The sequence below is a fragment of the Emys orbicularis genome, chromosome 4 (assembly GCF_028017835.1).
Source record: "Emys orbicularis isolate rEmyOrb1 chromosome 4, rEmyOrb1.hap1, whole genome shotgun sequence".
NCBI classification, from domain to species: Eukaryota; Metazoa; Chordata; order Testudines; family Emydidae; genus Emys; species Emys orbicularis.
Genome location: NC_088686.1, coordinates 129,666,088 through 129,906,038, shown reverse-complemented (window position 1 = coordinate 129,906,038; position 239,951 = coordinate 129,666,088). Strand labels below are relative to the sequence as shown.

At 53.0% G+C, this 239,951-nt stretch overlaps 2 protein-coding genes across 3 annotated transcripts; one reads left to right on the top strand and one right to left on the bottom strand.

Moving 5' to 3' along the window:
• The first annotated feature begins 27,536 nt into the window (after window positions 1–27,536).
• On the top strand, window positions 27,537–206,337 carry LOC135877584 (copine-5). 2 transcript variants are annotated; one of them, XM_065403075.1, is made up of 21 exons: window positions 27,537–27,643; window positions 49,579–49,619; window positions 54,528–54,574; window positions 75,764–75,867; window positions 76,347–76,386; window positions 78,707–78,783; window positions 92,970–93,029; window positions 107,759–107,822; window positions 119,231–119,334; window positions 121,103–121,207; window positions 137,006–137,047; window positions 137,431–137,506; window positions 141,151–141,204; window positions 142,281–142,342; window positions 159,396–159,442; window positions 160,225–160,406; window positions 162,727–162,854; window positions 163,562–163,664; window positions 188,053–188,110; window positions 205,338–205,411; window positions 206,149–206,337. In XM_065403075.1, the coding sequence occupies exons 1-21, from the start codon at window positions 27,537–27,539 to the stop codon at window positions 206,335–206,337; spliced, it is 1,764 nt and encodes a 587-aa protein (XP_065259147.1). The 2 variants fall into 2 exon arrangements, with proteins under 2 accessions (XP_065259147.1, XP_065259148.1); XM_065403076.1 differs by lacking the exon at window positions 92,970–93,029 and having other exon boundaries at window positions 27,549–27,643.
• Window positions 206,338–221,264: 14,927 nt separating this feature from the next.
• Window positions 221,265–222,260, bottom strand: LOC135877858 (allatostatin-A receptor-like). The gene has a single exon (XM_065403390.1). It carries the CDS (start codon window positions 222,258–222,260, stop codon window positions 221,265–221,267), a length of 996 nt encoding a protein of 331 aa, XP_065259462.1.
• Between the last annotated feature and the right edge of the window lie 17,691 nt (window positions 222,261–239,951).

Sequence of the window (239,951 nt, the reverse complement as noted above, 5' to 3'; positions counted from 1 at the left end):
TACCACCAGTGCCACTCGTTATGGGGACAAATGGTTATGAAAACCAAGACCCCAGTAAAAGAAAAAGGTTCTCCTGATCCCAAAGGACCAAGCCCCAGACCCAGGTCAATATACAAATCAGATCTTACCCACAAATCACGCTGTTGCCAATCCTTTAGAATCTAAAATCTAAAGGTTTATTCATAAAAGGAAAAAGATAGAGATGGGAGTTAGAATTGGTTAAATGGAATCAATTACATACAGTAATGGCAAAGTTCTTGGTTCAGGCTTGCAGCAGCGATAGAATAAACTGCAGGTTCCAATCAAGTCTTTGGAGTACATCCCCTGCTGGGATGGGTCCTCAGTCCTTTGTTCAAAGCTTCAGCTTGTAGCAAAGTTCCTCCAGAGGTGTGAAGCAGGATTGAAGACCAAATGGAGATGAGGCATTAGCCTTATATAGTCTTTTCCAGGTGTAAGAACACCCCTTTGTTCTTACTGTGGAAAATTACAGCAGAATGGAGTCTGGAGTCACATGGGCCAGTCCCTGCATACTTTGCTGAGTCTCAAGGCATATTTGCCTTTTCTCAATGAGTCCATTGTATAGCTGATGGTTCTTAATGGGCCATCAAGCAGGCTAGGCACAGCTAACACCAGCTTGTCTGGGATGTCACCCAGAAGCATAGCATAAGTTTGCAACACAGACAGTATAGAGCCAATATTCATAACTTCAACTATAACACTGATACACACATATAGACAGCATAATTATAACCAGTAATCCATAACCTTGTTTTAGACACCGCATTTGACCCCCTTTATACAAGATTTGGGTGCCACTACAGGACCTTGGTTGCAACAATGATCTATATGGTCCCAGATTATATCAATAACGTCACAGCGGGGCCGGGACGGGGATTTGGGGAAGGAGTCGAATGGGGCAGGGAGGGGGCGGAGTTGGGGGGACTTTGGGGAAGGGGTTGGAATGGGGGCAGGAGGGGGGGCAGGGGTGGAGTCAGGGTGGGGCTGGGGGCAGATGGGGATCAACCACCCACAGGCCGCCATTAGAAGTCGGCGCCTATGACCAGAACCACTGGAGAGGCCCACGGACTCTCAGAGGGGCGGATTACACCCATGTGGAACACATCTTTGAGCTCCCTTTCTATTGCGGTTTTGGCTTGTGGAGCCATCTGGTAGGGTTGGGCTCTAATTGGGCGAACATCACCTGTGTCAATGGAGTGGTACGCCCGTTCTGTCCGTCCTGGGGTGGCTGAAAACATTGGCGCGAAGCTGGTGCACAGCTGCTGGATTTGCTGTCGCTGCTTACGCCCAAGGGTGATGGAAAGGCCTCTTCTATGCCACCATTGCTTTTTCCTTCATAGTAAACTCCTTCAGGCCACTCAGCGTTGTCTCCCTCCTGGGCTGTAAACTGGATAACTTTGATTTCTCGGGAATAAATGGGCTTTAGAGAATTAACATGGTATACTTTAGGTTTTAGTGTAGGGTCTGGGAATGCTATGAGGTAATTAACAGCTCCAAGGCACTCTCGGACCATATATGGCCCCTCCCACGACACTTCCATTTTATTGGCCTGGAGCGCTTTCAGGACCATGACTTGATCACCTACGCTGAAGGAACGCTCTCTGGCATGTTTATCATACCAGGCCTTTTGCTCTTGTTGAGCATCCTGTAGGTTTTCTCAAGCAAGGGCTAGAGAGTCTTTGAGGGTGTTTTGCAGGTTGGTTACAAAGTCCAAAATGTTAGTTCCTGGAGAAGATGTAATCTCCTCCCATTGCTGCTTCACCAACTGTAATAGCCCCTTAACTTCATGGCCATAAATGAGTTCAAAGGGTGAAAACCTCAAACTGGGATGTGCTACAACCCCGTAGGCAAAGACCAGGGCCGGCTCTAGGCACCAGCATAACAAGCAGGCACATTTCTAGGGGCGGCATTCTGGCGCTGGCCATCAGAGGCACCGACTCCGTAGCATGGAGAAAAAGTGCCCCCGCCACCCCAGCTCGCCTCCGCCTGCTCCCCTGAGCGCGCCGCTGCCGCTCCGCTTCTCCCCCCTCCCTCCCAGGCTTGCCGGGCACAAAACAGCTGTTTCGCGCAGCAAGGCTGGGAGGGAGGAGAAGCCAAGCGGCGGGGCGCTCGGGGGAGGTAGCGGAGGTGAGCTGGAGCGGTTCCTCTACCCCCCCCGTTACTTCCTGTGCCCCCCAGTTACTTCCTGCGCCCCCCCATCCTAGCTCACCTCCGCTCCGCCTGCTCCCCTGAACGCGCCGCTGCTCCGCTTCTCCCCCGTCCCTCACCTGAGAGGAAGGGGCAGAAGCGGAGCGACGGCACGCCCGGGGGAGCAGGCGGAGCGGAGGTGAGCTAGGGCGGGAGGTTGCGGGGGGGGGGGGCCGCAGGAAGCAATGTGAGGGGGGAAATGTGGCACCCCTGGGGGAGGAGGCGGGGCCGGGGATTTGGGGAAGGGGTTCGGAAGGGGCGGAGTTGGGGTGGGGCTTGGGGGGCACGAAAAAAAGGGGGGGTGGCCAAAAATTTTTTTGCTTGGAGCGGCAAAAATCCTAGAGCCGGCCCTGGCAAAGAGCAACTGCTGCAACAGTAGGTCCCAATCACTGGAGTGCTTATTCACGAATTTACGTATCATGGCCCCCAAAGTTCCATTAAACTTCTCCACTAGGCCATTCATTTGATGGTGGTAAGGGGTGGCAACCAAGTGGTTCTCCTCATGAGCTTCCCAAAGATGTTTTATGGTCCCTGCCAGGAAGTTAGTTCCCAAATCCATAAGGATGTCGGAGGGCCAACCTACCCTTGCAAAAATGTCTGCCAATGCCTGGCTCATGCTTTTAGCCCTGGTGTTGCTTAGAGCTACTGCTTCCAGCCATCAGGTAGCAAAATCCATGAAAGTCAGTATGTACTGCTTCCCTCTGGGTGTCTTCTTAGGGAAAGGACCCAGAGTATCCACAGCAACATGCTGAAATGAAACCTCAATTATGGGGAGTGGCTGGAGAGGGGCCTTGACCTGGTCTTGGGGCTTTCCCACCCTCTGGCACACCTCACAAGACCGGACATAGGTAGAAACGTCCTTGCCCATTCCCTCCCAGTGGAATGACTTCCCCAAAGGATCCTTGGTCCTGTTCACCCCAGCATGGCCACTAGGGTGATCGTGGGCTAAGCTCAAGAGCTTTTCCCCTATACTTAGTTGGAACAACCAACTGTCTCTGAGGATGCCAGTCCCTCTTGTGCCCACCAGAAAGGGTCTTCTTGTATAAGAGTCCTTCTTCTACAACAAACCTGGACCTATTGGAAGAGCTGAGAGGCGGTGGGTTGCTCCGTGCTGCCGTCCAAACTCCCTTGAGGCTTTCATCTGCTTCCTGCTCTGCCTGGAACTGCTCCCTGGGTGCTGGAGACATTAGTTCCTTGCTGGGTTGTGGACTTGGGCTTGGTCCCACTGGAAGTGATGCAGGTGATGGGGGTGTCTCCGTCGACTGTGAACCGCTTTCCGCTGGTGCACTAGGTTGTATTTCAGGCTCCGGTTGAGCTTCTTGCGCTGGTTTTGCTGCTGCTGCAGGTGCAGGCTCTGTGGTGCCCTTTGGTACTGGCTCCCCTGACTCTGGTGGGGTTGCACACACAGGCTCTGGTGCTGACTGCTCTGCCAGTTTTGATCCTTGGGCTGGTTCTGGCTGGGGCCCAGGAACTGGATCTACAACTGCTGCCATAGAGTCTGGTTTGGGGTCTGGTTTCACCACCTCTGGCTGGGTCCCTGTAGGAGGCTCAGGAATGGAGTTAGGTGTGGAGGCCTGTTTAGCCTGGCTGCGGGTGACCATCCCCACCCTTTTTGTAGCCTCACGTGGTTGGCTAAGTCTTCTCCCAGCAGCATGGGAATGGGATAATCATCATAGACTGCAAAAGTCCATATTCCTGACCAGCCCTTGTACTAGACAGGCGACTTGACTGTAGGCAAGTTAAAAGAGTTGGCCTTAAAGGATTGCACCGTCACCTGGGCCTCTGGGTCGATGAATTTGGTGGACTGGTGGATAGCTGACACCTGTGCTCCAGTGTCTCTCCATGAAGTAATCTTCCTCCTGCCCACATTCACAGTTTTCCTTTGCTCTGGGGGTATTTGCGAGGCATCGGGGCCTGAAGACTCTCGGTGGGATGAGTTGCAGTTGGCTTGTGCTCCTTCACATGCCCCAGTTCATTACATTTGAAGCATCGCCCAGCTGACTGTGGGCTGGGGCAAGATGGGTGGTTGGAGGGGGCCGGGGGTGGGACAAGAGGGCATCTGGGGTCTCCCTGGCTGTGCAGAGGGCTCCTACTTGCAAGGTGGGCTTTGGGCTGACCCCGGTGGTGGGGTGTCGTCTCGGGTTGCCCCTTCTGGTATCCGCACCAACTGCTACTAGCTTTCTTCTTCTCTGCCACCTCCACCCATTTGGCTCTGATCTCCCCCACCTCAATTACAGTTTTGGGCTTCCCATCTAGGATGTACCTTTCTATTTCCTCAGGAATACCTTCTAGAAACTGCTCCATTTGTATTAGGAGAGACAGATCTTCCAGAGATTTAACACTTGCTCCTGATATCCAGGCATCCCAATTTTTTACAATGTGGTAGGTGTGTTGGGGAAATGCCATGTCTGGTTTCCACCTTAGGGCTCTGAATCGCCGACGGGCATGCTCGGGCGTTAGCCCCATTCTAATTCTGGCCTTTTGTTTAAAAATTTCGTACTTGTTCATGTGTTCTTTAGGCATTTCAGCTGCCACCTCTGCTAAGGGTCCACTGAGTTGTGGCCTCAGCTCCACCATATACTGGTCTGTAGGGATGTTGTACCCAAGCCAAGCCCTTTCAAAATTTTCTAAGAAGGCCTCTGTATCATCGCCTACCTTGTATGTGGGGAATGTCTTGGATTGGGGAGCAGTACCTGGAGAAGGACTGTTAGAGCTACCTGGTTGATCCAGCTTAGCTCTTTCCAGCTCTAAGCGCTTCAGCTCTGTCTCCGCTTCTAAGCGCTTCGCCTCTTTCCGCTTCCGCCTCCCAGTGCTTTGCCTCCGCTTCCAAGAGCTTCATCTCTAGGATGAAATTCCTTTCTGCCTCAGTTAGAACTCGGCCTGAGTTAAAGGCATCCCTCCATCCTGGCACTGGAATCTCGGGTGGGGGAGGGCTGACCCTTCCCTCCTGGGAAGTCCCCATCCCCTCCCTGCATTTCTGTCATGGAGCTGGATGTCTGGGCTTGCTCTGGGTCTGTCTTCTCTGTGGCGTGCCACTTTGGGAAGACTGGTTTTTCTAAGGTTTCGGTGCCTGACCTCAACCTCATGCACAGGCTGCCCTTCTCTTAGCCTAACTATTTTGTTGCCATGAAGCTAGAGAAAAAAAAAGAAAACAAACAAACAAAAACACCTGCTTGTTGGACTCCCTGGCTTGGCAGGCTCAACCCTTTGTGTGCCGGTTTTCCCTCAGGCAGCAAAGAAAAGAAAAGAAAGAAAGGAGGAGGAAAAAACAACAAAACAAAACCCTCCCTGGCTTGCAGGCTGCCGAAAGGAAAAATGAACAGGAGTACTTGTGGCACCTTAGAGACTAACAAATTTATTAGAGCATAAGCTTTCGTGGGCTACAACCCACTTCTTCGGATGTGGCTTTTTAAAATCCTGAGGTTTGTGCTTCTGGTTCAAAATGATCCCACCTCTCTGCCACCATGTCAAGGCTGAAGCCCCACTCTGGCACTCCAAGTGCAGAAAGTGGGAGCCCACAAGGATTCTAAAAATTAATACTGGCCACTCCAGGCTTGTATTAAATTCCCAAGGTTACAGCTTCTCTCTGACCTTGGAGGGTAGATGCTGCCACCACCCAAATGCAAAAAAACCCTTTGAACCCAGGAAGGAGCACTTGGCAATTCCTACTTGTGGGGTACCCTCAAGCCCTTTCACCCCCCTTCCCAGGAAGAGCTGAGGAAAAAAACAAAGGAAATCAGCTGTTGCCACCAGCTAATTGAACAACATATGCACAAACCTCTTAGGGACACAAACATCCAATCCTTGTTCTTAAAAAAGGTAAATTTTATTAAACCAAAAAAGAAGGGAAATACATTTGGAACTTAGGCTTTTTGCTAGATCTTAAAAGAAACAATTACAAAAACTAAGCATCAAGATAGGTCTCTTGAGGTTCAGCTTAAAGGTTACAAGCAAAACAAAAGCATTTGGGGTTAGCACAGAGGAGTCCACAACCCAATAACAAATAAAAGAAATAACCCTTCCTAGACATTCCCTCATTTACTTACATTTCTGGGGTTTCAGATAAGCAATCTCTAGGTATGATCTGATGGTTTCTCATACCTGGCTTAAAGCTTCTCACAGCATAACTGCTCCCTGTTCCCCTCTTTCCTGGAGAACCACAACACACAGACAAAGGGAAGTTTTTACCCCAATTTTAAAAAGTTCTAACCCTCCCATTGGCTCTTTTGGTCAGGTGCCCACTCCCTTCCTTTTACCTGTGGGCTTGTTAACCCTTTACAGGTAAAGCAAGTAGAGACCAACCACCGAGAGGGATTCCACAGCCAACTGGCTGGCTGGGTGTCCACAAAAGGGAGCTACCCGCCCCCCTCCGCTCCTTTATCACAGCGTCAGCCGCTGGGTGTGCGAACGCCACGGAGCGGTGTTGAGAGTGCAAAGGGACAGGGATGCCCAGTGTCTGAGGACGCAGCTCGAGTCTAGGTGGCCCGCGGGCTCTGAGGGGACTCCCATAAAGTGGCGCCCAGAGGGTGTTTCCTCCATGGGTTGGCCAAAGGTTGGGTCTCCTGCATTCTCCCCCCCCCGCCCCCCCCGCCCCCAGATGAGAGACCAGGAGCGGGACGGGGCCAGTCGCCGAGGGCCCCTCCTGCTGGCAACAGCTCAGAACAGTCACAGAGAAGCGCTTACTGACACTCTCCCCAGTCCCTGAACTGCTCCTAGGAGGGACTGGTTTCAGAGTAGCAGCCGTGTTAGTCTGTATCCGCAAAAATAACAGGAGTACTTGTGGCACCTTAAAGACTAACAAATTTATTAGAGCATAAGCTTTCGTGGGCTACAACCCACTTCTTCGGATGCATATATGCATATATGCATATATATATATGCATCCGAAGAAGTGGGTTGTAGCCCACGAAAGCTTATGCTCTAATAAATTTGTTAGTCTCTAAGGTGCCACAAGTACTCCTGTTATTTCTAGGAGGGACTGTGGCCTGGTGGTCAAAGCAATCGACACGGGCTTGGAAGATCTGAGTCTGGTCCTGCCTTTGACCTGCTGTCTGACCTTGGGCGGCTCACTGGCTCTCTCCCATTCCCCACCTGCAAGAGGGGGATGGGCAATCGTATTTCCCTTGTGATTTGTCATATCCAGGCAGGAGCCCCAGTCCTGGCCCAGGGCCACATTGCACTGGGCATTGTACAAACACAGAACACGAGGCCCTTACCCTCTACGACAAGAGACAACCACTGGGCACAGACAGATGGCTGGGGGAGGGGAGCAGAAGGGAACAATGAGACCATATTGCTCAGCATGATTGACAGGGGCCTCAGCAGATCAGCTGCCTAACCGTTGTCTGTTCTGATTGTAAACTCCTCTGGCCAGAGACTGTCACTTACTCGGTGTCTGTGCAGCACCCTAGGAGCGGCGCCAGGGTTTTTGCCGCCCTAGGCGGCAGCGCTCCTCCTCAGAGCATTCGGCGGCGGGGGTCCTTCCACTCCACGTCTTCGGGGCGCTTCGGCGGCGGGTCCCGGAGTGAGTGAAGGACCCGCCACCGAAGCGCCCCGAAGACGCGGAGCGGAAGGACCCCCGCCACCGAATTGCCACCGAGGACGGCAAAATGCCGCCCCCCAAATCCTGCCGCCCTAGGTGACCGCCTAGGGTCGCCTAGTGGAAGCGCTGGCCCTGCAGCACCCGCATAACGGGGCCCCGAGCTCTGCGGGAGCCTCTAGCTGCTACTGGAATGTGAATGACAGCAACAATGTGACAGCATGAACTGAACAGAGGTTTCTGCTTCTCTCAGGAGACCAGACGTAAACTGAGCCTCAGATTTGCTCTCCACACCAATTCCACTTGCTCAGTAACAGAAGCCCTTGTAGCCACACGCTTTCCTTTACCCAAGCGACAGCTCGGAGGGTCTAGGTTAAATACATTTCAGAGAGTATATTTCCAAGTTGTAAACGATTTAAAATGTCAGGCCAGACCCTGAGCGGGCGAACACTGGCACCGCTCTAACGAGATCAATGGAGTGACATTGATTTACATCCACTGAGGGCCCACAAGTTTAACCCCTAATGCCTCCAATAATTGTGAGCCGGTGAGTGGTGAGGAGGGCAGAGGCTGGAATGATCATTATGCTAATTCAGCACAGCGCTGCTTCTAACAGGAAACTACTTACACAGGCTGGAGAGAGCTAACAGAGCAGGCATGCTGGAGCTGAGAGCTTTTTCAGATACTTTATGATTTGTGAAATCACACAGGACACAGAAGCCTGACCCACTGAGTTATGAGTTATAAGCTAAAGAGTTTGCTGTAGCTGGCTAGAGTAATTTAAGATCTTATAGTAAACAAAATTTGGGCTTAGACATTGGTGAATGTCAAGAGAACTGGGAAGCAGGTTTGAATAATTAGCTCCTGCATATCTGGGGTTAATTTGTGGTATTTGTGTATGTGTGGGAAAGGATTAAGTCTTAATATGAATGATCATTATCTGGGAAGGCAACTTGCAATTGAATTGACATTTTGCTAATTAACTAATTACGTTTCTAAATGTCTAATTTTAGAATTACATTTAGTTGAACAGTCACTGACAGACCCATCATTTCTGACTGGTATAATGTGAGATCAGCAGATTGATTAGCATGTGTACTAAGGATCAATAGTTGTACATTGCTCCCAAAATTATCTCCTCAAGAACAGCAGAGAATTAGCATATGTGATGGGATCCCCGGGGTTCAGCCTGGGACTGTGGGATTGCTGTACCCCCTTAACTCTCTCCAGCCTGGGCTGTCTCTCACATTGCTTTACTAGTGACAAGCAGCAAACCCCTCTAGGCACTGTTATCACTCAGCACAACTGCATGTGGAGCCCCACAGCCAGCCAGATTGCATGAATGCTCCCAGAGCCACTCATGAATCACACAGAGAAAGGCACCAGCCAAATCCCCCCAGTTCCCAGCACTGTACCTCAGGAATATACCGTCTTGCCCTGCTCAAGACAAGCAGTGTAAGTTTATTAATTGCTTCACCACTTCAACAATGGAAAGTGGATATACATCCAGCCTTTGCAAACCTGAGCAGATTTACAAAACACTTCAGGCAAACTCACTGGTAAAGATAAACAGTAAAACAAGTTTATTGACTACAAAAGATAGAATTTAAGTGATATTAAGTGATCGGCAAAAAGTCAGAGTTAGTTACCAAAAGAAAAGAAAATATAAGCACGCAGTCTAAACTCTCAACCCTATTAGACTGGGCAACATCTAGATTAAGCAGTTTTTCTCACCCTTGAAATCTGGGCCAGTCCTCTCAGTTGGAGTCTTAAGTCTTCTCAGTGTCCTTGTTTCTTGCAGCATCGGTGGGGGCAAGAGAAAGGCCAAGCATGGGGCCATGGTGTTGTTTTATACCCTTAGTCCCATGTGCTTGGAGAATACAAGTTCTCCAAGCACCATGTCTGGTGGGCATTGCCGAGTCCCAAGGTGAAGCAATACCTTGGTGTGTCTCCTGTGAGTGAGTCATTGAATTGTAACTCCTCTGCTGGACAATGGCTGCTGATGTCAGTTTAGCACCCACCCGGGCATTGGTTACCCCCCTTGTCGTTTAGTATCTGGGCGCTTCCAAAGCCAACAGCATATTTTAGTGAAAACCATACAACACAATTCTTATAATTTTATATGCATTGATGATACACATATTTAGATGGAACAATCACTTTCAGCAGATCATAACCTTTCCCATGATACCTCACATGGCCTGCTTTATATGCAATATCACAATTATATGTAAATGAGGAATATGGGGGTTATAGGGTGCTCCCCCAGGGTACAGAATATCACAGCATAAATTTGCTACTTTGTGATAAAACCATAATTTCTTCTGATGTGATTCGTTACTTCTCAATAAGGTTTAACAACCAATGTTAAATTCCTTCCTCTCTTTTGGTTGTCTATAGTTTCTCCAACGAGAGACTGCTGAGCTGGAATTGATATGCAAACTAGACACAATCAACTCAGGGCTAAATAGGGATTGGGAATGGCTGAGCCATTACAAACATTGAATCTATCTCCCCTTGTAAGTATTCTCACACTTGCTTCTTATCAAACTGTCTGTACTGGGCTATCTTGATTATCACTTCAAAAGTTTTTTTTTTTTTTCTCTCTTACTTAATTGGCCTCTCAGACTTGGTAAGACAACTCCCACCTGTTCATGCTCTCTGTATGTGTGTATATATATCTCCTCAATATATGTTTCACTCTATATGCATCCGAAGAAGTGGGTTGTAGCCCACGAAAGCTTATGCTCTAATAAATTTGTTAGTCTCTAAGGTGCCACAAGTACTCCTGTTATTTTTGCGGATACAGACTAATACGGCTGCTACTCTGAAACCTATAGTTTCTTACTTATCTTTCCAGTCTATTGCTCATGAATAAATGGCTACATTTATAGGAACTCGGGAGCCTGGGCTTTAGCTAAGTAAACTTGCAATCCAGCGAATTCATGGGAAACCAGTGCAGGCTATTGGTTGCGTAGCAGTCCTGATTCCGTGTGTGTCAGGCATTTTCCTGGATAGCAAGAATATCCTGAATCAGAATAGGAAATACTAAAAAATAATAACAAATGTTTGGGAAGGGATATAAATTCTCATGCTTCAGGTCTTAAGCCATTGTCTAACTGCTGGTAGTCAGGTAGTAACTTCCGGGCAGGTTGTTCCATGATTGTCCATGAGTAGGGGCGTGTGTGTTGGGAGGGGGGGTTCCTGGCACTGCTTCTGAAGCAGCTGGTGCTGGCCATGAGAGAAACAGCAGGCTGGGGTATGGCCCCTGGGCTCATCCAGATGGCAATTCCTATTTTCCTATGAGTTTTGCGCTATCCACTCAGTGTTTGGTGGGGATGGTGGCCTCTGGAGGACAGCCTGGCCCCCTCTATATCCGCCAGGACTGGGTAACCCGTGCCCATCAGCGTGGTGCTCTGTCCCCCTCTAGTGGTGTCTGGGCCACGTTGCAAGGTGGAGGAGCCTGGTACGTCCTTGGCTAGCAGAGCTGGAGGCTTAGCTCAGGCAGCAGAGTCCCATGCATCAAGACCCAGAGGGCTCAGTTCCCATTTAGGTCCCACAAGGGCCAGCAGTACATTGGGTGCACGTCGGAAATTTGGCCCTTAGTGTGCTGCATAAACGGGAGCGGAGCTCCCTGGAGCATGAGATCCTGTGTGGGAGTGCTGAGCCCTGCGAGAGCCACTTCCCTGCACAAACAGCCTCAGTGTCTCGATCCACGGCAGCCGCAGGAGGCAGCTCGGAGCGGAGGCTGAGGAGACTGGTAGCAGTCGCTGGGGCCCCAGTGCGGATGTGACCAGAGCACAGGTGGCTCTCAGCTGCAAAGCTCCGGACAGCCCCACCCCGGGGCGCTGTTTAGCTCTGGGCAGGGCCAGCTCCAGGCACCAGCCCAGCAAGCAGGTGCTTGGGGCGGCCAAGGGAAAGGGGCGGCACATCGGGCTATTTGGCGGCAATTCGGCAGCGGGTCCCTCTTGGAGGGAAGCACCTGCCGCCGAATTCCCGCCGAAGAAGAAAGCGGCGCGGTGGAGCTGCCGCCGGAGTGCTGCTGATCGCCTGGGGCGCGAAGCCATATTTTGTGCCTAGGGCCTTGGAGACCTTGGTGTAAAAAATAAACCCAGAGAAACTGATTTTCATTTCCATGAGCATGAAAAGGCACCTGGAGCCACCAACCTATTGGGGCAGCAATCGCTCACAGGCCTGGTCCTGCCCAGAGTGACACTTTGGCTGGCTGCTAACCCCCGACCCTGCTAACACCCCACGTGCTGGGAGCCCTCCGGCGCCTGCTGGATACTGATTTTTACACACAAAAGCAGCTCCATTGGAAGGCGCCTGGCTTGGAGTTACAGAGGAGCCCATTGGCTGGCCCAGGGGTTAGGATCCTGCCTGAGGCTCTGCCACAGACGCCCGGTGTGCCCCTGGGAATGGCTCGTAGGCCATGTCTAGGCAGGCCCTGTTTGGTCAGCGTACTGCTGCTGACTTCACATTCTGGCTTCCCTCACAGCTCCTGGCTCACCACGTGGTTTGTGTCTCCCTCCGGTTACCCCCCTTCTCCTCCGGTGCAGTGCAGGGGGCTCCCCCAATGTGTCACCAGTCACCTGTGGGCGTGGGGAGCCCCTGCCAAGTGCGGCATGCAGCTCATTGGAGAAGTGGCGAGTCTTCGGGGTGGCACCCGGTTTGCTGCTGCCCTGCCTCACCTTCCTGGGCAAAATTCCTTCACTTTCACGCAGTGCAGCTGCTCACCCCTGGCGTGTCCCGGTTTCGGCATCCCCTGCACATGGATGTCTATATTTCCTCGGCTCTTCCTTAGCTGGGCTTGCACAGCCTCCTTTCCCCACGGGCCGAGGAGATTCAGGACTCCCTGCTCCAGGCAGGAGCATGTCTAGTGGCTCTGTGTGAGGAGACAGCGTGGGCAGCTGCTCGCAATGGGGAGCTGCTAGGCTGTTCTCCAAGGTGGGCAATCAGGAAAAGGCATTTCAAAAACACGCAGGGGATTTTAGAGGTGGGGTGGGCTGGGACACCTGGGCAGTGGGGTTCCAACTGTGACCGGAGTGGCCACTGTTGTGGTGACAGGGGCATCGTGGGGCAGCTGCTGGAGGACTGTTAGGGTTGACACAGGTAATGCAGGGTCTATACTCGCCCCGCATCAATGGAAGTAGGTCGACCGTGCGCTGGGTTACCACGACTCAGTTTCCTACACAAGCAGCATTCCTTCATTAGTCCAAAGGCTGCTTGGTGTGAGTTACATCCAAACATCTAGCACATACACACTGATACCTCACACCCTGGAAACACAATTATAAGTATTGGCCAAAATACTCCGAATGGGATCTGGGCTGGGAGATGCCTGCCTGCCATGGTGCGGCTCCAGCGAGGTATGGGAAAGCCCAGACAAAGAGCCCCTAGAAAACCTTGCTTTTTATTGACCGAAACAAGTGATGTCATGGCTGGTTATTGGACCCTAGCTAGCACCAGATGAGGGAGGCTTGGGGCTGAACCCCGCCCCCGGCCCGGTTAAGACAAAAGGCAGGGCCCCTTTCTTTTCAAGATGTCCCATTGCCCATTGCTCCTATTTCTTTATAATAAATGGAACAAGCCAATTTTCTGCTGCACCCGGTGCCCAGTTAGCCACGTTGTCTGTCTATTAACTCAAGCCAAGACTTACGTACGATGGTGCTAGTGGTCCACCAGTCTCATGAGTTCATTCTTTCTGACCGGATGCCTTGGGCCCATCACTTATGCGAATATCCAGACTCAACTTAACCCCCCTGTTCAGCCAGGTCTAATGTGGGCCTATCTTCCTACGCTGGGGTCATGTGGCATTCGGGCAGGTGTGTTACTGTGTCACTGTAATGGGCGTTCACACTGGCCGGAGATAAATTCCGGTGTAGACAGTGCACAGTGAGGCTGAAACAGGCTGATGCAGGTCGACCTAACTTTGTAGTGTGGACAGGCCTTAATCCCTCTGGGCCTTTGCTCCCCATCTGTGTGCTGGGGGCTAGCACTGCCCTGCCTCCGTGGGCTGGGGGGTAAATGTGGTGATGATTGTAAGGCACTCAGATGCGATGGTAACGGGTGCCAGATACATCCCATGGTAGAAAAGTATTCAGCCCAATATATTGTAGGGCAATCAGCCTAAAACATTCCATTATGAGAAATAAATCAAATATAAACCAACCAACCCAGTCTTCGAACTGGTCAAGCTGCTGTAGGACACTGCGTCTCAGCAAGGATTTGCATTTCCTTTTAAACTCCATGGATGGTAGGAAATAATTGCTCTCATCTTTAACAGATTATTTTAATAAACCTTCTTCTGTTTTATTTTAACCTCCCCCCCATGCTAATTAAACCACGCATGGCTTTTCTGTTTAACAGCTCCAACATTTGCCAGGGAGAAATTCAAAGGAACTAGACATTAGGCACCAGTTGGGAAGTAGAGAAAAGAACTTGGAGGCAAACAGGTTCGACACCTTGGACACTAACTGCTATTTTCATAGACATTTTCAGAGTTAAATCTCATTGAACTCAGCATTTCTGGGGGCGGAGGGGGTTTGGTATCAGTGTGTTCCTACCCTCATTAGGTATTAATAGCTTCTAACTGTGCTTTTTCATGCAAATTATGCCAGGGCTTCAGATGTTATTAGCTGTGCGGTTCCGCATGTGAACTGGGGAAGTCGGACGGCAAAAAAATAGTAAGTTCATCTGTAGTTTATTTTTAGCACATGAGATTAAAGCGATATTATCATCTTCCTTTAGCCCCCAAAGTTAAGTCTCTGTTATATTTTTCAAAGGCTTTGCAAAAACCTAATGTGGATAGAAAACTTCATTTAATAACAATCACAAATAATACTTTTTATAACGGAATAATAACGTTAAGAGCAGGTTAGACAAACACCTTTCAAGGATGGTCTAGATAATACTTAGTCCGGCCAGGAGTGCTGGGGACTGGACTAGAGACCTCGCCAGGTCCCTTCCAGTCCTACACTTCTATGGTTACTACCCTCCTGGAGCCCGAGCAGTTTAGCCAATATTGGGGGCCTTGAAAACTGGTTCCATTAGGAGGAGAAATTCATAATGGAGTCAGGTATGTCTCAGATGCAATCCACGCATTTACAAGGATGCCCACAAAATCCTGTTTTCCTGAACACAGCTGGAGCAACCAACAGCGGGCAACTTCCCTGCTCATAATTTCCAAGTCTGCATCTCCAGTCAGTCCTGTGCTCCCAGAAGCCCTGTCTTTGCTTCTGCTCAGAACCATGCTCACCAGTTTTTCTCTCCCTGGGTGCTGGCTTTTTCCTTCTAACACACATGCACACCCACTTGACAAACCATCCTCTAGGCCCTGCATTTGCAATCAGGGAATCCCTCTGCCCACACAGCTTGGCTTCTGATTGGGCCTTATCATGTAGCTCATTACCTTGGGTGGTGACTTATCATAGAAGAATCATAGAATCATAGAATATCAGGGTTGGAAGGGACCTCAGGAGGTCATCTAGTCCAACCCCCTGCTCAAAGCAGGGCCAACCCCAACTAAATCATCCCAGTCAGGGCTTTGTCAAGCCTGACCTTAAAAACCTCTAAGGATGGAGATTCCACCACCTCCCTAGGTAACCCATTCCAGTGCTTCACCACTCTCCTAGTGAAAAAGTTTTTCCTAATATCCAACCTAAACCTCCCCCACTTCAACTTGAGACCATTGTTCCTTGTTCTGTCATCTGCCACCACTGAGAACAGCCAAGCTCCATCCTCTTTGGAACCCCCCTTCAAGTAGTTGAAGGCTGCTGTCAAATCCCCCCTCACTCTTCTCTTCTGCAGACTAAATAAGATCAGTTCTCTCAGTCTCTCCTTGTAAGCCATGTGCCCCAGCCCCCTAATCATTTTTGTTGCCCTCCGTTGGATCTCTCCAATTTGTCCACATCCTTTCTATAGTGGGGGCCCCAAAACTGGATGCAATACTCCAGATGTGGCCTCACCAGTGCCGAATAGAGGGGAATAATCACTTCCCTCGATCTGCTGGCAATGCTCCTACTAATGTAGCCCAGTATGCCATTAGCCTTCTTGGCAACAAGGGCACTCTGTTGACTCATATCCAGCTTCTCGTCCACTGTAATCCCCAGGTCCTTTTCTGCAGAACTGCCACTTAGCCAGTCGGTCCCCAGTCTGTAGCAGTGCATGGGATTCTTCCGTCCTAAGTGCAGGACTCTGCATTTTTCCTTGTTGAACCTCATCAGATTTCTTTTGGCCCAATCCTCCAATTTGTCTAGGTCACTCTGGACCCTATCCCTACCCTCCAGCGTATCTACCTCTCCCTGCAGCTTAGTTTCATCTGTGAACTTGCTTAATAAAGATGTTGAACAAAACCGGCGCCAGGATCAACCCCTGGGGCACTCCGCTTGATACCAGCTGCCAACTAGACATCGAGCCATTGATCACGACCCACTGAGCCCAACGATCTAGCCAGCTTTCTATCCACCTTATAGTCCATTCATCCAGCCCATACTTCTTTAACTTGCTGGCAAGAATACTGTGGGAGTGTGACATTGCACTCCATATGATTTATGAAAATATGCTTGGAATGTGAATATGATGAAACTGGAATATGCTTTATGCAAAAGGTCTCTTGTAAGGTATCATTACAAAGTTTATAATCTACTGAGTGTGTTCATTCTATTTGTATGTATGTATCATTCTTGTATCTATGCAAAGTGTGGGCCATTAATGGTGGTTTAGAATCTTGATGGCTCCCATTAACCAGGACATTTGGTTGTAAATAGCTCTGTTTACTTGTAAGCCTTCCTGTGTTCCTGTGAGTCAGGCCAGAAAGTAGGAATCCCGGATGGAAAAGCCGATCCCGTCTTCTTTGATCTCCATGAGGGACACCAAGGACTTGGTGATGTTCTTGGTGGAGATGTCCAGCGTGGGTCCCAGGCACTCGGCCGACACAGCCTTCATCTGGCCTGACACCTTGGGTTCTCCCTATGGCGGGGCACGGGGGGGGAGGAGTTCACTGCCCTGAGGGTAGCACGTGGAGCGAGTCCGAGACCCTGGCACCCCTTGGCCATTCAGTTCTAAGAAGCTCCTGGGCCGAACACCCAGCAGTGGCAGATCTAGGGCACCCTTTTAGTTGGGCCCCTGTTGCCGGCGTTAACGTTTCATGAGTTCGTTAGCAAGGGCAACAGGAAGTACCCCCTGTGCCAGGCTGTAACGTGCCCTGTATGGCCCAGGGCGCTGGAGCAGCTCTCCCAGTAGGATTCAGCACATGGAGGGACTGGTCCAGTCAATTAACCACTGGGAAGGGCACACAGCACCAGGGTATCACGTGGGTTTTACTTTCCCCCTGAGGAATGCTTTATGCAAAAGGTCTCTTGTAAGGTATCATTACAAAGCTTATAATCTACTCAGGCTTTGTCTTCACTACCCGCCGATCCGGCGGGTAGCAATCGGTCTATCGGGGATCGACTTACCGCGTCTAGTGAAGACGCGGTAAAATCGATCCCTGATCGCTCTGCCGTCGACTCCGGAAATCCACCTTGGCAAGAGGCGGCAGCGGAGTCGGCGGCAGCGCGGCAGCGGTCGACTTTCCCGCGTCCTCACCGCCAGGTAAGCCGACCTAAAATACGCAACTTCAGCTACGGTATTCACGTAGCTGAAGTTGCGTATCTTAGGTCGGACCCCCGCTGCAGTGTAGACCTAGCCATAGTGTGTTCATCCTATTTGTATGAAAGTATCATTCTTGTATCTGAAACTAGGAATATGAAGTATAACTCTGAGGTCCTATTGTAATTATGCAAAGTGTGGGCCATTAATGGTGGTTTAGAATCTTAAGGGCTCCCATTGACTAGGACAATTGGTTTTAAATGGTCTGTTTACTTGCAAACCTTCCTGGGTACAGTGTGGGCCAGCCCTGGAAGAATGGAGGCTGGGGGCTCACAGGACATGTGACCATGTCACTGGTACTGGAATCCATCTAAAACCTGGTGCTTTTCCATTTAGAAGGAGGGATGGAGACCCAGAGAGACAAAAGATTCCTGCCTTGTGCCAAAGCCATAAAAGGGGGTGAAACAGAACAAAGGGAGCTGCCAGTCATGAGAAAACCCCTAGTTACCACCTGAGCTGGAACTAACAAGAACTGTACGAGGGGAAAGGATTGGACCCAGACTAAGAAGGAGTCTAGTCTGTGAGAAAAGCTTATTGGAACATCTCTGAGGGTGAGATTTACCTGTATTCAGTTTCTTAAGAACATAAGAACAGCCATACTGGGTCAGACCAAAGGTCCATCCAGCCCAGTATCCTGTCTGCCAACAGTGGCCAATGCCAGGTGCCCCAGAGGCAGGACCAGCTCTAGGCACCAGCGCTCCAAGCATGTGCTTGGTGCGGCACTTTCCAAGGGGCGGCACTCTGCCCCCCCCTTTTTTTTTGCTTGGGGCGGCAAAAAGCCGGGAGCCGGTGCTGACCAGAGCCCTGCCGCTGGAGAGCCAGAGCATCGTGCCCTGGAGCCAAGCCTGGGCTGCGGCGGTGAGAGGGACTCCCGGACTGTGTGAGGAGCCGGGGAGGGAGGGAAGCGGGCCCTGGGATGCAGGGAGGGAGGAGGGGTCCTGCTGCCGCCACCGCTGCTGCTCTGAGTCTCCCCAGGGCGGCGCGGCGTTTCCCCGCCTGAGTGGGCTGTGCAGGGCGCCGCCAGGCTGGACAGGGGGCGTGGATTCCGGCTCGCGTGCTGATGGCGCGAGTGGCTGGGCAGCCCGAGCTGCCAGGGAGCTGCCCCCTCCTGCCCCCGGGCTCAGCCAGCTGCGCACCTCCCCCGCCTCAGCCCCGTGCTGCTTGCCCCGGGCCCCCACAGCGCCAGGGGTGGGGAGAGGCAGAGCCCGGCTCTGAGTGGGGCAGTGGGGGATACTGCCCCGCCTGGGGACCCCCGCGGCTCGGCCACCTAGGGGTCAGTGTCCGTCCTCTCGGCTCTGCCTGCACGGGGCTGGGGAAGCAGATGTCAGCGCCTGCCCCTCTCAGCCCTTGCACCCCCCATCCCGCTCGCAGCCTCTTCACTTGTACCTCCCCCCATCGCTCCTTCGCCGTACTCCTTCCCCTTGTACTCTCCCTTCACCCGCACCTCTCTCCTTGTACCCTCCCCCAGCCCTCTCCTCCTGCACCTCCCCCTTCCCCTGCACCTCTTCTCCCGCAACCCACCTGATACCTCCTCTCCTCCTCCACCCTCCTCTGTGAGTACATCACACCCTGCTTCTCTGCCAGCGTAGAGCCCCCAAGCACCCCCACACCCGCTCCTCTGCCTGAACCCTCTTTACTAGATCCCCATCCCTTTCCAGGTACAAGGTTTGAGGGTTAGTCTCTATCCCTTCCATGTGCATTTGGAGCACTAAAGATGGGGTTGCGGGGGATGGGGGGGGGGAGATTTATACTAAAGTGAAATAAAAATAAGAGAAACGGTTTGATCCCCACTGCAAGTGTAAATGGGGATTGCTGTGGTGAACGAGGAGGTCACGTTTGGGGGGGGGGAGCCAGGGCTGGGGCAGCAGGGGGTGCGGGTGGGGGGGAAGAGAGAGCCCAGGGCTGGGGCGGCAGGGGGTGCGAGTGGGGGAGGACACTGGTGGTGGGGGGGAGGAGAGCCCAGGGCTGGGGTGGGGGGCAGCCAAACATTTTTTTGCTTGGGGCGGCAAAAAACCTAGAGACGGCCCTGCCCAGAGGGAGTGAACCTAACAGGTAATGATCAAGTGATCTCTCTCCTGCCATCCATCTCCACCCTCTGACAAACAGAGGCTACGGACACCATTCCTTACTCATCCTGGCTAATAGCCATTCATGGACTTAACTTCCATGAATTTATCTAGTTCTCTTTTAAACCCTGTTATAGTTCTAGCCTTCACAACCTCCTCAGGCAAGGAGTTCCACAGGTTGACTGTGCGCTGTGTGAAGAAGAACTTCCTTTTATTTGTTTTAAACCTGCTGCCCATTAATTTCATTTGGTGGCTCCTAGTTCTTATATTATGGGAACAAGTAAATAACTTTTCCTTATTCACTTTCTCCACACCACTCATAATTTTATATACCTCTATCATATCCCCCCTTAGTCTCCTCTTTTCCAAGCTGAAAAGTCCTAGCCTTTTTAATCTCTCCTCATATGGGACCCGTTCCAAACCCCTAATCATTTTAGTTGCCCTTTTCTGAACTTTTTCTAATGCCAGTATATCTTTTTTGAGATGAGGAGACCACATCTGTACGCAGTATTCAAGATGTGGGCATACCATGGATTTATATAAGGGCAATAAGATATTCTCCGTCTTATTCTCTATCCCTTTTTTAATGATTCCTAACATCCTGTTTGCTTTTTTGACTGCCGCTGCACACTGCGTGGATGTCTTCAGAGAACTATCCACGATGACTCCAAGATCTCTTTCCTGATTAGTTGTAGCTAAATTAGCCCCCATTATATTGTATGTATAGTTGGGGTTATTTTTTCCAATGTGCATTACTTTAAATTTATCCACATTAAATTTCATTTGCCATTTTGTTGCCCAGTCACTTAGTTTTGTGAGATCTTTTTGAAGTTCTTCACAGTCTGCTTTGGTCTTAACTATCTTGAGCAGTTTAGTATCGTCTGCAAACTTTGCCACCACACTGTTTACCCCTTTCTCCAGATCATTCATGAATAAGTTGAATAGGATTGGTCCGAGGACTGACCCTTGGGGAACACCACTAGTTACCCCTCTCCATTCTGAAAATTTACTATATATTCCTACCCTTTGTTCCCTGTCTTTTAACCAGTTCTCAATCCATGAAAGGCTCTTCCCTTATCCCATGACAACTTAATTTACGTAAGAGCCTTTGGTGAGGGACCTTGTCAAAGGCTTTCTGGAAATCTAAGTACACTATGTCCACTGGATCCCCCTTGTCCACAGGTTTGTTGACCCCTTCAGAGAACTCTAATAGATTAGTAAGACGTGATTTCCCTTTACAGAAACCATGTTGACTTTTGCCCAACAATTTATGTTCTTCTATGTGTCTGACAATTTTATTCTTTACTATTGTTTCAACTAATTTGCCTGGTACTGACGTTAGACTTACTGGTCTGTAATTGCCGGGATCACCTCTAGAGCCCTTTTAAAATATTGGCGTTACATTAGCTATCTTCCAGTCATTGTGTACAGAAGCTGATTTAAAGGACAGGTTACAAACCATAGTTAATAGTTCTGCAATTTCACATTTGAGTTCTTTCAGAACTCTTGGGTGAATGCCATCTGGTCCGGTTGACTTGTTACTGTTGAGTTTATCAATTAATTCCAAAACCTCCTCTAATGACACTTCAATCTGTGACAATTCCTCAGATTTGTCTGCTACAAAGGAGGGCTCAGGTTTGGGAATCTCCCTTACATCCTCTGCCCTGAAGACTGAAGCAAAGAATTCATTTAGTTTCTCCGCAATGACTTTATCGTCTTTAAGTGCTCCTTTTGTATCTCCATTGTCCAGGGGCCCCACTGGTTGTTTAGCAGGCTTCCTGCTTCTGATGTACTTAAAAAACATTTTGTTATTACCTTTTGAGTTTTTGGCTAGCTGTTCTTCAAACTCCTTTTTGGCTTTTCTTATTACATTTTTACACTTAATTTGGCAGTCTTTATGCTCCTTTCTATTTACCTCACTAGGATTTGACTTCCACTTTTTAAAAGATGCCTTTTTATCTATCATTGCTTCTTTTACATGGTTGTTAAGCCATGGTGGCTCTTTTTTAGTTCTTTTACTGTGTTTTTTAATTTGGGGAATACATTTAAGTTGGGCCGCTATTATGGTGTCTTTGAAAAGCGTCCATGCAGCTTGCAGAGATTTCACTCTAGTCACTATACCTTTTAATTTCTGTTTAACTAACCTTCTCATTTTTGCATAGTTCCCCTTTCTGAAATTAAATGCCACAGCATTGGGCTGTTGAGGTGTTCTTCCCACCACAGGAATGTTAAATGTTGTGTGGCAAACCCAGGACAAACAGCTACAAAGGGGGTAGTAATCAGTCCCAGGGGGTTAAAAAGGCCTCTCCCAAGCCACTGAGGAGAGAGAACCATGGGGAAATAAGGTTCAGCTGGGCAAAGGGTTACTAGGGAACTAATTAGGTTCAGCTGGCTCCAACTGCTTGGGACCTTTTTAAACCCTCCCCGGCGGGGAAGGAGGGGGGGAGAGAGAGTGAGAGAACCAGAGAAGCTGCCAGTAAGTTAGGAGCAGCAAGGCTCTGAACCCTTCCTGCAAGGAAGGCTGCACTCTGTCCCCAGAAGGGAAGATAAACAAGCACAAGGGGCTGACTGAGAACAGGAATAGCCAGCCCCTGTGCTACCTGCAAGGATTTGCCTCGCCCAAGCCGGTGTCTCCAAGGCTAAAAAGGACTGAGCCTGCTGCGGAGAAGAAGGTACTTTGCCACAGTTGTTATATTATGGTCACTGTTTCCAAGCGGTCCTGTTATAGTTACCTCTTGGACCAGATCCTGCGCTCCACTCAGGACTAAATCGATTCTTGCCTCTCCCCTTGTGGGTTCCTGTACCAGCTGCTCCAAGAAGCAGTCATTTAAAGTATTGAGAAATTTTGTCTCTGCATTTCGTCCTGAAGTGACGTACCCAGTCAATATGGGGATAATTGAAATCCCACACTATTATCGTGTTATTTATTTTGATAGCCTCTCTAATTTCCCTTAGCATTTCATCGTCACGATCACTGTCCTGGTCAGGTGGTTGATAATAGATCCCTACTGTTATATTCTTTTTAGAGCATGGAATTACTATCCATTGAGATTCTATGGAACATGTGGATTCATTTAAGATTTTTACTTCATTTGATTCTACATTTTCTTTCACATATAGTGCCACTCCCACCCTGCACGACCTGTTCTGTCCTTCTGATATATTTTGTACCCCGGAATGATTGTGTCCCATTGATTGTCCTCACTCCACCAGGTTTCTGTGATGCCTATTATATCAATATCCTCCTTTAACACGAGGCATTCTCGCTCACCCATCTTATTATTTAGACTTCTAGCAGTTATGTACAAGCACTTTAAAAACTTGTCACTGTTTATTTGTCTGCCCTTTTCTGATGTGTCAGATTCTTTTTTGTGTGAATGTTTCTCATCTGATCTGGCCCTTACATTATCCTCCTCCATCCTCGGCTCCTGACTATAACCTGGAGATTCTCTATCAATAGACTCTCCTCTGAGAGAAGTCTCTGTCCGATCCAAGTGCTCCGCTGCAGCAATCGGCTTTCCCCCGTCAATTAGTTTAAAAACTGCTCTGCAACCTTTTTAATGTTTAGTGCCAGCAGTCTGGATCCACTTTGGTTTAGGTGGAGCCTATCTCTCCTGTATAGGTTCCTCCCATCCCAGAAGTTTCCCCAGTTCCTAATGAACGTGAACCCCTCCTCTCTACACCATCGTCTCATCCATGCATTGAGACTCTGAAGCTCTGCCTGCCTACCTGGCCCTGCGCGTGGAACTGGGAGCATTTCTGAGAATGCCACCATAGAGGTCCTGGATTTCAGTCTCTTCCCTAGCAGCCTAAATTTGCCTCCTTTAAGGCCCCCAGATGTCACTGGGACAGCCTACAGGGGCCTTAGCACAAGAGAGGCGCTAACGTGAGGGCATAGCGGCCCGTGGCCTCAGTCACATGGTAGCAGGCCGATTGCTGCCCACGCAGCTGCTGGACTGTGCCATAGGGAGCCTTTCTCCTGTGGCGCGTACTGGCAGGAGGGAGCTGTGCTCTCACATGGTGTATTTTGTCCCAACACTGTTTGGAAGCACAGGAGTCAGCAGCTTGCCCCATTGTGCAGCACAGGGTCACGTCCCCCATCTCAGAGATGGAGCGTAGCCAGCCGCCCCTTCCAGGACGGGATAGTCCAAGACAAGACTTAGAGAGACCCCTAGCGGTGACCCTTGCCAGCTCAGTCTGGGAGCTAGTGAGCCGAGAGAACCACAGAGCCTGTATGTGTCCAGCAGCCTCCCTAATAAACCCCCTTGCTAGTCATGGCAAATGAGCCCTGTTTCTCCTCTTCCACTAAGGATGCTACAGTGCTAGAAAGCTGTGGAGCTTATAAACCCCTCAGGAGAGTACTGAAAGCAACCGACCCTTCTCTGGCAGAGACAGTAGGAGCTGCATGTGTCCTGACGTGGAGTTGATACATTCTGCAGGCTCCCAGTTGCTCCTTCTCTGATCAGACAGAGTCTGACTCCGGTGGAATAAAGCTGGTTTTGGAGAAGAGTCTGGGATGCTCTTGCCTGAGATGTACTTTGGAAGCTGCATCAGGAAGAAACTGAAATAACATTTGAGGAGTTTTAGTTTTAGGAAGTTCCCAGACAGACCCATGGCTAAATAGCCGTTTGCTCCCTTCCAACAATGTTATTAGAGCCGGGTGGTTATGGAAGCAAAACCAGAGGAAGGTGAGGCAATTTGTTCAAGAGTAAAATATCATTTGAAAGTCAGGAAGTTATGCCACGGGGCAGAGCATTAATTGGTGAAAATTGTCACGGCTCCAGTTTATGCCAGCTGAGGATCTGCCCCCATGATTTTCAGAAGTGACTAGAATTTTGGGTTGCCCAACTTTAGAGGGGTCAGATCCTCAGAGGCCAGGTGATCACTTTCATTAAGACCCTCCCTTAAGACGTTTCTCAAGATGGACACCCCAAGCTGAGGCACCCAAACTCACTGCTCACTTTGGAAAATCCTGGTCCTTTCAACATTCCCATTCAGAAAATGTTAAAACAACCTTAACTCTGCCCCTCCTGCCCACCTCGCCTACCCACTCCTGTCATAGACCCTTAACCTCTGGCTGAGTTACTGAACTCCTCAAATCATGATTTAAAGACTTTAAGTTACAGAGAATCCACCATTGACACTAGTTTAAACCTACAAGTGACCCGTGCCCCATGCTGCAGAGGAAGGCGAAACCCCCCAGGGTCTCCGCCACTCTGACCTGGGGGAAAATTCCTTCCTGACCCTAAATATAGTGATCAGTTAGACCCTGAGCATATGGGCAAGAGCCACCAGCCAGACACCTGGGAAAGAATCCTCTGTAGTAACTCAGAGCCCTCCCCATCTAGTGTCCCGTGTCCGGCCACTGGAGATATCTGCTGCTAGTAGCCACAAATTGGTTACATGCCTTTGTAGGCAGTCTCATCACACCATCCCCTCCAGACACTTCTCAGGCAGAAGATCATTATTAGTACTGTTATTAATCAGACTTTCTGCTGTTTGCCTCGTCTGAGCTCCAACCTTTCCATCTTCTACCTTTCAGTGTCTGGAACCTTGGTCTGTAATTTCCTCACCCTCCATTTCTATGTGTAAACGACAACGCTCCAGTCACAGGCCTGCACCTGCTCCCACAGGGACTCCCACTGACTGACCCCAGAGTGGAGTTTAGAAACCAGCAGGTTTGGGGCTAGATTTTCTGTTAGTGTAAACAGGGGAAACTCTCACGTCATTGTGTTCACTCCAGCAGGGGATTTAGCCCACCTGCCTACAGACGCACCCGTGTCTGCCTGGCAGAGCGTTGTGTTCAGCTGTGAAGGGGAGCGCTCTGGACTCAGTAACCTTTAAAGAGACTACAGTATTTACAATTTTCCCCACTCCCACAGCCTGCTCAGCTAACCTGGCTCCCCACGATGGGTTGGTTGCAGTGACACCTGGTGGCGTACGGTGGAACTGAGCTCTGCAAACTGAAACCAGTCCCCAGAATCTGTTCCTGGATGCTACCCCAAGGGGGGGTTTCCCATCCTTGCCAAAAAGCAAATGCAGGTGAAATGATAGCAAGGGCTAAGCACTGGTGTAAAGGCCTTTATCCTGGACTGGGAGCTGCTGGGATAAGCGCAAGATCTAGAGCCCAGGGCTGCTACTGCTGATCTCAGCAATGCTTCTTCCCAGGCAAAAGGAATAAAACATACCCTAGAGGTTCATGTCCAATACAGGACTAAGGTCCATCAGTCCCCACGGAATCGGACCCTGCAGCGCCTTGCTCCTGTGAATAATCCCAGTGGGCCCAATTCTCTCACCCTCAGTGTAAATCAGGAGTAACAGCACTGAAATCAATGGGGTTATGCCAGGGTAAGTGAGAGGAGAATTGGGCCCAATGGGACTACTGGCATAAGGCTATGCAGGATTGGGCCCACAAAAAGTTAGTGCTTTTAGACAACACACCTGCAAATTCCTTCCTTATGTGGAATCTCCATCTCTGGAGATATTTAAGAGTAGGTTAGATAAATGTCTATCAGGGATGGTCTAGACAGTATTTGGTCCTGCCATGCGGGCAGGGGACTGGACTCGATGACCTCTCGAGGTCCCTTCCAGTCCTAGAATCTATGAATCTATGAATCTATGTGAGCAGCTCCACTGACTCTGGCAGCTCCTCAGGGGAGCGAGTGCTTCCCGGGTTTGGCCCAGACACCCCAGGGTGGGGAAGTCTCTGAGAAAGCAGGCGCCAGCCCCACAGCTGGCATACATTGGAGTGGTCCCATGAAAGTCAGTGGACCAGATCCTCATCTGGTGCAAGTCAGTGTCGCTCCATTGAATCTCTGGGGCGACAGCTACTTACACCAGCTGAGAGTCTGGGCCCGTCTACACTGCCACATTCCCTCTTGCCCCGCACTCCTTACTTGGTTAAAGTTACCGGGATTTCAGCCGGGGCGGCTTCTTGCTGCTCTGGCGCTACTCGCAGCAGAGTGGGCGACAGACACTCTGATTAGGGTGGGGATTAGGGACCAACCCCCACCCCCAGTAATTCACGTGCTGGGCTTTGAGTCAGTGGGGAGATTTGCTAGTCTCCCTTTGCTCTTCCTAGCAGTCTGTGGGGTTACTTGTCCACCAGAGTGAAGATCTGGGGAGCAAGAGTTCAGTGGGACACTGTCCAAGAGCCCCTGAGCCAAAGGCCCCGTGCCAAGGCTGGACGCAGTTTGCAGGACATGCGTGTGCCCTGTGCTCTGAGTGTGTTTGGTGCTGGGGGCGGGGGAATGGAAGGCAGGGCCTGTTCTCTGATGGGTTGGTTTAACGCACCTCGCTTCCTGTCTCTCAGTAGCAACACACACACACAACAGATGTGAAATATACACAACCAACTCCTCCCTCATATATAACATTCCTCTCGCAAACACACACAATGCACACACACACAGAGGGACAGTCACCCTCCCCACATACATAACACACCCTCACAAACACCACAACGCACACACACACCACCAAACGCACCCCAGTGACATGCCAAATACACCCCCCCAAACTGACATGTCCCCCCCCCACACACACATACAATAGCCACACACAGCACACCACCCGTCCAACACACCCAAACATACAGGCCGATGCACACAGCAACCCCCCACTGACAGAAGGCTCCCACCTGCATGCACAGGGACACTGGGCCAACAGGCAGCAACCCGCAGCAGGCACCACACAGCACAACGCCTGGCCCAGGGAACCCCCCAGCAAAGGCAGACCCACAAGTACACTCACACATGCGCCCCCCTCCCAGGGACTCACACAACACCCCCACCCCAGGCACCCCCGGAAAGGCTCCTCCCCGCCCCTGCCCAGGGCTCCGGGCTCCCCCCTCCGCCCGGCCCGGCCGGGGGGCAGCGCCTCGGGGCGGGGGCTGAGGGGCGGAGCCTGGCAGGCAGCCGGGGAGCGCTCCGGAGCCGGCCCGCCAGTGGTGCAGGCGGAGCGAGGAGCCGGCTGCGCGCCCGGCGCTGGCTATGTCCCGCTCGGTGCCCGGCTCTGAGCCCCCCGCAGCGCCCGGGCTGTGAGCGGGAGGCCCCGGGGGGCGCGGCTGGACGCCCATGGAGGAGGCGATGGACAAGGGGGGCGACATGGCCTCGGTGAGCGACTTCGACCCCATCGCGGGCAGCATCCCGGCCACCAAGGTGGAGCTCACCGTCTCCTGCAGGTACGGGCAGCCGCGCCGCCACGGGGATGGGCGCTGCCGCGGGCCCGGGGGCAGGGCAGGGCAGGGGGGCGGAAAGTTTGTGCCTGTGCAGGGAGCCGAGGGGGGGGAGCTCGCCGAGGGGTGCCGCTGAGCTGGGGGTGAGCGGGGGGGGGGACGACAATGAGCCATTCCCATAGGCGCTGGCACTAGCGGGGGGGGGGGGGGGTTGCGGCACCCCCGTCGGGAAGTGGTTTCCATCCCAGCCAGGCTTTGCAGTTTGGGTCAATGGCTCTCAGCGCCCCGCTATATACACTGGGGAGTGGGGGTCCTGGCAGGTGCGGAATTGGCTGGTGGCAGGGCCAGCCGGGGGGCTCCCAGGGCCATGCCCCACGCAGGGAGCCGCTCTGGAGGCAAAACTGTGTGTGAGTGTGTAGCGCTGTGTGTGTGTCTCTGGGTGTGTGTGTGTAGCGGGGTGTGTGAGTGTGTAGCGCTGTGAGTGTGTCTCTGGGTGTGTGTGTAGCGGGGTGTGTGAGCATGTAGCGCTGTGAGTGTGTCTGTGTGTGAGTGTGTAGCGGGGTGTGTGAGTGTGACTCACTGGGTGTGCATCTCAGTGTGTGTTATTCCTTAGCAGTGCATAGCTCTGGGCTGTCTCCAGCACACAGGCAGTCCTGGGGTGATTCCCCCAAGATGCCCAGCCAGCCCTGGTTGTTCTCAGAGTTGAAATCAGCAGCAGCCCCCATTGCTTTAGCACAGCTGCCCCCCCACCCCGAGGCTGTGCACCATGCTCCCCCGCAGTGTTTACTTCTCCCCCCCAGCCTTGGCGAGCAAACCCAGCGGGCTGGCCAGGCACCCAGGGTGTTCTGATTCGCGCCCTCCATGGCATGGGATCGGAGAGGAAGTTTCTTTGAGGCAGGAGCAGTCACCTGGATAGCAGCCCAGATCCCTGGCCTGGCCTGGATCCGGTAGGGGTGGGGGTTTTAGTGCAAGCTCCATTGTGTAGTACTTACTCGGTCGAACTGATTCCTCCCTGTGTGTCCCCGAGCTCTCTGTGCAGAGGGCCCTGCACACTGGGATGGGCGCAGCCCCCCAAAGGAGGGGTTGGGAGCCTGCAGAGAAGGGCAGGGGAGGAGAGAGGCACATGGGACAGGTTTTTAAGGGGATTTGGGCACCAAAGACCCAGGGGCTCCCATCTGGTCCAAGGTCTCTTCCCACTGACTCCGTGGAGATCTCCCAGCAAAAACAGTGCAGCCCAGGAGTCCTCCTGAGGATCCTGTGGGTGTGGGACTGCCAGCCCCCCGGCTCATTCAGCCCAAAGGGGACATCACAAGGGAACCCTCCTGGAGATTTCCACCCCAGACCCCTCCCCCAGGGGCGAGTGAGGGGGGGCACCAAATGACTATTCGGGCAAAGTGCGCGGGGCAAAGTGCGCCAGGCACCAGCGGGAGCTGTGTCCCTGTGAGGTGCTGGGTTTGGCTGACAGGCTCAGCAATCAGCTGATGTACGGGCTGGATTCCAATCTGTCACACACTGGTGTAAATCCAGAGCAACGGAGTTACTTCAGATTTATGCCAGCATATCCCAACCATGATCTCAGTTATCCCGGTGTAAATCTGGAGTAATTCCATTGTAACTCCTGATTGACATTGGGGCAAACGAGAGAATTGGGCCCAGTCATTCCGGATTTACACCAATAACTCCCAGAGAGCAGTCTGGCCCCAGTGCGTTTATCCTCAGACTTAACATGCAGGGAGTAAATGGGGAGCCTTAAACTGCTGTGCTCTGTTCTGAGCCTTGTTATATGGGTGCCAGGCTCAATAAGCAGCTTTATTCCTAATGCTACTTAAAAAAGAGACAGGCCTTTTCTTCCTTCACTGGTTTAGATTAAAGAAGGAAAAATGTGTGTAGAAGAGAGAGAGTGAGCCAGATCCTCTGCTGGTGTAAACAGGAGCAGCTCCATTGGCTTTGATGGAGACCGTATGGCTTACCCCAGCCAAGGATCGGGCCCGGAACCTGGGCCAGCCACACCCAGCTCCCCTCATTCCCCAGTGGCACAGGAAGTTCTTTTCCTCATGCGGCTATTTTAGAAAGTTCTGATATTTCATTGCAAGAAGCCCCAGCAGGTGCTTCCCCCTGGTTGTTTTTCTCCCTGCACTTAGAGCTGGAGATTGCCTGGGTGTGTGTTTGTGTCAGGCATTGCCAGGCGGAGATAAGCCAGACTGCAGCGAGAGGGGCACCCACTAACCTAGCGGGGTTGGCTTTACTGCCAGCACCTGCCTCGAGCCAGCCCTTCCGAGCAGCATCAGGACTTATCCAATTCCCGCAAGACGGAGCGTGGAGCGAGGCTTAGGAGACACATATCTGGAAGGACACAGTATAGGTAGAAGGATGCTCTTGTGATCTATCTATCCGCATACACACCATCTATCTAGCTCTCTATCTCAGAACTCCTGGATTCTGTTATCAGCTCTGACACTGATATCTTGTGTGGCCTTGGACAAGTCCCAGACCGTCTCTGTGCCTCAGTTTCCCCACCATGCCTGGGGGTTGGTACGTCTGAGTTCCTGCCTTGCATGGGTGCTGCGAGGATTAATTAGTCAATGTCCATAAAGTGTTTTGAAGACGAAAAGCCCTGGGGAGGTGCTAAGGATTATGTTCATTCTTTGCGTCCCGGCACTGAGGTTTTGCTCTGTGCTGCAGCAGGGACTTGCTGGGAGCTCGGTTTACGTGGCCTAGCAATTGAGAGAGCTACGGAAGGGATATGAGACCCAGGTTCCTGTTTTATACTGTCCAGAGCTAGTCAGAAATTTTCTGTCAAAATTATTTTTTGGTGGAATGTGTCTGTTACAAGGAAAGGGACATTTCTGCAAAGAGAGTCTGGGTTTGTTTAAATTTTGGGGGTTTTCAGCAAAACCCCAAAATTGTTGGGGAGGGGAGGGGTTGGGCAAAGGAAGTTTAAATTTTCAGTTGCCAAGAACAGAAAAATCAGTGTTCAATTTTTTGACAAAATACCCCACAAATGTTCAAAGAAGAAATTTGGTAAAATAGAAAAAAACCTTTTCATCAAAACTGTTCACGGGCAAAAGAAACCTTTTCCTGACCAGCTTTCCCACTGTCTGCCCCTCTTGCACCAGTGGCGTTCACTGGCCCTGCTGTCCACCATTCGTGCAATCTGCCCTCCAGGTGAGGCCTAGATCAAACTGCTGCCTTGGGTCCCGTCTGCACTAGCAAAATGACTCTGTTCCCAGACTCAGTTGAGAAAGGTGGCTGGAACATGTCATGGTCCCATCTACACAAGCAAGGCTCAATGGTAATAGTCCTTAGCTCTTCCTAGCACATTCCATCCTGAGATCTCCAAGCAGTCTACAGAGGAGGTCAGTTTTATCCTCCCCATTTTACAGATGGGGAAACCGAGGCACAGGAAGATGAAGTGACTTGCTCAAAGTCACCCAGCTGTGATGAGAACCAGGTTTCCTGAGTCTCAGCCCAGTGTTCTAGCCAGTAGATAACGCTGTCTCCCATGTGTTAACTGTGTCAAGGCGCTGGGATGTTGTAACTGATCCTGGAGGTTTTGCTGCTTCTCACTACTGAGGTGATTGAACCCCGCAGTGGAGGAGCCGGGTTTTGCAGCTGGGGGGCGAAGGGTCATTGGTGGGGGGCTGGAGAGCGAGTGAGGTCTGCGCTCACCGGGCTGCGCTTGTTCCTGTCCCATGAGGCTGGGCCCAGCTCTCCACGCCGGGTGTTGTGGCCTGGTGCACAGGGTCACCGTGCCGTTCAGGGTTGGCCTGGCCACCCCCTGTCATGACGCTCTTCAGCCCCAAGTGTGGGGGAGGGGCAGTCACCCCCCACCCTATTAGCTTGGCCTCTGGAACCCAGGTTAGATACAAGCTGAGCGTGGACATGAGCCTGCAGGGGGAATAGCCACCCAGGCTGTCCTGGGCGCGCTGAGGCCCAGGGCTGGAAAAGCAGGGGGAGTCAGAGTCAGCACTGAGGTGCTGGGAGTGCGCGGGGGGGGGGGGGGGGTCGGTCCAGGACTGGTACCGCAGGGGGCTGTGAGTCGAGAGGAAGGACACTGACAGAGCTATTGGTACGGAGACAGAGGACTGGAAAGGCAAGAGGTGCTCCTGGTTGGGTGTTGGTCAGGATGGAGGGGCACTGGCAGAGCTGGGCGGGGGAGCTCAAGGCTGGGGCAGCAGGGGGCTGCCGGTTGGGATGGAGGGGCACCGGCAGAGCTGTGCAGGAACCCAGGCTTGGCAGTACGCTGTTGTCATGGGGGTTGAGGAGCATTGGCAGAGGGGTGTGGATTAGCTGGCACAGGCTCTGCCAGTGCCATGGCTCTAGTGATCAGCTTCTCACTGTGATGAGCTCCAGGAAGCAGGAGCCAGCGCCGCTCAGTTCAGCAGCAGCCTGCTCCTCGCCATCCCTTCACACCTCTCTCCATGAGTCACCCTTTAGAGCCCAGCTGTAACCGGAACCGTCACTAGACCGCGTGAGGGCAATGTTCATAGCGGGGAATTGCCGAACGCACCACTCTGTGACATCCCAGGCACGTGGCTGACAGTGTCAAGGGGTCAGTGGACTGGGAAGTGATGTGGGGTCCAATCCAGGCCCCGCTGAGGTTGATGGCTTCCCATGATTGGAGGAGGGGAGGCAGACTTTTTCAAAGATTATTTCAGTGCATTTTTGTGCTGAGTCCATCCTCGAGTCTGATTAGCGGGGCTGGTTGGAGCAGGATTCTGTGCTGACCTTCCGTGGGGAGCAATAGTTTGTTCACCTTTATGATCTGTAAAGAATGACTGAACTTTTTAAAAGCTTTTTTCCCCTACTTGTTTTTACTATCAAGTTTTTCATGTTTTTTGCTGGAGGTCTCTGGAGGACCAGAGTGTGACCTTTCTCGTTAATGGAAAGGGCGGAGGAGTTTGGCTCTTTAACATAGAAATCTTTCCTCCCAACGGTGCGCTAGGCCTTTGCGTTAACGAGGTATGAACAAAAAACAAACCCAAAGAGCTTGGAGTAGCCTGAGTTAAAATCCCTTCCCCCTCTCAGTGCTCAGTGGTACCTGTGATGACTTAATCCTGCCAGTTCTCTGATTGTCCATAGAGACATCCAGGAAAATCAGGGTAGACAAGACTTGAATTTCAAATGTAAAAAACAAGCAGGGGAAAGATAATTTTTTTTAAAAAAGAACACACAGCTAGACAGACACCCACACCTTGACACACACACACAGGCAGAAAGATACAGACCTTTCAGGCTTCCTTTATCTGTCCTCAAGAAGCCAAGGAAGGTGCAGCCATCAATCCCTCCTCCCCCCGGCATGTCAGTTGTCCCTCACTTTTCAGTGTTGCTTTGCAGTTTGCCTATGACAGTGGCTCATTTGCTGCTGACCTTTCCATTTCTTAGCAACAATCAACAATAGACATTCTGTGCCAGAGACAAATGGCTTTAAAGAGGGATTAACTGGGGGCCTGAATACATTCAGAGGGACTCTTTCTTGTCCCACTCTCGGTCACACATGATGGATTAGCTGTTCCTGGGCTGCTGGAGCTACCATGCAGCAATTGGAGCAGCGTAAGGAACGGACGTGTTGTCTGCCTTGCCCAATCAGAGAGCAGCTCGCCCACATAACTAGTTTTTCTTTTAAAGCACATTGTGTTGGAAGCGTGTTTCCCCTTTAAAGCCTAGCGCGTCTCCATGGGAAATACTGGCTCCTCACTGAGGATGTGCTGTCTTCCAACTCGGATTGCTGAATTCTGCTCAGCTGTCGCCTTTGCTTACATAACACCCCGGGATGTAACAGCCTTCCCTGTTCACCTTTACTGGTGTTCCAGGAATTCCTTCCACTTCTCCCAGCGCTGTGATCGCAGGCCGGGATTCCTACCCCTAGCGACAAATGGGGAAACTGAGGCACAGAGCGGGGAAATGACTTGTCTGAGGTCACATAGTAAGGGCCAGATCTTCACTGATGTAAATGGTGTAACACCATTGATTTCAATTGACAGCAGTTGAGGGTCTGGTCCTTTCAGTGGCAGAAAGTCCAGGTCTGAATGCTAGTCCCTTGCGCTAACCTCTCAGTACTACTACTGCACGACACCTAGTGACGTGCAGGTACCATCTGTTCCTGCAGGGCTTCTCCCATTGTGCCCTGAATTAGCAGAGGCATTTCATTAGTGCACTAGGTTACCAATGGCTGCCTTGGCACACACCCTTCCAGCTTTGGCATCTAAGTAGAACAGACTATGGCCAAGATTTCCAAGGATGGGGGCCTGGCAGGGACCAGGAAGGAATTTCCTCATCTGTCGCTCTACCGTTGCACAGGACAGCTGCGGTTTGGGTGGGCAGTGTCTCTTTGCCCTCCTCCGAGCACTGATCCTTTAGCAGGATGCAAGACAAGATGGGAGGTTGGACAAGGGAGCACATGGCATGTAGGGCTCCTGCTCTCCTGTAGGAGGTGGGCTGTCAGATCACGTGGTCCGATGCAGGGCCGGGAACTAGACAGAGCAATGACCTGAAAGCCTTTGGCAGGAGGCGGGAGCCCGTCAGTCCTGAGCCAGCCCATGTGGCCAAGTATGGCTTTGTCTCCTGCTGGTGGCTGGAACATGTGGAACGGTTTGTGAGACTGTTGCTGCCCCTGCGCTCACAGGGCTGGTCCGTCGCTCAGGCAGTAGGGGCCCCGCCCAGGTGCACTCCCAAGGGATGGGCCGGGTGTGTCACAGTGGGGAAAGTGGAAGAGGTCAGGGAGGCAGGCAGTGGCAGTGACTTTGGTGGGCAAAGAAGCCTGAGGCCAGGAATGCAGCAGGAGCTGTGGAGAGACGAAAGGTCAGGGTGGCGAGGAGGGGAAGGGGCTGTCTGGGGAACGTCAGGGCAGGTGAGAGCAGCGAGGGCTGTTTGTCATTGCTGCTCCGAGTTGCAGAGGTGGGTTTTGTTTCCCAAAGGCCTTGACTTAGGAGCACAAGACCCGCTGACAGTCGCTAGAACTTGTGCTCCTAGATTGCCGGGCGCCTCTGAGAGATCCTGCTTGCAGGGAGAAGGGAAGGGCTATTTCACTGATGCAATGAAAAAGCAGGCTGCCAGAGCCTTGTGGTGAATATAAATTCCAATCCATAATATATGATGCCCCAAGCTAATAGATTTTAATGACAAATCACAGCTGAGGAGGAATAAAAAGCAAGCCGGCTGTTCTGGGAGCCACCTAGCTCCTGGGCAGAGGGGAGCCAGCACCCCACCCAGAGAGAGGATTATGACAGGCTGAGTCATTTAACTGGGGCAAAGCCTCGGGCAGCATGAATTGGTGTCGCTCCAGGGATGTACACCAGCTGAGGATCTGGCCTGATGTTTTCTGTGGGTTTGGATGACTTGTGGGGACTGGGAGTGAGATCTGCACCCTGGTTACAGGCTCCAATCCAGTGCACGCTGATGTGGATGGAAGCTGATGCCATCCAGCGCCTGGTTGGCAGAGCTCAGTCCAGTCGCTAATGGACACACGTCCACGTCACCACAGCCACCAGCGCTGGCGGGAGGGAGTCCCAGCAGAATGGCCGTGGAGCCCAGACCCCCTCTCACACCGAGACAGGGGCACCACAGGTGAGGGCTAAGCACAGGGCAGGGTAGCTAGCTCTGCTGGTTCTGCACCTGTGCTGTAAACAGAGAGGGCGTCAGTTCCCAGGGCTGCCAATCAGAACCTGCCATGACAGCCTGGGTAAAAGCAGCGGAGAAAGGGGGCTGTAGCCTCCCTTTCCAGGTGTAGCCTGGTGGGGGCTGGCAATGGTGAGATAGCAGGAGGTGTGGACAAATAGGTAGCAGCCCTGCCAAGGGGAGCAGGCGGGGTGACAACGTCTAGGGGTCTGATTCTCCTCTAACTTACACCGGTAGCTCCAGTGCAGTCAGTGGAATCACACGCATGTAGGACCAGTGTCAGTGAGAGAGGAATCAGGCTGCTCGAATCCAGCGAAGAGCGAGCTTCACAATGGGCCAGACCCACACAGCTGGTGTAAAGCACTGCGGCTCCATTGACATCAATATCGCTACACTGATTTACACCAGCTGAGCGTCTGGTCCGATGCCTGGTGCGTTGGGGAAGCCCCTACAAGACTGAACGCTCGCCTGAACCTTACGCTCTGATTGGAGGCTGCAGCCTGGGCTGGGACTCAGGTGGGCTTCTGCTGATAAGTGCAGCCTGGGCCCAAGAGGTGCCGAGGTCTGGGAGGAATGACAGTGGGCCCTAGCTGAGCTTTTTGGGATCTCCTACCCATGTCGGGTCCAGCCTGAGTACTGAGGGAAGGTCCGTCCCCAGCAGAACTATGAAATTCCTCCTAACCCCACGCCCCTCGGCTCTCCCCTGCGCTCAGAGAGCCATCTCCACCGAGGAGCAGATCAGTGCAGTGTGGAGACCGGCAGAGCTGGGATCTGGCCTGGAACCGTCCCAAAGTTCTAGAGGGTCGGGATCAGGTGTTTGGCCCTGCCTCAGCTTTAGAACATGTGTGTGTGAGAATTTCAGGCTAGTCTGGGAACAGCCGTGAAAACAGTCGGGGTGTCAGTCGGTCCTAGTCCCGTTTCTGCAATCTCTCAGCAGCCTGGGCTGGCCTCACGCATGGCCTTCAGCTCAGATTTTGATCCCTCAGCTGTAATATCTACTTGGAGCAAATGGAGACGGAGTTGGGGGATTTCTCCAGGGACGCTGTTCTGGGCTCAGGGGTCCTTGGCGTGGGGGGAGCTGCAGGGGAGGAGGCTGAGGTCTAAGGCAGCTAAGGGACACACGAAGGCTGGGAGTAGCAACGCTGTCTATGGAGCCTGTAAATCAGACACGGGATGCCCATAGATTCTGTTCTACTGTAAGTAAAAACTACAGGGGCACTGCCTAACCCTGGAGCTGGCAGGGCCTCAGAGCTGAGCAGCCCCCCATGGGGCCTCTAGACAGGATTAGAGCATTTCTCCGATGGCTCGCCTCAGCGCCCATCAAACAGGCCCGCATCCTCTCGCCAGGGCAGCAATGCATGCAGCACACACCCGCTTTCGCAGTGCCTCCGGCCGCAGAACTCACCCAACCATTCATTGTGTAGCAAGTCAGATAATTAGCTCCTTATATATAATCCATGGGGTACGTTCCTCTTGTAACAGTGGCTGGGTAGGATGCTGTTTTTGTTTGGGGGTTTTTTTTGCCCCAGGAAGGAGAAAAGATACAAAATTCAAATTCAAATAAATTCTTTCCGCTCCGCAGAAGTTGGACTGTTTTTCTAACCCTGCCTGTATTCACTATGATTATATCACATTGCTGTAATTGACTTAGAGCCCTGCTTCTTAAGAAGTGTTCGGGATAAGTGATTCCATTTCATGGCGGGGGGGGGGGGGGGAGAACTTGAGCAGAATTTCAGATTCTGAGCACATTTATGACCTGAAAGCTCCCCCCTGCTTCACTCCCTATAGCTATGGAATTACTCTGGTGTTAAACCTGCTCCATGAGATCAGAGTCAGGCCACGGGCCTGGTTCTGATCTCAGTGATTCTGGTGTAAATCAAGAGTCACTCTGTAGAAATCGCTGGAGTAGTTATTGGTGTAACTGGTGTGAGAGCAGAATCTGGCAGTCTGTGTAAATTTGTGACAGGTGGCTACACTGATTTACACCATCTGAGGATCTGGCCGATAATTTTTCCTCCTGTCTCTTGTGTGTGTCCGAGTTCCTCACATGGTGATTGCTGTCTGATTTGCCACTGTAACCAGCGAAGGAATTAATTCTGAATCCCTCTCCTATGGAAATTGTTGGATCAGAAAGAGAAGGGGCTTTGTCTGGAGCTGTACAACTTGACCTTGGTTTTCAAAACGAAAAACGGGTGGGGGAGCCAAGAAACCGTGATGTCAAGTGTTTTTTCCCCCTGTTTATTTGAGATTTGATTTGATTTTTTTCTGTTAAGGACCTGGGCTGATGGATTCCCTCCCCCCTTCCTCTGTGTTCCCCTCCTCAGCTGCTTGCACTACCCCTAATCAACCTGACCCTTAGGAGAAAAACAAAAAACCAGCCCCCTAGCCCCAAATCATAGGTGTGTTTGTTTCCTTAAAATTCCACTTTGTCCAGACTCTTCCACAGGGGACTCAATAACAGAGCACCCCCTGCTGGCAGAGGCCGGCACTGGAGTAGCTGGGAACTTCCCGCACAGCCAGCGTGCCTACACCATTCCCCTCTTGTGCCCCCTCCTGGCAGAGGCTGGTATTTGAGTCCCTGGGAATCCCTTACAACCAGTGTCTCCGGATTGTGTCCCACAGCGCCCCCTGCTGGTGGATTTTGGGACTGAAGGTCAGGTCACTGCTAAGAGCTCTCCATGGCCTGACTCCTAGAATTATAATATAGAGACAGAAAAGACCTACCGGGATTAGGTCCCATGTGGACCATCTCCCTGGTGGCTCATGGGGTCTAGTTCTACACTCTGGTTGGGCTGTCTCCCACAGATCCTGTGCTCCCATAGCCACTGTGTTCTGTAGCAACTCCTTTTGGCTCAAGTTGGTCCTGGGGTGGGTGGATCTTCCGAACGGGGGTTTCTTCCCAGCCAGAGCTCGTTCCCCATTCCCTGCAGCGAGGCTGGGACGGGAGTACTGAGAGCCCCCCAGAACCAAGCTCTCTCACCACTCTCCAGGGCAACGCAAGCAGGCAGAGGCTGACCCACGCCAGAGCTCCAGAGTGGCTGAGAGCTCTTCCGGAGCTGACACTCCTGTGCTAGCCCCTTAATTGCCTCCTGCCAGCTGGTGCTGGGCTAGGCCAGAGCCTCCCCGTGGTCTTTGCTGCTGTGTTCTTCTCTTCATCCCTTCTGGCTGACAGGCTTGCTCCTGGAGCAGCTCAGCATTCCTACCCGGGGCCCTGCGGAGCTCCTCGGCGAGTATGCCGAGGTACATACACGGCGTCCCGTGTTTTCTTTACTCCGATTACCCTCTAGGTGGCTGGAATGCCATCAGCTGTGAGCAGTCAGCCGAGCTGGCCAGTAGCACATGGTTCCTAAAGGATAAATTCCTACATGCATTAAGGACATGGTCCTGCAGGGAGCTGAGCACCCCTTTGGATGTGCTCAGCACATCTCTGGAGTGGGCCCCTAAGAAGCACCTGAGGAAGAGGCCAGTGAGGCTATTGACATACAGCAGGTGCTAAGAGGGAGGTGGGAGCGGGGGCTTATCTTTGCTCGGCTGCATTTGCAGAATGACTGGAGCTGGGCACACACAGCATCTCTGGCTGCCACTTTGCACTTGGTAGGCATCTGGGCGCTAGGAGTATTTTTGGAGAGCCCCGGAGATAAGGGGAGGCCGCGCTGAGGAATCTCGTCATCCTCTTTTGGCCCAGGGCTGATCAGCCAGTTGGTTAAGGAGACTGCGGCCAGGCTTCTAAAGGTTCTTTCCTATTTGGCCACAGGATATTGGCTCAGTAGCTCGAGGGGTGAGCTGTGGAGACTGGAGTCCCCTGCTCGGCTACGGGGCGGGACGGGGGAGGTGCAGGCACACTCAGCTGACACGACGGTCGTTCTATAGATGTGCATGGCAGGTGCTTGGCGCTCTGCTGTGCTCAGCAGTGTGAGGGCAGGAAACTGACCCGGCTCTTCCAGGTCTAGCGGAGTGCTGGGCTTGTGGCTGAGGCAGAGCACGGGGCCTCGGGCACTGGGAGCTCAACTCCTGACTCTGCCCAGGAGTCGCTGGCTGACCTCGGGCGCTTGCTTGCGCTGCCTCCAGCTCCCAGCTCCCTTGTGCTGAGCGTGTCTATTTCCACTGTAAGCTCCCTGAGGCAGGGGCTCTTCCCTACGCTGGGACATGCAGCACCGAGCCCAGTGGCTGTAATGGTGCAAACAGAGACAAAGCTCCCCAGCTCCCTGGGCCTTTCCCAGCTGTGTCCTGGGGAAGGCTCCGGGAAAGAAGGGGCAGCAGTTCTGGGACCGCAGCGCAGTTCGTGCACAGCCCAGTTAGGGGATCTCTGCAGCACCTGCTCTGGAGCTCAGCAGGCAGCTGTGGCATGGGACTTTGGGGGCCTTCAGCTGCCCCTGTTGGTGAGCTTAGGAGCAGCTAAGGAAGGCAAGAGTCATGGGAGCGCTCCGCCCACAACTGAGCTGCTCTGGGTACGAAGAGCCTGGCGCTCGTCCGAGGGCAACTCTCCAGCGCAGGGGGCTGTGGCGTCTGATTGGCCTGGTGACCTGTGCTGAGGTGGGCACTCCCGTCAGATCAGGCCTCCCAAGGGGAAGCGGGGGAAATGCAGCCAACCCTCCCCTCCTGCCATCGCCAGCCTAGCTCCAGGCCCTGGTTCCCTGGCCTGCCCGCGTGTGATTAATGGGCCAATCTATCTCGGCTAACAAATCAGCTGATGCCCATTAGAGGTCTGGGGGCTGCTTGCCAATTGCTGGGACGTGCTCCAATGGGCTGATCTAATGCACCACACGGAGTGGGGGAGGAGGGGCAGGACTGAGCCATCAGCAAACAGCTCCCCCTGGCTGGGGATCCCTGGATGAGCTTCCCCAGGGACCAGAGCCTTCGTGGTGCTTTGGCCCGATGCAGCCCTGTCTCTCCTGCTCTCCCCACTTGCCCTGGGCGGAATCACCTGTCTGCTCACAGGGTCCCCTGAGTCTCCATGAGCCCCCTCCAGGCTCTCTGACGTGGGCACAGCTGCCTTCTGGCCTATCCACCCCAAATCACTGCCCTGGTCTCCCAGGGCCTTCATGGCCCCATCTACGTCCAGGATCTCCTCTCCTCTAACCTCCCCGCACTGCTGCCCCCCAGCCTCTCTCAAGGTCTGCACTATTGCTGCTGACCCAGGTCTCTGGAAGGGTTTCCCTGCCCACCCCCCGCACTCTTCCCAAACAGAATCAAACCCACCCCATCCACAATGCCTACGAGCAGCTTTCTAGCCTCCCCTAGCCCAGCGTCCACGCCACGCTGTGTCTTCCTGCGCCTTCCCCCCCCCCCCCCCGCCCCCCGGCTCTTGCTGCCATGGGCTGGGAGGCAGCTGCGTGGCTCCATGTTACAGGGTCACATCACATTGCTCGGGTTTAGACCCCCGTTGTCACTGCTGCTCTGAGCACCCCTCCCAGCCAGGGGTTTAGCTACATTGCAGCCACTTGGAGTAGCAGCCCCCTTCCTTACACGGTGCATGCTGGGCCGGCAGGCTAGTTCTGATCTGCACTGCAAGAGCTATAGGTAACAGCACTCCTGGACGGGCCATCTGCAGGGATTGCACCTGGGACCTGTGGATCTAAGAGTATCCAATGCTACTGCTGGAACCAAAGAGCTGGAAGGCACTAGCAGACTCATGGACCACTTGCTGGAAGCCTACTCGTCTCTTCTTTCTCCTTGTGAATGATTGCAGTTTCCACCGGGCTCTCATGAAATGCAGCTACCTCTAGGGCGGAGCCCAGCAGTTGTTGGACAGCTGACAGTAACAACAGTGCAAGATGGAAGTGAATGAGACTGCTGCGTACCGGTACAAGAGAAATCACAGGGGAGGAGAGCAATTCGCTGAGTAGGAGACTGGCCAGGGTTCTGTGATTAACATCCCTTCTCAGGGAATAGAACTGGGAGCCCTGGTGCCTACTGCCCTGCTCTAGTGACTAGACAGCATTTCCAGGTGTGTGGATCAGGGTGAAAGCCACAAAACATACAATCAAAATCCCCCCTCTCCCCCGCCCCAGTCCTTCTGGCTCAGCTGATCTTAGCTGGAGGCCTTTGCAGTTCTCCAGGGGCAGAAAGAAAACTCTTAGGGCTACAGGAGCAGCTGGCTGTGAATCGATGCTCTGAGCTGGAATGGGTCCCAGCCCTGGTCGATTGGAGGATCAGATGCTGACAGAATGAGCTCTTTCTCTAATGAGAGAACCTCCTGAAACCTGTCTGGGCTAATTAAGAGACATGGTGGGAAACTCCAGCCCAGGGAAGCCAGACCAAAGAACCTCTCAGCATCTCTTTAACTAGGCCTCAGGGCCTGACAGTGCTGAGCAGTCGCTGTGCAGGCACCATCTCCCTTCAGCACTGGGTCCGGAGAGAGACGACTCCAGGAAGAGGGAAAACTCCTGGCCTGGGACAACCTGCAGAGTGGCTTAAAAATAGCCAGAAAGCAACAACTGAAGGCGCCACCTGGGAGCAGGGCCTAGCAGTCAGGACTCCTGGGTCCCAGTCCTGGCTCTGAGGTGGAGTGTGGCCCGGGGGTTAGGGCAGGGCAGGGGGATTGTGGCTCCTGGCGTCTCTTGTTAGTTCTGCCACCAACTCATTTTGTGACCCTGGACTTGCCCCCTGTAAGTCAGTTTCACTGTCTGTAAAAGCGGATGATTGATACCTGCCTGCCCATGGGAAGTGCTCAGTAGTCCCTGGGAGAAAGGTGCTACGTGAGTCCAGCACTACTGCCTGCCCGGCCCGGGCCCAGCATCCTGAATCTTCCCAGCCAAAGCCAACAACAGCCCTGAGATCATTTCCCTTTCACTGCATTAGGTGCTTCGGCAGGCGACAACTCTTGGGGAAACTCCACATCCTGGGCTCACGCCTGGCCGGGCCACAGTCGGGTTATTCAGGAGGCCAGACTAGATTATCACAATGGTCCCTGCTGGCCTTGGATCTGACTAAAATTACAGCATCCCCATGTGCTTTACAAATGTCTGGGCGGCAGGGCCATGCTGTCCCCCTTTTATAGATGGAGAAACTAAGGCACAGAGAAGTGAAGTGAGTTGCCCAAGAACATACAGCAAGTCAGTGGCCGAGCAGAGCTAGGAACAGAACCCAGGAGTCCTGGCTCCCTTCCCCTCTAACCCACTAGACCCCACTCCCCTCCCAGAGCCAGGAAGAGAGCCCAGGAGTCCTGACTCCCAGCCCCTTTCCACCTTCATGGCTTCAGGCTCTGCCCTGATAATAAATAATCTGCAAAGGTATATATATGTGGCATAAGAACATAAAAACGGCCATACTGGGTCAGATCAAAGGTCCATCTAGCCCAGTATCCTGTCTTCTGACAGTGGCCAATCCAGGTGCCCCAGAGGGAATGAACCGAACAGGGAATCATCAAGTGATCCATCCCCTGTTGCCCATTCCCAGCTTCTGGCAAATAGAGGCTAGGGACACCATCCCTGCCCATCCTGGCTAATAGCTATTGATGGACCTATCTTCCATGAATTTATCTAGTTCTTTTTTGAACCCCGTTATAGTGTTGGCCTTCACAACTTCCTCTGGCAAGGAGTTCCACAGGTTGACTGTGCGTTGTGTGAAAAAATACTTCCTTTTGTTTGTTTTAAACACTTCCTTATTTACTTTCTCTACACCAGTCATGATTTTATAGACATCTATCATATCCCCCCTTAGTCGTCTCTTTTTCAAGCTGAAAAGTCCCAGTCTTATTAATCTCTCCTCATATGTTGCCCTTTTCTGAACTTTTTCCAATTCCAGTAATATCTTTTTTGAGATGGGGTGATCAGATCTGCCCACAGTATTCAAGATGTGGGCGTATCATGGATTTCTATAGAGGCAATATTATATTTTCTGTCTTATTATCTATCCCCTTCCTAATGATTCTCAGAATTCTGTTTGCTTTTTTGACTGCTGCTGCACATTGAGTAGATGTTTTCAGAGAACTATCCACAATGACTCCAAGATCTCTCTCGAGTGGTAACAGCTAATTAAACCCCATCATTTTATACGTATAGTTGGGATTATGTTTTCCAATGTGCATTACTTTACATTTATTAACATTGAATTTCATTTGCCATTTAGTTGCCCAGTCACCCAGTTTTGAGTGATCCTTTTGTAGCTCTTCGCAGTGTGCCTGCGACTTAACTATCTTAAGTAGTTTTGTATCATCTGCAAATTTTGCCACCTCACTCACTGTTTACCCCTTTTTCCAGATCATTTATGAATATGTTGAATAGGACTGGGCCCAGTACAGACCCCTGGGGGACACAACTATTTACCTCTCCATTCTGAAAACTGACCATTTATTCCTACCCTTTGTTTCCTATCTTTTAACCAGCTACCCATCCATGAGAGAACCTTCCCTATTATTCCATGACAGCTTACTTTGCTTAAGAGCCTTTGTTGAGGGATCTTGTCAAAGGCTTTCTGAAAATCTAAATACACTATATCCACTGGATCCCCCTTGTCCACATGCTTGTTGACCCCTTCAAAGAATTCTAGTCGATTGGTGAGGCATTCTTTCCCTTTACTAAAACCATGTTGACTCTTCCTCAACAAATTATGTTCATCTATGTGTCTGACAATTTTGTTCTGTACTATAGTTTCAACCAGTCTGATGTCAGACTGTAATTGCCAGGGTCATCCCTAGAGCCCTTTTTAAAAATTGGCATCACATTAGCTATCCTCCAGTCATCTGGGACAGAAGCTGATTTAAATGACAGGTTACAAACCACAGTTAGTAGTTCTGCAATTTCACATTTGAGTTCCTTCAGAACTCGGGGGAATACCAGCTGATCCTGGTGACGTATTACTGTTTAGTTTATCAATTTGTCCAAAACTTCCTCTATTGACACCTCAATTTGGGACAGATTTTTCACCGAAAAAGAATTGCTTAAGTTTGGAAATCTCCCTCACATCCACAACCATGAAGACCCATACAAAGAATTCATTTAGGTTCTCCGCAATGACCTTATTGTCTTTGAGTGCTCCTTTAGCACCTCGACCATCCAGTGGCTGTTTAGCAGGCTCCCGGCTTCTGATGTACTTAACATTTTTTTTTCTATTACTTTTGGAGTCTTTGGCTAGCTGTTCTTCAAATTCTTTTTTGGCCTTCCTAATTGTATTTTTACACTTCATTTGCCAGTGTTTATGCTCCTTTCTATTTTCCTCACTTGGATTTAACTTCCACTTTTTAAAGGATGCTTTTTGCCTCTCACTGCTTCTTTTACTTTGTTGTTTAGCCACGGTAGCACTTTTTTGGTTCTCTTACTGTGTTTTTTAATTTGGGCTATACATTTAAGTTGAGCCTCTATTATGGTGTCTTTAAAAAGTTTCCATGCAGCTTGCAGGGATTTCACTTTTGGTGCTGTACCTTTTAATTTCTGTTTAACTAACCTCCTCATTTTTGTGTAGTCCTCTTTTTTTGAAATTAAATGCCACAGTGTTGGGCTGTTGTGGTGTTTTCCCCATCACAGGGATGTTAAATTTAATTCTGTTATGGTCACTATTACCAAGCGGTCCAGCTATATTCACCTCTTGGACCAGATCCTGTGCTCCACTTAGGACTAAATCAAGAATTGCTAGGGGAGGCTAGAAGGCTGCTCGTAGGCATTGTGGATGGGGAGGGTTTGATTCTGTTTGGGGCGAGTGCGGGGGGTGGGCAGGGAAACCCTTCCAGAGACCTGGGTCAGCAGCAATAGTGCAGACCTTGAGAGAGGCTGGGGGGAGCAATAAACATGCTGTAAACATCCAATAAACATGCTGCATTGGGTGCAATAAACTGGTAGTCCCCACTCTGTTCCTGGACTCTGCCTGCCTTCTCCTTTTACTCCTGCAGCTCGTTCCTTTGTTGATGTTTTGTTTTTATCAGGGGGTGTTTTGGGCTTTAAGTTTAAAGAATGTTAAATGTATCTAGCCCTCCCCCATACACTCCCCCTCTAAACCCCGTCACAAAATTCCCCTGTTAGCTGCTCCTGTCTGCTATCCAGCAGGAACTTCTCTAGTTCTTTTTTTGATCCCTGTGAGGCTAGGGTCTACACTACAGGGGGGAGGGGTGTCGACCTAAGATACGCAACTTCAGCTACGTGAATAGCGTAGCTGAAGTTGCGTATTTTAGGTCGACTTACCTGGCTGTGAGGACGGCGGTGAGTCGACCGCTACCGCTGCCGCGCCGCTGTCGACTCCGCTTCCGCCTCTTGCCGCGGTGGATTTCCGGAGTCGACGGCAGAGCCATCGGGGATCGATTTTATCTCGTCTTCACTAGACGCGATAAGTCGATCCCCAATAGATCGATTGCTACCCGCCGATCCGGCGGGTAGTGAAGACGTGCCTTTAGAGTTTTGTCCTTCACAACATCCCCTGGCAAGGAGTTCCACAGGTTGACTGTGCGTTGTGGGAAGAAATACTTCCTTTTGTTTGTTTTAAACCTGCTGCCTATTAATATCATCAGGTGACCCCTAGTTCTCGTGTTATGTGCAGGGTTAAATAACACTTCCCTATTCACTTTCTCCACACCAGTCATGATTTATAGACCTCTATCACATCCCCCCTTAGTCATCTCTGTTTTAAGCAGAATAGTCCCAGTGTGTTTAATCTCTGCTCATATAGAAACTGTTCCATACCCCTAATCATTTTTATTGCTCCACTCTCTACCTTTTCCAATTCTAATATATCTTTTCTGAGATGGAGCAACCAGATCTGCACACACTGTTCAAGGTGTGGGCGTACCATGGATTTATATAGTGGCATTATATTTACTGTTTTATTATCTTTCCCTCTCCTAATGGTTCCTAACGCTTCTGTTTGCTTTTTTGACTGCCGCTGCACATTGAGTGGATGTTTTCAGAGAACTATCCACAATGACGCCAAGATCTCTTTCTTGAGTGGTAACAGTTCATTTAGACCCCATCATTTTATATGTATAGTTGGGATTATTTTTTCCAACGTGCTTTACTTTATGCTTATCAGTGTTGAATTTCATTTGCCATTTTGTTGCCCAATTTTGTGAGATCCCTTTGCAATTTCTTCACATTCAACTTGGGACTTAACTAGCTTGAATAATTTTGTATCAACCGCAAATTTTGCTACCTCACGTTCACCCCCTTTTCTAGATCATTTATGAATATGTTGCACAGTACTGGTCCCACTACAGATCCTTGGGGAACCCCGCTATCTACCTCTCTCCATTCTGAAAACTGACCATTTATTCCAACCGTTGTTTCCTGTCTTTTAACCAGTTACTGGTCCAGAAGATGATCTTCCCTCTTATCCCATGACTATTTAGTGTGCTCAAGAGCCTTTGGTGAGGGACCCTGTCAAAGGCTTTCTGAAAGTCCAGGTACACTATATCCACTGGATCATCATTGTCCACACATTCATTGACCCTCTCACAGAATTCTAGTAGATTGGTGAGGCATGATTTCCCTTTACAAAAGCCGTGTTGACTCTTCCCCAACAAATTGTATTCGTCTATATGTCTGATGATTCTGTTCTTTACTGTTGTTTCAACCAGTTTGCCTGCTCTTTCTCTGTGTGGGGAAGCCATGGCTGATCTCCCCACTGCCTTGTGGGCGTGGGGATGCCCCGAGTGAGTGCTCCACTCTTGATCACCATGCCGAAGGGGAGGTGCAGCTCGCGGGCAGATCTCCCAGCTGGGCAATGGCAGAGCTGATCCACTAGCCTGGTGCCAGGGACTCTCCCATCAGACGGGGGTGGGTGGGCGGGGGCTGGTGCATCGCGCTACGAGGAGCGGAAACGCTCAGCTACTGGAAGGGGGGGGTGTACTCCTTTCTTTAACCCTTGCCATGCCAGGGAGCTTTGCTAGAGCTGCCCCGCTGAGCCTTCTCCAGGGCATGTGGCACATCCCTTGCCATTGCCTCCCCATCCTGGCTGTTCCTGTGCTGGCGCTTGCTCTTGGGTTGGTTTCCGGCAGCCCCCGGGAGCGCTGGGCAGCCGGGCAATGGGGACAGAGGCTGAGCGTCCCCTGTGCCTGGTCTCACCCATCAGGCCGTGTGGGGTGCTGCAGGGTGCGTGCTGCTGCGAAGGGGCTGCATCCTCTGGGAGGGAGCACGAGCACTGGCTGAGAGCAGGGCCTGGGTTCTCTCCCTTACCCCAGTGTCCCTTCATTGACTTCACTAGCATCACTCCTGATTTACACCAGGGGAATGAGAGGAGAACGGGGCCCAGTGGAGTCACTCCTGATTTACACTGGTGAGACAATAAAACTGTCAAAGTGGTGTGAATCCAGAGTAAGTCCATTGAAATCTCTCCAGTGGGTTCACTCCTGATTTATACTGGTGTAAATGACTGCAACATCTGAACCAGAGAGCTACACCTGCAGATACCCATGGAGGGTCTGGATCATTGTTTTGATTGACAGTCTTCCTGCGGTCGAAGGGAAATGCACATCTTATCAATGGAGGAATCAATAATCTGTATGCTGTAATGGCGATCGTCACTGGGGATCTCAAAACACTAAACAGCAGACACTAAGGTAGCACCAGAGCAGGGACTAGAATCCAGGACTCCTGCCCTCAGCCTTCCCTGCAGCACCACACGCCCCCTTTGGTAGAGCCCTGTTGTCTCTGAATGCCCCGGGAGATCCCTGGGGGTGAGGCTCCGGGAAGGCCTTGGGCTACTTTGCTTTTTGTGCATTAGCAAAGCCTACTTGGGATATTCCCTCTGCTTGCTGGCAACAATTCAATCTTGTATCCTAGCCACGGCCCAGCCAATCCTGCTCCTTGTACCACGCGCGGCACTCGGCAGAGCTCAGCTCCCCCCGCTGTGTGGAGAAAGGGGCTGGATGCAGCTTCTCCAGCTCTATGTGCACCTGCCTGAGGGGTTGCCGTGCAAAGTGCAACATCCTCTCTCTGCTACGCCGGTGGCTGGACCCCCCTCCCTGGTGTCTCAGCCCACTGCAGATGCCTGGCGAGCAGGGGAAGACCTTCCCCGGAGCGGGAGGGCTGGTAAATCCCAAGTATCAGGAGACAGTAATGAGAAGCACATGTGATATTCTGATAACTTGCCTGCGCTGGGGCTAGGGAGGGGGAGAGGGGATGGAGACAGAGAGAAAATACTGACTTAGGGTGGGGCTGCCTTCCCTCACTTCTAGAACCAGCAACTGCTGAAAACCATGGGCCGACGCGCAGATGGTGCAAATCAGCTGCTCTGACCTTTACGCCAGCTGGGGTCTGGCACACCTGTGCTGGCAAGCACAGCTCCTGAGGGCTGGTTTATTTCCTTTGAGGTCCAGGGTGCGCTGGCCGACGGTGCCAGGTGTCTCCAGCGAACAGGCAGCTACGTAGATTGTACGCTCACCAGGGCGGGGCCTGGCTTCTCATTACATGTGTGTGGCACTGGTGTGATGGGCTCTGACCCTTGCTGGCACACCTAGGCTCCATCACAGCATCAGTAATCACACTGCCCATCACAGCCCAGGAGAGGCAGGCTTCCTACCACTGACCCCTGCCACGGCATCTCAGCCCTGCCCTGTCAGGTTTGTCCTCCAGACTCCACAGCCCACTCACCCTTGGGCTCTCTGCTGAGGCTGCAAACGAGGAAGTCAGTTGTCATGTTGATTTTCTGTCAATGCTTGTGTGTTTGAAAGGAGGCTGAGACCCACTGAATTCATTGCACACCGGCCACGGCTGGGGGATGACAGCAGTTGCTGAGCAGGGATGCCTGGGGCCATCGAATCGATGGCCATGCTGCCGTTACCGTAGATCCTGCTGCGATGTGTTTGGTCCGGCTGAGCCCTGCAGTTCGCTGGTGGAGAGACGGGGCTGCAAACGTTGGGTTTGGCATATTTGTGGTAGCAGCAGCTTTTCCTGGACTCTCTTGGCATTTGTGGAAGTACGGAAAAGCCCTGTCTTAGTCAGAAGGGCTGTGGGGCATTGGCACAACCATAATGGGGAGCCCAGATCTGGGGGTCAGGACTGAGGGGCACTGGCAGAGCTGGGTGTGAGAGAGCCCAGGACTGGAATAGCAGAGGGGCAGTGGGTGAGGAGTGAAATACATCAGCTGAGCAGTGCATGGGGGGGAGCCCAGGGCTGGGATTGAGGGGCTCAGGCCAGGGAGTGCTGCACCCCAGAACTGAGCTGCGTTGACAGCCGAGGAAGAGGAGCAGTTTGAACAGGAGGCAGGGGTTGAAGGGCCCGGAGCTTAGAGGCGGCTGGCAGCGGGAGGAAGCTACGACCCAGATGTGGATCACGCCCACTTCAGGCTGGGGCTTGACAGGGCTGTGAAGTGCCTCTGCCCAGAGACAGTCTATGGGGACCCCTTTGGCTGGGGAGCAGCCGGAGCCTCACCATAACCTGTTCTCTTCTGCTTCCTTCCAGGCACCTCTTGGACAAGGACACCTTCTCCAAGTCTGACCCAAGTAAGTACCAAGGGGGGTTGTGCTGGCCGGGGCTGCTTTAGAGCTTGTAAAATCCAATCTGCCACCTGGGGTGAGACGAGGAGCTGGCCTCAGCCAGAGGCCCCAGTCCTGGGAGCTGATTGGCAGAACGCTGGGGCCCAGGGCACAGGCACAGCAAGTCATCCATGGGACAGACCCACCTGGCTGTGGTCGGAGAGCTTCCCGCTGCCCTGGCCCAACGCTGGTTATCGATCCGTGGTTCTGCTCTAAGTTTGTCTCTCGTGTCTGATCTCACTCGATTCTCAGTTTTGCCCTCTGGCCTGTCTGGGACTCTGCCCTGGCTCCTGCTCTGACCACAAGGTCTGACTGCCCACATCCCCGTGGTGATATGCTAAGTGAGCCCAGGGCCGCTGAGGGTCTCCTGTACAACTGCTGCTAACCCTGGTGGGGGGAGACCGGAATACACATGGGGGGACTCCGAGGGGTTGGAGCTAGGGGTCCCAAAGGTGGGGGGCTTCTCCAAACCCCCTCCGCCTCCGGGGTCTGCAGACTTGGGCCTGAGGGGGCGGGTTCGCAGGGAAGGGTCTCAGTGCCTCCTGCTCCCTGTTGGTCAGGGGCCCCAGGGAGAGCTGGGGTGGGGTAAGTCAGCACTGGAGCAGCCGGGGCCCTGTGGCCAGAGGCCTGCGCACATTGGTCTGTGAGCCCCATGCACAGCAGCGGGGGCAGGGCAAGCGATGGATAAGCTGGGGGGCTGGGAGGAAACCCTCCAGGAAAGGGAGGTGCAGCGCCCTGGGAACATCCTCTCCAGCCCAGCCCCAGAGAACCCCTCACAGGGGACACTGAGCGCAGGACTTCGGGGGCAGCGGGGCTCAGCGCTGGGGATTGGGGTGCTCCTGGTCTGGAGCAGGGTCCAGCAGGTTAGTACTTGGTGCAGAGTGCGCCGTGCCGCTAGGAAATTCATCTTCCCGGGATGAACTGCGCCAAGCCCAGCCGAACTCCCTCGCCTCGTAAGCAGCTGCTCTGTTCAGTAAATAGCATTAGAATCGAGCCCACAGCTCCTTGACTTGTCTCCAAATGACAATTTGCTGAGAGTGCCTCTCAGCTCTCGCTCTCCTCTGCGAAATCCCCAGACCAGATCTGGGTGTGAAATGAGCCAGAAATCCCCTCGGGTTAGCTTTTAACTCGTTAGTGCAGCATGAGCCTGGCCCAGCCTCCAGGGAGCAGAGATGTGGGGGAAGGATGCTGTGGGGCAGCATGTCATCCAGCACATGGCACTGCATGGACAGTCACGTTAAGCACATGGGAGTGCGCATGAGGCTGCACTGGAGCAGTTATGGGGGGGGGGGGGGAAGGGGGCATTGGATGGCTCCAGGGATGGGGGTTGGGGCCGCAGAGTCTCTGTCACTGATTCAAGTCCCATCCAGGCCAGAAGTGACTGTTTGGTGGTCCCTGTGTGAGATGAGTTTGCTGGGTCTCAGGCTGGTTCCTACTGACTGAAACCACCAGTACAGCTGCCTGCAGTGAGGCGAGAGTCTGCGTCCCAACCTCAGGGCAGACTGGCGGGAGCAGGGCCCATATTGGCTGAGCTCTGCGCTTAGATTTCAGCAGCCAAGTATCAAGTGTGAACGTCTCTGGCACTGCAACAGCCTGAACACGGAGTCGCAGACAGTCCCCTTGGGCATGCCGATTTGTCTCGCCGCCCATCCACCTTTGTGGTAGCTGGTCCCTCACCACAGATTACAGCAAGGTTCAGGTCACTCCCAGTCCCAAAGGACCAGTCACTTCCCCCAGCTCAGTTGCACCTTAGATCTCACCCCAAGGACAAGGTTTGCAGCCAAGCCTCTAACAAACTATCTACAGATGTGTTACGTAGGGAAAGGAAATGAGAATTATTGACGGGGTTAAAGCAGGTGAACAGAGAGAGGTTTTCAAACTTAAGATTGTAACTTATTTGTATAATACAGTAGAACCTCAGACAGGAACTCCAGAGTTACGGACTGGCCGGTCAACCGGACACCGTGTGGAACTGGCAGTATGCAATCAGGCAGCAGCAGAGACAAAACAAAACCCCAGCAAATACTGTACTGCAGGGTTCTCAACCTTTTTCTTTCTGAGCCCCCCTCCAACATACTATAAAAACTCCAGGGCCCACTAGGGGCGGGAAGGGCTTGGGGCTTTAGCCCTGCAGGGCTCGGGGCTTCACACTTCAGCCACGGGGCGGGGGGTGGGTAGGTGGGAGCTGGGGCTGCAGCCACATGGTGGGACGGGGGGAGTCAGGGTTCCAGGGGGCGGGGGGGGGCTCTGGGGTCCTGACCCTCGGGAACACTGGGGCCCAGGGCTTTAGACTCGAGGGGGAGCTCCGGGGTTCAGTGCTTCAGCCCCACAGCTTCATTTCCGGCTTCAGCCCTGAGGGGGGCTCTGGGTCTTGGGGCTTTACCTATGAGGGGAGCTCTGGTTTCAGCCCCAGCGTTCCCCCCCATGTAGCTAAAGCCCTGAGCCCTAGTGCCCCCCTCGGCTGAAACCGGGAGCAGTGCTGTGTGGAGCCCTGAGCCCCAGTCCCCCGTGAGGCTGAAGCTGGGAATGAAGCTGTCGGGCTGAAGCCCCAGGCCCAAGCGCTCCCCCCAGGTCTAAAGTCCTGAGCCCTGGTGCGGGGCAGAAGCCCTGAGCTCCCCGCCAGGAGCCCTGGCGTCCCGAGGGTCAGAAACCTCGATCCCCTCACCCGCCTGGAGCCCTGACTCCGCCCCCCACGTCTGCAGCCCCAACCTCGCTCCCGTGGCTGATGTCCATAATGTCTTGTTCAGAGTTACGAACAACCTCCATTCCCGTATTTCTGAGGTTCAACTGTAGAAGCTTCTAAAATAAACAAGCTCTATACATCCTTTAAGGCTCCTGGGGATCTCTTACTTATGTCTAGTAAACCTCACTGTCCCTCCCTCCTTCCCCCGAGTCCAAGCAGCACAGAGATCCAGTTCCTCCTTGTTAGGAGTTTTTATCCCCCCTCTTACCGAGTGCTCTGAGCTGCAAACTCAGCCAGTGGGAGGAATCCACTCTCATGACCCATTTTCCGGGGCAAGGGCAGAACAGCCAACATCTTTCGTCCTCTTCAACGTCTCACAATAGTCCACCTGGTGTCGATGGACCTCTCCTGTGGGGCCGAGCATCACACCTTCGGTTGGAGCCCAGCCCTTCGCGCTAGCTAACGTCTCTCTCCTGGCTGGTGGTTCACACTGTCACAGGCTCACAATACGGCTGCTCACCGGTCACCGTCCGATAAGGGATACTGATGTTCTGGGTGAGATTGACGCCGGCAGCTGCTCCCAAGCACTCAGTAAAGTCCGAACACTGAACACGTCCCTACAGTTCGAATACAGGAAAAACGGTGTTATCTGGCCCTGTACCAACCGGAACACTCTATAAACCGGCATTTCTAATCTTCATAGAAAGTCCAGTTTATAGTCTGGTTGGCGCGGGGCCGGCAGGCTCCCTACCTGGCTCTGCGTGGCTCCCCAGAAGTGGCGACATGTCCCTGCTGCTCCTAGGCACAGGACCTTCCATGAGGGGTTCAGGGTGTGGGAGGGGGTGCGGGGCATAGGCTCTAGGTGGGAGTTTGGGCACGGGAGAGGTTTCAGGGTGCCAGATCTGGGCGGTGCTCACCTCAGGCGGCTCCCTGCAATCGGCAACCTGTCCCTGCTGCTCCTAGGCGGAGGCACAGCTAGGCGGCTCTGTGTGCTGCCTCCACCAGCAGGCGCTGCCCCCGCAGCTCCCATTGGCTGTGGTTCCCAGCCAATGGGAGCTGCGGAGCTAGTGCTCAGGCACGGGGAGGGAGCGGGGTAGCGTTGGGTGGGGATCCCCAGGCCAGCAGCAGCTTGTGCTGCTCACATGGAGCTGCCCAGGGAGCGGCTCCCTGGGCCAGGCTATGCCATGACACAGAATAATCTCTGGTTGGTCTTTCCGCTGCCACTCCATGTGGCAGCCACAAAGCCGCCTGTCAGATCCCCTGGGGTGATTCATTCCACCCCCTGAGTTGGGCAAGGAGACGCTGCCAGCCGGGCAAGCTCAGCATGGCTCCTGTCCCTGCTGGGGGAGGCCCCTGTTCCTCCCACACCCAGAGCAGAGGTCCCCAGTTTCTGGTCCCATGTGTGTTGGGTCTGGTCAGTGATTCTGGGCTTCTTTAAAGGCAGTCGGGTAGCACTAGCAGTCCCTGCTCTGGGCACATGCCAGGCGGGCATGGAGACTCCGCCCAGGCCTCTGAGCAATGCCCTGTCGGTGCTGGGGAAGGCCTGGCCTGTGCTGAAACCATTTCAGAAGAATCTGTGTTAGGCAGCTTGGCCTAGACTCAGCTTCCTTGGTGCTGATCCGTGGGGCAGGGGGGCAGCAGGCTTCTGAGGGGTGTAACTGCACTCAGAGCAGGGCACGGTGACCCACAGGTAGGAACGATGTCTGCAATAATGCATGCACTGATGGAGCACCAGCGTGGCCCCATGGTCAGGGCATTTGGCTGGGACTCAGGCTTCTATTCCTGCCTCTGCCACTAGCGGCTGGATGACCTTGGTCAAGTCACTTCCTTTCTCTGTGCCTCAATTTCCCCTCCCACCCTCTGTCTGTCTGGTCTGTTTGGGGTGGGGAATATCTCTTAGTAGAGCCTGTAGAGCAATGGGGTCCTGGTGGGAGCCGCTGGGTGCTAGTTGTGATGCAGCTAACGCTGACCTCTGTGTGTGGGGGGGGGGGGGGGGGAGGGGAGCCAGAGAGATCCCCTTGACGGACCAAAATCTTTGGCTTCCAAATCAAAAAGGCGACACTAGAGCCCCACCCTCTCCTTCCTCAGAGTGGGAGGAAGGCTCCGGTCTGCTGGACCAGACGCCCCAAAGGAGAGGCACGTACCAGTCCAACTGTCCACGTTAACCTGCGTCCTGTTCTCTTTCCTCCCAGTGTGTGTGCTGTATACCCAGGGGATAGAGACCAAGCAGTGGAGAGAGGTAAGAACTGTGCCATTTTTTCCTATTTCTGTGGGAGAAGCTGGGTCCTGGGTGGGGCGCAGAGGTGAGAGAGGCAGTTGAGATCAGTGGTGAGAGCTTGCGTCCCCCTGGCTCCATTCCCAGATCTGCCATTGATTTGCTCTGTAACCTCGGGTGAGTCTCTTCACTGTGACGTGCCTCGGTTTCCCATCTGCAAAAGGAGGTTAATGCTGCTGACATGGGTACTGTGGGAGGGACTCCAGGATTGTATGCAAACCGCGTTGAGAGCCTCCCTGAAAGGTCCCCAGAAAAGGGCAAAATATCCAGCAAACTGGGTAAGGAAAGTCTGGAGGAACAGCCTGGTGGGGTGGGGGGAAGGGGCAGGATTCAGCCTGTTCCCCACCCCACATTCTGCCCCAAGCTTGGCTGAGCTCAGAAAACCAGACCCGCTTCTCAGCCGGCCTCTTTCGCTCCCAGCCTCGGCAGTGTCGTGTGCATGTGTCTAGGGCGAAAACATCCTGCAGCATGGGGCTGTGTGCGTGTGTGTGCGTGTGTACGTGTATGTGTACGTGTGTGTGTGTGTAGGTGTGTGTGTGTGCACACTCTAAGTCTGGTGTCCTGGGGGGCTGTCTGGGGCTGGCCTGCCTGTCTGTGTGTGAGGAGGCGCTGCGCGTGCCACCCAGGACCCAGGCAGTCTACAGCGGGACTCCTGCTCTCCCTGGGAGGAGAGGCCCTGCAGACTGACGTAACCAGCCACCCAGAGTACGAATGCGAGGCTGACGTGCCCAGCGCCATGCACAGCAACGTGGGCTGCTCCTCGGGTCCACGCTTGTCAATTGTGAATGGTGCGGTAATCAGAGCGGCTCTGCCTTGCAGCCACCCAGGCTCTGGGAGGGAGGGGGGCAGAGTGCTGGGGGCAGCAGCCCCAGAGTGGGGGGTATTTGAACATGAGCGGTTAATAACGGAAAGCTCCAGTGATTAGTGGAGGACAGGTCAGCAGATACATGGGCACACGTGTGTGACTAGACACGAACACACGTGAACGCACAGATACATGTGAGCGCTCAGACACAAGCCCATATCCATCAGCAGACACACAAACACACATACCCATACATTTACACATGTACACACAAATACACTTGTACACACACACAGTAGAACCATCCCACCTGAAGTCCTTCTCCTTCAGAGGCCTTCAAGACCCCTGTTCCCACAATATGCTCCCCTGGCGTTGAAGAGACCCCTCTGGGCTGGGCTCCCATGTGCCTGGCTCCAGCCTGACAACACCGGGCTCTCCACTCGGGTGCACAAAGAGCTTGTGCGAACAGCTGGGCCCCGCTCTGGGGCTTTCTGCGGGAGGGGCTGTTTTACCGATGCCTGGCAGCCGGACAGGCCACGCAGTTTATGACAAAGGAAGTGCCTGTGGGAGGAAGTGGGGAGCTGTCAGCATTGAAAAGAGTAGGAAGGGCCCTTGTGACATAGGAGCTGAATGCATGTGTGTGCGCATGTGTGCTTGTGCGTGTGTGTGTGCACGTGTGTGCATGTCTGTGTGTGTGCATGTGTGTGTCCCTGTGTGTGTGCGCATGTGTGCGTATCCGTGTGCATGTGTGCATGCGTGTGTGCGTGCATGCGTGTCCCGGTGTGAGTGTGTGCACGTGTGTGTGTGCTCGTGTGTGTGCGGTTCACGTATCAGGAGTTTTATCACTTATAAAGCCAGGAGGGACGACTGTGATCATCTAGTCCAACCCGCTGGCTAGCACAGGCCCTGGAAGAGTCCCTAGAGCAGTGACACCCCCCCCCCCCGATTTACAAACTACCGTGATGCAGAACCCACCGCACGCGCTCTTTAGTCAGTTGTTCCACTGGCTAATTCCCCGCCCCGTTAGACTCTGCACCTTCCTTCCAGTCTGCAGTTATCTCGCTTCAGCGTCAGCCACTGGCTCTTGTTAGACCTCCGGCTGCTAGAGCGTCTATTATCCCATTGCTGTTCCCCACGAAGGTACCTCCAGACTGTGATCAAGCCACCCCGGGCCTCCTTATAGCCAAGCAGATTGAGCTCCTGGAGTCTCTCCCTATAAGGGATGTTCTCCAACCCTTCACTCGTTCTCATGGTTCCACCCCTCCAAACCCTCCCCAAATTGACCAGCATCCTCCTTGAGCTGGGGGCCCCAGGACTGGACACAGGCGCCAGCAGCAGTCGCAGCAGTGCCAAGCACAGATGCCATAATGTCTCCCTGCTCCAGCTCCAGCTTGGTGACACATCGCAGGCTGTTGTTAGCCCTTTGGCCTTGGCGCCACACCAGGAGCTCTTGCTCAGCAGGTTTCAGGGGGCGCAAGCCCCACACAATGAGCCAAACTTCCCTTGCCAAGATGCTGGCAGCCTCCTGGGTCCCTCACACTTTCATATGCTTCAAGGTCGGTCCTCGGGGTGATATTTGTGTGCGTGAGAAAGAGACCAGGACGCTGCTAGACAGTGAGAGAAACCAGAAGGGACAGAGCGTTAGATCCCTGCGTTCCTGCCACCTAGTTAGTAACAGCAGAACATCAGCCAGCCCTGATCTACTCTGCTGGCTTGTTGCATGCCTCTGCTCTGGTCACAAGGATACCTTTGCCGGGCTGAACTGGGGATCAGAGTGCTGCCACTGCCAGACCCTCCAGCCACCAGCGGTCGTTGTCTGTCCCGGCTTTGCTGGCAGATGAACCTGGGAGCCGCTTTTCCCGGTGATTAGCTCACCTGCCTCAGTGCACGGCTGTTTGGAGGCCAGCCGGCCTCTGGCTGGCTTCCCATCTGTGCAGAGCCAGCAATGGGTGCGGTTCGGTCCTTGGGGAAGAGTTGGGTTCAGCTCTGTTTGCTGCACAAGTGGGATGAGTTTGAAGGTCTCAGCCGACTCAGATGAGACTCTTGCTGCCCCGGAGCCCCAGGGCAGGAAATGCCTCCTGCCAGCTCTGCCTGGCTAGGAGAGACTCATCTCCCGAGGGTGGACTATGGCAACTCAGTCTGCGGGAGGCTCGCAGTGCAGAGCATGGCATGGCCCCTGGGCGGGCCACCGGTGCAAACCCAGCACACCAATGCTCCTTGCCTTGGGCTAGACCCCTCCCTGCTGTGACGCCAGCTGAGGCACGCTGGGGAGGACTTTGCTCTTGTCTGCTCCAGTGAAGCAGGAGCCTAGCTCGGGGGATCCAGACTGGGCATTGCAGGGCCTCCTGGACAGCCGGGGAACTGACTTGGTTTCAGTGGCCCTGCATGGCGTGGCGGAGGTGGAATCCGGGAGCGGTGTGATTTACACTAGCTGAGACTTTGCACACAGCCCCGGCCACAGGCTGGCTCAGCCCATTCTTGATTGCTTTGTTAGCTGGGAAGTCAATTAGAAGTGATGAATTCTTCCTCTTCTCCCCTGTCCGACTCCCTTCTCAGATGTCTGCCAGCCCACACTGGGCCAGACCCACTGCTGGGCAGGTGCCTCAGGAGTGAGGGCCACCAGCAGAGTTTGGGGGGGAGCCCAGGGCTGGGCTAGCAGGGGCTGTGGGTCGGGACTGAGGGGCACCGGCGGAGCAGCTGTGCACATCACACCTGTCTCTAGCACCTTTTCTCCTTCATTTTCATGAGCAGGAGAATCACATCCCATCCCCGCCCTCAGCTGACAGTAGCTTCTCCCCCCATCCCCTGCCAGCATGGACTCCCCCCCCCATCAGAGCTGCGGCCCTGTGGCGGGGGAGGATTGGACATGCTGTCGGCGGGGTGACATTAGCAGTGCACCCAGCACTACAGAGCCTTGGGGAGATCTGAGCTTCCCACAAACTAGAGAGAAAAGCAGGGCAGGGGCGAGCGCTGGCTGGGCCGCGTGGAAGGGGCAGCTGGGCGTGGGGAGCACTGGAGGGGAGAGGGGAGGTCTGCCAGGCGCATTCAGGGGCTTTGCTTCTCTGGCTCAACCCTGTGGCTTGTTTTCATTGTTATTTCCTGCTGCCTGGTTTAGCGTGGGGGTGAGCTGAGAGCCAGCATCCCTTGTGCACTGCCTGTCTCCTGCTTGTGCTTATACGGCCCTCCTCGGCATAGCCCCTCCCGAACAGAGCGGATGGACCCTGCCCCAGCCTTCCTGTGCACACCTCACACCTGTCCATCCCTTCACCATCCATCCATGCATCCATCACTTCCTGTACGCACTATTCCACCTGTCCATTCATCCATTTCTCCATCCATCCCTTCCTGTACACACCCTCCCACCTGTCCATCCCTTCACCATCCATCCATCCTCCCATCCAACCATCCATTTCTCCATTGATCCCTTCCTGTACACACCCTCCCACCTGTCTGTCCATCCATCCATCCATCACTTCTTCTATGCATGCTCCCACCTGTCCATCCATCCATCCATCCATCCGTCCATCCATCCATCCAATCATTTCTCCATCCATCCCTTCCTGTACACACCCTCCCACCTGTCCATCCCTTCACCATCCATCAATCCATCACTTCCTGTATGCACTCTCCCACCTGTCCATCTATTCACCATCCTTCCATCACTTCCTGTATGCACCCTCCCACTTGTCCATCTCTTCACCATCCATCCATCACTTCCTGTATGCACCCTCCCACCTGTCCATCCCTTCACCATCCATCCATCCTCCCATCCCTTCACCATCACTTCCTGTATGCACTATTCCACCTGTCCATCCATCCAATCATGTCTCCATGCATCTCTTCCTGTACACACCCTCCCACCTGTCCATCTCTTCACCATCCATCCCTGTATGCACCCTCCCACCTGTCTATCTCTTCACCATCCATCCATCCATCTTCCCATGCATCAATCATCTCTTCTTGTACACACCTTCCCATCCATCCATCTCTTCACCAGCCGCCAGGTATTGGAATCGGGCCCCGCGGGTCATAAAGCCAGCCCTGTGTTTAGAAATACAGTCCGGCTGGATTTACAAATTGTCCATGACACAGACTCCACCGTGGCCCTTGGAAAATTGTTCCAGGGCTTAATTACCTTCCCTGTGAAAAAATCACCCCTTATTTCCTGTCTGAATTGTCTAGCTTCAATGTCCAGCCATTGGCGCGTGTTAGACCTTTCTCTGCTAGACTGAAGAGCCCATTATCAAATATTTGTTCCCCTTGTAGGTACTTACAGGCTGTGATCAAGTCACCCCATAAGCTTCTCCTTGTTAAGCTAAATAGATTGAGCTACATGAATCGATCACTCTCAGGCAGGTTTTCTAATCTCTTAATCATTCTCATGACTCTTCTCTGACCCCTCCCCAATTTATCAACATCCTTCTGGAATTGTGGGCACCAGACCTGGACACAGGATCCCAGCAGTGGTCCAACCAGTGCCAAATACAGAGGGAGAATCAACTCTCTGCTCCTACTCGAGATTCCCCTGTTTATGCATCCCGGGATTGCATTAGCCTTTTTGGCTACAGGGTCACATTGGGGGCTCCTGTTCAGCTGATTGTTGATCCCCACCCACCCCCAAATCTGTTTGAGTATCTGCTTCCCAGGACAGAGTTCCCCATCCTGTAATTATGGCCGACATTCTTTGTTCCTAGATGGATGCATTTACATTTGACCATAGTAAAGTGCATATGGTTTGCTTGCACCCAGCTTACCAAGCAATCCAGCTCGTTCTGTATCAGTGATGCGTCCTCTTCATCTTGCTTAAGGTCCTGTAGCAGATCAGTGAGTGCCAGGAATAGAATCCAGGACTCCTGGGTCACTAGACCAGGCCCTGCCCACTGCGCCTCTCAGCACTGGTGACTCGAGTTGTGACACTTGTAACGTTCTCAGTGGTGCTCGCTGTGGTCAGTCAGGCCTAGAGCGCCCCATGCTGGTGGGTAATGGCGTTATCCCCCGTGTACAGCCTGAAGCATAGCGAGGAGCTATGGTTACACAGCAGGTCAGGAACATGCCCAGCATTTCCTGTCTGTTTGGGCTGTGCCCTAACCACTACACCTCACTGCTTCCCTTTACCAGGGCTCGAACTCATGACCTTGGCTGTGCAAAGCAGGCACTTGGTCAACACCACCCCCTCGTCTCAGGTAAGCTGCTGGCTCACGTCAGTGGTAACCACTAGTGGGCGCTCTGTGTCATTCCAAAAGCGGAACAGACTTCTCTGGAGAATGAGTCAGCTGATAAAGTTCAAATTGGCTGGCAAGCGCTTCCAATTCCCCGAAAATGAGCCTTAATTGGATATTGTGTTTGGCATCTTCAAGCAAGAGAGTATAAATATTTCTGATAAATACCAAGGCTCCTTGGCTGATAGCGAGAACAGCAATGAGAACGCAGTGAAAGAATAAAAGCCGCTATCATGAAATTAGTCATTACCTGGCTGTACTGAGTTCTAGAAGAAGACATCGTGTAGAAGCAACATGTATATTTATTTCTCTGATGCAATTCAATACACGTTATTGGTAGGACAAGGGACACAAGTGTTGGCAAAACTTAAATAGTGTAAAGAACTGGAGAGTATGTATATCACACTGCCCTCTAGGGGTGGAATCAGCTCTTCTCGGTTGGGTGTCATAACCCCTACACTGCAAAAAATGAATGGAGATTCTCCTTTAACCTAAGTAGGAGGGGCCTGTGCTCTTTGGGGAGAGGGAATCTGGGTGCTGTAGCAGTGCTAGGTGGCCGTGGGTTCCTGACAGGAAATCCCTGGTGCTCTCTCTTTGGGTGGCAGGTTGCCGCTGATCATTGGGAGAACTGTGCTGTGTCTTCCATTGCCCTGCCTGGCTGTCGATGGCCGAGGAAGGAAGCCCCTTGTCTGCATTTTCCTCACACTGAACAGGGGAGTAAACACTTCATTTTCCAGTTTCCGCTCTGTGCAGCTCCACTGGTCAGAGGTGGCTGTTCCCCTCTGGATTTCCAGCCTGTCTTCTTGTCCTCCAAGGCCACTGGGTGGTCACCAGTTCTCTCTTTGGCCTGGGTCTGTATGGGCCGTGCCCAGCCCACTGCCTGCGTGAGATGGGAGCAGAGATCTCGAGCAAACAGCTCCTTGCTTTTGCCTGCAGACGGGCTCAGATGCTCTGTCGGTGACCTGGCATTTTGACGATCCCACTGCGCACCTCTCTCTTTGTTAGGCACCTAAATCCCTTTTCAAACCTGCCCCTGGAGCCCAGGGCTGGGGAGTTGTGTAGAAGGTGCGAGGAATAATAAACAAAGCGCCTAGGAAGGGTTAACAAAGCTGTCTGGGAGAAAGGCTGTTTTTCTGGGGGAAGAGATCTAATTTTTCTTTCCAGTGTCATTCAGGCTGGTTTGAGAACTAACGCTGCCGTTAATGTTCTTCCAAACCAGCCGTGACTGTGGGTCGCCTCTCCCAGTCCATCGGCTCTCGCTGCGCTCCGCCCCGCCAGGCGCAGAGAGTAGTGATCTGTGCTCACAGCACATGGCTGGAGCTGGGGCGGGCGTCTCTTAGATCAGTCTCTGCCTTGCACTGGAGTCAAGGCCCTTTGCCACAGTTTACCCCTGTGAAGGACAAGCGTACCAGCACTGTGCTGGCATTATTACATTACCAGCTCGCCCGCCAAGGAGTAATGAGATCCGACGGCTGGAAGCAGAAGCTAGACATGTTTGACTAGAAATAAGGAGCACAATTTTGATGGTGAGGGTGATTAATGGTTGGATCAACTTATCAATGGGGGACGGGGGTGGTCACCATGTGAGATTTTTAAATTGAGGTCAGGTGTCTCTTTCTCAAAGCTCTGCTCTGGCTCAGCTGCAGGCTCTGAGCTGGATGCAGGAATCCCCTGTGTGATGCAGGAGGTCAGAGGGGCTGGTCACACGATCTGTGAATACCCCAGGTCCTAGGGGAATGATGAGGTGTAACGGATTCCTGCATGGTACCCGCTGCGAAGTGCTCCACTAACCGATGCAAAGGGCGGGATGTTGGACAGGGTTTCACCCTGCAGACTGGGCGCAGACCTCCATCCCAAATGGGGACCACGTCAGCTGAACTTCCAGAGTCACAGCAGCACAGCGCCCCTGTCAAGGCTATATCCCCACTTTGAACTTTAGGGTACAGATGTGGGGGCCTGCATGAAAACTTCTAAGCTTATCTACCAGCTTAGCTCTGGTCCGCTGCCACCATCTCAAGAATTCCCTCCCTGGGAAGCCTTGAGAAACCTTTCACCAATTCCCTGGTGAATACAGATCCAAACTTCTTGGATCTTAAACAAGGAGAAATTGACCCTTCCCCCCTCCTTCCTTTCACCAACTCCTGGTGAATACAGATCCAAACCCCCTTTGGATCTTAAAACAAGGAGAAATCAATCAGGTTCTTAAAAAGAAGGCTTTTAATTAAAGAAAAAGGTAAAAATTATCTCTGTAAAATCAGTATGGAAAATAACTTTACAGGGTAATCAAACTTAAAGAGCTCAGAGGAACCCCCTCTGTCTTAGGTTCAAAGTATAGCAAACAAGATAAGCACTCTAGTAAAAGGTACATTTACAAGTTGAGAAAACAAAGTAAATCTAAGACGCCTTGCCTGGCTTTTACTTACAATTTTGAAATAAGAGAGACTTGTTTAGAAAGATGGGGAGAACCTGGATTGATGTCTGGTCCCTCTCAGTCCCAAGAGCGAACAACCCCTTAAAACAAAGAGCACACACAAAAGCCTTCCCCCCCCCCCAAGATTTGAAAGTATCTTGTCCCCTTATTGGTCCTCTGGGTCAGGTGTCAGCCAGGTTACCTGAGCTTCTTAACCCTTTACAGGTAAAAGGATTTTGGAGTCTCTGACCAGGAGGGATTTTAGTACTGTACACAGGAGAGCTGTTACCCTTCCCTTTATAGTTATGACACGCCCCCCAAATCACAGATAGTGTTGGACGTTCGGTTCCACACTGGCTGTGATTTCTTCCTGGAGTTCTAGGAGAAAACAGAGTTAACAAGACACATGTACCTTTAGACATACTACTGATTATATAAAAACTAACAATATGTTTCATTACAAGAACAATTGTTAACCAGTTAACTCTGGGAAACTTTCCCGGGAGAGTGCATCAGCCACTTTGTTAGAAGCTCCCGAAATGTGTTGTATTTCAAAATCAAAATCTTGGAGAGCTAAACTCCACCGAAGAAGTTTTTTGTTATTTCCCTTGGCGGTATGAAGCCACTGTAGCGCAGCATGGTCTGTTTGTAGTTGGAAGCGCCGTCCCCAAACATATGGGCGTAGCTTTTCCAGCGCGTACACAATGGCGTAGCATTCCTTTTCGTTGATTGACCAGTGGCTTTCCCTCTCAGACAGTTTCTTGCTGAGAAACACGACAGGATGGAATTCTTGATCTGGTCCTTCCTGCATTAAAACTGCTCCCACGCCTCGCTCGGAAGCATCTGTGGTTACTAGGAACGGTTTGTCAAAGTCTGGGGCCCTTAGCACAGGGTCAGACATGAGTGTTGCCTTAAGCTGGTTAAAGGCCTTTTGACACTTATCAGTCCACTGAACTGCATTTGGCTGTTTCTTTCTGGTTAGGTCTGTCAGCGGGGCGGCGATTTGGCTGTAGTGTGGTACAAATTGCCTATAATATCCGGCCAAGCCTAAGAAGGATTGGACCTGTTTCTTTGACTTTGGAACCGGCCACTTTTGGATAGCATCCACTTTGGCCTGTAGGGGATTTATAGTTCCTTGACCCACCTGGTGCCCCAGGTACGTTACTCTGTTTTGGCCTATTTGACACTTTTTAGCCTTAACAGTTAGTCCTGCCTGCCGGATGCGCTCGAAGACTTTTTTCAGGTGCTCCAGGTGTTCTGTCCATGAATCAGAAAAAATGGCCACATCATCGAGGTAGGCAACTGCAGATTCTCCCAATCCCGCTAGGAGACCATCTACAAGTCTTTGGAAGGTGGCGGGTGCATTTCGCAACCCGAAAGGAAGTACATTGAATTCATACACCCCTGCCTGGGTGACGAAGGCTGACCTTTCCTTAGCGGGTTCATCTAGTGGTACTTGCCAGTACCCTTTGGTTAAGTCTAAAGTAGAGATGAATTGGGCATGTCCCAATTTTTCCAATAGCTCATCTGTGCGTGGCATTGGATAGTTGTCAGGACGAGTTACAGCATTTAGCTTACGGTAGTCCACGCAAAAGCGTATTTCCCCATCTGGTTTGGGAACTAGAACCACTGGAGATGCCCATGCACTGCTAGAGGGGCGGATTATACCCATCTGTAGCATGTCCTGGATCTCCCTTTGTATAGCCGCTTGGGCATGAGGTGACTCCCGGTAGGGTGGGGTTCTAATTGGGTGAGCATTACCTGTGTCAATGGAGTGGTATGCCCGTTCGGTCCGTCCTGGAGTGGCTGAGAAAATCGGTGCAAAGCTTGTGCACAGCTCCTTGATCTGCTGTCGCTGCAGACGTCCCAGGGTTGTGGAGAGGTTCACCTCTTCCACGCCACCATTCCTTTTTCCTTCATAGTAGACACCTGCAGGCCACTCCGCGTCATCAGTTTCCTGGGCTGTAAACTGGCAAACGTTTAATTCTCTAGAATAAAAGGGCTTAAGAGAATTAACATGGTATACCTTAGGCTTTATGTTGGAGGTGGGGGAGGCTATGAGATAGTTAACAGCTCCTAGGCGCTCCTGGACCGTGAATGGTCCTTCCCACGACGCTTCCATTTTATGGGCCTGGAGCGCCTTTAAGACCATGACTTGGTCTCCTACTTTGAAGGACCGTTCTCTGGAATGTTTATCATACCAGGCCTTTTGCTCTTCCTGAGCATCCTTTAGGTTTTCTTTAGCAAGGGCTAAAGAGTGTCGGAGGGTGTTTTGTAGGTTGCTTACAAAGTCTAGAATGTTAGTTCCTGGAGAAGGCGTAAACCCCTCCCATTGCTGCTTCACCAACTATAATGGCCCCTTAACCTCGCGGCCATACACAAGTTCAAATGGTGAAAACCCTACACTGGGATGTGGTACAGCCCTGTAGGCAAAAAGCAACTGCTGCAACACTAGGTCCCAATCATTGGAGTGTTCATTTACGAATTTACGTATCATGGCCCCCAAAGTTCCATTAAACCTCTCCACCAGACCATTGGTTTGATGGTGATGAGGGGTGGCAACCAAGTGATTCACCCCATGAGCTTCCCACAGGTTTTTCATGTTCCCTGCCAGGAAATTAGTTCCCGAATCTGTAAGGATGTCGGAGGGCCAACCTACCCTGGCAAAAATGTCTGCTAATGCCTGGCACACACTTTTAGCCTTGGTGTTGCTTAAGGGTACAGCTTCCGGCCATCGGGTAGCAAAATCCATGAAAGTCAGTACGTACTGCTTTCCTCTGGGTGTCTTCTTTGGGAAAGGACCCAGAATATCCACAGCTACTTGCTGAAATGGGACCTCAATTATGGGTAGTGGCTGGAGAGGGGCTTTAACCTGGTCTTGGGGCTTTCCCACTCGTTGGCACACCTCACAAGACCGGACATAATTAGCAACGTCCTTGCCCATTCCCTCCCAGTGGAAGGACTTCCCCAACCGGTCTTTGGTTCTGTTCACCCCAGAATGGCCACTGGGATGATCATGGGCTAAGCTCAAGAGCTTTACCCGATACTTAGTGGGAACTACCAACTGTCTTTGAGGATGCCAGTCTTCCTGGTGCCCACCAGAAAGAGTCTCCTTGTATAAAAGTCCTTTTTCTACAACAAACCGGGATCGGTTAGAAGAGCTGAGAGGCGGTGGGGTGCTCCGCGCCGCCGCCCAAGCTTTCTGAAGGCTGTCATCTGCTTCCTGCTCGGTCTGGAACTGTTCCCTTGATGCTGGAGACATCAGTTCCTCCTTGGACTGTGGACTGGGGCTTGGTCCCTCTGGAAGCGATGCAGGTGCTGGGGCTGTTTCCATTGACTGTGAACCGCTGTTCGCTGGTGCACTATGTGGTATCTCAGGCTCTGGCTGAGCCTCTTGGGTAAGGTTATCTGCTGCTTCCGCCAGTTCAGGCTCGCTGGTGTCCTCTGGCATTGGAGTTGTAGACGGGCTTGCAAGCGCTGGACTCAGTGCTGGCAATGGTTCTGGTGCTGGGTGCGTTGCCAGTTCCGGTTCTGGGACTGGCTTTGGCTGGGTCTCTGGGATTGGATCCACTACGGCTGTTGCAGTCGTTGGCAGGGGATCCGGTTCCACCACCGTTGTTTGGGTCTCTGGTAACACAGACGGGGCCCTGGTGGACGGCTCAGGAACAGGGATGGGGGTGAAAGCTTGCTTAGCCTGGCTGCGGGTGACTATTCCCACCCTCTTGGCTAGCTTCACATGGTTGGCCAAGCCTTCCCCCAGCAGCATGGGAATGGGATAATTGTCATAGACTGCAAAAGTCCACATTCCTGACCAGCCTTTGTACTGGACATGCAACTGGGCTGTAGGCAAGGTTACAGACTGTGACACGAAGGGTTGAATTGTCACTGTAGCCTCCGGGTTGATGAGTTTGGGGTCCACTAGGGATTGGTGGATAGTTGACACTTGTGCCCCAGTGTCCCTCCAAGCGATAACCTTCTTTCCGCCCACTCTCAAGGTTTCCCTTCGCTCCGAGGGTATGAGAGAGGCATCTGGGTCTGGGGATCTTTGGTGTGATTGGGGTGTAATGAACTGTAATCGGTTGGGGTTCTTGGGGCAGTGAGCCTTTATATGCCCCAGTTCATTACATTTAAAACATCGCCCTGCTAAGGTATCACCGGGGCGATGTTGGTTGATGGAGACTGGTGTGGTGGGGTGAGAAGGCGTCTGGGGTTTCCCTTGGGATGTGGGTGGGGCCTTGGGTTGTCCCCGGTGATAAGGTTTTGTTTCGGCTTGCCCCTTCTGATATTCGCTCCAACTGCTACTAGCTTTTTTCTTTTCTGTCACCTCCACCCATTTGGCTCCAATCTCCCCCGCCTCGGTTACAGTTTTGGGCTTCCCATCTAGGATGTACCTTTCTATTTCCTCAGGAACACCCTCTAAAAACTGCTCCATTTTTACTAGGGAAAGCAGATCTTCCAGAGATTTAACATTTGCTCCTGATACCCAGGCATCACAATTTTTGTCAATGTGGTAGGCATGCTGGGTAAATGACACATTTGGTTTCCACCTTAGGGCTCTGAACCGCCGACGGGCATGCTCGGGTGTTAGCCCCATTCTGAGTCTGGCCTTGTTTTTAAAAAGTTCATAACTGTTCATGTGTTCCTTAGGCATTTCAGCCGCCACTTCTGCTAAGGGTCCACTGAGCTGCGGCCTCAGCTCTACCATGTACTGGGTTGGAGTGATGTTGTATCCAAGGCAGGCCCTTTCAAAATTTTCTAAGAAGGCCTCAGTATCATCGCCTGCCTTGTAGGTGGGGAATTTCCTGGGATGGGAAGTGGTACCTGGAGAGGAGTTGTTAGGATGGTCTGATGCACCCTGCCTAGTTCTTGCTGCTTCCAGTTCCATCTCTTTTTTTTTCAGCTCCATCTCTCTTTTGTGGGCCTCCTGTTTGGCTTTTTCTTCTCTTTCATGGGCCTCCTGTTTGGCTTTTTCCAGCTCCATTTCTCTCTTGTGGGCCTCCTCTTTGGCTTTCTCTTCTCTGTCTCTTAGCTCCATCTCTCTCTTGTGGGCCCCCTCTTTGGCTTTCTCTTCTCTGTCTCAGCTCTATCTCTTTTTCTTTCAGCTCCATAGCTCTCTTGTGGGCCTCCTCTTTAGCTTTTTCTTCTTTGGTAGTCATTTTCCTGGTTTTCTTGTGCTGGGTCACACCCCTCTGCAGTTGACTGAAACTGGGATGTATTTAGCTTAGGCTCCTGCTGAGTGCTGCTGAGTTAACAGAGACTTTCTAACTAGCTACTTCCGAGGATGTAAAAAGAAAAAAAAAACAATTCAGCTTGTAAATTACCTTTACCAGATCAAAGTTTGCTCACTGATTGAACCCTTCTCTTAACAAAGCCCCTTGTTAAAAAAACTTAACACCTCTGCCTTCAGGCAAGGAGAGATAAGATATGCATCTACCTTCAGCTCTGCTCTCCAAGCAGCTAGAAGGAAAAAAAAATCTCTTACTGGCTTTTGGGTTTAAAACGATCCCACCGCTGTGCCACCATGTCAAGGCTATATCCCCACTTTGAACTTTAGGGTACAAATGTAGGGGCCTGCATGAAAACTTCTAAGCTTATCTACCAGCTTAGCTCTGGTCCGCTGCCACCATCTCAAGAATTCCCTCCCTGGGAAGCCTTGAGAAACCTTTCACCAATTCCCTGGTGAATACAGATCCAAACTTCTTGGATCTTAAACAAGGAGAAATTGACCCTTCCCCCCTCCTTCCTTTCAATTTCTCCTTGTTTTAAGATCCAAAGGGGGTTTGGATCTGTATTCACCAGGAGTTGGTGAAAGGAAGGAGGGGGGAAGGGTCAATTTCTCCTTGTTTAAGATCCAAGAAGTTTGGATCTGTATTCACCAGGGAATTGGTGAAAGGTTTCTCAAGGCTTCCCAGGGAGGGAATTCTTGAGATGGTGGCAGCGGACCAGAGCTAAGCTGGTAGATAAGCTTAGAAGTTTTCATGCAGGCCCCTACATTTGTACCCTAAAGTTCAAAGTGGGGATATAGCCTTGACAGCCCCCTAGTGTGGATGCAGGTAGACCGGTATAAATGGTTCAGCTCTTCCTGCACAGGAAAGGAAATAAGCGATACCTCGGCCCAGATCCTCCAAGGCACCTAACTTCCAATGGGATCCTTTGAGGACCTGGGCCCTTGACACCAGTCACGTTGGCATGAGAGGAATAACCAGGTGCTGAGGGCTCTCAGTGAATGCAGAGGAGGGTCAGCCTCCTGCAGGATCAGACACAGCCCATTTGGATCTGTCTGTATTGAAGCGATCGTGCTGAGGTTTCCCGTGCAATCCAGCTCCTTGGTGCTGCTGTATGGTGTGCAGCATCCCCAATGAGTCATTAACAGGCTAGCAATTACTTATGCAAATAAGGGGGGAGCAGCACCAGCGGGGGAGCTAGCCCTTGCGTTACAATTGTACAGGGGTACGGAATAATCCGTCACAGCAGCTGGATGCTCCCTCTGCAGCGGGTTCAGGCTCCTCGCCCAACCATCCCAATCCTGCTCCTGATGGCACCCCGTTGCTCCAGTGGGACTTGGATCAGGCCCAGGCAAAGCTGCCCATGGAGCCCACCCTGTGGCCCTAAGGGAAAAAGAGGCATCAAATAGTAAATAGGTATTACAGCCGCTACTGACCCTTGAGGGGCTGAGCATCCACTGAGCTCAGCACCTCGCAGAATCGGGCCTTGCTGGAATTCAGCTGTGATCAAACCCTCCTGCTTTTGCCTCTGTTGTAAGTTACACTCGAGAGAGCAAATAACATTCAGTACAGACTAGAAGCACTAGTAGCGCATTAAAATAGCCCATCGTCCTTAGGGGAAAATCCTATGGCAGTAGGGTTCTCTAAGTCATTTTATATGCCTATAGAGAAGTGATCCGGCTCTCGGGTTTTGGAAAGACCCTATCAAGTTCAGCATCAGGTATGGAATTGGCTACTCGCATCTGTAGGATGGCTCCTAAACCCTGGAGAAAGGGTTTCACTTCCTGTTCAGTTCTATAGGACATGCCTATAAAGGGACCCCCCCCCCCCAACTTGGCCAGGAGGTCGGTGTGAGCAGAGACTGGATCATGGCCTCTGAGCACCTACGTGGGGAGAAGATTCCTGAGGCCATGTCGACATGGGGAAATCGACCAGCATGGCTAGTGTGGAGTAACCAGTTCTGGAATAGCTCCCATAGGCTCTTTCTAATGGATTTGCCCTGGTTTACGCAGAAGTTCTGGACTCAATGCAGGAGTCGCTGGCGGCGGGGCGCTGGCCTGTGCTAAGCAGGAGCTCAGACTGGACGATCACAGTGGTGCCTTCTGGCCTTGGGAATCTAGGAGTGTCTGGGTTTCTGCTGGGGGCTTTGCTCTCCTGGGCTTGTCTCTGCCCCCAGCACAATGGCAGCGGGGCTCGCAGCTGGGTGTCTGCTACACGTGCTCGGAGCAGTGGGAACAGCCCGCTCCCACCTGCTTCAGCCTGAACTGTGCACTTGCCCTCAAGAGAGACGCCCCCTTTGCCTGGGAAGGAAGCTCTGGCCCCAGGTGCGGAAGGTGATGGAAAGGCTGCTGCTGTGATTAGAAACAGGTCACACCAGCGCTGGCAGCCATGCTCCAAAGATAATGCTGCTGCGCTCAGGGGGGAGTGGGGGGTTCTGCACCTCACATGGCCCCAGGGTCAATCCCTGGCAGCCCAGCACTGGGGTGGGCTCCATATGCCTTGAGCAGTGCTGGCCTGGCTACGTGTGCCCCTTGGCAATGACGCCAAGGTATTTTCCTCCCCCCCACCCCACCCCCGCCCCGTGCCCTGGATCTCTGCTCCTGGAGCAAGAGCCATTAGTATTTCTATTGCAGTTACACAGGGCTTTGCCTGTTCAGAGCAGTTTCTCCTGGAGGAGTGGGGGGCTGACCTCATGGATGGGCTAGTGCAGATGGGGAAACTGAGGCACCAACCGGGGCTGGGATTCACTCAAGGTCACACAGCCAGTCAGTGAGGAAGCTGGGAACGGAGCCAAGTCTCTTGACCTGCAGCCCTGTGCTATAACCACTGGACAACGCTGCCTCCGCGGGGCGAACGGACTGGGTGGGCACAGTGCAGGGCAGGGCTCAGAGACGTGCGTACAGCTCCAGGGGAAGCTGCAGCTGTATGGCCGGGGCAGGATTGGGCCCTTCGTGCCACAGTCCTTCTGCTTGGGCTGGAAGGAGTCTGCTCGTTCGGTCCCACTCCCCCTCGGCTCGCCAGGGTTGGTCTGGCAGGGTCCCAAGGCTCAGCAGCAACCGGAGGGATGTCTGGCAAAGCCGCACCGCATCAGTGCCAGAACCTTAAAAGCACTTCAGCTGGACCTGGGGCGAGCGCATTAGCAAGACGCGGGCAGGGCGAGAGGGCAGTAGCCGTGTGGCTCCCAGCCAGGGGAGGCTGGGAAGATGGGCTGACTGGAGACTGGGCTTTTAAGATCAGAACACTTGGTTTTCCTGCAAGAGGTTTGCCAAGTGGCTGTGTGCATGCACACGCATGTGCCCGAGCAGTGCTTGCGTGTGCAAGTGGCCTCACACGTGGGCCAGACAGAACGTGGCTTTTAATGAAAATGTCCTGATTTCTTTCAAGAATTTTTCACAGAAAATACCCCCCATTTTCCAGTCGGGGCATAGGAGGTCAGATGGGTGGAGCTGGCCCAGAGCCAAGGCTCTCCTCTGCCCACGCCCCTGTATGCCTAAACGGCCCCTCCCAGGGCTCCCGGGTGGCTCTAAAGGGGCTGGTTCGCCTAGACACCTAGCCAGTGCTCACAGCAGAGGCAGAGCTGTCCCTGGGCTGGGCCCCGCCATGCTGAGGCCATGGGCATGGGCGGAAGAGCCCCCTGACCGACTCCCAAGGCACCCAGCACCACCTTGAGGCTAGAATTCCTGCTGTGTTGAGCCCCCAGATTCCACTGGAAGTTGCAGGTTCTCAGCACCTCTGAAAATCAGACGCTGGCCAGCTGGTTCCCCCACCCCTGAGTAGTGCCACCCCTAGGGGCTCCTTGGCAGAAGCTAAAATTTCACCCTGCCCTAGATCCAGGTGTGCGCTTCCCTTTACCAGGCCGAGGTGGCCCCGCATTGCGTCCACAGATTCTGGGGCCGTTGGAGGTTCGATCAGGACATGAGGCCCTTAGCGTGGGAAAGGCCAGCCCAGCCTCAGCCACTGAGTCCTGCTCTAGGTTAGAGTATTCGGTCTGCTTGGCTGCATTGCTCTGTGTCTTCCTGGGAAGTCTCCCATCCACATTCCAGCCAGATCCAACCCTGCTTAGCTTAGGAAAGTGAACGCTGACCCCCTCCTCCAGGAACAGCTGGGCCTCCCTAGATGCGGCACCCGGCATCCGCCTCTCCGTTCCCACCGCACGCCTGGAGCCCGGATTCGGCTCCGGCAGTCCCAGGTGGCTCGGAGGCCCAGTTAGCGCAAACCCTGCAGACCTGGCCTCAATAGCTGAGTCAAGCGAGAGCTGCGTGCAGGTGACACACTTCGGTGGGAGGAAAGGTAATTTCGGAGCCTTGTCTGAGACAATTGGCTGGCTCGTTAAGGCCCCATCAGCAGCAGATTGTGCCAGCCGAGCGGAGGAGGTGCTGGGACAGTCAATGGGGAGTTGAAACTGTTCTTCATTTAACAGCGAGTCCGCTGGTCCCTCTCCTTGGAACGATCCCTGGCTTGGTCCCTAGCACCCAGTGGAGCTGGCAGGGCCAGCTCCTCAAAAGCACTTGGGCCCGTAACTCCCATTGACTTCAGTGGAACGTAGGAGCCTTTGAGGATCTGGGCTGGGGAGACTTTCCACTGACTTCCCTGGGGTTTGGCTCAGGTCCCTGGCCAGCCAGTGAGAGCAGTGGCAGGTGCACAGGCAGAGGCCATGGGTCTGAGGTGAGAGCTAACCGTGGCCCCAGCACTGACTGGATACGCGCTAGCTCAACTGTCAGCTATGGGCTGGCTTCAGGAATCCCTGGATGCGGTCAGACTAAGTGGGCAGAATGACCCCTTGTTGCCTGAGCAGACGTGACTCTTGAATGGGTCACTCATTTCTCTGCCTCATATTCCCCATCGGAGGCTACCAGCATCACTGGCTCACTGGGAGGGTAATTGTCAGGGGTCACCATCATACAACTATCAGTTATCCCCAGTGGTACCAGTTATTTCCTATCCTCTGACCTCACCTATCCCCAGGCAGCTGTCATGGAGCCGTGATGGTTCTTGGTCAATGCAGGGGCTGGCGGGGGGCTGACCCCCGCTCACCCCTGCCAGTGAGGCTGACCCGATCCTCAGCTGGGGTAAATTGACACTGCTGCATTTTCTGGGACAGGGGCAGGGGGATTTACACTTGGGGAGGGTCTGGCCCAGTGTTCCTGCACCAGGGAGGAGAACCCGCAAGTGAAACTGACTAAAGAAAAAGCATGAAACTGATCAGTCCCTTGGGGAGAAATGCAGAAAGCAGGGAAGCCTTGGAAACAGGGGAAGCTAGATTTACACAATTCATTTACATACTCACAGGTGTTTTTAATATCTATCCATCCATCCATCCATCTATGGTATTTCTATTCAACCCATCACTGCCAGATCTCAGCACCCCAGGTCCTTTCCCCGCTCTCCCCCAACTCACTGGGTGACCCTGGACAAATCACTTTCCCTTTCTGTGCCTCAGTTTCTCCATCAGTAAGGCTAGGTTAGTGATACTGCAGCTGCCTGTGCCCGCAGGGGAGGGGGCTGTGAGGGTTCTGATCTATAGCCCAGGTCCCTGACGGGTGTAAATGGACACAGCGCTATGGAATGTGATGGAGCTTTGCCAGTTTACACCAGCTCCGGATCTAGCCTAGCATGTGTATTGTGCTCAGGAATTGGGATATTCGCATTGTCATTTGACACCCCCCCCCCCGGCCCCCGCCCAAGGATTTGCAGATGGAATCGCCTTGTTTGCACATCAGGGATTTGCTGGAGCAGCCTTCACCCTGTTCAAATGCCTCAAAGGTCTCAGCGCCGCCGCCAGAGGCTGGGGACCAATGTGCCGGCTGGGAGTGGAGCAGGGCGGGTTACTGCATTGTTAGCCAAGAGCTTTCAGGATATTAAAGAGTGGGCTCAGCAAACAGTCTCTGTGTGAGCACCAGGCGGGGTGGGAATCCCATTAACCTTTACTGGTGCCTGCCGCAGCCCCAGGGGTGCCAGGAAACGCTCAAGCAGGCTTGGATGTCCCTGCCATAGGCAGCATCAAACAGGAAAGCCCAGGGGCCAGCTCTGGCCACTCAACTCATGTGGCTGCTGGGCCAGGGGGGAAGCCCCACTGCCCCAACAGGAGACAGCAGGGGCTGGGTGAGAGAGTGCTGGGTTCAGTGCCCAGAGCCTTGGGGTGAAATCCTGGCTCTGCTGGATCAAGGAGAGGTTTGCCATTGACTTCATCAGGGCCAGGAATTCACCGTGGGATCCATTCCTGACTCTGCTAATGACCTGCTACGGGACCTTGGTCAAGTCATTTCCCCTCTCTGGGTCTCTGCTTCCCTTCCCACCCTCCTGCTGTTTTGTCAGTTTGTGCTGCCAGCTCTGCAGGGCGGGGACGCTCTCTGGTGTGCGTATGTACAGCCCCGAGCACAGTGGGACCCTGGTCTCAGTCTCAGCCGCTAAGTGCAATGCTGCTGCTGCTGCTAAGGGCAGAGTCTGCATCCTTGACGTCTCCATGTGCCCCCAGAACACACAAGCACTGTGTCCCCAGCGTGCACTCGGGATGCTGCTACATGCACAGGTGGGCCCCGATGCCCAGGGTACCTGAGAAAACCCCGAGTTCCTCCCCCTCTTTTCCGAGTAGGGCCAATGTGCTGCTGGCATCTCCCCACTGGAGAGCGGAGCTGAACTCCGGTTTAGATCACATGTGACATGAATGTGAAGCTCTTGAATTCTTACCCCTGTCGGGGGGCGGGGGGAGCCCAGGTCTGGGATAGCAGGGGCTGCAGGTCAGGAGTGAGGGGCACCAGCAGAGCTGTGTGTGTGGGGAGCCTAGGGCTGGTATAGCAGGGGGCTGCGGGTCGGGAGTGAGGGGCATCAGCATCTCTCGCCAGTTCCAGGATCATGCCCCTGGTGTCATTTTCCCTTTCATTGACGCTGCTGCTGGCTCTGGATTCTCTCTGGAATGGCTCCCGGTGCAGACCCTGATCCCGCAGCCAGGACCCCCCTTAGTACTAGCTGCATGCGCACATGGCCCCCATGCCTATTCTGGGCTTTGTCTCGCCCCGAGAAGCCATGAATTTGCAGCTGTCGGGAGAGGTGTGCGAGTCCACCCAGCTATTCTATGCTCAGGGGGACACATGACGTATAATTAACAGCTGCTTAATTGATGTGCCTTGGGGCTTAATCACAGAGGCTCCTGAACTCTCCCCATGTGGGCTCTGTGCCAGGGCAGCTGCCTGCGCCAGCACCATTGTGGCGTGAGCCAGAAATTAGCAGCTGGAGACACCAAGAGGTGTCTGCCCCCTCGATGAGTCTCTCTTCCCCCAGTCTCTGTTCCTCCCTCCCTGTCTCCCGGCGCGCTGGGTTCTCCCCTCTCCTGGCCGGGAAAGGTCAGAGGGGTGGGCAGCTGCCAGCTCTCAATCTTATGCTTAGTCTAACTGTGCCCATTGAAGCCCAAAACTGGGGTCCCTGACTCTGCTCCCCGAGTGCTCCTGAGCCCCGAGGACGCCACCCCGGCTAACTAGCATCTCTCTCACCCTGCAGTTTGGCAGGACCGAGGTCATCGACAACACCCTGAACCCTGACTTTGTGCGCAAGTTCATCCTCGACTACTTCTTTGAAGAGAAACAAAGCCTGCGCTTCGATCTGTGAGTGCCGGGGCCGGCCCTGCAGAGCAGGGGGGATGGGAGGCTCTGAGGGGAAAATGGCAAACGCTGCAGCTCAGGGAAGACCCTACAATAACAACCCCACATGGGCACAGCGAGAGACCCTGGCTGGGGCTTTGCTCAGGTGCTCAAATCCCATCCACATTCAGTGAGAGCCTGTTGTGACGGCCTGTGTGACAGCTCAGTGGTGCGCTGGCCTGGTGCATGGGGGGGAACATCCCCCTGTGTATCACAGTCAGATCTCCCAGCCCTGGACGCTGGAAAGCGACTCCCCAGCCTAGCCCACTGCTAGGGGCCTGGGTGCTCCCGTGGGACGTGGGAGACCCCGGTTCAAGGCCCTGCCCACAAGCAGGAGGCCGTGCGCTGCCCCAGGAGCTGCCTGGTGGTGATGGGGAGTGCCAGGCCCGGCCGGAGGGGGGGCTATGGCCATGTGTCATGTGGTTTTTCCTCCCCCCCTGCAGGTACGACGTGGATTCCAAAAGCCCTGACCTCTCGAAGCATGTGAGTAAGAGCATGTTCCTTGCCCCCCCCCCCCCCCCCCCCGCCCAGAGAGCTGGTCTCATCCCTCCCGCTCTGCCCCCGTCCAGCCTAGTGCCCCACCGGGGACCCGGGCTGCCCAGGGCGAGAAGCTTAGGGTTACCATATTTCCACAATCAAAAAAGAGGACACTGGGGGGGGGGGAAGCCCCGCCCCGCCCCCATCCACTCCCTCCCACTTCCCACCCCCTGACTGCCCCCCTCAGAACCCCAACCCCCCCTGCTTCTTGTCCCCTGACTGCCCCCTGCTGAAAACCCCCCACCCTAACTGCCGCCCCTAGGACCCTACCTGTCCCCTGACTGCCCTGACCCTTATCCACTCGCATGGGTGGCAGGGTTGTAGAAATTTTGGTGGTGCCCAGAACCCCCCCCACACACACACACCTGCCTAAGGCTCTGGGAGGGGGGTTGGGTGCGGGGAGGAGGTCTGGGGTGCAGGTCCTGGGCTGGGGATTAGGGTGCAAGAGGGGTGCAGGGTGCAGGTTCTGGGATAGAGTTTGGGTGCTGGGTGCAGGCTCCGGGCTGGGGTAGGGGGTGGGTGTGCAGGAGGGGGTGAGGGGTGCAGGCTCTGGGATGGAGTTTGGGGGTGGGAGGCGGTGCAAAGGGAGGGGGTGCAGGCTTTGGGAGGGAGTTGAGGGCAGGAGGGGGTGTGTGGGAAGGGGGAGGGGGTTTGGGAGGGAGTTTGGGGATAGGAGGGGATGCAGGGGTGAGGGCTGTGGGTCTGAGGATGAGAGGTTCATGATGCAGGAGGGGGCTCAGGGCTGGGGCAGAGGATTAGGGTGCAGGGGGATGAGGGTTGGGGCTGAGGATGAGGGGTTCATGATGCAGGAGGGGGCTCAGGGCTGGGGCAGAGGATTAGGGTGCAGGGGGATGAGGGCTGGGGCTGAGGGGTTTGGGGCGTTGGAGAGGCTTGGGGCTAGGGTGGAAGGGCAAGGTAAGGGCAGCCTGTCTTCCCATTAGTGGATGGGGGACGCTAGGACCCGGGGGCAGCAGACAGCAGTTGCTGCTGGCTCTGGCAGTACAAGCAGGCAAGGGAGAGGCAGGGAAGGGGGGCTTACAGGGGGGGGACGGACACGCGGAGGGGGGGTAGCAGGTGGAGGCCGGGGACCCATCCAACACTCCCCCGCTCCCTGACTGCCCCCCCCAGACTCCCCTTACCATTCTGGCTCCACGTGTTTGCAAAACACGCTTCCCGGTGGGTCGGTTTGTGTGTTACACAGGGCTGCACACAGAGGGAGGGGGGAGCAGGGGAGGGCTCTGGCTGCTGGAGGCCAATGGGAGCAGCTCAATCGGCCAAGCCGCCCAATCAGCAGCCGCACTCTGCATGGAAGGGAGGGAGGGAGGCGAGGGAGAAAACCCCCCCGGACATTTTAACCTTGTTACCAATTCCTCCCAGACGGCTATTTAGAGACACAAAAGCCGGACATGTCCGGGGAAATACGGACGGATGGTAACCCTAGAGAAGCTGGGCCCAGAGAGACACACCCTTTGGCTCCCCAGCCCATGGTCCCTGGGGCGTGGGCACCAGGATTTGGCTGAGCAGGTGCCTAGAGCCTGAGGGTAGAGATGGCTCTCCGTGGGGGGCAGATGAGGTGTCCATGCCAGGCTGCATCGCCAGCTTCCCAGAGCTCTTCCCACCTGCAGCAAGGATTGTTCTGTGTGCCCGTGTCATTGCCCGGGCACAGGGCCCTCAGACATGCCCAGGGTGTGGCTGCAGCCCATCATGTTAGCAGAGGCCAGCGGGGGAGCCGGGAGTCCGTGGAGCTGCATTTGGGCCTATCTCATCTGTACGTTTACACTGAGACCCCAGGCTGCCAGTAGGATTCAAATGGCCCATTACTAGTAGCATTAATGGGAAATCCCAGTCGCAGAGCTTTGTGACACAGGCTCCCTAGTGGTGGGGCAGGAGGTGCTGTGACCATCCTGGGGGGTGGGACTTCCTGTTTTCCCCCCTGCACTTCCTGCTGTCTCCATGGAAACCCAAGGTGATTCCCCCCCTCCCTCTGCAGATAAATCACTATTTGCATTGCAAAATTTCGCCATACAAAGAGCCAGTTTCCCAGGCGCAGAATGCACAAACATTTCCCCATCTGTCCCAGGCTGGAATTCTCTCCGGAACACCCCCCTTTGGTGCAAAGGTGCCATTGCCCCGTGAGGACCCGTTCTCATGAAAACCGAATGGTTTGCCCTGCTCCAACGAAGGCCACCAGCAGGGCTGATGTGTTGAGGGGTCTGGGCGGAGAATCCGGATTCTTGATGCTCATCATGGTCCTTTGCCCTGCCAGGATTTCCTGGGCCAGGCGTTCTGCACATTGGGGGAGATCGTCGGCTCGGCAGGAAGCCGCCTGGAGAAGCCGCTGACGTGAGTGCTGGGAGTGCTCAGGGCAAAGGGCACGTGCGTGTGGGGCCAGCAGGGCAGGGGCAGGCGGCTTGGACCTTCACAGTGCCCCGTGCTGCTCAGTGAGGGGTTTGAGCTCCAGGGGTTAACAAGGAAGGCGGCCCAGTGGAGTCACTCCTGATTTACATGGGGGGAGAGCAATGTGGGGACCAGGCCCAGTGGGTTACTCCTGATTTCCACTGGGATGAGTGCAAGGGGAATCAGCCCAGTGGAGTTACTTCTGGTTTACACGGGGGTGAGTGCGAGGGGAATCAGGCCAGTTGGTCACTCCTGGTTTACGGGGGGTGAGTGCGACGGGAATCGGGTCAGTGGGGTTACTCCTGGTTTACACAGGGGTGAGTGCAAGGGGAATCAGGCCAGTGGGTTACTTCTGGGTACATGGGGTGAGTGCGAGGGACATCGGCCCAGTGGGCTATTCCTGGTTTACACAGGGGTGAGTGTGAGGGGAATCGGGCCAGTGGGTTACTTCTGGGTTACATGGGGGTGAGTGCGAGGGACATTGGCCCAGTGGGTTACTCCTGGTTTACACGGGGGTGAGTGCGAGGGGAATCGGGCCAGTGGGTTACTCCTGGGTTACACTCGGTGGCTGAGGGCGGGGACGAGGCGCTGTGTTTGTCTGTACCGTGTAGAGTCAGGAACAGATTCACAGCCACTGTGGGCTGCTGGAGACATCGGGATCATACAACATCATCCTGGTGATTCTCCCCTGGTTCCCCCCTTGCCTCTTATTCCCTGAGGTCTTGATATGATCAATCCAGAGCCAGCAGGTGTTTTCCTCCTGTGCTCGGCCTCTGGCGGGCAGGTGAGGCTTTGCTAGCTTGGGCAGCGCGAGGCTGAGGGTGTAAATAGGACCGAGAGACTGAGGGCTGGCCTGTGTCCCCTGCTGTAAATCCAGAGCAACTCGGACTCTACCGTGCTCGTCCACCTGCCCCTTCTCTCCCCGACTGCTGGCCTCCACCTGCCTTTGCCTCACACGCCAGCGGCCAGAACCACACTGGCCGCCTCGGCCCAGCGCCGCCAGGGCCAGTAAAGCACCTTGGGAATGAGTCAGTATCAGGTGCTCCGGGGGGGAAGGATGGGCCAGGGGTTCACGAGCCCTGAGTCCTAGTGCCGGCTCCTCCCAAAACTCCCTGGGTAAGTCACTAGCCCGGCTGCGCTGTGCTCCCAGCTGTGCACGGGGGACAGTGCCCTGCACGAGGGGTGTGCGAATTCTTACACTAGAGCAGGGGTCGGCAACCTTTCAGAAGTGGTGTGCCGAGTCTTCATTTATTCACTCTAATTTAAGGTTTCGCGTGCCAGTAATACATTTTAATGTTTTTAGAAGGTCTCTTTCTCTAAGTCTATAATATATAACTAAACTATTGTTGTATGTAAAGTAAATGAGGTTTTTAAAATGTTTAAGAAGCTTCATTTAAAATTACATTAAAATGCAGAGCCCCCCGGACCTGTGGCCAGGACCTGGGCAGTGTGAGTGCCACTGAAAATCAGCTCGCGTGCCGCCTTCGGTACGCGTGCCGTAGGTTGCCTACCCCTGGACTAGAGAACAGGGGTTGGGAGGCACGATGGCGCTAGGGGCCAGTGATCAGTCGCTAGGCATCTATGTGGGGATAATGCAATTCCCCAAGGGTCACCATGGCAACCTCTGCTGGATTTCTGGGCATCTTCAGCCACTGAAAAGGACTCCGGTGTTGAAAGCCGATCTGATGTATGCTGTTCACTGCTCCTTGCTGATGGAGAAAGGAGACCTTGAGGGGGGTGATTTGAGGCGTTTGTTTTTTTCCCTTTGAAATCTTGGGAATGTCAAGCCTGGCTTTCCCAGCTTTTGCTGGATATCTCCTCAGGGGACCCAGAGCTGTGGATTGGGTACCTGAAACTGACGGAGCGGTGGTGCCAAGACATTAACAAAGATCACTTTTCTCCCAAGTGTTTCTCAGGCATTTGAGTTAAATACCCATTAACCCCCATTGACCAGCCTGACCAACTGTCCCTTCTCCCCTCAGTGGCCGAAGTTTCATTTCCTTGGTACCTGCAAAGTCATAATCCTGCTAGCTTTCCAGCCATCCCGAGAGAGCGCCAGGCAAAGCTGGGTAGGGCGGATGAGACCTGGATTTCCAATGTAACAAACAAGCAGGCAAATCTTTTAAGAAAACACTTTTCAGACCTTCTTTGTCTGATAGGAAATGCCCAACTCCCCCGCCGCGGACCACCCCAGGGCTAATAAACCAAGTCAGGCATGCAGAGTCATTCTTCCTGGGGCCTTTCGCGCCCCTGCACAGCATCAGTGGAGTGGCAAATGCCCGGTGCCAGGCCGGCATGTGGAGCTGACAGTGCTGGGGTGTCAGTCCCAGGTGGAGCAGGGCTTTGCTGACCTGTGTCAGAGGCAGGAAGCGCATGTGGCTTGCTTTGAAATGGGAGGTGGGACTGGTCTCCCCAGCTGTGCCCGCCTGTCCATCACAGCAGAGGAGGGAGAGCCCTGGATGTCAGCCACCCGCATGAGGCCCGAGAAGCCTGCCATCCGCTGCTCCCTGGGCAGGGTGGGTGTGTCTGGCACTGGCTGTCACTCTGCTGCAGGATGTCCCTCCGGGTTTCCCTGCCCCTCCACAGGCCTGATTGACCAAGCATAGGGCTGTGTCGCACCATGAAGCACTCTCCTGGCCCTAGATGTGCAGGGAAAGAGGGGCCAATGGTCAGGACCTGGCTCCAATTCCCTCTCAGCCCTGGACTTGCGTGTGACCTGGGCAAGTCACGCAGGGTTCGTCTCCGTTTGACCTGCTCACGCCACCCCCTGAAAATAGCAGGGTGGCTCGGGCCAGCTGCCCGCGTACTGGCTCAGCTGGGATTGCAGCTCAAGCAGAGCTGGCATGAGTCCGTGTAGGCCAGCTGAGAATCCCACCTCCCCCTTAGTCTGTCTGTGCTAGACCCCCACGTCTCCACTGGGGATAACAGCTCTGTCCTGGGGCACGGGCCGGGGGAGGGGAAAGATTGTGACCTGCTCAGATACTGCAGTGACTGGGACAGTGGAAACACCATTGGTGAGTGGCCAGGTCCTGAGATGGACTAAATCCGTCTGGCTCCTAAGGATCGGTCACTGATTGCAATGGACCTGCCCCCATTTACAGCTGGGCCCCCCAGTGCGGCTGCCATTCAGTGAAGGGGGATCTGTTTCCCTGGAGAGGAGCGTTTCCCATTTGAAATGCCCTGGATGGCTCAGTGTCCCCGCTGCTCCCAGCGCCCCGCCAGGGACCCGCAGATCAGACCCAGAGGATTGTCACTGTGCTTAATAAGAACAGTTCTGGGGAGCGGGGTGAGGCAGAGAGGGGGCTGCATGGCAGGTAACCTCATTTAGCTGGAGTTACGGGGGAGGGGAAGGAATTTTTTTTCTCTTATTTTAAGGCTACCTGCAACCCTTCAGAATTGCTCCTGGTGGGTTCATTTCACTCCAACTAGCAGGAGCTTGCGTTAGATCAGCTGAGAATTCCCCATGGCAGGAGTGGCTTTGCTGCCCCAACTGATGGACTGGATGCCAAATTCTGTTTATTGCATGTGTGCGAGAGCGAGCAAGAGAGCACCTGTGTGTGTGCGTGTGTGTGCGTGCGTGTGTGCGTGCATATGTGTTCGTGTGTGTGTGTGTGTGCGTGCATGTGCGTGTGTGTATGCATGCATATGTGTTTGAGTGCGTGGGTGGGTGTGTGCGTGCATGGGTGTGTGACACAGACCATACCATTAGTGGCTGTTATTATTATACATATTTATTTGGAGCCCATTTGGACACCTCCCAAAGCTTCATTTGAGCCGGCTAAGATGTTGCTGAGCCAGAGCAAACCCCCTGCTGGGTGCAGCGTTCCCAGCCAGCAGGAATTAATCCATTGGCAAGGCCAAAAGAGCCGGGGCTTGCAGTTCTTTTGGAGAGGGGCAGGTTCCTGTCAATCCGTTGCTGGGCTCCCCAGCAGCTCACGAACACTGGTGAAATAACCATCAATGCCAGTGCTACAGATGGGGAAACTAAGGCTCAGAGACGTGGTCAGGGTCACACGGGAAGCCAGGAATTGAAGGAACCATCCTTCCTCCTTTTCCCACCCCTGCCTCCCAACAGATCTCTGCGGCAGGGGCCTGCTCCGGGGACTGCTCCACCATCAGCCCTGCCCTGGCATGCTTGCCCCAGTGAGAGCGCACACAAGTGTGCCTGCCTGGGGGAGCGGGCGGGACCGAGCTGCGCGTGCTGGGGCAGGGCTGTAACCATTCACTGGGGTGAGAGACCTACCTGCCGTGGGTCTCCTGGCCGGCTTCCAGACCTGCCAGGCCATTGCAGCACAAGCCCAGCAGGGCAGCCAGCATCCCCCTCCCCTGCCTGCCAGCACTGCCCCCCATGCCAGCCCCTGCTTCTCCTGACCCCAGCCACTGGATGGTGCACAGCCAGGACATCCCGATGGGCAGGGTCCTGCAGAGCACATAGCCTGGCCTGGCGTGGTGAGTGCGCAGGGAGGTGGGCAGGGAGCCAGCCCAGTCATGGTGTGTGGAGGGTTTGCGGACTCTGGCCGCTGTTGGGTTTTTCAGTAACACTCACCCAGCGCTCGCTCCCCAAAAGACGTTTTATGAAGCGACCAAAACTGATTCGACTGGAAGCCAAGGGCTGGGGTCCTGCAGGGCACAGAGATGGGAGCATCACTATGAGCCACCTGCCGGCCCTGCAGCTGGGAGTGTATTCAGAAAGGTGGGCGAGGTGAACTCACATTAAACTAGCTTCCTGGCTCTGCAGGCTGGGAAGAGTCTTGGTAACATGACCAGTTCCCTGGGGCCTGGTTGGGGCTGGAGACAGCCAGCTTGAGGGAAGGGGAACCTTCCCCAGTCACTTGCTGGGATGCCAGCTCTAAGACCAGTTATGGTCATTATCTATCTATCTATCTATCTATCTATCTATCTATCTATCTATCTATCTTAGGTGATAGGGCCACCTCCCCATGTGGCTAGCCTTGCCCTGCCTGCCACGTTTCACCCGGGACATGGGGACACACCCTGATGCACTGCAGTAGCCTGAGCAGTCCCATGGTAGCTGCAGAAACACTCATGATATTTTCCAGGCTAGGTCTGACATCCCATAAGGGTGGAATCTCTCCGTGCTCCTGCCCCTCACTATGTGCGGGGCCAGCACTCCCGGAGCCAGCCCCTCCATGAACGGCGCTGCTCTTCTGATGAGCTGCTAGGACATGCAGAGCCTGTTTCCATCCAGACTTGGCTAATCAAAGGGAGCAGACAAGGCCGTGGATGTGCCCTGTACAAGCTGGATCGCGAGCTCTGCCTGCATCTCCAGGAGGTGTTGGCAGGTCTTTGATGCCCAGCTCACTTGGGGAACATGCTCCAGGTGCTGGGTGAGTTCAGAGGCTCTGACTGCAGAGCAGCTGGCCCAACAGCTCAGTGGAGATTGCTTTCCCTTTGTCTCCTAGGCTGTGATTTTGTGCTGACAGTTTCAGGAGGCGGCTGTCTGGGGACGGCAGCTTCCTGAGAGGCTGCAGAACATAATTGGCCTCCTTGTTTTGAGCACCTGTTCTGTCCCTGAGCACGGTTATAGCGCCGCACAGCAAAGCTCTGAGACTCAGACCGAGAACTTGTTATGAATCAGTTCTGCGCTGCGTGGCCATCCACCCAGCCAAAGTCCCAAGCACGGTGTCAAGCCTGGGGAGGACTCTCCGGGGAGCAGGCTGCTGCTCCCTTTGCCTGGCATAGCTTCCTCTGCATCCTTCAGGACAGTGTCCCCACTGTGCGAGCCTTCTCCTCTGCATCCGCTGTTGTCTGGAACTGCCTCCCTGCACCACCTGGCTTCACTCCCTCACTCTGACCTACCTATCAGGGGCCTAGCACCTCAACACCTAACCTGTGTCCTCCCCTAGGAGCCAGGCAAGCTGATGCCTCTGACACCCCCCACCTCTGCGTGGAAGAGTCCCTGCCTCTGGCTCACAGCACTTGCATGTGGAGCCCCCAGTGTGGCTGCTGCAGGAGGTGGCGCCTGCAGGACACCCAGTGCAGGACGGCACCGCATGGCAGCTCATGGGGCCAAAGGCCTAGGGCGGGAATGGCTGGCTCAGCCGATTGGCAGATTCTCATTAACACCCAGCTCAGATCGGGAGTGACTGCAAGTCGTTGCCATCCCTTGGCTGTTTGGTGGCCCCTGCACGTAAAGAGTTTGCTGGGTCTCAGACCATTGACTCATGGCAGGTGTCCCCAGCAGAAAAATGACCAGACACTAATTAGCCTTCCCGGCTAAGCTGGGAGACCGTCTCCCAGCTCGTCCCTTCCAGGGCAGGGGGGACATACAGGCAGCAGGGGCAGGGCGGGAGGAAGCTGTGCCAACCTGTGTCCACGCCAGGGCTGTCAGTCTGGCACCCAGCACCAGCATTAAATTCACCCGTGTCACAAACCCAACCGGTTTCTGGGATTCTCCTGTTAATTTCTGGTCCCTAGAAGAGCAGCAGATGGCTTGTTAATACCCGCCCCAGCCCCAGCCCCAGCCCCAGCCTGGCTGATTCCAGAGGCTTTCCCAGCTCCTTGGATTTATTTGCCTTTCAGGCTTCTCTACTTAACGCCCCCTCCCCGTCTAACTCCACAGTAAATGTCCCACACGCCTCCTTGGATTGGTTGGATTCCCTCGCTCGGCAGCCGTTTGTCACCGGAGTCTCTTTGGGGGATTCATTTCTCCAACAGAAATAAAATTCTCCCGCGACCCTGGAGCCTAACTCTGCATTTCAGGCATCAGCAGCCAACAGCACCAACAGCCTAACTTGCCGGGGAGCTGAGCATCCTGAGCTCCTGGAGGCAGGATCGGGCCCCTGAGGCAGCAGGGTTGTATGGGGTGCGGGTACATTGGGCTCCTTAATGAGATCGGCTTCTCGTAAGCAGGGGAGGTTGAGAGCGTCTCGAGCAGCCTAGAGGTGACGCATGGAACGAGGGTGTCGGGAGCTGGGACGATCCTGCCAGGACCTTGGAACCTGCCAAAGCCTCCACCCTGTGTTTCCCAGCAGGGCCCAGGCTGATTCGATGTCAGAGCAGAGGGGCACGTGCAGGAAAGCTGCCAGCTCATTATATCAACAGCTGCTTCTGCTCTCCTCCAGCAGCGCACACTCCCCTCTCTGACCTGGAACTGGCTCCCCTGCCCCTTAGCTCACGGACCCCCTGCTCTGACCACTCGCTGGCGCTGCCCGTGTGAGTCCCGTTCCACTAAAAGGGGCACGCGTCTGAGAGGACCCCGACTGCCCGGTGCTGCTGGCGGGCATGTGCCACGTGCTGCCTTGCGATGCGACATGAGGCTGGAGAGCTCCTGGCCGTGCCCCTTACAAGTCCATTGCCAGGGCTCAGTGTTAAGCAATAACTCGGGGCGTCCAGGCCGTGGGGCACAAAGGTGTTTGTGTGTGGTGGGAGGGCGGGGCTGGGGGGGGTTTCGCTCATTTCACGTGCATCCAGGTCCCCAGGGGGGTGGAGGGGAGCTCGGTCGGGCTTGAGAATAAGACGCTGGATGTTCCTGTCCCTGCCCTGAGCTGTGTGAGCGCCGCATGTAGTGGGGGCTCTGGGAGCTAAATGTGCACAGCACAGAAAAGGGACCGGGAGGGGGGAAAGGGGTCCGAGCAGCAGCTATAAATACCTGCCAGGTAACAATGTGAGCGTGGGAAGGGAATTACTCACTGTCTCTGGAGCAATGGCCTGCTGCCAAGGACGAGAGGAGTGAGGAGAGGCTGGAGGCAGGGATGATATAAATTGGCCTGAAGAATCAAAGGTGTTACTGTGACCCTGTCAGTGTCCAACGGTGTTACACGAGGGTCAGGGTGGTGCACAGCGACTCCCCAGCTCAGTCCATGGCAAAGCCCCTCCAGCCCTTTAGTGAAGAGACAGGACAGAAGGGAAAGCAGGGAAAGCCTTGGCAATGGAAAGTCAGCCTTGCCTTGGAACACCCTCTGCTATGCTCTCTCCCGTCAGCTGGAGTCGTTAGAAGGGAACCCCCCTTGTCTGACAGCAAAGGCTGTGTCTGCACTGCACACCTTACAGCGGCACAGCTGTGCCTCTAAAGTGCTGCCACTGTAAGGCACGGAGGGTAGCTGCTCTTTGTCAGCAGGAGCGAGCTCTCCTGCCAACCAGATACAACCACCCCAACAAGGGGTGGCAGCTTTGTCAGCGGGAGAGCATCTCCACACCGGCGCTTTTCGTTGGTAAAACTTTTTGTCAGTCGGCAGGGCCGGCTCTAGGATTTTTGCCGCCCAAAGCAAAAACAATTTTGGCCGCCCCCCACCCCCGTTTTTTAATTACCCCCCCCGGCCCCGCCTCAACTCCGCCCCTTCCCCAAATCCCCAGCCCTGCCTCCCCCCCCCCCCCCCAAGGAGAGCCTGGAAGGGAAGGGGAGCAGCGGCGCGCGAAACAAGTGTTTCGCGCGCCGCGGCCGCTCGGGATCTCCCCCTCCCTCCCTTCCTCCCTCCCAGGTTTGAGAGCCTGGGAGGGAGGGCGAGTAGCGGCCTGCGAATCAGCTGTTTCACGTGCCGGTGGCGCGCGAGCGGCAGCAGCAGCGGAGGTGAGCTAGGGTGGCCGGGGCACATTTTTAGGGGCGGCATTCTGGCACCGGCCATGCCGCCCCTAAAAATGTGCCGCCCCAAGCACCAGCTTGTTTTGCTGGTGCCTAGAGCCGGCCCTGTCGGTCGGGGTGTGTTTTTTTCACACCCCTGACTGACAAAAGTTTTGCTGACAAAAGTGCAGTGTAGACATAGTGTAGACATAGCCATAGATGGTATCAGAGTTGGTATTAACTGTCCTTGGGGCAAAGAGCAGAAGTTAGCTGGGCTGGGCTGGAGCTGTCCTTGCTGTGGTTTTTAAAGTCTGATCCTGATTCCTAGCAGACAAACCCAGCCCCACACACACATGAGGGGAGAACAGAATAGCCAGGAGAGGAAACGCAGCTTCTGTCTCTGGAGTTGACTCTCACTTGCAATGACAGTGCTAGAAAACCCCAGGCCCAGCACGCTATCTGAGACCTGGAAACTCGTACCAGCATCAGGCTGTTTAGGAGAAGAAATAAGCGGGGGAGGAAAAGACCGCACGGGGGCAGGAGAGGACAAAGTCTCACATCTCAGGTCGGGGTTGGAATTTAGCCAGAGCCGGTGGAGAGGTGCTGGTGTCATCTGGGTCCCCTACTCTGGTCTGCTCAGGACATCTCTCAGGGGTCAGCTGAAGAGGTGCCTGCAGACGGTGGGGGTGGCCACGGTGACGGTGAAGCTCGCGCCTTCCCCGCCTCTCGTCTTGCAGTCCACCAGCATGGCCGGAGCCAGTTTCCCCCAAAGGTTCCTTTTGAGAGCCCCCAAAGGGGTGATGGGCAGAATAGCTCAGCCCCTCAGTATTTCCTTCACCAGTCAGGCCTAGTTTCCGACACACCAATTTTGGTCTATTGATTTCCAGTCCCACACTTCTCTCGTGTACCAGGCAGGTTCCTAACATGGCTCTTGGGTTGTAGCAGGAGCCTTTCTGCTGAACTAACTCAGTCTGTGTGACACGTCTGCCCCTTTTCCCCACCGCCGTTTGTTGTGATCGGTTGTTGTGACACCGCTTGAACTTCTGCTCCTGTCCCACAGTGGGGCTCACAGCTAAGGTCACTGGAGAGGCCCAGTGATCACAAGAGGGGGCACAGGCCTCGTTGGGGCAGGTGGGATTGGGCTGAGCTGGGCTGCACTGGAGTGGGGGTGGGGAGAGCTGCGAAGGGCGGTACCGACAGGGTGGAGCTGGTTCAGCCTGGGTGATCCAAATGGGGAAGGGGGTGGGGGAAAGCAGAGTCTCACCTCATGGCTAATGCTGAGGGCATCTGGGCTCAAGTCCCTGTTCTGCAACTGACTCCACATGTGACTGTGGGCAAGTCACTGCCCTGTTCCATGCCTCAGTTTCTCCAGTCTGTGAAATGGGGATGCTGCTGCTGGCCTGGTTCCCATGGGATTCGTTCATTAATGTTTGTAAAGGGCTTTGACCTCTTGGTGTAAATCAGCAAAGCTCCATTGATTTCCGTAGACTACCCCAGGTGCAGATCTGGCCCTGTTATTTTCTGAAGGAGGGGCAAGCGAGGGCTCTGCTTTGCACTTTAGAATCATAGAATCCTAGAGTATCAGGGTTGGAAGGGACCTCAGGAGGTCATCTAGTCCAACCCCCTGCTCAAAGTAGGACCAACCCCAACTAAATCATCCCAGCCAGGGCTTTGTCAAGCTGGGCCTTAAAAACCTCTAAGGATGGAGATTCCACCACCTCCCTAGGTAACCCATTCCAGTGCTTCACCACCCTCCTAGTGAAACAGTTTTTCCTAATATCCAACCTAAACCTCCTCCACTGCAACTTGAGACCATTACTCCTTGTTCTGTCATCTGCTACCACTGAGAACAGCCAAGCTCCATCCTCTTTGGAACCCCCCTTCAGGTAGTTGAAGGCTGCTATCAAATCCCCCCTCACTCTTTTCTTCTGCAAACTAAATAACTCCAGTTCCCTCAGCCTCTCCTCATAAGTCATGTGCCCCAGCCCCCTAATCATTTTTGTTGCCCTCTACTAGACTCTCTCCAATTTGTCCACATCCTTTCTATAGTGGGGGGCCCAAAACTGGACACAGTACTCCAGATGTGGCCTCACCAGTGCCGAATAGAGGGGAATAATCACTTCCCTTGATCTGCTGGCAATGCTCCTACTAATGCAGCCCAATATGCCGTTAGCCTTCTTGGCAACAAGGGCACACTGCTGACTTATATCCAGCTTCTCGTCCACTGTAATCCTCAGGTCCTTTTCTGCAGAACTGCCGCTTAGCCAGTCGGTCCCCAGCCTGTAGCAGTGCATGGGATTCTTCCGTCCTAAGTGCAGGACTCTGCACTTGTCCTTGTTGAGCTTCATCAGATTTCTTTTGGCCCAATCCTCCAATTTGGCTAGGTCACTCTGGACCCTATCCCTACCCTCCAGCTTATCTACCTCTCCCCCCAGCTTAGTGTCATCCGCGAACTTGCTGAGGGTGCAACGTATCCCATCATCCAGATCATTAATGAAGATGTTGAACAAAACTGACCCAAAGACAGACCCCTGGGGCACTCCGCTTGATACCGGCTGCCAGCTAGATATCGAGCTGTTGATCACTACCCATTGAGCCTGACGCTCTAGCCAGCTTTCTATCCATCTTAGAGTCCATTCATCCAATCCATACTTTTTTAACTTGCTGGCAAGAATACTGTGGGAGACCGTATCAAAAGCTTTGCTAAAGTCAAGATATATCACGTCCACTGCTTTCCCCATATCCACAGAGCCAGTTATCTCATCATAGAAGGCAATCAGGTTGGTCAGGCAGGGAGTCTGTAGTTCCCCGGGTTCTCCTTCTTCCTTTTTTTAAAGATGGGCATTATATTTGCCTTTTTCCAATAGTCCGGGACCTCCCCCGATCGCCACGAGTTTTCAAAGATAATGGCCAATGGCTCTGCAATCACGTCAGCCAACTCCCTCAGCACCCTTGGATGCATTGGATCAGGCCCCATGGACTTGTGCATGTCCAGCTTTTCTAAATAGTCCTTAACCTGTTCTTTCACCACTGAGGGCTGCTCACCTCCTTCCCATACTGTGTTGCCCAGTTCAGCAGTCTGGGAGCTGACCTTATCTGTGAAGACCGAGGCAAAAAAGCATCGAGTACTTCAGCTTTTTCCACATCATCTGTCACTAGGTTGCCTCCCCCATTCAGTAAGGGTCCCACACTTTCCCTGTCCTTCTTCTTGTTGCTAGCATACCTTCTTGTTACCTTTCACATCCCTTACTAGCTGCAACTCCAATTGTGCCTTGGCCTTCCTGATTACACCCCTGCATGCTCTAGCAATATTTTTATACTCCTCCCTAGTCATCTGACCAAATTTCCACTTCTTGTAGGCTTCCTTTTTGAGTTTAAGCTCACCGAAGATTTCACTGTTAAGCCAAGCTGGTCGCCTGCCATATTTGCTATTCTTTCTGCACATCGGGATGGTTTGTTCCTGCGCCCTCAATAAGCCTTCTTTAAAATACAGCCAGCTCCCCTGGACTCCTTTCCCCCTCATATTAGCCCCCCAGCAATGCCTCCAGCCCCAAGCTCCCTGCCCAGTGTAGGAACCCTGGCGCCTGCCAAAGCACTTGGATGGGTGCTGGAGACAGGCTGGTGAGCTTGCCAAGGTTCCAGGAGTTTAACCCCTGGCAAACACACAGGTTCTGCCACCTCCTTTCGTGATCTTATCTCCCCCGTCCAAAGCATTCCTGTTGGGCTCAGTCAGTGAGTGTCCATGGATAGAGAGCAGAGCTCCACAGAGACAGAGGGACGGGGGAAGGGGCGGGCAGGTCTGCAATGCACCATTCCCCATCCTTGCTGCCCGGCTGAGCTGGGGGCGCGGCTCAGTGCCAGACTTCTCGGCAGCTCTGCCCTGGCCCTGCAGTGCACTCCGCACCCCCCTCTGGATCCCACCCTCCAGTCGTCCCCACATGGGGGTGTTTAGTTCCCCACACGTGCCCCAGAATCCTTTGCAGCAGCATCTCTGAGGGGTGCCGGGTCAGCCAGCGGCAGGCAGGGCTCTGGAATCTGCTGCTTTTGGAGGCTCCTTGGCTGCCTCTGCAGTTGGTGGAACTGAACTGGGGGGGGGGTCCCTTTCGGGGTGGGAGCGAGATGGGCAGACAGGGAACTGAAGGAGGGTGCCGGGCTTGGGACTGGCTCACTGGAGATGCCGCGTTAGGTGTGAAGCTCTACGGTAGGGGGCCGCCCCCACAGCGCAGGCCTAAGGCAGCCCCAGTGCCAGGCCGCAGGGCTCTTCATGCCAGCCCGAGGGAGATTCCCATGCTAGCCTAAGGAGGGACCCAGTGGCAGTGGTCTGCCAGCGGGGTAGTGTGTCCCTGGGACCATCTGGCAGCCTATCTATGCACCTATCTGGGGTTCCCATTCTATGCCAGGGGGCTGAATGAGCCTTCCAGGTCCCTGCTGCGGCACGGTTGGGCGCGTGGCCATGGATCCCAGCCGCCCTCGGGGGAGCAGCTACTGGGCCCTTTCCTACTGTCAGCTGTGGCCTGCACTGCCGAGCTGCCTGCCCGCCCCGGAGTTATCATCCCACCACAGCTGCCCATGCTCCCCTTGCTGGCACCCGGCCGGCGCCGTGACCCTGGCTATTGAAACCAGCCACTGTCCATAAAAGCACATCAAAGGGTTTGGACACACTAGGTTCCAGGTACAAGGAAAACATGACGTACAGTCCAGAGCCCACACGTATTGACAGGTTCCTTCCGCACGGCGCTGGTTCAGTGACTGGAGCTGGGATCCTCCCCTGTGAGACACTTCCGCTGGCAGAGTCTCTCCTCTGTGATGAACAACATTTGGGGCCATTTTCCCTCCTCGTATAGCCCGAGGCTCTTGTCTCTGTTCATAATCAGGGTGTTTCATTAGCTGCAGCTCAGTCCTGATGGGCCCCTATTCAGCGTTTCTGTGGGGGATGCTTTGCGCTGCACAGTCTCCAGACTAGGCATAGGGCTGGGTCGGCTCCCCGCATGCCCGCGGTTCTCAGCATTGAGCCAGCTCTGAGACCCCCTGCTGCAAGTGACCCGGTTCACTTCCACGGGTTTGGAACCCAGGATCCTCCATGTGACATAGTCCGAACATCCAGCCACAGGCCAGCAATCAACTGGTGCTTAGCTTTCGGCAGAGACCCCCCCCCCTTTGGTGAAATATTGGGGGATGGTCAGACACGTGCCTGGGTGTGTCTGTGTCATTCTGGGCCCTCCCTTCCTTGTCCCCAGGAGACAGTTTGGGGAGATCCCCGGGGATTGGTTCAGGTGTGTTGGCCTGGCTCTCCAGGCTCTCCCTGGTGGTGATCGGCCCCAGGCAGCATATGTTCTCAGGGAGCCCAGGGAAAGGTCCAAGTGGGGGGAGGGATAGCTCAGTGGTTTGAGCATTGGCCTGCTAAACCCAGGGTTGTGAGTTCAATCCTTGAGGGGGCCACTTAGGGAGCTGGGGCAAAATCAGTATTTGGTCCTGCTAGTGAAGGCAGGGGGCTGGACTCAATGACCTTTCAAGGTCCCTTCCAGTCCTAGGAGATGGGATATCTCCATTAATTTAAAATTTAATTTAATTTAAATTTAAGCTAACTCTCCCTCTCTCTGTCTCCTGGCAGGATGGGAGCGTTCACGTTACATTCCAGAACAGGGAAGCCCACACCGTCCGTCTCCAACGGGTGAGTCACACAGCTTCACCGGCATCTCCTCCTGCACAGGCAGCCCCGCAGGGAGGCAGTGTTTAGAGGGGTCTTTGCCCTGACAATGCCCCGGTCCCATGGCTAGAGACACCACACATTCAACACCAGCACTAGGACAGCATGAGACTGTCCCCCCCCCAGTGGCTGGGCACAGAAGAGATTTATGGGTCCGTTGCTGCTCCTAGGTGCCAGGCCTGGTCATTTCACTGAACCAGGCCCCCCTCCTGCACCATCAGCCCCGCTGACAGCCCCGAGTTCAAACCTCCCTGTCGACCCAGCAGGGCCTGTTATTAACAGCACCATCGCGATGTCACACAAGGCCTGACATTATGGCCACTGTGAGGGCTGAGCCCTGCAACGCCTGGCCCTAAGTTCTGCTGTCTTCCGGACGGGGCTAGTCCTGCCAACGCCCTCTGACAGCCTAACTGTGACGGGGTCATTTTCAGAAGGGATGTGAAAGTCCGCTGGACTTGTGCTCCTAAAGCCCTTCAGAGTTTCTGGCCATCTCCCCTAACATCACCCTCATCCCAGGGCCTTTACTCCCCAAAAGCTGCTACAGGAAGACAGGATAGGTCTGTGCCGTGTGTCCCCCCAACCCTCCCCGCAGCGGCTGAAATAGGTTTGAATGTGGCAAGCCCAGCTGACCCCCACTCCGTGCTCCAGGGACAGCCTCCCCCAGGGGGCCTGGAGGGAACGTCCTCCTCGATCCCACACCTGGGGGTCAGCCTGACCCAGAGATGTGAGCTACGCTCACTAGTCCTGACCACGATCGGCAGCAATTTGGCGGCAGCTCTAGCGCTGCTTCATTCTATGGCGGCAATTCAGCGGGAGGTCCTTTGCTCCCAGAGGGAGTGATGGCCCCGCCGCCAAATTGCCGCCGAACTGCCGGACGTGCCGCCCCCCTCTTCATTGGCCGCCCCAGGCACCTGCTTGCTATGCTGGTGCCTGGAGCCGGCCCTGGTGATGGGAGGGGGAAGGTTTTCAGCGTATTGTCGAGCAAACTCTGAGGCTTGGTCTACACTGCGGAGTTAGGTTGACATCAGGTAACTTACATCGACCTAATTATGGCAGTGTACACACTACAGCCTTGCGCCCGCCGATGTAAGTGCCCTACTACACCGACATCATAACTCCACCTCTGTGAGAGGAGTAGCGCTTATGTCGGTGTAGTTAGGGCAACGCAGTGTCCATGTTGGCTGCCATTTTTGTCGATTTCATGTCTCCATGCTGGAGCCGTGAAATTGACAAGAAAACCAGGCTGTCACCAGGGCGGGAGGGGGGGCTCCCAGCTCCCAATCCAGCTGCTGCATGGAGGCTCCCCCACCACTTCCCACCAGGAGCCCAGCGGCTTCCCAGAGGCTTGCCTGGACTCCGGGCACAGAGCTCACAGCTGGGACCCCAGGGGCAGCTGGGCTCTCAGCCCCCCCCCCCCCCCACACTGCCTCTCTTCAGTCGGTGGAAGCGCATCTGGTGAGCACACACACCCCTGCCACAGGGAGGGTAGTGTGAACATGCACCACTGTAGTATTTACTGCGGTGGCTGTAAGTTGACCTAACATAGGTGGACTTAGGTTTCTAGTGTAGACATGCCCGGAGAGTGGGGGTTTTAGAAGCGCCCAGCACTGGCCTAACTCTGCTCCCATTAGATTGTCAGCTATTTGGGGCAGGGACCCTCGTTGTGTTCTCTTTGTACAGAACCGAGCACAGTCATGGCCCGGTCCATGACATAACAACACTGGAGTCAATGCTCAGACTGCCCATTGCATTCAGTGGGAGCAGAGCTAGGCCAGCGCTGAAGGGGTTGGATAAACCCAGCCGAATAGCCCAAGTCTTTAAAACAGGCCGTACCTCCAGTTGTTTATCTGGGTAAGGATAAAAGGATGATGCCATGGTAGGGGTCTGCTACAGACACCTAACCAGGAAGAAGAGGTGGATGAGGCTTTTTATAAACAACTAACAAAATCATCCAAAGCAGAGGCGCTCACTTTTATTTTTCCCCGTGGGAGTTCCACCCCCACTCCGCCCCTTCCCCCTAGGCCCCGCCTTCATTCCACCTCTTCCCGCCCCCACTCCTCCCCTTTTCCCGAGGCCCTGCCCTCGCTCCACTTCTTCCCCCCCCCACTCTGCCCCCTCCCCCAAACCCTCTAACCCATCGCTCGCTGCTCTCCATTCTCCCACAAGCACCTCCTGTGGCTGGTGGATGCTGAGCCCTGGAGCACCCACGGAGTCGGCGCCTATGATCCAAAGCACAGGACGTGGTGGTGATGGGGGGGACTTCAACTACCCAGAAAATAACACAGCAGGACACAGATTATCCAGCAAGTTCTTGGAATGCAATGGAGACATTTTTTATTTCAGAAGGTAGAGAAACAAATAGGGAGGAACTGGTTGAGAATTTGAAAGTGAAAGGCAGCTTGGGTGTAAGTGATCATGAAATGGTAGAGTTTGTGATTCTAAGGAATGCTAGGAGGGAAAACAGCACAGTAAAGACAATGGATTTCAAGAAGGCAGACTTTAGTAAACTCAGCGGGAGTTGGTAGGTAAGACCCCATGGGAAGCAAGTCTAAGGGGAAAAACAGTTCAAGACAGTTGGAGGTTTTTCAAGGAGACATTATTAAGGGCACAAAAGCAAACTATCCCATTTTGTCGGAAAGATAGGAAGTATGGCCAGAGACCACCTGGCTTAACCAGGAGATCTTCAATGATCTGAAACTCATAAAAAGAGTCCTACAATAAGTGGAAACTAGGTCAAAGGATGAATACAAACAAATAACACAAGTATGTAGAGAAGCCAAGGCACACAACGAGACTTAACTAACTAGAGCCTCTGTAGAATCAGGTTCCTCTGGTCTCCTGAGGCCCGGCAGGCCTTTGAACAATTAAAACTCACATTTACCACTGCTCCCATATTGGCCCACCCTGAGGCCATGCCAGCCTTCATCCTCAAGGCAGATGCTTCCAATGTGGCAATTGGAGAGGTGCTCAACAACTACTATCTCCAAGCACCTTCTACTCCAGGGAACTCACTCCGGCAGAGCAAAATGATGGGATTTTGGACAGAGAACTCCTGGCAATTAAGAACACCTTTTGAAGAGTGGTGCTACTATCTAGAAAGTTCCTGGTATCCCCTGCAGGTGTACACTGACCATAAGATCTTTGAATGTCAGTGTAGGGCCATGGCTGTTAACCAACGTTGTCTTCGGTGGACCTTATTGTTTACACACTTTAATTTCGTAATCTCCTATTGCCCAGGAACCAACCATAGCTTTGTCCTGGAAGGGCGAATATTACACTCACCAAAATGACTTGAACTGGAAACCTCGTACATCCTCACGCCTCATAACTTTCTGGGTGCAGCTCCCCGCCAAGATCTGCTCCCCCTCAAAAGATCAGCCTTGATCTATTGGATTCCACCAGTCAAATAGGAAGCCATAAGTAGGGAACCCCACGATGTCTGAGACAGGGTAACCTACGTAAAGGGGCATATATATGTTCCCCCCAGGCCTTCAAGGACTGCAGCACTACAGGTATGCCATGACTTCCCCTGGCAGGACATTTTGGTCACTTCAACACTCAGCGGCTCATCTCTCATGTCTTCTGGTGGCCTCACATATGAGCCACATCCTCAGGCCTATGTGGCCTCTTGCAATATATGCACCCACTCCAAAGGCACCGCACAATAACCCCTTGGGACTCCTGCAAACCCTTCAGATTCTACCTGTCCCCTAGACAGTCACCGCCTTAGACTTTGTAGTAGAACTACATACGTCCAATGAGTTCATGACCATCCTGACAGTTGTGGACCACCTCATGAAGACGGCACACTTCATCCCCTGAACTGGCCTACCGTCCTCCTCCTGGCTCTGGATGGACCAAGTCATCTGCCTCCATGGCCTCCCAGAGCACTTCATCTCCGACTGCAGTGCACAATTTATCTCCCACTTTTGGTGAGAAGCTCTCTGGATTTTGGGCATACGCTCCCGCCTCTCCTCCGCCTATCACCCTCAGACTAATGATCAAGTGGAGAGAGAAAACCAGATCCTGGAGCAGTATCTTCGATGTTACATCAACTTCCACCGGAACGACTGGGCAGAGTCGGCAGAGTTTGTGTAAAATAATGCAGAACATGTGACTGTGGGGCAAAGCCCCTTTGTTTCGAGTTATGGATTTGTGACAGGGTGGACTAGGTCTGGAGACTCCCCCCCCCCCCCCCCATGCTGGAGGCCTCGTGGCCCTGCCTCACCCCACCCTAGAAAAGAGCAGAGGAGAAGTCCTCCAGATGTTCTCCAGAGGAGAAGTCCTCCAGTCCAGCCTAGAGTGGCTGCAGAGAAACAACCAATCAGAGAGGCTGCTGGAGCGGCCAGTCAGAGGCCAGAAGGGCCCTGTAAAAGGAAGCAGCAGAGGCAGAGCAGTCAGTTGCTACCTGGTGCTCGAAGAGGGAGTACTGGGTGCCTGACTGGCTGGAAGAGCAGCAGGACTACAGACAGCTCACTGCAGGCGGGACTGAGCCCAGGGAAGGCTGCCAAAGACCGGGTGCCTGCTGGCTGTCAGGAAGAACAGAAGGACCATGGACAGGTCAGTGCGGACAGGCTGCACCCAGGGGACTGACCATAACCTAGCCAGGCTGGGCGAGGGTACCGTGATGGGCCCTGCTGGTCTGGTTGAAGACTGAGCTCAGGGAGCGCTGCCAAAAGGACACCATCCGAGGGTACAGAGATGGGCCCCGGTTGGGCTGTTAAAGAAGACAGGGCCTCAGGGCAGAAGCCTTGGTGCTACAGTCCCATACCAGGGCCGTGAGTGAGAGCTAGAGACTGGTATACCCCGGAAGGGGGGACAGTGTGTGTGACTCGGCCAGAGGGCTGAAAGAACCAGCTGACCACAAAGGGGGCACTCATGAGAGGCGGGTGCTCACGCCATTACAGGATTCCATCCCTAGTTCTGCCCAAAGCTGCCCGCAGCTTCCCACAACCCAGCAGCCCTGGACTGGGGACAAAAGATACACCAAACCCAAGATGACCTAAAAGTGCACCTGGATAAACTCTGGTATTTTGGGGATTGGGAAGGCTACAGTCCTGAAGAGCGCTCTTAGGAGCTGGCGACACATCCGCCCTCCTGACTTGGTAAACACCTTCCCCGAAACCCCAGTCCCTGGCCAGCCGGCAGGCTCCCTAGGGGAGAGGCAACGGATTACAGGCCTTGAACCCTGGCTCTTGGGGCACTAGGTTGTGATCAGGCCACAACTGCCACCCAGCAGCTCACCTGACCCACTGCAGAAGGGAACCAGTGAAGTGCTAGATTGCAAAGGGCCCTGCCCCCAAAGCTTCTGATTGGGGGAAAATCCAGCATCTTCGATTGGCTGAGGAGCTCTATTTAAATCAGGAAGAGGTGCATGAAGTTGTTTGGGCTACTGGAGGAATCCTGGTTGGCTGCTACTAGAGACCCCTCCTGCTTACCTGCCTCCTCCTGGCCTCCATATCCCAGACCCCTGCCTGCTCCCAATTCCTGCCGCACTCTAGGGCCCTGCTCCTACGCCTGACCCCCGATGCTATCTCCGGCTCTGAGCTTGGGCTTGGCACTGGCTTCTAACCATTAGGCATGACTGCCCATGTCCTGGTCATTAAACAGCCCTTCCCCAGCTGGGCTTCTCTCTCAGTTAACCCTGGCCCTCCTGCTGTCAGGTGAGGTGAGGTAACCTAACCTACCTCTCAGGCCCTGGTTAACCTTGCCAGTGCTGGTGTGAGTGCACACCCTATCATGGCTTCCCTTATCAATTATTTACAGCTCCTAGCTTCTGACTTCTGCTCGTTCCTATCAGCTTCCCCTTTCTCCTATGTGTTCCATATATGCATTTTGCTTTAGCTTCCTTTACTTCCCCTCCAAACCAGGCTGGTGTTTAATGAAGTGCAGCCTTCTTCCTCGCTTATGACTTTTGGGGCATCCAGGAAGATGTGCTGAAATGATTCCCAATTAGCGTTCACATTTTTCTGATTGAATTCTTCTTCCCAGGTGGTTTGGCTCATAATTGTTTTAGCTTTGTGAAATTGGCCCCATTAGCAGAACACCAAGTGTATTTATTACTGGTCTGGTCTCTGCTCTGCTGGCAAATTATAAATGTGAGCAAGTCATGATCACTTGTACCTAAGCTAGCACTGAGTTTTAGTTCCTCTCTATCTGTTAGGACAAGGTCTAATACAGAATCCCCTATGTTGGCTGCAACACTTTTTGAGTTAGGAAATTGTCATCTATAATATTTAGAAATTCCAAGAATGTTTTAGTGCTAGCTGCAGGAGACCTCCCGCATGTCACTCAAATTGAAGTCCCCCATGATCACACGTTTCCCTACACATGATAGATCAGTGCATAAGGAGCCGCTCATCCCATTCCCGAGTGTGATTTGGGGCTCTGTAGCAGACCCCAACTAATTCCCCACCTTGTGCTTTATCTGTTAGGACATTGACCATTAGTATTCAAGATCATTTTCTTCCGAGTTATCAGTGCCACTTTTCTCCCCCCACCCCTTTTGCCCACTCGATCCTTCCTAACTAGGTTATAACCCTTGACTTTAACATCCCAATCATGGGAATCGTCCCTTTGGATTTCAGTAACACCAACTAGACCAAATTTATGGTCAGAAATGAGCAATGCCAGTTGCTCTGATTTGTTACGCAGACTCCCAGCACTGATGTGCCAGGAAGTCAAGAAGTTCCTCTTTTCATGTCCTTTGGGTCCTTTACAGCCTGAGTGAGTTATCTAATTGCCTCCCACTAGCTTTGGTTCCGGGAGGAGCTGGGGTGGCCCTTCTCCCTGGAGCTGCATACAGTGCCTGGCCCACAGTGACAGAAACTTAACACAACAGGGTCCCCCAAATACTGGCTGGGATTGCAATACCTGTCACAGGAGCCAATGGGCCAGATCCCAGCTGGTGTAAATCATCCATAGCTCCATTGGAGCCAACAGGCCAGATCCCAGCTGATGTCAATCCACTGTAACTCCATTGGCATCAGGTCTTCACTGGTGTCAAGTGTCCCAGCTCTGCTGGAGCCAACGGAGCAGGGCTGATTTTGGTCAGTTGACAGGGGAGCTGGGTGTGGATGATCAGCCCCCCCATTAGGATGCTCATTAAAACCTCTCAGAAATTCCCTCCGAGCCCCTACTGCCAGCCCCTGCATTTAAACCATTCACCTGGCCCCTTCTAATGCTAGTTCCGCAAAGCACTCCTGGCTGGGGTGGCCTGGTGTCTACCTGAGAACCATCTCCTGTGTCTGACACTGCCTCCCCCTCGTCCATTGGTTTTGGGCTCCGGGCTTCCCCTGGCTGCCAGCAGGGTCCATCAAGAGCCATGCTCATTGCATCAACAGCCTGCTCGACTCCAGCCCCTCCAGCAGGACGGTCAAATCCAGTGCCAGTGGGATGGGGCAGCCAGCTTTCCACCTGGTGCACTGCCCAGTGCTTGGTGTTTTGCTAGCTCTCTACGCACTGGACAGCCCTTACCTAATTAACCCCAGGAGGGCCGGCCAATCAGCCCCATCTGAGAGGTGGGGCAACTGAGGCACCGAGCGGTGAAGTGACTTACCCAAGGTCAACCAGGAGGCCAGTGGCAGAGCTGGGCCTAGAACCCAGGCCTCTGAGCTCTTTCCTCCTGGCTTTTCAATCAATGAGCCCGATGGGGATGGAAACAGACTTCACTGAGCTTAAAAAACAGGTGCCCCCAGGATCCCGGCAGCCTGGTGTGGAGAGTCGCCGCTGCTGGGCTGGCTACTTGGGGGGCCCTGGGCAAGCTGGGAAGCCGGGTCAGAAACTGGAGCCCAGGGAGCTGTCCGGGCACCTGCAGGGGAGGCAGGGCCCTGCAGTGAGATGGGCCTTTGTCCCAGTGGGCGTGTAGCGAGGCGGTCGGTTCCCCACCGCCCCGGAGAGGGATGAGCCTCTCCGGACACCAAAGTGGGCGGAGCCAGTGAATCCTGTGCCCGCCCCCCAGAGGAAAGGCACGGGACAAGAAGTATAAAAGCCCAACCCCAGAGCTCACTAGAAGTACAGCCACCGGAGAGGCCAGACGCCTGTGGCCTAGCTCCCGGTTGGGAGACCCCGGCAATCGGCGGCCGACCCGAAGACTGGCCAGACTGGCCAATGCCTGGTGCCGACCAGAGCCCGGAGGAGCTGTCAAGCCTGTCCTTCGCAAGTTACGCAGAGGAGCTGCCAAGCCTACCGCTTGCCAGTTACCCTGAGGGGCCCATGGTGCTTGACCCCTTGGAGGACACCGTCCGGACCCAGGTACCTCTAGAGGGGGAGTTTAGGAAGTAGCCCGGGGGCAGCCGACCCTAGTCTGGCTGCAGCACTGCCAGAGCCAATGTCAGTGTGTTGCAGCCGGGATCCCACTGACACCGCAGCAGGTCTTCTACCGCTGCTAGGGCCCCGGGCTGGGACGCAGTGGAGTGGGTGGGCCTGCGTCCCCCCTGCCACCCAACTTGTGGGTGTCAGTCTCCCCCTCTCGCAGGCCCTTCGGAGCCAGGAGTCTGGGCCTGCTGTTTACCTGTTTGCTCAGCCCCTGCCTGAGGGCCTGAGCCATTGACTCTTTGTTGCTCCGCCCCAGGGCCGGGGCCTGCTCATTATATAAGAGTTGCTCAGCTCCTGGCTGAGGACCTGAGCCCGTGACTCACTACAGCCCGCCGACCGGGTGTGAATAACTGTTATGTTTTGCCTCTACTGCTGCCGCGGCGCGAGACCCCCGCGGCCACGCTAATTCCCCGTCACAACTGAAAGGAAGTAGCGAGGCTGTATGGTTCCCTGCTGCCCCGGAGAGGGACGAGCCCCAGCCAAACCGCTCTACACGTGGTGGAGAATGTGGGCACAAGCCCTCGACCCCTGTGAGAAGGGTCGTGGGGGGGAACGTACCCCAGAAAAAGCCATGGATGTGGACAAACTTATCAAGCTCCTGACAGAGAGCCAGGAGTGGCAGCATGTGGCCCAGCAGCAGCAGCATCTCATCCAGCAGCTGGGAGCACAGCAGCAGCAGCTGATTCGGGACCTGGGGGTTCAGCACCAGGAACACCAGCGGCAATGCCTGTAGCAGCTGGCGACGGCACTGCCTCGCACCCCAGATCCCCAGCCAGGAAACGCGGCCGGGTCACCCCGCACTACTGCGCCAGTGCTGCTGACCAAGATGGGACCCGATGATGACCCCGAAGCCTTTTTGGTAACTTTTGAAAGAATGGTGCTGGTTGCAGGGTGGGCCCGTGACCAATGGGCCATCCTCCTGGCCCCATATCTGACCGGGACTACCCAAACTGTGTACCAGAGGCACGGGACTATACCCAGGTAAAGGCAGCGATCCTAGATGCCTTGGACGTCAGCCCAGAAACCTTCCAGCAGCGGTTCTGGAGTCTGAACTACCCTACGGGCACCCGACCCCGGTTGGTGGCCCAGGAGCTGAGGGAGGCGTGCAAGCGGTGGCTACAGCCCGAGAGGTGAAGCCCAGACAAACTCACTGAGCAAGTTATCCTGGAACAGTTTGTCCACATCCTCTTGCCGCGAGGAAGGGCCTGGGTCCTCCGCCTTTGGCCTGTGACGCTAGCTACGCCGTCGCTCTGATGGAGGATTTCCTTGCGGCTGAAGCTGAAGCTATTTGAGCCCACCCACCAGGGCCTGAGCGCCCTAACCTAGAGAAGAAGGGGAGCGCCCGGACCGAACTGCAAAACCCTTCGCGGGGCCAGGAGCCCCGGTATAGACGTCCCGAGGTGCTGGTTCAACAAGTCCCCCTAAGGGCCCTGACCTGGGCGCCCAGAGCTCGGACCCTGTTTCTCCTGCGGGAAATACGGACACTTGCAATGTGACTGCACCGAGATGGATTGCAGCTTCGGTCACGTTTGTGCGGGGGAAACCTGCGCCCAGTGGCCGCATGCCACCAAGATTACGGTGCCAGTAGTTGTAGGGGATTGCCCGACCCTGGCCCTGATTGATTCAGGCTGCGGCCCGATGCTAATCTGTCAAAGCTTAGGCCTCCCGGCTGACCCGCACCTGGGGACGATCCGGCTGCAGTGCATCCATGGTGACGTACGGCCCTGCCCCAGTGCCCGAGTCCGGCTAACCGTGGATGGGGGTCACACGGCTGATGGTAGTCGGCCTGGCTTCTCAACTAGCCTACCCGGTGATCCTGGGATGTGATTGGCCAGAGTTCCCATGGGTCCTTTGTTTGAACGCCGAGGAAGGCCCTGAGGTCACCCCAGCACTGGAAGGGGGCTGTCCTGAGACCCGCTCAGAGGAAGGGGAGGAACTGGACCCCAACGGACAGGGAGGAGAGACCAAGGACCCCCCGCAGGGGCCCGCCATCGAACCCAGGCTTAGCACCGACTTTTGCCGGGACCAAAGGGAGGACCCTACCCTCTGTCGAGCGTATGAGCAGGTAGCGTCAATGGGACCCTGATCGATCCATACCAGGCAAAGTTGTGGCCCCATTTCGAGTTGCGCCACGACTGTCGCTATCGGGTGGAACGAGACCCCTGCACCGGAGAGCTCCAGACCCAACTGCTTGTGCCTCGATGTCACCGACGAGCTGTAATGAAACTCGCCCACGACATCCCGGCTGCAGGGCACTTGGGCCATGAAAAGACCTTCACCCGAATTCTGACATGGTTCTTCTGGCCCGGGGTGCATCAGGAGGTGAGAAACTATTGTAGTTCCTGTCTGGAATGTCAGCTAGCTGCTCCCCACGGACGCCCAAGGCCCCATTGATTCCCATGCCCATTGTAGAAACACCATTCGAGCGAGTGGCAATGGATTTGGTGGGACCCCTCCCAAAAAGCATTGCGGGATTTCAGTATGTGCTGGTCATCGTGGGCTATGCCACCCGTTTCCCCGAAGCAGTCCCACTACGGAGCATCACCGCCAGTACCATCGCTGACAAAGTCGTGAAGGTCTTCGCCCGTGTGGGCCTGCCCTGGGAAATCCTCACTGACCAGGGCACCAACTTCACCTCCAGGCTGCTGTGGCAGGTGCGCGACCTCCTGGGGATTAAGCAGCTGTGCACCTCCATCTACCACCCACAAACCGACGGCTTGGTTGAACGGTTTAATCGTATCCTGAAGGACATGCTGCACAAGTTTCCCCCAGAAGACCTACGTCGATGGGATCAACTGTTCCCGCCCTTGCTTCTCGCAGTCCGTGAGGTACCCCATTCCTCCATGAAATTTTCCCCCTTTGAGTTATTGTATGGACGTCGTCCACGGGGGCTGCTGGACCTCATGTGTGAGACCTGGGAGCAAGCCCCGTCACCAACCCAGGGCCTTCTGAAGTACGTCCTCCAGCTTCAAGAACACCTCACTCAGGCAGGAGCCCTAGCTCGGGAAAACTTGAAGGCCGCACAGGAAGCTCAGGCCCAAACCTACAACCAGGATGTGGATCCGTGACTTCAGACCAGGCGATCGGGTTCTGCTCCTCCTGCCCTCAAGCGAGTCAAAGCTACTGGCCCATTGGCAAGGGCCTTATGAGGTGGTCCGAAAGGTCGGGCCCGTCACCTATGAGATCAACCAGCCCGACCGGCGCAAGAAATCTCAACGATACCTTGTCAACCTTCTAAATCCCTAGTGGGAGTGAGAGAGCCTTTTAATTAACCCCACCCGCCGGAGCAAGAGCTGGGCCCCCGTGTACCCCTGACAGAGGACCCCGCCGGACCCCAGCTCGAGGACACACTTACTGAGGAGCAACGTAAGCAGACCCAGTGCCTCCTGCAGGCGTTCCCATGAACCTTCACAGTCCAACTGGGCTACACGACCCTAGTTCATCATACCATTCAGACGGAGCCTGGGGTGGTGATCCGGGAGTCGATCAGGCCCTTGCCGCACCGCATGCGGCAAGTCGTTGAGGAGGAAGTACAGGCTATGCTAGACCTGGGAGTCATTGAACCATTGCAGAACGAATGGCGCAGCCCAGTAGTGCTGGTACCCAAGCCCGATGGCACACGGCATTTCTGTATCGACTTCCAACGCGTCAATGCCATTTCAAAGTTCAATGCGTATCCAATGCCCTGGGTAGATGAACGGTTGGGAGAGGCCCGCTTCCTCACCACCCTCGATCTGAGCAAAGGATACTGGCAGATCCCCCTCGGCCCCGCCTCAGGGAAAAGACCGCATTTGCCACCCCCACGGGCCTGTATCAGTTTACTCAAATGCCCTTCGGCCTCCATGGGGCCCTGGCAACGTTTCAATGGCTGATGTACACCTCCTCCAACCCCACCGAGAGTACGCTGCAGCATACCTAGATGATGTGGTTGTTTACAGCTGCCATTGGGAGGACCACCTAGAGTGGGTAGCTGCGGTCCTGAGGTCCCTGCGGGCAGCTGGTTTGACGGCCAATCCAAAAAAATGCTGCATTGGATGGCAAGAGACCACATATCTTGAGTATACCAGCGGGAGAGGACAAGTGAAGCCCCGCGTGGGAAAGGTTCAGGCCCTGGCGGCCTGCCCACCTCCCACCACGAAGCGCCAAGTGCGCCAGTTTCTGGGACTTGCCGGCTACTATCAGTGGTTTATTCCCCGCTTTGCGTCTATTGCAGCCCCCTTGACTGGGCTTTTGACCAAGGACAGCCCCTGGCATGTAGTTTGGACCCCGGAGTGCGAAGATGCCTTTCAGACACTCAAAGAGAATCTCTGCCACGAACTGGTCCTATATAGCCCAGACTTCGACTGGGAGTTCATCCTCCAGACGGATGCCTCGGAGGTAGGACTTGGGGCCGTCCTGTCCCAGGAGATTGATGGAGAAGAACACCCAGTCTTGTACATTAGCCAGAAATTGTTTCCATGGGAGAATAACTATGCGGTGGTAGAGAAGGAGGCCCTTGCAGTGAAATGGGCTTGTGACGCCTTGCGTTATTACATCCTCGGGGCCCCGTTCACATTGGTCACCGACCACGCCTCGCTACAGTGGCTGGCCAAAATGAAAAATAATAATAAGAGAATAATGCGCTGGTACCTGGCACTACAGCCCTATGCTTTTACTGTTCGCCATAGGGTGGGTAAGGACCACGCGAATGCAGACTTTCTGTCCTGCCTGGGAGGTTTGGAAGGGTCTGGCCCCGATGAGCGGGAGCCAGACTTGAGGGGTGTGTGTGTGTAGTGAGTTGGTGTGGTTCCCCGCCGCCCCAGAGAGGGACGAGCCTCTCCAGACACCAAAGTGGGCGGAGCCAGTGAATCCTGTGCCCGCCCCCCAGAGGTCAAGGCGCAGGACAGGAAGTATAAAAGCCCAACCCCAGAGCTCACTAGAAGAACAGCCACCGGAGAGGCCAGACGCCTGTGGCCTAGCTCCTGGTTGGGAGACCCCGGCAATCGGTGGCCAACCCGAAGACTGGCTGGACCAGCTGATATCTGATGACGACCAGAGCCCAGAGGAGCTGTCAAGCCTGCCCCTCGCAAGTTACCCAGAGGAGCTGCCAAGCCTACCGCTTGCCAGTTACCCTGAGGGGCCCATGGTGCTTGACCCCTTGGAGGACACCGTCCGGACCCAGGTACCTCTAGAGGGGGAGTTAGGAAGTAGCCCGGGGGCAGCCGACCCTAGTCTGGCTGCAGCACTGCCAGAGCCAATGTCAGTGTGTTGTGGCCGGGATCCCACTGACACCGCAGCAGGTCTTCTACCGCTGCTAGGGCCCCGGGCTGGGACGCAGTGGAGTGGGTGGGCCTGCGTCCCCCCTGCCACCCAACTTGTGGGTGTCAGTCTCCCCCTCTCGCAGGCCCTTCGGAGCCAGGAGCCTGGGCCTGCTGTTTACCTGTTTGCTCAGCCCCTGCCTGAGGGCCTGAGCCATTGACTCTTTGTTGCTCCGCCCCAGGGCCGGGGCCTGCTCATTATATAAGAGTTGCTCAGCTCCTGGCTGAGGACCTGAGCCCGTGACTCACTACTGCCCGCCGACCGGGTGTGAATAACTGTTATGTTTTGCCTCTACTGCTGCCGCAGCGCAAGACCCCCGCGGCCAGGCTAATTCCCCGTCACAACTGAAAGGAAGTAGGGAGGCGGTGTGGTTCCCCGCCGCCCCGGAGAGGGACGAGCCCCGGCCAAACCCCTCTACAGGGTGACACTGCCCAGGGCCCAGCTGGAGCTAATGCCAGTGCAGGGCACCCAGCACGCAGGGCGAGAACAGCCTGAGCCCTGTCTGTTCCAGGGCTGCACCCCGGGGAGCGACACCTCGGGGGCGTCCTGGTGCAGACAAGGCCAGGTGGGGTGGGGAAGTGCGCTACCCAGTAACTGGGCAGGCAGGTATGGCGCAGACACAGTGCGCTGGATTACAGCCCCCCAAATGCCAGCCCAGGGCCGGGCAGTGGTGCTGGAACACTTTTTTTTAATATGGTGGGGGTGCTGAAAGCAGTTTTTACTTTTTACCTCATGCCCCCCCTTACCCCTGACCACACCCACCCAGCTCCCAGAGCTGGGTCCGGGAGCAGGGCCATGTCTCTGGGAGCGGGGGACCCAGACAGGGGTAAGGGGGCCAAGACTGGGGCCACAGGTGGGGGTGGGCACGGGGCCAGGGAGCAGAGCCTCAGGTGCAGGGCCGGGCAGCGGAGTCCCGGGCGCAGGGCCCCAGGCACAGAGCCAGCAGCCGGGGAGCAGTGTGCGGGGCCGGTGGCCAGGACCCAGGGGGTGACCTTGGGGCAGGGCCAGCCCAGGGTTGGGGGGTGCTCTCTGGGCAGGGCCAGCCCAGTGGCTCAGACCCCCTCTCTTTTCTTCTGCAGTGGGATTCCAGGGAAAAAGTGTGGCACCATCATCCTGTCGGCCGAGGAACTGGGCAACTGCCGGGTGAGTTGTGGCTGCTGTGCCGCCCAGCGGGTCTCACCGGCACTGGCAGGAGGGCACCTGGCAGCTGTGGGAGACTCCCAGAACCCGCCTGGGGTGGGATTCCACTGGGCAGGGTCCCAAGGGGAGGTGGGGAAGCAGATGGAGGAGTCTGTCCTCGGGACAGGCTGGGTCCTGGAGGGGAAGAAGGACCTGTGCTGAGTTCCCACCCATGGGCATGTACACGTCACACATCCCCCACCCCCAGGAGCACAGCGGATCCCATGTGCTGGCAGGGGGTCTGGTCGGGTCACTGCTGGGATGGGAGACCTTTCCCAAGGAAACCCAGTGTCTGCAGGGAGTGAGGTGGGTGGTTCAGTAGGGGGCGCTCTCCCCTAGCAGTCCATGCTGGCCCCCGGGCAGTGCTAGGGGCGCTGTGCTATAGGGCGTGGGGGGCCAGCAGGTGGCGCTTTCCCCTTGCAGTCCGTGCTGGCCCCAGAACGGTGCTAGGGGCACTGTGCTATAGGGCGCGGGGGCCAGCAGGGGGCGCTCTCCCCTCGCAGTCCGTGCTGACCCCAGGACGGTGCTAGGGGCGCTGTGCTATAGGGTGCGGGGGCCAGCAGGGGGCGCTCTCCCCTCGCAGTCCATGCTGACCCCAGTAGTGTCGTCGAGCGGGAACCGAGTTTATCCATGTCTCGTTTGGGGAACGTGGCGTTCAGCTGAGGTTGGTTTACCCACCCCATGGGCTGCCCCAGTGCCGCCGTGTAGTGCTAGGGGGCAGGGAGACTCCCTCATGGTATCTTCCCCCAGTGCTGTCCTGTGCTGTGCGGCCTTCCTGGCATGGCCCCGATCCCCTCTCTCCCCCTGCATGGATTGAGAAGCCCTAGCCCATCACCTGCTCCCGTCTCCTCAATCTTCAGCAGCTGCTTTCCACGCGCACAGTCGCCAGCTCCGCGCTCCAGCCTGACCCCAGCCGGTGACCCGCGGTGGGGCTCCATGCCGGCTGGGAAGCTGAGGGGCAGGGGTTGCGGGGAGCAGAGCCGGGTTGGGAACACACATTGCGGGAGGAGAGCGGTGCCTGAGGAGGGATAATTACTCCTGATTAATATTTGATCACTTAATCTCGCCAAGCAGAAAGGCCCAGGAGGGGGAGGGGACGGCATGAGGAATATTGCGCAGTCAGGGCTTTTACTTGTTTTGCTTTGTTCTCTTATTAAATATTTGTGGCTGAACATAATGCTCTGAGAGGCGGGCAGAACGCAAGCAAGGGCCAGGCAAGCTTCCCCCGGCACAGATCTGCTGGTGCCCCTCAGTCCTGACCCACAGCCTCCTGCTAGCCCAACCCTGGACTCCCCACACCCAGCTCTGCCAGTGCCCCTCTCTCCGTTGCAGAGATGTTGGCAGTCCCTGAGGATGGGTTTGTAAATCAGCTGGTGTAAATCGACCTCACACTGCTGCAGTCCATTGAGTAACACTGATTTATATCCCCCTACTGCAAAGCTCAGGGCTGTCCACGGCAGGACATGGAGCATACCCAGGTCCCACCCAGGCTCCAAAGCATGGTCAGCTCAGCACATCAGTGCTTCTCCAGCAGGGCTCACTGGTGGCCCTGTGCACCAGGGTCCTGCCCTCTGGCTTGCTGCTTCCCCCATCACTGGGGCATGCATGGCCTCTTCTCTCCATGCAACGCTGCCTCTTCCTTGGTTCTTCTTCCCAGTCTGGACTGTCCACCATTCTGTGCAGAACAGCCATTTTCCCATGCATGGCTACCGCTCTCCACCTGTCGCCAGCATCTTTGCTTGACCTACAGGTTCTTTGCATGACTCACTGCAGCTTTCCATGCATGGTGGTGAATGTAGGTAGGTGATAGATAGATGCGGTGTATGGGGATAGATCTATCAATAGATTAGATAGATAGATGGATGGGGTGTATAGGGATGGATGGATGGAAGGATGGATGGATGGGGTGTATGGCGATGGATGGATGAGAGAGGTGTATGTGGATAGACAGATGCGGTGTATGGAGATAAATGAATGGATGGGATGTATGGGGATGGATGGATGAATGGGGATGGATGTATGAGAGAGGTGTATGGGGATAGATATGAGCGGTGTATGGAGATAAATGGATGGATGGGGTGTATGGGGATGGATGGATGGGGTGTATGGGGATGGATGGAGTTTTTGGTTACACATATGGGGATGGACGGAGTGTTTGAGGATGGATGGATGGAGGGACTCCAGAACCCTGCCTTGTTGAGCCAGACACGCTAGCCTGCTGCAATACAGACCCAGGTCTGGTCCATGCCCCCAAAGCTGCAGACTTTAACCAAAAACTGCTTAGCAGGTCACCTATCTCCAGCATCCAGACACCCAGTTCCCAATGGGATCCAAACCCCAAATAAATCCGTTTTACTCTGTATGAAGCTTATACGGGATAAACTCATAAATTGTCCGCCCTCTATAACACTGATAGAGAGATATGCACAGCTGTTTGCTCCCCCAGGTATTAATCACTTACTCTGGGTTTACTAATAAACAAAAGTGATTTTATAAAGTATAAAAAGTAGGATTTAAGTGGTTTCAAGTAATAACAGACAGAACAAAGTAAGTTACCAAGTAAAATAAAACAAAACACGCAAGTCTACGCCTAATACATTAAGAAACTATTTACAGGTAAATCTCACCCTCAGAGATGTTCCAATAAGCTTCTTTCACAGATTAGACTCCTTCCTGGTCTGGGCCCAGTCCTTTCCCCTGGTACAGTCCTGGTTAGTTCCAGCAGGAATCTTAGGTGAAAAGCAGGGGCTTTCTCATGACTTGGACCATCCTGTGTTCTCTTCCACCCCCTTTTATAGCTTTGGCACAAGGCAGGAATCTTTTGTCTCTCTGGATCCCCACCCCTCCTTCTACATGGAAAAGCGCCAGGTTTAAGATGGATTCCACCATTCTTCCTGGGCTGGCTTACTGAACACAGGAAGGCTTACAAGTAAACAGAGTCATTTACAACCAATTGTCCTAGTCAATGGGAGCCATCAAGATTCTAAACCATCATCAATGGCGCACGCTTTGCATAATTACAATAGTACCTCAGAGTTATACTTTATATTTCTAGCTTCAGATACAAGAATGATACATGCATACAAATAGGATGAACACACTCAGTAGATTATAACCTTTGTAATGATACCTTACAAGCATATTCCAGTTACATTATATTCACGCTCATTAGCATATTTCCATAAAACATATGGAGTGCAACGTCACAGTTCCCTAGCGAGCTTTGATCCACCCACTTCGAAACAGGAGGGGATCAGAGGACCGGTTAGTGCGTAGTGGGCTGGTGCACTGTTGATTGACGCCCCTGCTTGGCACACAGTAACTGTTCATCTAGCCAAGCCCGAAATCGAATGCAACCACCAGCTTTCCTGGGGGTGCATTGTCATCCACACAAGTAGCCTCTCCAAATCAAATCCCCGATGCGTCGGGATACAGCTTTTCTGCAGCACGGCAGTTAGTCTGCACCAGAACCAGGTGGTTCCGGGGCTGGAGCCTCGGCTGGCATGATCGGCACAGCTGTGTCACAGTTGATAGCAGAGTCCCATGGGCACCAGCCAAGGGGCTCCGGCCCATTGGCTTCAGTGAGTCACAGTCTGGGTGTGCGGGGTGGCTCTGAAAGAGTTAATTGGAGCGTGGGCCACGCACAGTTCCAGATGAGCCCTGCTGGGGGAGGAGCTGGGTGGTTACCCAGAGCAGAAGAGGGCTGCAGGGGGTGGGCAGGGCTGCTGCTCTCCCTCCCTTGGCAGGGGAGAGGCTGGCAGGGTCGGAGAGGAAGCCTGGCTGGCCCTGGGATTGTCTCTCAAGTGAAGAACCTGGCGAGAGGCCAGGAGAGTTGGAGAAGCCACCAGGGTGGAGCAAGCTGCGGTGGTGCCAGCTCTGGCCCGGGGAGACATTCAGCTGAGGGGCGCAGCAGGGGAAACTCAAGAGGAACAGGTGTTTCAGCCTAGAGAGGCAGAAGTGGTTTCAGTTTGTGTTGGGGGGACTCGTCGGTGGACTCCAGGGGGACCCTGCGAGCCCCTGCCCTGAAAGGAGGGTGAACCTTGAGAACCGTGGAGCTTGGCAGATGGAAGCCCTGTGAAGCCCTGAGACAAGGGGCGGAAGGACCTCTGGCCCAGTGTCGGGGCTGAGAGCTCACACAAGGGCTTGGAATTATTTGTTAGATTGTTACCCTGGTGGGGGGGACTGGGAGAGACTTGGCCAAAGGCTGTCACGGGAAGAGGCAACCACCACGGGGCTGGAGCAGCTGTCAGCAGGGGCGCTAGATGAGGCACAGCCAGCCACAAGGGCTTCGCCAGCGGCATGTCCACCCTTCTGCAGCCCCTAAGTCCTGCTGTGGCTGTGGGTGCTGGCGCTTCTGAGCGGCAAGCTCTGCTCCGGGGCTCCGGAAATCCAGTCTATTCCTCTGAGCCGGGCCGTGGGGCACCCGCCTGAGGAGCCAGCTGTGCCGCCCAGGGAATGGCTCCCCTGAGATAACCCAGCAAGCGAGCAGGTCCGAGTGTGTGAGTGTGTGTGTGTAGCAGTGAGCGGGTACAAGTATGTGCATGTGTGTAGCAGTGAATCGATACGAGTGTGCGTGTGTAGCAGTGAGCGGGTACAAGTATGTGTGTGTGTGTAGCAATGTGCAGTTACGAGTGTGTGTGTAGTGGTGTGCAGGTATGAGTGTGTGTGTAGTGGTGTGTGTGTGTGTAGTGGTGTGCGGGTACAAGTGTGTGTGTGGGTAGGAGTGTGTGTATAGCGGTGAATGGGTACGAGTGTGTGTGTGTGTGTGGCAGTGAGTGGGAAAGAGTATGTGTGGGGGGAGCTGTGTGGGTACACGTGTGTGTAGTGGTGTGTGGGTACGTGTGTGTGTGTGTGTAGCAATGTGCAGTTACTTGTGGTGTGCAGGTACGAGTGTGTGTAGTGGTGTGCATGTGTGTATGTGTGTGTAGCGGTGTGTGGGTACGTGTGTGTGTGTGTGTGTAGCAATATGCAGTTATGTGTGTGTGTAGTGGTGTGCAGGTCTGAGTGTGTGTGTAGCGGTGTGTGGGTACGTGTGTGTGTGTGGCGATCTGCAGGTACGAGTGTGTGTGTAGTGGTGTGCGTGTGTGGATGTATGTGTAGTGGTGTGCGGGTACGTGTGTGTGTGTACTGGTGTGCAGGTGTGTGTGTGTAGTGGTGTGCATGTGTGGATGTGTGTAGCGGTGTGTGGGTACGTGTGTGTGTGTGTGAGGTGATCTGCAAGTACGTGTGTGTGTGTGTGTAGTGGTGTGCGTGTGTGGATGTGTGTGTAGTGGTGTGTGGGTACTTGTGTGTGTGTGGCGATCTGCAGGTACGAGTGTGTGTGTAGTGGTGTGCGTGTGTGGATGTGTGTGTAGCGGTGTGCGGGTATGTGTGTGTGTGTACTGGTGTGCAGGTGTGTGTGTGTGTGTAGTGGTGTGCATGTGTGGATGTGTGTGTAGCGGTGTGTGTGTGTGTGTGTAGTGGTGTGCGTGTGTGTCTGTGTGTAGCGGTGTGTGGGTACGTGTGTGTGTGTGTGTGTGTGTGTGTGTGTGAGGCGATCTGCAGGTACGAGTGTGCAGACAGCGCATTAGGTGCCCATTTGGTGTCTAGCCCGGCTCAGGCAGGCTCCCAGGGCTTGTCTCCTCCATCAGTGCAGCCCCTGTGCCATGAAGTGCCCCACTGTCTTCCATGGGGAGCTGGCGGCTCTTTTGTTCAGGGTCCTGTCCCCAGCTCAGAGCCCTGCCTGGCTGCCCGGGCCGTGGAGGAGCGCCCCCACGGGCTCTCCTGCTCAGGCAGACCCTGCCTCTCCGGGAGCAGACTGCTCCTGGCAGCTCGTGCCTGTGCCCAGGAGACACAGACGGGGCTACCCACGAATGCAGCAGGAGGCAGCTGGCACAAGCTAGCAGAGTGTGACCCTCGGTGACCGCTCCTTGGGAGCCAGCCCGTCTGTCATCACCAACTGCTGCATTGCTGCATGCTGGGGGCCGCAGCCAGGCCATGTGCACCCTCCGCTCCACAGGGAAACCCGGACAGCTCCGAACTCAGCCCAAGGCAACTCCCACATGGGCACATGGCCCCCAAACAGCCAATTGCTGGCCCCACAGACACACCCACTCTGAACACCACCTACACAGAGGCACACACCTACACCCATTTCACAGTCACACACAGTCACAAACATGCCCCACAAAGGATCCACACTGGCACGCTCTCCTGTGTGCACGTTCTACACGTGTTTGTACACGTGCTCACACGCCTCCCCCACCACACTGGACACATCCTCCATGCCCCGGCTCCCACGCACTAGCCCAGACACCTGCATCCCCTCCCTTACAGGAACCTGCTGGAGCGAATACAAAGCAGCCCTGCCAGCTGTTCTGCTGCACAGAGGAATTCGCTCCCCTGTGCGCAGATGGGGCTGACACTGCAGGCTGAGCCGCTCGACTGGGGCCATATTCTCCTCTCATTCCCGCACGTTTGACACCTCTGTGGCACCACTGACTTCAGTAACGTCACTCCTGATTTACACTGGAGGGGGGAATCGGGCCCAGTGGAGTCACTCCTCATTGACACCGGGGTGATGAGGGAGGAATCGGGCCCGGTGGAGTCACTCCTGATTGACATCGGGGTGATGAGGGGGGAATCGGGCCCGGTGGAGTCACTCCTGATGGACACCGGGGTGATGAGGGAGGAATCGGGCCCGGTGGAGTCACTCCTCATTTACATCAGGGTGATGAGGGGGGAATCGGGCCCGGTGGAGTCACTCCTGATTTACACTGGGGTGATGAGGGGGGAATCGGGCCCGGTGGAGTCACGCCTGATTTACACTGGGGTGATGAGGGGGGAATCGGGCCTGGTGGAGTCACTCCTGATTGACACCGGGATGATGAGGGAGGAATCGGGCCCGGTGGAGTCACTCCTGATTTACATCAGGGTGATGAGGGGGGGGAATCAGGCCCGGTGGAGTCACTCCTGATTTACATCAGGGTGATGAGGGGGGGAATCGGGCCCAGTGGCTGAGGCCAGCCTGCCAGCTGGTGTGAAGATCACAAATCGTGGCAGAGGGTGAAGCAGCTCCCATCAGGGCTGCACCTCACCCAGCCCTGGCCAGGGACGGCGACACCTCCTCGGGGTTTGGATCTGTTGGAGAGAGGCACCTTCTCTATCCCGCGCAGAGCCCAGCAGAGGAGCAGGGTTGAGACTGGCGGGCAGCTTTCACAGGCAGCCAATGGTGCTGGTGCCTTGCGGGCATTGGATGGGGTGTCCAGCCAGCATGGGGGTGTGGAAAGTGCTACCTCTGCTCCCTTCCCCGTCACGCTGAGGGGCTGGTGCCAGAGCCCACACAGTGTGTGGCAGCTGGCCCAGCAGCCGGGGCAGTGGGGTCGCTCTAGGGGCCTTTAAAGGATCCGTCCTATCCCAACGGGAGCTGGGGGCTTGCAGCTCCCATCGGCCTCCGCACTGAGCAGGTGTTCAGATGAGGGGCAGAGGGCACCACTGCTTCCCGCCCAACACTGGACCGGACTGCACCCCCCATGGCAACTTTTGCTGCAGTCACTAGGGAGAGTGGCACCATGGGGGTAACAGATGCTCCGCACAGCCCCTTCTCCAAGGCTGCCTTCCACTGTCCGGGGGTCTCTGCCAGGCTCCAGGGCAGGGGTGGACAAACTTTTTGGCCGAAGGGCCACATCTGGGTATGGAAATTGTATGGTGGGCCAGGAATGCTCACGAAATTGGGGGTTGGAGTGTGGGAGGGAGTGAGGGCTCTGGCTGGGGGAGCAGGCTCTGGGGTGGGGCCAAAAATGAGGAATTCAGGATGTGGGAGGGGGTTCCAGGCTGGGGCAGGGAGTTGGGGTGTGTGGGGGGGTGAGGGTTCTGGGATGGGGCTGGGGATGAGGGGTTGGGGGTGCAGGAGGGTGCTTCAGGCTGGGACTGAGGGGTTCAGAGGGCAGGAGGAGGATAAGGGATGGGGAGGAGGTTGGGGTGCTGGAGGGTGCAGGCTCCGGGAGGCGCTTACCTCAAGCAGCTCCCGGAAACAGCAGCATGTGTCACGGAGTGTGGGGGGGCTCAGGGCCCTGCACCCCCGGCTTCCTGCGATTCACCATGACTCTCAGCCAGCCAGTAAAGCAGAAGGTTTATTTAGATGACAGGAACACAGTCCAAGACAGGTCTTGCAGGCACAGACAACAGGATCCCCCCCAGTTAGGTCCATCTTGGGGTCCCAGGGCCCCACAGCCCCCTTGGGAGGTCAGAGCCCTGTCTGCCTCCCAGCCATTCCACCAGCCAGCTCCTGAAACTCTCCCTTCGGCGACCCCTCCCACAGCCTTTGTTCAGTTTCCCGGGCAAAGGTGTCACCTGGCCTCTAACCCCTTCCTGGGTTCTCATGTTACATGCTCAGGTATCTTCCCTCAAGGCCAGTCTCCCATCCCCCAATGCAGACCGTCCTAGCCAACCTCCCCTGCCTTCCCAGCCAACACTCCCCACTCAGCATTCAAAGACCACATTAAGAACAGTCCCAGTTCGTCACAGCATGCACCCCCCTCCGGCTCCTACATGGAGGTGCGGCCAGGCGGCTCTGCACAGGGCCCCGTCCGCAGGTGCCACCCTTGCATCTCCCATTGGCTGTGATTCCTGACCAATGGGAGCTGCGGGGGCGGCGCTTGGGGTGGGGGCAGTGTGCGAAGCCCCATGGCTGCCTCTACGTGTAGGAGCCAGAGGGGGGACATGCCGCTGCTTCTGGGAGCCGCACAGATCCATGGCATGTGCAGAGCGGGGCAAGCCCCCAACCCCGCTCCCCAGCTGGAGCTGGACAAGCCCCGGACCCCGCTCCCCGGTGGGAACTCGAGGCCGGATTAAAACGTCTGAAAGGCCAGATGCGGCCCCCAGGCTGTAGTTTACCCACCCCTGCTCCAGGGCGTCTGTAACGGGAGGCAGTGCTCAGGGAGCAGCCAGCCAGCCAGCCCTGCATTTGCAGTCTCTCCCCGCTGTCAGTTTCTGCTGCCTTGGCGCTTGGTTCAGCAGCCCCGGGGCCGATTCCCCAGGATTATTGTAATAACATGTCACAGGTCTATAGCACCTTTCCTGTGGAAGGCTCAAAGGGCTTTGGGTAAGCATTATAAACCCCATCACGCAGAGCGGGAGACAAGCACACAGGGGAAGTGACCTGCCCAAGGTCGGTCTCCCCACCAGTAAGGGCAGAGCCAGGAATCCAGGAGTCCTGACTGCTAAGCCCCTCCTCTAAGCACAGACAACACTCCTTACCAGAGCTAGCGATGGAACCCAGGAGCCCTCCCAGTCCCCTGCTCTAACCACTAGACCGGGCTCCTCCGGGCTCAGTCACAAATGTATTCTGAAAGGGATGGAGTGGCTGGATCACTTGCTCACTGTGGAAATGCAGCCATTGCTGGGGCGGAGCACGGCAGCTGCTCACCCACACATGACCACGCTGTGCAACAACTTAGGGGAAGAGAAGAAAAGGATCCTGGAGCTAGCTGAAGCTGCAGGGGGGATTTGGTGCAGCACAGTAGGACCCAGGCTGGAATTTGGCCAGGACACTGGGGTTCTCTGGGGAAACGACCAGGGGATCTTTAAAATCCCCAAAGGATCAGTTTTACTGCTTGTCGAAATGGCAGCCCCTCCAGCAGCACAGCACCCCTTAGTGCCACGCTGGGGCATTGGCGTCAGCACTGACTGCCTGGGGAGAGCGCCCCCTACTGACTGACTAATACCACTTCCTGCAGTTCCTGGGTGCTACTTGGAGACCTCTCATCTGGGGGCTGCGTCATGTGATCACAATAGGCCATGCGCTTATTAATAAAAGACCCACGTGGGCCAATCTAAGCTCGTGGAAACCAGAGGCTGCTAGTGGCAGTTCCAGGGACCGTTTAACCTCGCTACAGCCAGCAACAGCACCGAACCCCCCATCTCATAGTCAATGGCAAAACCTGCCGGCAGCTCGGTGGTACGTCATCCCCCCGCAGAACATGGAGTTGAGCAAAACTCAGCCGTGGGAGAACCAGGAAATGCACAGTTAAGGGTTTCTCCTGCCCCCACTTCCTGATAGGGAGCAGGTGTATGAGCCCAGCCCCTCTGCCCCTTCATCTCTGCTGCCCTCAGGAACTTCCCAGACTGCCACCAACCGAGGCCCAGAGATGCTGCTGGATTCCAGGCTCCATCTCCCTTTCAGCCCAGGCTGCTGGCATGCTGGCGCTGCCTAGGCTGCTGCCTCGGGGCGTTCTGGCTACATGGGGCTTGGTCCTTGTGGGCTGCCATGCGACATGGCGTGTCCCAAGCAGGGTGGGATGCACAGAGGGAGCTGACCCTGTACTAACGAGAGCTGCCCCAGCCACCAGAAAGGGGACCTCCCCCAAGGCTGACGTCTGCTCTGGTGTCTCCTCACAAACACATAACGCATGCTCAGGCCAGGCCTCCCGCAGGGCCCAGCTGTGATGCTTTACATGGCAGTTCCTGGGCTTCCTGCACTGGGATGTAAGTCACCAGCCTCGCCCCTGCCCAGCAGCCCCTTTCTGTTGTTCCTGGTGGAGCTGTGAGGAGCCCCAGCTTGCTGGCTGCAGGCGAGGGTGGGCTCGGCACGGAACTTCCTCCCAGCTCAGATGGGCAGGGACCTCGGGGGGTTTGCCTTCCTCTGCAGCACGGGGACTCTCTGGGCATATCCCAGCAAATCAATTTGCTGCCACTGACGGGGCCTCGAGCGTAGGGCCCCTCGGTTCCTGAGGACAGCAATGCTTTGATCTAATGACAGACTTTGGGCTCAGTGCAGGGGCGGCTGGGTGCCATTCGGGGCCTGTGCCACACAGGCGGCCAGGAGATGGTCTAGGGCCCTTCTGGACTTAAATGCTGTGAAACTTCCCCTTGCACGGTCCTGCTGCTTTATCAACAAGCAACCTCTGCCCCACCGTGCCAGTCCTCTGCAGCCTCCCAGCTCTGCTGCTGCCCCTCAGTCCGAACCCCCAGCCCCTGCTAGCCCAGCCCTGGGCTCCCCCCAGCTCTGCCGCTGCCCCTCACTCCCCACCCACAGCCCCTGCTAGCCCAGCCTGGGCTCCCCCCAGCTCTGCTGCTGCACCTCACTCCCCACCCGCAGCCCCTGCTAGCCCAGCCCTGGGCTTCCCCCAGCTCTGCTGCTGCCCCTCAGTCCCCACCCACAGCCCCTGCTAGCCCAGTCCTAAGTCCCCTCCCAATTCCTCCAGCGCATCCCAGTTCTGACCTGACCCCCCCTGCACTATGCCACCCTGGCTGCCCTAGGGCAGAGCGTACCCGTCGGGCTGTAGCTCTCTCCTCGACCACCCCCGTGAGTGCAGGGCTGTTTCGGAGCCCGCTGGGCTGGTGGCATCCCCCGACCCTGGTGCCACTCACAGCGCGTGTGCTTCTCCCTCCAGGACGTGGCCACAATGCAGTTCTGTGCCAACAAGCTGGACAAGAAAGATTTCTTCGGGAAGTCCGACCCCTTCATGGTGTTCTACCGAAGCAACGAGGATGGAACGTAAGTGCCAGCCCAGTGCTCGCCTCCCCAGGCTAGCAGGCCTGGGGCAGGGTCCTATGCCTACCTGCCATGGCGCCATGCTGGCCCCCTCAAGGTTCCTCCCTCTTGCTTCCAGCCCTCTGCCTGGTTCAGGCAAAGAGCAGAGACAGCAGCATCCTTCAGCTGGGGGTGGGTGGGAGGGGGAGAGGCCCTCGCTGGCTAGCTGGGCCTGCCACACTCCCGTGGGGAAGCACAGGTGGAAACAGGGCTGGGGAGGTGTTTGCTGCTATGGCTGACCCCTGGTGCACTGATCAGTGTGAAGGAATGGGTGCGTTCAGGCCTGAGCCAGCACCCAGGAGCCGTCACCCAGTGACGTGCGTGGCACCCTAAAGCTGTGAGGAGTCAGGGACAGACAGCCCCCTAGACAGCCTTGCTTTAGCTGGCAGTCTGGCAAAGGCCGACGTTCCAAGGGTTAATGGCAGAATTCCCCTAGATTTCTTGCTGCACCTCAAGACACCTGGGAAGGGACCCTCGGGGTCGGCCATAACCTGCTACCATGACTGGCTCCAGGGTGCTCAGCGGTGGGAGTGCCCGCCATGTAAAACACCACTCGGTTCCCAGCCCAGACAAACCTGTGGGATGCAGCATGCATTAACCCCCTCACACCTCCCGCCGCCATTCACACCCATGCAAAGTGCATGTGACAGCTCTGATCTGCTGGGCATGGGGCCTGGTTCATCCCTAGGCAGCAGGGCACAGGGAGCCAACCTCCCCTCGCAGCACATTGCAAGGTGCTGTATGAAATTCCTCCTGAGTTCTCCTGAATCCGGCAGATGAGAGAAGAAACGAGGCTGTAATTCCTCCGGGGGATGGAAACGCTTAATGAGCTGTGTGCCAAGTAGAACGGAGACATTCATCCCATTGATCTCTAAATCAAAGACAAACAGGGCAGGGGTGAGCTGGCGCTCCCATTCGGAGCACATGCCGCAGGCTTGCATCAAAGGCAGCCCCCCTGTCTCCCCCCCGCAAACTGCCTCCCTTCACTGTGCTGATCGGCATATTGCACGGGGCCTTGGAGACACATCCCATTTACCCTGGGCCTGCTGGACTCAGACATCTGGGAGGCTCACACCCAGGGTGGGTGCTGTAAGTCGGCCTGGTCCATAGCACGGTGAGACCCTGTGCTCCCTGAGTGCTCCCCAGAGGGGCAGGGCCTGAGCGTGAGAGGTTATGGAGTCTGAGCAGTGCCTAGATGCGACAGCGAGGGGCACCCAGCACCCTCAGCTCCCACTGACTTCAGTGGGAGTCATGAGCACTCAGCTCCTCTCAGGATCAGGCCCTGAGAGGCCAAAAGCTGACCGGCCCCTGCAGGCTGGTCTCCCCTCTCAGCCCTAAACCGTCTCTGTGTATCTGGGCTGAGGCCCATGGGTGCAGGAGCGAATTGAGTCTCACCCTGCCGCTGCCTGTATGGAGAGGATGTCGGGACATCCGTCTGCAGGGCTGGGAACTCACTCCAAAGCCCGCTAGAGTGATGTGAAGGCTCCCGGTCTTTGGGTAAGGCGCCAGACAAGGCCGCAGGCTCTGAGGGGATTCTCCAGCCGCTAAAGCTTCGGTGGCAGCGTTCGCAAGGCCGGGCGAGTGTCCGTGGCAGCTTGAAGGCTAAGGGGCCGGGTTTGAAGGCCCCACACAGCCAGAGAGGCCCCTATCACAGTCCCCAGGAAGGCGTCAGGGCTCTCAGGGTTAGCCCATGGCTTGGTTGGATAACCACATGCCCCTCCCTGTCCCGCAGCTTCACCATCTGCCACAAAACGGAAGTGGTTAAGAACACACTCAACCCTGTGTGGCAGGCATTCTCCATCCCTGTGCGAGCCCTCTGCAATGGAGACTACGACAGGTAGGGGCCCTCTTGTCCCCCCTACCCCCAACCTGCTGGCTTTGGGCTGGGGGGCGATGGGGTTGGGATGGAGTAAGACTGCATGTCCTGGATCCTCCCAAACATCGTTCCAAAGGGGCCTCTGGACAGCCTCTCGCCCCAGGGTGATTCTGCAGCTGCCCCCTCCACAGCCGCTGCTCCCCCTGGAGGCACCATGTGGGGTCCCTGCTACGGGTCGGCCTTTGACGTAAAGTAACACAAACACGCAGAGACTGCCAGGTCAGAGGTCCTCCCCGCCTTTGGCTGTACGTCAGTGGCCGCTCTGTACCCTCTTCCTTTAGTCTTGTTGGCAGCTGCAGTAGCTCCACGGCTTCAAACAAGCCCAGATCCCCTTAAGGGTGTTCACAGATAAGCAGGCTGTTTGCTGCCAGGTGCCACGATCTCCCTGGCTTAGAGGCTGCCAGGAATCATAGCCGTTAGAGATGAAAAAAAGGCACAGGGGGCTTTGAGTCCATCTACAGGCCCCCATCCAGCCAGTGCAGGATTGTTCCGATGAGGTGTACTGTCCAGTCCAGTCTTGTCTAAAGTCACTCCAGTGCTGGGGCTCTGATCCATAAGAACATAAGAATGGCCACACTGGGTCAGACCAAAGGTCCATCTAGCCCAGTATCCTGTCTGCCGACAGTGGCCAATGCCAGGCGCTCCAGGGGGAATGAACAGAACAGGAAATCATCAAGTGATTCATTCCCTGTTGCCCATTCCCAGCTTCTGGCAAACAGAGGCTAGGGACACCATTCCTGCCCATCCTGGCTAATAGCCATTGATGGACCTATCCTCCATGAATTTATCTAGTTCTTTTTTGAACCCAGTTATAGTCTTGGCCTTCACAACATCCTCTGGCAAGGAGTTCCACAGGTTGACTGTGCGTTGTGTGAAGAAATACTTCCTTTTGTTTGTTTTAAATCTGCTGCCTATTAATTTCATTTGGTGACCCCTAGTTCTCGTGTTGTGAGAAGGAGTAAATAACACTTCCTCATTTACTTTCTCCACACCAGTCATGATTTTATAGACCTCTATCATATCCCTCCTTCGTTGTCTCTTTTCCAAGCTGAACAGTCCCAGTCTTTTTAATCTCTCCTCACCTCCATACTCTAACAGAGCGGAGTGCTACACTATATGTATATGGGGCAATGGGAAGGGAAGACTTTCCTACCCACACCAACTCCAGTACAAAAGACTTCTGAGATCTAAAGGGACACTTCACCGTGTCACCGTAGCAAGGCACTTCAAAGGGGCTCTCCCTGTTTGAAATCCTCCAGCTCTGCAGGCTGGGCTCAGCTCTAGATTGGACAGCCCCTGGCTGATCTCAGCGGTAGCAGAGTGAGGGATGGGGCCGCCATCCCCGGAGACAGCTGCCTCCCTGCAGAGGCAGTGTGCTCAGAGAGTGATTGATGAGGCAGTGGGCGGCAGGGACGCAAATGGACAGGCCCTGGAGGTGGCTTCTTTGCTTTATTCAGAAAAGCCGGTAGCGCCTCTATATTTAAATCCCGGGGAAAAGTCAGTCGCCATTCCAGGGAGCAGGAGAGCCTGGCTGGGTGACAGGTGACTGACAAGAGTGCTAATCAGGCTAATGAGGGCACCTTCACGCTGACACACTGTACACAAAAATGCCAATTAGGGAGAGAATGAAGTCTAATAGGTACCATTAATCAACGCGACATACTCTGCACTCAGCCTGGGGTATTCATAAAACATAATGCCGCATGCACTGCACGGCTCTCTATGTGTGGGGGATAAAGCCAGTGTTAATTACAGCCTTCTCTGGTGCAAACACACTAATAGTTACCTCTGCTTATAAGCTCTGCCTCTCCACCCCTGTACATTTCCAGGGCTAGCCTAAGAGCAGCCGTTTCTGCGAAGCGTGAGCTGCCTGATCCTCTAGCTGTGCAATGGGAAGCTGGTCTCTCATCCTGAGGGTGGGTGGTCAATTGCTTTCTCTGCCACTGACTCACTGTGCGACCTTGGCCAATTCTCTTTGCACCTTAGTTCCCCAGTTGTGCATAATATTGTTTGCTTTGTCTAAGTAGATTGTAAACACCGCAGGGCATGTCCCTCGCCATCTGTGTGTGCAGTGCCCAACACAATGGGGCCCTGCTCTCAATAAATACGAATATAATAAATCGAGCAGATATCAAATGACAAAAATTCCCCTGCTCCCAAGTATGAACAGGGCTGGTTTTATTCACTGATCTAGTGGAATCGGAATCCTTCTTAATCAGCCCCAGCCCCAGTGTAATTCGCTGGAGGATTAGCTAACCTTTGGGAGAGAATCTTCTGTGTCTGCGGCTCTCCTCCCTCTCCCATGTCATTCTACAGCAGCAGCATCTGACAGCACCTTGCGCTGCTTCCCTGGACTGAGCTGATGGCCTGTGAGTATTTCTCTCTGTGGGATTTCAGAGGCTTTACTGCAGGACCATGTTTAACAACAAAATGTTAGCGAGAGCAGCAGGAAACACTCAGTCCTGGGACATGTTCTTCTGTGGCACAACGTCGCTCTGTGTTTCTGTTTATTTGCGCAGCTCAAAGCATTTTCTGAGCAGTCTCATGCCACCCCTCCACAGCACATTTTGTTACGCTCATTTTAAAAGATAGATAAACTGAGGCACAGTGAGCTTCAGACCTATTTTTTCAAAAGCATCCACTTCTTCTTAGCATGTGCGCAACGTGCCTCAGGTGGCACGGGACCCGGATTCATCACCGAATTTGGTCTGCTGGTTGGATCATTAGCTTCCCCAGCTTGGGCCGGGTACTGACGGGGAGAAAGCATCCACTGCTCTAGGGTGTCTGGGTGAGACACCTAGAACCTGATTTTCAGAGGCCTGAAACTATCTTTAGTGGGAGTTGGAGCTACTCATTGGAACAGCAGCCATGGGAGTCAATGGAGCCGGACCCCTGCCGTGTGGGTTCTTTCATAACCCTGACCCAGGCCAGGCAGCCGGGGCTAGGAAATCAGTACCAGCTCTCCCGTGTGTCACACCATCCTGACATGGTGTCAGAGGGGGGTAAGCCACTGGCAAACGGGGATCAAACGATGCCACCCAAATCCCTCAGTCTGGATGGGAGGCTGGTGAACAGAGGAGGTAGCTGCAGCATGGAGAGGTACTGCCGAGAAATCAGAGCTGTTGAAATCCTGCTGCTGCTCCATGCGGCAGAGCCCAGAGAGCCACAGCGGGCTGCAAAGTACGAGACAAAGTCCTTCAGAAACGTCACTGATCCAGGGAAGAATGTCGCTTGGGAAAGGCACGTTTTCTGATGCCAATCAACTGCCAGACAAGCCCTTGGCCGGTAAGTCACAGCCCTGCATGAAGCTGCGTTATGAGACTGAATGGCTACAAGATATATCAATTAGAGACCAAATTCTGGGGGTCTGATGAACAGACAGGCCCAAGCAAGGTCATTGTGAGGGGTGGACTTGACTTTGCAGAGCACAGAGGATACATTCTCCAAGAGCAAAATCTGAAACAGAATGCAGAAGAGCCACTGAAATCACAAGAGTTTCAACTGACCCATGTTCCCACTTTGGCACAGGTGTTTCTGAATCAAACAGGAAAGACACCTCTTACAGGTGGGCTCCTCCTCGTTTTTCACTCGGCTGTTGTAGGACACAGCAAATAGCAATAAAATACCTTTAAAATCTCACTTTTCTCACCAGTGGGATTCCAGGCAAGCTAGTAACCACAAATAGATCACCGTTGGGGAGCGGCTCCTTTGGGCAGTTCTTTTTGATACCCCAGTTCTAGCACACCGCATCCAGCCCTTACCAGGCACAGTCAACGGGGCTAGCGAAGGAGCCGGGTAAATGACAAAGGACTGGCTATAAACAACTGTGGTGGATTCCAGGGATCCATTGTTGGCATATCACAGCACAGCTCACAACAGCTCAGAGACTCAGAAACTGGCAGAAGGGCAAAACTCGTAGTGCCATCACCTAGCAAGCTTCTCGAGCTAAAGACGATTAACCTGGAAGCAGTTACAGGAGAACCCTGCCCCAGGGAACTAGAACAGAAGTGGCAAGCATGCCATGCAGACACCCCCATGGCAAGTGGGAGGGAATGCTAGATGCCAAACAGAAGCCAGCTGGCAGGCGGCTAAAGTCCCGTCCTCGCTGAGGCCATAGGTCCAAGCTGCCCATGAGGGCCAGTCGTGCAGCAGGACAGAAGAACCTGACTAAAGCAAGGAGACCCTTGGCTTTTGCCTGCAGGACACTCGGCATGCTGCTGACAGAGTTACCACAAGCCTGTCTGGTCACTGACAAGGAAACACGCCAGGAGCAGCAAACAAGCTGCAGGGGGTGGATGCAGGTTGGTAGCTGAACTGCCAACCGGAGTGGCTGTGTGATCAGAAAGGTGTGGAGGGTCCCGGGCAGTGGTTATTGACCAATCTCCACTAGGAGGGAGAATAACCATCTCACCTCTCAGAGGGGTCAGGCTGTCCCCTGGCCTCTGCCCCACAGATCTCTATTGGTTTGTTACTACCTGGCTCTGCTAGTTCCCGGTTGTCCTGTCAGGCTGACATTGCATGTTACTGGATATTGGATTTTCAAGGGGAAAAAGAAGAGAAGATGTAACAGTAGCCCCTGGAGTCATGTGACTTTTGTAAGCCTGACCAATGTCACATGACTGGGACCAGGAAATAAAGATCAGCCTTTTAGTGACACTCCCGTGGGCCACACTTACACTCAGCAGAGGGTTGCCACCTGGACGGTGTTCACCCAGACAGGCCAGGTTTCGGTTTGTGTGTCCGGGTGTCATTTGGCAAGCCCTGAGGTCTGTTTTTTTGGTCTGGGGGGGAAGAGGCGGAGCAGCGATGGGGCCTCGAGGGAAGAGGTGGCCAGAGGCAGGACCTCAGGTGTCCAGTTACCAGCCACTAAAAAGGTGACAACCCTAACACAGCACCTTGGGCTTGTGTGTCCCAAGATGGGCTCCCAACAGCCGAACCATGCCAAATTACTAGGTATTTAGCATTATAGGCCTTTGTTACTGAGAATCTGCCCAGCTTCACTGCCTGCTCTCAGCCCCCAAAGCAGCACTGCCAGCTCAACCCGCCGCTCCTCTGCTGCAAGACACGCTACAGGGGAAAGGGATTCGCTTCTCAGGCCGCCGGACACAAACAGACCCCGTAGTTCTCCCTGGCTGCTGAACTCCCAGACTGACTAACCCAGCCAGTCCCCCCCAGGGTTACCCTAAGTCCTGGTGTGGCGCATGCAGTCCTGGAAAGCTGCACCCTCCTGTCAGCTCACATACTGCTCTGGAGTGACAACTGACTCCTCCATGTGCACAGCCGATCCAGGGCACAAACAGAGCAGAACCCAGGCGTGGGGAGGCAGAGCCAATAATGCGGTTGGAGGCAGGAGCTCTGGAGGCCCGGAGCCAAGGAATGAGGGCTGCTTGTTGGTGGCCACATTAGGCAACCTGATTCTGTGCTCGTGTACACTCGTGTGTCTCCAAGAAGTCACACCAAGTGCACATCAGGCCCATAGATTGTGTCTGTTCCTCGATATCAGTGTGATATTACAACCAGTTGCCCTGCCAAATATCCAGCCCTCCCCATTGCACATGGTGACCCCCCCAAGGGGAAGTCAGGATGGCAGAGACACGAACCCTTTTTCTAAGAATAGCCCATTGTCTGGAGCAGAACTGCTCTCCCAGAGATCAGGAAGGTGCTTTTTTTAGGACATGCCTTTCTTCCTCTGATCGCCACGTGCAATCATCCCCCCTGTTACCTGCTGGGCAGGGCAGAGCTAAACTCGCGGTGCCACTGGCTACAGAGTTGGATCTTTTGTTGGTTTTTGTTGATGAAAAGAGAAGACAGGAAAATGGAACATGTGAAACTGACATGGTAGCAACGTCCCAAGGGATGAAAAGGTTTGGAAAACCTCAACAGATCTCCAAGCACTGTACAAACATTAATGATTTCAGCCAGTTGAAAATTTTCCATCAAAACTATGTTTCAAGAGATAATGAAATTTTTCATAAAAATTGCCTGCTTTCCAGAGAAACATTCAATTTTGCATTGAGAAAGGGAATGCCCGAAAACCAAAAGACTTCAGTTGTGAAATGCCAGCTGTCAGGTGACAGGGTGAGCTGCAGTTAGATCTCTTTTCAGGCCCTTTCGAGTGCATCCCTCTGGTTTCTCTGACATGTTTCTCTACCTTCACTCCTTTCTGGGTGGAACCACACAGTCCAACCACTCCTAGACTGCCTCTCTGGGCTGCAGCTTCTCTGGACACCAACCGTGATAACATGGAGGCGCAACTCCTCCGGAAACCTGTGTCCAGCAGCTGGTCAAAGTGACTCAAATACAGCTTCTTCAAAACAAAGAATTAGTTATTCACCCAAAGGTCGATAGCCAGCAGGACAAAGGGATAAAACAACAACACATCTATCCGCCTGGGACTTACCCAAACTATATTCTTCACTTGCAAGGTCTGGGTAAGTCTACTCAGCCCTGGGCTGGGAGAGACAGATGGTCCCTGGAGTGTTCTCCCAGCATGTCTCTGTCAGCAACTCATCTCCAGCTGCTACTGCCCACTCCCACTCCCTTCCTCTCTAGGCTGGGGTCTTTAATGATTTAGTGCCCCTTTGATCCTAGGATCAGACCTGTGTTGGAGCCTGACAAGTGGGCATTTCCCAGTTAACAGCTTCCCCATTGTTCCCTTAAGGACTCTTAGTATGCCCTCTGGCGGTACTTTATCTTTGGCATCCTTTAGTTTCCTGTTTGCTCCCCTGACAGCCTCCTGAGATTTAATTACATGCAGTCAGGCAGGATAATATCAAACAGGCAAACTGAGGTGCATGTAATATTAATAAAATATAGTACAGATAATGCCCTACTTCTCCACACCATCACATTGCCTCATGGAAGTTGTAGAGTGGGTGTATTGTATCCCCATTCTCTTCTGTGGTACAGGCTCTTACTGAATTTCATCTCCCATGATACACTGCAGCCATGCAAGTGCCTTGATAAACTGCCTTCTCTCACCAAGAAGGGAGACCATGGTGCATCATGGGAGATGTAGTCCAACCAGGAAACTGGTGACTAGGAGCATGAATGTAGAGGTGAATGGGAGCATGAGGCACCCAAACTACAACTCCCATGAGGCACTGCAGCAGCATTTCAGAATTGAAATATTTTGGGTTTTGATTATTCACCAGAAACTTTAAATTTTCAATGGAAACCCCTTTCCCCATTTTCTGACTAGCCTTATGTACCGCCCCACTGTGAGGTCAGCCAGTATTATTATCCCTACGCTACACACGGGGGCACCCCCAGAATTTTTCCATCTGGTACACACAACCCCCCTCTTGTGCTTACTGCCCCTCTCCTGCCAGCTTCTCCAGGCAGGCGCTCACCGCAGCTCCTTTCCCTGGCCTAGTAGCAGGCCTGCCGACAGGGCGGGGCAAAGGGGGCAATTGCCCAGGGGCCCAGGTGATGTAAAAGGGTCCAGGGGCTCCTGGCTGCTGCCGCTGTAGCATCGACCGGGAGCCCCAGGCCCTTTTAGCTCGCCCGGGTGGGCCAGGCTCCTAGGCCTGCGCAGGGTGGTACCGCGGGCAGCGAAGGCAGCCAGGTGGGCATGTGGAAGCCCTGGCCGTGCCAGAACAGCGTGCCCAGCAGCCCAACCAGCAGCGCAGCCGGCAGCAGCTCGCTGGGCTCCAGCCAGCACAGGCACAGCACTGCCCAAATGTCAGGCGGACCACGGGCCCATTGATTGTTCTGCCCTGGGGCCTGGAATTGCTGTCGGCCGGCCTGCCTAGTAGCAGGTCTTGTGGCTATCACTGAGCAAGTCCTCCGGGCAGAGCAGCCGGGACATGGGCTGCTGGAAGTGGAGCAGGGTCAGGCAGGGCCCCAGGGTGAGCCCTGGTGCAGGAGCCAGCCCCAAGGCAATGGCAAGGAAGTGTGGTGCTGGCTGCCCCACAGCTCTGTCATGATGGAGGGGGCCACGAGGCCAAACTTGAGTGTGCAGTGGAGCAGCCTCCTCCTCTGCCAATGGTACACACCGTCTGTAACATGCGTACAGCTGTGGGTGCCACTGGCTACAAGGTGGGGAAACTGAAGCACAGGGCAGCACGATGACTTGACTAAAATTGTGTAGTATATAAGGATTGGGTAGAATCCCTTTCAGTAGTTTATGAGCCCTCTCATGGTGCTCACTGTCTGTGTTTCAGAAGCCCCCAGAGCCCTGTTGGAGCAGCGGTGTGTATATGGAGTTAGGCGTGTTGCCTATAGTTAGTAAATGCAGTTATTTGTACCTCACTTCGCCATATGGTTCTTTCATATTATGATGTTGTGTAAAGGGCATACAACACAGCAGTCACAGAGCTGAGACTAGAACCCAGGAGTCCTGGCTCTCCACAGCCAACCACTCGATGACACACTGCACCATCTATCCATAAAATATAGCATCATTGCTGGGGAAGATCTCACTTCACTGCCCTTAACAGGGCCAATCCATGCCAGGTTTCATACAAGACCCCGCACCTCTTGGGACACATCTTTGGGGTCCAAGTTCTGCACCTCTTTACAGTGGTGTAAATCTGGAGTAACTTAGCAAAGTCACTGGAGTCACCATGGCTTTACACCAATGTAAGGGTGAGCAGAACTTCTGAGCCCTCTCCAATATAGGCATGGTTGAACGGGTGCTAGCGGGAGGCAGTGTAGTCTAGTGGATAACACCCTGGACTAGAGCTCAGGAGAGCTGGGGTCTATTCCTGGCCTTACCGTTGGCCAGCCGAGTGGTCTTGGACAAGTCACTTCATGGGGATGCTGATTCTGACCTCCTTGGTAAAGCGCTTCGAGATCACAGCTGACAGTCACTGTCAGAGAACGAGATATTGTTATCAGTGCATTGTCCCTTATCGGTGCAGCCAGAGACCATCCCAACCATACTGTGTATTGTACTTCTCCCTTATGGCAGCCTTGCAGGCCTGATTACAATACAGGTCTCTGAAAAAAGGATCCTCTCTGCTGAAAGTGAGGATCTGGCCCATTGACTCCAGTGGAGCGATGCTGATTTACACCAGCTGGGGGTCTGTGCTCAAGCCATTTCTGCTGCAGTGCCCCAGTGTTGCTCTCAGTATTTCAGTGGTGGGAGCTCTGGGGCAGACCAATCTCTAGGGCTCCATCACTATTTTAAACACTGTGTTGTGCACATCTGTGCTGAGCAAAAGTTTCCCAGTGTGAGCCCAGCCTGCGTTTAGGGGCTAGACCATTCAGCCCTGTGAGTGTGAATCCTGTTCATCACATAGCAATGCAGAGTTTGAGGAATGCTTTGAGCAGGGGGTTGGACTAGATGACCTCCTGAGGTCCCTTCCAACCCTTATATTCTATGATTCTATTCTGTGGTTTGCCGTGATGGATGAGAGAGACCCATGGATCACCCAGTCCAGTACCCGTCTCTGCTCAGACAAAGGTGCAAGGATCCCCTTTACAGACGATTATGGAGCCATGTGCTCATGGGGCAGTCTCGTGCTGACCTGTTACTTAGAGCAGGGTTCTCAACCTTTTACTGTCTGAGGCCCACCCAACATGGTATAAAAACTCCACTGCCCACCTGTGCCACAATAACTGATTTTCTGCATATAAAAGCCAGGGCCAATGTCAGGGGGTAGCAAGCAGGGCAATTGCCTGGGGCCCCATACCAAAGCTACATTGCTCAGGCTTCGGCTTCAACCCCAGTTGGCGGAGCTGAGGGCCCCGGGCTTCAGCCCCATGCAGTGGCGCTTTGGCTTTCTGTCCTGGGCTCCAGTGAGTCTAATGCTGGCCCTGCTTGGTGGACCCCCTGAAACCTGCCCCAGATCCCTGGTTGAGAACCACTGAGTTAGAGGGTGAGTTAGAGGAGGGCGTGTAACCCTTTCCAAACGCTTGGTTAGCTTTTCCTCTTTGTCTCAAGAGCCAGGTGACTGTCCAGTCCCCTTCTTCAAATCCTGCTCCGTTCTCGACCTCGTGATCTCTTGTGCCAGTGCATCCCGCCAGGCTAATTGTGTGGAAAATATTGCGTCAATTTTCAGTTTGGCACCTTGCAGTTTCATTACAGTGGTAGCTTTTTCTATTCTTCTTCTTCATGCTATTCTATCTAAGTCTCCTCGGAATCTGTCCCCTCATGCGAAAAACATTTTCAGACACTGTCTGTATGAAAGAAGCTGCTGTATTCCAGTGAATGAATATCACGGTTCTGATGTGTCTGGATCTGGCGTTCCAGACAGATGCACACATGGAGACAGCCAGCATACCGATACTGGGACATACGCATTGCTCCCAGAGAGCCTGCTGGACAAGAGACGCCCACCTCCACCCTGGTCGCTAAGGAGCCGCTGGCTGTCATGTCCTCCTCCCAACCCCCTCGTAACAGTCTCCTGAGACAGTCACAGATCCCCGGCTCAGTCACCAGCCGGAAACGCTTGTCACACATTCTGCCGGAGTTCCAGTTAGGGGGCGAGGCTGATTAATTTGCTTACGATTGTGTGTCTGGGGGTTGATGGCTTTGGGAGCCTAATTGCACTGGGGAAAGCGAAGACACAGCGAGCCCCCCAGCTCCCTGGAGCTAATGCTCCGGGGCCAGGTCTCATTCTCGACAGCCTCTGGGGATTAGCCTTTGGAATGGGCTTCAGCTAGTTTAAGAGCCTCTTGAAGCTGGTCTGCCCAATCAAGGCTCTAGCCAGTTATAGCCCACAGCACTGTAGCTAGCTAGGAAGCTGGCTAGTTAAACAGGTGTTATGGATACGCAGCAAGAGAACAAGTCCAAAGCTGTTATAGAGCAAGGAAGGTACTGCAGACAGATGTAGCATAGATATGATGCTGTAGGTAGATGCTATAGTTAGACATGCCACTGTAGGTGCGACATATATCCGATACGATGTGTCATACAATAGGGTGATATGATCGATGCAACATATACATGATAAATGTGTAATACACATGATATTATATAATATGATTTGTCACATAATATGGTGATATGATAGATACAACATATACACGGCATAATGTGTCATATGATCCTCTGATATGAAAGATGCAACATATACCTGATAGGTGTGACATACATGACAGATGTGACATACACACAATATGGTGTGTCATATGGTGATGATCTATACATGCCGAGTGTGACACATACGTATTCCAGAATGCTAGATATGACATATGCCTGAAAGATGTGATGTATACATACTCCAGAATGATAAATGCAACATATAGATACTCCAGAATGATGCTGGAGATTATTTAGGGAGACATAGTGCATTGCTGGAGGAGGATTTTTTGCATCTTTCCTCCACACAATTCAAAGCTCTATAATTAATGCATAATAAATACATAAACAAATAATACCATGATGGGTGTGCGTGTGGGGGTGTGAATTTGAGTGTTAACATAGCCAGGATATGTGTCTCCTTGTTTTGGACCCAGTACAGTCTTCCGTCTGTCTCTTCCTAGATTGTTAGCCATCCTGCTCACTTGCTGAGCTGGGTGGGGGAGCATTCATTTCAATTACTTTGCAATCCTGGGTGTTTTTCTCTGGGGGTTTCCCAGGGGCACATCCCTCTGGATCAGTACTATCCCTTTCTTGGGCTTTGGTTTTTATTCACAATGGGAACTCAAAAGGAAACAATGCAAAGCCCAGTTCAAGCCTTGTCCCCTAGCTTAGCTGCTCCTCCTCAGGGCTGCTCAGCCCACACACTAGGACCTCCCTCTCTAGTTAGACATGCCCATCTCACTTATAGCTGCCTGGGTAAAGAGCCAGCCACCTCAGAGAGTTAGAAGAACCCACTTAGGGCCAGATTTACAAAGGTATTTAGACACCTAACAATGCAGAGAGACCCCTGAGCTGCTTGGGCACTTTTGTAAACTCCACTAGGTGTACACCTGCATCCTTTGTAAATCTGGCCCTTACCCCTGTCCCAGCCAAACTCTGATACAGCTCCACCCCCTGAAGCCTCCTTATCCATCATCCTCTCCCATCTTCATCTTCCAGCCAGTCTGGCAAGAGGTTTTCACAAAGGTTGACAGACTGACCCGTACAGGGTCCAGCCCTGGATGCGACTGCAGAGGTGAGAGGCCCCTGACGGATGCTCAGTGCTGACAGCTGCTTGGGGCATGGTATCGCTGTTAGGGCTGGAGGTGCAGCCAGCTCCTTCGAGAGAGCGAACGTTTGGGGCTGACTGTCTGTGTGTGACTTTAAATGTAATGTCAGGGCCACTTTGGCGTCACTAATCTCGCAGGTGGCTTCATGCCCATCACTTCAGCACAGAGGGGAGGCCAGCTGGGGAGTTTAGCAGAGTGGAAGGGCAGTAGGCTCTGTGTCTGACTTTCTGTGTCTCTGGGAGTGTGCAACCCAGGGGAGTCAAAATTGGGTCTCCCACTGCTCTGGAGAGTCCCTAATCACCAGGTCTGGGGTATCCTGAAGTGGGCCTTTCTCAGTCTCCCCAATAAAGTGTTCCACTGGGTATAACTAATTAACTCTACATTGGGCCACACAGCATGAGAATGACTCTGGAGCCCAGGGCTTAAGGCACCTACCTGGAAGATCCAAGTTAAATCCCCTGCTCCGAGCACCGCTACAGGCTCAGGCCCCGAGGGTACATCTGCGCTACACTGTCAAACCCGCAGCAGCAAGTCTCAGAGCCTGGCTCTACAGATGTGGGCTCATGCTAGGGTGCTAGGAATGGCTGCACAGGCATCGTGACTCGGGCTCTGCTACCCACCGTGTCGACCAGGCTCTGAGCCTCGCTGCCAAGGGTTTGAAAATGCAGCGTAAGATACACCTAAAGGCAAAACAGGCAGGGGATTCTGCTGGGGTGTGGTGCCGGCTGGCGTCCGGACTTAGACAGCTCTGCGTGTGCTCAGCTGCTGAAATTCAGGCACCCGAAGGACTTTTAACTGTGGAAACGTAGTCACCTCGGAACTTTAGGCACCTCTGGGGCCAGGCAGGAGCTGAGAAGGGGATTGTTAAAGCCACTGACATGTAAGTGTTCAACTTAGGGGCCTAAGGTGGCAGTTAGGTGCTTAAATCCCTCTGTGAATTTAGCCCATGGCCTGTCTGGGCCTCAGCTCCCCATCTGTACAATGGGGCAACAGCTGTGCCCTACCTCCCGTGGCGGTGAGGGTAAATACAGTAACAATTACGAGGTGGCGGGGTCAGATAAGGACCTTAGATCAATGATTTACAATCTTGTGCTGGTAAGAGTATGATAATTAATGGCGGGACACCCGCTCATGGGGCATTTGACACTCGGCCCATCTTTAATGGAAATGATGACTCATTAATCAACTTATCTGCTGTGATTTAATGGGCAGAGCAGGAAGGATGGGGAATCAGGGACCCTGCTTCCATTCCGGACTCTGTCACAGATTTGCTGGGTGGCTTTCAGCAAATCACATTGCCGCTCTGTGCCTCAGTTTCCCCTGTAAAGAGAGGGTGCTAATATTTACCTAGCTGAGGCTGAATGCTTGCTAAGCTCACTCCCCCCTCCCTCCAGACAGGGTATCCCTGTTCTCACCACTCTGTCTGTGTTCTGTGTGTCTATAGTCAGCACTGGCTGGACCCGATTCCCACTAAGCAAGAAATTGTTACATTAGATGAGGCAGGTTTTTCCTTATGGGAAATAGGATGAAATTCAATAAGGACAAATGCAAAGAACTCCACTTAGGAAGGAACAATCAATTGCACACATACAAAATGGGAAATGACTGCCTAGGAGTACTGCAGAAAGGGATCTGGGGGTCATAGTGGATCACAAGCTAAATATGAGTCAACAGTGTAATGCTGTTGCAAAAAAAGCAAACATCATTCTGGGATGTATTAGCAGGAGTGTTGTAAGCAAGATACGAGAAGTAATTCTTCCGCTCTACTCTGTGCTGATTAGGCCTCAATTCCAGTATTGTGTCCAGTTCTGGGTGCTACGTTTCAGGAAAGATGTGGACAAATTGGAGAAAGTCCAGAGAAGAGCAACAAAAATTATTAAAGATCTAGAAAACATGACCTATGAGGGAAGATTGAAAAAATTGGGTTTGTTTAGTCTGGAGAAGAGAAGACAGAGGGGACATGATACAGTTTTCAAGTATGGTACATAAAAGGTTGTTACAAGGAGGAGGGAGAAAAATTGTTCTTCTTAACCTCTGAGGATAGGACAAGAAGCAATGGGCTTAAATTGCAGCAAGGGCGGTTTAGGTTGGACATTAGGAAAAACTTCCTAACTGTCAGGGTGGTTAAGCACTGGAATAAATTGCCTAGGGACGTTGGGAATCGCCATCACTGGGGATTTTTAAGAGCAGGTTGGACAAACACCTGTCAGGGATGGTCTAGATAATACTTAGTCCTGCCATGAGTGCAGGGGACTGGACTAGATGACCTCTCGAGGTCCCTTCCAGTTCTATGATTCTATAAACCCGTCTGCTTCAGGGCATAAAGCAATTACTAGTCACACAGGTCAAGAAGAAGCTTCCTGCATGGGCAGGTTATTCCATAATTATCCACTGGGGTTCTGCCCCCTCCTCTGAAGTAGCTGGTACTGGGCACTGTGGGAAACTGAGGCTAGATGTCCCCTACTCTCTGATCCGCTCTGGTGACTCCTGGTCCAGGGCAGCTCTGTGGAGATCTCAGGGTAGCAGTCACCAGCCAGCACTCTGCACCTGGTGACCCATGGCTCCTGGAATGATCCTAGCGCCCTCCTCTGCAGCCCTGCTGGTCTCTGGAGCATGGTGGGTTCACCTCACACACTTAACTCGTTCGCCTGCTTCCAAGCAAGTCCAAACAAATTATTAAAATGATTTTTAATTATCCTCCCGACTCCTGCGCTGGAGATTTAATTAGTTTGTTTTGACTGTTGCGTGGGTCTTCCCCCCCCCCACCACCATTTTTTTGGAAGTGTATTTTTAGCCTCAGTTGCCACGGAAACGTAGACACCAGGGCCAAGCCAGTCACAGATGGAGACAACACACGCAATCCACCCCCTCACTTTGTTTCCCCGATTGAAACAGCGCTTTGAGTATTAACTCCTTCCCTGCCCACTGGGTGCAGCCACTGGCTTCTGACCAATGTCCGTCCACATCGGCTGGAGGGTTCATGCAGAAATCTCTGCTCCCTTGCGTAAGCATCATGAGCGAGGGTGTGTTAGAGCTGTGCTGATCCATAGGGGTGGGAGTCTGGTACGTCCTTTCCCCATCCCCGGGCAGGTCGCACCTCCTGCCTTTAGGTCTGGGGGACCCTGGTTCACACTTGTGCTGAACACCACTGGAAGCTCTGTGCTGAGCTATTCTAAGGTGCTGCAGAATTAGGCCTGGCCCAGAGACAGGTGATGGGAATGGTTAGAGACCTACAGAACCACAGAAATGTAGGGCAGACAGGACCTCAAGAGGCCAGCTAGTCTAGCCCCCTGGTGAAGCACAATTATACAGAGGGCTTGAAAAGAAAGGCCTGGTTGCCTTAGTGAGGAGGCAATGAAGAGAGGGCAGGATAAAGGTGTACAGAGAAAGCAGATGGGGAGCAATACATAGCACAGACCAGCAGAGGGATGAAGAACTTACAGGCCATAGACCAGGAAAGTAGGAATGTGTTGAGACCTGGGAGGCGAGGGAGAATGGACAAGGCTGTTCCGGGCTGCACAGAAGAAGACTCTTGCAGCAGCATTGAGTGAAGGGCCAGAGAAGATGCTGATGCTAGTCTAGGCTGTGCATGTGGGGGCAGAGGGATGATTTGATCTATCCTTTAGTGAAATCGTCCCACCCTGACTCTGGCAATAACTATGGCACTGTGTCTTGCAGGACCATCAAGGTGGAAGTGTACGACTGGGACCGGGACGGCAGGTAAGGGGGACTCGCTAGAGCTATACAAACCTCAAATCTGCCAGAGCAGCCTGGGAAGTGCAGTGACTCTATCCAGGGCAGGATCGGGCCATTGTGCTGCAGCCATTACTCATTCTCTTTGCAGAGAGATGCTTTGTCAGTGATCCCAGTGCAGCAGAGAGGGAAAGACAACAGGAAAAGAGAGGGGACTGAGAAAGAGACAGCAAGGAGGGAAGAAGGAGCTTGAGTGAACTCTGCAGTGGTGGTTCCCCCCAGGACCCTACCCCCACTTAGCAGTATGGGAAGGTTAAGGTGGTCATGGCCCCTTGACACCTGGGCATGACCCCCAGGCTGACAATCCATCACTAGAGCATTTCTCACAGAGCTTCTCTTTCCATGCACAGCCACGACTTCATTGGGGAGTTCACAACCAGCTACCGGGAGCTGGCCCGCGGGCAAAGCCAGTTCAACGTCTACGAGGTGAGTGCAGACGGGGCACCCCCAGAACCCATCAAGAGGACTAGCCAAGCTCTGGGGAGCCAGGCCGCCACTGTGCTGGGCCACGTCCCTTCCACCAGCCTTGCGTGCTCCCTTGTTGAGAGGCAGTGTAAATCAGGAGTGATTCCTGGGCTAGATCCTCAGCTGGCGTAACCTGGCAAATGTCCAGTAACTCCAGTGGAGCTACGCTGATTTACACCAGCTGAGGGTCTGGCCAGTGGTCACCACCAGTGTGACACCATTGTGAGATCAGGGCTGATGATTGCCTAGTCCCTTGTGCAGTTGTTTGCATCTGTGGAAAGGGAGTGACAATGGTGTCAAATGCCACCCAATCGGTTTGCTGTCACACACTGGCTGCCCACCTCGGATGGCCTGGATTCACTGCATGCTGACATCACATGGGAGATGAGTCTGATGGTCTCTCCTAGCTTGGAGAACATCTGACTACAGGGCAAGGACCGTCTTAGTGCTCTGTGTTTGTACAGCACCTAGCACAGTGGGGTCCTGGTCCGTGACTAGGGCGTCTTGGCACTCCAATAATAATAAATAACAATAACTGCAATAACAAAATCAGCACACGGCTGAGTCCCTGCTCAGGGATGGCCAGGACTGCCGGTGAGCAGTGACGGGCATCAGAAAGCTGTGTGGGGAACTTGAGACTGGAACAGTGGTGGATTGAGGTGCATCGGCAGAACTGGGTCTGTGGGGAGCCCAAGACTGAAACAGCAGAGGCGAGGGTGCAAGGGCATTGGCAGAGCAGGGGATGGGGGGGCTCAGGGCTGGAACAGAGGGAGGGCAGCTGCTCAGGACTCAGGGCATTGGCAGGAAATTGCTCAGAAATCAAGATGTTTCAAGCCTCCTCATGGAAAAATACTGTATAAAAGCCAATTATTAGACATTTCCCGACAGTAATAAATAATACAAGCAAATTGCTACTGTACAACCATAAAGGGATTTTACCATGGATACAAACCCATCTGTGAGTTACTCCGGGATACTCCCATGTTTCTGTTTGCTACTGGGCTCTGCTTGTCATAGCTCCTTGGCTGCAACACCTAATTAAACCTTCCAGGAGGCTGGGGCAGTCTCCGGATCCAGGAGTGCAATGAACTAGCAATGGGAAAGGAGACTAGACACCTCGGTGAGGGTGACCTTGTGGGCCAGATGCTCAGCTGGCATAAAGTGAAGTCAATGGGGCTATGCTGATTTACACCCTCCAAGGACTCTCGCCTAGAAATTCAACCTCGCACTAACTGAAGTCTGGACAATCCCGGTATGTCAGCACCTTGGCCACAGTTTACCCCAAGCGATGTCATCTGGCCAGAACAGAGTGCATGTAGCTGCCTCACCAGTGAACTCATTGGGGTTAGTACTGATGCATTCTGCCTGGTGGGGCCTGGCCGGTGTTTCTCCACATGGCTCACTGGGAGGCGAGGCTGGGTCTGGCTGTTTACTGGCACGCCACAGCAAGTAAAACCAGAGGCGTATTTCATGTCAGCTGAGCCAGGGCAACGCTGTGCACAGGTGTAAGTGGAGACACAGAGCAGGGCACAGAGTAACAGTGTGCAGTCTCCAGGCGGCTTTGGCTGCTGTGACTCAGCATCGCTCCGTTGACTGAGGGCCTCTGTTCTTAAAACTCCCTGTGCAGATGGCAGAGCCAGTGTGTCAGCGATAAGCAAATCCGAGCAACGACCCCATGGCTTTGAATCCCCTGCGTTCTTGCACTGGGTTTCCTCCCCTCTCACAAAGTGCTTTGTGCACTCCCCATGCCTTAACTGTGGCAGCTCCCTTTTAATAGCATCTGATGTGACGTTTCTAGGCCAGCTTTCAGCATGGCCGCCTGGGCTCTGACACATTATTAGTGTCCCAGCATGTCCCTTCGCAGGCTTTCAGGGCTCCCTCCAGTGGGAGGAGGGGAGGGAGTGAAGGGGAGGAGTGGGGGAGACTGCGTATAATTTGTTCAAATCATTAATGCCTTTTGTTCCAGATGAATTCCCAAGACCTTATCAAAATGGATCATCATGAAGGGCAGGGGGAAAAGTGATTTCAGATTAGCTCTTTTTGGAGACAGAGCAAAAATGTAAATTTGCTGGCTGGAAAGGCCATGTTCCTGGTTATCACTGAGAGCCTCGGGGAAGCCAGCAGAGCTGCTGGGCTGGGAGAAGACCAGGACTTGCTGGAGAGGGCCAGATGAGCAGTAGGGTCAGGAGATCTGGGCGCTTTCCCCATCCCAGGTGTTGGAAGGACCTGGGCCCTTATGGAGCAGCTGGGTTGTGGAAAGTAGCATGGGCAGCTTTGTCCTGCAGAATTTGGACATTTGAAGAGTGGACTTTCTGGCCAAGCTTTTTCAAAGCGGCCAGTGATTTTGGGCACCCAGCTTGAGATGTCTTAAAGGGACCTGATGTAAGAAAGGGCCCAACACCAGTCCTCTGAAAGTCAGGCCCCTTCAAGGTGTCTCCAAGTTGGGTGCTCAAAAATGGAGGTACCCCAAATCACTAGTCACTTGGCCTCCACGTCTAACAATGTGGACAGTGCTAGTCTAGCCCTGAAGAAGGCTGGCCCAGTAGTCAGGATGCTAGCTGGAGACTGGGTTCAAGTCCCTTTCTCCTCTATGGAATCCGTGTGAGATGCTGGGCAAGTCACTTCTCTCTGGGTCTTAGTTCCGCATCTGTAAAATTGGTTTGATAGCCCTGCCCTGCCTCACGGGGGGTTGGAAGGGTAAATATCATAAAGATTGTGAGGTGCTCAGATTCTGTGATAATGGGGCCATGCATGCACTTTGAGAGTGAAATCCCCCTCTGCAGAGAGCCCCCATGGGGCCCGTGCACCGTTTCCATCCTCCATAAGCCCTGCTGGGAGGACTGTAAGTGGTGCCTATGCCTCCAGCTGAACCTCGGCACAGGGTGACTGCTCCCATGGGGCTTGTCCCTCAACTGCTGTAGATCAGCAAAGCTCAGCTGAGTTCAGCGGGGGCTACCCCAATTCACGCCACATTGCGACTGGACTCTCAGTGCTGAAATCTCTTGATAAATCTTTTCCTAGCATTGGGTCCATGCTTTGGGACAGAGAAAGGAAACATTCCCTTTAGTAACAGAAACGTTATGTTCTCTGGCATCCCGAGGGCTGCTCAAGCTAGACGTAAAGAATTGCCTTTGCTGAGAGCTGAATTTGTTGCTTTAGGCTTTTCTGCCTCCATCCTTATCCCTGCTAAGAGATGGCTATATAAAGATCAGAAGCAAGATGGGTTGGTTTTACTTTGCTGATGATAAGTTTTTTGGGAGGGGAGGGGGAAATATCTCAGACTAAAAATAAAGATGAGCATCCAGATAATTTGGAGACTTGTTCTGATGTCCGAATATCTGACGCGATGGATAAAGACAGATAGAAAACACTGAGAACATGTTATCAATCAATCATATGCCCCTCACTTGGAACACTGTATTCAGTTGTGGTTATTCACTCTCCAATAAGATAGAGCAGGAAGAAGACACACTGATAGAAATGGACAACCTCCACCATCACTGTTGCTGAGGGACCTATGCCAATGGTGTCATTTGTGCTAGCATAAACAGGCTTCACTTTGTGTCGCAGGTTATTCAGTCTCTTCCATTTCCTTCGTCTTTCAGGTGGTGAATCCCAAAAAGAAAATGAAAAAAAAGAAATACATTAACTCGGGAACAGTAAGTGACGTTATTTTTCTTTGGGATTTAAGCTATCCAGGAAGGCAGGAGATGATTATCCCCGGATGGCGAGTTGCCCAATGGCAAGCTGCCATGCAGAACCAACCAATCAGAAGCATTCTTTCCCCGACAATATTTCCCCCCCATGTTATGCTTTGATATGAAGGGTCAGAATTTTCTGCCACATCACTAGAAATGTGGAACCACTCTGTCACCAATCAGCTTCTTGTGGACAGATTTCTCTTCTGATCTTATAAGCTAAGGAGGCCTGATCGCTGTCAGATCTTGGATGAGAGACATCCTTCAAAGAGTGAAACTTGTGATTCCTGTTGAATCACCAACCCACTGAAAGTAATGGGCCCTCCAGGCAGACATGAAACAAGAGCTGGTTCAAAATGAGGTGGCGGGGAGGATCCATGGTGACAACCAGAAATTCAAATTTCAGAAGATTTCAGCTGAAAACCAAAACATTTAAATTTGGAAATGCTGCCGCAGTGCCTTGTTGGAGCTGGAGTTTGGGCATCTCATACCTCCATCCTCTTCTATGGGCCAGGCTTCTTGGTTGGTATACATCTCCCATGATGCACCACGGTCTCCCCTCTTGGAGAAGGGAAGTGTTACTTGGGCGTCCCTGGTCCTGGGGCATCATGCGAGATGTAGTCCTGCTGGAAAATCCAGCGCATAGAGAAGAATGGAGCATGAAGTGACTGAACTACAACTCCCATGAAGAGCTACAGTATCATTTCAAAATCAGTGTATTTTAGTTCCTAGGGGGATTTTCCAAGGAATGCAGACATTTTCCATGGAATTCAGATATTTTCACCCCAAAAAAACTGTAGGCGAAAACCCAATTTTCCACTGAAAAATAGCTTTGACAGAAAATGTCCGACCAGCCCAACATGACTCACATTGCCAGAGAGCAGGGTGGGGAAGTTAACTCCTTCCTTGGGCTGACGGGCAATCGATAGTCTCCAGGGGCATCACACTAGCACCTTTCCTCAGCACTCAGCACTGCACCAGTGATCCCTGCTGTCTCGGGCTCTGTGTAACGTGCCACCCTGTCTCTTGGTTCCGAGGTGACGCTGCTCTCATTCACCGTGGAGTCAGAGTACACCTTCCTGGATTACATCAAAGGAGGGTAAGTGGGTTATGGTTTCCTTTCCTAAACAAACGGGATCCTGGCGCTGACCAGCCTGGCTCCAGATGAGGATAGGACCACTGTCTGTTTCAGGACAAGTGAATTGCCCAGTAATGCTGTGTTGGCTTGTGATGATGATGGTGTAGCTACCAAGAAATACCATTGCAATGTCCAGTGTAAATTCAGGACCCTTCCAGATAACAAGGACTCTGCCTGAACTTCCCAGAGGGGTGGCAAGCCCTGAGTGGGCAGTACGGTGCCTGGCAAAAACGGATCCAGCCTCTGCTGCTTTCTGATCCTCTTAGGCCCCAGCTACACTAGAAAACTGAGCCACTGTCATGCTGTTGGGAGTAGCTCCCGACCATGAGTGCCTGCCTCAGGGCACTGTCAGAAAACAGGGCAGGCATCCCAAACTTTTGGTATGTTCTATAATTAGATTTCACCAAGCCAATAACAAATGTATACTCCTGGAGTCTTACCATAGAGTCACAGTCGTCTTGCCACCCAGACAAACTGGACTTAGTGATAAACTTACAAGAAAAATCACACAATGTTCAAGTTACTTCCAGTCCCAAGAGACCAGTCACTAACCCCAGATCAATTGGTACCCTATATCGTACACCAAAGACAATGCTGTAACCAATCCTGTATTGAACTATCTAAAGGTTTATTAACTAGGAAAAAGAAATAAGAGAGTTATTTACAAGTTAAAGCAAGCAAACATACACAACCAAATGAGTTCACATCTAAATCCTAAAGGTGATAAAGTTGTAGTGATCTGTCAATTCAAACTATCTTTCAGGGCAGACCCAGAGGTAACCAGTGGGGATCTCTGTCTCAGTTTAGAGTCTCTGGCCCTGTCAGAGTTCAAACAGTGAAGAGAGAGATGGAAAATTTTCCTGTGGCTTTGTTTTATTTCCTTAATTCAGCCTCCAAGTCCACAGGATGAACTTCCTTGGTAGCATTTCCAAAGTGCAGGAGGGCAGCTAACCAATCGTTTTTATTGCGATGTTCCTTAAGAGCCCATCTAATTTTAACCTGGGTTCAAAAGTTCAGAGCAAACATTTTCAAAGTTATGAAGCAAAACTTACATATTTCCTTATCGCATGGACTACAGACAGTGCTCGTGAGATTAATGCATATAGCCACTTACAAGCATTTCAGAGTCTAAACACTAACTGCATTCGTCTAAACACTAACTGCATTCATAGAAGATTAATACCTATTTTGAGCAAAACTAACATACAGGTGATTAGTTTGCCAGTTCTAAGCTAATGCCTGCAGCCTGGGCAAGCGCTGGCATCTGGCCTGCCAGCATTACACACTGCTTATCAAGGGATCCATCTGATGTGCTATTAAAGTCTCAATCAAGCTTCCTCTAACAGTGCTGAAACTAGTCTGATCCCATCTGCACTAGCAGACCAGCTGTTGGAGGGGCCAATTGCTGATAATAAGCATTGTCGGCAACAGATTGTTTTCCTTATGTGGACTGGGCTCCAGTGACGTCTTTGCTACTGTCCTTAACAATCAGGGAGATGATGGAGGTTGCAGTGCCATCAGCCCAGTGGGATTGCCACACAATGGCCTAGAGAATTCTGGGAGGGGATTCTGGCAGACAGACTCTGGCCTCAGGATTCAGCTCTAGATTGCAAATGCCCCAAGTTCAGATAGGGGTATTGATTTGGGTACATCTCATTAAGGGTGAAATTCACCCCCCTGCAGAGAGCCAGCAGGAGGGCTAGGCTCTGTTGAAAGCCCTCAGATTAGCCACCCAAAGGTGTCAGTCCTTCCCTACAGTGGTAGTGCAGCCCCACCTGGACTCGCACTGTCACCACATGAATAGAAACATGTTGATAAGTTGGGGGTGTTTGGTCAGGGAGCAGGAAGGATTAATTGCTGTGGGAAGATTAAAAGAGCCGGCTCCCACCAGCGAATGGCTTCACAGGTTGGAAGGATGTAAAACACCAACTGCCCGGTTCTCATCTCACACCAGTGACTCGGTGTCAGGGGGGGACGTGTTACTCCTCTGAGACCAGCACAATAAGAGAGAATCAGGCCCCCTGGAGGAAGAAAGGGATGCACAGAGCTGTGGCTAGGAGCAATGTGATGAAATTAAAAGAGGGAATGTTTAGGCTAAATATCAGGATAGTTAATTAACAGTGAGATCTTTGGGCCGATCTCCCCGTGGTGTAACTCAGCATAGCCTCATTGAAGTCTACAGAGCTGCACCCTTTAATACCAGCTGGGGATCTGACCCGTCACAGAGTGTGGGGGAGTCAGGGCCCTGCACCCCTCTTCCTGAGATTCACCGTGACTCTCAGCCAGCCAGTAAAACAGAAGATTTATTAGATGACAGGAACACAGTCCCAAGCAGAGCAGGTAGGTACAACCAGAACCCCTCAGTCAAGTCCTTCTGGGGGGTTTAGGGAGCTTAGACCCCAGCTTGGGGTTTCCTGCGTTGCACCACCCAGCCCAAACTGAAACTAAAAACTCCTCCAGCAGCTTTCTCCCCCCCTCCCCTCTCCTTTGTTCAGTCTCCCGGGCAGAAGGTGTCACTTCTCCCAACCCCCCTCCTGGCTCAGGTTACAGCTCAGGTAGCTTCCTTCAAGAGAAGTCCCCCATCCCCAGTGCAACTTCCCTGCAACATTCCCAGGTCAAATCTGCCCCGTTCCCTGCTCCGTCACAGGATCACAGCCCCTTTCTGAGCCTGTAGTGTCTGTGTATCAGTGGAAAGAACAGGAGTACTTGTGGCACCTTAGAGACTAACAAATTTATTAGAGCAAATTTGTTAGTCTCTAAGGTGCCACAAGTACTCCTGTTCTTTTTGCGGATACAGACTAACACGGCTGCTGCTCTGAAACCTGTGTATCAGTGGGTTACTAGATGTCAGCAGCATGTTGCAGAGAGGAGAATGTGTTCTAGATGATGGGTAGGAGCACATCAGTACAATGATGGGTATAAGCGACCTGTAGATCTGTTGGACTTCGTAACGATTTGTTAACTGTTTATTAAAATATCTATTGATCATTTATTAACCCTTTATAAACTACTCATATATGGAACCCAAATATAGCGGGTGACCTGGCACTGTCTCACATGGGTGACTCTCCCACTGGAGAACGCCCTGCAGGGAAGGATACAGCCCTGCACTGGCCCCAGGAGATGGGCTGGGTGGCTAATAGGACTTTTCCATCCCTACTTTCTATGACTAGTGCTGGCTTTGCAACAGAGGTTGGCTTGGCTAGGGCATCTGAGAACAACAGCAGTTCCATGGGCTGAGAATGCTGCTCTGTGCAAATGCCCTGGGCACCTAATTTCTTTGCCTTCTGTCCTATGGCTGGCCTGTTGGGATGGCATGGTGCCTGCTTACAAATTGGTTGGACTGATGGCCAAGGATGCAGAAGCCAGACGGTGATGGGTTGAAGCAGGTGATGCTGCCAGTGCCATCTGTAGTGTGGGCCCCTCCTGGGCAGATTCACTTGTGCTGCAATGGCACCATATGGCTCCTTGCACTTGGGCAGACCTGTTCACACGTAGGTACCCAGAAGGGATACCTGGACAGATGGAGAGAAAGGGGCACAGAGTTTGCAGAGGCTCCTGGCCACCAGTGAGACAGACTCTGTGGCAAGGCCAGGGCCGTAGCAACAAAGAACGTGGCCCCCTCCGAACGGTGGCCCCCTCCGAACATATGTCCGGGCGGGGCCCCTTACAATGCAGAAACTGGAATGCGGTATTTATTTTGCCACTTTTAGGGGCCCCCTTCCTTGCGGGGCCCCCTCCGGTCGGAGGGTACGGAGGGCACTCGCTACGCCTCTGGGCAAGGCAGCAGATTCCTGCAAACCTGTGAGGCCTCCTGGGTGGGCGTTGTGTACAGAGGACTGGCAGAACTATTGTCTGCGGGCTAGGGAGTGTGTGTTCATATTCGGGGCACCTCAGTCCAGGCCTGCAGCACCCTCTGCCTGTGGATCCGGAGGGCACGTGCCTCAGGATGCAGATGAGCGAGTCAGAGGCCTACCTGTCAGGTGTCAGCAGCAGCACCACCTGTGCAGCTCCTTCATGGGAAGCTTTGGCTGTGTTCTTTACACCTGAGCTTCTGCTGCTTTCACCTCCGGCTCCAGACCACAGTCAGCCTGGGGAGAGCCAGGAACTGTCAGCGTAGGTTGTGACTAGCTTGGCCCAGAACCTGGAGAAATGACTTCATACACCCCACTCACCACTAGCCCATAAACAGGAGCTCCCTGTATGCATCAAGGTTGGTCCCGTACAGCCGTGTGGCTAATGGAGAATGCTGTGTGGGAGCCATGACTCCTGGGTTCTAGCCCCCGCTCTGGGAGGGTGGGACATCTAGTGGATAGAGGAGTGGGAGGTAGGACTGCTCTGCTGCTGACTCACTGTATGACCTTGTATGCAGTGTAGCTGTAGCTGCCTTGGTCCCAGGGTATTAGAGAGACACGGTGGGTGAGGTAATATCTGTTATTGGCCCAATGTCTATTGGTGAGAGAGCCCAGCTTTGGAGCTTACATGGAGCTCTTCTTCAGGTCTGTATGAGCTTGGGCAAGCCACGCCCCCTCTGTTCCTCAGCTGCTCCATTTTACAGATGAGGATTATGATACTGACCCACTGTGCTGAAAAGGATCTTGTATGAAGTGGGTTTCCTTTCTCCTCTGCCCCCTTCCCCCCTCTCTGTGATTCTCAGGGCAGAACAAAGATCCCCCGCGCGGCTCCGCCGGTGTGATATTGGAAACAGGCAGTGTTACATTTGTACAGACATCGGTGACGTCTGTCACAGCCGTGAGCATCTCCCTTCTGCCCCCAACAACGGGGCTGTTTTGTCACATTAACCATGATCTTTTTTACCTTGTGGCAACTGAGGAGCTCACCGGATTGGTTTCCCGTTCTTGACAGCTGGCTGTCTGGGCTCTGCTCTAACTAGAGGGGCTCAGAATGGTTCAGATGCGGTGGCTGATCGCATTACACTCACAGGGATCCCCGATGGGGCTGCTGTCCAGGACTGGCGGGGCGGGGTGGGCTCCCTTGTACAATCTGCTGCACTCCATCGAGGGGAAAGCATTTCCCTGGAATAGATTTGGGGAGGAGAGAAGAAGTGGTGAGTGTAGTGAGGGGGTGTAGGACAAGCTTTGCAAAGGAATAGAGTGTAGGGTGGGGTGTAGGCCAGGCTGTGTGAGGGAATATGGGTGTAGGCTGGGCTGTGGGAGGGAATAAATCCATGGAGGGTAGGTCCATCAATGGCTATTAGCCAGGATGGGCAGGAATGGTGTCCCTAGCCTCTGTTTGCCAGAATCAGGGAATGGGCAACAGGGGATGGATCACTTGATGATTACCTGTTCTGTTCATTCCCTCTGGGGCACCTGGCAGGTGTGCTCCCGTGGCTCCGAGTTACCATCAAGATGGACTATAAAGAATGGAGAGCCAGGCTTCCGGGGGCTCTGGGACAGCCCAGCATGTTAGCACTCGCAGAGGCAGCTCCCACGAAGGAGCCAACATTTTCTGTCCTTGAGCTGTGGAAATCTGTGACCACACCACACTGCCTCTGCCCTGCTTCCCCAGACTTCTCCTCACTGCCCTCCTGCCCCGAATCCATTCCAAAGAGATGCCAGGTGCACCGGCATGTACCCATCTCCTGCTTCAATCACACAGAATATCTCCTCCATTTCCATGCATTCAACGTGGGGTGCTCCTCCCCTCAGTGTAATAATACCTAGGAACAGATTCTGCTCTGTTACACTGGTGTAAATCTGGAGTAACTCCCTTGGAGCTACTCTGGATTTCCTTCAGTGTATCTGAGACCAGAGGGCTGGATTCTCAGCTGGTATAGATCAGCATAGTTCCACTGACCTCACTGCATGGATTTAGACCAGCTGAGGATCTGGCCCAGAATTTGGTCGTTAGCATTCATCTAGCCTGTCACCTGTCAAAAACATTGCAGAGACATAAAATTATCCAAGTTTGAAACATCCCAAGCAATGGAGATTCTTTCTTGGGAGGTAATCCTGCAGCAAGATATCATTAAGAAATGTACTCGTCCCCTTACTGCCAGTTACAACCCACCCTTGCACTACCCTAAGCATCAGAATAGCTTCAGCGAAACACGGGAACAGAGGTTGTGTCGGAGCACATAAAACACAGTGCTAAATTTGCCTACTCACCCCCCGTTCCAGCTATGGTGCAAGGGTACCTTGGATTTATGGGCTACTGGTGTTGTAGGAATCTGCATGGAACTTGGAGGGAGGAGCACAGGCTTCAGGAGGTAAGAGTTTGCATGAGGCACCAGGAAGTCAGTCTGTGTGCCCATTGCTGGAATGCTAGCTGCAGTTGCAGCACCTCTGTAAACAGTTCTCTTAATAAAGAGCCAGTTTAGTTTTCTAAGCTTGGTGTCCTCTCATGTTATTACCCAGCATGTGGTACATGAAACGTGGTGACAGCATCAGTCTAGTGAGACCCGTAGCTAGGAAGAGAGTGTGGTTAACAGGCAAACAAAGCAGCACCTAGAAACAGAGCAAACTGGCAGCAGAGAGGGATTCAGAGCAGCAGGAATGCTGGATTTCCAGACCAAAAGCCATGCCCAAGCACGGAAGCAGTGGAAGCAAAAATTGATCCTGGGGGATAAAGATGAAGAAATTAAGGTAAAGCTTTTTTACTATTTCACTGGGGGAAAAGGTTGAGGAGTGAGACACTGTTTTCAGGAATAATACCCCAAACACTGGAACTGCTGATAAAGGAGTTTGATGAGTACTGTGACCCCAGACAGAATGAGACTGCAGAGAGAAACCGTTTGTGTGCCTGAAACCAAGAAGCAGAAAAGGGAATGGATATGTGCATCTGAGAGCTGAGAACTCTGGTGTCCACATGTGACTTTGGAGACATTAAAGATCCCCTAATCAGAGACAGGATCATTTGCGGGACATATAACTCCAGCTTACAGGAAAGACTGTTGAGAGAAATAGATCTAACCCTAGAGAAATGCCTCCAAATTGCAAGGGCAGCTGGATGGTCCAGAAAAAGGATCAAATAGTGGCAGCCACTAGTGCAGAACCAGTGCACAGGCACAAGCTAAAGGAACCCAGGATGCTGGACAGAGACAGACCATCTGTGGAAAGCAGTACAAAGGGCAAAAAGAAAGATGCCCAGCCTATGGACAATGGTTCAAGGGGTATGGGAAACAAAACCTTTACGTCCACTTGCTGCAGCTACCACCAGAAAAAAAATGCAGGATTGCATGCAGCGATTGAGGATACAGGGAGCTCCAGTGAGGAGGAGGATGTCTGCAGTGCGAATCTAGCAGATCCAGACTCTCAGTTACACATGCTGCAGAAGGAGGCTGACAACCATTCATCTGCCATATTTGCAACCATGCTACTAGATCAACAACCAATTCGATTCCAGCTGGATTGTGGAGCCAGCTGTCGTATAATCCCAGCAACACTGGTAAGCAGCAATGTTAGCCTGGGGGAATGTGACCAAGTGCTGGTGATGTACAGTGAAACCATTTGGAGGCCAGTGGGCAAATGCGGCTGTCAATAAGAAACCCACAAAACAAGAGATGTTATCACTTGGAGTTCATAGTAATTTGCACACAGAAGGTCCACCCACCTCTAGACAGCAAGCGTGCAAGTCATGGATTTGATCTCAGTACAGCATCAGAATATCCACCCGTGGGAAAAGAGGAGACCAGGCACTGGGGGTCCCGTCCAGCATTCCAACAGACTGTAAGCATGTCTGTCAAGGAGATGGACACCTAGAGGGCAAGCTGAAGTTAGAAGTAGATGCCCCATGTGCAACCCATGAGACTATTGAAATGCTGAGTTCTGTTAGCTCTGGTGGGGCCAGTGAAGAAGGAACAAACAAACCTGAAAAGAAGCAGCATCATTACACCCATAAAAACTGGCAGAGTGGATCAGCAGCCTGATAGTGGTGAGAAAATCTTCAGGTAAACTGATGGCTGCATTGACCAGAGCATTGAAAAGAAGTCCCTACCCATTACCAGCGACTGAGGACACCCAGCCTGATCTATGCAGGGCAAAAGGGTCCCTGGTCTGTGATGTCAAGAATGGGTTGTGGCATATTGAATGGGATGAGCCATGCAGCCACCTGACCACCTTGGCTGCACCTTCTGGCAGGTACCAGTGGGTACCAATGCCTGTGGGCATCAGCCCGGCCCCGGACGTGTTCCAGTGTCAACTGAACTAGTCGCCAGAGGGACTCCCAGGAATCACATTCTTATTGTAGGAGGAGATGTCAAGGACCATGGTACCAAGCTGTGACAACCCCTAACCAGGTGTCGGGAGAGGAATGTCAGGCCGAGTGCAGACATGCTAAAGCTGAGGAGAGCTGAAGCCCCCTACATCAGACATCTGTCAGATTCTGAGGGATTCAGATGGACCTTGACAAACTAAGGAAATGCCTGGACTAAAGGATGTAAGGGGAGTGCAGCGATTTACAGGGATGGCCAACTATCTTTCCAGACTCTGCACACACCAGTCAGAAGCCCATGAGCCCGGGAGGCAGCTAACAAAGCATCGGAGTGATCAGAGACCCACAGACGGGCATATGAACGAGGAAAGAAAATGGTAAGCTAGGCGCAGCCCTGCAGTGCAGCTAGAGCCACAGGGGAGGCCTAGGAGCAGCATTGATACAAAGTCAGCAGCCCACAGCACTGGCTGGCAGAGCCCTGACAGACGCAGAAAGGGGATGTGCTTAGATGGAAGAGGCACTCCTGGCTGGGCTCTATGGATGGACCGATCCCATCCATTCTCCTCTGCACACCAGGTGGACATGCAGTCAGAGCACAAGCCATCACGAAGAAGCCAATGCTGAGTGCACCCACGTGACTACCATGCATGTGACAGACACTGCCTAGGAAGCAACAGAGAGTCCTGTGGCACCTTTAAGACTAACAGATGTATTGGAGCATAAGCTTTCATGGGTGAATACCCACTTCATCAGACGCGGCTACCTCTCTGCCTAGGAAGGTCACTACCGGTGACCCCAGAGGGGTCTGTGACAGCTGAGAGTTGAGCAGCATGCTGCAGTACCTCCCCAGCTCTGAGGGGAGGCTCCGGGCAATCCAGCAAAGCACCGAATAGGACAGGTGCCGCAGACTTGAAAAGAGGGCTGGCCACATCGCAAGGCGCAAGTGCTGCAGGAGGTCACTCCCTCCAAACAGGTCAGGGATGAGCTGCGTGTGCAAGACAGGATTTGGTTTAAAGGGGACTGAGCAGTAACCCCAGCAGATTTAAGAGCTGACATCATGAGACGGATACACACTTCCCCCGTGGGGATAGAGGCCTGCCTGACACAAGCCAGGGGGTGTATCTAGTGGCCAGGCATGACATGAGTGCCCAGCTGAGAGCGTACATGGGACACAGCGAACTGTGCAGTGCGTGTATGTGTGTGTGTATATATATGTATATATATATATATATATCAACATGAAAACAGCATCCATCCAGCATGTGTGCAGCATCCTGCAGTGTCACAGACACACAGTGGGCTGCCCTGTGACTCATGGAATGATTACGTTGTGTGTCTACTAGTCTAGTGTGGGCAGAGCTGAACCAAACTGGGGCATAATGTTCTCCAGCTGAATAACAGAGAGCAAGTCCCAAACAACACAGGGTTTGCACTTTGGCTGGCCCCCTACCAGTTTGTTCAGGAGACAGTTTCCCTCTTGATCTTTTGAGCTATGCGAGTGAGATGGTATTTATATGTGAGGGTGCGCTGTAGTGTGACCCCTGGTACACTGGCTTTGGATCACGCTGACCATTCAAAGGTTAAGAAAAGATGCAGAGTATAGTGATCAACAAGAGAAAGAGACTCATGAAATCGCAACCCACCCTGCTAATGACTGGAGCTGTGTGGTCACAGCAGGTCACGACTTCATTTTCGGGGGGCGAGGGGGGGCTGTCTGGAGGACACTCCAGAACTGAGATCAGGAAATTGAAGGTGCATTTTGCAGGGTCTAGCACCACTCACTGCAGCAGAATTCAAACAATTCAGTGCCAAAGCTAAGCACAAGACGTCTTCCCTGGGTACCCACAAAGCAAAGGCAGGCAGAGTCAGCAGCAAGGAGAGCCAAGAGACAGATGGCAAAGGCAAAACAGACGGAAGGGATTTCTACCTGGCAACATTGGATTGTCATAATACGTCCTCCCAGAGACTGGATAGAAGCCCAGCATAGGAATGGATGGCCGGGCAACCAGGACTCCGCTTTCTGTGAGGGGTAATCTGCTGCAGCCCAGCGGAGGAATGAGGGACGATAAAGAGAAGCAATTAAGAGAACGCCAAGTGTAGGCAGCTGCTACAACAAAGGAGCCAAGGCCCTGAGGCCACTACACACACGTGAGCAGGTCTGGGTCCAACCATCAAATAACTACACACAAAAATGGGAAGGCAACGGTTCAAGCTGGCCTGGAACTCGGATCATGTGAGGCAGTTAAAGACTCAGGATAGTGGTGGAGATGAAACCAAATACAACTGAGGAGCAGTGGCAGACATCCAGCACAGCCAGACAGATCGGCAAGGACCAGGAGGACTTAGAATGAGCCTCAGCCATGAGCTGGCCTGACATAGGAGTGTCAGAAGAAACAAGGTCTGAGAGCAACACAGAGGACTAATCGGTGCCAGCCACCAAAAGGCAGCAACAGGGTAGCAAGTAGCAAGTCCCCCACCAACAGCGATAACACAAACAGGAAGGGGGAGACTGGTTCAAAGACCAGCACGCTTGAAGGACTCTGAGGTCTAACAGGCTGGAATGGGCAGGCAGTAAAGGCTACATCCCTAGGGCGAGCTATGTACTAGTCACTTCTGAGCCCATCAAATCAGCAAGCGCTTGCACCAAAGACAAAACAACAGTTGTTAAAGGAAAGATGTGACAACCTGCATGGAACTTGCAGGAGGGAGGAGTTGGAGGAGCTACCAGGAAGGCAGCCTGTGTGCACGTGGCTAGAATGCCAGCTGCAGTTGTAGCGTCTCGGTAAATAGTTCTCGTAATAAAGAGCCAGTTTAGTTACAAGCATTGAGTCCTTTCATTACCCAGCACGACACAGGAAACAGGTGCAATTTGCCATAGGTCCCTTAACTTCAAGGGAGCGTTGCTGGCTTACACTAGTTGAGGGTCTGGCCCTCTGTTGAAAGTGTCTCCTTATCTGGGCCTTGTGTAGGATACAAAGTCCACCTTGGAGTAGACGGTGCAGCTTCCCCATTTATCACATTCAAGCATGACTTACTCTCCCCTTCCGATTCATATCCCACTTCCCTCATCCTGCCTTCGGCCATGTTCCCCTGTGGCGGCAGACCCCTCCATGGCACCACCTGTGGGACCCCACCTGTTCTGCTCAAGCCTCTCCCCAAAAGCCCATAACACCTGGCCCTTCCCTCAAAGGACTATGAACAAAATAGACCATTATATTTAACACCCCTCCCCCATCGCCGCAATCACGGGGTTCACAAGCTATGTGCTAGCTTCCCCCATCAATCACTGTCCTGCTGCATCATCCATTCCCTATTCCTCTATTTCCCTCTCGCTCACTCTGGTGTAAATCAGGAGTAACTCACACAGGGAACGAGATCTTCAGCTGGTGTCAAGTGGTGCAGCTCTGCTGATTTAGACTATGCTGCGCCAATTTACAGCAGCTGCGGAGCTGGCCCGTAGATTCCAGATGGGGCAGTGGGTTTTCCCTACCTTCTCCCTACTGCATGAACTGGCATGAACCCATCTGCACCTTTATTCCCTCCTCTGCAAAATGCACCCGTCAATTAGTGACACACAAAAGCCACCTGGCAGTGGCACATGGACACCTCTCCTGGCCCCGTTTTACAGAGCCATGAAACACACGGATCATAGAAGATTAGGGTTGGAAGAGACCTTGGGACATCATCTAGTCCAATCCCCTGCTCAAAGCAGGGCCAATCCCCAACTAAATCATCCCAGTCAGGGCTTTATCAAGCCGGGCCTTAGAAGCCTCTAAGGATGGGGATTCCACCACCTCCCTAGGTAAACCAATTCCAGTGCTTCACCACCCTCCTAGTGAAAAAGTTTTTCCTAATATCCAACCTAGACCTCCCGCACTGCAACTTGAGACCATTGCTCCTTGTTCTGTCATCTGCCACCACTGAGAACAACCGAGCTCCATCCCCTTCAGGTAGTTGAAGGCTGCTATGCAATCCCCCCCCACTCTTCTCTTCTGCAGACTAAACAAGCCCAGTTCCCTCAGCCTCTCCTAGTAAATCATGTGCCCCAGCTCCCTGATCATTTTCATTGCCCTCCGCTGGACTCTCTCCAATTTGTCCACAACCTTTCTGTAGTGGGGGGCCCAAACCTGGATGCAGTACTCAAGGTGTGGCCTCACCAGTGCCAAATAGAGGGGAATAATCACTTCCCTCGATCTGCTGGCAATGCTCCTACTAATGCAGCCCAATATGCCGTTAGCCTTCTTGGCAACAAGGGCACACTGCTGACTCATATCCAGCTTCTCGTCCACTGTAATCCCTAGGTCCTTTTCTGCAGAACTGCTGCCTAGCCATTCGGTCCCTAGTCTGTAGCAGTGCATGGGATTCTTCCGTCCTAAGTGCAGGACTCTGCACTTGTCCTTGTTGAACCTCATCAGATTCTTTTGGCCCAATCCTCCAATTTGTCTAGGTCACTCTGGACCCTATCACTACCCTCCAGCGTATCTACCTCTCCTCCCAGCTTCGTGTCATCTGCGAACTTGCTGAGGGTGTAATCCATCCCATCATCCAGATCATAATAAAGATGTTGAAGAAAACCGGCCCCAGGACCAACCCCTGGGACACTCCGCTTGATACCGGCTGCCAACTAGACATTGAGCCGTTGATCACTACCGTTGAGCCTGACAATCTAGCCAGTTTTCTATCCACCTTATAGTCCATTCATCCAATCCATACTTTTTTAACTTGCTGGCAAGAATACTGTGGGAGACCGTATCAAAAGCTTTGCTAAAGTCAAGATATATCATGTCCACTGCTTTCCCCATATCCACAGAGCCAGTTATCTCATCATAGAAGGCAATCAGGTTAGTCAGGCATGACTTGTCCTTGGTGAATCCATGTTGACTGTTCCTGATCACTTTCCTCTCCTCCAAGTGCTTCAAAATGGTTTCCTTGAGCACCTGCTCCATGATTTTTCCAGGGACTGAGGTGAGGCTGTAGTTCCCCGGGTTCTTCTTCTTCCCTTTTTTAAAGATGGGCCTCAAATCAGCACCCAGCCCTGTCAGTGCTCGTCTGCACACTGCTAGTTTTTGCCCCTTGGCGTTTTTAAGGGCTGCTGTCACAAGAGCCTTGGCCTTGTCTCTTCCCGTCTGGTGAGTGAGGTGTTAATGCTCGTTGACAGCATTGGCCCCTTGTTAGGAGTCTCCCCGGGCAGCTGAGGGCACGGCTTGTCACAAAGCAGCTGATGCTGGTTTGCGGCAGGGGCTGACAGCCAGCACGGCGCAGCTGAGATGATCGGAGAAGCCAGAGCTCCTGGCGGAAGGGTGCCCACAGGCTGCCCTTTCAGCCATCACTCCTACTCAGCGCCAACGCTATCTTGCCCCTCAGCCCACGGAGCACAGGGAGGTCAAGACATTTACTCTCATCCCAGGATGACAGTCCAGAGGTGACAAGGGATACATTTGTTCTGTGTATTTGTCAGAGGTTTAATAAAACACTCCGCATGTGGGGACCAGCCTGCTCCTGCCAGTGGAGCAGTGATCTGCACGCCAGGACTCCCAGGTTCCTTTCTCAGCTCTGCGGGGGGCCGGGGGGGGGGGGGGGGAGCTACTGACTCAGGCAGGGCAAGTGGGATCTGGCCTGGCTCAGCTCCAGCCTTGCTCTGTAACTCTGCACAAGTTTTCTAACGCGGGTGCCCTGTGCTCTGGCAGCTCAGCTTGAGACGCCTCAGAGGGGCCTGAGCTCAGCAGCTGCCATTAACGATCACGCCTTGGAGGTGTCTCGAGTTGGACAGCTGAATTTTGGTCCTAGGAGTCAGATCTTTGGTGGGTGTAAATCAGCATCGCGCCACTGACTTCACTGTAGCGAGGCTGATTCACACCAGCAGCAGCTGGACCTTCGTTTATAGCATCTCCCTGATCCTGATGGGATTTGATCATAAGAGGCCTGATTCTTCCCTCACACTGGTGTAACACTACTGATTTCAGTCGGGTCACTCCTGATTTACACCAGGGTGAGTGAGAGGGGAGCGGGCCCACTGGGGTTACTCCTGATTTACACCAGGGTGGGTACGAGGGGAATCGAACCCAGTGGGATTACGCCTGATTTACACCACGGCAGGTAAGAGGGAATGGGGCCCAGTGGAATTACTCCTGATTTACACCGTGGTGAGTGAGAGAGGATTGGAGCCCAGTGGGATTGCTCCTGATTTACACCAGGGTGAGTGAGAGAGGAATTGAGCCCACTGGGCTTACTCCTGTTTTACACCAGGGTGAGTGAGAGAGGAATCAAGCCCACTGGGCTTACTCCTGTTTTACACCAGGGTGAGTGAGAGAGGAATCAGGCCCAGTGGGATTACTCCTGATTTACCAAGGGGTGGTAAAAGAGGAATTGGCCCCAGTGGGATTACTTCTGATTTAAAACCAGGGCAAGTGAGAGAGGAATCGAGCCCACTGGGGTTACTCCTGATTTACACCTGGGGAGGAGAATCAAACCCATCGCTTTCATTCTCATCTCATCCATTCAACCAAAGCACTTCTCAGGAGCAGGGCTGGGGTGAGAGGAAGGCGCCTGTGTTCATAAACACTGCTGATGACTCGTGAGGTACAGTCTCCTCAGTTGCCTAATTAATGTAGCTAATTAAAACCTTGCTGTGGCTAATGTGCCTGGTCCTGCAGCAGCAGAGTCAGCGTAGCTGATGAGTACAGGGCGAGGCGGAAGGGGATGGGCAATGGGTAAATAGGCAAGGGGAGGCATTGCCTTCCCTAGCACAGCCGTCTCTGCCGCCCGACACCTTGGCTGTGGTGCCCCCCAACTCCCCTTCTTCCCCTCCCTGCTCTGACCCTTCCCTGAGGCTCCCATGACCTGCTGCTGCTGCCTGGGATGAATCTTCCTCCTCTCCTCTCCTCCACCCCAGCCCCTTCCCCCTCGGAGGTCCCCGCAGCTGCAGGCCGCGTCTCTCCTCACCCCCCTCCCCGCGGGGCGCAGGAGGTGTGTGTGTGAGAATGCGAGCGGGGCGTCAGTGGCAGACGGGGGGATGAGGAGGCGAGCGGACGGGATCCCGGAGTAACTTTACACAGTGAAAGAGACAGAGCAGATCACTGACACTGTTAAAGAGCCTTTACAGTGGTAATGAACCCATCTGACGGGCATTCGCCAATGCCCAGGGAGCCTTTGGCCACATTCAGCTGGTTTTTCTATTGTAGGAAAATGTGTTATTGGGGTTAAAAACAGCTTCCAAATGACGACCCGTCAGTTAGTCTCTGTACCCAGAAGAAGTAACTGCTGACCTGGCTCAAGGAGGAGCTGACATAGCCAGGGAGTTTATTTCATGATCTAAGTAAACAAGCCTGGCAGGGAATTCAGTGTAAGGAAGGTGATTAAACTACTGCCCTAATGCAGGCTGTCAATGACAAGTACTTTTTCAAAAGGTGAGATTAGGCTTCAGGTTGGCGCAGGTAGCCTGGCTTTTCGTCTCTCTGTACAGCTTACACCGAACTCCCGGCCACGCAGAGGAGAATCTATCTGGCAATTGAGCTACACCTGTTGCCTTGGGGAATGTTATTAGTGCTTTAAGGTGAAAAGGGGAGAGGGTGTCACGGGGGGCGGGGGAGCCATGCAGCAGCAGGTGAAGAGGTGAGCGGCAAGCCAGCTGCACAGCAGGTGAGGAGTGGGGGGTCTCGTGGGGGGCAGGGGAAGAGTCTGGCAGGGGAGGGGGTGAGAGATGAGCAGCAGGTGGGCGAGCAGCAGGCGGGCAGGAGAGGAGGTGAGCGGAGGGGAGATCTCGGGGTGGTGGTGAAGAGGCAAGTGGGCGGGGGCAGGGCCTGGTGCAGAGCAGGGGTGGAGTGTGGGCAGGGCTGTGGTAGGAAGAGGCAGGACAAGGAGCTTGCCTCTCCCAGGGGAAGTTTCACCCACCGCCCATGGGGACGTGGCTGGTGTGCCAGTCACTGCAGACAATCCTATGTACTCAATCTACACTTCTCCCTTCTGTGCAGGGCGAGGGGGGACCCATAGACCCAGAGCTGGGTTCTCACCTGGCTGCTGCTGTGGTCATGGAAAGATTTCTGGGGGCATGGGAGCAGCTTGCTGATCTGACACAGCGAGTGTGTCTCCCAACCAAGATGCTGTCGGGCTCCACTCCCAGTCTCCTCTCTACAGGGCCTGATCCTGCAAAATGCTGGGAAATACCAGGGGTTGTGGGTGCTCAGCGCCTCTCTGGATCAAGCCAGGGGATGGGAGCACACGTGGGCACCAGGAAATGGACACAGCTTGAGAGTCAAGGGCAGGGCTGTCAAACAATCCGAGAGGGAGCTCCGCACTCCTGGTCAGAGAGGCAGAAGAGCTCAGCTTCCGTTGTTCTCAACCCAGCCCCAGCTGTGGGTGCTGAGCCATCCTGGCCATTAACGTGTCTCTTATTGACTCAGGCCCCCCTTTATCTTCCTGAGCGAAGCTGCTGTCTCCAGTCGCTTTGAGGCTCGGCTGGGGTGAAAGGCGATGTGCGGGTGCACGTGCCCAGGTGGGAGAGCCTGGCCACTGGCTCTATGACTCCACTTTCCCTGCTTAGATCCCCTCCAAGCTCTTCCCACCTGCTGCACTGCGGAGATGTTAACAAAGGCCATTGGGAGCTGGTTCGGCTGCCAGTTTCCCATGGATTTGCTCAGCTGTGCATTGCCATCTGTGACATCCGTGCATCAAGAGACTGCAGGCGAGAACAGCACGGTTTGAATCTCCATCTGAGCTCTTCCAAACAAGCCAGGGTGTTGGGGCCTGGTTAGGGAACATTAACCCCATCGAGGGTGGAGTCTGAGCAGAATCTGCACCAGCCTGCCAGAGCTTCTGACTAACGGTGTCATTGTCCCCTTTTCAGGACACAGATCAATTTCACAGTGGCCATTGACTTCACAGCTTCCAATGGTGAGTTCTCCTACCAGATTAACTGTACTAATGTTCCCTGAACCACAGTCAGTTTCTGTTCAGACAGCTGGTGGCTGATCAGACAAAACATTACACTAAACCCCTCTGACATATTATGTATTTATTGCACAGTCGTTCATTCCCCATAAAGGCCTGTGAAATCAATAGTTATTTTATGACTGCTGAGCGCTTGTTAAATCTGTCGATAGGTATTAGGTATCCTTACAGGGATAGGGTTTTATACTATTAACGAACAAGTGTCCTGCCCAAACACCTGGGGCCTGGTTCTGATCTGATTTAGAGCAGTTTGATACCAGCATCACTCCATTGACCTCAGCAGAGTTACTCCTCATGTACACCAGTGGACGTGAGAGCTGGATCCTGGCCCTTGGGTCACAGTGTTTTCTCAGGCCACCCAGGCCAACGCCCATGGACGTCAATGAGGGGTGGACTCACCTCACTGATATTATTGATTATTTATATTGCTGTAGTGACTAGGAGCTGCGATCTTGGCCCAGGACCCATGGTGCAAGGTGCTGTACAAACAGAACAAAAGCACAGTCCCTGCCCCACACAGCTGACAATCTCTCTCTTACATCAGTTTCCCCCCATCAGTGACAGAGGAGTTACTCTTGACTTCCCTTGGTGTGTGTGTGAGAATCAGGCCCTGAGTAAAGACCTCAGTGTTTGACCCTCAGCTGACCTGACAAATACACATGCCCCTCCACTGCTTTGCCCGCACACTGCTGCTGGTCTGTGTGACCCTTCTCTCTCTCCATCAGGCAACCCCTCGCAATCCACCTCCCTGCACTACATGAACCCGTACCAGCTCAACGCCTACGCCATGGCACTGAAGGCGGTGGGCGAGATCATCCAGGACTACGACAGCGACAAGATGTTCCCCGCACTCGGGTTCGGAGCCAAAATCCCTCCTGATGGGCACGTGTCCCACGAGTTCCCCCTGGTACTGCCATCCCATTTGAATCGTTCCACCACTTAGGGCAGGTCTACACTACCAACTGGCATCGGCAGCTGAGTCGCTGTCGTGCTTCTGGTGAAGGCGCTCTAAGCCGACGGGAGAGAGCTCTCCTGTTGGGTTAATAACTCCACCTCCGTGAGAGGCGGTGGCTATTGTAGTGGGGTGGTCACCCTGCTCCGGTTTGGAAGGGGTTAAAAACAGCCCTGGGAAAGGGCTGCTCCGTGGAGCCAATCACAAGTGGGCTTGAGGCAGCCAATCAGGGCCCAGGTAGGCCAGTATAAGAAAGGCTCCTGGGGAGCAGGAAGTCAGTCTTGCTCTAGCGGTGGAGTAAGAAGGACCTAGCTGCCTGGTAGAGACCTTGGACAGAGCAGTACTGGGAAAGGGCAGGCTGAGCTGGGGAGCTCTGGCCTGGCAACCTCCCAGGCTGAGGCCTTGCAGCAAAGGCCTGAGGAGGTACTAGGCCTGCAGGGAGGCAGCCAGGCCAAGAAAAGGCAGCAGGTCAAACCCCCTTCCAGTGATGAGTGGCCATTTCAGACTGCAGTTTGCCTCTGAGAGAAGGGGCTAGATGACTGGCAGTAGCCACTGAGGCAAGGTGGGTATAGGGGTTGGGGTTCCCCTAGGAGGGGAGATCCAGAGTGGGGGGCACTGCAGTGGGGCAGCACCCCAAGGTAAAGGGCACTGGGGTCCAGGAGGGTCATGGGGCCAGAGTTGGTGGAGACAACAGGGCAGTTCACCGGGGGCAAGAAACTGGCCAGAGGAGGGCACTCCTGAGCTGGATGAGCTAATTCCCAGACTGACCAGCAGGAGGCACTGTGACAGTGAGTGCCCCGCCCTGCTACAGCTATGCTTGTGGGAGAAGTTGCCTGCACCAGTGTGTAGGTTCGTATAACTACGTCGCTCAGTGGGTGTGGATTATTCACACGCCTGAGCAACATAGTTATGCTGAAGTAATTCTGTAGTGTAGACCAGTGCATAGACAGCCTCTTTTCCAGTGTCCGCAGCCATTCTGTGCCCGCTTGGAAGTGAAGGGCTCGCTCCTGTCCATCAGGCTGTCTGGCTGTTGTGAAGTCCTGGGCTAGGCCCTGATCCTGAAAGAGCAGCCCCTGTGAGGTACTGAGCACCCTCAGCTCCTGTCGGCTTTGGTGGGTGTGGATGGTGCTCAGAGCCTGACAGGATCAGGCCCTTAGTGGGGGTTAGGGTGTGTATGGCACTACCTCCCCACTAATCTGATGCCCTGGTTAGACCAGCCGGTCCGTGTGATCCTGACCAGATTTGCCCAAGGTGCCTCCACAGAGCAGCCAATGCTGATAAGGGCCCATGACTGTGGCAAAGCCTGACCGGTCTCCGAGTGCTTGGTCGGCCCTAGTGGAGCCTTAGTGGATCCATCTGCACAGCCGCGGCAGCGAGGCCCAGAGCCATACTCGGGCTTGTGCTGCGGCTCTCAAAAGACCTGTGTAGACGCTGGGGCTCTGATGTCCACCCCCCTCCTTCGGCTTCAGAGCCCAAGCGCCAGCCCCAGTCCGATCGTCTGCACAGCTGCTTTCAGTGCCGTCACACAAGCCGAGTGTGTCAACCCTGGGCTCTGAGACGTGCTGCTCCGGGCTGCCACAAGGCCTCTGTGGCTTGGCCTTAGCTGACCAAACAGCCATAAGCACCAAGGATAGCAGCATGGCTGCTCTGAGGACAGGAAAATGGATTTCCCATGGGGAGGGCATAAAAATCTGAGCCAGGAAACCTGGTTTTTCTTAGTGAGCCTCTTCCCAGTCCCCGGTGGAGAAGGGAAGTAGCTGCCATCTCCCCACCCCCACCCCCAGGAGAGAGCTCCCCTCCTTACAGCATGGGGGAGGTAACTCCGGTGTCTCCCTGAGCCCCATTTTCTGGAGATGCTGGCTAGGGACTGAGGCTCAGCAATGGAAGCCATTTCAGTGTCAGAGCTGGGACTCCTGGGTTCTAGTCCCACCTCATGGGCGTACTCTGTCCTTGGTTAAGCCATGTCCCCTCCCTGCCTCAGCTTCCCCACCAGGAACATGGGGATGATGGTGCTTTTGAAGCAATTTGAGATCCTAGGATGGAACCACTGCACAAGTGCTAAGTGTTATCATCACTGTTCCTCTGAGGCACCAGGGGTGTGGCCCCTGTTACCTTTGGGTAACCCCTTCGGGTGATTCCTCCCAGCGCTGCGGGGATCTCCTCATATCCCTCTGGCCAGCGCTTCAAGTAGGGCTCTGGGAAATAAAAGTGGGGGATGGGGAATGACTCCCCTGTTTGGGAACCCTCCTCACTGCCCTTCCTCCCTCTCTCTCAGAACGGCAACGCCGACAATCCGTACTGCAGCGGGATCGAGGGCATCCTAGAAGCCTATCACAAGAGCCTCAAGACTGTCCAGCTGTACGGCCCAACTAACTTCGCCCCAGTGGTCAACCATGTGGCTAGGTACATCCAGCTGGTGCATTGGCTAGTGGCAGCATCCCACAGCCCTGCTTGCTCTGTCACCCCTCCCTGGGCTGGCAATGGGCTGGTGTACCCACCAGAGAGCTATGGCAGTGTCTACATAGAATGGCCAACTGGGATCAGCAAAAGAGTCGAGAGCGGTTTGATAGCAGCCAAAGGCGGGAATGAGCTAGCCAGGGCAGTGGATCCTCCAGGGCTGGGTCCAATCCAGGTGTATGTCTCAAGCCATGGGTTCCGGGAGCACGGTGTGTATTTATGTCACTCCCTGGCCTGGCTCAAGGCCCATGTCTAACACCCTGTAGCTGGACTAGCAGGGATGTGCCACAGGCCTCTCCTTTACTCCCAAGAGGCTCCTGGTTTGGGTAAGGGGTGTCACAGCCCAGCTCTCTTGGGAGCCCACATGGCCCCTGGGCGACAGCAGGAATGGAGGTTACGTTTTGGGGCAGGGAGAGAAGGAAGGGGACTCCCCTTGGGCAGCTCTAATCTCGCCACAGAAATCTCCCAAACTGGGAAATTGGAGACGCTGTTCTGAACCACAGACCCGGGGACAAATTCCCCATGGGGTTATAGCAGTTACCCCAGGGGTGAACATGGCCCAGTGCAGCAAGGTTAGCCACCAGCTCAGAGTCCCCAGTCCCTGGTACCCACCCCCCAGAAGCCTACGCTCACATGAACATCTCCGTGTCCAGATACGCCACCACTGAACAGGACGGCTCCCAGTATTTCGTACTCCTGATCATCACAGACGGGGTGATATCGGACATGGCCCAGACGAAGGAAGCCATCGTCAATGTGAGTAACGGGTTCTGCTCACCTGCTGTGCCACCGTGTCCCGCAGCTGTAACGGCACACCAAGCCAATGTCTGCCCGAGTGCCACTCGCTGGGACAGACAGAAAGTAGCGAGCATCAAGCAAGCAGATGTTACTAGACCCACTAAGACTAATGGCTTATGAAGAATCCCAGTGAGGTTTCTCCTGCTCTGTCTAGCCTCAGGTGGAGGGAATGGAGTTCAAGATCACCCCCTGTCTCCAGAGGTTCCCTAAGTTCTGTCAGCCCAGTGTCCCAGATACCAGAGAGCGCCGTGGCTGTCGACGGATGGGTGGCTATAATAACCTGGGGCCTCGGTCTGTGTCCTTATCACTTGGGTGACCCAGCCTCCCTCTGTGCCCACTGATGGGCACAGTCAGAAGCTCTGGCCTTTTTCCTTAGCCATAGGCGCTGACTTCATGGGTGCTTCCACCCCGGAGCACCCACAGCAAAAAAAATAGTGGGTGCCCAACACCCACCAGCCACCTGCCAAACAGCTGATTGGGTGAGAGGCGCTGGGGAGGAGGGGCGGAACTGGGCTGAGAAAAGGCGGAGTGAGGGCGGGGCACACATGGGTTAGGGGCAGAGCAGGGGTGGAGAGAGGCAGAGCGGGGGTGGGGTACGCATGGGTTGGGGAGAGCAGGGGCAGGGAGAGGCGGAGCAAGGGCAGAGCATGCTTGGGTTAGGGGCGGGGAGAGATGCAGCGGGGGCGGGGCACGCTTGGGTTAGGGGTGGGGCGGGGGTGGGGTCTTGGGGGAACGGGCAGAGTGGGGGCGGAGTGCCGGTGGAGTACCCACCCAGAAGAAAGTGGGTGCCTGTGCCCTCACCCTCTGGCACCCATCTGATGCCACTTCCATTCTCCTGGTCCCCTGGCAAGCATTCTGGCTCACCATCCTATGCCCTGGGCCTTCAGTGGATGGATCTGGCTGCCCCTCGGTCTCCTCCTTCATGCTTGGTTAGGGAAGGAGGCAGGCAGAGAAGCAGAATCCAGTGGTCACCAAGAGGAACACAGTGTCTTGGAGGAGGAGTTCAGGTGGCACCTCTGTTTGCCAGGACTCCCGCCCAGGCTCTGAGCATTGCACTGTGAAGCCGTGTTCCCTGTGCAGAGACCTGAGCTGATTTCTGATTCCTGCTCATTCAATTTCCCACCCACAAACACTAATCCGCAGCAGATTATAAAGGCAGGAAATAATTAGCTAATTGGGGGTTATGTCAGAAGTCTTGGGACCAAACCCACCCATGCTGTGACCCCATTGAAGTCAGTGGGCCAGGCATGGGGCTGCCCAGGATGTTTTCATCATTGTCTTAAGGCATGTAGGTGACGGGAACTCAGCTCACCGGGGAACGGTGCTGACACCTATCTGACCTTTTCTGCTCCTTCCTTCTCTCTTTGAGAGACAGACCCAGAGCCTCACCTCTGTTAGCGCTCTGCTGATTTACGCCATTTGGAGATCTGGCCCGTTTCTGGGTGTTGAAGGCACCAAAGGCTGTGCAGACATTGACCTCTGGTGCAGCAGGCACGCATTGATACATCTCTGTTTATCTAGTGACAGACCCTAATGATACACTTGCAGGTTCTATGGTTGCCAGAGGTTCAATCGCATCTTGTCAGTTTGGTGTCTTGAGATGAACCAATGAATCCTAAAATGGACAGTCCTTGGAGAGAACTGGACCAGAGTCTTTTTTCATCTACACTAGTGTAAATCAGGAGTGACTCCACTGGACATAATTCCCCTCACTCATTGCAGTCTAAATCCGGAGTAACTCTATTGAAGGCAATGGATTTAAACCATTGTATGGGTGATCTGAATCAGGCCCAAAGGAAACTGTTAGCCCTTTCATAACTCCTTTAAAACAATGAACTTGTAATCCATTTTAGTACATTAAGAAAGTGCCTACTGAACCGGTTATGCTGCATTATCAGCTAGTCAAGAATGCATTGATCTACCAGTACCCAAAGATACATTACAAAGAAAATATTGGGGAGTATGTAAAACACCTTTATTCTCTGTTACAACAATCAGGAGTCATTATTCAGTCCCCTTGGGCCTATTCATGTTGTCGCTGGTGAGTCTGGCATTTCTCCAAACAGTATCAGCAGATACACAGTGTCTGTGGCCGTGGGTGAATCTGATGTCATTTCACTTGCAAGTACAAGCATGATCACCTTGGGACCATTGCTTGGTTTTTTGAAGAACGATGCCTTTCTGGGGACTGGGTAGTCGTCATCTCCAGCAGCCAGAAGGCCTCCTTTCTTCTTCTGGAAGATGATAAATGCTCTTGGAACAACCTTGGCAGATCATGGATAGGCCCCTGGCTGCTTCATGAGCGCTTTCTGGATTTTTGCCTGGATCTTCCTTCTGTTTGTCTCACGTCTGCATGTCTCTGTCCTGCGCTGGCATAGACTTAGGGCAGCAGTGACTGCACAACAATCCTCTGTGAATGCAGAGACCCGGCTGTGATATTTGTCATTGTCATAGGAAGTGGTTAGTGCTAGCTCCATGGGATAAGCCAGCCAAGCCCACACCTTTGGAACAAATGCTACACACTCAGTGCAGTCAGAAAGTCACCCCTACAGGGTCACACTAACTCCTCCCCAGGCTTGTAAATCCTACTGCCCCTTCCTGTGACATACCAGGGCACAATCCAGATCAGTGAGGAGCTGTGTCACCCCTGCCCTGCAGCGCCTTACAATGCTTTGCTGAAGTGGCTCCCCCCTGCTCACAAACAGCCTGCCAGCATCTGAGTATCTGTGTGTAACTGCAGCCTGTCAGCCACACTTGGGTTACACTCTGGCCCTTACCAGCCTTGGTTACACTGCAGGGTGACCCCAACACACGCCCAGTCTTAAATTTCCCCCCAGAAAGGTATGTCCTGTCCTGCCCAGCTGTCTCCTGGACAGTACAAGTTATATTAGGGCTGTCATTTCTCCTAAAGGAATAATATGCACACAACTTGCCACCCCAGATGGAGTTTCCCAGATACTCCAATTTAAACACACTGGATTAGATAAAACAATAAAACAAGTTTATTAACCACAAAGAGAGAGATTCTAAGTGAGTACAGGTAATGAGGCATAAAAGTCAGAAATGGTTACAAGAAAAATAAAGATAAAAGCTACTGGTGCCTAACAACAAACTACAATTCAAAAGCAAAGTTTTCTTACCCCATGTTTCAGCTGTCTGACTGGCCAAACTTCTTAGGTCAGGATCCCACCCCCAGAGTCCAATGACTGCTTCCTTTGTCACTTCAGGTGCAGTGAATGTGATAGGCAGGGGGGGAGAGAGGGGTGCCTTGGGGTTTTTGTCCCTCCGTTTTATAGTTTCAGTCCCTCTCTTGAAAAACACTTCCAGCTGGAAACTAGGAGACAAAGAGTCTGTATGGAAGGATGTTCCCTGCTGCGTTTTTCTCACCTGTTTGAGCTTTCTTTGTTTCCATTCCTGCTTGACAGCTCTGTGTACTGCTTACGTGCAACTGAAGCAGAGCAAATATTCCTTTGTTTAGGACAGACCTGTTTGCCAACCTCGGTTTGGAACATGTGTTAATAACACCATACAGGGGAATCTTATAACTTCCCATACAATGTTGCCACACATATTTTATCAGGACGATACTGATCTGCAAATTAGGAGTTTTCAAATGATGCCTTGCAAGGCGTACTTTGTACAAAGATTATTACAATAGTGTGTGAACACAGGAGTACATTCTGTCCCACTTCTTTCAATGGCTGTTTGCCCCAGACCTGAGCTCCCAGTGCCAGAGTGCTGTTCCCATCTCTCTCATATTCTGGGTGGAGTCTAAAGAACCATTCCAGCCCCAGGGAATCATCAGATATTAATTTGCACTGGGGTTCCAAGATCTGCTAACGATAGGACAACAGGAGAACACTATTACTGATGGGAATTTTGAATAACTTGATAATTTGTTTACCTGTAAGGTTTCACAGGATTTGAACACACGTCTGCAGTACTTATAGGTGGGCAGGGACTCTACCCCACCACCGAGCAGCCTTGGTATAGCCACCGACAATGCACCAGACATCCTGGGAGACCAGTCACTATGAGAAGTGCCGCCCATGGTAAATGACTGTCAGCTCCTCCCATGACTTCTGATTGGCCCAGACCCACCTGGTAAGCCTGGAGGAAGTACCAGGAAGTGACTGTGCATCAAGGCAGATCCTGACCTGCTGCTGAGATAGATCCTGCCTCACTCTGGGTTCCTGTCCCCTTGCCTCATTCCTACTTCCTCACCCTGCCTCCAGTTCCTGGCTCTTGACCCCTGGCTCTGGACCCGAGATATCAACTCAACCTCAACCTCCGCCAACTCTAACCTCTGGATCTGACCATGCACACCCTGGTCCCTGGCAGTTTGCACAGATGACTCTGACCCTGCACAACCTGTGCCCCAGTGGGGACATGGAGGGAGTGGGCAGTCCACATATAAGCTGAGGTTTCGGCTCCATGGCCCCAGACAGCACAACATTGTGCAGAAAAGCAGGCCCTCCACAGGCAAGTGGAGACGCATCACACCAGGCACAGGCGATGGCCCCACCACTTGAGCAAGGCCCTGTAGTGCCTCTACTACAGCGATCGATGGAGACTGCCAAAAATTCAGGGGTTTGCTTAACCAGTGCTGTCTATTGTTTCTGCTCTGCCCCCGGACTGACTTCACCAAGCAGGCCAAGGTGGGCCTGGTAACTAGTTTACTGACTCATGAGGCACTGGATTGGGCCTCTCCCCTGCTCATGCAGACTAGTTGGGCACTGATGGACTGGAGCACCCTCCTCTGAGCCTTTTCCGTGATTGTTGATGACCCTCACGGCATGTGATCGGCCAAAGCCCCCAAGGAAGCTGCGGCAACGACGGGCCAGCCGCCTCATCCACGGCACACTTCCGGTAGCTTGTGGCCAACAGCAAGTGGCACAAGGTATTCTGTACCAGTTCGAGTGGGGATTAAGCTAAGAGTGAGTTAGCATGGGCGGAAGCCCCTGCGGACCTGGACGCCTCCATCGATCTGGCCATCCGCATTGACAACCAGATACGTGAGCTGAGGGAGGAAAAGAGGGGTATAACACTGCGCCCATGCTCTGTGCTAGCCCCCTTGAGGTCGACCCCCAAACTCATGCAGGTGACTCGGCCCACTGACAGTTGTCCACTAAGGAGAAGGAGTGACATTGGTGCAATAGCCTGCACTTCTGCTGCACTGAGCCAGGACATGTTTGCTTCATGCCCATCACAGATCCTGGCCAGGAAGGGATCAGGAAACAATCATGCTCAGGCCTCGTAGGAGGACCTGGTCGGGCACAACCACACAGCTACACCCAGGGCTGACCCCCCAAGTTTTGCTGGGGACCCGTCAAGGTCCACTGGGTTCTAATTCAGCTGTGCCTCCCTGGCGAAACTCAACGACTGCCCTTGCAGTGGGCACTCATAGACACTCCAGAGCCATTGACAATTTCATAAATTCATAGACTGCCCGAGCTCTGCAAATCCCCATCTGGCAGAAGTCCACACTGGATGTTGTGGAAACTGTAGATGGGACCCTCCTGTCCTCGGACTGGTAACCCAGGAGACAGTGCCCCTGGAAGCAGTAATTCAGGAGCGCCGAGAATCGCTGCAGTTCAGGGTGGTCTGTTCCCCACATTTCCCCTGATGCTCGACATCACGTAGGTGGCACGGTGTGACCCCCATATTCTCTGGCGAACACAGAGGATCAGCTTCCCGTCTGAGCCCTGCCAGCAGGCCTGCCTCCGTAGCAACAGCAGCAAGACCCTGGACCCAGGCAGCGGTGAGTCTACCCCCACGTGTGCTGGGGGCTCACAGCGACTGGCTGCAGTGAGACACTCCTGGATCTGACACCCCCTTCCTGCCCCCACATTCCTGATAAATACCAGGATTATGCGGACATCTTCGAAAAAAGAAATGTGGACACATTGCCTCCACACTGACGCTGTGATGTCACTATTTACCTACAGTCAGGGTGAAAGTTCCCTGTGGCCATAATTATGCGATGCCCGAACCAGAACTGGTGGTTCTCCATGTGTGTATTCAAGAAAACCTGGCCAAAGGGTTTATTCTTCCACAGGGGCTACATTCTGCTTCGCAAAGAAGAAATACAGGACTTTGCACCTCTTTGTAGACTACTGGGCACTGAACCAAGTGACAATTCAGAACTGGCACCCCTGGCTCTTAATCCCAGCATTGTTGGATTGCGTGAGATCCACATGGATATTCAGCAACCCAGACCTCGTAGGGGCTAACAATCTCATGCCCATCTGGGCAGGGGATGAATGGAAAACCACTTTCTAAACTCATTAAAGACACTGAATATCTGGTAATGCCATTTGGACTGACTAATGCCTCTGCAACCTGGCACTTGTTCACCGATATATTTAGGGACATTCTGGATCAATATATTGTTGTCTATTTAGATGACATACTTGTCTTTTTGAAGAACCCGGAGCAGCACCAACTCCAGATCAGGACCGTCCTGGAGAGGTTACGGTAGCATGGTCTATACACAAAGCTTTGACCAACCCTCCATGGCGTTCTTGGGGAACGCCCTCTCCACAGAGGGCATTAAGAGGGACCCAAAGGAGATGGAAGCCATTCACAGCTGGGAGGCACCTTGGAGTATTCGGGAAGTGCAGCACCTCCTAGGCTTTGCCAGTTTCTATTGCTGCTTCATCCTGGGGTTTTTGGAGTGAATAGTCCTCTGGACACCTCTAAATCTGTTAGGTTGCCCGAGGATCAGCAAGCCTTAGAACAGCTCAAGTTGCCTTCACTACCGCTCCTACTCTGGCACACCCCAATCCAAAACAAGCATTTGTCAAGGACACGAATGCATCAAATGTGGCCACTGTGGCCATGCTGTCTCTGAGGCACAGACCCCGGCACCTGCTGCACTCTGCGCACACCACTCGCAGAAGCTCTCTCCAGCAGAACGAAACTACGAGCTCCTTGATAAAGAATTGCTTGAGATTAAATCTGCATTTGCGGAGTGGCTTCACTACTGGAGGGGCTCAATGCCCTGGACAAGTGTTACTGATCACAGAAATCTTGAGTGTCTCTGCAGGGCCAATGCACTAAACCAGAGACAGCTAAGGGGGGTCTTATTCTTCTCCTGCTTCAACTTCAAGATTACCTACCCACCAGGGAGCAGGCATGGCACGGCCAATGCCCTGGTCTGTGAAGGAGGAAGGAGAGAAAGTTAGCCAGGAACAACCCTACTTCCTCAAGACCCACAACTTCCTTAATGCCACCCTATCCCAAGATCTAATCACACTGCTCCGATCAGCCTCTCGGGGGGACCTGCTGGCCCAGAGGGTGGTGAACTCCCAGAGCAATCACGAGCTCAGAATAAGAAACAACATTCCATGCAGAGCGGAATAACGTATATTAATGGCCATGTATATGTTCCACCAGGACCCCCTGGTTGGAGGTACTACGAGCCATGCTAATCCCCTAGCAGGGCACTACAGTGGCCTCAAGACCTACCCCAGCCTCCTGCTTCTTCTGGATACCTGCATGCAGGCTGATGTCAGGCTTATGTTGATTCATGTGATTTATGCGCTTGCACCAAGGTGCTGTGCACCAAACCTCTCGGCACCCTGATGAGTATGGAGAACCTGCCCCAGCCATGGACAGCCATTGCCATGGATTTCATTGTAGAACTCACCAAATCAAATAGCCACACGCTAGTACTGTCTCATAGACTCTGAGACTTTAAGGTCAGAGGGGACCATCATGAACATCTAGTCTGACCACCTGCACATCGCGGGCCACAGAACCTCACTCCAGTAATAAACTCCTAACCTCTGGCTGAGTTATTGAAGTCCTCAAATCACGGTTTAAAGACGTCAAGCTACAGAGAATCCACCATTGATACTAGTTTAAACCTGCAAGTGACCCCATGCTGCAGAAGAAGGTGAAAACCCCCCATTATCTCTGCCAATCTGACCTGGGGGGAAATTCCTTCCTGACCCCAAATATGGCGATTAGTTAGACCCTGATCATGTGGACAAGACCCAGCAGCCAGACGCCTGGGAAACAGTTCTCTGCAGTAACTCAGAGCCCTCCCCATCTAGTGTCATAGATCAACTGACCAAGATGGCACACTTCATCCTCTGTGCCCACGTACTGTCAGCTTAGGTGATGGCTCAGCTCCTAATAACACAGTTGTCCACCTCCGTTGGCTGCTCCACCTCATCACCTCAATCAAGAGACCCAGTTCATCTTGCATGTCTGGCCCGAAACCCTCCAGCTACTAAACATCCACTCCTGTGCCTCCTCAGCATACCACCCCCAGACAGATGGCCTGACCGAGAGGGTGAAGCAAGTACTGGAACAATATTTATGGTGCCTTCTTAATTACCACCAAGACAACTGGTCCACCCTCCTACCTGACGCCATATTTGCATACAACAATGCTGACCATGGCTCCCATAGGACAAAGCCCTTTTTTGCTAACTATGGATTTCACCCCTGATTCCTTCAGCCTCTCTGAACCCAGAGTCTGCTGACTTGGTTTAACAAATCCAATACATTCAAGAGGAGCTGAGGGGGGCCCCTCGGGGATGCGAAGAAGGACTACAAACGGTATGCAGACGGTCGGAGACAGGAGGGCTGGTCTTTTCGGTAGGCCTCCAGGTCTGGTTATCTGCTAAGCACCTCAACACGAGCAGGCCCTTTCTCAAGCTAGACCACTAGTTCCTTGGACCCTTGCAGATATGTCAGAAAATCAACCCTGTCGCTTTCAAACTCCACTCACCCAAGTCCCTCAAATTGCAGCAGTCTTCTATACTTCTCTCTTGGAACCGTACGTCAGAAATTGTTCCCCAACTGAACACAGCCACTGCCCCCCTGGTTCCAGGTCAGGGCCATATGGAGTATGAGGTCTGTGCCATGCTGGACTCCAGATTAAAGTAGGGTCAGTTGTGGTAGCTCATACGCTGGGAATGCTGTGGCCCCCAAGAACAGTCTGGGAGCCTACTGGTAACGTTCACACCCCTGAAATAGTAAAAGACATTCACAAATGCCACCCAAACAAGCCTGGCCCTATGTGCCCCAGGGATGATGTGAGGATTCATAAGTCTTGAACCCAGGTCTGCGAATAGGTGGCGCTTACACCCCCCCACTTCCAGGCAGCCTTGGCAGAGTGACGGTCAACACACCAGACATCCTGGGAGGCCAGTCACTGCAGAAAGTGCCACCCATGGTAGAAATGACTGGCAGCACCTCCCATGACTTCTGATTGGCCCAAACCCATTATGTAAGCCTGCAGGGAGAAGCAGGAAGCCTCATCCCTGACCTGCTGCTGAGACCGACCCTGCTTCACTCCTGGTTCCTGCTTCCTTGACCTGCCCCCAGTTCCTGGCTATTGACTCTGGCTTCACCCTCAGCTCCGGACCCCAGCTATCAACTCTGGCTCGAGCTCCTCCAGTCTGACCGTCTATGACTCTAACCACTGGACCTGACTGCCCAAGCCCTGGTCCCTCACAGCATCAACCACAGACCACAATGGAGCTATGTGTTGGCATTAAACACCACAGCTTTCCAGTCCTGGCCTTGTTGGGGGGACACAGCTGTGTATTTGACTTTGTTGGGAACACCAATATCCACTGATATTTTGTTTAGTCCAGGCAGTGCAACGTTGGCTGTTGTTACATTTACCAATAGAGGGTTGATTGTTCGTCAGTAATGACTAGTACGTATTGGCCATTGGACAATGCCCTATAAAAATCTACAGCTAAGTTTTCATGGAGCTCCTAGGTAGTTTGGCCACGTATAGCTGATTCAGGTTTGTTTGTTTGTATTACAAGTGGACATGCTCTGCCTGTTTTGATGAGATTGTTCACGGGTTGGCTGATTTGTAGGAATCAGATTTTTTCTCTCAGGAGTTATCTCAGGACATTCTACAGGTCACTACTGGCTTTCTGTCAGGCATTGTCTCACTGCAATCAGCTGTTAATGACATGCCTACAATGTGCTGTACAGGCATGGATTGCAGTGATGACGTATGATTGATGTACGTACTCAGCAGCGAGTTGTTGTTGTTTTAGTGTTTGTTATGGGATGGGTGGAAATCATGCAGATCAGCAAGGATGATCTTTCCAGCTCTGTATACCGTATCCAAAAGATGAGATGGATCCTCAGCTGGTGTAAATCAGCATATCTCCATTGATTTCAATGAAGCTATGCTTATGTACACCATCTGAGGTTCTGGCCCTGTATGCTGATGGGGTGGTGTAAGAACCAGAATTGAATCATGTTGAAAATAGTCTGGCTTTTCGATAGCAAAGGGCGGTTCTTCAGTTATATACCCGTTCAGTGAAAGAGCTCAGCTTGATCCCTCAGAGGGCAAAGCAATCAGCAAGATGGCTCAGCTCCGGGATTCTGCAATTATGACCTCTTTTTATAGCTGTGGCTAGTTACTGCTCTCACTCCCGCCTGTGCTTTTCGGCACTAACGACGGCACTTAGAGATCTGGGCAGGCAAGGTGGATAGAAGCACATTTTGAAAAATTTGAATCTATCATCTCCAGTCTTGACGAGCAACAGAGCCATGCGGGGCTTTGTCTCTGCTTTATGACCCATCCAAACTCAGACCTCCCTGGCTCAGACAGAATGACATTGATGATGTCAGTGTGCTGGAGATGTTGGAAGCTGAAGCCCAGGGATGTCAAAAGCAGATCTCCTCAGGGGTTGGCTTTTTATGTGGAGCTGTAAACATTTTCACCTACTTCCTGTGTTGTTCCTTCTTACTAGGTTTGGAATGTTTAAGTTCGATACATTTGCAACTCTCTGTTATTGCACCAGGCGTCACTTGGCTTCTTGCTTCAATGCCGAGATGCAAAGTGACCTTTCCATAAATCTTTGTCAAACAGTTTTCCCACCTACTCCCTGCAGCTGACTGCAGTGCGCTGTAATCACATCACTACGCGCAGGCTGGCCTCAGGGGGTTGGAAAGCAAGATGCTTTTTTGTAGCGCACCTTAAATGTAACTGACTCACTTTACACAAAAGAGTGTGTGTGATAGGCAGTGTGTGTGTGTGCAGGCACGCGTGTGCATACCTGTGTGTGCATGTGCACATATTCATTTATTCTTAGGTCACCTCCAGTAGTGGAGCGCAGCCGCTTGTTCCATTGTGAATGACTTTGACGTGTGTCACATGACCAGCTTGGATGGCCATTGCCTCTTTTTTGGTCATGTGTCCTCTGTCATGTTGCAAGTGTTCCCTGGGGTCCCTTCAGTTTGTCTTTGGTAATTTGGTGAACATGGCAGAAGACTGTTATTTTGCATCTCAGCTCGCCAGCTAGATCACAGAATTGTGTACTGCTTGGATCCCGGGCAGCTGAGTCTTTCGTCTGCTGATCAAGCCCACTGTGAGGCTTTGCAGATCCAAAGACACCCCTCCCTTTGTGACTGTGATGGGAACTGGCACTCCTGGGCTGCATTGATGAGACTGATACATTTTGGTGCAAAGCACGCTGTGAATTCTTCTTGACACGGAGCATATGTTCTGTTTGTGTCTCCTGGTGAGCTGTCATCAGACACTGCTTGTTGTTTTGGCCCTGTGATGAAGTCTTCACTCCATTTTTACTCTGTCTTCTAAGAACATTACTCGGCGTAAGGGGTGATTAAGGACTGCAGGGTTTGGCTCAGATGTGCTGTGGCAATAAACAGAAGGGACCTGATGGGGTGCAATCCCATGTGATGTGGGCAGGTTGTCAGGGCTCAGCTGTTGGTCCATCCTTTCAGCAGATGTTGGAACCTGGTCTGGCAATGACAGCTGAGTCCTGTGGATTCATTGTGGCAGGTATGGGGTGCTCCCCCACCTTGGGCATAAGGGAGGCAGGACTGGCACTCTGGAAAGAGGGAACTTGGAACAAAGGTCCTCAGGGGAAATCCTACAAATAGCTCAGCTTGGAGGAGGAAGCCTAGGCTGAATGGGATGGTGTGATGAGACTGCCTACAATGGCATGGAGCCGATCTGTGACTGCTAGCAGCAAATATCTCCAATGGCCAGTGATGGGACACTAGATGGGGAGGGCTCTAAGATTACTACAGAGAATTCTTTTCTAGGTGTATGGCTGGTGGCTCTTGTCCACGTGCTTAGGGTTTAACTTGTCGCCATATTTGGGGTCAGAAAGGAATTTCCCCCCAGCTCAGATTGGCAGAGACCCTGGGGGGGTTTCGCCTTCCTGTGCAGCATGGAGCACAGGTCACTTGCAGGTTTAAACTAGTGTCTGTGGTGGATTCTCTGTAACTTGAAGTCTTTAAACCCTGATTTGAGGACGTCAGTAACTAAGCCAGAGGTTTTGGGTCTATTACAGGAGTGGCTGGGTGAGGTTCTGTGGCCTGTGACATGCAGGAGGTCAGACTAGATGATCACAATGGTTCCTTCTGACCTTAAAGGCTCTGAGTCTGTGAGTTATGTGGTGGTGGTGTTATTTTAGCTGCCAAGAAAAGCAGCACACCAGGAAGAGGGGTGTGATTAGGCATTAACCCACAGCGTGTGCGCGCTGTGCAAGGGTATGGCCCCTTCACGGCAACGTATGATCTCATGGCCCTTTCAGGAGCAACTAACAAGTGGGAACGTGACAGTTTCCTATTTACTCAGAAGTTACGCCCAGTGCTGACAGTAAACTCTGTTCATGTGAAAACATAACGAATTGCCTTATTGCTTCTAATAACTAGGGACCCTGAGTTTGTTTTGCAGTTACTGTGGTAACAAGTGTGGTACAAATGCCTGGGCAGATTGCTAGCTAGATCAGAAGACTGATCAATAGATAGAAAGGTAGCTAGGATGGAAAGATAAAATGATAGGATGATTGCTAGGTATAGATGGACAGATAGGTAGCTAGGATGGTAGGCGGATGGACACATTTTTCAGGTACTTGCTCAAGTAATTCGGCTTCTGTCTGGAACAATAGGACTTTTGATTTGTTTGCTCATTTTTTAATCTATCTGCTAAAGTCCCCGAGGATGCGGCTGAGGCGCAGCGAACTCAATCCAGCCAGGAGATAGTTCATCTTGATTACGTTGCTCATTTCACTATTTGAATTGCAAAGGGAAAATAAAAACCTCCCTCTCCCTCTGCGTGGGCGGCTTTTCTGTCTTCCAACATTCGCTCAGCCCTGCAAGTGTCTTCACTATTGAGATATTATTTCACTGGCTGCAAGATTTGCAGAGTGCAGGTTTCAATGTGCAGAACCTTTTTGTTTCCTTTTCCTCTTTGCTACCCCACCAAGTGATAAGTTCACCCCACCGAGTCCTGGGCATCCATTGATCTCTGGCTCAGTGAGCACGCTCTGATCCAGCAGTAACTGCTTAGAATCCACTTGCTGCCCTGCCACCTGGTTCCCCTCTCACATACACTGGTATCACCACTGTATCTCCACAGACTTCAGTGGAGTTACCCTGGATTGACACTGGAGTGAGAGGAGAATCAGGCCCAATTGAGTGACTCCTGATTTACCCTGGTTTGAGAGAGAGGGGAATCAGGCCTCATGGAGTTACTCCTTGATTACACCAAGGTGAGTGAGAGGGGAATTGGGCCCAGTGGAGCTTCCACTCATTTACACCAGTGTGAATGAGAAGAGAATCAGGCCCAGTGGAGTTACTCCTGATTTACACACAGTTGAGTGAAAGAGGAATCAGGGCCACTGGAGTGACTCCTGATGTACACCCAGGTCAATGAGAGGGGTATCAGGCCCAATACAGATACTCCTGATTTGCACCGGGGTGAAAGAGAGGGGAATCAGGACTGGTGGAGTGACTCTTGATTTACACTGGGGTGAGTCATATGGGGAATGGGGTCTCTTATGTTTAACAAAGCAATTATGGGCCAGATCCTCAGCCCCCATGGGACCTTCTTTTAGTCTACATGGCCCCCCACTTAAGAACATAAGAACGGCCATACTGGATCCGACCAAGGGTCCATCTAGCCCAGTATCCTGTCTTCCGACAGTGGCCAGTGCCAGGTGCCCCATTGATGGACCTATCCTCCATGAACTTACCTAGTACTTTCTTTAACCCTGTTATAGTCTTGGCCTTCACAACACCCTCTGGCAAGGAGTTCCACAGGTTGACTGTGCGTTGTGTGAAGAAATACTTCCTTTTGTTTGTTTTAAACCTGCTGCCTATTAATTTCATTTGTTGACCTCCTAGCTCTTGTGTTATGCGAAGGGGTAAATAACACTTCCTTATTTACTTTCTCCACACCACTCATGATTTTATAGACCTCAATCATATCCCCCCTTAGTCATCTCTTTCCCAAGATGAAAAGTCCCAGTCTTATTAGTCTCTCCTCATACGGAAGGTGTTCCATTCCCCTAATCATTTTTGTTGTCCTTTTCTGAACCTTTTCCAATTCCACTTGGGCTTGGTGCAGGGGTAGGTTTTGGCCCATTGTAGTGGGATGGTAAGGGGACGGGACAAAGAGAGGGAAAGACAAAATGGAAAAACAAATGACAAGCAGGGTGCAGAGAGAGCCAGAGGCACCCAAGGCCACTAACACGAGACAGAGACCTGCAGAATAATGAAGCTAGTGCTGCAAGGCAGGGGAGGGTGAGAGGCACCAAGAAGTGCAGTTACTCCAGGGACAGGAAGGGAAGGGAGCAGGAATTCAGAAATGAAAATGAGCCCAAGACCGAGCTGAGCAGCACTCAGGCAGACCCCAGCTCCTGTGCCCATCTCTCCAGCTGATGTTCAGCAGAGAGGCTGGCCCAGCACCGAGCTCTGTCACTGAAATCAGCGTCTGAACTCACTGACTCCTCTGGAACAGGTGAGTGAGGAGAGAATCAGGCCCAGGGCAGTTACGCCTGATTTACACCAGTGTGAGCCAGAGGGGAATCAGCAATTCCTGATTAAAGGCGTTCATGTTACTTACAGGTGGCCTCCACCCATGAAGTCAGGAAAGCTTATTCCACCCAAAGACCTTTTCCAAAATGCTTGTCCTTGTCCTGTTCACGCAGGCCTCTGGCCAGAGCGGGTCTCTCCTGCCCCCATGGATGATGGGGGTGGGTCCTGCCACAGTCTAGAATTAGGGATCTGAAAACAGCTAGTAGTTTGTGTTGTTTGTTTGCTTTAGTTTCCCTCTCTTCCCACTAGAGAGTGGGGGGAAATGTGTGTAGGATGGCTAAGCATCCCTTGGAGGGGAGAAGAGAATGAAGAGATTCAAGGGTTATTTGTATAATAATCGTTTGCCCTTCCCATGTGCCCTCCATCCAAAACACTTTTTAAAGGACACTGCTTCCTGGGGCTTAGTGTCAATGAGGATCAGGGCCTTACTCCTCTTGCTGCTCCCCTGTGGGAGGTCATTATTACCAGCCCTCATTATGCAGCTGGGGAAACTGAGGCATAGAGGAAGTGGCTCACCCAAAATCTCACAGAGCATCAGGAATAGAGCCCCAAATCTCCTGACTCACTGGGTCTTAACCCCATGAGCATCCTTCATCCCCGAGCTACCATCTGTGCCAGGAGCTGTTGTCAGTCCAGCACCATCCCCAGCAGGAAATTCACTTAACAACAAGAAAGCAAAGTAGGGCAGCATAGGGTAAGTGCCAGCTGCCCAGCAGGCTCAGGGCCGGGCAGACACCCTTTCTTTTCTCTGACCCCTCACGTTGGTGTGGCGTGGGTCTAGATAGTGACCTGTGAGGGGAGCAAGAACTAGGGGCCTTCTGCCCTCATGGTGGCCAAGCTCTGGGGCTGGCCCTGGCTGGGAACCAGAGGAGAACTAACGGTGGTGAGAATTCCACAGGAGGAAGAAGCCAAAGTGAGCACACAGAGCAGCGAGTGATTTGCTCTGCTGAGCCCTGTGGGTGCTCGAGGAACTTGAGGGCAGCCTCTTAGCAAGCCTGCAGCTGACGGATGCTAGTCATTTTGCACTTCAGCAGGCCAGCAAGGCTCAAGGCAGAGAAGGTAACTAGCTGTCACAGACTCCTAGGACTTGCCAGACAGGATTGGCTCAGGGAGGCTTGCCTCCATCAGAGGACCATAGAACTTGCCAGATCAGATTAGACCACTGAACCCTTAAGCCTAGTATCCTGCTTCCAGTACTGAGAAAGGCAAACTCTCCTGCTGTTAGTCACCTGCCTATTGTGCAATGCTTGTACACATAGGAGTGGAGTTCCTTCCTGACCCCTACAGAACTTTAGGTGAGCCCTGAAGTATGAAATTCAATTACCCCATTCTTATGATTAATGGTCAAAATTATTTCACTGCTTTTTAAAATCCAGCCCTGCTGTGACTCCGCTCTCTGCTGTAGCCATGAACTCCACACAGTGACTGCTTATAAGCTCAACCGTCATCAGTCTAATTCCTGCTCCCAATTAAACTGTTTCCTGCATGAATACCAGAGTGGCTGCTGTTGCATGAACTACTCCTCTGCTATTACGAGCCATTGATTATGTGGTATAGTTGATGGCAGCACCTCATCCAATGCTCAGCACAGAATCCCATCAGCCTGTACTAGATTGAGCCAATGCATTTCGTTAGCAGATGGGGAGAGAGCCTCATTGCTCATTTCGTGGCAGCCTTCTCCAGCTGACATCCTTCATAGGCATCTCGTATGGAACTCACTAACCCCTGTCCCTTCACTGCACCCTTCACGTAATGGGTATGTCCAGACATCCGCTTGTGATGAAAACCTGGCTGAAAGGAAAACGAAAATGGCACGATTGCTCTGGACATGGGCTGGGAGAGGGATTGAGCACAGTTGAATAAAGCACCGGCTGGGAGCTCAGTAACGGGAGAGGATGGCTTGGAGTCACTGCCCCATTTCCCTTCGCTTTCGGGCAGGTGCTGGTGACGTGACCTTTTTTAGATTTGTTGCAGGGGGGCTGCCAGGCCTCAAAGAAACTCTTTGATGGATGTTGTGAAGGCCAAGACTATAACAGGTTTCAAAAAAGAGTTAGATAAGTTCATGGAGGTTAGGTCCATCAATGGCTATTAGCCAGGATGGGCAGGAATGGTGTCCCTAGCCTCTGTTTGCCAGAAGCTGGGAATGAGTGACAGGGGATGGATCACTAGGTGATTACCTGTTCTGTTCATTCCCTCTGGAGCACCTGGCACTGGCCACTGTCGGAAGACAGGATACTGGGCTAGATGGACCTGTGGTCTGACCCAATATGGCTGTTCTTATGTTCTTATATTTCTTATGTTCACACAGCCAGTTCCTGCCCCCTGAGCACGTCTCTGGGGAGTCTTTAAGTGACACAAAACCACCCTCCTGGCTGCTCTGCCACCCCTTCCCAGCTCTGCCATGGGCAGCACAGCTAGGGAAAAGGATTCCCATACTCAGAGATGCCCAGCTGGCTGAACAGCCTCTGGGGGGCCATTAGCAGCTGAGGTGGATTAGAGCAGCTCTGAAGCTTATCTGATTCATACTGGGAACTGGCCTGGTCCCCAACATGCCCCAAGTTCGCAGAGACCTGAAGGCACCTTCCCCACCCCAGGGGCAGATCTAAAACAGTCCAGGATCTGGGCCATGCTTTGCTAGACATACAGCTGCAGAGATGGACAGATATGGATGGACAGAGTAAGCCAGCCTAGTGCGTACAGCTTAGAGAATGAAAGGGAGGGACAGAAACACAAACCTTGACCTGACCAATGGCTGGAGGTGAGCAGAGCTGTTGTCCATGTTTGTACCAGCCTGGAGATTCTGAATCTCTGCACAAGGGAACTACTGGTGGGGTTACCATTGTACACCTGCTCCCAGCTGACATATACTCCCCGGATGAGGGCAGTGGCTGGGACAGGAGAGGAGGCACTAGAGGTAAGATGGAAGGGTGGAGAGGGAAGAGAGATGGGGAGAGAGGAGTGAGGAAGGAGGCTATTATAAAAAAACGCATTTAAAAAGTGCTAGCTGCAGCTAAACCTGTGCTTATCCGTTCTTGTAGCTTTTCCATTTCAGCTCACCCCGCACATTCATTGCCAGGGGAGTATTTCCAGGATCTGGCCATTGGATGTTTCTCTATTCGAAATCTCTTGGCCCAAAAGCCGAGTCAAGAGATGAGTGAGGTGCCTCTGAAGGTCCTTTAATGCCAGGGAAGAGGCTAAGATCTTTAGGGCCTGATCCTACGGTCACTGAGGTCATTGGCAAAGCTCCTGTTGACTTTGATGGTGCAAAATTGGGGACTTACACAGCATCAAATCAGGGGGAACTCCAGACTCATTCCATGTGGCCAAAAGGTCAAGTCCATGGGCTGGGTCCAATGGAGACGTGTTCTCATGAGTTCCCATGAGACCAAGAGGAATGACACGGGCAGTCGAAATTCAAATGCGGCCTTTTGGACAACAAAACAACATCTACAAGACTAATAATAAAAGTCAGGGCAATTTATAGGCAAGGAGCAGCGGATGTAGATGGATGCCCCCGTTACTGAGTTTGGTCTGGGATGGTATATATCAAGCTAGCAGCAGAGTTGGAGCCCGGTGGGAAGCGATCCCTCATGCCTTGATGCAGTTACAGTAGCCAGTGCACTCACTCCAGCAGGGATATTACTGCACTGGGCAAGCTGGCAAGGCAAATAATTAAACATGAAACAAGCTGTCGCACAGCCGTAACCTAGATCGCAGCTCTGACAATGAGCTACGGCTCCCATCCCGGCTCTCTTATTACAGAAACGCTCTGCTAATGTCTTAGCAGGCTCAGCCATTAATGAACCCTGCTCAGACGCAGCCACGGGGCTACTTAGATTGTCTCCAATAACTTTTAAGCCAATCGCTGCCAACAACTGGCATGAATCAAACCCACTCCTTCTTCCACCCCCTTTCTCATTGACAAAACTAAGTTGGTCTCCCTGCTGCAGGCTCTAATCCCTATTTCAGAAGGAGCCGGAGTGAACAATGCAGCTTAGTCTGTGTTTTAGTAATTGCCAGTTTCGGGTCCTGGCAGGCCATGCCGGGCAACGAATTCCAGAACTGATGGGCCCCACTGTGCCAATGTCTTGGCCTGGAATCCAGCCCCAGAGCTTCTCAGCAGAACAGAACTGCCCCAGCAAAGTGAGGGGGCAGCTGTGAAGACAGCCACAGCCCAGTCCCTTGGGGCCAGGGAGGTGCCAATGGCTGGCAACTGGAGTTACATGGGCACATGGATTTGGAGGCGGTGCAGAATAGGGGACCCCAGGATTGCGTGTTCACCTCGGCACACTCCACTGAGCGAAGGGTGAGCCGGTCCTGCGCTACCTGCAGATGCTGGGCCCAGGCCTTGGGTCTGACGGAGCTGCAGGCTGCACAGAACGCTCAGTGGAAGGGCTGTATGCCACCTTAGTGCCTTCTGACCTGGGGCTGGCGGGGGTCAGCTCAGCCCCCAGGGCTCAGGTTATTCCTATGATGGGAAGGGGAAAACAGAGCCTCAGGGCTTTGTTTGCTAGCAGAGTCCCTGGCTGTTGAAATTTGACACCAGTTTGGGTTCTCTCTCTACCTCCCCCACTCCTCCCAGCTCCAGCAAACTTTCAGCTCACATTTGCTGGCCTGGTACCTCACTGCCAGTAACGGGGACAGGTCTTGAGAGGCTGGCGTGAGAAATATGATCCACTCCCAGTGGGCAGTGAACCCCTTTGGCTCATTCCCATGTACAGCACCCCACCACCTTCCGGTACACACCATCTCCAAGGCTCTCCCACTGTCTTTGGCCTGTCCCAACTGACGGCCCGAGAGCAGGTGACACAGAGACACGAAGCTGAGAGGCCTTGGCTGCGTGGCGGGACTGACGTGAATTCACAATTATTACTGCATGTTTCAGATCCTGGGGCCTGGGCTTGCAGGATGTGAGCTTAGCAGGATTCAGCAAGTGGTTGGACATTTACATGGAGAATGGGAACAGCCACAGTCACAGTACCCGGGGCACAAAATTAAGGGATATAAACGCTTGTGCTTCTAGGCATTAGCTCCTGGGGGTGAGGCAGCAATTTCCCCCATGGGAAGGTTATTCCACACGTGTCCACTAGGGGGTTCCTTGCACTTTCCCCTGAAGCAGCTTGTGCTGGCCCTGTCGAAGACAGGACAGTTCTGGTCTGCTTGGACCAGTGGGCTGATGTGCCATCGCAGGTCGAATGTTCTCCCTCACATACGGGTAAATCTGGAGTGGCTCTGGTGGCGTTACAGTGGCATGAAACTGGGGTAAGTGAGCCGAGTGTCAGGCTCCTGTTCGTAGTACGATTCAGAGGTGTTCCTGTTTGCAAAGTCTTATCATCTCCTGGCCTGACTGCATTTCGGACAAGCAGCTTAAAGCAGCGCACCAGAGCTTTGGGAAGGGCCCCACTGTCAGGAAAGGGAGACAGTGTTGAGTGGCTAGAGCTGGACTGGGACTCAGGCGACCTGGTTCCATTCTCAGCTCTGCCTCTGGCTTGCTGGTAAATCACATCACCGCCCTGGGTCTCAGTTGCCCCAGCTGTACAATGGGGATAATGATATTGCTCTCCTGTGTCAAACGCTTTGAGATCCACTGATAAAAAGTGCTAGGGATTAGTAGCAGTAGATTCAAAACTCCCATACAGTTCAGGATTAGTTGACCATGAAGTAAAGTAGCTGTTCTGGGCCAGACTTTTCTGATTAGGAGGGTGGAGTTTGATGATGACATTGAACAAATGTTTTTTCATGTCTAGAATTCATCGGAATTATTGGAGCCAGATAATAGGAAGAAGATAAGATCTGGCCTCACAATACCTTTGCCTAAAATAATTCAATCTGAGAGGCTTTTGCCCATGCACAGATCACTACAAATGTAATGATCATTTGATTAACTCTGGGTTAGCAGTCAGTGGATCTCCCATACCCACTAATGTGATCCCACCTCACCGCTGGCTAATGGATCATTTTAGAATGCCTCTTTGAGCCTCTAGTTGAGCTGTCAGAGTCAGAGACAATGTCAGGCCGGCCACGCTCCATTATTAGATTCACTAGAAGCCAGGCAGCTGAGCTACATTTCTGTCTGCCATTGATTGGCATTTGAGTGCTTGTGAAAAGGAGAACCGGAGAATCCCAGAGACATGGGTATTGCAGGCAGATGCTGCCACAATGAGCTCTGCCCATGCACAGCCCCCACCCTTGCTATCATATCCTGGGCTCCCGGTCTGCAGCGCTGCCAGTGGACCTCAATCCTGCCATGCAGCCCCTTCTGCTATTCCAGCCCTGAGCCCCACCCCGCTCTGCCAATATTAACGCCCCTCTCCCAGCACTAGGCCCGTTACTGGGGAGAGCCCGTCACTCAGGTTAAATGCCTAGCTGCCTGGTGATTATGTGCCGTGCGCAAATGAGGGTTAGCATTTGACCTCCCATCTCCCACATCTTCATCTCCAGCATTCTTACACATGCTTGGAATGGCAGCGTGAGCTAGCAGAATGCAAGGCAATCTGCCATGCTGATTGGCTAGTGGGGAAGTTACCAGATTTGTGAAGCTGCTGTAGTCAGCCTGAGTGGCTTGTATTTAGAGCTCAGATCGGGGTTCCTGGGGTCTAGTCCCAGCTCTGGAAGGGATGGAGGCCCAGCTCCTCAAAGGAATTTAGGTTCCTAGTTCCCACTGAAATCGAGGGGTCTCTGGGCCTGTGTGCTAATGGCTGGTCTAGAGGGAATGAGGGTCAGGGCTATTCATGTCTGTTCCCTGATTCAGAGGGGAGTGTGGACCAATGTCCACACTCCCAATGGGGAGCTAGGACTCCGGGGTTCTGTTCTTAATCCTGGGAAGAAGATCAGTTTTCTATCTCTTAGCCAGATTCTGATCTGTGACAGTACTTTGCCTCTCACCCCATGCCAGCTTCACTTCCTGACCAGCCTCTTGATGCCCTGTCAAAGGCTTTTAGAAAGTCTGAATAAGTTGTGTCAACCAGTTCTCCCTTACCCACGGTCTCCTTGACCCAGCTTTGTAATGCACTTTGAGATCCTCGGAGGTGCTCAATGTTGCAAATTGCTGTTAGCTCTTATAAAGTCTCACCTCCCAGTGTGTGACCAGAAATCAGCTCAGACAAAGAGCTCTGATTGTTAAAGCTCCTGTGTTTAATAGCAAACACAATCTGTGATTGCTGGAAGGGAAGAAAAAGGAGGGGATAATTGGATGATAAAGCAGCGAGTGAGGTAGGTAAAAAATGGGGGTCCTGAAGGAATTGGAGAGACAGCATGGAAATCACACGGTGTCAATACGATTTTCTGCTGTCATAACCAATTACATGACAGCCAACTCATTAGCAAGGAGACAGCGCAGCTCTCCTGGATTCAGGGAGTGAGCAGGAGAAAGCTTGTTAATATGCAAATGAGAGGAGCTTGACCTAATAAAGGGAAAACAGAAGAGGAGAAGCTATCTGTGTTGCCCTGTCCTGTGGTAGCTGCAGTCACTTTGGGAGCTAATCGTGATGGGCAAATTCTTGTAAGTAAAATGAATTGCCCGTTACTAAACTTGCTCATTATTGTGGAAGGAAATGAGTTAACCGGGCCCGGCATGGAGAGAGGGGGAGGACTAGATCCTCAGTGGGTGTAAATCAGCATAGCTCCACTGGAGCTCAGAATCTGGGCCTGGATTTCCCAGTTCTGAACTTAGAAGCCCTGTATAACAACAATGTGACCAAATTCAGTTCCACTCTTGGTAAATGCATGTGGATTTAGCCTTGAATGTTACATGCATGTAACATCTTTCATCCAACATGATATCAGAGCACCTAACAAGCTATATACATGCAGCACCCCTGAAATGCAGCTTTCTCTGGGGTGGAGGATGAGCACCAACTAACACGCTGCACCACAGTAGAGAGGAAGGGAAATTTTGGCCAAGGACAAGGACTGTGTCATGCAGCCAGGACAGGACCTGGTGGGATGAGACAGTTTTGTTACGATGCTGCATTGAGGTTGCCTGAAATAAATTCAAGGCTCTTTAACTGCCCTGCAAGATAGAAGTGTTAGGAAATTGCTTTTCATGGCAACTGGCCTCGAGTTAAAAAAGATAATGGCCAGGACAGTGCAAATCTCAACCAGGGGCAAACTAAATTAGAGCATTGTATCAGCACAGCACCACTTGAGCCTAGTCCCAGCTCATGAGCGCCTCAGGGCAAGTCTACACTACAGTCACCCTATGTTACATCGAGGTACAGCCACTGCAGTCATTAAATCGCTTTTGCATGTCTGCCGTATGCTCCTTGTGTCGGCGGTGCATGTCCTCACCAGGAGCGCTCGCACCGGTTGACCTGTCAGCCAGCAGCGGGCAATGTGAGCAATGCAGCACACACGCTCTCGCGGAGCTGGAGTTCGTCAGTCGGCGTAGCGGGCGAGCGATACTTTAGTGTAGACGCTGACAGGGTTAGGTCAATGTGACCTCTGTTGTGTAGACCAGGGCTCAGCGTCCAGTCCTGATGTGCGAATGGAATCTGTGCATTCCTGGCCCAGAAGCAAGGAGTGGAGCTAATGGAGCCACAGTGACACCTAGTGAGACTGTTGAGCAAGGATGAAAAAGAGAGGGAGAGCGCGCCTGGTCTGCTTTCCTTCAAACCAGTGTAAATCAGGAGCAGCAACTCCACTGGCTCTGAGTCTCCTCAGTCACATCATTGCAAATCAGGAGTTACCCCATTGATCCCGACTCCCCTCTCATTCACACAGGTATAAATCAGGAGCGCCGGCGTAAATCAGGAGTAACCCCATTGATCATGATTTCCCCTCATTCATGCGGGTGTAAATCAGGAGTAACCCCACTGATCCCAATTCCCTTCTCATTCACGCGGGGTAAATCAGCATCACTGTTAACTCCAGTGGAGTTTTGCCTCTTCACAGCTCAGCATCCGGCCTCTAGCCATAAAACTGTCTGGAATTAGTCACCCTGCCTCCAGCCTTCGTTGGGGCAGATGTGTGACACTGCAGCCAACGGTCCATGGCTATTCATTTCCCAGGGCAAACACAAGCACGCGGGACCGTGACAGCTGGGGGGTGGTTACTTTTTAATCTGAAAAGCCCCTTCAAGGCCCTGCGCTATCCAGTGATGCGCACAGCATCCCAGCGCCCCGGCAGCCTGGTTTCCCCTGGCTGACTCAATAGCATTAGCACTGCTGGCTCTTGCTATGGCTGTGATGTCCAGAGGCCTCCCTAACGCGCTGGGGCTGCGTGTGTGGAGATGTGGACAGAGCTCGAGGAAGCTCATGTATGCATGGAAAGGAACACAGATTGGGGTATCCCCAGGCCTCTGTGGGGGCGGGGTGGAGAGCCGTTTGGGCTGTGACGGGACACAGCTCCAGAAGGGCTCAGAGCTCAGAGTCGCCCAGGCCATTGCGGGTGACAGTGGTTTTCGCTTTGTGCCATAAACTCTTGTTCTTTCTTTCCTTCTCCCCGCTTCCGATTCCCTTGTCCCGAAACTTCCCTCTCCCCCTCCCCTACTTTTGTTCCTCTGCCACAGGCTGCCAAGCTGCCAATGTCCATCATCATCGTGGGAGTTGGGCAGGCCGAATTTGACGGTAAGGCCTCCATCCTCCTCTCTCTGCCTTTGTTTAAACCAGCAGGCGCTCATCTAGGTGTGGCAAGATGGCTGTGTGCATCGGGTCTCAGCCTGGCCACAGACACCCCCCGGGGCAAGTCACTTCCGGACAGATCCACAAAGGAGAGCCTAGCTCCTAGGCACCCAGCTACCCCGCAGCACCCCCAGCCCCAAGCCAGGCACCCAGGCTCCCCGTGCATTGTATGGGGAATTCGGCAGCTCAGAAGGGCATTCACAGAGGACAGACGCTGAGCAAGGAGCCACCTACGCCAGCCAGTAGGAAATGCTCAGGAGAGAGGTGCAGCCCGAGCCCCACCCCTCTTAGGTAGTGAGGGCCATCTCTGCTTAGGATTCCCAGCCTGGAATCCACTCCTGGAGTTAGAGGCCAGGTCAGCTCCTTCTCCTGCCAAAAGCCCGGGGCGCTCACCTGGCACATGGGAGACCTGCCTTCAAAGCCCTGCTGTGCAGCACAGCCTTGATCTCAGCTCTCCCCCTCCCAGGGGAGACCCCTGACACCCGATTAGGGGGTATGCTGGGCAGGTCTCGCTCCATCTCTCCTGCTGGAGCCGTTCCACTGGGTCAGTAATGCAATATTCATGGAGCAAGATGGACTGTATAGCCCAGTGGGTAGGGCACTCCCCTGGCAGACCTGGGCTCAAGGCCCTGTTCCAAATCAGGCAGGGGTGTGTGAAAGCAGGTCTCCCACGCTCCAGGACAGCGCTCTAACCATGGGCTGTGGGACAGACACACTTTTTCTCTCTTCCGAACCTGCCTGCTCCCCGTTGTCTTTTGGGGGAGGGGAATCGATCCAGTAGGCGTGCTCTGAGCGCACCTATTGGACAGGGCCTGCGGGCAAGATGGGCGGGATGACGCCTAGTTTGTGGATCCTGCTGGGGTTTAGGTGTGAGCGAGGGCGCCGAGCAGCTCAGTGGGGTCAGGACTTTGTGCCTGCTGCCTGGCGGGAACATAGGCACCTACGGGGTGTACTGGCAGAAATGGAGGTGTGGCCAGGGGAGCCGGGGTTTGAGGAGCTCAGTGACGTCTTGGGTTGCCACCCAGCCGGTGTTCACCCAGACAGGCCGGAGTTCAGCTTGTGTGACCAGGTGCCATTTGACAAGCCTGGACATCCATTGTTTTTTTTATCTGGGGGGAGAGGTGGAGCAGGGGCAGGGCCTGGAGGGAAAGAGGCAGAGCAGGGGCAGGGCCTTGGGGGGAAAGAGACAGAAAAGGGGCGGGGCCTCAAGGGAAAGAGGTGGAGGAGGGGCAGGGCCTTGACATCTACATGTTGGAAAGTACCTAAAGGGGTAGTTAGGCACCAAAGTCCCTTTGCAGGGCTAGCCCCTCCTCTGCTGGTGCCTCGGTCCCCGGGGACAGAGCTTTCCTACCTCACAAAGGTGTGGTGATGCTGAACTCATTAGTGACTGACTGTGATGCCATGGTAATGCCGGGCATGCAAGCAGATCGACCTCACAACCTTAGGATAATCTAGGCCAGAGCCTCAGCTGGTGTGGTTTGGTGCAGCTTGTCGATTGCAGGGTCGCTGGGCTGACTCCAGGTGCCCTGCCCCCATTTGTCAGAGGCGTTTTCTTTCAAACCCATCGGCTTGTAGCTCAAAGGTTCCCAGTATAAAATATCTGAGAGTTTGTCAGGCCAGGAGCCTCCTCCCTGTCTCTGTCTTTCTTGATACAAAATCCTCTTTTAGCGATCTCTCCCTCCGCTCTGTGTGCGCAGCCTGCAGGCCCCCCACCCCTCCTGGGGTGAAGGAAGAATTCCCTATTTTGGAGCAGATGCACCAGGGCCTTGCAAAGGGGCTAGCAATGAACTGGAGAAGTGAACAGATGGCCAGAGGCTAACCCTGCAGGGAGTCCCCCACCAGCCTGCAGCTGGAGCTCAGGCGCTCTGTGTTGACACAGCAACCCCTTGCAACAATTAGATAAGAGCTAAATGAGTCTCAGTAGAGGGAGTTGCTAGGTCTAGAGAGCAACATCTGTCTGTGTGCACTGGCTGCCCAGGGGAGTAGAGCAGGAGGAGGGTGAAAAGCAAAGTAAAGCCAAGCCTGGCCTAGCCCAGGAATTGGGTGACCCAAACCGACTGCCTAGGCTCAGCTGCATCACCGGGTCGGGAATGCTGCAGGGAATGGGCAGCCCTGGCTGGACAAGTTCTGCACTTGACAATGTTCCCTCGCATGCCCTCAGGGAGTCCCCCCTGCTTCAGCCAGGAGCTGAGCGTGGGGTGCCCCAGTGCTAGGTCATGCCAGGCTGGCCTGTGGGGCTGCACCAGGGTGCTGAACCCTTCATAGACATGATAACAATCAGCTTCCTCGCTGCAAAGCGCCGCCCCTGCCTGCCAACGCTGCCCCCTGCCCTCCCCAAACTGGGCCCATGTTAGAAAGGTGGGGGGCCATGACTACCTGCCTCCCCAGTCCTGGCACCATTGCAGCTGCATGTGCAGGGGGTGTGAAAGGACTGAGCAAAGGTCTGCTAAGGCGAGATGTCAGGAAAAGCTCCCCGCAGGGCGAGCTGGCTGGCTGGGGAGCAGTCTGCCCCTTGCTCAGCACACTGAAAAGCGACCTGCAGAGGGGGGTTTATTGACATTGGGCTTGCGTCTCCCTTTGCTCCTTTAGGCTTAATAACCAAGTTGTAGATTTTGTTACAGATTGTTTCTTTACCGTTCAAACACCAGGATTCCTAGGTGGGGTTAATATAGGGTTACCATCCATCCGGAAAAAGAACAGGAGTACTTGTGGCACTTTAGAGACTAACAAATTTATTAGAGCATAAGCTTCCGTGGGCTACAGCCCACTTCTTCGGATGCATAGAATGGAACATATATTGAGGAGATATATATACACACATACAGAGAGCATGAACAGGTGGGAGTTGTCTTACCAACTCTGAGAGGCCAATTAAGTAAGAGAAAAAAAACTTTTGAAGTGATAATCAAGATAGCCCAGTACAGACAGTTTGATAAGAAGTGTGAGAATCCTTCCAAGGGGAGATAGATTCAATGTTTGTAATGGCTCAGCCATTCCCAGTCCTTATTCAATCCTAAGTTGTTTGTATCTAGTTTGCATATCAATTCCAGCTTTTTCAGCTTTAAATGGCCGTCCGGGGGGGGGGGGGGGGATTTCTAATAAAGTAGAAATGTCCGGGATTTCCCCCTTCCCCTCATGCAGAGTGCGGCGCAGCTGATTGGACGGCTAGGCCTGATTGAAAGCCGCTCGCAGCCACTGGGGCCTCTAGGAGCCAGAGTCCCTCCCCCGCTCCCTCCTCCCCCGCAGAGCAGCGCCAGTGTTTGGCTGCACGTGGAGCTCGCAGCTCTCCCTCGGCCTGGGGGGGAGGGGCAGGCAAGGGACAGGGAACGGGGGGGTTAGATTGGTCGGGGGTTCTAAAGGGGGCTGTCGGGAGAAGGGGGTGTAGAGAGCGGTTGGGGCAGTCAGGGGACAGGGAACAGGGGGGGTTAGATTGGTCGGAGGTTCTGGGTGGGGCTGTCAGGAGAAGGGGGTGTAGAGAGCGGTTGGGGCAGGCAAGGGACAGGGAACGGGGGGTTAGATTGGTCGGGGGTTCGGGGGGGGCTGTCAGGAGAAGGGGGTGTAGAGAGCGGTTGGGGCAGGCAAGGGACAGGGAACGGGGGGTTAGATTGGTCGGGGGGTTCGGGGGGGCTGTCAGGAGAAGGGGGTGTAGAGAGCGGTTGGGGCAGGCAAGGGACAGGGAACGGGGGGGTTAGATTGGTCGAGGGTTCTGGGGGGGGCTGTCAGGAGAAGGGGGTGTAGAGAGCGGTTGGGGCAGGCAGGGAACAGGCGGGGTTAGATTGGTCTGGGGTTCGGGGGGGCTGTCGGGAGAAGGGGGTGTAGAGAGCGGTTGGGGCAGTCAGGGGACAGGGAGCAGGGAGACTTAGATAGGGGGTGGGGTCCTGGGGGCAGTTAGGGTGGGGGGGGGTCTCAGGAGAGGGCAGTCAGGGGACAGGTAGGGGGATTCTGAGGGGGGCGGGAAGTGGGCGGGGGCGGGACTAGGGCGGCACCCCGTGTCCTCTTTTTTGATTGTTGAAATATGGTAACCCTAGTTAATAATAATTCTTGTCGGCCCTGGTTGTGCTGGAGGAGTTCTGGGAGGCTCAGGCATGTTTATGGTGAGGAGAGAGAGGGAACGAGGAGGCAGCGGGTAGGGGCCTTGCAGCCATTGGCCCTCTCCTCTCTGCATTTTAATACAGGGGCAATTGTGAGGGATCGGCTGAGGAGGGCTAGGCCAGCAGGGGGCAGTGTGGTGATGCTGGGGCTGGTCTGTTTCCCAGACTAGGAGTGGTGGGGGGCCAGGAGGGGCTGATTCCCTGGAGGCTGGGAGGCGGCTGGGAAGGGCTGGGGGGCAAGGGCAGGGTGTCTGGGGCTCTGGGAGGAGTTCAGCAGTGAAGGCAGATGGCAGGGAGCACACTGGACCCACCCTGTGCTAGGGCCCATAGAACCTTAGTGCCTATAGCACTGGTTTGCATTGTGGTGCCCCTGGCGTGCTACCAGGGAGAGTTTTAAGACCAAGGCTAATCTCAGTGCACAGCAGGGACCCAACCAGTGGGCAGCGATCACACCGTGCAGTGACGTTGTTTTCCCCAAAACACGTTAGCTGGAATGTTTACCCACAGGAGCTGAAAGCCCAGCATGTGGTCAGGGAACAATTCACGTAGGCAGTTAGTATTCAGCATTTGTTCATTTAAAAATGTTAAATTATTTCCCTTCAGTCCTCCCCCCGCCCTTTGCCTACCCAAGAAACCAAATAGCCTGCCTGTTTGTCCCCTAAACACACACATTCCCAATTGCTCACTTGCATGCTTACACAGCTGGTAGCATGCGGGGGTTGGCTCACCTTAAGTAGCTGAAAGGGGTGGGCAGGCTGGAGTCTCCCAGCTGATCCTCCTCCAGGTCAGAAGTGGTTGGGGATGGTGGCAGCAGTTACTTTTCCTCCTCTGCTAGGTCACCGGCTGCTAGCAGGATTATATAACACTCGCTTCTAGAATCATGGGGATTTATTGGGATACTGCAAGTATCAACTCCAGCACATGCAGGCAGGTCTGAACTTCCTGCTAAACCCCCAGGTCAGATCAAAACAATAATACACATAACAACAACTTAACACAAAGATAAAGATACAACACCATCTCTTGATGGAGGTGCTGTCTGCAATGATCATTCCAACGTTTCCCTCTAGTTAAAGAACTTAAAACAGTATCTCGTAGGAATGCAGGTAGTCTGCTGTCCACACAGGTTTCTGCATTGGTCTGCCTGCTCCAGTCCTATATTCAGTCATGGAGACGTCACCCGCAGCTGGATCTAGAATATCAGCAAGTGCAGGGTTCATGTCCTCTAGGTCAGGCCTATCCATTGTGAACAGACTGTCTGTTGGAGACTGTGGTGTCTCGAGGTTCCAAGGGCACTTGGCAATTCCTCCTCCACAACTGGTCTCCCGTTACAAGCCACAGGTACCTGCTGGGGTACCTCCAAATCTGAGATGATGGTGGAACATCCTCAGTGTTTGCTTTCCCCTTTCTTTCAGTGAATCCATGCACCAGTTCTCCATGCACTAAAAGGGGTGAGCTCTTGCTTTTCGTATCAGCAAGGATAAACTGTTTAGTTTTTACCTACCATGAAAGGTCCCCTCCAAAAAGGAGTAAGTTTGGGATTTTTTTCCAGGCTGCTTTTTCCAGCTGCGCAGTCACACTTTCTCTCCTGCCTGGATGACTCGTAATGCTCCTTTTCCCTGGCATCTTCTGCCTGGCATGCTCCCTTCTGGCTCATCTGTTCCTCCACCTTTTCGGTTGCTGTCCTCAGGCCACTGATATAAGAACCTGCCTTGTCTCCCACCTGTGCAGGTGGGGTCTTGCCGGTTCTTGCTGCCTGAACATCACATCACAGGGAAGCCTGGGTTTTGAGGAGTCCAGCAATAATCTCATAAGGAGAGCCATGGGTAGTTTGTGCTGGCTGCTGTTCTATGCAAAGATGACAAACGGTGACTTTGTATCCTATTCTCGCAGGTCTCCACTGGCTAAGACTCTAAGCATACAGCCAATGGTGCAGTTCACTTTCTCCACTCCCCCATTACTCGCCGGGTGCGTGGCACTGGGCCTCACCTTGGTTAGCTGGAGTTGTCAGCAAACCCCGTGATTCAGAGTCCTTCCCTTGCTCACTGCAGACGCAGCTTGGTGGGCTGAAATGCAACATTAGGTGTGTCATCAATGCAGAGTCCTTTCATAACTGTCAGAATCCTTTCATCCTCCACTGATTGCGCCACCCCATACTGTGAAAAGTGTCGTACGCTTCCAGCAAATCCTGATTTCCAGCTGGGGTTTCTCGCAGAGGGCCTTTCAAGTCAATTTGTCTGCGCTCCTAAGGACATACTAGCTTGGAACATTTCCCGTAAGGGAGTTCTGCCTCTTCTTGCTTGACAGGTAAGACAGGAAAGTATCGGGTCCTTAACATTGGCAGCCATACTCAGCCAACGAAATCTATCAGATCCCTGGCTCAGTGTCTTTCCATACCCCAGGTAGCCTGCTGCTTCCTTAGCATGAAGACACTTCAGTACTGTTCTCTGTCAGCTTGCTGGCAAGACGGTCCTGTTGCCTTCATTCGCCAGCCAGTCACTCCTGAGCTGCATTGCCTCTTTCCAGTCTGGGTCTCCTGCGGTGGGTCTGTTGGCGCAGCAAATGTACCTAAGGGTCTTTAGCTGCTCTTACCAGATGTCCTCGCAAGGCCATGCTGAGCCTGTTCTCACTGCCCTCACCTGGCCAGAGGTATCTGCAGCCACATTTTGTTATCCAGGTTCATGGTGTCAGAAATTTCTGTCCATTCCAGCTGAGGAATAAGGAGAGACGGACACAGCTAATCAAGCAAGGAGCCCCGGGAGGGGTGATCCGTTTATTTCAATTCCAATTGGGTTCCAGCTCATAAGTCAGCAAGAACAAAGAAAACACTTACACCAAAGCATTATATGCAGTTGCTTATGGTAATCTATCGCTCTATGATTGGCCAAAATTTGCTATCATTACCATACATAATTAGCAAGCTACATGTATCTGCCCCTCTTATGACCCCTTATTGTTCATCTACTTGCCCCCTCCTCCTTGCTTATTTTGCAAACCAAGCAGTTTATCTACAGGACGCAGGCACAGAAAAGTCCATTGTCTCCAGGTTTGGAGTTTGGCTACATTTCCTCTTGAAGGAACTTCCTGACTACCTATAGCTGACCCTGCATTTTGTCCTTCTTCTTTCTCCCATGTGTACGTGACAAATTTGCCCCCTGGCAGTTAAGTAGAATAATTTTATATCAATGGTGAACATATCTTTGGACAGTTTGTAAATCCATCTCCACGGGCATCCCCCTGAGCAGGGCTTCGTAATGTAACCCTTCTGCCCATCTAAGTTGGCAGCAACAAGGGCTGGGTTCTGTATCTAGGGGTTCCGTTTCAATAACGCAATGCAAAACCGGCTCGAGCCCCCACCCAGTGACCTGGGACAATTACATACCACCCCCTGGGTACCTCTAAGAGGCAATACTTCCCCTCTCGCAAGCACGGAGTCTGAGTGTAGCAGAAAATGTTTAATAACATGAGGTAAACGACATCAGCGTAAAATTGGAAAAACACCACAAACAGGATTCATAACACAAACCATGAGCAAAACCCACCCCAGCAAATTGGGCTGTGTCCTTTCCCTTTGGTTCTTGAATCCAGCAACCCAAAAATCACCCAGAGTCCCCAAAGTCCAACACCCCCAAAGTCCAACACCCCCAAAGTCTCTTGGGTCCAGCAACCACCCAAAGTCCCAAAAGTCCAACAGCCCCCAAAGTCTCTGTCCCTGGTCAGTGCAGCCCCAGAGTAAAAGGGGGGGGCACACAGGGTGTTAAGGGGCACCTTACGTGATCCGAGGCTGGCCAGCCGTCTGTTTCTCCGTGGGGGTTCCGCCGCAGCCTTCACCACGAGCCAGTCCACTTTCCTGCCATCCCACGAACTGCTCCGCTCTACAAGCTGCTCCGCTCCGCTCCGCTCACCGACCTGTGAGCCGTTCCAGCCGTCCCCGCAAACAGCTCCGCTCGCCGTTCCTTGGGCCACTCCAACCGGCCCCGCAAGGCTCCGCGCCGCTCGCTGCTCCTCCAGTCGTCCCCACAAATTGCTCTGCCAGCTGCTGAGCAATATAGCTTCAGGCTCCCCCACTAGTTAACACAGCACTCAGTGATCTCAGCTCTTAATAACTTTAGCTCTTTGGTGATTTCAGCTCAATAGTAGGGGAGCCCCAGTGCTGGTGCACCATTGGCCCAAAGTGAATTCAGCTCAGCAGCCTGTAACTAGACTCCTAATGGAATCAAAGTTAGCTCTGACATTCAACAGTGGAGAGAGGAAGTGGTGCAATTGATGTTTCAAACCCTCAGAGTGAGCCCATACCATCAGGTACAAATACCTGTCCCCATCCTCTCTCAATTCACTGGGTTTTGTAACCCATGCCCCTTGTTAAGCAAGTGCTACTTAGGTAATGGTGAAGGACTCACTCAGTCTTTCTGTCATACAACAGTTCCACTGGCCTTGATTCAGAGAATCAGGGTAACAAAACTTTATTCTTCCTGCCCCAATAACAGAGAAACTGGGGATCCCACACCAGCCAAAGTAACCACTTTCAGTTGCTGTTGTTTCATGCCAGACGAGTGGGTGTGCCTATGCAAACAAGATTAGCCCCTGGAGTTCTTTTCCACACTTGCCATAATTCACCACCAGATGTCAGGGTAGAGCTCATCCTGACTCTGCTTACAGTAAGGAGCCACTGCAGGGCACCGGGGTGTGTGTACACTGTGAATCCTGGACCTAGCAGACAGGGACAATGAGCCTTAGGGGCCGCCACAATAGCCAGACGCTCCTGTTGGGCAGCCGAACACTTGGTTTCTCTCTCATTTAACTTACGACCTCAAAAAGCCACTGGAGCTGTGCCTACCGAGCTCATCAATTTGTTCAAGTGCAAACCCAGCAGCAGCCTTTGAGGTATCTCGGGGTATTGCGACCAGACGGGATGGACCCAGGAATTAAAGCCCAGCAGAGTTCGGAGTCCTTCCTTTGGAGACTCAAGCGCTTTTGGGTGTCGCTCTGTCCGGACAAAGTCACTCTTGGTTACCTGGCAGCGGGGCGCCGCGTGCTCTGCTACATTCCTTACAAAGCTCCTTTAGAACCGCAGAGGCCTACACACCGCTGGGCCTCCTCCAGGTCTGTGGGAACCTTCTAGACCTTTATCACGTTCCATTTCTGGGGGTGGGGTCCCAGCCCGGCCTCACTGACTATACGTCCTAGGAAGGTGACGCCACCCCTCAAAACTGACCTTCATTTCCTGCAAGTTTAAACCCTGACTCCATAACAAGCTCTAGAGTCCTACCAGGTGTTCCTCCCGTGTCGTGTGAGAGCAAGTGAAATCATCTAAGTACATGAGGATGTTTTCAGATCCCTGACTACCCCCTGCAATGTCCCTGGGGCATGCGTGAGTCCAAAAGGCTGTCTGCAGAACAGAGCCAGTCCATAGGGTGTCACCAGGCAGCTTTTTCTTGATTCTTAGGTGCCCCTTTCATCCGATGGCATCCAGATACCAAGTCCAAACGACTAACATATTTTGTTCCTGGCACAGTTGTCCAGTCTGTCTGCTGTGTGGGAAGGGGTCGCTGTCTTGCACTGTCTGTGAATTAAGTCTCCTTGTAGTGAATGCAGAGCCTCAAGTTTCCATTGGGCTTTATCACAGTCTTTACCACAGACAATTGGGGGTGCCCAGATGATGAAGATTGCTGCCAGGCCATCCTCTAGCATGCGATTTCGCTTCTCTTTCACTGCGACTTGACGCTCCAGGGAATCCGAGGTGGGGGCTGGCTCGTGGGAACACTCCCTGGCTTATGCACAATCGGCTGTTGTACCTGATCATATCTCCCAAGCGCTCCTTTATTCCTGGAGAACACACTAGCACTTCCGTCCATCACCTTCTACGGCTGTCTGTCAAGTCAACCCCGAGCTCTTTTACTAACCAGGCTGCTTCCCAGCTCTTGAACTCTGCCCCTGTGAGAGGCTTTGAGACGTCAGTTACACTGGACACTGACCCCAGCCTTTGATTATTCACAGCTGCATTTCCAGGTCAGTCACATGAATTGCTCTTACCCAAAGTCCCCTTTGGTCCAGCTCAAACCAGAGTTCTGCTGCACAGCCATCCTGATTGGATCTCGGTAGCTTCAAACACTCCCACAGGGTCACTGCAACTGTCCTTTATCCTTAGAGGCCTTCCTGCAGGATGACCTGGCTTCACCTCACCACCACTTTATTCTGAGCCACCCAGGAGCAGTTCCTCTCCCTCCCTCTGTAGCCGTGGTAGAGGAACCTCGAAGGCATCAGGAGTTGCTCTCCAGTGTCCACACTTCCTCCTGCCCACATCCAGGAGGGTGATCTGAATAATGTCCAGGGCCAAGAGTGCGCCGTTAACACGCCAGGAGTTCTTGTGCTGCCCTTGAAAGAATCCACTCCCAACCCCACAGCACTAGAAATACTGGTCACCACAAGAAAAGTCCATGTTGTATGCAGAGACCCCGGTTCAGAGGGCGTTGGATTTCTCCTGTTGTCTGCAGTGGCTAATGATTAATAGTTCCCAGTTTAACTCCCGCAGTACAAATCTTCTTCCCCTTCAGCACTGGGGGTTCACCATGGATCAGACTTATTTCAGATCCTGGGTCCAGCAGCAGTGTGATTTTCCAGCCATTAATGCCCCCAGACACTTAGTAACAGGTGACTCTTTACACCAGCTACTAGTTTCCCTGGGTGTGGCTTCCCTCTGCTTGGGCAATTCCAATGGCCTTTGCCACCACATCACCTGCAAATGTCATCTGGCCAGGGGCCCACTCAGGAAACTGTCTCTCTCATCACACCCATGGGACGCCTGCAAATAGCTTGCACCTGGGTTTCCTCCGATTTTTTTGCCACTTCCCTAGCAACCTGTCCTTGAAGAGCTGCAAAGGAGTCACCTTCGGGGTGGGAATTAACAGCTGCTACCTTCAAGAAAACCCCAATATCTGCTTCTAAATTTGTAGCTCTGGGTGTAATCTGGTCCACAATCCAGTCTGGTATCTGGTCTGGTACCAGCAGGTTAGGAAGTTCCCCCGTTAAACCATTTCTAAATGGTTAGGCAGGGTTCTCTCATTGCTTCCCACAGGCCCCTCTCTGCCGTGCCCGTTCCAGTTCAGCGCTGCAGGTTGTGATTCCCTCGAGCCGTCTCCTGGCCAGGGAAAGCCCCATTGAAAGTCTATGCCAGGGTTCCCTTCCTGGCCACCTCCCGGCTTGCCATCCCTTCTGGTATTTCAGAAGGGCCAGCCCCGCTCATGGCGGCTATATAACTGCTTGTGTAACTGGGTATAAGACCCACGCTCAGCACGGGGAAGCGGCTGGTAAAATGCTTTGCCATCCCCATCCACAAACACTGCTAGGCATTGTGCTGCTTTCTCATCAGCCCACTCAGCCCACAGAGAGCAGCCGCTCAGTCTGTCATGTGCTCGCAGATCCCGGCCTCGTCTGCACGACCAGGAAATTTCTTCTCAGGCAAAAGTGCTTTTGCTATCTTGCTGCCCCTGCCACCTATTGTAGCACTTGCTTGTCGAATCACAGTTATTTATTGGGTCACCGCAAGTACCAACACACAGGCAGGGCTGAACTTCCTGCTAACGCCCCCCCACCCCAGCTCAGATCAACAACATCATGACGGACTAGACAACAACTTAACACTAAGATAAAGCTACAGCACTGGTACTGGGGGCGGTGCTGTCTGCACTGATCGTTGCAGTTGCCTGGGGAGAGGCAAAAAGGACAGTGGCAGCAACTGTGAGGTTGTACTGGGCCTGGTGACTGCATGCTCAGCAGATGGCAGCGGGTAGGGGAGGGGGGACATCTCCACCCAGCTTGCCTGTTAGTGTGCATGGTCCTCATCTGGGGTCAGGCTGCAACTGGTCTGTTGCTCCCCGTCCCTCCCAGCTGTCAGGCTCTGCACAGGAACAGCTCTGCACAGGAACAGTGCCAGGAGCCAGCAGCTGCTCCCATCAGTGAGGATACCCCAAAATGTTGAGTAGTCTCATGTCAGGGCGCATCACCTGACATAGGACCGTAGCACCTCCATAATGGATCAGAACAGAGTCTGTCTAGTCCAGGGTCCTGTCTCTGACAGTGGCCAGCACCAACTGCATCAGAGAATGGAATAACCTGTCCTTAGGGGAGGTTACTTCCTAGCCCTTCTCTGTTCGAGGTTGACTTATGCTGTGACGCATGAGGATTTATATCAGGACCATCTAGATTCGGTGGTCTCAGAGAGCTATCCCAGAATCATGGTTAGAATGGGTTCCCAGCTACACAGAACTTTCATAAATCTAGTATTTAATGGGTCAATATTAAGAACATTTGCAATATATACTTTGTATAACTACCGTGTAAACTCGGCTAAGTCGACTGAGCTCCAAACGCTGGGGTACTTCTATTTTAATTCACAGAAAGATATCATTTCAGTCTTGGAGTGATGTGTTTACAGCCTGAGATATATTCCAACAAATTAAGATGCTCATCAATTCAGAGTTATATTCAATGTTAAACCCTATGGGGGTTCGAAGTTTAACTTCACAGTAAAAATGTGTGTCTAGAAAACCAAATAAAGTTTGAAATTTAATTTCAACTAACAAATTGGATTCCTTCAATTTCTTATGCAAAATATATCACATGCCACTTTCTATAGATTCCTGCTATCAGTTATACAACAATTAGGCAATACATGGAAAAATAAACTAATGTGGCCATTAGAAATAATAAACTAATAAGCTAATGTTGCCATTAGAAGATTTTGTTAAGAAGGTCAGTAATAAAGAATGCCTAGCGAACAATATATACCAGTGGCTTCACTGTATGCCATGCTGACTGATAGGAGAGGAAAGAGCTATGTAGGTAGCTAACGGGATTGGTAGGAAATATGGCAGAACATCAAACTGATATTCAGGTAACTATCTCTATGATTGTTCCCGAACAATCTGTTAAACGGATTTGCCTGGAAAGCACAGCCTTTATATACAACCGGCTGAGCTAGCCATAACACAGGAAATGCTACCAACCATCAGCTAAACGACCCCAAATCACAGAAATGCAGGAGTAATATATGCCAAGGTCTTTAAATACAGAAATCTTCCCCTCTCCAAAAGTTCATACACTGAAATTAACAGGTGAACTCAGTCATTCAGTGAACAATAAAAAGCGTACGGACATGTCTAATTAGCGGCGAAACATACTCAGAAAAAGAATTCCACCAAACCTCCAGTTTACTCCGAAAGATAGAAAGCACAGCCATGAGGAACAAACATCTTTATATCAGCAACAAAATGAAGACAAATGCACCCAGATTTGGTGTCACATAGTGGCAGTAATGCTGCTGTGCTATAACATGTATCATACATGCTGTCGTTATGTTTGCAGTCACATTTGTAACTACTATTCACTGATCTGGTGATCATGCACTGACCCTTCCCTGTGTTGAAATTTGAAAAGAAAGCAGTAGCTAAATGCATAAAGCAGTACGCTAGTATGTTTGCATTCCTCTGTTCTACTGACAGTACTATCGATTTCTGTATTCATTTAAGAGTTGTGTTCCTTGTATTTTTATTTGTTGCTGCATTATTTTGAAAAATTAATAAGGAATCTTTTAACAAAAGAAAAACCGCGAGTGCAAACCAGTGCAGTGCTGTGCTTCTGAGTCTGCAGCCTGAAACAATAGCTCTTCTGGTTTGATTCCCAGCTGTTAGCTCAACAGTGATGATGGGACTGGCTGAACAAAGACTCCCCCACTTTCTGTCTTGTACCAGTTTCACGGCTTCATTCTTCATTAAACCTTTTAGCTCTATGTCATTCTTCACCATGTCTATCCTATGCATCCTTGGCTTTCCTCTATTTCTAGTTCCTTGCACTCTGATATGATCACCATGTATCGTATCCTTCCAGGTCCATTCTTGACACGTGTCCAAACCATCACAGTCTTCTTGAAGCTTCGGAAACAGCAGTATTTCTTTTCTTACCTCTTCATTTTTATTTTCTGCAGTCTTGAATTCACAGTATTCCCCTCAGCTACTTCATCTCTGCAGTCAAAGTCTTTCGTTCATCAGCTTTCCTCATACTCCAACATTGCGACTTGTTCAGCCGTGTTGGCATGACAGCTGTATCATATAGGCTGATTTTCAGTTTTATCTAAATAGCTTTAGCCCTCCGGATCTGGCAGAGGTTTCTGAAGACAGTAGTGGCTAGTCCCATTCTTCTTTTGATGTCCTCTTCACAATACTAGTCCTCCAAGGTATGCACATTTTCCCACCTATTCTAGTTCTTTGTCTCCGAGTTTGATCTTTACCTTTTCCTCTTGTCTCCCAGTTGCTTCCATTTTTGTCTTCCCATGCTGGTATTCAATCCGAATGCTTTCCCAGGGTACCTGGTGAGTCATTCCCTGTAAATCTGCCTTGGTCAATGCTGTGAGATCAATATTATCTGTGAATCTAAGGCTACACACTGTCCTACCACATAATATGACTCCTCCCATTTCATCTCTTTGTGCTACAGTCATTACTGCTTCCAGTACCAAGTTGAAAAAATCGGATGATAGCGCGCATCCTTGTCTCGCTCCGATGGTCATCCTGAACCATTCCATCAACTTCTTGTCTACTTTCACTGCACTCATCAACTTGCTGTAGATGTTTTCTATCAGCTTGATCAGTTTTTCGGAGATGCCATACATTCTCGTAACTTGCCAGAAACCTTTCTGCCAAATGCTATCAAAAGCCTGTTTGAAGTCTATAAAGTAACAGGTGCATTTGTGTTCTATGGACTTCTCCAGGATCTGTCATATCACAAATAGCTGATCTATGGTACTTCGTTCTAGTCTAATACCTCTGCCAGTGCTGCTTCCACGTACCTTTTCCTTCTCCTCTACAACAGCTTGGTGAATGCTTTTCTGGCACACTCAATAAGCCGATTCCTCGGTAGTTCTTGCACTTACTCGTGTATCCTTGTTTATAGGTTGGTACTATTATTACTTTTCCCCATTCACACGGCACTTGCTCTTCTCTGTAAATCCCGTTGAACAGCTTGTGCATTCCCTTGACCTTGTATTCCTGCTTGCAGCAGCTCTGGGGTTACACTGTCACTTCCCAGTGCCTTTTTCTTATTCAAACTTTCTCCTGAGATCTTTACTACTTCTTCTAAGAATTCCAACATCTGCTCTCCCTCATTCATGCTGGGAAGCTTCTCCAGCATTGCATTGTAGAACTCTGCAAAATATTCTGTCCCTCGCCCATTCATTGCTTGTTCATCCTCAGTTGTTTGTTTTGTCTTTCACCACTGACATCTTCAACTCCTAGGTCCCACTCAGTTCTTTTATCTTATGCTACAACCCATGTCACATTTCTTTTGACATATTCTTCTACACCTTTACAGTGTGTGCTTATCCAGTCATTCCTGTCTCTCTTTGCTTTTTGTTTTCACTCTCTGCCACTCTATTGTACTCGGCTCTTAGACTTTTGTCCTCCTTTTTATTTCAGTTTCCTGTGCTTGTCACGTGGCTGCAACACTTCATCTGTTATCCACCTCGCTTGCTTTGGTTTGGCCTTGTACCCAACACTTGTTCAGCCGTTCTCGTAACCCCATTTTTTTTACACTGTTCCACGTCTCTTCCATGTCCATTTCTTCTTTCACCAGAGATGTGGTATTTTTATGCCAAGCTTCGTTGTATTCTTTCCTGATATCTGGTTCTCTCAATTTGTCCATGTCATAGAGCTCAACTCTTGGCACTTTTGCTTTCAGCCTCAATCTCATTGATGCCGGCACTAACTTCTGATCTGATCTGATATCAGCTGCAAACAATCTGCACGACAACACACTTGATTTCCGTCTGTGACTCCCAAGTACAAAGTCTGTCATGTTCTCCATTTGCCCATCAGCTGATATCTATGTCCAGTTCCTCGAAGGCTTTCTTTTTTTAAATGGCATCTTCGTTATAGCAGGTTGTTGGTTAAGCAGAAATTTAGTAGCTTCGCTCCTCTTTCACTTTTGAAAAAATATCTCTGAGAGGTGTGAACTGACCACTTTTCAGCTCAGTTGCATGTTAACTCTGAAACTTAAAGATGACAATGACAGTGTCATCATTATCTGTTTCTTTGTTGACCATTTTAGCAGAAACAGACACCTAATTTCCTTATCCCACAACCCCACAATAAATAACACAGAGGCTGCTATGCTGGTTGCATTGTTCATTGTAATATTTCATTTAATAAAAACTTCTATTAAATAACTTTTTAAAAATTTAGCTGAAGCTGCTGCAGAATATATAAATTTTCTACGCTAGAATCCAGGGGGCTTGCCACAGAATTTAGGTCCAGCTCCCTGCAGGGTACAGCAGAGTCTTGTTCAATCTTATTTAATGTAACTGTTGATGTCCTAATTATTCCCAGAAGCAATGATCCTTTTTTGAAGCGTTCTAAACTCATGGCCACAAAGATATCTTGTGGCAGTGAGTTCCATAGGTTGATTGAATGTTGTGTTGGAAAAGCATTTCTGTTTATCAGTTTTAAATATGCTGCGTGTCAAGTTATTTGAATAGCTCCTTGCTCTGTATTTTGGGTAAACAGGAGCTCCTGATTTACCTTCTTTGTGTGATTTATTATTTGGTATTTGGTATCATTATTATTTATTATTTCTTTTCTTTTATTTCTTTTATTTATTATTTCTTTTCTAATCATGTCCTTTTTATACAACTCCTCTTTAAAGGACACAGTCCACATCTTTTCAGTCTCTCCTCATACAATAGCCTTTCCCAGCCTCTAACCAGTTTCACCATCCATTTCAGAACCCCTTCTATTTCTGTTGGATCATTGTTTGAGATGGGGTGACCAGAACTGAATATAATATTCCCAATGCGTGTGTCCCATTGGTTTGTTTAAGGGCATTATAATATTATTTTCTCTCATTCTTTAAACATCCTAACTTTTTTTTTAATTTCCTCTGCCACTGTGCTGCCCGTTCCCCTCGCGCAGTCAGCACTGTTCATCATAGCCCCAGTCTAGGCCTCTTCTGTACTGAAATATCCGGGGGATCCCTTCCCAGCGTGTCACTGACTGAACAAATAACCCTCTGTGCTCTCCCCTTCCCCATCGCAGCCATGGTGGAGCTGGATGGTGATGACATCAGAATCTCGTCCCGAGGGAAGATCGCTGAGCGAGACATTGTCCAGGTAAAAGCAACATGTTCCTAGCTCAGCACTTTCCTTCCCCTTCATTTCATTTAGTTCATGTCAGAAACCATCCCGGAACCTTCCATGCCTCCCCAGCGTGCCCAGGGTTCAGGCAGGCTCAGGTTTTCCACTCCAAGAGCAGGCCTGTCCTAGGGCAGCGGGAGTTTGTTGAACCATGACAGTGTTTGAGATCAGACAAGTGGCAGCAGCACATCTGAGGATCTGGCACACTTAACACAGCCTGCCTTGGCCTTCGATAATATGAGATGAATGGGGAAGGATTTCAGTGGAGACTCTGGAGAAGGGTAGAACAATTATCAAGCACCAAAAAAACACCATGTTTCAGCTACCTATCGGCTTGGATAGGGAAAAACCCCTAGACCCTCATTTCCATACCAGGTCTCAGTGTGCTTCTCTAATCTGTACATGCTAGAACTAACGCTTCCTGGCTCCCCCTTCTCAGAATCTTTCCTTTCCAAAACCATCAAATCCACTCATCCAGTGTGGCTCTAACTTCACACCACACTGTAGCCATCAACCCACTACAGTTCCATAGGACAGATGCAAAGCAGGCTGGCTAGTGGAAACATAGGACAGCCCTAAGAAGGCTAGGTAGGACATCTGGCCCCCCCACATCCGATGTGTTGCTGACAGTCTGCATAGCAGCAGTGTCCCCCAGCTCCATTTGAAAATCTCTCCGCTCTTCGTATGTCTGACACGCTTTCCTTCTCTCCCAGTTTGTTCCATTCCGGGATTACATCGACCGCACCGGGAACCACGTCCTGAGCATGGCCCGCTTGGCCAAAGATGTCCTGGCTGAGATCCCAGACCAGTTCATTTCCTACATGAAGGGACGTGGCATCAAGCCAAACCCAGCGCCCCCTGCATACACCCCAACCAGCCCCACCCTTCAGACGCAGATCTGACGAGCAGGAGGGAAGAGGAGCGAGGGAAAAACCCAAGGCCTCTTGTGTCCACTGTTTACTCTCTCTCTAGCTGGATACCAAGGCAGTCAGAGCTTCCAGTGAGATTCCTCCATGGACTGTTTCTCCACACTTGGCTGTAGGCAGATAGATGGTGAAGCTGTTGAGTTCCGACACTGCTCATCCTCATGTGTCAGTGGAAGGATTTGTGGGACTCAGACACAAAGGACGTGCGGGGTGGGGTGGGGGGAGTTTTTAAAAGGACAAGCCCAGCAACTGACAAGCTTCTTCTCTGGGAGGGGGATGGAGGGGAAAGGAGGGAGATGTGAGCTGTCACCCCCACCAGACAGTGGAGTGGAGTCCCACGTCACCTGTTTTTCTTTGGGTTCTCGGCAGATCAGCTGTTCCGCCAAGTCCCCCAGCCTCTTTCTACTCCTCCCCTTTCCAAACGAGTCTGAGTATTTTATAGCCCATGTACAGTCCACCTGCTGTCTCCAGTCTGCTGAAATTTCTCCTCATCTCCTTGCTGTTCGCTGGCTTGGCTTATATATCAGCTTGGCAGACTTTTGGTTGGCTTCAGACATCAGGTATCTGTGTTGTTTTCTCTGCTGTTGTTCTGGCTGCACCGTTGTTCTGAGTTACTAATGCTCCATCTCCTATCAATCCGATTTGGCAAAGATCCACACGGCTTTTTTTTGGCTTTTGCCTATAACCGCATCATGCTTTTTAAGCCCTGTGTTTGATCTGTGCAGAGAGCCCTTCCCGTACCGTTCTGGACCTTTTAACATTGAAGGCACATTGTCATGTGTCATGGAGCTGCTCTGACTACAAGGGGAGGACGCATTAGTTTGACCTTTAGTACATATGCATTTTGTGGCTGCTCCCGGCACCAAAATTAAAGCTGAACCTCATCACCCATGGTCGACTCACAAGCTATACGTGCATTAACGCTTGGAGAATTCTGCTCCTGGGGCTAAGTGAAAGCGTGTCCCTTTGCTGTAACTCCCAGGGTGACAGGGTGACACTTTGGTAGGGTTTGAACATCCCTCCTTCTTTTGCTACTTTTTATAATGAGGGCTGCAGGACTGTTGGCCGCTACGAAAAGCTCTAACAAGGCTAGGGAACAAAGTAGGTGAATGTAGCTCTAAAACATCAGCGAGCTCGTCTCAGCCGGTTCCTAGACATTCTGCTGCCCTTGGTGCCCCTCAGTGGGGCTGCCTTTTTAAAAAACAAGTTTGGTTCCATGTTTCTGGCTCCCTGGCGAGACCAGGGCTGACACACACACCCCGTGTCTAATGGAAATGGGGTGGCTAGGAGACCTCTATATAATCAAACTCCAAGGATATCCTCATTCTCCAGCTACATTCCTTGTGTAACAGTAGCCGGGTAACTGGCTAGGTAATTACCATGTGTGACTGCCCTGTGGATTCCTCTCCCTCCCCAGGGTTAGCAATGGCCCAGTGGGTGATTAACAGAATGGAGCCCTAAGTGCTTTGTGTATTTTAGGAGATTCCTGCCGTGAGACACAGATTCCACAATACAAACTCCCAAGAGGACTAGGGGGGAAATGGAGCCCTAATTAAAGGTAGATGCAACCCAGCAACTCAGTGTTAGCGCTCAGGATCCAGCAGCCCCATCACACTGCTCTCCTCTGCATGAGAGGTAGAACAAGGACAGGATCCAATCCAGGCTTATAGCTGCATAGCACTGGAGTGGGAGGAGACATGAGGAGCCAGTCACCTATCCCAGTGGGCACATGTCACCAGGAGCAGGTAGGCCCAGCTCCCCAAAGGGAGCCGAGTGTCACAGCCCCTAGACAGTCACAGGAACCCCCTGCCATCCGCAATGCCTGGCTCAGGTGCCCTGGCTCCTATACAATGAATGGAGAGAGATCTGGGCCTTAGACTGGGACCCACAAAGCCAGCACTCTGGGCAGGGAGCCGCCTGAGCTAGCCAGCAGGAGAAGCTGAGGAGAGGGGGGGTGCTAAGCCCCTGGAGTTTGGCGTCGGGCTGCAGGGAGCCGCCTGTCTCTGCTTGTGAGTCACCAACCAGGGCAAGGCAGGTGTTCAGCTGCCTAAGTCACGTGCGGGGCTGATCTGCTAGGGGAGCTTAGCAGCTGTCTAACTGCACACAAGACCTGGGAGGGGGAAGAAGGGGGGACTCTCAGAACCTTCAGCCTATTGGGCAGGGTTCTGACCCAGGATGGGAGAGCCCCCCTGGTTCATGTTCCTCCCCCCCCAGCCTGATGAGGAGAAGGGTGATGCCCTGGCATTGCTCAGTCACCTCCAGAATTCAGCGTGGGGTTTTGGGGTGAATGGGAAAAGGCTGAGGCCAGCGAGTGGCTCTGTTGCTTTGGGAGTGCCAGGCCTCCTCGGAGTTGCTTGCCTGATGGCGGGGATCTTTGACCATGAACTTACTGAGCTCCGGGGGTGTGGGGAGGTCATGACCATGTGACCTACCCACAACCCCCTTTGCATCGGCAGCATGCAATGCTCCTTTGTGCAAGTGCCACTCAAATGAAGAAGCCCCAAAGAGCAGTCAGAGGGGGCGAGTGTGCCACTGCTGCCCAGCACTGCATGAGCGGGGCGAGCAGGCAGTGCTTGGCCGGCGGCTCTGTACTCGTTTCTGTCCATGTGTTGCTAGCGGGTGCCATAGACCCTGCAGTGCCATGCCCCGTTCTGTACAAGTGTAGCTATTGGGTGATGCATGCCAGTGCAGTCCTGTGCCCAGTTCTGTAATGTGCTGCATGGCCGAGCTGTCCTCCCACCCTGCTCTGTGTTGGTGTGGATAGCAGATGGTGCACAGGAGGCGTGGACATGGGGCTGTGAAATCACACCTGTCAGATCAGGCACAAGCCCTATGCCCATGAGGGCAGCTAGCCCGTGCTGCTGAAGGAACACGAGTCTTCCAAGATGGGGTGTATACGTTTCCACGGGAAGAGGGCCACTGTACAGTCTCTCCTCCAATTCAACTCTTCTTTACAAGCTACAGGAGGTGTCTCCAAGGTCTGAGAATTCGCAACTGCCCAGCATGTTACTGGGGAAGTTTGGCTCTTTTCTCTCTTTCTCTTTCTCCTCCCTCCCACTCACTTGATTTTTTATTTGCATGGGTGGTGATCTTTCTAGACTGTACACTATTGTATTTTGTGTCGAATGTCTGACGTGAGCTGATTTGTATTGGATTGCCTTAAACTAAAATAAACTATGCTTTTTACTACAGCAATGAGCTTGCTCTGATTTCCTGCCCTCCGAGGGCCCCAGAAGGTCACAGCACCATAAAATGGTGTCTCCATCACAGGAGATCTGACGAGCAGAAAGACAGAACTCAGGTCACCTCTGCACGCGCTGGTGGTACGGAGCTGGGCCTTACAGAAAATGATTCGCTTGGGGAGTTACCTGCAGGGGTGGGTTTGAAGGACCATTTGCTTTTGCTCTGGCTCCTGCTCGCTCACTCTTTTAGGCTGACTCCCTTGTCTCCATTCTGGTTATCGTTTCAGCACCGTGAAGAGATGGGAGGCATTGCCTCCCCAGCTCCAGTTTGGCAACTGCTCTCAGGTTCCCCTTTGCCCCTGCGGCAGCCTTCGGCTAGAGCCGCATTGTCTCCAAGGTGCCAGGACCATGACAACATGATGTTCCCCCGGGTCCTTTCCTCTCCCACCTACTCCTGCCCTTTGGGCCGAAAGTCTAGAACCCCTGGACTCTCCCCTGGTGCTGCTGTTTGCACCCAGCTGGAAACCCCAGCACCAGATGGGAAACTGGCTTGAGGCAGGAGCCCTTTGGCTTCAGCAGCCGTCCCTGAACAAATCTGCTGTTAACCCCCACCATTCTCTGTCTCCTGCTGGGGTGGGACTGGCAGGCTCAGGGTATCAGAGGTGGCAGCCTTCTCTTGCTGATTGGGCTGGATTCAGTCAGCCCGGGAGTGATTACAGCGGAGGGCCCTTCTCACAGCGTTAGAGTGTACCCTACACGGAGCACCATCAAACAGTTACAACCCGTACTCGATGGGGGCCCCATCCAGCAAGAAATCTTTCCTGAACCCCCACTTCTGGCCTTCAAACAACCCCCAACCTCTCCAAACTCTTCACCAGAAGCAGGTTCCCCACAGACGAGCGCCCACCAACTCAAAGCAGCCCCAGACCCTGCCAGAACAGCAGCTACAAAACCTGCAAACCTGCTCCACCCCCCCCACAACACACCTTGCAAGCTCCATGGGTCCTATACGTGCCTATCACAACATGAGTCCAGTCCTGCCATGAGTGCAGGGGACTGGACGAGATAACCGCGCGAGGTCCCTTCCAGCCCTATGATTCTATGTGGTGTACCTCATCCAGTGCACTAAATGCCTCAACAACAACTGTGCGGGTGAAACTAGACAATCACTCCACTCTTGGATGAACTCGCACAGGAAAATGATAAAAGACAAAAATACCCTATCACCTGGGGGCAAACACTTTTCACAAAGCCATCACTCTGTATCTGACCTCTCGGAAACCTGCACAGCACCGTCACTGGATGTAGGGCTTGTTACAACAATCTGTAACCCACTAACCCCCTCACTAACCTATGACTGCAGAGGTGTTAATGGGCCACTCTGCCTTGAATGGCCCCTTACAACATTGGGTCTCAACCAGAGGTGCATGTACCCCTAGGGGTACGCAGAGGTCTTCCAGGGGCACATCAACTCATCTAGATATTTGCCGAGTTTTACAACAGACTGCATTAAAAAGCACTAGCGAAGTCAGTACAAACTAAAATTTCATAGACAATGACTTGTTTGTACTGCTCTATAAACTACACACTGACATGTAATTACAAGATTTATATTCCAGTTGATTTATTTGATAATTAGATGGTAAAAATGAGAAAGTCAGTTTTTCAGTACTAGTGGCTGTGACCCTTTTGTATTTTTACATCTCCTTGTGTAAGCAGGTTGTTTTGAAGTGAGGTGAAACGTGGGGGTACGCAAGACAGATCAGACTCCTGGAAGGGGGACAGTCTGGAGTGGTGGAAAGGCACTGCCTTACAATATGCGTTAACTCCTTATGCTAAACAATCTATTCCACCCTGCATTTAGCTGTGCTGCTCGGAGGACCTTTCCCTGTGCGGCTCGGAAGCTTTTGTCTCTCTCACCACCAGAAGTTGGTCCAATAAACGATATCCCCTCCCCGACCCTGTCTCTCTGTAGTTCCGGAGCACGGTTATGGCTCCATCCCATCTACATAGAAAAGGCTTAACCCCGGCAGGGAGCTACCACGTTCTCACTGGGGCCCCAAGACCCCAGCAGAATGTAGACAGAATCACGGTAAGTGTTCCAGAGCTCTGGACCTATCGAAGGGAGAGCTGGGGCTGCCCAGCAAGGATCAAGTTTGTGTAACCAGTTCACAGCCAAGCGGACTCTAAGCACGGTTTCTGTCTGCACACCCTATGGCGAACACTCAGAAACCATGGCAGCTAACGGCTCCATGCCCAGCGCTGTCTGCCTGTAACAGGTTCAGCAGAGAGACCCTCCCAGCCCAGGCTCTGTAACCACCTTGGTTTGGACTTCTGCCTCACAGCTCTTTGGTCTGGTCTACACTACCCGCCTGAATCGGCGGGTAGAAATCGATCTCTTGGGGATCGACTTATCGCGTCTCGTCAGGACGCGACAATCGATCCCCGAATCGACGCGCTTACTCCACCAGCGGAGGTGGGAGTAAGCGCTGTCGACTGGGAGCCGCGGCAGTCGATTTTGCCGCCGTCCTCACAACAGGGTAAGTCGGATCTGATACGTCGAATTCAGCTACGCTATTCGCGTAGCTGAATTTGCGTATCTTAAATCGACCCCCCCCCCCCTGTAGTGTAGATGTAGCCTTAGTTGGGACACTCTACACCTTGTCCCAGGTGTCTCTGTCCATACCCTCTGTCCTCTACTGCTGACCTAGAAAATGCCTGTCCGGATTATTTCAGTAGCCCCTGTGGTTAGGTGGTGTGTGTGTGGGGGGGGGGGGGGGGGGGGCTGCACATGGGAAAGGGGAGATTCGTACCAGTACATACCGGGCGTTCATCGCGATGTGTGGCAGGTAAGTATTCCGCGTCTGGTGTGCCTGAGCCCCATGCACTCACTGAAAACAGTCCTCCCTCTCCCCACAACAGAGCTCTTCCATGCCCACCTTTGCGGCTTTTATGAGCCAATCCTGCCTGGGGAGGGGCTGACTCACGCTGTCCTACTGCAGCCCCGTTATTGTGCTGTGAGGCACTGACGTGACATCATGGTGCTGAGCTCTCGGTCAGGAGCTAGCAGAATGTGGAGCCATCCTGAACTAGAGAAACAGCAGCTGGATCACCCCACGGCCCACGGCGTCCAGCAACATCCTGCCTCCCACTAAACCGGACCAGTCACTTCAGAGGCAGGTACAAGAAACTCGGCAGTAGGTAACTGCCCCAAGGAACGCAGATTCCTCAGCTCCATTAGTTAGAAGGGGCGGGGGTTTATCTCCCTCCCAAACTCCTGTTCAGTTTCTAGGTTTATACAGTTGTCATTCTGGATATTCTGATTAGCCATGTAACTCTCCAGCCCTTTCCTTAGCCTGATACCCTCTAATCCGGCTCCATCCTGCGATGGCGAGTTCCAACCCATGAGCACCACACCAGAGAGATGCTGCTCAAAGCTCAGCAATGACTCACAGCATCATGGAGTTTAGGGCCAGAAGGGACCAGCTCATCCAGACAGAACCTCCTTCAGATCACAGGCCACCAACCCACCCAGCACCCGCACCCTAAACCCAACAACTGAAATGAGACCGAAGTCTTACAGCCCACAGGAAACTAGACGATCGTGTGCCACAGGCAGAGAAGAGGAAGGACCAAGGTGCCCCTGGTGCCAGAGGCCCCTGTGATGGCAGGGAACTGATTGAGTGAGATAGACCCAGACGCTCCCAGCAGGCGATCCACACTCCATGCTGCAGGGGATGGTCCCAAGGTCCCTGCTAATCTGACGTGGGGAAATTTCATTTCCAACCCCAGATCTGGCCATCAGAACAAGTCACACCAGCCAAGCATGTAAAACAGTGGATTCTCTTTACCACCTGAGAGCACCATCCCACCCCATCCAATGTCCCATCTCTAGCCATCGGCATCTCTGATGCTTCAGAGAGACTAAAAAGAAACAAAACAAAAAAATCCCCCAAACAATTACCAATACATCAGGAATATCCCTCCTGACCCCTGTAGGCTGAAGCATGAGATTTTAGGAATATAAGACAATAACTGGAAAGGACCTTAGGGCTGCTGAGCATTGGCCACCACCATCACAAGCAACCCCAAAATCCTAATTTGTCCAGCTCTCACTTAAAACAAATTAAGTTGTTTGCCCCACAATGCCTCTGGGGAGGCTGCACCAGAGCCTCCCCCTCTGACGGTTAGAACCTTTCTTCTCATCTCCAGATTGAATTTGTTCATGGCCAGTTCATCCCCATTTGTTCTTGTGCCAACTTTGTTCTTGAGTTTCTCCCTCCCTGCTGTTTAACCCTGATGTATATGTAGAGCGCAGTCAGATCCCCGCGCAGCCTTCTGTTTGCTGGACCAAACAAGCCAAACCCTTTTAATCTCCACACGCAAGACCGGCCCTCCATTCCCCTGATCATCCCAGTAGCTCTTCTCTGCACCTGTTCCAGTCTGATTCATCTTTCTTGAACATGGGTGATCAGAGCTGTATCCAGATGAGGTCTCACCAGTGCCTTGTGCTATCGTGTTAACACGTCTCTCGCTCTCTCTACTGGAAAGGCCTCGCCTGATACAGCCTAGAGTCACACTGGCTTTTTTTTGCAGGTGCTTCATGTTGTTGGCTCACAGTCATCCTGTGATCGATCCACACGCCCCAGTGACTGTCACTTCCAGCTGATGAGCCCCCTGTTTACAACAGACACGATTATTATCAGGCTCTAGGTGCATGACCTTGCTCTTTGTTCTACTGAATTTCATCCCATTTCTATTAGGCCAGTCTTCAAGGTCATCCAGAGTTTCCTGTAGAGCGTCTGATCCTTCTCTGTATTGCTGATGACTCCCGGCTTTGTATCACCCCTGATTTCAGTAGCACACTACTACTTCTTGTGCCAGGGCCATTAATAAAGACACTGAATAAGACTGGTCCCAAGACTGATCCTGAGGAAATCCGCTACTAACCTCCCTCCAGTCGGATGTTCACCTGTCAGCACAGCCTGTTGCTTTCTCCACTTTAGCCAGTTCCTTACCCATCTTCCACTGCTTGTACTGATACCCACCTTCTCTAATTTAACTAATAATTTCCCATGTGGTATCATATCAAATGCTGCTCTGAAGTCCATTCGATCTACTGCATTTCCCTTACCTAAAATAATCGGGCCCCCTAAAAGGCCCATTGCCCGACTGTGGCTAAGAGACTTGATGCCCATTGCCTGCATTGTTGATGATCAGCTAAGAGGAATAGTGAGTGGTACGAAAGCGACAGAGGATGGGGAACTCACAGAGCCATAAAATATATGGGGCCAAACTCAGTGTTTCCAACGCTGGTGATTTTGTCACAAGTCTTGTGATATTTTGGTGTTTTTCTTAAAGCCCCAGCCCCTGGAGTCAGGTGATCATCTCAGCTTTCATTGAAAGACAAGTCTGAGTAACTTTCTAATGCTCACGCTTGTGGAGAAACTCTGTCCTGAGCAGCTCCTGAAGGCTCAGAAAAGAGAAGACAAAGAAAAAGGAACCCAAAATTCATCATTGTATCAAAAGTGCATGATTTTAGACCAAATTTTTTTTTTTTAGACCTGACATTATTTTAGACTGCTTGGGGTTGGCAGTACTGCAGCCTGGCCTTCCAGGGCGCCCAGCAGGAGTGTCCTATACACACACATGGGTACTTTACTTTCACCTTGTCTCTGAGCAAACACCAACTACTTCCAGACATCCCTCAACACCTCTAGTACCGTTACAAACCACTATGTAGAGGTATAGGCAAGATTGCTGCTAACTGACACACCCACTGCTTTACAACAAGGAGATGCCATGTTAAGCTTCCTCAGCTATTCCGAATGAAAATGGGGCAGCTGTAAGGGCAGTCAACATGGGGAAATTGATCAGAATCATGATTGCCGAGCAAATTAGTCTGGAATAGCTAGAGGGATAGTTGATGCTGGAGGGAAAAGCGAACTCTAGGGCTCGTCTACATGGGGAAATGGACTGGAGTAGCTGGTGTGGAATAAGTACCAGCTAAACGAGAGCACTAGCTATTCTGGAGTGGCTCATGTGGACACTCTCCTCTGCAGGGGCGGCTCTATGTTTTTTGCCGCCCCAAGTATAGCAGTCAGGTGGCCTTCGGCGGCACGCCTGCGGGCGGTCCGCTGGTCACGTGGATTCGGCGGCGTGTCTGCGGGTGATCTGCTGCTGCCAGTCCCGTGCCTTCGGCGTGCCCGCCGCCGAATTGCCGCCGAAGCCGTGGGACCGGCAGACCTCCCGCAGGCGCACCACCGAAAGCTGCCTGACTGCCGCCCTCACAGCAACCAGCAGGCCACCCCCCGCGGCTTGCAGCCCCACGCACGCGCTTGCTGCGCTGGTGCCTGGAGCCACCCCTGCTCCTCTGTCATTAAAGTCACTTAATTCCAGAATTAGTGTGCTTCCAAAGGGAGCAATTCTTCCCGAATGGAGTGACTTTTATTCCAGAATGGGGCCACATGAACTACTCCGGAATAGCTAGTGCTCGTACTTAGCTGGTACTTATTCCACACTAGCTACTACAGGCCATTTCTACATCTGCCCCTCCCCGCCCCACAGAGAGCCACACCCAGGCCGGGCCTCCCCTCAACTTCTCCTGGACCAAGCCGCCAGCCAGCCCACTTAGCCAGGGTCGCAGCATGGTCACGACTTCCATCTGGACCCCCACCTCCCGTCAGGGAGCACATGTCCCAGAGCTCCTCTGCCTTAACAGGCCCAGTCCTCCCCCCTTTCCCCCCATCGGCTCGCAGCATCTGCTCTTAGATGGCCCCACATGCTCCATGGCAAGTGCTTCTCAACAAGGACCCAGGATTTCTCCTGGCCAGGCTACCAGAGTTGTCAAGTACCTGAGCCCTTAGTCCTGCAAATTGTCCCGTGGCGCCCCCTGTCCCCCTGCGCCCAGCACTGCTTCCTCAGCCCCAGCCCCTGCTCAGGTGGGGCCAGCCGCCTCCCACAACCTCCCCAAAGCATCCTGGGGAGCGTGAGTACAGCCTCCCATCCTTCACCCTGCATCCACCGTGATCTCCCCAGACCCTCTCTCATCTGACAGACCTGGCTGCCCGGCTCCACATTCCCCCAAACCCAGCACCCCTCTACAGCAGGATGCCCCTTTGGGGTGTTCTTGGGAGGGGGCAGCTGCCAGACAACCGGCTCAGACCCATTGTGAGGGGGGCTGTGCTTGGGGCTGAGAGGCCTAAGGGAAGGTTGGACGTGGGAGAATTGGGCTGACTAGTTGGCTAAGAACTCCAGGCTGCCTGCCAAGCTGACCAGCTGTGGGGCAGCAGCGCAGGACGGGAAGGCAGATGTGTGTGTCAGACTCACCTTCCCGGGCCTGCTCCCCAGGTGCAGGGTCTGGCCAGGGGATTCAGTGCAGAGCGGAGCTGGGCAGCAAGGCCAGAAAGGAGAATCAAAGACTGGCAGTAGCTTAGGGTTAGCCGGCTTGGCAGAGAAGACGATTTCAGTCAGTTACGCTGGGTGTGAAGAAGCTGGGTTAGGAGGCTGGCTGATGATGGTTATTTACATGCATGCAATGGCACCCAAGGGTTCCTAGCGAGGATCAGGGCCCCGCTGGCCGAGGGTGACGCACTGACACGCTGACAATCGGGGAATGATGGCTGTTAAAGCCTTGTGTAGCAGTTCAGCAGTGCGCTGTGCCCTAGCTGTTCGGGGACTCAATGTGGGTGTGAATTCTGCTGCGGGGGGTTTCTGGGTTGTTGGGCTTTGGAGAGGGGGGGTCACTAGGGAAGGGCAGGAAAAAGAACAAAGTCAGACACCAGGGGCAAAGTGTCAGGCCCCAAGAGCAGGAATATGTATTAGTGTGTCTTTAAAAACCAGGGAGCCAAGGTGTCACGTCCTGGGGCATAATCCAGCCCAGCGAGGGGCTGTGTCACACCCGTCCTGTGACCCCAAGTGCCTCAAAAGTCTCTGCTGCTGTGCGTCTCCTGTCTGGACGCATCCAGCCATCACATAAACATGCACTGAGAGTCTGTGCATTAAGCCCTGCTTCAGCGCTCCGACCCTGCAGCCTGCCGACAACACAGCAGCCCCACTCTGGTTACGCCTGGCAAAGGGACTCTAGCGCCCCCACCCCGTGTGCTTTGCAATGGCCAGCCCCTCTCCTGGATCGCTGAGGGAGGGATGAACATTTGTTTCCTCCTTTAAAGAAACAAAAAGCACTTTACAGCTTATTACAGGGGTGACCAAACTGTGGCCCTTGAGCCGCATGCAGTCCCCCCTCCCCCGTCCCCCATTCTCCACCTACCAGACTGAGGTGGGGAGAGCTCGGGGTGCAGGGGTGGGGCGAGGGGCTTCTGCCAGAGACGATTGGTCCCTGCTGAGAGTGGGGGGGGCACAATTAAAAAGTTTGCTCCCCTCAACAGCTTGAGTCATACGCCCAGGCAAGCCACCCCCCCCCCCCCCGCCCTCAGTGCCCCTCCCTGCAGCTCCCAGGTGTCAGCTGCACATGGAGAGGCAGGGGAGCTGCAGGGAGGGGCCTCTGCTTTAGCTCTGCAAGGACAGGCAGCAGCAAAAGCAGCAGCTCCCAGCTGCTCTCCCCATGGCCGCAGCTCCCAGCTTGCTGGCTCCAGCAGCTGCCTTGCAGGGAGGGGCCCAGCTAGGGTGACCAGATGTCCCAATTTTATTTGGGTCTTTTTCTTATATAGGCTCCTATTACCCCCCACCTCCTATCCCGATTTTTCACACTTGCTGTCTGGTCACCCTAGGCCCAGCAGCACCAGGTGACAGAGTGGGGTCAGCAAACCCTGGCAAAAATTGGGGTGTGGGGGTCACACATCGCCTCTGGCTTCTGCCCAGCAGGGAGGGATTTTGGGGGCTCAGAGCTTCAGCAGGAGTGGGGCTGAAGCACGGCAGGCACGCCCCAGCTCTCGAACTTCTGAAGATTGTCGTGTGTGACTCAGATGGTCAGTAAATTTGTCCACCCCTGGCTTATTAACTTCACTGGGAGATTGCTAGTGGCTTAAGAGTGTGCGCCAATGCTCAGCAGACAGGACTCTTGGGTTCTACTTGGGCCTTTCACTGTGACCTTGAGCAATTCGCTTTACCTCATGTTCCTCATCTGCAACGGAGAAAAACCAGGTTGTGAGGCTTCTCTGCAGAGCACTTTGAGAGCCCACGGATGGAAGGTACCAAGTACTGGTGTTTTATTATTAAGAACCCAAGAGAGAATCCTCGTTTGTTGGGGTGGCACAAGTCCTGGCTCTAGAGTGCTAGCGGGTGGATTGTAGGCTACGCGTGGGAGCCAGCCTGTGTCTGTGCCGGGAGCTGGGAAGAGCCGAGACAGCGGGAGCCTGGGCATGTGGGAGTTGTCTTGATTGTCACGTCTCTCATCTGAATGCAGAAATCCAGGGTCTGTGGCCATTCTTTCTTTTAGAGTCTGTCAGCAAAAATAATCTGTCTGTTATAAAAGCCTTTTGCTCCCGTCTCTCTCTGTCTGTCTCCTGCACTGAGCAAGAGCGAGAGAGACAGAGGGCCAATCACTCATGCTGCCATGCCATTATGTCAAGCCGGTGTCTGAATTTTTAAAAATGGCCATGTTAGGGGCTTGCATACACTCAGTGGCATTCATATTTATGATTGATGCTGAACACTGGGGATCATTTGTCTTGCTGCAGAAATTGGTTTGCGTTTCATGAGATTCGCCAGGCCCTGAGGAACAGTGAGGCAGGTGCAGTGATGCTGTAATAACCCACACAGAGAAAAAAGAAAATGGGGGACTAGGCTTTGGGGGTATGTGTGTGAAGGCTGTGTGTGCGTGTGTGTGTGTGTGTGTGTGTGTGTGTGTGTTGAAAATCACTGCCCAGCCCTAACATATGTGACTAACTTTTAATCAATAAAGCACAAAACTCTACCAGCTCTCGAGTGGGAATTTCAGTAGCACTCAGCGCTGTCCTACCTCTGCTCCCATCAAAGTCGACAGCAGAATCAGGCCAAGGCTGAGACGGTGGAGATCCTGCTTCCATTGCTCAAACCAACTTCCAGCAGTAGCCGTTCTTTGCTGGAATCCCTCCTCCATGGGGACACCCCACCCCACCCCACGGCCTCTAGACACAGGCCAGACTTAGGCCTTGTCTACACTAGAAAATGCTGCATGGGTATGATCACACCCTCCATGGGTCAGAGTTACCACTGAGACAAGCCCAACCCATTATCCCAGGTCCAGATTTTGATAGTGGCTCCTATTTTCATGATGAACTGAACCATAACTCCAGATCTAAAATCCCCCTCCCACCCAAATTCTTGGCTCAGGGTTTAGCTTTTTTTAATTTCTGGGGGCACTGAAAAGTCGATCCGAAAAGTAGGAACCACTTGCAGACCCTGGACCTGGGATTGGAGGGCTCATATCAACAGTAATTCCCCCCCCCCCCCCCCCCCCAGGGTTTGATCATATCCAGAGCAGAGGTGAAGTGTGGCACTTGGAAGCACAAGGCACATGTCGATCTTCCTGCCTGGGGCAACAGGCTGTATTAATTTCAGTGCAGCAAGAGCAAACCCAAAGAAGAATTGAAATTCAGGATGAGCAGAAAGGCCCTTCTGATGCTCTTCTGTCGGGGGCTGGGAGAGGGGTTTTGTCAGGGGCAACAGAGCCCTCTAGTGCCTGATTACTCCTAATGGACAACTTGAGAGACCAGCCTCCCAAACACTTACTGCTGGGCACCATCTTTGCTACTGCATGGCAACCGCCCCAGGTGGTTCTAGCAACAACCCCGTGATAGCAAAAGAAGCAACCTGGGCCCAATCCTCCCAGTCATTGGCTTCCAAAGGGCTGAGGAACAAGGGGTGCAGGCCTGAGCTCTGGCTTGCACAGAGGTGTAACATTTCTTGTACACTGAGTGGACTCCATAGTAAATCGGAGAGTCTGGGTCATCCCTGACCTGTGAATTGTCCAGTGCTGATGGGGCGAGATAAGCATTCAGTACAAAACTGCTTTTCTTTTCTATAGCGTCTCCCGGAGTTCTGTCATGCTAGATGGAGGCGCTGAGGATCACATGGTATCAGTGACAGCCCCAGTGTCTAGTAAATACACTCGAGCACGTGTCAGAGCAATAACAGGGACTTACCAAGTCTGTGCAGGGGCCCCAAAATGCACAACGCCCCGAGCGAGCGCTCACTGCTGTTTAGACAGGCCTGCAGCACTTGGAACAGCCAAACTAAATTATGCAGTCCAGACTCATCACTGGGAGAGTGCCCTGCCCCAGCTGCTTCAGAGGAAACCTCCTGGTGGGCAATTATGGAATAACCTGTCCATGGAGGAAGTTTCTCCCTGACTCCAGGGAGTCAATGTCAGTTAAGATGTTGAATCGTGCCCTGAATGTTTCATCCCTATTTTTCCCTAACACAACAGTGATTCTTATTATCCATAGACCTGTCCAATCCTTTTTCAATCCTGCTAAGCTTTTGCCCTCAGTCATATCTTGTAGCAATGAGTTCCACAGGTTAATTATGCTTTGTGGACAAACAAAAAGAAAGAAAGAAAGAAAGAATTTCCTTTTCATCAGTTTTAGATTTGCTGCCTTTCAGTTCCATTGGCTGCCCCCTAGTTCCTGTTTTACCAGAAAGAGTACAGAGGAGCACCCAGTCTATCTTCTCCTTCCTCTTCATTACTTTGTATCTTTCCACCACGTCCCCTCTTACCCGCCTCCTCTCTTAACTACATACCACTCCTCCCCATATGAACTGCCTGCTCCATGTTCCGGCTCACCTGGGGCCTCTCCGAAAGAGCAGCTTTTTCAGGCTGCCCCGAAACTGGTCCGAAAGGGAGAAGCAGATGAGGGGGCTCACGGAGCAGTTGGAGTAGGCTAGCACCATGGCCAAACTAGAGGCCACGAAAGCCGCAGGCGTCTGAGAGAGGCGGTGAGTGGCAGAGAGGTAGATCACCACAGAACAAGGTATCCACATCAGTACAAAGACCGTCACCACGGTCAGTATCATGACAGTGGCCTTCTGGTTGAGTTGGGTGCTCCCTGACGAATGGACCACATGGGTGCTCCGGCACCAGAGGGACTGGACAATCCTGGAGTAGCACAGGAGCATCAGCAGCACAAAGGGGAGAAAGGCAACGCCCCCGAAGAGGAGGAAGTACAGGAAGGTTTGCTCCGGGGTCAGGAGGAGCACGCAGTAATGGGTGTCTCCAACCGCCATGACCCTTTGGTGCAGCCAGTTGGGGATGGAGATGAAGAAGCCCAAAAGCCACATGCTCATACACAGCAGGAGCCTCTGGACCTTACTGGTGGAGAAGGAGCAGGTGGGATGGACCACGGCCATGTAGCGCAGGATGGATGTGGCCACCATGCTGTAAAAGCTGCAGAACATAGTCCACATGGAGAGGCTCTGGCTGCTGACACAGATGGTCACCCCCATCTGCCAGTCCTCCTGGAGAAAAGTCAGCAGCAACACCGTGACGTTGTAGAGGAGGAAGAGCAGGTCAGAGACGGTGATGTTGACCATGAGGGTGCTGGTCAGGGTGGAGATGTGGCTGCTGCTGCTCTGGAGACCCTCGACCAGGACCAGCAGCATCAACAGGTTTCCTACAAGACCGACTAACAAGATCAGGCTGCAGAAAGCGGCAAAGACGTATCTGAGCTGCCTCACGGTCAAGCCAAGGAAGCTGTGTTCCGTGCCGCGTGCAGCGGTGTCGTTCAGGGTGCTGTCGTGGGCAAGGAAGACAACGGCTGTGGTGGCTGGGAAATCCATCATTCCAGCTTGAATGAAAGCAGAACAACAGAGTCTAGAATAATAATAACCAATAATACCCACTGGGTCCTGCTGTTGTACCTGCTGTCTGGCCATCCCATGCACTTTACAAACATAGCAGCAGCCCTGGCAGGAAGGGGATTAGCCTAACTTTACACATGGGGAAACTGAGGCACGCAGGGACACTAATTTACCCAAAGTCATGCAAGGAGTCAGTAAGGGCAGGGCACAGACTCCAGGAGTCCCACTAGCGTGACCAAACAGCAAGTGTGAAAATTGGGACGGGTTGTGTGTGTGTGTGTGTGTGGAGGGGGGGTAATCGGCGCCTATATAAGAAAAAGCCCTGAATATCGGGACATCTGGTCACCCTAGTCCTGACTCCTTGCCCTGTGCTTAGCCTGATGTGGGCAGGGATCGCCCTGTGCGTATCCACTAGCCAGGTGCGACGCCAGAACGATGCTCAGTCTGCCATCATCGTTCACCATGAGGCTACTCCCGAATGGCTCTTCTCCGGCCGCTCAGTTACTGCCCATCCCCCCGCCCCCATTGTGCAAAACAGCAGCTCCTGGGTCTTGCTCAGTTCTGCGTATTGGGCACCTTTGGGTGCCATCAAGTGCTCAGCACCTTTGCCTGCTGCAGGGAGCATCCTGTCTAGGGGATGGGTTATTCCTATTTCCCTGGTCTACACTACGACTTTAATTCGGATTTAGCTGCTTTAATTCGAATTAACGCTTGACCCGTCCACACAACGAAGCCATTTAATTCGAATTAAAGAGCCCTTTAATTCGATTTCTGTACTCCTCCTCGACGAGAGGAGTAGCGTCAAAATCGGTATTGTTAATCCGAATTAAGGTTAGTGTGGCCGCAATTCGATGTTATTGGCAATTAGATGTTATTGGCTACCCACAATGCAACGCTCTGGAAATCGATGCTACTACGGTAGCTTGGACGCACACCACCGAATTAATGGCCTAGTGTGGCCGAATACATTTGAATTTATAAAATCGGTTTCCTAAATTCGAATTATATAAATTCGGATTAATCCTGTAGTGTAGCTGCTTCAGGACTCCCAGTGTAACCAACCCCCTCTAGTGGGCTCATGAGCCACCACAGCCTTGGCTCACAGAGCTGGGTCAATAAGCTCAAGGGACAGAGACTTGTGCTGTTGGATCCAGAGGGGCCGGGTTTGGTCCCTGCTGCTGTAGCATTCCTGCCTGCTTAGCCAGCTGCTCCACTAGAAAGAGCCGATTTGCTGCTGGTCAAGCTGCCATGGGCTGGAGAATGTGGTTAGAACATAAGAACGGCCGCACTGGGTCAGACCAAAGGTCCATCTAGCCCAGTATCCTGTCTTCTGACAGTGGCCAATGCCAGGTGCCCCAGAGGGAATGAACAGAACAGGTAATCATCAATTGATCCATCCCCTGTTGCCCATTCCCAGCTTCTGGCAAACAGAAGCTACGGACACCATCCCTGCCCATCCTGGCTAATGGCCATTGATGGACCTATCCTCCATGAATTTATCTAGTTCTTTTTTGAACCCTGTTATAGTCTTGGCCTTCACAACATCCTCTGTCAAGGAGTTCCACAGGTTGACTGTGCGTTGTGTGAAGAAATACTTCCTTTTGTTTGTTTTAAACCTCCTGCCTATTAATGTCATTTGGTGACCCCTGGTTCTTGTGTTATGCGAAGGGGTAAATAACACTTCCTCATTTACTTTCTCCACACCAGTCATGATTTTATAGACCTCTATCATATCCCCCCTTAGTTAAACAAAAAGCCTTGTTCTTTGAACCTGCAATCAGCCACCTGCGGGGGGGGGGGGGGGAATCCTGAGCCCTGAACAAGCAGATGCTGTTTCACATGCAGCAACATCAGCCAGGTACTGTGAGGCCAAGTGACTCTTGACTTTAACTTATGGGAAAAGAACAAAGCAAGAAGGAACACGAGTAAGATCCCCATGAGAGTGAGTACAACACTCCACTACGCAGCCATCTGAACCCACCAGAAATCGGCTGTCTGCAGACAGTGGAAATGTAAAGGTACAGTAGCCAGAAAATAAAATCTAGCACGTAGCTAGGTAACCCCCAGACCCCCCCCCCCCCGCCTCCTGCCTGCCCCCCCCCCCCCCAACTAGTTCTTTGAGCCTCCTTCTGCTTAGGCAGAAAAATGCTTTGAGAAAATAACCTTTGGAAATAAACTCAACCATTTCTGCCCCCTCCCCTGCCCTCCCACTCTCCCCCCATCTCTCTAGCCAAACCGTTTATTCTCTAGTGCCCTGCCCGGGGGAGTCGACTGAACAGATGAAGGTTCCATCATCTCTTTCTTTTCTACAACATCTGCATTGCAGAAGCAGTGTATGTATCCTGTCAGCTCACTGGGAGGAAGGGCCGGCCTTGCATTCAGGTTCTGGGCGTCAGGATTCCTGGGTTCTCTTCCTAGTTCTGTCATGGGTTCACTGTGTGACCATGGGAAAGTCAGTTCCCTTCGCTGTGCCTTGGTTCCTCCTGTGCGAAGGGGAAATCATGACACTCACCTCCCTCCCGGGGGCCGGGAGCAAGGCTAAGTGACTTAATGCTTATGGAGCGCTCAGACCCCAGCGTGACGAGGACCAATAACTGAGTCAGTGGAGATAAAGCAGGGAGGACGCTGGTATACAGGACCCAGAGCCACCTCTCAGCCTTCAGACCCATATGGTCTCCACATTTGCCCTAGCTCAGAAACTCCCATGTTCTCAGCCTCCTAGATTTCTCCTAGTCTAGGGCTGGTCCCTTGTTCTGGTCTCTGCCCCTACCTCACCCTATACTCACACCACCTCCCATGCCCCAACCACCCTCACTCACACCCTTTAACTGGCTTCTCTGCTGGCTGCCAACCTGACACTGCTGAGTAACAAAGGGGCACTGGGAGAGGGACCGTGACCCTCCAGGCGCGTTGCACATGAGCCACCTAATGAGGATTAGTTTCTACCAGCCTGGATGTGCAAGGCTCCATGTCAGGTTCTCAATCACCTAGGCCAGTTAGAGGTGAATCCTCTGCATCCACTCAATGAATTCCGGTGTTATCGCGTGACTAGCAACTAGGACGCCTGCCCCATTGGCTTGGCATTTAGCTCACAGCTTCATTCCCTCTGCCACTTTGGTCATTCTCATTGTAAAACAGGAACACAGCTCAGCTCTCGCCAGAAAGGACCATTGTGATCATCTAGTCTGACCTCCTGCACAGCACCGGCCACAGGACCTGCCTGGATTCATTTCTGTGTGAACGAGAGCAGATCTTTGCTAAAAAAAAATCCCATCTTGATTTTTAAATCGTCAGCAATGGAGAATCCTCCACAACTCTCAGTAAATTGGTTAATTGCTCTCATTGGTAAAAGCAGATGCTGTGTTTCCAGTCTGAACTGGTCTAGCTTCAGCTTCCAGCCATTGCACCATGGCAGATCTTTCAGTGCTAGACTGAAGAGCCCTGTTCAGTATTCGTTCCCCGTGTAGGCTCTCAGTGATCAAGTCACCCCTCAAGCTTCTCTTGGTTAAGCTGAACAGATTGTGGATCTGGCCAAGGAGCTCAAAGATCCATAGCTACCTGAGGCCCAGTTTTGGCTCCACTGCAAGCCGCAAAATTCCCCTGGCCTCTGCAGGCACCTAAACTCCCTCAGTGGCTACGTTTTCCAGAGTAAAAGTCCCTCGGCCTCTGTGTTTCTGCCTCGTTCCGGACCTCTCTCCTGACTTACCCCAGAGCGATTCAGGGACCAGGGAAAGAGGCATTCGGCCCCCTAAGACGCAGGCGGGGTCCGATGTGGTAGGTGCACTTAGAGGCCACTCACCAGATCAGGTCCCATTCGCAATCTGGCCAGAGAAGGAGAAAGCGGCGCTGGTGCCACTGCCCAGCGGTTTGAGCATGCACCTGGGATGTGGGAGACCCAGGGTCCGTTCCCCCCTCTGCTACAGGGGGAGGAAGGATTTGAACAGGGCTCTCCCACCTCGCAGGGGAGAGCGCTAACCACTGGGCTAAGAGTTATCAGGTGGGCACCTCCTCTGGCCATTCTGTGTGGAGCAAGGCAGGTGCCTAACTCATTCCCGGAAGAAACGCCTTAAGTGCCTGGAGCTCCCTGCCTCCAGGTTCCCCTTCCTGGATCACTAGCAGAGCTAGGCGCCTCTCTCTGAGAAAACAGAGGCTTAGCACAGCCCACCGCTCAGCGTCTCCCCTTTGCTAGCTCAGGCAGCTCCGCACCCAGCGTCTGGCTCGGTGGGTCCCATTCTAAGGTGCCTGGCTCTGCCCAGTCACCAAACAGGAGCCTGGGCGCCTGACCCGGCTTTGCGGATCGCAGGGTTGTTCTGTGATTTTGTAGGCACCTAAACGTTCAGCACCATGACACTCAGTGTTGCAAATGCCTGAGTCCCTTCATGGCTCCCACCCCTAGAGTCTATCGCAGTGGCCAGCAGCAGCAGGCACTGGAGAATGACAGCAGAGAGGCAGAGCAGCGGGTCCAGAGACTTCCTATTCATGGCACTAAGAAGACAGGGCATCCAGACGTGGCATCAGTCTACACTCGGCTCAATCTTTCAACTGCAGAGGCTTGAACGCCCAGGCTAATGGACACTTGCTGCAATCCCTGTGCCAAACCCAGCAACTGCTGCAGGGAAATGGCTCTTCTGAAGCCAATGAAACACCTTCTCTCTCACCCCAGGGACTGAGCCATTTGTACCACCTGCTGCTGGACGAAGAAAACTCACCTGGCTCAGGAGTCTAGACACAGGCCGGCCGTCTGGGCAAGGGCAGCGCTTGCATCCTTCTAGGCTGTGTCAGCAGCTGCAGGGCATATTATGCTCCCTGGCCACATGGGAAATGGGGAGGGAAGAGAGCAGTTTCCCCCAGGCTACCTGGGGCTGGGCAAATCAGGCTAGAAAGACTCAGTTCTCTGTGCAGACTTGTCCCAAAGCCGCCTGTGAAGGGGGGTGTGGAAAGGGGAAGCTATTTTAATCCTCAGCTTTCCAAAGATGTGTAGAACCAAGTCCCCTGCGACCACTCGTGGTCACTAACGAGCCACTGGCAGGATTTTGCAAGACAGGGGGGTTGTTAATTTATGCCTCCGTAACCCTCCCCAGCAGTTCCCAGTGGGCGTGCTGCATTCTCCGCTTCCTCTGCTGCAGCATCGGCGGGGTCGGGTGGGATCCAGCCCGTGGGCAGTGCTGGGCTGGATCGAAGCTTCCATACAAAGGCTGGGACCATGTGGCCTGGGAAGGGCTCTCAGTTGCCGTAATAGCAACCAGTCGCCCCTCTACACCCTGTCCCAGAGCACTTGGCCTTTTTCCAGAGCCCTCCATCCAACAGTCCCTAAACGCTTTGCGAACACTAGTGCCTTAGAGCCAGATTTCCAAAGCTATTTAGGCACTGAATGATGCACAGAGGTGCCGAGTGAGATTTTTCACACAGCCCCACCGAAGTGCCTAACTCCTACTGGAATCAGGGCGGGTAGGTGCTTTTGAAAATGCCACTAAGCATCTCTATACATCTTGAGGTGCTTAAATCCCTTTGGCAATCCAGCCATTAGAGTAGTGGTCCCTAACCTTTCTGTTGCAATAGCATATTCATGTTCCCAGAAGAGAGTGGCGGGCGCCGGACAACCAGCCACTGAAATGCTGCCGAGAAGCAGCAGCATCGAGAAGTGTCACCGCCAAAATGCCGCCGAGAAGCAGTGGCATTTCAGTGGCGGCGCTTCTTGGTGTTGCCGCTTCTCCGCGGCATTTTGGCAGCTGGTTGTCTGGCGGCCGGGCTCCTCAGCGATGGGTTGGCTGGCGGAAGCACTCCCTTGGCAACGCCATGGCACCCGTGGGCACCGCGTTGGGGACCACTGCGTTAGAGCCTCACAGCTCCCCTCTGCCAGCAGGCCCCCAAGTGTCATTTCCCTAGCTTCCAAATGGGGAAACTGAGGCACAGAGAAGTTGTGACTTGGCCACAGTGGCAAAGGACAGCGCGGCAGAGCTGGGAACAGCTGCCAGGAGCCTGGTGCTAAGTGCTACCTGCTGGGCCACTCTCCCTCCATTACAGAGCACCATCAGCCTTGGGATTCACTAGCATAGGAGGGCATGGGAGGAGTTCCACATCCTGGAAGGGCCAGTGACAGCGAGCGGTGAATGGAAGCATGACCTCATTCCACAGCCCCAAGAGGCAGTCAGGGCCACCGGCTTTGTATGGTACCTTGGGCATGTCCCCTCACTGCTCCAGGCCACGTTTTCTCTGTCTGTACCACGCAGCATCTCTAATTTAGCCCCTTCCCATTGGAGGATCTCCAAGTGTTTTATAAGTGCCAATGGATTAGACCTCCCAGTGAGAAGGATAATCATAGAATCATAGAAACATAGAATATCAGGTTGGAAGGAACCTCAGGAGGTCATCTAGTCCCACCCCCTGCTCAAAGCAGGACCAACCGCACTTACCAGACCTGAAAACTGAGGCCTCGAACATTGAAGTGACCTATCCAAGATCACACAGTGAATCTGAGCCAGGGCCCGGAATAGATGCCAGCTCTTCCTGCCTGCAGCATTTATCCTCGCTCTGGCAGATGGAGAGGAGACGCAGCGGCACACAGGAGAAGGATCTGGCTGGTTTAGAGTCCCCTTACGGTGACCAGCTGTAATGGCGGTCAATAGCACAGTGGCTGCTGCCATGTGATGCCCAAGTATTGCTCTAGGCTAGCTGTACCAATAAAGCAATGCTGGACCTGTTCCTGCATATGCCTGGCCTTGTAGCAGCATGGGGCAGTGAGAGGCGCAGTGGGTTAACCCAGTGCCACTTCTCCTCCCTGGAGACCTTAGCTGGAAGCCGGCTAGAATTTCAAGTGACAAGAGGTTTGGGCAGCAGCTCGCTGGAGTTCCATTGGTGCATAGCAAAGAACCACCCCATGCACAGCAGGGCCTTCTGTTCTGCTTTCTCCTTACTGCTTTCCCCATGTCCAGATGGATCTCTGTGGTGAAATGTCCCACTCGTGACCCCGTTGGCTTGATGTCAGATGAGCGACAGCATCTACATTCATCACAGAATGACTTGCCTGTGTGCAGTGCCCTTCACATGGCCTGTAGCTCCCCCAAATTAGAGCCAGGGCAGAGAACCAAGTAACAGCAAATATTCCAATATATAGTAGAAAACAATGCAACATACACACTGAAACTGGGTCACCACTACCTATAATCATTGTCAGCACTTAATTTGACTCAGTCATAATTAGCTCTAACAAGTACACTCTGATTTTAAGCAATTAATGTCTCATTTCAATTATATATGTTAACAGGGTATAAATAGGATCCAATTTTCTTGCACAGTAATGGCTGACCTAGCCATGGCACTGTTAAAACCATTCTTGCACTAACCATTGTATTGTCCGCTCAAGAACGGGGGTTACAAAGACTCAGTGTTGGCCCCTCTCTGCTCCCATCGGAGTTAATGGTAAAACACCCATCGAGTTCAACCAGAGCAGAGTTAGGGCAGCGCTGAGCACTTCTGAAAAATCTCACCCTGTGGCCTATTGAAGTCACAGACTCATCGACTTTAAGGTCAGAGGGGCCCATCGTGATCAACTAGTCTGACCTCCCGCACATCACAGGCCTCAGAACCTCACCCATCCGCTCCTGTAACAGACCCCTAACCTCTGGCTGAGTTACTGACGTGCTCAAATCATGGCTTAAAGCCGTCAAGTTACAGAGAATCCACCACTGACACTAGTTTAAACCTGCAAGTGACTCATGCCCCGTGCTGCAGAGGAAGGTGAAAAAACCCCAGGGTCTCTGCCAATCTGAGCTGGGGAAAATTCCTTCCTGACCCCAGATATGATGATTAGCTAGACCCTGAGCATGTGGGCAAGACCCAGCAGCCAGACACCCAGGAAAGAATTCTCTGTAGTAACTCAGAGCCCTCCCCATCTAGTGTCCCAATCCCATCATGGGCCGCTGGAGATATTTGCTACTAGCAGTTGCAGATCGGCTCCATGTCACTGTAGCCAGTCGCATCACACCCTCCAGACCCTTATCAAGGTCAGTCTTGAAACCAGTTTTTTTGCCCGCACTGCGCCCCTTGGAAGTCAGTGGGAGCTTTGTCCTGAACTTCAATGGGGCCAGTATTTCACTCCTAGACGTCTGTGGACAGTCACCCACCATTGCACTAGCACTGTTGGTGGCAGTGGCAGAATAAACAAGGGCCATGTGGCCATCGGTGTTTATTCCAAGAGGCCACCTGGGAATGCCCTATTTTCACACACTGATGAGCTTTGAGAGCCAGATGTGGAAGCTCTGCAATAGCACAGGCAGGGATGTGTGAATAATTGAGCTCTCGGGTCACTTGCAGTACCAAACAATTGGAAAAAAATAGTTTCGGGTCAACTTGAAAATTTTTGCTTCAATTTCTTTCACAAACTGAAAAGTAAAAAAAAAAAAAAAAAAAATTCCTTCCGGGTGGGAGGAGACATTGGACATTGTTGGAACGTTTTACACTTTTTTATTTTAATAAAATCGAAGTAACTTTCTAAACGCAAAGTCATTTGGAATCAAAAAGTTGAAAATGGTTTTGAAAATGTTAAAAAGGAAACATTTTGATTTATTTTTAGAATTTTTTTTAGGTTTGGTTTTAATTGAAACAATCCAGCCTAATCGACACGACGTCACAAAATGTTTCCGTTGCCCCAAACCTACATGTTTTGGCCAAAAAAATTTTCGGATCAAAAATTCCGTCTTGCTCTAGTTCTCCTGGCATTTCCAGGCTGAACTGACTGTCATGAGGGAGCCCGTTGCCAGGGCTTTGTCTCCAAGGAGGGTCAGTGGCAGCTGGGAGCTGTAGCCCAGACAGTGATCTCCACTCTGCACACCTGCCTCCTCCACTCCACTCCACTCTCCACTTGTAGTGCCCCCTGACCAGTTTTTTTCAGCTGGAGCTGAGGTTGGTCTGAGAAACCGAAGAAGCTGGCAGGGCTGACACAGCAGTTGGACCAGCCAAGCAGCATGGACCATGAAGACCGGAGGGTGCTGTGGCAAACTGTGGTTCACCAGCAGGAAGGTCACCACCCAATGTGGCATCCACACAATCACGAGGCTCATCACTATGTTGAAGACCTTGGTGGTGACCTGCCTACACTTGTGGCACCAGCTCTCGGTGCAGATGAGCCCTCCACTGAGGCACCAGCAGAGCTGGCTGATCTCCCAGTAGCACGCTGCCGTCAGGAGTGCAGCGGGGAGGAAAGCCATGCCAGACGAGAGAGAGAAGGAGAGCACTCTGCAGCTCCATCGTGCAGGACACGTGGTGGCAGCGCTGGCTCTCGGTGCTCATGACCTGCTGGTGCATCGAGCTGGGAATGGAGAGTGCAAAGCCCATGAGGCATATGAAGCTGGGCAGCAGGAGCCTTTGGCGGCGAGTGGAGGAGATGGACCATGGCCAGGTAACGCAAGACTGAGTTGGCCACCATGCTAGGGTTGCCAACTTTCTAATTGCTGAAAAACAAACACCCTTCCCTGTCCTGCCTCTTCCCCTGAGGTCCTGCCCCTACCCCACCTCTTCCCACGAGGCCCCACCCCTGCTCACTCCTCTCCCCCCAGCTCACTCTCCATACCTCCCTCCGCTTCCCCGCTCACTCTCCTCTCCCGGGACTCACCTCTGCCTGCAGAGCCAGGCTGGGAGGAGCCGACGTGGAGCCTGCCCAATCAGGGCACAGCAGGGTGGAGGGGAGGGTCGTCCCCGGAGCAAGGGGCAGGGAGGGGTCGGTCCCTGTAGCGAGGGGGCAGGGTTGGAGCAATCGGGGACAGGATTCCCCCCCGGGTGGCGGCATGGAACTCTTGGAGCCCGTCCGGAAGCCAGCCACTGCTCTGTCAGGCGTCAGCAGCTGAGCACAGAGCAGCTCCTCCATGGGGCTCCAGCCGCCGCTGCCGTTCCTCCCACCCCCAGTGGCAGAGGCAGTTACTGCGGCCAACCGGACTTTTAGTGTCCGGTCAGCTGTGCCGACTGGATCCTGCCAGGTTCCCTTTTCGACTGGACGTTCCCGTTGAAAACTGGACACCTGGCAACCCTATCTCGATGAGAGACATAGGGCTTTTTGCGCAAAAGTTTTGTAGACAAAGTGCCAGTGTAGACGCTGCTGCTCATTATGTCGACACAACTGGCCTCCCCCAGTATCCCACAATGCCTACCATGACCTCTCTGCTCACGGTTTTGAAGGCTGCCCAGCAGGCTTGAGCACCCCCCACCCCTTCAATGCTCCAGGAAGCTTTGACATTCCTCAGCCTGGAGAGCTCACAGAGCCAGAGGCGCCAACTTTCTGAGTTCCCAGGGGCTGCTCGAGCCCCGCTCTGCCCCAGGCCCTGCCCCCACTCCACCCTTCCAGGGGTGAAAGTGAGCCGGTACGGGACGGTACTCCGTACCAGTAAGAACCCGCACCGGCCCATACCCAGCCCACATTAAAGCGCTGCCCCGGCAGCGCTTTAATGTCCCTGCCCCTTTTGCCTCCCCTGGCGGGGGCCCTGCCAGTAGGGTCCATACCAGCAGGGCCACCGACGGGGTGGGGGGCACAGCAACGTTAAAGCGCTGCTGCGGCAAAGGACCCTGCAGCGCTTTAACGTCCCTGCCCGTTTTGCCCCCCCACCTCCAGCCGCTGACAGGCGGGGGGAGCAAAGGGAGCAGCTGCCCTGGGGCCGGTGATTTAAAAGGGCATCCAGAGCTCCAGGCCCTTTAAATCAGCCCTGGAGCCCCGGGCGGCGCAGGCCAAGGGCTGGCTGGGAGATGCTGACCCCCCTAGCCCTGCCCCTTCCGCCCGAGGCCCCGCCCCATGCGGGGGCCAGAGCCACCCCCCCTGTACCAGTAAGTGTCCTCAGTTACTTTCATCCCTGACCCCTTCCCCCAAGTTCCCACCCCCGCCCCACCTCTTCTTGCCCCGCCCCACCCCCGAGTGCACCCCGCCCTTGCTCTGCCTCTTCCTGCCCCTGCTCCTCCCTCCAGAGCCTCCTGCATGCTGCTGAACAGCTGATCATGGTGGGCAGGAGGTGCTGGGGGGGAGGGGGAGGAGCTGATTGGCGGGGCCCACCAGTGGGTGCTGAGCACCCGCTATTTTTTTCCTGTGGGTGCTCCAGTGCCGGAGCACCCACGGAGTTGGCGCATACGCACAGAGCTGCTGAGGATGCTCCTCCTGGTAGCTGAGGAGGCTGTGGGAGAACTCGGAGGGAATCACAGAACCATAGGCAGGCAGGCAGAGTGGGCTGCTGCTGCTGGGGGAGGGGGAGAGACTGCTGTGCTGTGCAGAGCTGGGGGCTGATTGGGGGGATGTCCCCCTCCCCTGGGGACTGATGGGGGGTGTCCCCCTCCCCCAGAATTGGTTGTTCAGGCTGCTGTCTGAACTTAAAGACTGCATGCCGACACTCCGCAACAAACGCACTGTTTCTGTCTCTCCCCCCCCCACACACACACGCTCTCCCTGTCACACACTCTTCCCCCTCCCCTCACCCCCCCCCCCGTCACTTCAGTTGAAAAGCGGCTGGCAATCTAGTAGGATGCCCATGGGATGAAGGGATTGAGAAACCTGCATCATGTGACACTGTCCCTGCCCCATGAGGCATTGCAAACCCTTCCCAAAGCACCTGCAGCCAGTTGCACAGTGGAATAGCTACCCCACAATGCACTGCTCTCTGTGTCGATGCAGGAGCTGCTAATGTGGATGCACTCTGCCGACACAAGGCACATAGTGTGGACATGCAACAGAGGTTTAATTAAAGCAGTATAACTTTTGTCGACAAAACTCTGCAGTGTAGAAAAGGCCTTAGGGACATCAGCAGATGTCCACCTCGAGAATGCCATGGTAACTAAGTGACCTATGTGCTAATGAACTAGTGGCAAAAGGATTAATAACCGTGGGAGAAGGGCACCCCAACATTAGTAGGGTTAGGAGCTACAGATTAGGAAAAGGGGAGAAACCCCTAGTGACCATGCTTAGGCAGAATGGCATCAGCATAACACAGTATAAAAGTTGTAGCCCGGCCTGCGTGCAGCTCTTGGGAGGTGCCAGGATGGCGACCACGGCTGATGGTGATGAGAAGATGATGCTAAAGACAATGATTAACACTTTCGGTTGTTCTGCAGGGGAGGGTGGGAGGATGTGGATTCTCAGCTCACTCTGTATTATCTCGCTCTACCTTGCTGGGCTGGAGGGGCTATAACTTTGCTAACTGTTAATAAAACTATTACTTTTACAGAAGGTTTTTCCTACGTATGAGTGTTGCAACTATGCACATTGGGGTTCTCAGTGAAATAGGAATTCAAATTATGCTGGGCCTGATCTTGGGATGAGAACCTATCAAACTTCAGAGGGTTAATTGGGAATTTTTAAGTAATCAATATGATTAACACACAATCAATAGATCAGGCACCAGTATGTCTAGCTGCAATCACACCTCCAATTGCAATGCACGGTAGCCAGGCCCGTGGGAGCTGTATTCTAGCTAGTGCTGCTCAGAAGAGCAGTGACAAGGCATCTCTGGGATGGGGCATTTTGAAGTAACCTACTTTATTCTTCCCATGTGGACCAGCAGAAAGGGACACAAAAGAGAAGGGAAAGGGAAGGGACCTGCCTTTCCCATCTCGTGGCACTTTTCATTACTGGCCAGGAGCTTAGTCAATGCAGGGTGTTCACCATCAACAAGTCCCTGCAGGAAAAATCACTTTCTTTTCAAATCAGCCCTGCCAAGGAAAATAACAGACTTCCCAGCCAAGCCGAGCGCCCGGAGGTTCCAATAGGCACCATGGCAGAGAAAAAGAGGGGTAGCATGTTAACAAATTGCTCAGCTGATATTTCAGACAAACAGGAAACCAGCCTTTAAAATGTAGCGGGAGAGCGGGACTTACCCCACAGGTATTTGGTTATTAGTAATCGTTATTGTATGGAGCACTAAGAGGCCTCAGCCCAGATGCAGACCCCATTATGCTAGGTGCTGTATATACACAGAGGTCCCTGCCCTGAAAACCTCGCAAGCTAACTAGCCACGGCAGACAAACACGGGGCAAACGGGAGGGCTGTTAGCTCTGTTTTATAGATGGGGAACGGAGGCACAGAGAGATGAAGTGACCTACCCGAGGTCACAGGAAATCTGGAGCAGAGACAGAGGCTGAAGTGACAGCTCCCGAGTCACTATGAAATGCACAATAAAGAAACTCAACAAAAGCCAATAGACTGTTGTGCTGCTCCTTGCTCCAGCACTGGCAGCAGGAACACCAGAGCAGCTAGACGGGGTCAGACCTTCTAGCCCAGTATCCTGTCTTGTGACAGTGGCCAATGCCAGGTGCTTCAGAGGAATGAACAGAACAGAATGATTCATCCCCTGTTGTCCAGTCCCAACTTCCGGCAGTCAGAGGTTTAGGGACACCCAGAGCCTAGGGTTGCATCCCTGACCTTGGCTAATAGCCATTGCTGGACTTATCTTCCAGGAACTGATCTAACTCTTTTTTGAACTGAGTTATAGTTTTGGCCTTCACAACATCCCCTGGCAAAGAGTTCCACAGGTTGACCGTTGTGTGAATACTTCCTTTTGTTTGTTTTAAACCTGCTGCTGTTAATTTCATTGAGAGACCCCTGATTTGTGCGTGATATGAAGAAGTAAATAACACTTCTTTCTTCACACCAGTTATGATTTTATAGACCTCTGTCATAGCCCCCCTTAGCTGTCTCTTTTCCAAGCTGAAAAGTCCCAGTCTTTTTAATCTCACCTCATATGGAACCTGTTCTATACCCTTAATCATTTTTGTTGCCCTTTTCCCATTCTAATATAGCTTTTTTGAGATGGGGCGACCAGAACTGCATACACTATTCAAGGCATACCATGGATTTCCATAGTGGCATTATGATATTCACTGTCTTATTGTCTATCCCTTTCCTAATGGTTCCTAACATTCTGTTTGCTTTTTTGGCTGCCGCTGCCCATCTAGTGGATGTTTTCAGAGAACTATCCACAATGACTCCAAGATCTCTCTCTTGAGTGGTAACAGCTAATTTAGACCCCATCATTTTATATGAATAGTTGGGATTATGTTTTCCAATGTGCATTACTTTGCATTTATCAACATTGAATTTCCTCTGCCATTTTGTTACCCAGTCACCCAGTTTTGTGAGATCCCTTTATAGCTCTTTGCAGTGTGCTTGGGACTTAGCTATCTTGAGTAGTTTTGTATCATCTGCAAATTTTGCCACCTCACGGTTTATCCCTTTTTCCAGATCATTTATGAATATGGTGAATAGGACTGGGCCCAGTACAGACCCCTGGGGGACACCATTATTTACCTCTCTCCATTCTGAAAACTGACCATTTATTCCTACCCTTTGTTTCCTATCTTTTAACCAGTTACCCATCCATGAGAGCACCTTCCCTCTTATCTCATAGCAGCTTACTTTGTGTAAGAACGTTTGGTGAGGGACCATGTCAAAGACTTTCTGAAAGTTCAGGTACACTATATCCACTGGATCCCCCTTGTTCACATGCTTGTTGACCCCCTCAGAGAATTCTAGTGGATTGGTGAGGCATGATTTCCCTTTACAAAAACCATGCTGACTCTTCCCCAACAAATTATGTTCATCTATATGTCTGATAGTTTTGTTCTTTCCTGTAGTTTCAACCAATTTGCCTGGTACTGAGGTTAGGCTTATTAGCCTATAATTGCCAGGATCACCTCTGGAGCCTTTTTTTAAAAATTGGCATTACTTTAACTATCCTCTAGTCAGCTGATACAGAGCCTTATTTAAGCGTACTACAACTAGTACTTCTGCAATTTCATATTTGAGTTCCTTCAGAACTCTTGGGTGAATATCATCTGGGCCTGGTGACATATTACTGTTTAATTTATCAATTTGTTCTAAAACCTCCTTTAATGACACCTCAATCTGGGACAGTTCCTGAGATTTGTCACCTAAAAAGAATGGCTCAGGTGTGGAATTTCCCTCCCATCCTCAGCCGTGAAGACCGATACAAAGAATTAATATAGTTTTTCTGCAATGGCCTTGTCTTCCTTGAGTGCTCCTTTAGCATCTTGATCCTCCAGTGCCCCACTGAGTGGCAGGCTTCCTGCTTCTGATGTACTTAAAACAAAATTGCTGTTAGATTTTGAGTCTTTTATTAGTTGCTCTGTGGATTCTTTTTTGGCCTGCCTAATTATCCTTCTACACTTGACTGGCCAGAGCTTATGCTCCTTTCTATTTTCCTCACTTCCAATTTTAAAGGATGCCTTTTTGCCGTGCACCGCTTCTTTTATTCTGTGGTTTAGTTAAGGTGGCAGTTTTTTGGTCCTCTTACTATTCTTTTTAATTGGGGATATACATTTAATTTGAGCCTCTATTATGATGGATTTTTTTAAATTTCCATGCAGCTTGCAGGCATTTCACTCTGGGGACTGTTCCTTTGACTTTCCATGGAAGATTGGGACCATGCCATCACCAGCACAAGCAGCTGGAACTCAGGATGCCCACTGCTCCTATTTTCATACATCCCTAGACATTAGATCAGAAACCAAGGGCCCAGGCCTGCTCCTAGTCAAGTCAGCAGGACTTTTGCCATGACTGTGCTGGGGCCCAACCAGAAGAGAAGGGACCTGGGTGCTGGAGGATGGTTTCCATGAGGCAGCATCAGCAGGATGGGCAGCTACAGCAGCGCTCTGCACTCAGTTGCTCTGCGTTCCTGTACTACAGAAGAGCTGGGGTCAAAGCAGTGAGTTTCGGGGGATTCAGCACTATCAGTCCTACTCTCCCAGGCCACCAGACAAATGTCCAGGGTGAACACCTGTGACTGGGGAGAGCCACATCTGTGCACCCCACACAACACCTAAAGCCAGGCTTGAGCCAGGACACTCCCGATCTGCCACACATGGAGAACACCATCAGTCCTTCAGAAGTGAGCCTTGTGCAGGGCGGGCCGGGAACGGCTTGCACAGAGCTGAACGCTGCACCAGGGCTGGTGGGGCAGCGTCATGTTAAAAAGCAAGTGTGCATGTGCATGAGTGTTTTAAAAATAAAGGAGCCAAGAGTCCATCTCTCACTACGTGCATGTACAGCACCTAACACCAAGGCCCTGATTTCAGCTGGGGGCACTGCCGTAACACACGCCTCAGTATTGCAGGGCGAGGGACAATCTGGAACAAGCACCCAAGAGGACCAAGAATGACGAAAGCTGGGCTGCAGCAGCTTAAAGTTCTCTTGCTCTGGGACTTGTCATCAAACAAAGCCAAGGGGAGCACGGCTACGGCCACAAGTTACACTGATCAGTGCCAGAGACCAATGACATGCTCGGCTCTCTGCCTGCAGCCTGGGCTCCGTTCTGCAGGTCAGCGCGAGCGGTGTGGGAGTGCTCAGCGCCTGGCAGGAACAGGACCTAACTGCAGAGCAGGTTTAGTCACGTCACAGGCCTGGGGAACCATGTTGCCGTTGACCTCAAGGCAAGTGTGCTCAGCCCAGCAAGCTGCTGCAGCCGATAGAAATGGAATCTTACTGGGTGAGTTCTTTGGAGAAGACAGACCCATCTTCCAGCCCAGCAACCCCCCTTTGCTCCCCATGGGACCTCATTAACACTGAGCTCATTCACACCTAGTGTTCCAGGAGCCGATGTCTCCCGCCTTCCACCCCACCTGGAAACAGCAGCACCATTAATGTTCCCTCCGGAGGCCAGTGCTGCTGAATTCCCTCCCGAGGACCAAACAGCTGATTCGCCATGGAGGTGAAGCAAAACACTCTCTGGGATACCACCTGAGCGCCACAGGAGAATCTCAGGGTAAAATCAGATGCATATAGAAACAAACTAATAGCCAGCTCCACCTACGTGCCATAAAACGTAGCAATATTAGCGTACATTATAGCATTTCAAGAACTCCCCAGATAGGCAGCATGGTTCAGTGGCTGGGGCATGGCACCTAGGTCAAGAAACCTGGGGTCTCTTCCTGGATCTGTCGTGGGCCTGCTGGATGACTTTGGGCAAGTCACACCCCCACCTGTACCTCAGTTTCCCCTCTCATGCTCTGAACTAGTCTATAAAGACTTTGCTGGTACATAATGACACCCTAACAAAGATGCAGTGTATGCTAGCGCAGGAGTTCTTTTGCCAGTATAATTACACTACCTCTCCAAACGACATAAGCTAGCCTGTCCAAAGGTATAAGCTGGTATACGCTGTGTCTATATGGGGATTTTGCCAGTGCAGGTATGTCACTTAGGGGGCATGATGTTTTCACAGTCCTGACCCACAGCTATGCTGACAAAACGCTGCCATGTAGAACTGACCTATCTCACTGATTTATGCCATACACACTTTGGGGCAGGGCCTGTCTCTCATACCAGGGCCTGCCCCACCTGCAGACTTTGTACCAATAGCACCAGTTTGGCTGGCGGCTATATACAGTTAAATGGCACAGAGCTGCCTTTTATCAGGATATTCTGTTTTATGCTAGTTCTCATACCATGCTCATCACTAGAGTTTCTGAGCATCTTCCAGCTGTGCACTAAGCAACGTGGCCAACATCTGTCACACAGTTCACTCTCTGATCCGCCCCCTGGGGCAGCACATGCTGTGGGGTCATGTTTTGGGGGGATTTTAGGAGGGGGGTATTCTGTTTTTAAATAGCCACATTAACATAAAACTAGAGCAGAGGTGGCAGGTCAGAGAACTGTGCCTCACACTTGGATCAGAAGGTGGGGAGGTT

Excerpts from the sequence above, each read along its gene's own strand:
- LOC135877858 (XM_065403390.1), bottom strand. The coding sequence starts at position 222,260 with ATGGATTTCCCAGCCACCACAGCCGTTGTCTTCCTTGCCCACGACAGC.
- LOC135877584 (XM_065403075.1), top strand. The coding sequence starts at position 27,537 with ATGGAGGAGGCGATGGACAAGGGGGGCGACATGGCCTCGGTGAGCGAC. Across the intron at positions 54,575-75,763 it reads AGACCAAGCAGTGGAGAGAG|TTTGGCAGGACCGAGGTCAT; the intron begins GTAAGAACTGTG and ends CTCACCCTGCAG. Across the intron at positions 142,343-159,395 it reads CTGGATTACATCAAAGGAGG|GACACAGATCAATTTCACAG; the intron begins GTAAGTGGGTTA and ends TCCCCTTTTCAG.